Genomic DNA, 270,696 nt, shown 5'->3' on the forward strand with positions numbered 1-270,696 from the left:
ATGTGTCTTTGTTCGAGTCTCCGCCTGGGTCACAAGTGTGTATGTTCTCCCCATGTCATCGTGGGGTTTCCTCTGGGTACTCCAGTTTCCCCCCACAGTCTAAAAACATGCTGAGGCTAATTGGACTTAGGCTAAATTGCCCGTAGGAATGCATGTGAGAGTGAATGGTGTGTGAGTGTGCCCTGCGATGGGCTGGCCCCCCATCCTGGGTTGTTCCCTGCCTCGTGGCCATTGCTTCCGGGATAGGCTCCGGACCCCCCGCGACCCAGTAGGATAAGCGGTTTGGAAAATGGATGGATGGGACTAAATTATGACTAAATCTAAATTACATTTTAGTCAAAAGACTATGACTAAAATTAAATGAAAATTTGTTGCCAAAATTAACTCTGATGCAACGTCGTATTGCTAAAACAGCGACGATTCCATCAATTACATTTGAAGTACAGTACGCAGCTATTTTAAGCCAGTACTAAATGCAGATGCATTTCCTCTTTGCTGAGCTACGAAAGGCACGTACTGTAGTAGGGGAAGTAGTACCTTCCTATGACCACAAGGTGGAGCACTTGCATTCTTTCTACAGATCCGTGTAATTATGTTTAACTTGAATTAAAAATAACAATACAGATAACTCCTACAGTCATACTTCATTTCAGCACCAGGTCATTTACTTAATTAACTTAATTTATTGAATAATTTTATGAGGTACTGATAAGCTAATCATGGTATGTCAGTGGTCGGATCAACAAGTAGTGGGTATATTGCATGGTCACAACAAATGCTGGGGTGAATTTCAGAGAGGTCTTGATATTTCTAAGCTAACACACTCTGACCAATTCCCGTGCGCTGAGCCACTTCGTTGGACTTGGTACACCAATACTGATGGTGCGCTGAAGAGACTGATCACATCCTCGTGGGAAGATGCTGGAGGCTCCTACAGGACTGCAGGGTCTGCAGAAGTGCCTGTGATTTCTGACCACAGACTTGTTGTTGCGACTCTGAAGTTTCAGCTTAAGTCCAGTAGGTTACACCTACTAGGAGAATAAGGCTGGACAAGGCCAGACTCCAAGATCAGGCTTTATAATGATAGTGCAGGCGGTTTGAGCGATGAACTTGCGGACTTGGGTACGAGTGCTCGTCCTAACGTGATGTGGGAGACCTTCTGTGACAAACTTCTGCAGGTTGCTGAGGGTTTGTGGGTGTTTCCAGAAGGTGCTTCATCTAGCAGGGCGCCCTGGTTATTATCGAGAGGAGCCACAGCAGACAGTTTGATGGCAACTGCAGTCTGTACCGGGAACTGAGGAGGACGTCTGTGAGGGCAGATAAGGGGGCGTTTGTTAGACGAATCTGTGAGCAGGTGACACGCCATCTGTGGTCTAGTGACCTACATCCTGCTTACAGAGGAATCTAAGCATTACACACATCCATATATGTTTCTCAGGGAGCCGCAGTCAGGATGGGTGATGGAGCGGTGGGTGATGGAGCGGTGGGTGATGGAGCGGTGGGTGATAGAGTGGTGGGTGACGGAGTGGTGGGTGATGGAGCGGTGGGTGATAGAGTGGTGGGTGACGGAGTGGTGGGTGATGGAGCAGTGGGTGATGGAGCAGTGGGTGATGGAGCAGTTCTTATGGATGACACTGCAGTTGTGACCCGCTGGACTGGCTACTTTGGGCACTTGTTTAAAGCTAATCCTCTGACAAGGATGTTGGACATCTCTGGGTTCACGTTTGGGAGTCGGGCGTCATCCCAACTGACTGGGAAATGGTCCTTGTTGTTCCTAACAAAGGGAAGGGTCACCGCCTGGATTGCAGAAACTACAGGGGGATCTACTATGTTTGTCTACTGATGTGTCGATACATGTTCTGACCACCCATGTCCTCTGCCTTCCTTCCCACATGTCTGGATGGTGCTTTTCCTGAAGCCGTAAATCATGTAACCGTGGCTGACAATGTGACTGTGAAGCCGTGACAAATGACATTTCGCACAGTGGCTCATGCCCACATTTTACAGCTTGAGAAGTATTTCCAGAAATGAAGACTCAAGCAGCAGGCAGCTGGAGGGGAATTAGGATTGAGAAAATGCGTTAACCCAGTTTATTTTAACAGGTTTGATTCTGGCATTAACCCCCCCCCCCAATCTCCTATTGTATTCTGTGACAGAATATTAAAATCCCCACAATTATTGCTCTTTCAGTTCAAGTACGAGTAACTAGGTCTGAAAGGAATTCTGCAAATTCAGCTGAGAATTCCGAATAAGGACCTGGTGGACAATAAATTATAATGAGGGGGGGAGACTGAGTTTTAGATTTTGAACAGGTGCTTGAGAATTCGAGGAACAATAATTCAAATTATTTAAATTTAAATCCCGACTTCTGCATTATTGGTAGTGTTTTTTCATAAATTGCTGCAACGCCTCCCCCTTTACCATTGAGTCGGGGTCTGTGATCATAACTGTACCCCGGAGGCGTTACCTCATTTAAGGCTACGTACTCATTAGGTTTTACCCAGGTCTCTGTTAGAAAGAGCATGTTTAGGGCGTGTTCAGAAATGATTTCATTTAGGATAAGTGCCTTAGTCATTAGTGATCTAGTATTTAGTAATCCTATTTTTAACTTAATGCTGCAAGTGGTCTGCATCAGCTGCTCTAACTTAATACAAATTAAATTTGAGAGGGATGCTTTCTGCGGTCTACGTGTACTATTTTTGGTTCGGGGCACAGATACAATGTCAATATGGTGGCACCTAGGTGACAACTCAAGGCAACTTCTTTGGTTTAGGTGTTCTGCCTGCGGCCTGGCCTTGGCTCCGGTTTGTCTAAGGTCACCTAAACCTGTACCCACATAAAGGCTAGCTGCCAAGGTCATTGAAATACAGGCAGCGCCCTCCCACGAGGGGTGGATACCATCCCGGCTCAAAAGACCAGGTTTCCCCTCGAAAGTGGACCAGTTATCCACAAAACCTATGCTATTTTCCGAGCACCACCTTGACAGCCAGCAGTTCAGCGACCAAAGCCTGCTGTAGGTCTCAGCGCCACGTCTAGCTGGGAGGGGGCCAGAGATAATTACTGCCTGGGACATTGTCTTGGCTCGCTCACACACCTCTTTAAAATAAAAATTGTTGAACTGTAGTCTGAGTCTCTCAACATTGTACCTTAGCTACTCAGGTTTGTTGAAAACGCAACGCAAACCTAACAGCTCATCACAAGCCAAGGAGCCCAAAGGTCAGCATGCTTTGGTTAAAACTGTGAAAACCCAGTCGCGGCATATGGAAAATATGTTAGCTATACATTGAGTACACCAGCAGATGGCGCATTTCAGTTATGACCGAGGTATGACTCTTGTTCAGTAGCCTGTCTGAGTCACTATTTCACTCCTTCAGGTCTTTCATTGAAAACTAAATGAGAAACTCTGGGCTGTTTGTTCACTGCAGAGCCGGACAGAGTGAGAGTCGCATCAACTCTGTTCATTCCAACAGACACAGCGATGGGAGTCATGGAGCATCTCCAGAGCTCCTGGGAGTTAGTGTCAGAGCTAACACGACAGAGCTGCAGCATCATAGACTGTTTGTGATGCATTTTAATAGGGTAAGACTTAAAATTAGATCGAATATTATTAACGTCTCCGTATCAAATTAACATGTCCACATTGTAATGGATTATCCCTCCCTCAATTACTATATTGATGGGACGTTAACAGATAAGAGTAAAATACTGGATAAAGTTACCAGTATATAACATTGACCACAAAAAGCCCATTAATTGTAAATTTAATACTCTTCTATCCAACTTTGCTCAATTAGAGAAATATGTTTGTAAATCTGAGTTTTTTTTTCTTTTTTGTTTTTTGCAGAGTGGTGTGAATTAAATATTAGTTAAATATAGTATCATAGCGTGTGATCTCAACTCCCTAGATTTTGCTGCTCTGTTTTCCTTATTTTTAATAAAGCAAACATTAAGCTTCCCAATGGAGTGGTTGTGCAAATGTGTAAATGCAGTATTTGAAAATGATTACCTCAGGTCAGGTCAGGTTCGGGATCCCACACGGGTACAGAGCGTTATCGCACCCAGGGATCCCGCACAGGTACAGAGCGTTACCGCACCCAGGGATCCCGCAGGGGTACAGAGCGTTACCGCACCAAGGGATCCTGCAGGGGTACAGAGCGTTACTGCACCCAGGGATCCCGCTGGGGTACAGAGCGTTACCGCACCCAGGGATCCCACAGCGGTACAGAGCGTTACCGCACCAAGGGATCCCGCAGGGGTACAGAGGGTTACCGCACCCAGGGATCCCGCAGGGGTACAGAGCGTTACCGCACCCAGGGATCCCGCAGGGGTACAGAGCATTACCGCACCCAGGGATCCCGCTGGGGTACAGAGCGTTACCGCACCCAGGGATCCCACAGCGGTACAGAGCGTCATCGCACCCAGGGATCCCGCAGGGGTACAGAGGGTTACCGCACCCAGGGATCCCGCAGGGGTACAGAGCGTTACCGCACCCAGGGATCCCGCACGGGTACAGAGCGTTATTGCACTCACGGATCCCGCAGGGGTACAGAGCGTTACCGCACACAGGGATCCCGCAGGGGTACAGAGCGTTATCGCATTCACGGATCCCGCAGGGGTACAGAGCGTTATCGCACCCAGGGATCCCGCAGGGGTACAGAGCGTTACCGCACCCAGGGATCCCGCAGGGGTACAGAGCGTTACCGCACCCAGGGATACCACAGCGGTACAGAGCGTTACCGCACCAAGGGATCCCGCAGGGGTACAGAGCGTTATCGCACCCAGGGATCCCGCAGGGGTACAGAGCGTTACCGCACCCAGGGATCCCGCAGGGGTACAGAGCGTTACCGCACCCAGGGATCCCGCTGGGGTACAGAGCGTTACCGCACCCAGGGATCCCACAGCGGTACAGAGCGTTACCGCACCAAGGGATCCCGCAGGGGTACAGAGCGTTATCGCACCCAGGGATCCCGCAGGGGTACAGAGCGTTACCGCACCCAGGGATCCCGCAGGGGTACAGAGCGTTATCGCACCCAGGGATCCCGCAGGGGTACAGAGGGTTACCGCACCCAGGGATCCCGCAGGGGTACAGAGCATTACCGCACCCAGGGATCCCGCACGGGTACAGAGCGTTATTGCACTCACGGATCCCGCAGGGGTACAGAGCGTTACCGCACCCAGGGATCCCGCAGGGGTACAGAGCGTTATCGCATTCACGGATCCCGCAGGGGTACAGAGCGTTATCGCACCCAGGGATCCCGCAGGGGTACAGAGCGTTATCGCACTCACGGATCCCGCAGGGGTACAGAGCGTTACCGCACCCAGGGATCCCGCAGGGGTACAGAGCGTTATCGCATTCACAGATCCCACAGGGGTACAGAGCGTTATCGCACCCAGGGATCCCGCAGGGGTACAGAGCATTACCGCACCCAGGGATCCCTCTGGGGTACAGAGCGTTACCACACCCAGGGATCCCACAGCGGTACAGAGCGTTACCGCACCAAGGGATCCCGCAGGGGTACAGAGCGTTATCGCACCCAGGGATCCCGCAGGGGTACAGAGCGTTACCGCACCCAGGAATCCCGCAGGGGTACAGAGCGTTACCGCACCCAGGGATCCCGCGCGGGTACAGAGCGTTATTGCACTCACGGATCCCGCAGGGGTACAGAGCGTTACCGCACCCAGGGATCCCGCAGGGGTACAGAGCGTTATCGCATTCACGGATCCCGCAGGGGTACAGAGCGTTATCGCACCCAGGGATCCCGCAGGGGTACAGAGCGTTACCGCACCCAGGGATCCCGCAGGGGTACAGAGCATTACCGCACCCAGGGATCCCGCACGGGTACAGAGCGTTACCGCACCCAGGGTTCCCGCAGGGGTACAGAGCGTTATCGCATTCATGGATCCCGCAGGGGTACAGAGCGTTATCGCACCCAGGGATCCCGCACGGGTACAGAGCGTTACCGCACCCAGGGATCCCGCACGGGTACAGAGCGTTATTGCACTCACGGATCCCGCAGGGGTACAGAGCGTTACCGCACCCAGGGATCCCGCAGGGGTACAGAGCGTTATCGCATTCACGGATCCCGCAGGGGTACAGAGCGTTATCGCACCCAGGGATCCCGCAGGGGTACAGAGCGTTATCGCACTCACGGATCCCGCAGGGGTACAGAGCGTTACCGCACCCAGGGATCCCGCAGGGGTACAGAGCGTTATCGCATTCACAGATCCCACAGGGGTACAGAGCGTTATCGCACCCAGGGATCCCGCAGGGGTACAGAGCATTACCGCACCCAGGGATCCCTCTGGGGTACAGAGCGTTACCACACCCAGGGATCCCACAGCGGTACAGAGCGTTACCGCACCAAGGGATCCCGCAGGGGTACAGAGCGTTATCGCACCCAGGGATCCCGCAGGGGTACAGAGCGTTACCGCACCCAGGGATCCCGCAGGGGTACAGAGCGTTACCGCACCCAGGGATCCCGCGCGGGTACAGAGCGTTATTGCACTCACGGATCCCGCAGGGGTACAGAGCGTTACCGCACCCAGGGATCCCGCAGGGGTACAGAGCGTTATCGCATTCACGGATCCCGCAGGGGTACAGAGCGTTATCGCACCCAGGGATCCCGCAGGGGTACAGAGCGTTACCGCACCCAGGGATCCCGCAGGGGTACAGAGCATTACCGCACCCAGGGATCCCGCACGGGTACAGAGCGTTACCGCACCCAGGGTTCCCGCAGGGGTACAGAGCGTTATCGCATTCATGGATCCCGCAGGGGTACAGAGCGTTATCGCACCCAGGGATCCCGCATGGGTACAGAGCGTTACCGCACCCAGGGATCCCGCACGGGTACAGAGCGTTACCGCACCCAGGGATCCCGCACAGGTACAGAGCATTATCGCACCCAGGGATCCCGCACAGGTACAGAGCGTTATCGCACTCACGGATCCCGCAGGGGTACAGAGCGTTATCGCACCCAGGGATCCCGCACGGGTACAGAGCGTTACCGCACCCAGGGATCCCGCACGGGTACAGAGCGTTACCGCACCCAGGGATCCCGCAGGGGTACAGAGCGTTATCGCATTCACGGATCCCGCAGGGGTACAGAGCGTTATCGCACCCAGGGATCCCGCACGGGTACAGAGCGTTACCGCACCCAGGGATCCCGCACGGGTACAGAGCGTTATCGCACCCAGGGATCCCGCACGGGTACAAAGCGTTACCGCACCCAGGGATCCCGCACAGGTACAGAGCGTTACCGCACCCAGGGATCCCGCAGGGGTACAGAGCGTTATCGCACTCACGGATCCCGCAGGGGTACAGAGCGTTATCGCACCCAGGGATCCCGCACGGGTACAGAGCGTTATCGCACCCAGGGATCCCGCACGGGTACAGAGCGTTACCGCACCCAGGGATCCCGCACGGGTACAGAGCATTATCACACCCAGGGATCCCGCAGGGTACAGAGCGTTATCGCACTCACGGATCCCGCAGGGGTACAGAGCGTTATCGCCCCCAGGGATCCCGCACGGGTATCCTGGCCCTGCGCCTGTGTCCTCACCCCTTTCAGGACACAGAAAGGTGGGGTCTCGGCCGGAGTCCACTTTGTTGGGGTGAGGGTAGAGAAGTCATTATGCTATAATATATTATAATATATTACTCAGTTAATCTCAAAATCAAGTCCAACTACACGTCAGTTGGACCTCGCCCCCACTACACTCATAAAGGACTGTTCTGACACCTTTGGTACCCATTTCCCACTACGAAAGCAATCTCTCTTTTGGGAAATAGATCGACTCAGTGGTAAAAGTTGCTACTTTCCGCTTTGTCTATTAGCCAAGGTTAAACCTTCTTTATCTCCAAGGGATTTCTAAATCAGCCACTCATGCTTTTCAGGCTTGATTTTGCCCTCCCTGGTCCCCGAGTTCCCCTTGAACACGCTTCAGCTCTGCCCAGTCTCCTTTCTTTGATCACCCTCCTTTTTGAGTAGGTCCTTGACATCACTGGTAATCCAGGGATTGTTGTTTGGAAAGCAGTGAACAGTTTTGATGTCCAAACAGAAGGTGAGGTAGTCAGTGGTGCAGACCCCCTCAATGTCCTTACTGTGGACCTCCTGCAGCACAGCTCAAAGCAGTCCCTCAGGCAACCTCAGAAGACCATTTCCTGAAGGTCTGTGTAGTTATGGGTTGCTTTTGTACATGGGGCTGAAGGAGGATATCCACAGCGGCGGAAGGGGGACGGTACTGTATGCGTCCCTCACATTCGTATGCATGAGGTCAATTGTCCTGCTCATCCTGATGTGGCCAATTCACCTTCTGATAGAAAGCAGGGAGGGTCAAGTCTAGTGTGACATGGCAGAAGTCACCAGAAATCAGAATGGAGGCTTCAAGGTGGTGTGTTTGTGTCTGTGGATGTGAGGCTGGGTGTAAAGACAGGAGTAGCTGTGGCCCGGCAGATGATCCTGGCCACCTGTTCATGAGGGTGATGGCGTGAGGAAGAGGCTGCTCCTGGGTTCAGGTGTTTTACTATACAGGGTTCTGTAACGTCTGCTGGGGGGGAAGAGCTGAAAAAGGCTTTGTCCAGGAATCTGAGGAATTTCCCTGCCCATTTCCTGCTTATTGAAGAGCACAAGTCCTGCAGGGTGGCTAGAGGAACACCGAGGTTTTTTCTGCTATCTGCTGAAATGTTAAATATTATATAAAACAATAAAATCAACTTAGTTTACTCCCCAAGTTCACCTCAAACTCTATAGTAGGTTAAAATAATCAAGTAAGAAAGAAATAAATCAGTTAACGGCACTGTGTCATTAGGGATAACAGATGTCATTCAGACAAATTGTTTCACTGAAAGGCACTCCCTGTTTTGCTGAATGACAAATTTCCTAAACATTCATTCCTAACAGGCATTTTCTTGGCCACCTTTTAACAACAAATAGAGAGGGATCAGGGCCAAGACACTGCCGAGGAATGGGGCCTGGGAGGATACAGGGGGGGACTCGAGTAGGCAGGACAAAGTGGGGCAGTGGTCTGGTCAGGACACAGACATGTTACAACTCCTCACAAATTCTAAAATCAGTTTGACCAGTTTAATGCAGCGCCGCAGTCAGATATTCTGGTGATTGCTATTGATCTAGGAGGTATGGCTGCGGAGAGCGATCGGGAACTGCCCACGAAGGGTCCAACAGGGAAATCCCTAACCATAGGGTGCATTACACAGCCCAAAGGGGAGATCCCCAAACACCCACAGGTGACCCCAGGATACATGCCGTCTTCTCCCTGGTTTCCAGTGTGATATTCACCTGGGAACAGTGACTATGCAGTTCCAGTGAGATGAACCAGCACGAGCTAGTGCATCCAGGGTATCATCAATGAGAGGCAGTGAGGTTTCCTCCTGCCGCCGCACTGCGCTCATGCAGAGAGCAGAGAGGAAGGCTTGCAGGCTCAGCTCCTCTTGCACCAATGCTGGATAGCTGGGGTATGCCAGCCTGACTAAGGCTCTGGTGTTACTGGTTAGCATTCCCGGTTTCTCTTCGCTGCTGACTGCAGAGTAGGTAGCGTGTGCTTGAGTAACCCTTGAGTAACCCTTGTCCCACTCACTGCGGAATGCGCAGGGGCCAGTGTACTGGGTTTGGTGAGAGCAGTAAGAAGAAAGCAGTACCGACCACAGACCTGTATTCAATGTTTTCACCATTTAAAACATTTTCCCTTCTTTTAGGATAGATAGGTAAGTAGAGATATATGTACAGCTGTGGCCAAAAGTTTTAAGAATGACACAAATATTAATTTTCAGTCTCCTGCCTCAGTTTTTAGGATGGCAATTTGCATATACTCCAGAATGTCATGAAGAGAAATCAGATGAATTGCAATTAATTGCGAAGCACCTCTTTGCCATGAAAATGAACTTAATCCCAAAAAACCCATTTCCACTGCATTTCAGTCCTACCACAAAAGGACCAGCTGACATCATTTCAGTGATTCTCTCGTTATCACAGGTGACCATGTTCATGAGGACAAGGGTGGAGTTCACTCTGTCGTGCTGAGTTAGACTAACAGACTGGATGTTTTAAAAGGAGGGTGGTATTTGAAATCATTGTTCTTCCTCTGTTAACCATGGTTACCTGCAAGGAAACACATGCAGTCATCATTGCTTTGCATAAAAAGGGCTTCACAGGCAGGGATATTGCTGCTAGTAAGACTACACCTAAAACAACCATTCAAAATTGTATAATAACTCCCCCATGGACAAAATTTAGGATGAAGGGCTGCTCAAAATGCGGGTACCTGAGAACTGGTGGGCAGTCTTCTATTTCTTCAATTTCGTCTTATGTCTGCAGTATCACGTGTCACACTGTTTTTGCAATGTTTGTACATTTTGCACACTTGCACTTCATGTAGTCCTGTGTCGATGTGGTGTTATACGTAGTCCTGTGTCGATGTAGTGTTATATGTAGTCCTGTGTCGATGTAGTGTTATACGTAGTCCTGTGTCAATGTAGTGTTATACGTAGTCCTGTGTCGATGTGGTGTTATACATAGTCCTGTGTCGATGTGGTGTTATACATAGTCCTGTGTCGATGTGGTGTTATACGTAGTCCTGTGTTTATGTAGTGTTATACGTAGTCCTGTGTCGATGTGGTGTTATACGTAGTCCTGTGTCGATGTGGTGTTATACGTAGTCCTGTGTCGATGTGGTGTTATACGTAGTCCTGTGTCGATGTAGTGTTATACAGAATTAAGTAACTGCTTCAAGACTTGAGCACTGTACAGTATGTCTTCTGTACCAGGCTAGAACAATGCAATGTGATATACATCATGCGTAATGGAATACAGCCAGCTTCATGGTCATTAAAGGAAAATGCCTGGTACTCCTCCTTCAGCATTTCTCCTTCAGGGGGCTCGGGTCTCCTGGAGGTGTTCTACGTCTCTGTCGACCGTGGGGACACTTCCTTTGGTTGTACTGTGGCAGCGTAGCTTGTGTTCATTAGCTCATCATGTCGCATAATGGCTCATTTCTGCAGCATGATGTCTTGGTTGGTTGTGTACTGGTGGGTTCCGGCTGGTTCCGGCAGGTCTCGGCGGGTTGGAACTCTGACTAATGCTTCCTCAACTGACAGTATCTCAGGCAATTGCGAGTTGTCTATACGGGAGAACGTCCCCTGTAGCTGTGAATCCATGGGGTAGCGTAGGAAGACTGTGGTCACTTGGTTTGTTGCTAGTGTAACGTTTTGAACGTCCTTCCTCCTCCCAGTGGGTTTTCTGAATGCTAGGTGCCATCTTTATACTCACTGAGAAAGCCCGGCCCCATTGCCTTCTCTCACCAGCTGGAAGCTGACCTCAACCCAGCTGATGAAAGGAATGGTTATTTGCTGCCAGCCCTATGAGAACTGCCTGGCCTAGCAGATCCTCAGTTGGTCTGATCTTGGTGTGGGGTACCTATCATTCATAGCTAACAGGCGGTGAAGTTGCAGCAGGCTGGGGGTGATCCTCAGGCAGGCAGTGAAGTTGCAGCAGGCTGGGGGTGATCCTCAGGCAGGCAGTGAAGTTGCAGCAGGCTGGGGGTGATCCTCAGGCAGGCGGTGAAGTTGCAGCAGGCTGGGGGTGATCCTCAGGCAGGCGGTGAAGTTGCAGCAGGCTGGGGGTGATCCTCAGGCAGGCGGTGAAGTTGCAGCAGGCTGGGGGTGATCCTCAGGCAGGCGGTGAAGTTGCAGCAGGCTGGGGGTGATCCTCAGGCAGGCGGTGAGGTTGCAGCAGGCTGGGGGTGATCCTCAGGCAGGCGGTGAGGTTGCAGCAGGCTGGGGGTGATCCTCAGGCAGGCGGTGAGGTTGCAGCAGGCTGGGGGTGATCCTCAGGCAGGCGGTGAAGTTGCAGCAGGCTGGGGGTGATCCTCAGGCAGGCGGTGAAGTTGCAGCAGGCTGGGGGTGATCCTCAGGCAGGCGGTGAAGTTGCAGCAGGCTGGGGGTGATCCTCAGGCAGGCGGTGAAGTTGCAGCAGGCTGGGGGTGATCCTCAGGCAGGCGGTGAAGTTGCAGCAGGCTGGGGGTGATCCTCAGGCAGGCGGTGAAGTTGCAGCAGGCTGGGGGTGATCCTCAGGCAGGCGGTGAAGTTGCAGCAGGCTGGGGGTGATCCTCAGGCAGGCGGTGAAGTTGCAGCAGGCTGGGGGTGATCCTTAGGCAGGCGGTGAAGTTGCAGCAGGCTGGGGGTGATCCTTAGGCAGGCGGTGAAGTTGCAGCAGGCTGGGGGTGATCCTTAGGCAGGCTGTGAAGTTGCAGCAGGCTGGGGGTGATCCTTAGGCAGGCGGTGAAGTTGCAGCAGGCTGGGGGTGATCCTCAGGCAGGCGGTGAGGTTGCAGCAGGCTGGGGGTGATCCTCAGGCAGGCGGTGAGGTTGCAGCAGGCTGGGGGTGATCCTCAGGCAGGCGGTGAGGTTGCAGCAGGCTGGGGGTGATCCTCAGGCAGTGCCTCAGTGCGAGGGCTACACACCCTGCTCTTTATTTTCATGCTTCCCCACTTTTTCCTGTCTCTCACCCTCTATTGTAGCTGCTTAACTCACCCTTTCTATCAATTCTTCATCTGTCAATGGTGCTCAAAGGAGGCTTTACCTGGAACTTGGAGTTACTGAGTCGACTGGTATCTGTTGTATGCAGGAATTTTCTTTAGATCATGTCTTAACTGTAATGCTCTTCAATGGACCCACAGGTACAGCAATTTTCTTTCAGTGCTATTCCCAGAAGATATAATTCTGATCGGTCTCTTTGGGCTCTTGAGAAAGATTTGAGATCTGATGTATAAATTTACAGTAAATCCCTCTCTGTTATGGCAGGGTGTGACAAAGGAGGGCCAATCCACATAGGGTCTCTTAACAAACACGGCTTATTTAACAAAAACAAACACAAAGGGAGTCCCTGACAATAAAGGGACTATGAGGAGTAAAAAAACAAACAAAATGAAACAGGTAAAACAAGAACTAACTTAAAGTGGCCACAAAGGAAACTAAACACTAAAAATACAACTAAGAAGAAATGTGGCTCCTTGGCAGGACCCTCTTTTACGCAGGAGTCACACCGGAATATGGGACTGGACTGGTGCATGCATGGGGCGTGGACTGGACCCCCAAACTGGGATTCAGGGCAAGGTCCATGGGATCCCATTCCACGCCCTCTAGCGTGGTCCCCTCTGGGTCCCTCTGCTATGGGCTGGCAGCGGAGATAGTGGGTACTGACTCGACATTGAGGGGCAATAAGGCAGGCATCGGTGGGGTGTCAGGGAACAGCGAGGGGTGTCTGGGCGATGGCAGGAGATGAGGCAAGTGCTGACAACATGGCCGGTGACTGTGAGGCAGGAGCGGACGAGGCAGCCGGCGACTGTGAGGCAGGAGCGGACGAGACAGCCGGCGACTGTGAGGCAGGAGCGGACGAGGCAGCCGGCGACTGTGAGGCAGGAGCGGACGAGGCATCCGGCGACTGTGAGGCAGGGGCGGACGAGGCAGCCGGCGACTGTGAGGCAGGGGCGGACGAGGCAGCCGGCGACTGTGAGGCAGGGGCGGACGAGGCAGCCGGCGACTGTGAGGCAGGGGCGGACGAGGCAGCCGGCGACTGTGAGGCAGGGGCGGACGAGGCAGCCGGCGACTGTGAGCCAAGAGCGTACGAGGCAGCCGGCGACTGTGAGGCAGGGGCGGACGAGGCATCCGGCGACTGTGAGGCAGGAGCGGACGAGGCAGCCGGCGACTGTGAGGCAGGGGCGGACGAGACAGCCGGCGACTGTGAGGCAGGGGCGGACGAGACAGCCGGCGACTGTGAGGCAGGGGCGGACGAGGCATCCGGCGACTGTGAGGCAGGAGCGGACGAGGCAGCCGGTGACTGTGAGGCAGGGGCGGATGAGGCATCCGGCGACTGTGAGGCAGGAGCGGACGAGGCAGCCGGCGGCTGTGAGGCAGGAGTTCTATCTATCTGGTTCTCTATCTTTAATTCATGTGTTCCTAGCAGTAAGCCTTAGTGGCTGAAGCCCTGTTTTCTAATTGATGTTCACTGCCAGCTGTCTGTTAGTGGGGCTGCAGGAGGAAGGCTGAACACCATTCAAAAGATTTATTTGTATTTTTGCATGTAAGGGCAGAAACACAAGCAATCTGTCAAAATATCTAGCGAAAGACCATGACATGCATACAGAGAAATGCACATTTTCCACTTCCTAGCTCATAATTTACCTGTTGTTATTCAACACTTGAACATATTGATTAGTCAAATAGGATTTTAACCTCTTCAACACCCTTCTCCACTACCCAACACCAAATTCAAGTCTATGTCACAGAGTAAAATGGTCAGCCATGTCAAAGCCTGCACAAAGGTACAGAAGCATTAGCACAGTTGTACTGCCAGCTTTTGTTGAATGCGTTGTAGCCATCAAATTCTAACTTTGCGTGTTTCAGACGCTCCTCTACTTCCAAACTTTCAGACATGCAAACGAAGAGGACTGTAAGTCCAAACTGTGTTCGCTGGGCTCCCGTTTCCTGTCCACAACATAATTTTTTTTTCTGCTCGCTAATTCCGCCTAGAATGACTTCTGGCCGCTACTCCCAGCATCCTAGTTCTTTGTTCTTACATATACCCTTAAAATGATGTTGAATAACCACTTACGAACATTTCAAGCTACAAACAGCCATTCAGAACATAGCTTGTTCATAAGTAGAGGAGCGTCTGTATTTACAAAATACAATTAAGCTGGTCAGTGAAAATGTTGAAAATCTTTTCTTTGTAATTTTGTCATTTAATAATGGTTCGCTTAATTTAACGAACCACAGATTTTTGTTTTTAATGCATTTGAAAAATATCTGAACTTTTCTGGAAATGGAGTTTGTAATTGTCCTCCTCAAAATAACGTTTTGTGTCAGAAAAATGATTGCATAAGAAAGCATACAGCTTCCCCAAACATAATGGTAGAACACTGAAATCATTTTGTGCATTGTTTATTTTATAAAAATGAGCTAATATAACTACAAAGTGAGCCAATAATTCTTGAGCTGACTGTAACTGTGTGGAGTGGGTAGGGCTTTAGGACCAGGCAAGCAGCGGGTTTTTCCCGTGAAGTTCAGCTGCCCATATTAAGGGCAAGTCTTACCTGTAAGGCAGCCTCACTGGTGATTCAGCGGTGTTTGTAAGGAAGGGATTGTTCCCTGTGGCCGTGTGGATGCAACCGTTGATCAAAGAACATTATAGGGAATAATTCAGTTATTTGGATTCATCCCAGAGCTCAAGTAAGTTGCTTCATATTTTATTTTAGAGAAACTCAAAGACCAAATAAACGCTTCATAGCTTGATACTAATATGGAATGGGCTTTGTCGTACAGCTACTCTGATAGTAACGAGGCTTCCTGCCTCATCTGGAAGGATTCAATTTTTTCTTATAGAGACCTAAACATACTGAGCATATATCCTATGGGGTTGCCTGCCACCTGTGTTTGTTTGCAAAGAGAGTTTTTATTTGATTTTGTTTTTTTAAGCCATAGTCACGAAGAAAGAGTTTAAGTCAAAGCATTAAGCTAGACAAAGTGTGCCTGGGTACTGGCATGAACCAGTATTTTCCCTTTTTTATTTTAGGGGTTTTGTTTTTCTTATTTGTTGATATAGTTAATATAGTTGTTCAAGTTTATTTGTCATTTCAGCCATATCTAAGATACAGTGCAATGAAATTATGTTCTCAAGATCAGAAAATGCGCAAAGGGGGAAAGGAAAAGCCAGGGAACAAGGATCAAAGAAGTGAAGAAACAATATGAAACCCGGGTCTGAAATCATGAAACGCAACCCGGTATCTAAGTTAAAAATATTAAAATTATATATATATGTAATAGGCCTATATAATAAAGCCATATCTCCTACCAGATGGCAAGAGATCAGTCCGTGAGATGGATGTGAGTCTCTCACAATGCAGAGGGCTGTCCTTAATGTCCTCATTGGATGGGAGAGAGACCCCAATAACTCTCTCAGCCATCCTCACCACACAGTGCAGAGTCTTCCTATCAGAAACACTGCAGTTTTCGTGCCAAGATGTCATAAAACTCATCGGGGCAGAAGGTGCTGAGGATGGGGGGATTCTCACTGGCTTCAGTCTGCTAAGGAAGTCCGTCCTCTGCTGAGCTTTTCTGGCCTGAAGTCAATAAACAAAATCCTGCCATAACTCTTGTTTTGTTTCAGATGGGATAGAATGGTGTGTAGGGCAAATGTGATCGCTGTTGTACTTGATATGGTTTACATGATTTGCGTAAGATATTAATTGTTTGCAGACATTAATAAGATAAATAAGCAAACTGCCCAAATTAGAGATAGCAAAATTCAATAGAGAAATCAGTCAGTGGCAGGAATTCTAGAGTAAATATGACAGCCATCCTTAGTAATGAAACATTGTGTGAAACAAGGAATTCTCCTACCTTAAGTCCTATTTAACTGGTGCTGCAGCAAAGGCTGTAACTGGGTAACCGTCGGTTATCTGTTTCCAAACCAGACGGAGATGCAGCTGGTCAGGACACTCTCTATGGTGCCCCTGTAGAACATGGTGAGGGTGGGAGGTGGGAGGTTGGCTCGCTTAAGCCGTCTCAGGAAGTGGAGACGTTGCTGGGCCTTTTTGGTGATGGAGGTGGTGTTGGTAGTCCAGATGAGGTCGTCTGAGATGTGAACTCCCAGGAACTTGGTGTTTTTTACCATCTCAACCGCGGGGCTGTGGATGCTGAGTAGTGTGTGGCTGGGGCGAGTTCTCCTGAAGTCGACAACCATTTCCTTGGTTTTGTCCACATTCAGCGACAGGCTGTTCTCACTGCACCACATGGACAGCTGCTGAACCTCGTCTCTGTACACCGACTCATCGTTGTTGCTGATGAGCCCCACTACCGTCGTATCGTCTGCGAATTTGATGATGTGGTTTGAGCTGTGCAGGGCGGTGCAGTCATGGGTCAGGAGTGTGAACAGAAGTGGACTGAGAACGCAGCCCTGAGGAGCACCTGTGCTCAGTCTGATGGTGCTGGAGACGCTGTTGTTGATTCGAACAGACTGATGTCTCTCTGAGAGAAAATCCAGAATCCAGTTGCAGAGTGAGGTGCTCAGTCCCAATCCGCTCAGTTTCAGACACAGTCTTTGTGGAATGATGGTGTTGAAGGCTGAACTAAAGTCTATGAACAGTAGTCGCACGTAAGAGTCTTTATTGTCCAGATGAGAGAGGGAAAGGTGAAGTGCGGTGGATATGGCTAACTTCATGTCTGCGTGGTTGAAGTCGCCAGCGATGATGAGAAAGCCGTCCGGGTGCACAGTCTGGAATTTATTAACAGCCTCATACAGTTCGGCTAGCGCCTGGTTAGCATTCACGCTAGGTGGCAGGCACACGGCTATAACTAGCACCACGGAGAATTCTCTCGGCAGGTAGAACGGGCGGCACTTTATCACCAAAAACTCTATCTGTGGTGAGCAGTGGCGAGTCAATTCAGCAGAGTTCGTGCACCAGAGTTTGTTAATGTAGACGCACACGCCGCCTCCGCGGCTCTTACCGGACAATGAGGCTTCTCTATCGGCCCGATAGCATACTAACTCCTTTAGCTGGATAGCGGAGTCCGCGATGCCCACGTTCAGCCACGTTTCTGTGAAAATAAAGACGCCGCAGTTCTTTATCTCACGTTGGCTTGCCTGCTGGAGCCACAGATAGTCCATCTTGTTGTCCAGCGAGCGGACGTTGGAGAGGAGGACAGATGGAAGTGCCGGTCGGACGGGGTTAGCTTTTAGCCCCGCGCGCTTTTCTCGCTTTTGTTTACGTGAGCAGCGCTTGCGTTTCGGCCAGCTGCGCTTCGCTGCCTCGCCTAGGATCCGTAGCGTCTCCAACGGTAGATTTAGTGGTGGAATCGTGCATTTTCTTTCAATTTGGAGCAGGATGTGTCTGTCATAGGTGATACACATCGTGATTCAATCACAAACAAACGGAAAGTAGAAAAAACAAAGTTCAGTAAAACACTAAATTCACCGGAGCTCTGTTAGCCGCTGCCTGCTCGTGGCGCCGCCAGTGGTACAGGCAGTAAGAACAAGTAAGTTCTTACTGCCCAAAGTGCTGTATAGAGGGCAAAACTAATTATAAAATACATACACAAAGACAATTAAACACCAACATAAATCAATATCAGACAGCAATAACCAAACACAGGGGCGGCATGGTGGTGCAGTGGTTAGCACTGTTGCCTCACACCTCTGGGACCCGGGTTCGAGTCTCCGCCTGGGTCACATGTGTGTGGAGTTTGCATGTCGTCGTGGGGTTTCCTCCTGGTACTCCGGTTTCCCCCCACAGTCCAAAAACATGCTGAGGCTAATTGGAGTCGCTGAATTGCCCATAGGTGTGCATGTGTGAGTGACTGGTCTGTGAGTGTGCCCTGCGATGGGCTGGCCCCCCTTCCTGGGTTGTTCCCTGCTTCGTGCCCATTGCTTTCCGGGATAGGCTCCGGACCCCCCGCGACCCAATAGGATAAGCGGTTTGGAAAATGGATGGATGGATAACCAACCACAGATTTACAAGCAATAAAGCAATAAAGCAATTAAAGCAATCACAGGACAGAGAAGGCCAAGCAGCACAGGTGAGCTTCCAGGCTTGATTTAAAAACAGTAATAGAAGTAAAACGCTTTACATCTGAAGGCAGCTGATGTCACTTCCCAGGAAGGACGGAAACAAAGGCAGGCGTGGAGAAAACAAAAAGGGTCTTTTTTTTCAAAAACAACAAGCAAGACCATGAAGGGTCAAAATGAAGAGAATGCAAGTCAAGCTGGGGCTCTCAAGACAGGGAGGCAATAAATACACCACTGACAATGGAAAGAATAAAGGGAAGGGAATGTAGGGCGTGACATCTGGTTCCACAAACGGGGAGACTTACTGTAAGTAAAGAGAATTACAAAGGTAACGTAATATAGGCATGGATGACCTTTTCCAAATCATAATAAGACAAAAAATATCTGACATCTTAGATGTTAAAGGTATTTTTAACAACAGAAGAGATTTGCTTGTTAAAACAAAGCTCAGAATCGAAAATAACACCCAGACCCTTATGGCTTAACATGGCTTATGCTTTAACAGAAGGTGAGGTAACCAACATTGCTAACAAGAGAAGTTCTGAGTTTAGAGGGACCAAATATAATAACCTTAATTTTGTCATTGTTTTGCTGGAGGAAGTTACTTGCCATAATGTCCCAGTCCCTTCCTGCTCGTCTCCGGACGTCCCAGTCCCTTCCCGCGCGTCTCCGGACGTCCCAGTCCCTTCCTTCTCGTCTCCGGACGTCCCAGTCCCTCCCTGCCCATCTCCGGATGTCCCAGTCCCTTTCTGCCCATCTCCGGATGTCCCAGTCCCATCCTGCCCGTCTCCGGATGTCCCAGTCCCATCCTGCCCGTCTCCGGATGTCCCAGCCCCTTCCTGCCCGTCTCTGGATGTCCCAGTCCCTTCCTGCTCGTCTCCGGACGTCCCAGTCCTATCCTGCCCATCTCCAGACATCCCAGTCCTATCCTGCCCGTCTCTGGATGTCCCAGTCCCATCCTGCCCGTCTCTGGATGTCCCAGTCCCTTCCTGCTCGTCTCCGGATGTCCCAGTCCCATCCTGCCCGTCTCGGGACGTCCCAGTCCCTTCCTGCCCGTCTCCGGATGTCCCAGTCCCTTTCTGCCCATCTCCGGATGTCCTAGTCCCATCCGGCCCGTCTCCGGATGTCCCAGTCCTATCCTGCCCATCTCCAGACATCCCAGTCCCATCCTGCCCGTCTCCGGATGTCCCAGTCCCTTCCTGCCCGTCTCTGGATGTCCCAGTCCCTTTCTGCCCATCTCCGGATGTCCTAGTCCCATCCTGCCCGTCTCCGGATGTCCCAGTCCTATCCTGCCCGTCTCCAGACATCCCAGTCCCATCTTGCCCGTCTCCAGATGTCCCAGTCCCATCCTGCCTGTCTCCAGAGGTCCCAGTCCCTCCCTGCCCGTCTCCGGATGTCCCAGTCCCTTCCTGCCCGTCTCCGGATGTCCCAGTCCCATCCTGCCCGTCTCCGGACGTCCCAGTCCCTTCCTGCCCGTCTCCGGATGTCCCAGTCCCTTTCTGCCCATCTCCGGATGTCCTAGTCCCATCCGGCCCGTCTCCGGATGTCCCAGTCCTATCCTGCCCATCTCCAGACATCCCAGTCCCATCCTGCCCGTCTCCGGATGTCCCAGTCCCTTCCTGCCCGTCTCTGGATGTCCCAGTCCCTTTCTGCCCATCTCCGGATGTCCTAGTCCCATCCTGCCCGTCTCCGGATGTCCCAGTCCTATCCTGCCCGTCTCCAGACATCCCAGTCCCATCTTGCCCATCTCCAGACATCCCAGTCCCTTCCTGCTCGTCTCCGGATGTCCCAGTCCCATCCTGCCTGTCTCCAGAGGTCCCAGTCCCTCTCTGCCCGTCTCCGGATGTCCCAGTCCCTTCCTGCCCGTCTCCGGACGTCCCAGTCCCATCCTGCCCGTCTCCGGATGTCCCAGTCCCATCCTGCCCGTCTCCGGATGTCCCAGCCCCTTCCTGCTCGTCTCCGGACGTCCCAGTCCTATCCTGCCCATCTCCAGACATCCCAGTCCTATCCTGCCCGTCTCTGGATGTCCCAGTCCCATCCTGCCCGTCTCTGGATGTCCCAGTCCCTTCCTGCTCGTCTCCGGATGTCCCAGTCCCATCCTGCCCGTCTCCGGATGTCCCAGTCCCTTTCTGCCCATCTCCGGATGTCCTAGTCCCATCCGGCCCGTCTCCGGATGTCCCAGTCCTATCCTGCCCATCTCCAGACATCCCAGTCCCATCCTGCCCGTCTCCGGATGTCCCAGTCCCTTCCTGCCCGTCTCTGGATGTCCCAGTCCCTTTCTGCCCATCTCCGGATGTCCTAGTCCCATCCTGCCCGTCTCCGGATGTCCCAGTCCTATCCTGCCCGTCTCCAGACATCCCAGTCCCATCTTGCCCGTCTCCAGATGTCCCAGTCCCATCCTGCCTGTCTCCAGAGGTCCCAGTCCCTCCCTGCCCGTCTCCGGATGTCCCAGTCCCATCCTGCCCGTCTCCGGACGTCCCAGTCCCTTCCTGCCCGTCTCCGGATGTCCCAGTCCCTTTCTGCCCATCTCCGGATGTCCTAGTCCCATCCGGCCCGTCTCCGGATGTCCCAGTCCTATCCTGCCCATCTCCAGACATCCCAGTCCCATCCTGCCCGTCTCCGGATGTCCCAGTCCCTTCCTGCCCGTCTCTGGATGTCCCAGTCCCTTTCTGCCCATCTCCGGATGTCCTAGTCCCATCCTGCCCGTCTCCGGATGTCCCAGTCCTATCCTGCCCGTCTCCAGACATCCCAGTCCCATCTTGCCCGTCTCCAGATGTCCCAGTCCCATCCTGCCTGTCTCCAGAGGTCCCAGTCCCTCTCTGCCCGTCTCCGGATGTCCCAGTCCCTTCCTGCCCGTCTCCGGACGTCCCAGTACCATCCTGCCCATCTCCGGACGTCCCAGTCCCTTCCTGCCCGTCTCCGGATGTCCCAGTCCCTTCCTGCCTGTCTCCGGATGTCCCCGTCCCTCCCTGCCCGTCTCCGGATGGCCCAGTCCCTTCCTGCCTGTCTCCGGATGTCCCAGTCCCTTCCTGCCTGTCTCCGGATGTCCCAGTCCCATCCTCAGAGTCAGAGTGTTTTATTGTCAATTCCTTTACATGTACTAGCCATATAAAGATATCGAGATTACGTGTCCCACTGTCCCTTGCGTACATTAGACAAACAATACAGGACGGGACGACTATAAAGTGCACAGAACAACAACGTAACCTGGGTTGTACCAAAGTCTAACGCTTTTTCTAAACACTAAAAATACAGTGGACAGACAAGACAGGACAGACAAACAAGTGTACAAGTACAGCACAACAGTATAAGTACAGCACAACAGGAAACATGTATGTACAGTAAGCAGTGCATAAACGGTAAACAGCATGTAAAGTGCATGGATTGTGGCGGTAAACAATATGTAAGTAGTAACAGTATGTAATCAGTCAGTGAACAACATGTAAAGTGCATGTGGATTGAACTTAAGAAAGAAGTCAGGAACTGGCAGCAATGAGTTTTCAGTGCAAAGTCAATAGCAGCATTGATAAATAAAAATAAAAATAGCAGCAGGTTGTGCAATTTCCATATATGAAGATAGTCTTTCTATTTTGTGAGTCAGAGGATACAGGGTCCGAATTTTTTACTCTGGGGCTGGAAAGAAGAAGAGTTCAACATCCTGACGGCTTGGTGGACAAAGCTGTTAGTGAGTCTGGTGGTACGGGAGCGGAGACTCCTGTACCTCCTTCCAGAGGGCAGGAGGTTGAACAGTCTGTGTGCAGGGTGACTGGCATCACTTGCAATTGTGGTTGCTTTCCGGAGCAGGCGAGTGGTGTATATGTCTTTCAGGGAGAGGAGTGATGTGCCAATGACCTTCTCCGCTGTGTTCACTATGCGCTGTAGGGCCTTTCTGTTATAGTCAGTGCAGCTTCCGCCCCACACAGTGATACAGCAGGAGATGATGCTCTCAATGGTTCCTCTGTAGAATGTGGTCATGATGGGTGGTGGGGCTCCTGCTCGTTTGAGTTTTCGCAGAAAGTAGAGGCGCTGCTGAGCTTTCTTTATCAGTGATGCAGTGTTGGTGGTCCAGGAGAGGTCCTCACAGATGTGCACCCCTAGGAATTTGGTGCTGCTCACTCTTTCCACAGCAGCACCCTCGATGATCAATGGCCGGTATTGGGTGTGGCCTCTCTGGAAGTTGATAACAATCTCCTTGGTCTTGCTGACATTCAGAAGGAGATTGTTGTTCTTGCACCACGTGGTCAGAAGATTGGCCTCTTCCCTGTAGTGAGTCTCGTCCCCCTTGGTGATGAGACCCACCAGGGTTGTGTCATCCGCAAACTTCACCAGATGATTGGATGATCCTGCCCGTCTCCAGATGTCCCAGTCCCATCCTGCCCGTCTCCAGACATCCCAGTCCCATCCTGCCCGTCTCCAGACATCCCAGTCCCATCCTGCCCATCTCCAGACATCCCAGTCCCATCCTGCCCGTCTCCGGACGTCCCAGTCCCTTCCTGCCCATCTCCAGATGTCCCAGTCCCATCCTGCCCGTCTCCAGACATCCCAGTCCCTTCCTGCCTGTCTCCAGAGATCCCAGTCCTATCCTGCCTGTCTCCAGACGTCCCAGTCCTATCCTGCCCGTCTCCAGACGTCCCAGTCCCATCCTGCCTGTCTCCAGAGATCCCAGTCCTATCCTGCCTGTCTCCAGAGATCCCAGTCCTATCCTGCCTGTCTCCAGACGTCCCAGTCCCATCCTGCCCGTCTCCAGATGTCCCAGTCCCATCTTTCCCGTCTCCGGACGTCCTAGTCCCTTCCTGCCCATCTCCAGATGTCCCAGTCCCTTCCTGCCCATCTCCAGATGTCCCAGTCCCTTCCTGCCCATCTCCGGATGTCCCAGTCCCATCCTGCCCGTCTCCAGACATCCCAGTCCCATCCTGCCTGTCTCCGGACGTCCCAGTCCCATCCTGCCCGTCTCCGGATGTCCCAGTCCCATCCTGCCCGTCTCCAGACGTCCCAGTTCCTTCCTGCCTGTCTCCAGAGATCCCAGTCCTATCCTGCCCGTCTCCAGACGTCCCAGTCCCATCCTGCCCATCTCCGGATGTCCCAGTCCCATCCTGCCCGTCTCCAGATGTCCCAGTCCCATCCTGCCCGTCTCCGGATGTCCCAGTCCCATCCTGCCCATCTCCGGACGTCCCAGTCCCATCTTGCCCGTCTCCGGATGTCCCAGTCCCTTTCTGCCCATCTCCAGATGTCCCAGTCCCATCTTGCCCGTCTCCGGACGTCCTAGTCCCTTCCTGCCCGTCTCCAGATGTCCCAGTCCCTTCCTGCCCATCTCCAGATGTCCCAGTCCCTTCCTGCCCATCTCCGGATGTCCCAGTCCCATCCTGCCCGTCTCCAGACATCCCAGTCCCATCCTGCCCGTCTCCGGACGTCCCAGTCCCATCCTGCCCGTCTCCGGACGTCCCAGTCCCTTCCTGCCCGTCTCCGGACGTCCCAGTCCCATCCTGCCCGTCTCCTGATGTCCCAGTCCCATCCTGCCCGTCTCCAGACGTCCTAGTCCCTTCCTGCCCGTCTCCAGATGTCCCAGTCCCTTCCTGCCCGTCTCCGGATGTCCCAGTCCCATCCTGCCCATCTCCAGATGTCCTCATTTTTTGTTCTCCTTATGCCTACACTCGCCTCCTTCCATACCCAGTTGTGAAAGATGTTTGGTTCTAAATAAATTATATTGATTACAAATCATAAATAACTGTTAATTAATGTTTATGTAAAATAGGATTCCATACCTTATAAATTAGGTTTAAGTTGATTAATTCAGGTTTTACTTACATACAGCAAAGTACATTTTACTCAAGACCAGAAGGTAATTGTTTCCTTATGTTTAACATGTGAATCTTAAGATTTATAATTAGGAAACTTCTCAGTAGTGATGCAGTTAAACTTACTTAAAAAATGCTTGTGCAACAACTTAGGAAGCGTTTTAAAATAAATTTTACAAAGCATTTTTTTCAATACATATTAGGGAACATTGCTTCTGTGCTCTTGAAACTTCCAAACTTGTTCAAGTATAAAGTTAATATATTACCATTTATTATATTTTGTGTTTTTCTTTTCCAGATGTGCTGAACAACCAACTGCATCTTCATGGAGAAAATTCATTTTAGAAAATACATTTTTTTGTCATTAATACTGTTTGCAGTGATTTGGATGGTCTGTAAAGTTCCCTTATGGGAAAATCTGACTATATATCCACAGTTATGGGAAAATAAATTACATCTAACCACCCTTAATCCAACATCTTCTACTGATCAAGGATATGAGTTGACAAAGAGTTCAATTGAGCTAAATATAATGCCAATTAAAGACACAAAGCATTTCCTGGTTTCGGCCTACAAAGATCACAGGATTAATGGAACCATTCGTATCATTAGCATATTTAGGAGGGATGAGGTCAGAAGACTGTATTGTATCATTGGTTGTGCTCAACATGGATATTTTATTACAGCAGCAGAGGTCGACATACACCGTGATCATTTTGGGTTCCCTTACCAGACCACAGACCTGCTGTGTAAATCTGACCCAAAGTGTGATGCTACAAATGTCACCATCAGTAATTCTCCATACACCTCAGACATTCCAGATATGATCTTCCTTCCCATACGAAACAGAGAGAGGAAAGAGCACAACTTCAAACATAACTTCACTGTCTGCATCTCTACCCTTTTTGGATCTTATAACAATGTACTGCAGTTTGTGCAGACCATAGAAGTGTACAAGCTCCTGGGCATACAGAAGGTGGTCATCTATAACACCAGCATTGGTCCAGACCTCGGTAAGGTTCTGCAGTACTACAGGGAGGAGGGTACACTTGAAATTCACCAATGGCCAATAGATCAGTTCCTCAATCCCTCCAAAGGCTGGAACTTTGAAGAGCATAAAGGTGACCTCCATTACTATGGGCAGTTAGCTACTCTGAACGACTGTATCTACAGAAACATGTACAGATCCAAGTATCTTCTGTTGAATGACATTGATGAAATAATTATGCCTTATCAGCATGCTACACTGGAGCTTCTCCTGGAGGACCTGCAAAGGCAAAACCCCACAGTAGGAGTCTTTCTTATTGAGAGTTATGTTTTCCCCAAAACCGTCTTTGATGACGAGGGCAGATTCAATTTAACACAGTGGAGAAAAGTTCCAGGGATAAACATCTTGGAACACATTTATCAGGAACCTGCCAAGAAAGATATTTTCAACCCCAGCAAGATGATCATGAACCCAAGGCAAGTGGTGCAGACATCAGTGCATTCAGTGCTGAAGAATTACGGAGACACATTGAGAGTTCCAGCAGATGTGTGCAGAATGATACATGTCGCAGTTCCTCTGCAGGGGAATCTCACCAAAGAGCAACTGATTGTGGACAAAAAACTGTGGGAATATCAGAAGAACCTTCTGCCAAAGGTTGACAGTGTGCTGAATAAATCAGGGATCTATGACTAAAGCATTTTGATTTCCACAACCTTTTTGTTTTCATTTGTCTTTTTTTACACATTTCTCCTACTCTAGCTATTATAGGTGGGACAACACTGGACAACAATTTTACTTCATGAACAATTAAGAGTGTATCTTATATAGTTTGGACGGCTGATATCACATACATTTTTGTTGAAATCTTCTATTTTTGTCCACCCTTCAAGAACAGGCAGCACACAAATATAATAATTCACATTGCTAATTTTTATCCCAAGGTACAGTTAGCAACAGTCAAAAATATTGTGAGAAGAGTAGAGAGTGACCTCTCATAGTCAGGGAAACAGATGTGTCTAATGCAGAAGATGCTGCTAATGCAGACGTTGCCGCTAATGCAGACGTTGCCGCTAATGCAGACGTTGCCGCTAATGCAGAAGATGCCGCTAATGCAGACGATGCCGCTAATGCAGATGTTGCCGCTAATGCAGAAGATGCCGCTAATGCAGACGATGCTGCTAATGCAGATGTTGCCACTAATGCAGACATTGCCGCTAATGCAGAAGATGCCCTTAATGCAGATGATGCTGGTAATGCAGACATTGCCGCTAATGCAGACGATGCTGCTAATGTAGACGTTGCCGCTAATGCAGAAGATGCTGCTAATGCAGACGATGCCGCTAAAGCAGACGATGCCGCTAATGCAGAAGATGCTGCTAATGCAGAAGATGCTGCTAATATAGACGTTGCCACTAATGCAGACGTTGCTGCTAATGCAGACGATGCCGCTAATGCAGACGATGCTGCTAATGTAGACGTTACCGCTAATGCAGAAGATGCCGCTAATGCAGATGTTGCCGCTAAAGCAGACGATGCCGCTAATGCAGACGATGCTGCTAATGCAGAAGATGCTGCTAATATTGACGTTGCCACTAATGCATATGATGCCGCTAATGCAGAAGATGCTGCTAATGCAGACGTTGCCACTAATGCAGAAGATGCCGCTAATGAAGACGTTGCCACTAATGCAGACGTTGCCGCTAATGCAGACGATGCCACTAATGCAGAAGATGCTGCTAATGCAGGCGTTGCTACTAATGCAGATAATGCTGCTAATGCAGACGTTGCCACTAATGCAGACGTTGCCACTAATGCAGATAATGCTGCTAATGCAGACATTCTCACTAATGCAGGTGTTGCCGCTAAAGCAGACGATGCTGCTAATGCAGACGATGCCAATAATGCAGATAATGCTGCTAATGCAGACGTTGCCACTAATGCAAACTAATGCAGACGGTGCTGCTAGGGCTTTAATAATCAGATGACAGCAATCCTCTAACTGCGCGTCTCAGTGCTCCTCTGCATATGCAGCTCCTGTAGAACATGAGACTCCGCAGTGCTCAGAGACGTTAAGCATGCTATCAAGGAAGACCTTCAGAAAAGATCCACTAGTCTGGAGGAAAAGAGTATTCTTTATACAGCCTCTGCTCTTGGGCCACGTTTCGAGACTTTGCCTTTGCCTCTTTTACTCAAAGAGGACGAGAGACTGGAGGGCTACAGAAGAGTGTGTTTTTGAGGCTGCATCACTACAAATTTAATTTTATGTATAATGGTGAATTGTCATTACAATATTGAGTAGTCAAATATGGCTTTGATTTTCATTAAAGACTATATTTCTTTGGGCTTGTTACAATAAAGGTGTTGGAATGTTCCTGAAAATGGTTACTAGTACTGTTTTGATGTTTCAGTATGGTAATTCCTTATTAATGTAATTTTGTGTTTACCTAGTGGTATGGATGGTGTTACTTAAAGAAGAGGCAGCCTTTTATCATTTAAGTAACACCCAAGTTCAGCTCTTTCAGGGACAATTGCACTAGTCAACGAGCTATTAATTAGAGTTGAAATAAGGAAGGTAATTGTAGTAACATTCTTCTTTAAAAAGACGTGATTGTATAATGTCTGAGGGGCAGTGGGTGGCATTCGTGTGTGACACCACCTCAGATAGCTAGGCAGACGACACTGGCTGAAATTGCTGGAGGTGGCTGATTGGTGTCTCTGAGGGATTCATGTCTGGGGTTGAGATTTTAAATTGAATGTTACTGTCTTTGTCAACAGCCACTACATAGCACTCAGGGAAAAATGCTAAACACACGCATTGCGAGGGCTGCCAACTCTCATGTGTCTGGCGTGACTCTCACGCTTTTTAACTCTCATATGTCTGGCGTGACGCTCACGCTTTTTGACTCTCATGTCTTTGCCGTGACTCTCACGCTTTTTGATGCTCATGTGTCTGGCGTGACTCACACTTTTTGACTCTCATGTGTCTGGCATGACTCTCACGCTTTTTAACTCTCATATGTCTGGCGTGACTCTCACGCTTTTTGACTCTCATGTCTTTGCCGTGACTCTCACGCTTTTTGATGCTCATGTGTCTGGCGTGACTCACACTTTTTGACTCTCATGTGTCTGGCGTGACTCACGTTTTTTGACTCTCATGTGTCTGTTGTGACGCTCACACTTTTTGACTCTCATGTGTCTGGCATGACTCTCACGCTTTTTGACTCTCATGTGTCTGTTGTGACGCTCACACTTTTTGACTCTCATGTGTCTGGCGTGACGCTCACACTTTTTGACTCTCATGTGTTTGCCGTGGCTCTCACGCTTTTTGACTCTCATGTCTGGCATGACACACACTTTTAGACTCTCATGTGTCTGACATGACTCTCACGGTTTTTGACTCTAATGTGTCTGGCGTGACGCTCACACTTTTTGACTCTAATGTGTTTGCCGTGACTCTCACGCTTTTTTACTCACGTGTGTCTGGCGTGATGCTCACACTTTTTGACTCATATGTGTCTGTTGTGACTCTCACGCGTTTTAACTCTCATGTGTCTGGCATGACGCTCACACTTTTTGACTCTCATGTGTTTGGCATGACACTCACGCTTTTTAACTCTCATGTGTCTGGCGTGATGCTCACACTTTTTGACTCTCATGAGTCTGGCATGACACTCACGCTTTTTGACTCTCGTGTCTGGTGTGACACACGCTTTTTGACTCTCATGTGTCTGTTGTGACTCTCATGCTTTTTGACTCTCATGTGTCTGGCGTGACGCTCGCAATTTTTAACTCTCATGTGTTTGCCATGACTCTCACGCTTTTTGACTTTCATCTGTTTGCTGTGACTCTCACTTTTTAACTCTCATATGTTTAGAGTGACTCACGCTTTTTGACTCTTGTGTTTGCCTTGACTCTCACGCTCTTTGACTCGTGTTTGACGTGACGCTCGCGCTTTTTCCCTCACTGCTTCGGGAACAAAGGATTTAAGGGAAGGTGTTTTCACGAACCAGAAGGGGTTCTATTGAAGAAAAATTGTACAATTTTTTACGTGGGTGCAAATCGTCAAAATAGCAAATTATTTTGCACATGCTTTCCACTCGTAGAAATCTGGAACACCACCGCTTATGTGTTGTCTTAAGCGCACATGTGATTACGTGCCCTCTTGACATGTAATTGTTTTTTTGTGGGTCATGTTGACACATAACAAACGTGTTATTCACTCACTTACGCCTCCTGTTTTTCACACGTTAAAAATGCCTTGATGTAACGTAATTTCCACGTACTTAAGGCATAAAATACGCATGTTTGAGGTGCTTTTTTGCACGTAAGCTCCAATATAACACATACGTTTATTTTGCATTTGTGACCCTTTCGGTGTTCCATATAGAAGTGGTGTTTTCTAAATGAGGCGTGGCCGGGCCCATTGTTGTGTCATTGCTATTCTGTAATAGCGGAATGGATTTGGGGACACCCATAACTGCTACTTCCACTGTATGCTTTATGCTTTGATCTAGCATATGGCCCTTCTCATGTGTTGGAAACGATACTGATTGGATCAAATGAAATGAATCCAAAAGGCATAAAACTCATTAACCAAAGATTTTGATGAACAGCAAATATGGGTGTCCCAGCTCCCAGCCAATCAGGAACACTGAATACCCGGTACAGGTGCACTGGGGGCTGGGAGGAAGCAAAAACATGCACTGTGTGGGGTTTCCTAAGGACTGGGTGGGAAACATTGGTCTAGCCACACTAATCCCTGTGATTTGTGCTTGGCTAGATTATGTGCTGTTGACAGCCAGAATGTTTTGTTTTGTTTGCAGCCAGCTGCCATTTGGACTGTGCACTTCCTGTTTCTTTACATGAATAACATAACACTCACCGAACAAGGTATGCTGATCTCCGGAAAGGTCCAAAGATTGGTATCTGTCATATGCCTTTAGTCTAAAAACAAGCTATGATGCTCAGAAACAGCAAAAAACTACCCCAGTAAATACTGTGTCCAAGACATCGTCAGTTTTCTCCCATGGATTTCGGCAGAACTTTCATGTTTCCAGCTCAAGTGCTAGGTGGCGCCTCCTGGTGTTGAACCCCTTGAACTTCAGTGAATAGCAGTGAGGTCCTGTTTTATAGCCACATATTTCCTGTAGGAATCCTGTACTGTGCCCAGGGGCACCTTGGAAGTTTTGTTATATAGAAGATTGTTATATATGCTGCATCATGCCTAGAGGATCCTTCACGGTGAAGCACTGAGTAATGATATTGCCCATAAAAACAGTCCCGCCTCAGTCTTTTCGTATAATATAAATGTTTATTGAATTTTATGCTTGATTTCTACAACTTTCCAGTATTTACATGCGATCAGACAGCCCCATTAATTAATGAAACATTTTTACGAAGCCTCACACTTACAGAAGTACCGGCTTAGACGCCTCCGCGTCACGATCTTGGATGAGGACGTGGTCGGCCGCCTGCCCGCACGCACAGCTCGCTTCCTCTGGGTTTCATGTGTATTTTACCCCCCTTAGTGCCGTCCCTTATCCTCCCAAAAGCAGTGAATGTCAGTGCTTACACCCAGTTCATGCTTCACTTTTCCACGTGCCGTCACGGTCTGCACACAGTCGTACATCCTGTAGTCTGTGAATGCAGAGGGCTGTGGTCAGAGCATGCAAGCAGCCGTGGTATTCCAACAGACCAGCAGAGGGCAGTAATACTGCCAAAAACACAAAACATACAGACTAGTGAATGGGTACTTTACTTAAGCTTTTTGAAAAAATGTGCTATCCTAGTTTGTTTAGATCTGATTGCTGCCGTGGTGACTGGGCGGTGGTCCCTCATAACAGCATGAAACCAAGTGTTACTGATTTACACAATATCTCATTCGAATATTTGGTTTTTAAAAGCACTGGCCATACTTCTCTGCATATTAAACTAATTTATTGACCACTCAAGCCCCCGCCCTAATTTCTTCTCTGACTTCAATGAGCTGCTTATTCTGGTTTGTGACGTCCTCTGCAATTATGTTACTTGGTGACTCCAATACTCATATGGAAACTGACTGTCCTTCTGCTTGTGTGCTGTGCTACAGTAACTGATGCTCCCTCACAATGCAGGTAATGTGCCTCATTCAGGACTCCTCTCACAACCGCTCATTCAACACAAAGTCAACCCAGCGGTACCCAAGGACTTTCCAAAGAGACACAGTACTGAAGGAGTCCAGTCTTCGTCTCAGCTCACTGGATAGCATCCATGTCTCACAGTCATACAGCAAGACAGGGAGCACCGGGACTGTAAAGACTTGAACCTTCATCCTCTTGCAAAGATATCAGGAGCAACACGCTCATTTCCATCGACCTCATGAACCCCCCATGCTCTTCCAAAGGAAGAGTCACCAGAGACATGAATGTTGCTGCTGATGTAGGTAAATCTCTCGACAAGGTCGACATTCTCCCCGCAGACAGATATACTACTGATAGCTGTGCCTAAGAAGTCATTAAGTACCTGGATCTTGGTCTTTATCCAGGACACCTGCAATCCCAGACACTCAGACTCCACACTCAGTTTCTCGAGAGCCCCGATCAGAGCCTCCACTGACTCCGCTAAGATCACAGCATCGTCGTCAAAGTCAAAATCAGTAAATCTTTCTTCACCAACGGACGCCCCACAGCTGCTGGACCCCGCGACCCTGCCCAACACCCAGTCCCTACAAGCACTGAACAGAGTACGAGCAAGAACACACCCCTGGCGAACCCCAGAATCAACTGGGAAGAACGCAGAGGTCACAGCTCACAGTACCAGTGTACAGACCGGCCATGACGTGGTCCCGCGAGGTCTCAGGATGTCCCACCAGGCAACTCGATCTACTGAGTCGAACGCTTTGCGAAAATCGGCAAATACTGTAAGGAACCTCTGGCGATATTCGCGTTTGCACACAATGAGGACGAGCTTCTGTAATAATCAGCTGTTTTTTGTCCATTGACTTTTGGAAGTCTATTGCACGTCCACTCATGTATAGTCAGAAAAAAGGTTTATTAATTGTTTGCTACGTCCAGAGCGTCTGGTTTTCTCACTACATCCCACTGTGTATCATCAGCATAGTACTGAAAACCAACAGCATGTTTCTGCAGATGTTGCCAAGAGGAATCAGAAAAAGAGAGAGAGGAGGGGGGGTCCAAGGGCACTACAAGCTCACTTCAGCCTCATTCCCGTGGACCTCGATGAAGGCATGAAATGGCATAAAGTTCATTTTAAAAGTTCACTCAATTTTACGCGTAAGAAAAAACAAAAAAATATTTGAATGCGGTTTGTTGGCATCAGGAGCACCGTCCTGAGATGCTGAGATGCTCCCATAGAGATTATTCCACGATGCAAATAAAACAACAATTAAATAAGTGATTAACAGAAATGTATCCGCAGTCATAGAAATACAGGCACAGCCAACAAGGCATTCAGTCTGTCAACTGCACTTCAACGATAAGAATCAAACGGCAGCTACAGAGGGCACCTCAGTCATGCACATTAAAAAGCATAAGTAATATTTATGGACAATGACATTCATTTCAATTTATCTTGTTACTTTTGTATCATGGCATACGCCATGGAGCCGCCCCAAGGAGCCAGACAGGAGCGTGTGCCAATTAATTGCCTCATTTCAATAAAATTACTTTGTTTTCAGCTTTTATGCCTTAAACAGACTTTGAAAAACATAGGAAATTGTACTAAATAATGATTAAGAGCACAAACGCATTAAGTGTGTTTTAATTGGTGTTGCTGCTGCACGTTGCACTAATGAAATCCCTTTGGTTGTTGTAGCAGTAGTAATATGGAGGGTCACAGACTATGGAAGGACAGGACACATGTCTCAGAACCACACTGCAACATTGCCTTCAGTTTAATTGGGGGGCTCAAATGGTAACTTTTGTGCACCTTTATGCAACTGAAGACTTTCCAAAATAAATGGGTTTAAATACTCATGCAAATGGAATATAGACTATGTAACATATCATTTGTGTAGTAAAAAATCATGTTGACTTAATTCAACAATTATTGCTTTGAATTAAAACATCACATGGTGTACTCTGATAGTCCACAGGGAATCTGCCACACAGGCCAGACTAATCGTGGTATTAAACACAAAGAAGACAATGGTGCAAAACCATTATGAAAGCATCATTTTAGGGTCAGTTTCAGGAGTGAACTGGTGTGACTGGTTCTGTTAGTTCATATCTACAGTACAGGTATAATATTCACGTGAGCAGTGGTGGATGGGAAGGGGGGGTGACGCTAAGGTGTCACCTGATGTTTCATTAGTAATTGTAACATTTTACTTTGTATAACGGTCAGTTTGAGAAGAACAACACAAGACAGAAGTGAGAGAGAGTGAGGAACCACAGGACAGGCTGCTAACTGTCCGCCGAAGCCAACCTCTGTTGAGATGCCCGTCTCCTGATTGGAGATACATAACACCCAGCGAGCTGTACGAAGGAGCGCTTACCTGGGGCATCGGAGCCTGGGAATCGTCGGCAGAGAGGGGGAATTCCAGGTGGGCACACTGGGAAGCCAGATTACACACCTTTTTCTCCAGGTTGGACTCGATGGAGTAACTCTTTCTTAGCTGCTTTTGGTCATTTACGTAGCTGTGCAGATAGTAGTGAAATGTCTGAGGTGAGTTTATTATTAAAGAAATATAAATTATGCCTAAAAATGATTAACTACACTGTAACTTTTTTGAATTGCTTCAGTATTCTTCTGCAGTTTATTTGCAGTGTTCCAGAGTTGATACATCTCTGGAGACTGTCCCTGACACTGTGACACTTGGGCTACCTCGACTACACCTTTCCACAGAATTGGACTGGCCGATGTGGCAGCGATGACTGGCCACCACGTTCACGCGCCCTGACACTCATGGACATTGTTTTGGGGGGAACTGTAAAGGAGAAGGTTTTTCAGAGGAAGCCCCACACAGTGGATGAGCTGAAGGAATTAATCTCACAAGCATTTATGGGCATTAATGTTAACCAGGATTTGTGTGCTAAAGTGTGTCACAGTGTCGGGGTTCAGGCTCATGGAATGATGCTTTTTCTTGTAATGTTTATTTACTCAGTGTAAACCTGTGTAAGTATCAGATCTTAGGCAGTTAAAAAAATATTTAATTAAATTAAAAACATTTCACAAACCTGCATCACATTAAAAGTTTCACATAAGGTCTATTGGTTTAACTTTAACTACATCAGACACAGACGCCGTCTCCTGTACTCTGTGCTTCTCCAGCTCTTTAGAATGAGCAGGCTTTGTTTAAGATTAACTCTGCAGACAGACTTTGCCATCATCCATTATGAAAACCTCTACAGTTTCACCTTAATGCGAAAGTCGTATTTACCAGCAATATATAATTCTGCAGCTTCTTTTTATATTTTGTTTCCCTACAACTTGAACGCCCAGCATATCCTGCGGGGTCACAAACGGTCGTTGTGTAAAGGAATCTCGATTATATGAACATATATGATTATATATGATATATGACCATATTCTTGAGCTATACTTGAATTTGTTCATACACTTTTGTGAACTTGGTCTATAATGAGCATGAAGGAAGTATTTCAAATGATTTTTTTTTAAATAAGATGTTGTACATGTTTTAATATAAAACAGTTTTGAACTGCTTTTTTCAACAGCACTGTAGAAACTATTGTGTGATCCTGACAGCTTGAAGGCAGAAACCAGGATCGTGTGAGGACCACAGCTCAGGACTCCAACAGGACCCTGCAGGATCTCGCAGTCGCCTCTGTGCAGGACCAACCATGGCTGCAGGGAGAAGCAGAAAGATGATATTTCTGGCCCTTATCCTGATGTTTATCCTCAGCAAATATGCTATATATCAGTGGTTTATGAAATGGTTCAATGACAAGTCAAGGCTTGGTACTGAGCGTGGGGACGTCAGGGTCCTGATGTGGCACTGGCCATTTAAACAGAACCAGCCCCTGCAGGAGGACATTTGCAGGACAAAATACCATGTTTCTGGCTGCCACCTGTTGGACAACCGCAGTCTGTACCATCAGGCTGACGTGGTGGTCTTTCACCAATATGAGCTGAAAACAGGAATCTCCAAGCTGCCCCTTGACCAGCCTCGTCCGACAGCCCAAAAGTGGGTGTGGCTCTCCCTGGAGTCTCCATCCCATAATGGGAACCTGAGACCTTATGGGGGCCTCTTCAACTGGACCATGACATACCGGCGTGATGCAGATATCTTCACACCTTATGGGGAGCTGGTTCCCAGGACCACTGAAGGTGATTATACTATCCCCACTAAGCATACACTGGCCTGCTGGGTGGTCAGCAACTACCAGCCGACCCACAAGAGAACTAAGATGTACCAGAGTCTGAAGAAGCTGATCCCTGTGGAAGTTTATGGACACTGGGCTAAGAAGCCACTAAAATCTGACCAGCTGTTATCCACTATTTCTCGATGCTACTTCTACCTGGCCTTTGAGAACTCTGTCTACAGAGACTACATAACAGAGAAGCTGTGGTACAACGCCTTGCTGGCCGGCAGTGTGCCGGTTGTACTGGGCCCACCCCGAACTAACTACGAGACCTTCATTCCCAAAGACTCCTTCATCCATGTGGACGACTTCAACTCTACTGAAAAGCTGGCCGATTTCCTGAAGCAGCTGGCCTCAGACAAAGAGCGATATGGGTCATACTTCCGTTGGAGGCGTGACTATGATGTTCAAAAATGGCCTGGCTGGAGGGACATACTCTGCAGAATTTGTGGTCTCTATGAGCACCTGCCTTCCAGCAAGGTCTACCACAACCTGGAGGCCTGGGCCTACGGAGAGCCATGATAATGTGGTTTACCATGTGAAATTTTAAAGATTAACTCCTAATAGAAAATATTGTGACTAATTGTATTTTACTGGTCTTATTTCCTCTCTGAATTGTATTGTTCATAAACTTTAATGACCACAAAACATGTCTAGGGGCAGTTTTTTTCAAGAAAGATAAAAAATGATATCATCAAGCAGAATATTCTGAAATTATCCACAAAGAACATATGATTTCCATAAACAACTCTTTCATCCTGAAAGCCTAACAACATTATTTGAAAAATATTTCAATTCATGACAGAAGGTTGTATTGGGAGTTTAGTGCATAGTTGAAATCTGTGAGCTTCATACAAATGATGAACTTTTCAAAAATATCTTTTTGGGAGGGGATGGCATGAAAGGTGCTTTTCATCCTCCAGAGAGATGAAGTGAGGGGGGGTGAGTGCTCCCTTGGGGAGGGGCCATGCTGCATGCGCTCTTTAAAGTACAACTCAGTCTTTTCCTACCTGTTGGTCACTTGAAATGTTCTAATAACCCCCCATTCCAGCCCGTATGCCCCCACGCTGGGCTGAGCAGGCATCTGTCTTGGGTTGGATCTTCATCTTTTTCCTCTGTCAGAAACTGTCATGTGAGTGAAGTAATCTGATCCAGCACATGTAAGGATCCATCCCGTCTCAAATTATAAAACACTCAATAGCCTGCCTGTTCTTCCCACGGTGCAGACAATAACTTTGCTTTTTTGCAAGTTTAAGTGGTAGAAAATGATGGATGGATTGTTCATTCCCTTCCCTCACTGATTCCCTACTTTCAGTAATGAATCATGTAAACATTTTATCAAATATTTATTTGTTGAACTGCTCTCGTTTATGCATATTCAGGCACTGATAGCTTTCCCTCAGAAAGACAAACCGCAAGGTTTAAATTTAGATTCTGTTTTATTATCTCCTAAATGTAAACCAAAGCCTGCTTATTCCTTTGAGAATCTAGCTTATTTGCAGTCTTTCATGAACCTTGTAGTGCATGGTAAGTGTCCCAGCAGACTATGAGTAGTTGTGACAGGCGTTTGCTGGTATTGTACTGTAAGACAGATGGGGGGTGCTCACCCATTCATCCAGTCATACAGCTGAGCTATTTCTCAGAACTTTGCTGTCTCTTGCCCTGATTGTACTATATTCGGTTTCCTTATTGTATAGGTATCACTTTTCTGAAATATTACTGAGTTGGACTTCCTGCAGTTAAGCCACGTACCTCAGCCTGTAAACGATCTGCTCATCAAGTAAGAGCTGTGTCTGTGAAGCACCACGGCCGCCCAAAGAGAAGAACACAGCATAACAAAAAACACTCTGTTATGCTTAATATGCCTGTTTTTAACAGCTAAAACCAAATGCAAAAAATATTTTTCAGGAGGTGTGAAAAAATATAGGGTCTATGACCGCCTTGCTACACTATATTGCCAAAAGTATTGGGACACCCCTCAAAATCATTGGACTCCGGTGCTCCAATCACTTCCATAGCCACAGGTGTATAAAATCAAGCGCCTAGGCATGCAGACTGCTTCTACACCTAAAGAATGGGTCGCCCTCAGGAGCCCAGTGAATTCAAGCGTGGTACTGTGATTGGATGCCACCTGTGCAATAAGTCCATTAGTGAAATTTCTTCAATATTAAATATTTCACAGTCAACTGTTAGTTGTGCTATAACAAAGCGGGACAACGCATCCGGAGGTGCACAGTGTGCAGAAATCACCTGCAGAGTCAGTAGCTACAGACCTCCAAACTTCAGGTGACCTTCAGATTAACTCAAGAAGAGTGTGTAGAGAACTTCATGGAATGGGTTTCCAAGGCCGAGCAGCTGTATAGCGGATTTCAATCAGCGTTGTGTAGAATTTTCTTTCCCAAGTATGCCTAACACGACCATGTCAACAGTTACCAGTTTATTCCTGAGCAGAGAGATTACAAATAAGTTAACAAGGCACGTCTTCTCTCTCTCTCTCTCTATCTCTCTCTGTACCTACTAATGTAAATAAAACACAATTAATACCCTAACATTAGAACAATAACAAAAATGACGTCTTTGTATACATATAAAATAAAAAGCAAACAAAATAAACAAGCAGACCAGAAGTATCTTTCACCCGTGTTGAGAGAAAAGGAAAATGGGGTTTCTTTTCCTTTGAACCGTCCATCCATCCATTTTCCAAACCGCTTATCCTACTGGGTCGCGGGGCCCTTGAACCAGGGGTATGAATTAATTCATATTACAGAGGGGATAATTACGTAAGAAAATAATAAACACTCGCGACAGAACTTCAACAACTCAAATGTGGATTAACTTTCACAATTAGAGGGGTATCACACAACAAAACTGTGACATCCCAAAGAACACAGACAGATCTATCCCTCCCGATTGCGAACCCCAAACTCCCCCAGATGCAGGTAAAAATGACGGATGGTCTGCGGAAATAAATAAATAAATAAAACACAATTAAAGAAAAACGAATCACTCAGACATTCAACCATCAGTGGTTGAATGCAGTGGCTTGCACTGGGGGGTGGCACGGTGGTGCAGTGGTTAGCACTGTCGCCTCACACCTCTGTGACCCGGGTTCGAGTCTCCGCCTGGGTCACATGTGTGCGGAGTTTGCATGTTCTCCCCATGTCGTCGTGGGGTTTCCTCCATGTACTCCAGTTACCCCCCCATGTTCCAAAAACATGCTGAGGTTAATTGGAGTTGCTAAATTGCCCATAGGTGTGAGAGTGAATGGTGTGTGAGTGTGCCCTGCGATGGGCTGGCCCCCCATCCTGGATTGTTCCCTGCCTCGTGCCCATTGCTTTCAGGATAGGCTCCGGACCCCCCAGTAAGATAAGCAGTTTGGATGGATGGATGGATGTTCACTCTGTCATAGGAAACAAAACTTACAATTTTAACAAAGCGTTACAATTTTAATTATTCTTCCTTTTCAACATTACTGAGTACATGTTAAAAAGTGTGAGCTCTGCATGTGCTTTCCTAGCTGCCAGAATCATTTATGTCGCACTCGCTCACAGACAGAGTGTGGGGTGTGTCTGTGAGGAATGTAATAGGAGGTTAAGAATGGTCTTTTTTTGTTTTTTACTCTCTTGGTACCTCTTTTCAAATGCCAATCGAGGTGAACCACTTCATACTGCTGTTTCGGACATTCTGATCTTACTGCTTTTGCCACATTTGCCTGTAAAGTCTGTAATTACAGAAACTACAACAATAATAAAGCTACTGTGATGTGCGGAATGAGCTGCTCCTGTAAATGCTCAGCTGTTAGGCACCCACCTTTGGTCTGGAGGCCAGTGATTCAAAGGTTTGTGAATTTGATGCATTGAACAACAGACAAAAGCCAGAAAGCCTCCTTGACTATTATTATAGTTAATCTGGTAATTTACTAGTAAAGTGCTTAGAAGATGGATGGATGGATGGATGGATGGATGGATGCTTTGGCTTTTTTAATGGTTAGAAAATATGTATAATGACAGGTTAAGGTCAGAGGATGCTTTAATGAATTAGCACTGAATAAATGTATAGCATGGAATATGCTGATCTGAAAAAGGTAAAATACATCATTTTATTTTTATTTCCATATTGGAATGCAGCTGCAGTCTCTGGCATGTTCTCTGTGTAAAGGTGGTCCTCATGGATCTTCCTTGGACCAGGTATCCAGGTTGTTGTAGACCTTGCTGGTAGGCAGGTCTTCATACTGAATACATATTGTACAGAGCATCTCCCTCCAGTCAGACCACAGTTTCACATCATAGTCACGCCTCCAACGGAAGTATGACCCATATCGCTCTTTGTCTGAGGCCAGCTGCTTCAGGAAATCGGCCAGCTTTTCAGTAGAGTTGAAGTCGTCCACATGGATGAAGGAGTCTTTGGGAATGAAGGCCTCATAGTTAGCTCGGGGTGGGCCCAGTACAACCGGCACACTGCCGGCCAGGAAGGCGTTGTACCACAGCTTCTCTGTTATGTAGTCTCTGTAGACAGAGTTCTCAAAGGCCAGGTAGAAGTAGCATCGAGAAATAGTGGGTAACAGCTGGTCAGAATTTAGTGGCTTCTTAGCCCAGCGTCCATAAACCTCCACAGGGATCAGCTTCTTCAGACTGTGGTACACCTCAGTTCTCTTGTGGGTCGGCTGGTAGTTGCTGACCACCCAGCAGGCCAGTGTATGCTTAGTGGGGATAGTATAATTACCTTCAGTGGTCCTGGGAACCAGCTCCCCATAAGGTATGAAGATATCTGCATCACGGCAGTATGTCATGGTCCAGTTGAAGAGGCCCCCATAAGGTCTCAGGTTCCCATTATGGGGTGGAGACTCTAGGGAGAGCCACACCCACTTTTGGGCTGTCGGACGAGGCTGGTCAAGGGGAAGCTCGGAGATTCCTGTTTGTAGCTCACGATTGTGAAAGACCACCACGTCAGCCTGATGGTATAGACTGCGGTTGTCCACCAGGTGGCAGCCAGAAACATGGTATTTTGTCCTGCAAATGTCCTCCTGCAGGGGCTGGTTCTGTTTAAATGGCCAGTGCCACATCAGGACCCTGACGTCCCCACGCTCAGTACCAAGCCTTGACTTGTCATTGAACCATTTCATAAACCACTGATATATAGCATATTTGCTGAGGATAAACATCAGGATAAGGGCCAGAAATATCATCTTTCTGCTTCTTCCTGCAGCCATGGTTGGTCCTGCACAGAGGCGACTGTGAGATCCTGCAGGGTCCTGTTGGAGTCCTGAGCTGTGGTCCTCACACGATCCTGGTTTCTGCCTTCAAGCTGTCAGGATCACACAATAATTTCTACAGTGCTGTTGAAAAAAGCATTTCAAAACTGTTTTATATTAAAACATGTACAACATCTTATTTTAAAAAAAATCATTTGAAATACTTTCTTCATGTTCATTATAAACCAAGTTCACAAAAGTGTATGAACAAATTCAAGTATAGCTCAAGAATATGGTCATATATCATATATAATAATATATGTTCATATAATCGAGATTCCTTTACACAACGACCGTTTGTGACCCCGCAGGATATGCTGGGCGTTCAAGTTGTAGGGAAACAAAATATAAAAAGAAGCTGCAGAATTATATATTGCTGGTAAATACGACTTTCGCATTAAGGTGAAACTGTAGAGGTTTTCATAATGGATGATGGCAAAGTCTGTCTGCAGAGTTAATCTTAAACAAAGCCTGCTCATTCTAAAGAGCTGGAGAAGCACAGAGTACAGGAGACGGCGTCTGTGTCTGATGTAGTTAAAGTTAAACCAATAGACCTTATGTGAAACTTTTAATGTGATGCAGGTTTGTGAAATGTTTTTAATTTAATTAAATATTTTTTTAACTGCCTAAGATCTGATACTTACACAGGTTTACACTGAGTAAATAAACATTACAAGAAAAAGCATCATTCCATGAGCCTGAACCCCGACACTGTGACACACTTTAGCACACAAATCCTGGTTAACATTAATGCCCATAAATGCTTGTGAGATGAATTCCTTCAGCTCATCCACTGTGTGGGGCTTCCTCTGAAAAACCTTCTCCTTTACAGTTCCCCCCAAAACAATGTCCATGAGTGTCAGGGCGCGTGAACGTGGTGGCCAGTCATCGCTGCCACATCGGCCAGTCCAATTCTGTGGAAAGGTGTAGTCGAGGTAGCCCAAGTGTCACAGTGTCAGGGACAGTCTCCAGAGATGTATCAACACTGGAACACTGCAAATAAACTGCAGAAGAATACTGAAGCAATTCAAAAAAGTTACAGTGTAGTTAGTCATTTTAAAGGCATAATTTATATTTCTTTAATAATAAACTCACCTCAGACATTTCACTTTGGTACTATCTGCACAGCTACGTAAATGACCAAAAGCAGCTAAGAAAGAGTTACTCCATCGAGTCCAACCTGGAGAAAAAGGTGTGTAATCTGGCCTCCCAGTGTGCCCACCTAAAATTTCCCCTCTCTGCCGACGATTCCCAGGCTCCGATGCCCCAGGTAAGCGCTCCTTCGTACAGCTCGCTGGGTGTCATGTCTCTCCAGACAGGAGACGGGCATCTCAACACAGGTTGGCTTCGGCGGACAGTTAGCAGCCTGTCCTGTGGTTCCTCACTCTCTCTCACTTCTGTCTTGTGTTTTTCTTCTCAAACTGACCGTTATACAAAGTAAAATGTTACAATTACTAATGAAACATCAGGTGATACCTTAGCGTCACCCCCCCTTCCCATCCACCACTGCTCACGAGAATATTATACCTGTACTGTAGATATTAACTAACAGAACCAGTCACACCAGTTCACTCCTGAAACTGACCCTAAAATTATGCTTTCATAATGGTTTTGCACCATTGTCTTCTTTGTGTTTAATACCATGATTAGTCTGGCCTTTGTGGCAGATTCCCTGTGGACTATCAGAGTACACCATGTGATGTTTTAATTCAAAGCAATAATTGTTGAATTAAGTCAACATGATTTTTTACTACACAAATGATATGTTGTGTTGAGTTTAGTGGCTTCTTATCCCAGTGTCCATAAACCTCCACAGGGATCAGCTTCTTCAGACTCTGGTACATCTCAGTTCTCTTGTGGGTCAGCTGGTAGTTGCTGACCACCCAGCAGGCCAGTTTATGCTTAGTGGGGATAGTATAATCACCTTCAGTGGTCCTGGGAACCAGCTCCCCATAAGGTGTGAAGATATCTGCATCACGCCGGTATGTCATGGTCCAGTTGAAGAGGCCTCCATAAGGTCTCAGGTTCCCATTATGGGGTGGAGACTCCAGGGAGAGCCACACCCACTTTTGGGCTGTCGGACGAGGCTGGTCAAGGGGCAGCTTGGAGATTCCTGTTTGTATCTCACGGTTGTGGAAGACCACCTTGTCAGCTTGGTGGTACAGGCTGTGGTTGTCTACAAAGTGGCAGTAAGAGACAACATTAATTCTCCCTACACACGTCCCCCAGCAGGCTAAATGTTTGAGGAAAGGCCACTTCCACAGGAGGACGGTGATTTTGGCAGCCTCACTGCACATGGGACATTGTAGGAGGTCATGGCTCAGACTGCGCATGGGACACTGTAGGAGGTCAGGCTCAGACTGCGCCTGGGACACTGCAGGAGGTCACGGCTCAGACTGCGCATGGGACACTGCAGGAGGTCACGGCTCAGACTGCGCATGGGACACTGCAGGAGGTCACGGCTCAGACTGCGCTTGGGACACTGTAGGAGGTCACGGCTCAGAATGCGCATGGGACACTGCAGGTCGTCACGGCTCAGACTGCGCATGGGACACTGCAGGAGGTCACGGCTCAGACTACACCTGGGACACTGTGTGTTGTGTTTTTAATATGGGCAGAATCTGTTTCTTACTTTGTATTATTGTCAAAGTGTCCTGGGCAAAAAGCTAGTACAAATTCACGTATGATAGTTGAATGTTTATTAACAGGAAAGTTTTTCACCGCACTGTAATACCAAAGCAGTGGAACAACTGCTATAGTTTTCATAGTACACTATATGCTATACACACACACACACACACACACACACACACACACACATAGAGTACACACACACACACAGATACACTCATATCTTTGTGGGAACTCTCCATTAATTTCTATGGGAAAAACCAAAATCCAAAAATGACGACCTTAACCCCTACCTAGCCCTAACCTGAACCATAAGTAACCAAACAAAATACAAGACTTTCGGCATTTTTAGTTTTTTGATTGCAGTCACAGATCATTATAAAATTGAGGTTATCCTTATGGGGACTAGAAAACTGGTCCAACAACAACAACAACAACAAATTTATTTTTGTATAGCACATTATCACAACATTACATTGTCTCAAAGCGCTTTACAGCATCCTCACCCAAAGCCCCCAGTGAGTAAGCCATAGGCGACAGTGGCAAGGAAAAACTCCCTAGAAGGAAGAAACCTTGAGAGGCACCAGACTCAAAGGGGGAGCCCAACCTCCAGGGGCCGGCAGGGAGAGTCAAATAAGAGTCAAAGGCAGTGGTGTCAGACATGAAAGATGACACAGGCAGAAGGGCGAGCTGGATGCAGGGATGTCACTGGTGGTGGCGACGTCACATGTAGTCCCCACAATGTATGGTGTATCTGACCCACACACACACACACATTTTTCCGGCTGTCCAAAGAGCTCATTAAATAAGGTGGTTAGGTGTAGGGTAGTTAGGTGTAGGGCAATAACTTCTCCATCTTCTCTTTTCCGAGCTGATACCGAGCCGACTCTACACCGTGTGAACACGCACCTGGACTCCTGGAGACAACAACATGAAACCAACTGGGACTTTATAACTATATGAACTCCAATGAATGTCAATATAAATGCAGTTTCATGCTCCCCGGTCGCCCAGAGGAGGATGGGGTCCCCTTCTGAGTCTAGGTTCCTCTCCAGGTTTCTTCCTGCTAGAGGGAGTTTTTCCTTGCCATTGTAACCTCAGGCTCGGTGGGGTTCTGGCCGGTTAAACGTAAAGTGCTTTGTGACAATGACTGTTGTTAAAAGCGCTATATACGTAAAATTCAATTGAATTACATATATACTGCACTTGCTTCACTATTACTAAGTGCACAACTGTAATTCCATCTGTGCCTCTCAGCATGCTCACCTGAAATCCACCCACTTTTGTGTAGCTCACCTGAAATCCACCCACTTTTGTGTAGCTCACCAGAAATCCACCCACTTTTGTGTAGATCACAGGTTGACTTCAGAGGACAATTAACATCCGATCTCATGCTTCCTTGTTCTGTCTCTCCCATGTCTCTCAAAGTGTTACTCTTACATATCACACGTAAAAGCCACAATAATTCAGGCGTCACGTTACTTCCCTCTGTTTCTTTCCTGCACCCTTTCCTGTATAAAGAGTCACTCAGAGAACCAGTCTGATGGTCCACTAAGGGGATCATGGTGTACTCTGTGTTCTGCGGTCCAGTGTCTCCTTACTGCAGTCACACCCAGCTGAGGGCGTCACTGGCTGCAGCAACATCCATAATCTGCAGGTAACTACAGCTACGTATAAAGTAGGTCATAGATTTGAAGTTTGCAACTTAATCTGCAAATAAACAGGAAACATATTAAATGTCGAAAACGCTTCCTTCATAAAGCTGAAAAATGCCAGTATATCTCCAACTACGCAGTCAAGAAGCAGATCAACTGTTTTTAGTAATAATTCACACTTCTTGCTCCATTTCAAAATGCACTTTACTTAAAAACTTCTGCCATTGCATACATATAATGCATTTCTTTTTCTGTATGATGTGGTCTTTCAGCTTGCAGACTAAGGGTATTACAGTAACACTTTACTTGAGGAGATACAAATGCTTAGTAGTAATTGAGTTACTACTGAAGTACAAATCATGAACAAATACAGTAGCGACTTGAAATAAAAGATACGTTATATTTCATTATTCATGAACGAACATGGGATCAGCATTTCACTTGCATTCGTCACTTATCCCTTCAGGAATTCCATGGTAGTTCACGAAGGTTTACAAAATTAACAAATATACAGCGATAACACATATAGTAACTGCTTAATATAAGAGATGGGTCACAATCCAATAATGCTCAGATTATGAAAACTGAAGATACAATGCCTGATTTCAGGTATCTTAACTTCACTACAAACAATGAAAATCCAAGTAAGTATAATTTTCTTATATTTAGACAAATTTCCAATTTCTTTAATAAACTGACTACACTGCAATAAATGGCCTGTGAAATTTAAGAAATTGTTTCTGTTGTGAGGCAAAGATGGATCAAAATATGTTTTAGTCAGTTTATTGATGAAATTAGGATTTTGTATTTTACTTCACCTTTTGGAGATGAGGCGAACCCAAGATGTGTGCAATATAATAATTATAGACCTAAACAAAGTAATAAGATTGATATTGTCAAGCAATGAGGGACAGTGTGGTATATGAAAATTAAACAGATTTTAAGCTTGTTTGGCACATGATGAAATACTTCATCTGCAAGGAGGCCAAGCCAGATACAAAGCAGCAGCGTGTCCAAGCAAGAGTTATGTTGGGAGAGGAGAGTGACCCAAGATGTGTGATACAGACTAATTACAGGCCTAAACAAAGTAATATGGTTGATTGTGGAGACTAAATGTGGACAGAGTGGAAAATGAAAAATAAAAAAACATATGGTTCTGTACTGTGCTTGAATAAAACAGACACATTACTTAGTCTGAAAGGCTGCTGATGGCTGCATATTCACGGGGTGGGGGGCAGTCACAATGACGTGTGAATGTGTCATTAACTTCTCTGCAACCTTGGTCACAATGAAAAGAGATATGTTTGCCGGGGATCAAGGTGAGGTTGTTTTCTTACCTTAAGAACACAACCAATGGTCAAGCAGGGTGGTGGTAGTATCATGCTGTTTTGCTGACAGCACTTTACATCACTACATTGCACAAAGAGGATGGAATGATAAAGTAGCATTGGATAGATAGATTGGGAATTTTTTGTCATAGTATCAGACTCAAAAAGAGGAACATAAAAGAAACATAGCATAAGTATTATAATAAGTATTTACTGTGACCCTTTGGAGTCTGAGGCCTCTCACCCAGTAGTCTGATATGCCTTGACATTTTACAGTTTTTCTGAATTGCTAAAATCTCCTCTCCTTTAATCAAACCACTAAGCACAAACCCTAAAAATCAAGCTAAACTAAAAAAAAAATGAAAACACTACAAGTTAAAACTGTTGTTGACATGTAAATTGGAGACTGTAAGACTATAGTAAAAAAAAAAAAAAGTATGGTTGTCTACCAAAAATATTTGCATACTGTACAGTTATGACTGATAACTAATATATGACATTTGCCGTATTCAGTGCTCCAGAAATGTTATTGTAAAGGACAAAGCCAGAAAGTAAACAAACGAGAGGAAAATGTTGTGCAACTGCCAAGCCAGAGTCACAGAAAGAAAGAATCCTCTTTGTGACCCATTTGTACCTCGACGTTGAAATTCAACTCCCATTCACCTCTGGCACGTAATGTATGTTCTAGTCACTCTTTGGCTTCTTCAAATGTTTAGAAATGTGTGTGAACAGTTTTGAGTCATTGTGTTTAAATGACTACTGTGTGCTGGCTGTACTTAACCTCTGTGGCCTGTGTTTTCTATTTTGCATCAAAGTTCACCATAACTCAAAATGTGTTTTGATGAATGAGAATGTGCTTTGAGTTTTGCAAAAAGGATGACTGAGTTCTGCAAATTTGTGTATAATTAGGTGAGCGTGGTTTAAGGTTTTGCCAAGTGACTGATTCAATAAATAACATTCGGCAATTGGCAGTTTTGTTCCCCAAATGATTTTTAATATTTCAGCAATTCAGAAAAACTGTTAAATATTTCACTTATCTAAAAAACATTTATCCCAAAGTGCTACAAATACTCTTATTCAGCACAAACTCAGCACCAATAATCTGAGATCATTTAGAATGTGATTATTCTATTTTTTTTGTTAAAATCTACTTTAAACATACACTTTTCAAATACCTATTTTCAGTGGTGATGACAAATTGTAAAAAAATCCCATTATAAATATTTCTAGCCTAAGCTTGAGCTCTGAAGCTTATAGACATAGGGGCTGGCTACACAAAGGTGAATGAGACATTCAAAAAATTGTGTGAGGTTTGATTACTAAAGTGTTACAACTCTGAAGTGACTTTGGAGTCACCAGACCTTTGCATACTGTCAATGGCCCATCAGTCTGGAATGTTTGTCACTGCTCCCCACACTAATCAGTTTGGAAAGGCAGTGTGAATTTTACAGTTTTCCTCAATTGCTAAGGCAGATACTGCAATACTGAAGTTGCTTTCTCAAAACTCTTCATACAGTCACCACAACATTAGCTTATGTGGGCTAAACTGTTAAGCATTTTGCTTTGCTTTCATACAAAATGCAATCAATGACTAAACGCTTCAAAAGTCATGGATTCCTGTCTCACTCAAAACATTACATTTTCAGAGGCTATTTTGCACATAAATACATACTGACCCTAATACTGCTAATAAAGCAGTAATAAGTAAAGTAATAAGTCATTTTGTTAAATTTCTATCAAGACACTTTCTAACATAGATTGTAAAAACCACATAATATAAACAAATTATGTCAATTGACACAAGATCAAACAACGAATGCTGGATGCCAAGATATTACTCCAGAGCAATGCCAAGGATGGATCAGGCATGTGGAGATGCTACCCTAGATACTACCCTGTCTTAGCAATTAAAAAAACTGTAAGAAATGACACAATATTAGCCTTTTTACAGTTTATAACATGCAACAGATTAAACGTTGATGTATAAAATGTGCAATTACATTATATTACAGGAGTAATACAAAACAATAAATCAATATTAGGACAACAAATTAGTTAACTATTAGTTGCTGAGCTATTAATTAAGTTCTCCTCAAACGAACTTGATGGGCCGAATGGCCTCCTCTCGTTTGTAAATTTCTTATGTTTTTATGTAAATTGTCACTCCTGATCAGGATGCCAAGCTTCAGCGCAGTTCCTGTCTGAGATAGAAAGCTCATGCTTCGCACTTCTGAGGGGTTTTTGTATGTACTGTACAATATCAGCACTGGATTAGTATGTACCGGCATACTCACTAACCAAGTACCGAGCCCTGTTTGTCTCTGCTGCTGTAAAAACTCCGGCTGTGTCTTCAGTTTACCTTAACTCCAACAAGTTATTCGGCTAAGCAAGAAATCCTGCTTTGTGAAATTCCCCCGATCTCAACCCTATTGAAAACTTGTGGTTTATGCTTAAAAGCCAGGTCCGTGCCAGGAACCCAACTAGTTTAAATGAACTAGAAGAGTGGTCAAATATTCAGCCCGAATTATGAGGCTTGCTAATGGCTACCAAAAGATTCTGGTTGATACCTGTTGTACTTGTGTATGTAAACTTGTCACCACAACTAAAATGTGTTTTTGTAAAGAGAGCGCCATCTCATGGTAACACCCTGTAAGTGAATAGATGGGCGGGTTTAGACGAGAATTTAGGCACACCCCCAGAAGGAGGGGGGTTATTCCCTTTGGCTGGCTTTTGGCAGGCAACCAGCAGGCAGCCGGCTGGCTTGGAGGGGAAGATTGAGGTGGCTGCATCTGTACGGCACTATAGCCATGTGACGTGTTTCCCTGAGGGTGATCCGGCTCACAGGATCCTCATTGCTGAGGACCCAAGCGGCTGGACCAGGCCGAGGGGACTCCCACGTAACACCTGGCTGCGGCAGATGGATGGGCACTTCCGGAGGGTGGGACTGGACTTTGTATCTGATTGGGGGATTGCGTGGTGGGTGTGGCAACGCGCTGCATCAGCGCATGTTCCCAAATCCGACCCGACCCGACCCGACCCGACCCAGGGAATGAGGGAGAATGTGACATATAGACTGGGATACACTTTCTTCTTTTTAATTTCTTTTAGCTGTCCTGTATTTTTAGTTTTTTTTTAAGATTTAAATTTTCTTGCGCCATTTAAATATTTTTTTCTCTCTTATACCTTTATTTTATTGTACTCTAATCTATTTGTCATTTTTATCTTTTTATTTCACCTTTCATTACTTTTACTTTGTATGAATTTTGTCCTTTTGTTGCCTTTTTGCCATTTCTCTGGTATCTCTAAGGGATTATTCTCTATGTCTCTTATTTTTTCCTTCTTGTTTTTCATGCTTTTTATAAAGCACTTTGTGCTGAGATTATTAATAAAGATTATTATTGTTATTCTCATTATTACTATTAAAGGGAAGTAGAACAACATACCTGGAAGAGATTTCCAGGTATTTCCACAGGTGTTTCCAGCCTCCGCAATATCCCCATAAAAAGAGTCTGAGTTCTCTGTCATTGAACATATTACCTTGGAAACATTGCAAGTAAAGGTTAAGTAGTGGATTTATTTCCAAAAGCCGAGTCACTATTTCAAGATCAGACTCTAGAGCCATAACAGATATTTGGGGAGATTCGTAAGTCCCTGGAAATATGTCACTAATTAGAGGGTGGGTAGGGATTCCATGACAGCTAAGGGCAGCTGGTGGGGTGACTCAGGACAGGCTTTGAGACACTGGACCACATCTCGATGGGCCACCGGAAGGCGCTATGATGAGTGCCAGGGCACACCGAGTACCCGAATGCCCTGAAAAAGCTACCTGAAATAGCTACATCACAGTTTGACCGGCCTATTTTAGGAAGTGCTCTCTTATGCTGTGACCATCCACATATACAATGGTGATAAAAAGCACACATGCAGCTTTGGTATAATTCAGAGCAATGATGACAGCTGGAGCTTAGATATAGTGGCGTTAAAAAGCAGACATGTGCAGTGTCGGCGTGATTCAGAGCAATGATTACAGCTGGAGCTTAGATACAGTGGTGTTAAAAAGCAGACACGTGCAGTGTTGGTGTGATTCTGCGGGCTAAGCTTGTGTGCCTGTAATCAGAAGGTCGCAGGTTCAAACCCAGCCTCAGCCTGCGGGTCCTTGAGCGAGGCCCTTAACCCCCAGCTCCCTGGGCGCCGCTACAGGTGGCAGCCCTTCGCAGACAACTTCCTCTATGAAAAAGAGCAAGTTGTGGGAAGCGTAAAGACAATTTCTGTACGGGGACCAATAAAGTATCGATTATTATTATTATTCAGAGCAATGATTACAGCTGGAGCTCAGATACACTGGTGTTAAAAAGCAGACACGTGCAGTGTCATTATAATTCCAAACTGGCCACAGTCTAACACTTTGCCATGTTGTCAGCATTGCTTTTTCTGATAAAGCTTTCAAAACATGACACACCTGTTTGCTCACTCAGGCAACAACTCGGGACTTTGGGGCAGGTGACATGACATCAAGGACAAAAGTAAAAAAATAAGCAGGAAATATCGCAGCAGAAATCAGTTTCATTTAAAATGAGTTTGAAATGGCAGGTGCTGCTACTGCAGGAAATATTACTATTCAGTTAAATTCAATTTATTTTTATATAGCGACTTTCATAATGCAGGTATCCCAAAGCACTGTAAACGTGTGTATTTTTGTACATGACACCATAATTAAGACAGACTAGGACAATGACAGGTAACAGACAGATCCAGAAAGAAAGAAAGGACCTGGCTAAGCGATAAATCTTCATTCATGAAACAGGCCCCAGCTCCGGGCATGTTTGAGTTTACGGCTCGGTTGCTGTGACCAGTTCATCAAGAATTTCGGAGACCTGAAAAATCAGGGAGGTTGTCAAGTCATGAACAATTAAATCTGGATATCTTCTTAATCCACGTATGCAGAATGTCATGAGCGTGTAGAACGGAGGATCGCTCAGGAACGCAAGCGATCCAAAAACAGGCAGGCAGGAATCGGGGCAAACGAGGGTTTAACCTGAACAGGCACGGACAAACACCGGGTAACATCAATGACAGACAATGGACTCAGGTAAGACACGGACTGAAATACACAGGACTGATCGAAAGTAAACGGACACAGCTGGGTACGATCCGGGAAACACACGTGGGTAAGCAGGGGGCGTGGCACACATGAGGAGCCGACGTGCAGGTCATGACACAGAATACCCTGCAGGTTTTTGTTGGTCATTTTCTACTGCCTCCCCCCCCCTCTCCCCCGAGAACAAAATTTGTAAAGCATTAAAATTGTGAAAATCATGTATGGCACGAGATAATGATTAATGAAAGTCATTTATTCCTTCAAATATTTCTGTGCTTGTAGGAATGCAGTTTTCAGTCAGCAGTTTTTTCACATGGTAAACCACATTATCATGGCTCTCCGTAGGCCCAGGCCTCCAGGTTGTGGTAGACCTTGCTGGAAGGCAGGTGCTCATAGAGACCACAAATTCTGCAGAGTATGTCCCTCCAGCCAGGCCGTTTTTGAACATTATAGTCACGCCTCCAACGGAAGTATGACCCATATCGCTCTTTGTCTGTGGCCAGCTGCTTCAGGAAATCGGCCAGCTTTTCAGTAGAGTTGAAGTCGTCCACATGGATGAAGGAGTCTTTGGGAATGAAGGCCTCGTAGTTAGCTCGGGGTGGGCCCAGTACAACCGGCACACTGCCGGCCAGGAAGGCGTTGTACCACAGCTTCTCTGTTATGTAGTCTCTGTAGACAGAGTTCTCAAAGGCCAGGTAGAAGTAGCATCGAGAAATAGTGGATAACAGCTGGTCAGATTTTAGTGGCTTCTTAGCCCAGTGTCCATAAACCTCCACAGGGATCAGCTTCTTCAGACTCTGGTACATCTTAGTTCTCTTGTGGGTCGGCTGGTAGTTGCTGACCACCCAGCAGGCCAGTGTATGCTTAGTGGGGATAGTATAATTACCTTCAGTGGTCCTAGGAACCAGCTCCCCATAAGGTATGAAGATATCTGCATCACGCCGGTATGTCATGGTCCAGTTGAAGAGGCCCCCATAAGGTCTCAGGTTCCCATTATGGGGTGGAGACTCTAGGGAGAGCCACACCCACTTTTGGGCTGTCGGACGAGGCTGGTCAAGGGGCAGCCTGGATATTCCTGTTTGTAGCTCACGGTTGTGAAAGACCACCACGTCAGCCTGATGGTACAGACTGCGGTTGTCCACCAGGTGGCAGCCAGAAACATGGTATTTTGTCCTGCAAATGTCCTCCTGCAGGGGCTGGTTCTGTTTAAATGGCCAGTGCCACATCAGGACCCTGACGTCCCCACGCTCAGTACCAAGCCTTGACTTGTCATTGAACCATTTCATAAACCACTGATATACAGCATATTTGCTGAGGATAAACATCAGGATAAGGGCCAGAAATATCATCTTTCTGCTTCTCCCTGCAGCCATGGTTGGTCCTGCACAGAGGCGACTGCGAGATCCTGCAGGGTCCTGTTGGAGTCCTGAGCTGTGGTCCTCACACGATCTTCAATGATCACTTTGCTTGTCGGGATAATGCTGTAGATAAGAGCACTTCATGTAAAACAGTTTTACTGTAAAAAACTTTAAAATAAATTGTTTTTTGACTGACATTAAAAGAAATACAAAATATAGTCTCTATGCCTGGTTTTTAAATTGTACATTAAATCAAGAGAGCTTCAGAGAAACTTTTCGGTGCCACTTTACAATGAGTCTGCCCATATGAAGGGTTTATGAATGGTTATAATCGGGTTATTAATTAGGAAGTAACACTATAAATTTAATAGACAAGATAAACAAGTTTTCTTGTTTCTTTTACACATTTTTTTTATTAACGAGTTATTACATAGTAAGACATGGCAAAAGGGAACCTTATTGTAAAGTTGTACCAACTTTTAATATGAAGACTGTGGAACATTTTAAATTGAATCAACTAATTTTTATTGACTGCAATGATGTGATACTTGTATAGGTTTTCACCGAGTAGCAGAGACCAGTGGCCTGTGCTACGAAGCTGAGTTACTGCTTATCGGGGTAACATGTCGGATTGAAGGTACCACAGTTTAAACGCACTTCATATTCGTTCACTTACATTTTGCCCAGACTACGTTAAATCTGACCAGTTACTCCGATAAGCCAGTAACCCTGCTTTGTAGTACAGGGCCCATTGTTGAAAGGGGTCATTTGTTAAACAGACTTTTAACACAGTTGAACAGCCAACCCTGGTGAGACCCCCCTCCAGTTCTGCAGCAGCTCTGATGCTGATGAAACACATCGACTAAGAGTATACAGATTCATAAGGAAATATATATCAGATTAGATTCAAGTTGTCCCTGGTGCTCCAGTATAACAAAATTTTAAGAAAAAGGTTGTTTTACTTCCAGTTTAACAAACTGCCTTTTTAATAACTAAACAAAAATACGGAGGCAGTGGAAAAAGCAGTAAGTCTTGTTAAATTTTTAATAATATATGTTTACTTAGTATCAATATGAAACACTAGCACTGTTTGCATAACTGAAATGTTCCTCCTTCCTGAATTAGCAGTAATAACTACTGCTTTGTTACACCAACTATTTAAATGACCAAAAGCAGCTAAGAAAGAATACTCCATCGAGTCCAGCCTGGATGAAAAGGTGTGTAATCTGGCCTCCCAGTGTGCCCACCTGGAATTCCCCCTCTCTGCCGATGATTCCCAGGCTCCGATGCCCCAGCTAAGCGCTCCTTCGTACAGCTCGCTGGGTGTTATGTATCTCCAGACAGGAGACGGGCATCTCAACACAGGTTGGCTTCGGCGGACAGTTACCAGCCTGTCCTGTGGTTCGTCACGATCTCTCACTTTTGGTCAATCTCTCTCATGTGTTCCTCTTCTTTTTCAGAATAATACTCCTACATATCAAAACTAAAATACTGAAATTTCTGTTGACACATCAGCTGACATATTCCCCTCTCTATCTCTGCCAGCCACTAGTACAATGTAGGGTAGAAACGCCCATCAAACTTGAAACTTCTGTTTGTGCTCTTGGACACTCCTTAGTGGTAACTTCTCCAGAGCACACTGCCATTTCTCTATGTCCCTCCCCCCTCCTCCAGCTCGTGGTGCTCCTGGGTCAGCTAGGCTTCTGAACTGCAACATGAGTAAATGATTCGCCCTGACGCCTCTGTCCATGGAATTCTTGCTCCTAACTGGCTAACTTGCCACGCAGCTGCTCCAACTAGTGTCACTCCTACACCACAGACTCACGCAGCTACTTCTGGTTCTGCTGGTCTCCTACTGCTCCTCCTGCTTGCGTCATTCCTTAACCAGCTAGGCCTCCCAGCGGCAGCACGCCTCCTCACGGCCGATCAGAGAAGTCTCAGCTGGCTTCATCTGAAGATCACAGTTGGGGTTGTGCTGCAGCTCCTCACAGCTGACAAACACAGAGTCTTCAATGGTTGGCGAGTGGTCAGACTCCGCAGTGGCACCCGCCGTCTGGGATCGCCGAGGTCTTCCTGAACGAGGGACCAGAGGGCCACTGGTGGAACTGAGGACGCACTGCATGTTTCTGGGGCATTTCGAAAGGGCTCGATGGCACCTCTTTTACTCCACTGCTCCTATACTGCCTGCTGGTGGCTTTGGGGCAGACTACTGGGCAAGAGTGTACCCCGTGTTCCCTCTTGCCACAGCCCCAACAAAGAAATGTCTTTCCCTGGAGCCTGCCGTAGTAGGCCGCCTTAGCTTCGAAACTACCACCTTTCCCCATTCACCACTCCATAGCAGCCTGCAGGTCTGCCAGGCTGGAGCGGGCTTGCCAAACAATGGTGTGAAGAGCTTGCTCCAGCAGTGCCAGTAGGATCGCTTCCAGCATCTTACATCTGACATCAATGTAGCGCTTGACAGACCGAGGCATTGTGGACATGCCTGGGGCTGCAGGTTGATGATCGATTTTTCTTTTGTCTTGGACACTCAGATGAGGAGAGGGGCAGAGCTGTCAACTGATCACCACCTAGTAGTGAGTTGGCTCAGGTGACAGGGGAGGAGGCCGGTCAGACCTGGCAGGCCGAAGCGCATATTTAGGGTCTGCTGGGCACGTCTGGCAGAGGCTCCTGTTCGCCAGACCTTCAACTCACACCTCCGGCAGAACTCTAGTTGCATTCAGGAGGAGGTTGTGGACATTGAATCTGAATGGACATTGTTCCGGACCTCCATTGTGGAAGCAGCCGTATGGAGCTGTGGCTGCAGGGTGGTCAGTGCCAGTCGTAGGGGTAACCCCCATATCCAATGGTGGACACCAGAGGTGAGGGGGGCTGTGAAGCTGAAGAAAGAGGCCTACCGGGAATTATTAGCCTGGGGGTCTCTGGAGGCAGCTGACAGGTACTGGCAGGCCAGTCAGAACGTGGCTTGGGTGGTTGCAGAAGCAAAAACCCGAGTGTGGGAGGAATTTGGTGAGACTATGGAAAGTGACTTTCAGCCTCAAAAAGGTTCTGGCAAACAGTCCGAAATACCAGGAAGGGGAAGCAGCTCCTGATTCCTACCGTTTACAGTGCGGAGGGGGTGCTGTTGACCTCCCCTGTGGACATTTTCTGGAGGTGGAAGGAATACTTTGAGGACTTCTTCAACCCAGCCTCAGATACATCTATGCGCACCATCATCTGAGGACACGAGGCACAAGGGGCCTGGGACGAACTTGCCCATCACTGAGGTTGAGGTTGCCAGGGTAATTAATGAGCCCCTTGGCGGCTGGGCCCCAGGGGTGGATGAGGTTCTTCCAGGGTACCTGAAGGCTCAGGATGTTGTGGGGCAGTTGGCTTGCACAACTTAACAGTGCCTGAAGGTCAAGGACAGTCCCGCTGGATTGGCAGACAGGAGTGGTGGTCCCCTTATTTAAGAAAGGGGACCAGAGAATGTGTTCCAACTACAGGGGAATCACACATCTCAGTCGTCCTGGGAAAGTCTATTCCAGGGTTCTAGAGAGGAGGGTGAGATTGATTGTTCCTTCTGAATCCGAGATTTAACTATGTGGTTTTTGTCCTGGCTGTGGAACACTGGACCAGCTTTACACCCTTGCGAGGGTACTGGAGGGGGCCTGGGAGTTTGCCCATCCAGTCTGCGTGTGTTTTGTGGACTTGGACAAGGCTTACGACCGGGTTCCCCGAGGTGCTCTATGGGGGGTGCTTCAGGAGTATGGGGTTCCAGTCCTGCTACTGCGGGCATTTGGTCCCTATATGACCAGAGCAGAAACTTGGTCCACATTTCCAGTAATAAGCAGGATGTGTTCCCAGTGCATTTTGGGCTCCGCCAGGGTGGCCCTGTCTCTCCGGTCCAATTTATAATATTTATGGACAGGATTTCTAGGTGCAGCCAGGGTGTTGAGGGTGTCCAGTTTGGTGGCTTCAGGATTGTGTTGCTGCTTTTGCGGACGATGTCGTCCTGTTGGCTTCATCTGCTGGGGACCTCCAGCGAGCTCTGGGGCGGTTCGCAGCTGAGTGCAAAGCGGCGGGGATGAGGATTAGCACCTTCAAGTCCGAGACCATGGTTCTCAGCCGGAAACGGGTGAATTGCCCTCTTCAGGTCAGGGAGGAGGTACTGCCTGAAGTAGAGGAGTTCAAGTATCTCAGGGTCTCATTCACGAATGAGGGTAGAAGAGATTGGGAGCTGAACAGATGGATCAGAGCAGCGTCTGCAGTTTATCAGGCGCTTAACCGGTGCGTCGCGGCCAAAAGAAAGAGCTGAGCCTGAAAGCAAAGCTCTTGATCTATTGGTCCATCTTTCTTCCTACCATCATCTATGGTCATGAGCTGTGGGTGGAGACCGAAAGAATGAGATCACGGATACAGGCGGCCGAAATGAAGTTTATCCACAGGGTGTCTGGGCTCTCCCTTAGAGATTGGATGAGAAGTTCAGATATCCGTGAGAGTCAGAGTAGAACTGCTACTTCTCCACGTCAAAAGGAGCCCGCTGAGGTGGTTTGGACACCTGGTGCAAATGCCTCCTGGGCGGCTACCTGGCGAGGTTTTCTGTGCATGTCCTACAGGGAGGAGGCCCCGGGGCAGACTCAGAATGCGTTGGAGAGATTATATCTCTCGGCTGGCCTGGGAACGCCTCAGCAGCCCCCCCGAAGAGCTGGTAGAGGTTACTGGGGAGAGGGAGGTCTGGGTATCCCTCCTGAAGTTGCTACCCCCATGACCCTAACCCTGGACAAGTGGATGATGATGGTGATGATGATGATGATGGTGACGGTTTTGATGATTATGGTGATGATGATTATGAAGATGATGGGTTATTGGCATATAATACTAGACCAGTGTCTAGGAACTTAGAGGTACTTTTTGTTCCAATATAAACTTTGTACCACATTTACAGATACTAGTACGGTCTGCTTTTATAAATAAAGGAAGCTATTGTGAAGGTTACAGCAATCCTATCTTTTAAAGACACTGAACAGATCATTCATGCTTTTATGTCATTTCGCTTGGACTGTTGTAATGTCATATTTCCTGTACTGAACAGCTCTTCTGTTGCCTGCCTACAGTTGGTACAGAACGTTGCAGCTAGATTACTTACAAGATCAAAGGACAATATTACCACAATTTTGGCATCGATTCACTGGCTTCCAATTAAATTCAGAAGTTATTAACAAAAAAATTATAAATCATTTCTCGGACCTTGCATGATCTAGTCACAGATTGTATCTGAATTGCTAGTCTGCTATCAAACAGCCACACCTTTATGATCACGTGACCAAGGTTTACTTGCCGTTTCAAAGTCCAGATAAAGACTAAAGGTGATAATGCTTTTCCTGTGACAGTTCTGAGACTGACGGAACAGCTTATCTCTGAGCATTCAATCAGCTAACTCAGGAAACATTTTAAGTCTCCTTTAGAAAAACGCTTTGATCGCTTAGCCTTTGTAAATTTACTTGTTTCTTAATTTGGCTTTAAATGATTTATAGATTTCATTTCATTTATTTAATTTCTATTACTTTATTCCTCTGTTGGTCCTGTCTTATAATGTGAATAACTTGCTGGCTGGCTTCAAAAGCATTATACAAATGAAGTTATTATTTAAGGGTCCATAGTACAGTGTTACCGTTTTTGGGAGGATTTTTCTCTTTTTCTTACCGAAAACGAAGTGTGTAGTTTAAGCAGTGAGCCGCTGTCTGGCAGGTTGCCCCTTTCTTCCTGCATAGTATTGTTGTACTTTTGCAGACTGTGATAGACATCCAACCCAAATCAGACAATCAGTGGGGGTACTGTAGCAACCCCCCCGCATGTTTTGGCTGATATCTCCGGACCCTAGAGTTAAAAAAATTATTTTCTGCAGATAGAGGCAACCATGCTCTACCAACCTGCCGGTGAGACTATTTAGCTCTGCCTACTTAGATTTTTGCTAATTAGCATAATACTTTTCCCTACTAGTCCTACCTTATCTGACTAAATCACACAAATGAAATATCAGACAGATCAGATCCCTGAAAAAGTCTGACATTTCTCTACCACACGGCCATTAGTCACACCCAAAATCTACCTTAATCCGGCCTATTTTAGTCAGACAGCTATAACTCGGGCATGCCTTGGCCTACCTTAACCAAATTTGAAATCCTATCTCCCAGTATGGTTTTGGTTCTAAGGCTGGCCCCTTTTCGTCAATAAGGGGCACTACCTACTTCCCATATCTCCTGACCTCCTTTGCTAATCCAAGTGAAATTTGGGACATTTATACTAGGCCCAAGCCTGAGGTCAGGCACTGCAGCAGTCGTAAGTCATAAAACGCTGGCCACCATCAGACAATCAAATTCAAGCATCCATTTGACAGGCTTAACAATCACCAATCCGAGCCAAAACTGGATGAAGCTTTTCTCCACAGACCTTCAGCCCTGTTAAGGGCATCCCAGTCTGCTACAGTGACAATTTTTTGAATTTCTGCCTGTTTTCTGCTGGACTGTCAAGCATATACTTCAAATCTGTTACCAGACCAGTTCAATATGGTTTTTGAAATTCAGCCCCTTATACAACTTGGTTCTCTCTCTCTTTTGATTTTTGCTGATTTTGTACGTCTGAAAACAGGTTTTTTTGAAATCGTCCTAGAATTCTCACCCAGCTTATATAAATCTGCTATCATTCAAATCAGCAGATAGTCCTTATTTAAAGGACTTAGTTATATAAAAAATCTTAAACTTCCTGTAACTCATGGCCATTAGCCACGCCCAGACCATATCTGTGCCATGCCCATTTTTATCAAAAGCTATGTCTTCTGTATGCTTTGGCCAATCACCACCAATACACTAAATATGTACTGTAGGACTGTACTGGGGAAGGACCCTCCAAATTTGATGCCAATCAGTCAATAGGGGGCGCTACAGAAATGCAACGTGTCTCTACACCTGCAAAACCAGTGCAATTGACATTTTCCTCATTTCCCTCTGAATAAAATTTAATTTCTTTAAATTTCATGAGTCACGACAAATCAAAATATATGTACCGTCCAATGACAGTAATTTTCATTTCCTAGTTATGAAGCCCCAATCAGAAAAATTATAAACCAGTGATATCTTCATGCAGTTCCCTACATGTTTGAATGTGACATTGTAGCATCTGCCAGACCTGGACATTACGCAGTAAGTTGGCTCAGAGGCGAGATGCAGTCTGAAAGTGCTCATTTTATTAAGAGTCCAAAAAGAGCTCTGTAGCGTGGATGCACAAATTAAACTCGCTCGCACAAGCGGAGGTCACTGTACAGTACAAGCAGGGGGAACTGCACACACTGGGAAGTTTAGAGCAAATAAAAACACAGGGATCAAAATCTAAATTAAACAGGATACAAGTACAGGCACAAGTGACACACAACACAAGGCATATTATTTGCATAAATGACATTTCACACGCCATGCCCAGACCCCTGCGAATTACAACCGGTCAGTGCCTGACTCACTGATGCAAAAAAACCAGGATGGGCAACTTTCTTCAGCTGGCTGGAGTGAGATTTTCAATTTGAGACAAATCTGCAAAGAGATTTATATGTATGTAACAGTTTTATTACCTGGTAAATAGTCTGTAGAGCTTTCAAACTGCGCCAACTCTTCTGATGTATCTAACTTCAGGTTTATAATGGAATAATATAACTAGCGTGAGTCTTTCCTGTGATTGTGTAACCTAGAGAACTAGACTGAGAGACCATTTAAAGGCCTTTGCAAGTGTTTTGAGTTAATTAGCTGATTAGACTGTGGCACCAGGTGTCTTCAATACTGAACCTTTTCACAATATTCTAATTCTCTGAGGTACTGAATTGGGTTTTTTTTATTAGTTGTCAGTTATAATGATCAAAATTAAAAGAAATAAACACTTGAAATATACCAGTGTGTGTGGAATGAACATCTGCATTATACAAGTTTCACATCCTGAATGGAATTAGTGAAATGAATCAACTTTTTGAAGATATTCTAATTATATGACCGGCACCTGTACCTGTACTTAACGAAATGTGTAATCACCACATAAGCATGCAGAACAGTTGAATAACAATATGATGCATTTTACTTAAGGCCATTGTCACGGATTGGAACCTGACAATATTGTTATGTTACTGTATGTTAATATTAATTGGCCAACATTTTATAAGATTAAGTATAGTGATGGTGAGGATGCGGATATCTTGGGTATTTCCCTTCCACTATGGATTCTGACCAAGATTGTGCATGGATTGTACCATTACAATTGTGTGATTTGGGAGGGGAAGGGTGTTCACAATTGTTGGGTAAAACCAAGTGGAGGGGGGGGGGGGAGAATTTTTACATATTACAATAAAACTGATATTTTAGTCCTTGTTGGTATTATGAATAAATCCGAATTAAATTGTGGTTTTGGATGGTATATTTTAGAACTGTGTATGTGGGATGTATGGAATCGAGGAAGATAATTGTTAGATTAATTGTCTTAATTGTCCCAAGGGGAGGGGTTGGAATCTATATGAAACCCGCAGAAGGCGCTAAAGGGGGAAGTTGTTATGGATCCAGAGGCTGCCGGGATATAGCCTGTTTTGGGTGATTTTTTTGTTGTTGTAATACTTTGTATTGGTGCCCTCTTATGCGAGAGGATAATAAATGTTTGCACCTTTTGGAACTACATGGCCTTCTCTGGTTCCTGAAGTCTCTGGCCTCTCAGCCATTCCTAACAGCCATAACTGGAGAAATATTTTTACAGTCAACAAAAAAGTGTATGTTTGATATTCTGTGTATGAATATATGTGTGTGTCTGTATGTAGAACTACAAATGCCACATAACCAGAAAAATTATCGACTGCACAATATTTTTTATTGGATATTCAAAACTAGGATGCTTGCAATCAATAAATTCAGAAAAATCATCACATTAACTTTTAACAGGGTGTTCGACCAATTGGATCTGGAACCCCCTCACTGCAAACAGCCCATTCAGGTAGGTGCATGGAATGTCTTGTCTCTCCAGCATGGTGGTTGATGGATGCCCATGAGGTGACACTCCTCTGGTGACTTCAGTGCGACCACTGGGACTGACACTGACTTACGGCGAAGGAGATCGATCAAATCCTCGTGGGAAGAAGCTGGAGGCTCCTACAGAACTGCAGGGTCTACAGAAGTGCCCAGTTTGTGAATTACGACCACAGACTTGTTGTTACTCTGAAGATTCAGCTTAGGTCCAGTAGGCTGCCACCTACCAGGAGAATAAGGCTGGACTTAGCCAGACAGCAAGATTATGCTGTTTATAATGAGTTTGCACGCAGTGTGTGTGATGAACTTGCAGGCTTGGATGTGACTGCCGATTCTAATGTGATGTGGGAGACCTTCCATGATAAGACCCTGAAGGTTGCTGAGGGTGGTGTTGGTGTTGCCAGTGTTCCCAGAAGGAGGTGTTTCATCTCGCAGGGCACTCTGGATATTATAGAGGAGTCACAGTGCACAGCTTGATGGCAGCTCCATTCTGTGCTGGGAACTAAGGAGGACGGCTGTGAGGCTCTGAGGGCAGATAAGGAGGCGTTTGCTAGAGGGATCTGTGAGCAGGTGACGCACCATCTGTGGTGAGGTAGGGTTAGGGTTCCCGTGTATGTTCACCTGTACACTCTGAGCTGCAAGTGGATCATCACTGTGAGACATCGATGTTACCCAGTGAGCTGAGATGAAGACTGGACTCCTTCGGTATGGTGTCCCTTCGGAGAGTCTTTGGGTATCACTGGTTTGGCTTTGTGTTTAACGAGCCGTTGCTAGAGGAGATCCGAACGAGACACATTACCTGCATTGTGAGGGAGTGCCAGTTAGGGCAATATGATCATGTGCTGCGTTTTCACTGAGGGCGATCCAGTTTGCAGGGCCCTCAATGCTGAGGACCCAAGTGGCTGGACCAGGCCAAGGGGACGACCATGTAACACCTGGCTGCAGCACGTAGACGGCCGTTTCTGGGGGGCAGGACTGCGTGTTGGCCTGGGGAGTAGCCAGTTGGGATCCCGAGGTGTTTCACCGTGTGGTGGATGCAGCAACTTGCTGTACCAGTTCATACCTCCTTACCTCCCCTGACCTGATCAGTAAGGTTCATCTACTGTACTGGACCATCCAGCAGTATAAGAGGTAGACGTGTAGCTACAGTATGATTCCAAACTGGCCCCACGCTGTTTGCCAATGTTATCAGCATTTCTGTTTCTGATAAAGCTTTTGAATTGTGACGCACCCTTGATCTCCTACAGGCTGCACCACACTGCAATGCATAAACTGTCTTTAAATGTGGACTTCGAGTTGACAGGTTTTTGCTCTTAGGAGTGTCATTGTTAACAAGACCGAGAAAATTCCCACTGACCGTAACTGCACTTCTATTTAGATTTCTGCTATAATAAATTCTTCTTTTGTTTGCCTGGTGACAGAGCAGTGTGTGCTGGTAATTGTGGTAAACAGAATATCGATACTTTGTTGATCATCGTGGGGAAATTCTCTCTTGGCCTCCCCCATCAGACGCAGACTCGGGTGTGAGTCAGCTTGGGATCGCAGCACAGGGCCAGCCAGTGTGCAGCACTGCAGGAGCTGGGGGCCGAGGGCCTCGCTGAAGGGCACGCAGGTATGTGACCTTCTGAGGTCAGGGCTCGAACCGCTGACCTTCCCATCACACGCACAGGTGTGCCCGAGCCACTCCCCTGTCCACCCACAAAGGACCAGGAGAATATTCTTGAAGGTGGTTTAGGAGCTTCAGCAATGAGCAGGGGATGTGGCAGCGGTGCAGAGATGCTTACAAGTGAATGAAGGGCATTATTCCATGGAAAATAAATGCCTTTAGGACCAGTATGCCAGTGCAAGTTTTTATTTTAATAATGCAAAAAACACTAAAAAGTTACCACTCGATCTAATAGGTCGAGGAACTTTGTTCTCTGTGCTGTGATTGGGTCAGACTGCAAGTCTTCCTGTCACCAAGTAGTAAGCACATATTTTCATTAACAATGTCTGGGGAAAAAACAACATATAAGTCATGATTTACAGGTATTTCTACTAAAGTTATGCAAAAACGAACAAAACTGTTTAAAAGTGAGTTAGGTACCCAGGGATGGTTTTGATCCCCGACAGCTGTGCAGAAACACGCCCTGTAGGCTTCGTGCATTTTATCAGATGCTGTCAGCGTCCTTTTTCACTCCTGTCTTGATAAATTGGCCACCTGCATATCAGGACATAATTGCAGCTCCTTCACGCCGTCTCAGATCCATTCAAATAGGTCTATGTGTTTACTTAGGCAGCTAGAACTAAACTGAAGATGTGAGTGGTGAGCCCCTGTGTGTGTGTGTGTGTGTGTGTGTGTGTGTGTGTGTATTTATGCATGTATTAATTACCATGGAAAGTTATAGAAATTTCTTGAAGATTTTAGAAAATTATCTAACAGCTACTCTGCACTGTACGGAGCCCATGATGGAACACTGGCAAATAAAAACTCCTTTGAAACTTTTTTTTGTTTGCCTGTACTCCTTTAATGAGTCCGTCGCACGGAATCTACCTGGAATGTTCAGAAAATTGGTTACATTTCAAAATGTCATGAAGAGAAAGAGGTCTCTCCCTTTTACTTAAGGTATAAGCATTTGGGAAATAACTTTCTGCGCAGGAACAAATAAAAGTAAAAAATGTCACACAGAGTAATTTAAGATGTTTTAATTTGTAAGAATGTCCTGTCATTCTGTCACTCACAGGTATGAAAGTAGGAGAATGAGTTCCTGTCATTCTGTCACTCACAGGTATGAAAGTAGGAGAATGAGTTCAAGTTTCAAGTGGGCCTCTTTTGTTGGACCACAAAGAAAACATTTTAAGCCAATTATTTTCATCACATACCCAAATGCATTTGTGTTCAGGGTCAAAGTGCCTGTTAAACTGTTAATATTTAAAGAGCACCATTTGCGCATTGGCTGTGCCTCCTGCCTTTATCATTAAATGCTTGAATAGCTTTAGATTTCTGTGTCCAGGGGCTATAAAGGTACACAAAGATAAGAAGCAAATGGACGCTGTGATTAGACATGCTGGGTCACCGAATGGTAGTTGGTGCTGGTAGTTCACACCATTCGGTGTGAAACGGTATTGGGGAGAGTAATGCTGCTCAACACGCATGTCACCTTTAAATATAATTCATTCATGCTAAATACAGTATAGTATAATCCAGTGGTTTCCAACCTTTTTTAACTCACGGCCCACACAGCCAAACACATATGTTTCCGCGGCCCACTTCAAAAGAATTTAAACGATCCCGCTTTTTGTGTCGGGTTAACTAAGTACTCGGAAGCAAGGCTGTTATTTGTCTTTATTGAATAAACTGGTAATGTATTGAATAAACGGAATAAATGATATATCAAATTATGATTTATTTGATTTTGACTAGACATTTTTTATTATATTAACAATATTACAATTTCTATTAATAATAATTGGCGGCCCCCCTGCAATACCGTCGCGGCCCACTAGGGGGCCGCGGCCCACAGGTTGAAAACCACTGGTATAATCTATACAATATAATACATATATAATATCCCACTGCTTTTTCTTCAAAATTATTTTGATATATAACTTCATATGTTGGAATAATTACTTATGTTGATGTAAAATTGTTATTATATATCTGCCAAAGTGTGATAGCATAATTAAGCATTTAAAACACACTGAAAAGTGACCCCTTTATCTGCAGCCACCGTCAAGTATACCCATGTACCCGTTAGCTCAACGACTAGCATGCCATGTCTGGCTAATCAGTACCTCATCAGCATATTTAATTAAGTAAATTAAACTAGCTGGTGGAGAAATTTAACAAAAAACAAAGAGAGCTTTTGGAACTGAAACAATCTTCTAGTCATTCAACAAGATATCAGTAACTTTTTGGAGAATATAAGAAATAATGGCGTTAATGTTAATTAGCATATATACTAATGTTAAATTCTTTTGCTGTAAAAAATATATATTTGCTACTTTGATGAATAGTGCTAAGCAGTCCAGGTTTCCATCTTGCTGTCCTACGTTAAGGTCACAGTTCATGCCTGGACCAGGAATCCAGGTCATAATAGATCTTTCTGTGAGGCAGGTGTTCATGTATTCCGCATATTCTGCAGAGCCTCTCCTGCCAATTGGTGTACATTTTAACATCATAGTCACGCCTCCAACGGAAGTATGACCCATATCGCTCTTTGTCTGTGGCCAGCTGCTTCAGGAAATCAGCCAGCTTTTCAGTAGAGTTGAAGTCGTCCACATGGATGAAGGAGTCTTTGGGAATGAAGGCCTCGTAGTTAGCTCGGGGTGGGCCCAGTACAACCGGCACACTGCCGGCCAGGAAGGCGTTGTACCACAGCTTCTCTGTTATGTAGTCTCTATAGACAGAGTTCTCAAAGGCCAGGTAGAAGTAGCATCGAGAAACAGTGGGTAAGAGCTGGTCAGAGTTTAGTGGCTTCTTAGCCCAGTGTCCATAAACCTCCACAGGGATCAGCTTCTTCAGACTCTGGTACACCTCAGTTCTCTTGTGGGTCGGCTGGTAGTTGCTGACCACCCAGCAGGCCAGTTTATGCTTAGTGGGGATAGTATAATCACCTTCAGTGGTCCTGGGAACCAGCTCCCCATAAGGCGTGAAGATATCTGCATCACGCCGGTATGTCATGGTCCAGTTGAAGAGGCCCCCATAAGGTCTCAGGTTCCCATTATGGGATGGAGACTCCAGGGAGAGCCACACCCACTTTTGGGCTGTCGGACGAGGCTGGTCAAGGGGCAGCCTGGAGATTCCTGTTTGTAGCTCATATTGGTGAAAGACCACCACGTCAGCCTGATGGTATAGACTGCGGTTGTCCACCAGGTGGCAGCCAGGGACACCGTAATTCTCCCTACACACGTCCCCCTGCAGTTTGTAGGTGTGTCCAAAGGGCCAGTGCCACAGCAGAATGGTGATGTTGCCACGTCCTGCATCCTGCTTTCTGCTGCTGTCCAAGCAGTGGTATATCACGCCGGTACTGATGGCAAAGGTCAGGAGGCGAACCAAAAAGACAGATATTGTGCTCCTTCTCATAAGAGCCATTGGTCATGCCAGGGAACTGCAAGACACAGAAGAAGATCTGCAGCTTGGTCTTTGTAGTCGGCTTCAAAGAACTGATGCTGTAGGCAAGAGTTGCAGTTCACGTTAAAATTGTTCTTTCCTCTAAAAAACGCTAAAATATACAGAATCTACCTTCATTTATTGACAGTTTTACAATCATGTGGGTGATTGTAAAAAAAAGGAATTTACTGATGAGTAAACTTCTGACACCTTACTCACTCATATTAAGGGAGTATCTATACACTAATAGAGTATCTATACAATAAGGGAGTATCTATACACTAAGGGAGTATCTATACACTAAGGGAGTATCTATACAATAAGGAAGCAGAAAACAATACAACCAGGGCAAGTTTTGGTAAAATGCCATGGCTCATTGATTGAATTAATTTATGCCTTTTCCCCATAACCTTCACTGAATTTTACTTGTACCAGTCCTATTATCACGTAGGTGGGGCTACTGTCTCGCTCACCTATAGGAGGGTTGTGATAGTATTTCTCAATGGCCTCGCCCCGCCACCTTGGTGCATCGTCAGCCATGGTAATGCAGTAACTCCAAGAATCTGAATTTTTAGTACCTTGCTTACGGTGTCAAATAATGTTAATAAAACAAAATAAAAGCAAACGATGCAAAGAGAAAATGGATATTATTGGATTATCTCTTTTTTCAAACCTTGTGCAAATGAAAAGTGCCTAAAGTCTGCAAGGGTAATTTATTTCTTGCTGGGTACAAGAAATGCAGAGGGAAAGTGTGGATGAATTATTTCAGTGTATTCACTGGTTACCTGCACTGCCAGCTACAGTGCTGTGTCTGTAGTTACTTTTACAGCAGATCTGGTTTGATCGTACATTAGTGAATGTGTCTTAAATGTAGATTGAATATAGTTGCAATGGAATCCAATCAGGCGCTTCTGAATCAAATTCTGAGGTCAGGACCGATTCCCAGCTCTGAACAAAAACTGGAACAACCTCTATGTTCCTCAAATAAAAGATTCAAATTTACATGTGAGATTTAGACTAGCCGGTTTTTGTTCTTTCAGGTGTGCTATTCTGTTAGGTTGGTTTTGTTTTTAAGGAATTACACCATATGTTCATCAAAAAATATGTTCAATTAAAAGATTTTGGTATTTAGGCCTTTAGCCTTTCCTTTAGTGGTTTTCACAATTTGTTTCTAGTGACTCTGCATTTGTAAATTTGTATTTCATTAGAGCTTTAGCATTTGGAAATATGGAAAGCTGCTCTTTATATTATTTCATATCTCATTCATGTCGGTTTGATATTGAATTGTATCGTTAGCTTGTGAATCGTAATCGAATGGAATCGGGGCGTCTGTTCCAATACCGAGCCTTATCAATAAGCATAAATGTAAAGTAAAATAGTGACAAATTTTGAGGTTAAAATGCAAGCCTTGGTGAAATTATGTTGAAGGTTTTTCTCTGATGAGATGGAAAGGCAGCAACAGAATATATTCTTCCTGCCATGCCCTGCTTGTCCGATCTTCCCGTGTGGCACCCCCCCCCCCCCCCCCCCCCCCCCCCCCCACTACCTCCCGTGTTACCAGCTCTGTCTAGTGTTCTTCAGTGTAGTCTGGTGTATTTAAGTACCCCCCCCCCCCCTTTTGTCTTCCCCCAGTCCTGTCATTGACGTTGCTACCTGTTTTGCCCCGTGTGCCTGACTATTTCCGCAGTAAGACCCCTGATTCCCCAATAAATCCCTCGCTTCCCCGACTCCTTGGACTCCCGCTCCTCTGTCTCCGCTCTACACCCATTCGCCGTGTAACACGTCTTTGTGATTTTAACATAAGTAACATGAACTGAATGACTGTGAAATCCAGTGAGTATCAGTGTGCATACATTCTGCGAAATTGAAATCCAGTGAGTATCAGTGTGCATACATTCTGCGACATTGAAATCCAGTGAGTATCAGTGTGCATACATTCTGCGACATTGAAATCCAGTGAGTATCAGTGTGCTTACATTCTGCGACATTGAAATCCAGTGAGTATCAGTGTGCATACATTCTGCGACATTGAAATCCAGTGAGTATCAGTGTGCATACATTCTGCGAAGTTGAAATCCAGTGATTATCAGTGTGCATACATTCTGCGACATTGAAATCTAGTGAGTATCAGTGTGCATACATTCTGCGACATTGAAATCCAGTGGGTATCAGTGTTCATACATTCTGTGACATTGAAATCCAGTGTGTATCAGTGTGCATACATTCTGTGACATTGAAATCCAGTGAGTATCAGTGTGCATACATTCTGTGACATTGAACCCATTGAGTATCAGTGTGCATACATTCTGTGACATTGAAATCCATTGAGTATCAGTGTGCATACATTCTGTGACCTGCGCCCCTACACTGCTTTGCATTTTGAATATGAGAGAACTTGATCTTAGGAAAAAAGCAGGAATGTCACCTTGCATGCTGTCTGTTTACCTACATTCATTTTTTAAACAATGTTGTCTACATTAAATTAGTTTTCGCAATAATATTTCAATACCAAGTAAGAGGAACACATTTTCAAGGCGTCGTATACAGTTATATATAACACTTAAAATGAAGTTATTTGCAAACGTTTAGCTGCAGATTAAATGGTTTAAAATTTCAAACAAATGAGTCAAAAGGGGAAATAAGAGTGAAGGTGACTTGTGACTGACTGCACAATGAGGCGATTCCCACTTGCCTGTAATGTCTGAGCTTCCTGGGTTTATGAAGTACCGTCTCATCACGGCCCTCTTTCAGTAAGCGCTTCAGGTGTTTTCTGTCAGTGCCTCTTCTGCCTCTTTCCCTGTCTCTCTGCTACCCATTTTCTCTCTCTTTGCCTCCCCCTCACCCCCAGCCCTCTTCTCACCTCACCCACACTGTCATGTCGCTGTACTCATTAGACTGTTCTGCCGCCTCAGGGAAATTTCCTTAAACATCATGACTCTGTTCTACCGCACATATAGCCTGAACCTTCCCTGATGCTTGTACCATTGGGCCAAATGCAAAATCCGTATCATTAATGGGGAGCAAACATCTGAATATGACATCGCCATGTCTCTCGACGGAGCACAAATCCAGATTAGAAATCATAATCACTTGAGCTTCTCAGTCCCTCTCCTTCACTCCTCCATGTATGGACTATCCACCCATATCGGCACTTTATTCTCAGTCAAAGGACAAGCCAGCATCGCACCGTAGCATGGCATCCTGTCAATCTTCATCACATCCTGTTTTTCCTGTGCCTCAGTCGTAAACTGTCTCAGCAAAGAGGTTTGTTTTGTTTTCACTTTTTCCACAAACTTATTGTTAACATTTGCATAGATTTAATAAGTAAACAATGTTCTTGATAGCTCAGTGGCCCCAGAACTGTTGAGGGACTGACACCTGTGGCTGTACCATCAGAACACCAGCTAACCTCCAGTTGTTGACATTCTGATTATCCTCCTTTTGACTTGAAAGACTTCTTGAGCTTTATTTGTCGGACTGGGTCTGTCATGTGATTGCGGGGGCCCTGGTTCTCCCACGCTATCTCAGCTCAGCGGTGCCTAAGGTTACTTCCTTCACCGCTGTTCCTGTTTGTGCCTTTTGTCGACAAACCAGTGTAATGTGGACGAGCTGATATAGTCGAGCGCTGTGCCCCCATGGGAACACAAAGCACCCCGCAACTCCACACGAACACTGGCACTAGCGGAGCTCACAGTGCAGATGAGGCAAGACAGCTCAGTTGGATCAGCTCATCCCCCTTCAGCCAGCCAAACATGCTCTTTATACTGTTCCTCACAATTGGCCCTCATTGAGAACTGTGTGTGTGTGAGGTTATTGTTGAGGCCTCACATCATCAAACTGAGAAGTCAGCAGTGATGACAAAGATGCATGTTGTGAGCCTCTGCTACCATGACGACCTTATGCACTGCTGTCATTTCAGTCTAAGATCATGACAGAATAAACGTCTAACATTTCATGCTGAAGTTTTGTCCAGTGAAATTTGTAAACTTGCAGTGAGTTGTGATTCACTGCACCTCAGGATGTTCAATAGTTGAGTGTTCTTGCATCATCACAGGGAAAAATGCTGCCTAGTAAACTGTTTAAGGTTTTTTCCAACTGTTCCCATCCTACTGGGTGTTCTGGCATGTTGGGTACAGAATATTACAGCTGATCATGATTCAAAACCAGGTTCATGAGATGTGAGGCCTCTGGTATCTCACAGATCTTTTACCCCAATACCTTGATGTTCCTCTCTAGGGTAACGTGACGCTGAAAATGTAAGACCCTTTGGGCCTTATAAGTGGTAGACCACCAGGTTCTTCATGAGAAGGTTTATTCCAATGCTTAGCTCGGCTTTATGAGCATAGTTGTAGCTTAAAGCTTGTTAGCCATGCCACGGGGTCATCATGAGGGGTTGTCATGGGGGTCGTCATGGGGGGGGTCATCATGGGGGGTTGTCATGGGGGGTCGTCATGGGGGGGTCATCATGGGGGGGTTGTCACGGGGGGGTCATCATAGGGGGTTGTCATGGGGGGGTCATCATGGGGGGTTATCATGGAGGTGTCATGGGGGTCATCATGGGGGGGTCATCATGGGGGGTTGTCATGGGGGGGTCGTCATGGGGGGTCATCATGGGGGGTTGTCACGGGGGGTCATCATGGGGGGTTGTCATGGGGGAGTCATCATGGGGGGTTATCATGGGGGGTTGTCATGGGGGTCATCATGGGGGGGTCATCATGGGGGGTTGTCATGGGGGGGTCGTCATGGGGGGGTCATCATGACCCCAAAACAAAGAAAGAAGGAAGAACAACATGATGCAGGGTGGAGAATTAATCCAGTCGGCTATTTTCATCATCGCTAGGAAAATGACATTTACCACTGCCACTCTCCTCTGTCAAGAAGTTTCACTGCCCCCCCCCCCCCCCAGTATGCAGGTTAAAGGTGCCCCACTCCCTTTTTCAAAAGCTAACTGTTTCCACAAAATTTGACACTGTTTCCCCTCTGATTTCACGGCATTATGTTTGTTTATCTCACAATAACCAAGAAACAAACTCCACCCAGAATGAAGCGTAAATCTGGCAGACAAGCTTTAACCACAGCCAGCAGGGAAGGGCGAGGTCTGCAAGAGAATCACTGGTATATATTTTTTATCGTGGAGGTAGTTTGTGTTTTCACTTTCATGTGACCTGTCGGTCAGGCCAGGAAACTGTAAGTAAAACTGAAAGTGTTGCTTTTAATTGAACTTGGATTAAACTGAACTGAATCTGTCAGGGTTGGGCTTATTTCAGGCTTTTTAATGCATACACATTCATCCAGCGTGAATCCAGCATAATGGTTTCTTCTCTTACCCTAAGGCTGCTGCATGTTAAAGGGTGGAAGATAACCCTGTTTTACTTACCGTAGGATGTGTCACAAATGAGAAGATTTTGCAAGACTGAATAAAAATCCATCACCCATCTGCTAACTGCTTATCCCAGTTAGGGTACAATAAAATGTGCAACAAAAATATTTAATAAGGTGCATTTATTACTGCATCTGCAATTTAAAAGTAAATGAAGGCTTGATGTATGTTCTTTACAGCAACATTTGTCTGCTAATGTAAAAGTAAGCAAGTACTTATAAAAACTTTGTGAAATACAGAAGAAGACGATCAAAAAAGGAAAGACTATTTAAATGATGTGACTAAAATAATATGCAGCCTGCCAAGTTCTGATATCCTGTGCTTTCCGAACAGGTACTGTGAGAGACTTTAATGCAGAGTGGAGCCGAAGGGCATCTGCCATCTGCACACATCCTGTTAGGAACTTCCTCTGCTGAGCAGCTGCGAAAGTGGCGTTTCCTGTCACTCATTCTGCAGTCTGAAGTTCTGTTCTTATCAGTTATTGATTTGTTATTCGTTAATCTCCGAGAAAAGGCACATCCAGAACCCATGCCAGGAAGCTGAGAGAGGTATGTTACGCACTATACTGACAGTATAGGGACACCTGTGCTTTACACCTACAGGAACCTTTATGACATCCCATTCTAAATCCATAGGTATTAAAATGGAGTTTTGATACCGCCCTTTCCACAAGATTTTAGAGTGTGTCTGTGGGAATTTTTTGCCCATTCAATTTGAGGGGGTTGAGGTCAGGGTTCTCTGAGGGCCAGTTAAGTTCCTTCACACGAAACTCCCCCAACAACATCTTTATGGAGCTTGCTTTGTGCGCTGGGGCACCTTCCCCAAACAGCTGGAGGCATAGAAGTATTTGGGAACACGTCCGACTTATTACCAGCAATGCCAACCAAGCTTCTGCTCCGGTCATATAGGGACCAAATGCCCGCAGTAGTGGGCCCCGAACCCCATGCTCCCGAAGCACCCCCCCACAGAGAACCTCGGGGAACCCGGTCGTAAGCCTTGTTCAAGTCCACAAAGCACATGTAGACTGGATGAGCAAACTCCCAGGCTCCCTTCCAGTACCCTTGCATGGTGGTAAAGCTGGTCCAGTGTTCCACGACCAGGACGAAAACCGCACTGTTCCTCCTGAATCTGAGATTCGACTATCGATCTCACCCTCCTCTCCAGTACCCTGGAATAGACTTTCCCAGGAAGGCTGCGAATGTGATCCCCCTGTAGTTGGAACACACCCTCCGGTCCCCTTTCTTAAATAAGGGGACCACCACTCCTGCCTGCCAATCCAGCGGCACTGTCCCTGACCTCCATGTGCTGTTGAGATGACGTGCCAACCATGATGGCAGCACAACATCCAGAGCCTTTAGGTATTCTGGGCAAATCTCATCCACCCGGGGTCTGCCCACCACGGAACCCTTTTAACCACTCTGGCCACCTCAGCCCCACTGATGGGCAAGTCCACCCCAGTCCCCTCTGTCCTTGTGCCCTCTGATGTTTCGAAGGCGGTGTGCATAGATGTATCTGAGACGGGGTTGAGGAGATTCTCAAAGTATTCCTTCCAGCTCTGCATGATGACCCCAGGTGAGGTCAACAGCACCCCCTCCCCACTGTAAACAGTAGGAACCAGGAGCTGCTTCCCCCTCCTGATATTCTGGATGGTTAGCGAGAAGCTTTTTGAGGCCGACTGAAAGTTACTTTCGATGGCCTCACCAAACTCCTCCCTCGCCCCAGTTTTTGCTTCCACAACCATCCGAGCCGCATTCCGCCTGGCTTGCCGGTAACCCGTCAGCTGCCTCCGGAGACCCCCGGGCTAATAATTCCCGGTAGGCCTCCTTCTTTAGCCTGACAGCCCCCCTGACCTCTGGTGTCCACCATCGCTTACGGAGATTTCTGCCACGACTGGCACCAACCACCCTGCAGCCACAGCTCCATACGGCCGCTTCCACAATGGAGGTCCGGAACAGTGTCCATTCAGACTCAATGCCCCCAGCCTCCCTCGGTATGCAGTTGGAGTTCTGTATCCGGCGAACAGGAGCCTCTGCCAGATGTTCCCAGCAGACCCTCACTTAGGCCTACCAGGTCTGACCGGCCTCCTCCCCTGCCACCTGAGCCAATTAGTAATAGTAACCCAAAGGCAATGTGTCTGTCAATGTGTCTGAATAACAAAACCAAAGAGATGTTTATCTGCATATTGCAAAAACACTTACGTAAAGTAAATAAAAAATATATATATATATCAAAACAGAAACTAGTATGAAAACAGTATCCAAGACAAAAGTTCACAAATCTGATGATACAAAATCATCCCATACCATTTCATGATCAGCCACCTGTAGGGCAGAACAAGGCTTAATTCCACTGCCTGAAAATTATTCTTACGGCGTTTGTTTATCCAAAATGCTAGATTCACTAACTGACGAGGACACAAGCCTGGATTGTGCTTCTTCAGAATCTCACCTGAGAAGGAAAGCCCAGAAAGGAGGAGACTGCGGATTTGTGTTGTTAGACGTGCCTCGATCGCTGGGAAGGGCTGATGACAGCCATCAGAGGACACTTTCATAGCAGTTTGGAAACCTAGTGCTTCATTTAAAAAGACTTTGTATGGACAAAATAGTCAAAAAATATTTCACTGCACATTTTTATGAGGATTTTCAGTTATATAAAGGCACAATATAAAGAAAACAAACCCTGCTTGCAGGTTTGGGAATGGTCTGAAGCCGTACGAAACAGCAAATAACGGCATCTAGGGGTTAGATGGAAATGTACATCCAAGTTGACTTGGCAGTTAGGTTTAGCACTTGCTGAAATGCACATTAATAAATACAGAAACATTTTTTTAATTTGTTTTTATTACATTTTTTTAATGAATGAATTCATACTCGCAGTAACCCTTTTCACCAACCATGTAGAGAAGAGGTACTGCAGTGAAACCGATTTTAAATCTGCTTACTTTTCATTTCTGTCTTCGTCTGTCTTGATGGACCGACCGCATTAACAGCTGCAGTCCCATGCTGCCATCCGGCTTTTGTGTCACCCGACACGCAGGTTTGGCGTTCCTCTTCTCTGGGCAATATAAAATCTGCACTTCACATTCCTAGGAATTCCTTTTCTTCCCTCTTGTTTGCGGCTCCATTGCCTCTGCAATGGCGTTGGACGTGCATGTTTATACACACGCTGTCAGACGCGGAAGCGAACGAAGGCATATTCACCCCAGTATGCGGCCGCGGCCGGGGAAGCCCTGCCAAGGGACTTCATTTATAATGTGGGGAGTTGGGGCAACGACAGGGAACAATTACAGAACTGGGGAACACAGGACAGGAAATGCGTAAGATTAACGAGGGACTGATGCGATTCAGGTGTTCGATTCAGGTGTTTCATTCAGGTGTTTAATTCAGGTGTTCACTGAAGGAAGGGAAGCGTGTGGCTCCGTGGTCAAAGCCTATGTAGATGTGACTCGAAGGTCACTGATTCATGCCTGGCCTCAGCACATCTATGGGTTAGTATCAGTTATTTTTACTATTATTTACCATAGCTGACAGAAACAGGAGGATTCTGGAGCAGCAGCAGCATCCCCTACTGGCCACATGGGGGCGGACCGGACGGGTTGTGATACACAAAGCTAATTTGATTGCCACCGTAGGCTAATTAATGGATGGGAATGGTGCGATCTCTTATGCGTGCACACATGTGAACGATGTGGGGAATTTATAACAGTACAATACCTGATATATGTGATATATGATAATGGTTTAAAAAAATAAAGACAAGTCCCATTGGTGCACCCAGTCATAAAATTTTGTTGCAGTCTCCAAAACTGGTCTCAAAATGCAACTCAGTGTTTGCAGTCTGGAGCCCTTGTAGAGATCTGGATGGTCTCCTTAGATAAGGAAGAATGACCATCAGATTAAATATTTTTACCTCAACTACAGTTTTATTAAAGGCAAGTAGATGCTGCTGTGACAGAGTTAAGGGTTCTGGCAGCTAAAGATAAAGTCTCATAACACAAAATTACTAACAATGGCTCAGACCAGCATCTTCCGTTTTACAGGAAATCAGTTCAGACTCGTGCTGGATGGGGGACGACATCATTGTATATCTGGCCAGGCAGCCGTCGTTACATGTCACCTCCCCTTCACATCCAGGGCTGTCCCTGGGCCTCATTAGTCATGGGAGGATATGCAAGGACTTTGGCAGAATCCACAAAGGGCTACAATGAAAATCTAAAAAAATGCCATAACAGGACAGCCATTCCAAGCTAGTGTCCCTAAGTCAGCGTTTCCCAACCAGGTCCTCGGGACCCACAAACAGTCCTACTGGGACCAAAAATGTGGACTGTCTGGCAGGGAGCTGGGAGGGAGCAAAAACATGGACCGGCCGTGGGTCCCTGAGGACCAGGTTGGGAAAAGTCCTAAGGCCTAAGTCCAACACTTTGCAGATACAAGCAGCTGTAGATTTTTCTTTTTTTTACAAACATCAAGAACCTAAAGGCCGATAGTCAGGGCGTGACAGGACGGTGTGAGGATGTGTCATGGAGGCAGACAGTCCACGCTCCCCCTGTTCCATTCCTGCTGGGGTGTTACCAAGGCCTGTGGAATGCTCCGGCGCTTTCAATGGTTCCACATTTGCCTTGTCTGAGGAGCTAACACCTTCCTCGCCACAAAAAAAAGTCAAATCCATCTTCTTCATCATTCTCATCATTCTCACGCAGCAATTCACCAAGATCTGGTTCTGAAAGTGTTGGAAGATCCTATGAAAAATGAGCAACCCCTCCAGAAGTGAAGGGTAGGAGGTTGGTTACATGACGAACTCCAGCTTCAGAATTGTTGGAGATGTCAGGCAACTTGTAATCCAACATTACTTTAACCACTCTGAAGAGACCCTTGTACAAAGGGGCCAATTTGGCAGTGAATCTGATGGCGGCATCAGAGTGAGTTCTCGGGTGAACCGAGTCACCACAGTTCAATGTGACCCATCCCCATTTCCTGGCATATTAGCATTTCTTTGCTTCATGACTAGTCGCCAGTAACCGGCGCTCATGGTCGTATGCATCTTGCAAAAGAGTAGACAGCTCAGTTTTCTACGTCTCTACTATCTCCGGGACAGGTTCCAACTCAGGTCTGACAATGTGTCTGGGATAGAGTTTGATGCTTATGGACAACTTCAAATTCAAAGTCTTGGAGCCGAAGACACCATCAGCCTAGCTGCCCTGACGGGGTCGCCCACGACATCAACCATCAGAGGCTGCTGTAGACTGTTACTACCATCACACGGGATCTCTCAGTGGAGGGTCGGAATAGTTCCAGGGCCCAGATCACACTGAGGCGCTCCTGCTGATGTGTAATACAGCCGTTCTGACTTTGATAGGGTGCAGCTCATAGGCTACTGCTCTCTTGTGGCCCCTTTCATCAGTCTGGATCAGTGCAGGACCCAAGCCAACATCACAGGCATCCAATCGAATTGTAAATGATTTCTCAAAGTTGGGGAGAACCATGATTCAGGTGGTACACGGCTTCGACATGAGATCATCCAGGGTCAGTTGGCAATCCTTGGTCCATGTCGATAGGGGTCCCTACCTTGTTAGCGCAATCAGTGGTTCCACAATCTTTGTACATCCCTGGATGAATCTACGGTAATAGCCTAACAGGCCAAGGAATTGTGTGACCTGCTTGACTGTACAGGGTCTCAAGACGTCTTTTATGGCCGTGACCTTGTTCTCACCTGGGCTCAGGCCTTTTTGTGCGAAAACGTAACTCGACCTGAAGGAGGTTTTGCAGAAGTGGCTTTTGAGAGCTTCGAGGTCAAGCCCGGCGTCTGCCACCCTGCTCAAGACTTTGTTGAGGCCGAATGGCATCACCCTGAATTCGCATAAGCTCACGTGACAGATGATGGCAGGATTCAGGGCCCTAGATCCTTCCCAGTACCACTGAGTGAGGTCCAGAGCTCAGCTATACCTTTCCTGAGTTAAAATGTCCAGTGACTCATCCAGTCTAGGAAGAGGGTTTGAATCCTTTACTCTGGCCTTGTTCACTTCTCTCTAGTCCACACAAAAGTGTGGCTCAGTGCTTTACAGCCTCAGCCCATCCAAAGGAAATGCACATGGACCATTAGCAGGCTCAGTTACACTGTCGGCCAGCATTTTAGAGACCTGTTCTCCAATTTTCCTCCTTTTCTCTGAAGAAGAGAAAGGTGGCAGGCACACTGCTTTAGCTAGGCTCGTGTCCACTGAGTGTTCAGCTCAGTCTACCATCAAATAAATGAGAGCTCTTCCACAGATTGTGAGAGCTCTGCTATCTCTGACTCAGACAGGGCAGCATCCCCTACTTTGTAGCTAATGCTCACCTTCAGTACATCATCGTTGACAAATCCAGAATCCATATCTGCTTACACTGGGATGTCTTCAATTATAACTTAGACTTTGGCTTGTACGACCAAGTTTGTGTTGCACAATCGACTGTGGGGCAAAGACCTGACATTTTTTTTTCCACTGTTCAGACCCTTTTGTATTACTGTGATTGAATTGCTGGTACCTGCGCAGATGGGCCCTTGGGGTCAGCTGGGCTGTTGTCCTGCTATCTGTAGCGCCGGTGGGAGATCTCTCAGGTTCATGAATAGTTACTGTCTTGTAGCTTGTCTCCATCCTCACCCTACCCTTCACTTTACCTACAATTCATGCACTTGCAAGTAGTCACTCCTGGGGTGGCGTATTTGGAACAGTAACTCTCATTCTGTTCAGATACAGGTGATGCAGCTTTCAGACGTCTGAACTCCCCCCACCAAGTGTGTCATGAAAGTGTCACAAAAGGGGTCCATTGGACCCCTGAACACTATCTAGAAATCTAATACACAGACAGTTCGGTCTTATTTAAAATTTTACCAAGAATGAGTTTCAAGAACATTTTAACAAAAACCAAGACAACCTAAATATCCATAAAAATTAGCAGCATAATCAGATTCTCGTGCACTTCTTGCCGCGTATTGTGCCAATATTGTTTCTTCAGAATACATAGGATTTCCATACAGCCACAGACGAATGTCTCCAGCTGATCAGTTCTTGTTCCCTTGTTCGACTCACTCGTTTTTTTTTTTTTATCTTTCTCACAAACGCACCACACTGAGTTGACGAGGCAGAAAATGATCATGATTGGCTCTGAGAGCGCATACAGAACTCGAACAAAAACAGCGGAGGTTAAATTCAGAAGGAACAAACTTATTAAAACTTATTACCCAACGGATAAATCACAACTACATACATTGCTGCGGATAACATTTTAAAAACTCTATTTATTATTCTATTTTATGATTTTAAAAATTTTATATAGGTTCAAAAATGCTCGACGATGCTGACTCGCTGAAGATAATAGCGCCAGATGAATACATTTGTATTCTAATGCACTGGAAGCGGCACAGTGGTGCAGTGGTTCGCATTGTCGTCTCACCTCTCTGGGATCTGGGTGAAAGTCTCCTCCAAAGTTCCATGTGTGTGGAGTTTGCATGTTCTCCCCGTTTCATAGGAGGGTTTCCTCCGGGTACCCCAACAGTCCAAAAACATGCTGAGGCTAATTGGAATTACCAAACTGCGTGTAGGTGTGCATGTGTGAGTGAATGGTGTTAGAGTATATTAGTGCATGGTGTGTGAGTGTATGAGTGCATGGTGTGTGAGTGTATGAGTGCATGGTGTGTGAGTGTGCCCCGCGATGGGTTGGCCCCCCCTTCCTGAGTTGTTCCTTGCTTTGCGCCCTTAGCCTCTGGGATTGGCTCCAGACACCCCGTGACTCCGAATAAGATAAACGGTTTCAGAAAATAGATGGATGGATGGATTTAGTTCACTGTTACACTTTTAAAATAAACCTGGGTGTGAGGCAATGTTTTACCACTAGGGGGAGGTGATGGAACAGTTATTGAATATGGTTTGCATTTATATGATGTCGTTCTCCTAACCATTACTTGTGTTTTTATTCATTGGCCGCCAATAAGGTGTAACCTCAAAGTATCCAGATCAAACACAGGGAGATACTCTCTGATGTTTAACCCTTGAGCAAGACATTTCAGAAGGCAGCTGCCTCACGAAAATGTTTTATTGGCATTATGAAGATATGAAATACATATTCAGGACAGGTGAAGCATTTGTCTGGTGTCTCTGGGGCAGTTGGAATTAACAACCTTTCCATGTAGCAGCAGCAACAGCAAACACGTATATCTCATCTCAGCCTTGCAGTGAATTGCAAGGCATTGCTGTGAAATATTATTATTATTATTATTTAGTGCAGTATAACAAACAGACACATGTATGCACACACACACACACATATGCATAAATGCACATATAAACACACACGTACAGACACACACAAACATACACACATGTATGCACACATACAGAGCAGCATAATATATAAGATCATGCAGATACAGGTCAGGAGCTTCAGTTAATGTTCACATCAAACACCAGGAAGGGGGGGGGGGGGGGCGGGTAAAAGCAATTCGAGTGACTTTGAACCTGGCATGGTTATTAGTGCCAGATTGGCAGGTATGAGTATTTTATGGTCTCCACAGTCACCGGACCTCAGCCCAAAAGAGCACCTGGAACGGGAGATCTGCATCACAAAGGTGCAGCTGATGGATCTGCAGCAGCTGCATGAGGCTGTCATGTTAACATGGACCAAAGTCTCAGAGGAATGTTTCAAGCACCTCATTTTGAGAAAGCAGCATCAGCCAGCCTCTGGGGCGACTGGGGGTAGGGCCCTTACTAAAAAGCCCAACTGTGACATCACTCTGCTGAGCCTGGGATTGGAACCAGCAACTTTCAGATCACAGGCACAGCGCCCTAACCTGCTGAGCCTCATACCTCACTGGATTAGGACCCCTTCAGAAGCAGCATCTGAGCACATTCCCCGCAGAGATGAGCCAATCTTCAATTTTACTTAGAAAAAAAGTTTAGATAACTGTCAGGAAAAAAATATGGACACAGCATCAGCCTGTCACTGTACTGGGCCAAACTGGCTTTTGGATGAACAGCTTTAATCCATAACTTTGCTGAAACGTGTGTTTTTTTTAAAGAATAACAATGGCCGAGCGACATTTGCACCAGGCAGTATGTTAGCCTGTCACAGACAGGAGAGCTGTCATCCTGGAAGGTTCTGCCTCACCTAGCCTGTCAGCCCTAAACGCTTCATTTTATTCAGCTTCCTCTGTTGAGTCTCCAACAATGAACTTATTTTGCTGCTGTTTCTTGAAGTAAACATCAATTGCCATTAATGATGTTCCTTGAACTTCACATCACACACGTAGTAAGATCAAGATATTAACAACTAATGAACTAATTGTGATTCAAAATACATGTTGTAATAAGTTTAACTTTAAAAGACCCAGATCAAAAAACGAATTTAACACATACATACACATTTTCATTGTGCATTATGGATTACTTGAAACGTTTTATAAACGAAACCAAACGGATCTATGTGAAGATATATCAAGGATACAGTATTTGCGCTACGGTTATTTGGACATTTCCGTTTGGAGTATAAACACGCACTTATCTTGCAGAGGAAGCGCAGCTGATGGAAAACTGTAAGACAAAACAGTTTAACACGTCCTTCTCGGGGCACTATAATGAAAGTACTTAGAAAAACACTGCTACTGAAAACTGTGCGTTTCTGAAAGAATATACATTTGTGGTATAATTAAATTTGTTGATAGCAGCGTCAGCACGGAGTTATTGCACCTACAGCCTGGCTCTATATTTAGCGCTGTATGATCGATACATTTACTGGCAGTAACTTAAGTGAAACGTTTTTGGAACGGGTCTTCTGCATATCCACGCACATATTCTTAGTTACTATGTTAAAAATACCGTCGGGGGCGGAATTAGGAAATCAGATCCAAACAGGCAGTTTGCAACTATGTCTCCGCCCTCCGAGTGCGCTGCATCTTCCTGATCGCCGCCTTGTTGGTGATTTTTCTGTTTGTTTGTAATATGTAGCCATTTAACTGTAACTCAAAGACAATCTCTATCTTACAGCTACTCGTAGCAAAGCGTAGCCCGGTTTCTAATGGACACCTCGGTCCGGCTTATACGTATGCAGCAAGGGGCTGCTGCGTGCCGTGGGGCTGGGAGACTTTAGGGATCCGCTTTCTATTTTTCCGATGGTCGCTGTGTGTCTGCCGGCTCTACATGTACATTTAGGCACATAGCGCCGTGGCACCATGGATTCATGCTGCATTTACAGCGGACCGTGCAAACGCCGTAATGAGTGAAATCCTCATCTGAGCCGAATTGGGGGCAGGAATAAAAAAGGACGCAAGCGGACAAAAAACAAAAATGGGATTCCTCCACCAGCTCCATCTCCTGCTGTGGAAGAATGTGTCTCTGAAACGAAGAGGGCCGGTAAGCAAGCGTCTGGTGTCCCCGTTAGAAGACGGTTTTATCCGCTGGCAGAGATGGGGTCCTCGGCGGTGCCGGGCCTTCGCACGCCGCGATCCGGGGGGAGGAAGGAGACGGGCGTCGGTGGGGGGCTCCTACAGCTGCACTGCATTTTCTCCCAGTGCATGTATATTTTTGGATCCCACAACATGATTTCTCTTTTTCTGTGTTTACAACGATTTCCGAAAAGGCAACTTCGACTTGTTTATGATAATGTGTGATGTATAACCTGCTCTTTGCTCTCCCCGCTCCACTTTCCGTGAATTGAAATACAGTTGGTGACAGCGGTGGCCTAAGAACTGTCAGTTTTCTAAGGAAAACGCGTGTTTATTATGTGCTGTACAGCGAACGTCTCATTTAAACACGTAGCGCCCCTTCCGCTGTCGGCTGTGGGTCCGCTGCACTTATTCTCAGCATCATGAAAGGCGAGCGAAAGTGACATTACTGCAAGTACCGGAATACTAATCCGGGTGAGTGGGCTTCTGCGCTTGTGTAGCGGGGAAAGTGCCGAAATAGCGAAGTATTTCTTTGATACATCTACAGCACAGATTGGCAGAGATGTCAGGGATCATATATTAACGGAGGTTTCTAAAACAAAATAATAAAAATGATTTACTGTAAAGCCAAATAATGCTCTTGGGTTAACTTGGAACCGGGTACCTTTGCAGCGTAACTTAATACGTCGTGAATACACAACGTTTAAATGTGTCCTTTAATTGTCAGCCCCTGCCGTTTTGGACTGTCTTAGGGGACAGACTGAAGACATTGGTGGGGGGAGTCTGGGTATCTGTAGTTCTGCTCGTTTGTCAGAGTCATCCTCTGATCCTCTGTAGGATGGAGGTTTGAATAACTGCATGGGGGCTTATTCTTCCTGGTGATTTTCCCTTCATTTTTACATGCCATTGAGGTTTTTACTTTTCTTGTTTAATCCAGATTGTAGCACCACGGTCTCCTGTCCTGCAGGGCTGGGGGTTCGATTCCTGTCACCTGGCCAGTATTTGTGGGCCTTGTGTATTTCCTTCCACAGTTAAATTGGTGTCTCCAAAATTGCCGAAAGTATGCGTATATGTATGGTAGACTGGCAGGCCGGCCAGGCCGCGGAGTGCTTCCTGGGGCAGGTTCTGGGCTCTGCGTGCCCCGGTCCTGGAGGAGCAGTCTGCCAGATGGATGGATGAGATAAAGAAGCTATATGGTATTAATACCCGAGGCAGCTCTGTAAGATGCAGCTGGTGTCACTTTTTATGTGAGTTTTTCTTAACTACTAACTACTAGTGGTTAGGGTTAGGGTTAGCGTTCAGGGAGCAGAATGAAGCGCTGCTTCACTGTGGGCAGATTGTGACCCTTATGATTTCAGGCCTGCGTTATGTGGCTGCAGGCCCTGTCCTGGTTATTAACAGTAGCAATTTTTCTTAGTTTTCAGGTGAAATCATATTTAGTTTGTTTGCTGATGTTCTTACAGAAGATGTATGTTTTTATTTTCTTTCAATGGGTGTCCTCTATACCTTTCTCTTGTATTGTCTTGCCCAGTGGAGAATCTCTCATGCCCCCCACCCACAGTGGGCACCCTGCGTGCTGAATGTAACACGTCAGCTTGCAATGGTGACGTGGGGTCCTGTTTCTTATAGTCTAAATGTGTTCTTCATTCATAAAAAATAGATTATAGCTCAGCTTTCATCGCAAAGCCAGACTGAGTCTGCTTCGGGGGGGGGGGGGGTGTTTATCTCTGGTTGTTTGTTTTGAGAGGTAACGAGTCCTGACGTGGCGAAATGAGCCAGAGAATCAGCCGTTAAACGTTTAAAGTGACATCCGCTCGTTATAACCCGGGGTGGGGGTGGGGGGGTAGGACTGACTTTGGCCCTCATTTGCCACAGTCGTCTTCCGCCTCCCCTGTTATATTCGGCTCCCTGCTTCCACGCTTGTTTTCCGGTTCCTTCTGCATGCTATTTTTATCAATGCCGACCTCGTAAATCACCCGCGCCGCGTTCGCTGGGGACCCTGGAGGAGAGGATTGCCGCTCTAAAAATAGTCATGGCGATTGGCCGCGTCATCCATCGGCTCCGTGCTGGGGGGGGCGATGATTTGTGCGAAGTGAGCGGTCAGCAGATTGCCCAGACCCCCCCCCCCCCCCCCCCACGCGGCTGTGCCGATTAAGCCGATTATCCTGCCGCTCGAACTCTCCCAGCCTGCGTGCCAGATGTTTGTCTAAGAAACGGAAATAAGTGCAGAGGTAAATGGGAGCGGCAGCCTCTCTCTCTGTCCAGGTGAACTGGAAACACGGCAGCGGCAGCAGCAGATAGCTGCTCCTAAGTCTGGTGAAGAGCGGTGATGGGCAGTGTGGGTGATTTCTAAGTGTGTGCTGTGGGGATTACGTCAGTGTGGACAGTGAGGTCTTCTCGAACACACATACGCAGCCACAGGAGCAGCATCTGGAAGCTCTCAGCCAGGCACTATTTTTATTTTTAAATCTGAGCTCATGCAGACGTCCGCCTGGTACGCTTTGGTGGGTGGGAGGGAGGCTGTGCTGCCTCCTGGCGTGATGTGGGGGGGGCCTGGGCCTCCACAGTGGGGGTCGTGTTCCTGGAAGACTCAGATGGCATCGCCTGCATGCCCCCAGTGATGGAAAGCATCTTCATTTTTTTCCTCACAGGGACAGGGCCACGCATGTAGAGTTGCCGACAGTTGTCATGACAACCTGCGGCTCTCTCTTTTGGTGCAGCAGGTCCGCGCGTATCGGTGTAGCACCTTGACCAGTGCCGGGCCACCTGAGCACCTGCGGTGATTTGCTGCGGCGGACCTGGTTCTCCTGAGGCTGCAGGATCTCGGCATAACGGGGCTCTTGGGCTCAACCGTCTGATTATTGCAGGGAGCATTCTGGGTATTTTCTCCACAGTTTATCTGATGGGAATGAGGGAGGCTGTTGGGTCAGGCTCCAGTCACATGGCATGTCCACGCTAGCTGGGCTGACTGTGGCCGGGTCGCTTCTGATCCCTCTCTCTGCTGATCTGGACGTGATTAAGAGGCTTTATAATACCTGATGTCTGCCTGTGGGGAAAGTGAGGAGATGGAACATCCTGTTGGGGAATGGGGTCAGCAAAATGCATGGGAAATAGAAGCTCTTTTGGCTTGTAGATGGAAATGAGAGCTGTACTAGGGAGCTGAGACCCAGGGGTCAGAGGTCAGCCTGCAACCATAAGAGAGCATGAACCTGAATACAAGACAGACTGGACTCCCTACACTGGATAACCTGCGCTGGGAGGATGGGTGGGAATTTTATAGGATTTGCTATTTACACCTTATCACATTAGATAGACAAGATAAACTTAATTCATCCCAGGGGCTAATTTCTGAATGTGTGTAAATGCATTTCATTTCTAGTGTGATTGCATGGTTTTAATATCAATGCTTTTCATCACTTTAATCATTATATTTTCTCTTGAACCAAGTTAACAAGGAGCTAAACAATGATGAGTATTGTAAGCTGTTCTGTTGGTGCCTACGAAGCCCTCTGAGGCACCGTGCTGCTACATCAACCTTCTCATGTGGGAAGCGTGTCTCTCTTATTTAAGAATATTTACACCAGACACATTTGTATGATTGATTGCTATTACGCAAAGTTAGTTAATCAAATGAAGTACACAAGAAACAATTTAATATTGTTATTAAACAAGTTTTGAATTGTGCTACAATACAACTATATTGCTCAGACCATTGCACTGTGTGCAAAATGGTCCCCAGACAGAATGTTACTGTTTGTTATCAGAACTGCAGTATAACTGGACCATGGAAACCACAGAAAGTGTCGCCTGTTTCTACCACCCGCTGCCCCCCACCCGCTGCCCCTGGCTTTCGTGACCACACTTTTTTAAGCAGATTTTATTCTCACTTAGGCAATACTGAATTCACATTTAACAATCCATACTAAATTCCATTAAAAATTCAACTAAACTGGCGAATAACAACAAAAAAAAAAATCTTTTAATCATAATTCTTTTATGGTTTTAATTATTATTATTATTCTTTTTAAATGAAATGTTTAGATTATAATTATGATTTACCCTGGTAAATTCCATTCCTGGAAGCATGCGTTACACACATCATGTCCAGAAATAACTTCTTCCAAATTTTGCGAAAGAAGCATTGAAACCAGAAATTGGGGGCAGTGTGTATTCTGAGGGCAGTGTGTATTCTGAGGGCAGTGTGTATTCTGGGGACGGTGTGTATTCTGGGGACGGTGTGTATTCTGGGGACGGTGTGTATTCTGGGGACAGGGTGTATTCTGGGGACGGTGTGTATTCTGCATGTGATGCGCTACTTGTGATCGGAAGGTCACTGGTTCAGATCCCAGAGCTAGCAGAGCCATCTCCCAGTTTTATACCCCCCTACTGCTTGTTGTTTGAGCCCATTGTATCAATTGTATGTCACTTTGGATAAAAGTGTTCGATAAATATCATGTAACATAGTGTAAAAAATGAGCTTGTATTAAAAAGTATGGACAGCGTAGTTCAGCAGTTAGGTGGCTAATTATCAGGAAGAACACAAACCATTAGCGGCCTTTGGCCTTCGGCTCCATCTCGCCATTTTTGATAGTGAGGCGTGTTCATCCGGCGGCGGTGATTGTGAGAGGGTACCATTAGGACAACATGACAAGCAATTTGGGGGCTTTTTGAGTCATGGGAAATACTATTAGACAGAAAACGATAATGACAGTAGTTAATTTCCTGATGTGAAGAAGTGAATTAGACAGAAGTAGAGGAATGGGGGGTGTCCTGGCATGAGTAGGGCGTGGGTCTGACTCGTTGCCTCTATGTAAACCTGGAAATCGCACATCGCTCATATTTTTTTGCATTTCTTCCGGTTTCGGAAACAGGAATAAGACAAGGAGAAGGAATCCCCCCCCCCCCCCCCGAGGGGATTTGTTTTGGTCAGCTGGATACATTGAAAATGCCTACCATGCAGAGTACAGTGAGTACAGTACAGTACATTATAATGGAAGGCCATGTGTACAGCAATAAGTCATTAGTGTCCAGGAGCGTGCAGATCGATAGCAGTTACACATTCTGTTTGAGTGGCCTGAGCCCTTAAGCTCCAGCCCTAACCCTGTCCAGAGGGGAGTTGTAACAGGTGTCTGTGAAGGAACCAGAGCTTTACATCTCCCAGCATGCCTCCTTACCCTGGATTCACACAGGTTCCGGACTAAGGCGCTTCTGCCGGTTGTTGGCGATGTTCACACCCTGCTTCAGCTTCCTGTGCAGCGTGTGGGACCTGCTGTCTCCGTCCATAATCACCTCCTTTGTCTTTGCACAGTCGAGGTCCCACTTGTTATGACTACACAGGGTGACTGTGGCTACGCCACCTGTCCTCTGTGTACGGACTGTCGGGGTGATGTCATCGACAGTTTGACAGCTTGGTCTCTAGAGATGTTGTCATTAGTGCAATAATTACACATTTGTATATTTTCACCACAGTACTGTACTTATTTTCATGCTCACCCACTTATTTATTACCATCGTCGTACGTTTACTTATTTTTATATAGAAATTGTTGCAGCATTGTGCATTTTTGTACTTTGTGTAGTGTTGTACTGTGATGTCTTAACTACGAATAATTAATTTCTGGATAATAAAAGTATTCTGATTATGGTTCTTTAGAATGATGATGTTAAATGTAGAGCTTCAGTCCCCAGAGAGGATCCTTGCATGTCCTGCTGCTGATACATGCCAACTACAGCATCCACTGAACAGTCAGTCCCCAGTCAAATCCGCAGGAGCTCTTCCTTCATTCGTTTGTGAGTCATCCCTCTTCTCTGACCCCGATTAATCGCCTGCAGCTCCAACAGACACACCTTAAAATGCAAGGACCTATTCGGCTATAAATTTGAATTAAGGGCCGACGCACAAGTGAGACGTTTCATAATTTATTCTTTCTTCTTGAAGCCTTGATGGGCGTTTGCAGAATAAGGTCCAAAATAGCTTAACTGAGTTTGCGTCCGACATATTGTCGTTCCTCCACTGAGAAGTTTAGGGCGTAAATACTGGCGCCGTGATGCGTTGTGATTATGCCTGGAGAGGAGGGTCTGAGCGGCTCCGCGTCCCGGGATCGCTGCCGTCTGCGTCTAACTTCATTTCAGGAGGACAGCCTGCTGATTTACTAGTCGTCCACGGGTAGTTAAAGAGGTCGACGGAGCCGGCTGGTTAGCTGGACCTTACGCCAGCTTACATAATTCGCTCCGTGTCTCATTTAGCAACCAAATTATGAAGATTAAAAGTCTTTTTTTAATTAAAAAAGAAAATGTTAATAATTAAATGGATACATCCATCGCTCTTCCATACCACTGGCAGCATAACCCACCTCAAAAGGTCACGGTGATTAAAATGAAGGATTAGTTTGAACAGTCCCAGAGGTGATGTAATGGCTGAATAGAGACCAAGTTGGAGTCGTTTTATTGCACAGGGCTGTTTTATCTGGCCCTGCCTACAGGAGAATGGACATTTCAGCCTACTGATGTCCAGTGAGGACAGCACGCTCCTGCAGGGACCAGCCGGCAGAAAAGCAGTCATGTTCCATTTCGTATAAAGTTTACATTTAACTTCCTAGCAGGGACCCCCTGAACTTGGTACAGTGAGGCTGCAGATCTGCCGTTTGGGGCATTTCGGAGCACATTTCACACCCTGAACGGTGACAGTCGGGGATGTTCAGCTGTATCACTTTCCGTCGGTGTTGCCGAGACAACCGCAGGTCAGTCCAGGGCAGTTTATAGCATGTCTGTTTGGTGGGAATTTATAACGTTGAATAACTTACAACATAGATGTGATGTAACATAAGGCCTGGGTTTACTTGAATGTACAGTACAGGAAAAATATGAAAATATCATATGTGCTACAAATGCTTTGAATGTGATGTTGAATAGTCACCTGTAGCTATCTAATTACATAAACCATGCCTTCAGCTGCATGTACTGCCCGTTCTACCTGATAAATATTGATGTTTTAAAGCATAAAACCTTCTGCTTTGTATGACTCAGTGTTCCCTCCTTCCCACTGTCACATTTCGGTTAGAAAACCAGCAGAGAGTCGCCCAGTAATAACATGAGCGTTTTACTTGGGTATTTGTTAGTGCCTGTAGAATATTCAAATGTGACACCATGCAAATGAGCGTCTCTCCAGCGGGTCCTGAGTGAGCAGGCCTGCCCTGTTATGTGCCTGCGGGTCCTGAGTGAGCTGGCCTGCCCTGTTATGTGCCTGCGGGTCCTGAGTGAGCTGGCCTGCCCTGTTATGTGCCTACGGGTCCTGAGTGAGCTGGCCTGTCCTGTTATGTGCCTGTGGGTCCTGAATGAGCAGGCCTGCCCTGTTATTTGCCTGCGGGTCCTGAGTGAGCTGGCCTGTCCTGTCGTGGGCCTGCAGGACCTGTCCCCTCGCTGGGATCAACCGAGTTTGAGCTTGTCAGTTTCGGACACTTTGACCTTGTGATTCTCCCTGTGACACCGAATCATTACGCAAGGCGAGCTGGATCTTCTAGGTGGAAAATATGGCTTGTAAACCCAAGATGTGACTGACCCCAGATAGACTGTCGGGCTCCCTGGGGCTAACAGCTGGGCCGCCTGGCCATTCGTGTGGGGGGGTAGGCTGTCCCTGGAAGGTGCACGTGGGGAGGGGGTAAATTATTGAGTACCCTTCTGACTTCGAGGAGTTACAACACTTGAGGAAGGCCAGATGATATTTACATGAACATTGTGGGGGGGGGGGGGGGGGGGGTTCAGCAGTGAATTTGCACTGATCTTCCAACTGCTGGAGGGTAGGTGGGTAGGGGGGGGTAGACAGGAGCAGAACCAGGGGTATTAATAAGGCAGGTGGAATATGAATGCAAGGGGCTGAACCCCTACCCCATGGGTTGTCTGGAGGTGAAGTCAGAAGATGGGAGAGGCTGTAATGGGGATAGGAGTGAGGGGGAAATAACAGGTGCAGAGATGGGGGTGGCAGAGTAGCCCCTGGTGCTGTAATCAGGCTTCACCACTGGGGGGGCCCATCCAGCTCCTAATAGCCTGGTGGCGTATCTGACTGACGGGCCCCCATATGGCCCCCACATGGCCATCACTCTTAAACAATAATCACTGCAGCATTGCTCTCTGTCCGTAATCCCCTCGTGCCACTCGCCTCCAAGATCCGGCCTCCATGCTGCCCAGTAATCCCAGTGCAGATTCCGGCCTTGCCGTAGGGGAACTGGCACATTCAGACCCAGGAGTCTGTGATGAGAGCAGAGAAACTTCCGGACTTTGCGTGGGTGAGATTAATGCTGTCAACCAATGCAGTGCTGGGCTGCATCTCATTGGTCACTTTATACTGAGTGACACAGTAACTGGTGGCTTGTGGTGTTGCTGCACGAATGCCAAGGGGTTCGGAATGAAATATAGCTGGTTGCCATTAAAAAAGAAAAAAAAATACACACGGCTTCAATGACTCATGGCTTGAACCCTAGGATCATTTATTTCTGATGTGCACCTCCTACAGGAGAGGCTGTGAACTGCCAGGCGTGATGCTAATGCTGTGAGTGTGAAGGAAGTGCTTGCAGACCCCCTGGTGTTTGGCACCTCGGAGGACATGGGGCGTGTGTTAAACCACCGGGTGCCGACTCTGCTCCCAGGAACCTGTGCTGACTGCCCTTAGTAAAAAATGTGTAAAAGTGATAGAAGAATTAAATAAAAATGCGACACCTCCTTCAGATCGAAATGGCACTTTTTAGAGGAGTCGTCTGTGTGTGTGAACCAAATGTCCCCAGAATGTGATCAAATCCTGACAATTTTTCAGGTCCCCACAAAGATCTGTGACTGCAATCAAAAAACGAAAAATGCCAAAAGTCTCGTATTTTGTTTAGTTGCATATGGTTAATGGTTAAGGTTAGGGCTGGGGGGGGGGTTCGGGCTGGGGGGGGTTAGGGTTGTTTGTTGGGATTAGAGGTTTCCCCATAGAAATGAATGCAGAGTCCCCACAAAGACATAATTACAAACCTGTGTGTGTCTTCGCGTGTCTGTGTTTGTGTGTGAGAGAGATGCAGCTGCTGCCTTTCAGTCAATTCCAGACCCCCCCGCCCACCATGGATGGCACCAGCCTCAGCCCCGCCCCCACTGCGAGAGCCACCTGTTACTCATGTCAGATCGCCAGCCAGAGCCGCCACCTGCCTGCCATCGCACCCCAGCACTTATCGCGTGTGTTTTAGTGTGTGTGTGTGTGTGTGTGTGTGTGTGTGTGTGAGAGAGCAGGTATACCTATCCTTATGGGGACACGATGTCCCCATAACATGATGAATATAAGGTTTCCTGGTCCCCATAAGGGAAAACTTTGTTTTATAAAAGTCGGTGACTGCAATGAAAACACTAAAAATGCAAAAGCTCTTGTATTTTGCTTGGTTACTTATGGTTATGATTAGGGCTGGGTGGGGGTTATGGTTGTCATAGTTAGCGTTAGCATTTTTCCCATAGAAATAAATGAACAGTCCCCATAAGGTTACCCATGCCTGGAATGCGTGCATACGAGTGTGTCTGTGTGTGTGTGTGTGCGTGTGACTCAGCGTGCCCGAGCTTTAAGCTCCATGGTGAGGCACTGTGTCCCCCTGTGTGTGACTGTGTGTGTGTGTGTGTGTGTGTGTGTGTGTGTGTGTGTGTGTGTGTGTGTGTGTGTGTGTGCGCGCTCCTTCACCTCTTTTGAAACAACCCTACTGGCTGGATCTTTTTCATTTCTTGTTTATCCCACAGTGTGTCTACCCCCCCCCCCCCCCCCCCCCAGTCCGGCACAGTCATCACATGACTGTTTTGGCGGAAATGTAGAACATAAATGTCACAAGCATCTCTTTTCCGTAAAAACAACTTGAAATGGAAAAATCTCTTAGTCTTCTAAACAATGTACTCATTTATGAAAGGGCCATTATTACTTCTGTCACTGATGGTTAGTATTACGGAAACTCAAACGTGATTTTTTTAAACAATAATTCAGTTTTTAGCTTTTGCCTTTACTTACCCCCTGGCTGTTTTCTTCTCAGTATTGCCCTCACAGTATTTTTCCCGTACAGATTTGTAAATCATTAGCACTATTTACCAAATTTATCCTGGCTTTTATCTCAGAACGACTGTGATACTGAATTCAGTCCTTGTGTTTAACGGTTACCTTTGCCACACCTGTTCAGTATTTGTCTTGCTGTACATAACTTAGTTGTACAGCAGATGTTTCATATCGAAATAAAACTGTTTGGACTGTGCAATATCCTGTCTATATACAACTGTAAGCATTAAGATTCCAAATCTGCATAGTTTCCCCCCAGTCTTTAACCGTTGCCGTTTGTGATAATGATGCTAATTGGTACTTGCTAATTGTCACAAATTGTTGGAAAACATGTCCAAGCCTGAGTGTTTCAGACCTCGGCTCCATCTTGAAGGCATGCTGAAGATTCGCTGGGATGAACGAATTATTATCCAACCAGTAAATCAGTCAGTAAGAGAAAGCAAGGTGGTGTGAAGCGTCATGGGAGAAAACGTTGAAGGAAAGACAAACAAGCCTTTGAGTTGCATCAGTGTTGAGACCAACATCCCAAATGTATTGGTTCAAGCAACATGTGTCCTATTGTGTGGCTGTGGGCTTTGCTTGATTAGTCATCTGAGGCGAGGAGCCTCGCAGTCAGGTGGGTGGGGTCCCCCATGGTGCTAGCGACCCCCACTGCTCTTCTGAGGGGGCTATGGATGGAATTTAGTCAGGATAACTGCTCCCAAAAGGATACGCCACCCAAGGACTTGATTACATCACTGGTAAATATTCTAGATTAAGAGAAAATCAATAGCACAGATTTGGCTGCCACTGCTACTCAAAAGCTGTTGAATGAAACTGAAGGTTTAACCACAGCTCTGCGTCAGTGTTTGCATGTCGTAGGCACCTGACCCTTGAGATTATTTCTAAAGTGTGTTTGCATAGCCATCAAAGCACTGCCCCCGTTCGTTTGCGATTGTTCAGTGCGACTGTCGCGTAATTCACATCCTACAAGCAAAGTGCCTGCTGGGAAACTGGCTTCTATGATTTGTGTGGCACTTAGTCCACAAGGGTCCTTTGGTGAGGGTTTGCCAGAGAGATTTTGGGCAGTAAATTGAATTCTGGTTCCCAAGTAGCATGAAGCTGCGAAGTCTAAATATAGACTGTTTCACGTCAGTGCTATTGATGAAGTACCTTAATTACATGATTTATTTAATAATTTATACAATGATTCGGGAGACACTTTAGATGGGATTTCGACAGCTCATACAACGGTTTATTAATTTTGAGAAATAGATGTTCTTATTGATGCTGAACAGACTGTTTGTCACTCATAGGGTTAGCAGCAGGGTTCTGGGCTGAGACTTGCTGTGTGTTTGGAGGGTTAGGGTTAGGTTAGGGTTAGGGTAACTTGATACTTTAGCCTGAGGCTGCTGGCTGAGCGTGGAATTCCGACTGAGCAAGAATCTTAGGCAGTTGAAGACAATGGTTCAAATGTTGCTGCGAAACTATGCTTTTGTCTGTCAGTGTAACAGTTCTTCCATTTTATCAGTTTGCCATTTCCAAACCCCTCTTCCACTCACCCCAGCCTTGCAGAGATCATGCTGCACAGCCGTGCTTTTCTTGCTCCCAGCATATCATGCCTCGCTAATCAATACCTCCTCGAGATAAGTAAAGAATTAAGTTCATTAAGTGAGGTGGTGGTGAAATGTAGCAAATACATGGAATGGCTGAGGTGCCCCTGAGGATAAATTAGGGAACAAGGCATCAGTAGCAGTAAGATAAGAAATCTGTGTTGTGTTTTATTGTCTTACTGTTCATTTGCTTAAATTCCAAGCTTAAACTTGGAGTTTGCATGTTCTCTGCATGGAGCTTCCTCTGGCTTCTCTGCTTCCAACTATGCTGAGCTTAACTGCAGTTACTAAATGGTCCATAGGTGTGCATGTGAGTACATGGTGTGTGAGTGTGCCCTGTGATGGGTTGGCGCCCCACCCTGGGTTGTTCCCTGCCTCTGGGATTGGCACAACTCCCACCCCCCTCCACCACCCCCCCCACCACGACCCTTCTTCTTTGGAACTGGAGCTGGCTGGTTCCTTCATCCCACACAATCATGTTGCAGTGATGTTTGTTTTCTTTGGTCCACGAAGTCGTGCTTAACTGCTTTGCTGTGATACAGCACTTGCCTCTTTCCAAAGGAGAAAAGACCGAGCTTTATGTTTATATTTTCCAAGGTTATTGGTCAATTTAATTTCTCCTCAGACATGGAGGTTTACATCTTTCACAGTTTGCGCAGATGAAACTGCTGCATATTGGCTCGGTAAATCTGTACAAATCGTTATTTTTTCTTGTGTGATGAAGCACAGGTCATGAGCTAACAGTCATTAATCCTTATTCTGCCTGCTAACTGACGCGTCACTCGATGATGAAACTGCTTTGAAATGTGTTGATACCGTAATGGTTAAATATAGCTTACAAAAATTAAAGATATGCTGTGACAATGGATTCAGTGTAGTCAGCAGTGGGGGGAGAGTCACTGGTTGAGAAATTAATGATGCTGAAATGGATCTGCTGGTAACTATGGCAAATATAGGATGAAACAATGAGAATTGGAATTGGTTTAGTTTATATGAGCTGCACAAGTGGCTCTGTATGAGAGTGTAGTAATGTTATGATCTCGCTGAGGATCAGGATCATCCATCTTTGGGGGGGTGGAGCCTATGCCAGGCAGCATGTAGCGCATGGCTGAGGTGCACCCTGATTGGATGCCAGCCCATCGCAGGCCACAAAGCAGGATTGCCAACTTTGGTTAGCTGGTTGAAGTGAGACTTTCAGTTCTAGACAAGTCTGCACACGCCTGCACACTCATTCACATATATGTAGCAGTTGTATTATCTTGTAAATAGTCTGTAGGGTTTGCAAACTACCCCAACACTTTTGATGTAGCTAATTTTCGGTTCGTAATGGAATAATATGGATTTGCCATAAGATTTTTAAGTCTGAGTGCCTGAGTTTCACACCAGATGCGGGAGAGTTGTCAGCCCTGAAGCATGAACACTTGCTTTGGGTGAATTCGAGACGCCTGTTACACTGACCACATGCCTGGACCGTGGGAGGAAACCCACACGGAACAGGGTGAACTCGCCAACTCCAACAGCGCATGGCGGAGGCGGGTTTAGAGGCGGGAGGCGACGTGGCGCCCACCCAGCTAGCAAGCTAGGCCTGCCTTCCATCCACCCGCATTAGTCTGATGGGCTCTCTGCTTTTCTCTTGTTAATTCATACAGCTCACAAGGCAATGTTATGGAACGTTATATTGCAATAGCTAGCTAGTGGAATGGAGATTGTAAATCAAGTTTAAGTCTGCTGACTGTATCACTGCGTCAGAGGTTTTACCATAACAAGACAGTGTGTGGTTTTCACATCGTGTATTTGTGTTGTCTGCAAATAATTTTATGTTCTTTTTTTTTAAACTTTTTTCTGGATTTTATGTTCTGTATTAAAATCCTCAGTGACCTATTGGGGAAGCTGCTAATGTGAAGTGGATTTTTAGGATTCAGAAATCAGTCAGATGGACACTGAAGGCACATAACTCAGGCTTTCCGAATGATCTGTGAGCCGTCCCCCCCCCCCCCCCCCCACCCACCCACAGCATTTATGGTAAAATCGATTCAGCCTCTGGCCGAATGACTCTGGGAATGTTTAGCTTTAAAAGCTTTACTACATCCCGTATTCTGCCATCGAACTGCAGCGCTTCAGCTGGGAAGGTGTTTGTGAGAGACGAGGTGCAGCTGGGGGGCTGAGCTTACTCTGAGCTTACTCTGAGCTTACTCAGAGCTCTGCACCTCCCCGTCCCTGGGACCCCTGCAAACTCTAGGCCTGATCGACACAATCATTTTAGATTCAGTACTTTCACTCAAAGCGATGTTCAAATCCACCTCTGTGGTATACCCTGATAGTCTGCCATTTTGCCGATTGATCCAGGAAGTGTTAAGGAGTGTTTTTTAAAGATGTAGGTAGGATAAATCCTGGCTGAGGTCTTTACCTCCTTCTTCCAATGAGAGTCACATCAACCAGTGGTGACTCTATTTTGGATATTTCTTGTATTTAAGCTGTTTGCAAACTGTGCTGGTTTGTTAAATCTCACATTTCGATGTGTTTCGTAGTATGTGATGAAGTGTGACCCCGGCGAGCAGTTTCTGAGCTCGGTGGAGCCCCCTGTGGGCCAGCTGACATCATCAAAGCCACATGTGGTTTTCCGGTGTCACGCAGAGTTAGGGACTTGAAATTCTCTGCTACTCTTTGTGGGTGTTTCTTCTGCTTTGGTTTCAGAGACATACAGTTGTTTCAAATGATAAGATTTGAGGTTTCACTGTGCATAAGTGGTTAATCATCAGCAGTGGTTCATGAGTGTATTTGTCTTTGTAGTTTATAGAGCAGTGGGACCGTTAAGTGCTTTCATGTCCTGAGGCTATGCTTCTGCCAGTGCCACACCCCCCTCCCACAGACATACTGAAGGGCAAGAAATTAGGGCGGGGGAGGTGCCTGATTTGCTGCCAGTCACGATGGACGGCAGCTCGTTAATGATTAATTAGCGTAATGATGCGGCTTTGCATTCAGAGCTGTTTGTTGGTTAGCTGATACTGCCGATGGAGTCCGGTCCCTCGGACCCACGCCCCCAGCGAACATGTGACTATGGGGATTAGGCAGGAAGTTGCATCAACCACCACTTGCCTGCTTGAGTGCTTGTGACCACTGTGGTCTCCTGCCCCCCTGGTTTTTCTGGTGAAGCTCGCAGGTCGGGGGGGGGGGTTGGATTTTATATAATTTATTCTTTATCCATTAGCTGTGTCTCCTCCCTGCCTGGCACTGGTAGTGACCATTAATGTTATTGCCCTAATGGGTCTTCTGATTACGCATATTGTCTCTCTCACTTACGGCCATAACGTCTTGGACTGTGGCATTGCATTATGGGACATGTGCCGGAGGCTGTCACCGTGGGGACCGTCACGGCCGCAGTCTGTAAATGGCCACTCAGCAGCGTCGCCCGTCGTCGTGACTGACACACCGCGGTGCCTTTGGCAGCTCGAGAGCCCGGCTTGGCTCACCGCCACCGCCGGAGATCCAGGCCGCGACAGAAGGGCCGTGCTGCTTCCAGCTTGCTGGCCATCGGCCAGTCGGTGCGCGGTCTGCCTGCTCGTCCCCGCCGGCGCGGGGTGAGGGCCGTGGGTGTCTGCCCCCCACCCGCGCTCCTCTGTGGGGTAATGACCCCTCTGTTTGTCACTCTGCTTCCCTCTCTGTCTGTCTCTGTGTCCAGAATTTTTTCAGACAATATGCTGAGTAATACTAGATGTTCTCCACAGAAGGATGTTGTCTAAGTTCTGTCAGATCTTCTCTAACGTCATGTGTGATCTTTCCCAATGTATCGCATTTCCGTTTATTTGCTTTTCTCTTTCTCTCTTACCCTGTTACTTAGCAATTCCTGTTTTCTGCTTTCCTTACCGTTGAAGAACCCCCCCCCCCCAGCTACCTCAGGTTGTCTGCTGACCTGGGAGTCTGCATGTGTCACGCTTCTCCATGTATGTGTGTGGTTATTTGCCCAAAGGATGCTTTTAAACACAGACAGAGGCCTTCTGTGCAACTGCAGTATCTATATCCAGAAAGGACTGCAGCTCTAGAAAAAATCACTCTGTATTATTTTTTAGAAAATCTGCAAATCCTTTAAATCCTGGTTTCATCTTGGTTCTACTGGCTGAAGGAAACACGGCAGGTGTAAGATTAAAATTTCTAAGACAGCGATTGACAAGAACAAGGTGAAGCAGGAGACACTGGGAATGACCAAGAACCAGTCAGGTAGAGGGTGGAAGCGATGCACTAATAGCAGATGACCGTTAACCTATCTGACAGCTTCTCATGAATCGTAAGATGACATCAAGTGACCTTCAAATGCGATGGGAAACATTAAGTGCAGATGTGAAGTGCACTGCTAGGACAGTTTGTATCAGGCTCCTAGAAGCAGGACTGAAGTCCCATAAAGCCAGGAAGAAGCTCTTCATTAACGAGAAACAGAGAAGTGCCAGGCTGGAGTTTACTGAAAAAATGTGTATTGTACATAGACACATACATAGTCATAAATTGTGTGTGCTGTGGTTTGTTAATTTTTCTAGAACTGTATGTATGATCACAAAATAACTTCAGAAGAGACACACAGATATGCAAAGTTTTGTAAGATCTGTAAAAGACAGGAAGATGTTCTGATTATTGAAGAATCTACTCCCAAATGAGGTGAGATCTTCTCGAGCCTCGTATTTGCAGTGATTCTCCTCCACTGCAGAGTTACAGCCACTTCTTTCCCTTAATTTTGACAGTTGGCAAGGTGACAGTATTTTTACATGTTTTGCCAGAACACCACCGTCATGCATATGTCTGAAGTATAACAGAGATTTAATCCCTGGATATTTCAGGAGCCTGCAGGCAGGATCTTCCGTGGAATAGAGACTGGAGGGGGGTTTGGCAGGTGTGTGTGTGTGTGTGTGTGTGTGTGTGTGTGTTTGGATTATGCTTGCATTACGTTGTGGAGACCAAATGTCCCCTACAGCATAATAAATTAGGCTTCTTCACACTGTTGCCCCCTGACAAGAAGGGGTCCCCCCCATTGCCCCCCCCCCCCCCCCCCCGCCCCCCGGCGTTCCACCTACCGACCTGCTACCTGTGGCCCAGACCTGGCCTTCTGCATCTCCGCCTCCGAGCTGGCCATGCGAGTAAACCTTGTGGTAGGTGGGCATTCTGCCGTGTGGACCGGCTAATCGGCTAAGCAGCATGTTAGCCGTCCCCCGGCACTCATGCGGTGACACTCGGCCAGTGATTTAGCAATGGGTGCCAGCAGATATGGTCTGTGCCGGTAGGTAACCTGCAGACATCTCTGGTGAGCAGCTGCTTTGCTCTTTGGCTCTTTACTGCTGGCGCGCTGGTAAGGCTGCTTTCAGTTTGGACCAGCAGGTAGATAAAAACTGACCCTGGAGCAGCTCAGATGCTGAAGCAGCATCAGACAGCTCGCCTCAGAGAGTGTGGGTCTGGCACGGACAGCTGGAGTGAGGCTATAGCATCATGTGCTCCACGGAGGGCTGGAATCACTGAAGGACGGGGTGTGTGTGCGTGTGTGTGTGTGCACGCGTTATGTATATATTATGCTTTGGGGACATTTAATTAATAAAAACCTGACTAATTTGACTTTGTGGGCACCAATTTGGGAAACTCAATATTATAAAAATCTCTGACTGCAATAAAAAAACTATAATGACCAAAAGTCTTGTTTTTTTGTTTCGGTATTTATGGCTAAGGTGGGGGCCGGGTGTGGGGCGCAAGGCGGGGCCGGGTGTGGGGCGCAAGGCCGGGTGTGGGGCGCAAGGTTGGCATCTTGGGATTAGGGTTTTTACCATGAAGGGCGAGTGTGTGTGTGTACATGCTCACACACTCGCCAAGACGCTCCCTTTCTGACAGTGTGTTTTTATAAACCAGCGGCAAGGAGGCCTTTCTGTTCCGGAACATACCAGACTTGCATCACTATCAGCATTTATGAGTGCCGCTTAACATCGCAAATGCGGCTGGTTTAATCATCTGCTGACTTGCATTAACATTATAAAAATAAATCAGAGGGTCACACCACTGCTCTCCACCTCTCTCCTTCTGTCTCTTTGCCCCCAGGCTGTGATGTAATGCATGGTCCTCTTTGGAGTCATACAATGGTCCTGTAGTATGAAACCATAGTGTTCTTGAGACATAGAAGGAGACGTTGTAGTGACATGAATGTGAAACACCGTTAGTGCAGCTGTGTAGCCCTGATACTGTGGCTCCCCCCCCACCTCAATAATTCAGTGATTAGTAAGTGATCCGACAGACTGTATTGCGGGGAGGGGGCGGCGCACAGGGTGTAATGGGGGCAGGGGGCTGCGGGCAGGGGACAGGGGGCAGCACGTTCACTAATCGCCTGAATTATTCAGCCCCCTTCATTAAGCTTAAGCTCCTTTTCTTAGCTTCCCTGTCAATGCTGTTGGACTGTGGGACTTAGTGATGGTTCTGCCATGAGGTTGACAGCAGTTATTGTGGGCAGTAAGAAGTGGAAAGTCAGCGGCGGGGGAGGGGGGTGGCAGAGGAGAGGAGACTCCTGGGGTCTATTTGCAGATGTTGGGGTGGGGTGTTGGGGGTGTTGTCGTTGGTATAAATAGTAGTACTCGGCCAGAGAAGTATTGATGAGAGTCCGGGGGAAGCTGGGCCACACGCTGCTGGGGTTGCATAGGGTTAGGGGTCGGGCCGACCACATGGGCCCATGCATTTATAATCACCAGACGAGGGACCCTGCCTGCAGCAGTGCAAGGAGGTGAAAGCGCAGGGCCCCGGGTGGGGAATGAGGGCTGTGAGCTGCAGGTGACAGGTGACCGGTGACAGCACGTCGTCTCCTAGCGGTGCAGGCCCCGGGTGGGGAAGGAGGGCTGTGAGCTGCAGGTGACAGGTGACCGGTGACAGCACGTCGTCTCCTAGCGGTGCAGGCCCCGGGTGGGGAAGGAGGGCTGTGAGCTGCAGGTGACAGGTGACCGGTGACAGCACGTCGTCTCCTAGCGGTGTAGGGCCACGGGTGGGGAAGGAGGGCTGTGAGCTGCAGGTGACAGGTGACCGGTGACAGCACGTCGTCTCCTAGCGGTGCAGGGCCCCGGGTGTGGAAGGAGGGCTGTGAGCTGCAGGTGACAGGTGACCGGTGACAGCACGTCGTCTCCTAGCGGTGCAGGACCCCGGGTGTGGAAGGAGGGCTATGAGCTGCAGGTGACAGGTGACCGGTGACAGCACGTCGTCTCCTAGCGGTGCAGGGCCCCGGGTGGGGAAGGAGGGCCGTTAGCTGCAGGTGACAGGTGACCGGTGACAGCACGTCGTCTCCTAGCGGTGCAGGACCCCGGGTGGGGAAGGAGGGCTGTGAGCTGCAGGTGACAGGTGACCGGTGACAGCACGTCGTCTCCTAGCGGTGCAGGACCCCGGGTGGGGAAGGAGGGCTGTGAGCTGCAGGTGACAGGTGACCGGTGACAGCACGTCGTCTCCTAGCGGTGCAGGGCCCCGGGTGTGGAAGGAGGGCTATGAGCTGCAGGTGACAGGTGACCGGTGACAGCACGTCGTCTCCTAGCGGTGCAGTGCCCCGGGTGTGGAAGGAGGGCCGTTAGCTGCAAGGAGCAGGTGCCAGGTGACAGTTTGCAGGCCCTCCTTCCAGTGATACTCATGGGATTCGTTGCTGTGGTTCTTTTATTTTGGCCAGTCAGCAACTCTTGAGGTCCCCCCCCCTACCAGGTACAAGCACATGCTCAGGCTCATATTTTCATAGATAGCTGCTATGTTTGAGTAATGGCGTGTGTGGGGGGGGGTATTCCTCTGGGAAATAACTGGCCTCTGTTGGTGCCTGAGGCGGCCTGCTCTTTCTGACTGGGGAAAGGAATTGAGAAATAGGGGGAGCTGTGTGGCCAAGCTGGGCAGGTCTCTGCCTGTGTCACAGGTTTGAATTCCAGCCTCAGCAAAATGGTCACTTATTCCTTTGGCTTATTGTATTTTGTACAATATATGCATTTTGACGTGCAATACAAAGTGCATTAGTGCATGTAAAGTGCCCAAGTGCACTGGGATTACTTGGAACCTTTGGAAAGAGGTAAACAAGTGATGCACTCCTACTGTTCTGTCATGGGGAGGGCTGTGGCAGGGGCTCCCCTGTGCTGGAGCCTAGGAGATGTAAACATTCGTTATGCAGCTTTGTGTTCTAACGCTGAAACTTCTCCAGGGTCTTGTCAGGCTCTCATAAGCCAGCAGACTTCCTTGTGTTCCATGTAAACATAGTTGCCACTGAAGCAGTGCATTGTGGTCTAAATACTTAGCCAAAGACCGCTTACATGTGATATCTGCCAATGTGTGGATGAAGTGCACGTCAAGCGCACTGCACTTGGCTTATTTGAGGAATGGGAAACCCCTGAATACTTGTGCTAAGCATGTGAACACGCACACTAGTTGTGGTAGTGTGTAACTGTGGACCAAGTGGCAGGGATGGGACAAAGCCCTATATGTGTGTCTGAGTGGAGAGCATTATGGGATACAACATAGTGTGGCTGACTGTTTACTGCGCATATGCCATTAAACTTTGAATCTTGACAATGGAGTGATGTCGCTGTGCCTGGCCTTGTCCCCCACCTTGTGTGGCTGACTCTCTGGCTCAGTGTGAACCTGGCAGTGAGTACAAGTAGATTTTAAGGACATGGAAACCTCTCGGCGCTGCATGTTTCAGCTCTGACAGATTCCCCGACATGCCATTAAGCAGCAAAGGTCACCCTCCAGCACAGCAGACCAAGGAACCTTCATCAAAAAAGAACATTGTTTAAGGAGTCTACATTCACAGTGAGCTCTGTTTAATCTCCAGATGACATAGACTCTACATTCACAGTGAGCTCTGTTTAATCTCCAGATGACATAGACTCTACATTCACAGTGAGCTCTGTTTAATCTCCAGATGACATAGACTCTACATTCACAGTGAGCTCTGTTTAATCTCCAGATGACATAGACTCTACACTCACAGTGAGCTCCGTTTAATCTCCAGATGACATAGACTCTACACTCACAGTGAGCTCCGTTTAATCTCCAGATTACATAGACTTCACACTCACAGTGAGCTTCGTTTAATCTCCAGATGACATAGACTCTACACTCACAGTGAGCTTCGTTTAATCTCCAGATGACATAGACTTCACATTCACAGTGAGCTCCGTTTAGGCCTGCATGACCATTACTGGGCTTGTGTGGAAGAAGGCCGTGTTTGTTTGGGTCCTAGTGATTCCTTCAGTGTGTATGTCATTTTTTTGGGGGGTGGGGGGTGCTGTTTATGCAGTTGGGGCTGTAATCGTGGCTTTGTCTCCATCAGTGAGGGTTTTGTGCATTGTGAGAGCCGCATGAAAATGCTGTTTATGTGTCCTGACCTTCAGCATTAACCAAGCAATACAGGAATCTGTGTGTGTGGGTGGGTGTGTGTGTGTGGGTGGGTGCGGAGGGGGAGTCAGATATACATTACCTTGTTGAGACCAAATGTCCCCACAATGTGATTAAAAACCTGTTTTCTCTGACATTATGTGGCATATTTTTTGGTCACCACATGGCAAATTCAAATTTATAAAAATCTGTGACTGCAATTGAAAAACTAAAAATTAAAAAAATTGAAAAACTCTCGTATTTTGTTTTTGTTGGTTATGGTGAAGGTCAGGGCTGGGTGGGGGTTAAGGGTGTCGTGATTGGGATTAGGGTTTTTCCTGTATAAATGAATGGGTTGTGTGTGCGTGCACACTTCTGTAACCTTGGCTGTGTCTTTTTAGCTAACCTTAAACACAGAATGTGCCAACTGTTTGTTTGTTTACTTGCATATGTGTGTGTGAAGTCACCATGGCAACAGCCGTGTCCGTGTATCCCTGTGCGTATGATCCCTCTTTGCGTGGCAGTACCTCGGCACTGGGGGACGAGATGGTGCCTGAAGACGATTGGAAGGCGTTTCCACGTAATCTACACTCAGGTTTTGATGATGATCAGCCCCAGCACTTCCTCCCTAGCCTGGGTGGGGGGAATTGACTAGCTGGTGATGGGGGTGATGTGTTAGACCTGGGGAGGGATTCTCTGTATGCCAAGCATGTAAGGCTGCTGTAATTATGATGGGCTTATTTCACAGTAACCCTCGTCCAGAGGGATTTACACAGCCTGCAGCACCATGCAAAACAGTATTTAACCATCCAATGTGAAACATTAGATACTTAATATAAACTTGGAAAACACCTACAGAAGGGATGGTTGAGACCCCAAGACAATCAGCAATAAAAATACCTATTTTAACCCTAACCCTGAATATGCTAGTAAGATGTGTGTGTCCTGTTTGACTCCAGGCCCAGGACTGCGTCTGTTTGAGGCTGGACTCCGTTGGAGCCTCTTCCCAGATCCGACAGCTGCTCTGTTTTCTTGCGTGTTTCTCTCACCTCTGCATTCACGCAGAAACACCATCAGGGAGCCAGAGGCCCTTCTGCCTTTGCAGGGTGACGCAGTCATGATTGCAGAAGACCAAAGGCTGATTAAGCTAAGGCTTTAGTCTGTGAGCCCCGGGAAGCCCGGCGGTTTCTGTCTGAATGCCGCCTGTTTTCGCTCTGCTCTAAGACTCTCTTCTGGCTCGTGTCTGATGGGCGACAGGTTAGCCCTTCTTGATTAAAGGGAGAATGAGTGTTAATGGTGTTTCCTGGAGATGGAGGCACTTTGGACAGGCTGGTGTGCATTATGGGTAGTGTTATGGACAGGGTGGCAGGGGAGTGCATTACAGTCTCTGCCAGGGTAGGACATTAGCGGTGTCGTCATGTAACATCTGCTGCTCTGCTACAGACAGTCAGGGCTTTGTGTGTGTGCGTGTGTGTGCGTGTGTGTGTGTGTCTGTGTGTGTGTGTGTGTGAGTGACGGCAGTGGGGGTCACTCCTTACGCCACCTCACCCTGCCTGGGACGCTGAGCACAATCCTGGCTCTGTCAACACACCACCCCCCCCCTACATTACTCATGGGCAACAAAACAGAATTTCTGCGGAGAATGGGCAGGGGGACCAGGCTGCAAAGATGGCAGTGAGGCTGGGGGGAGGGGAGTGAGCAGAGCGCGCCTTGGGCGGGGAGGCTGGCCCTCCGTCTGGGTGGTGTAACCCCACCGCGGTTAAGGGCCGCCCCTGGGCGGTTCAGAGCAGGTGAGGTGCCCCAGGTGGGTGTAACCAGCCCCCCCCTCCAGCAGTATTCTGTCTGTGTGCCCCAGGGCCAGTGGTTCTGAGCGGACACATATATGTTCATAAAGTCCGATGGCAATGCGACTTCAAACAGCAAAAATCTGTTAGCGCCATTAGCAGTTATCATTACTCAGTGATGCCTTAAGCGGTAGATCTGACCTCCTTAAGACACGAGCGGAGATAACAGGCTGATCTGCAGCTTCCAGCAGTGAGGTGCAGGACGTCCAGCACACCTTCTGGTTTCTGGTGACTCCCTAATTAAAGATATAATGAACTACAGATACATTCATAATGCGTTATAATGGTAGGTATAAGAATTAAAGAAGGTATCTATAATGCATTATGGAAGAGAGCTTCATAGAGCGTCTTTAATGCATAATATAATGTGTCATGCCTTTGTATAAATATGTATAGCCATATTTATAATGATTTCTGTTATAAATGTATTCATAAAATTTTATAGACTCATTCATTCATAGACTCTTATAGACATGGCATCGATAGAATAGTGAATAGAATAGAATCTAAGACCAAAGCAAGGAGCTTTAGCCATAGATGTAAAAGGATGTCACAGGTGGCCAAAATCTGCCTTTGAAGAGGCGTCTAACTGCAGTCACATTTAAAGCCGCGTCAGGAAATACACTGGCTGGCCAAAAAAACAACTAGTGCATTTTAATATCTTGTCGGGCCGCCTTTAACTTTGATCGTGCTGCACATTCATTAATGCATCCTTCCCATGTGCTTACGCAGCACCTCAACGCTTTTTTTCATTCAGATTTGCTTCCATTCCTCGTCGAGATCTTGTATTGATGATAGGTGAGCTGAGCCACTCACTCCATAAAGCCTTCAGCACATCACAGACCTTCAGTGGGGTTAGGGTATGATTCCTTGCGCTCCCTAAACCACTCTTTGACAGTCCGATCCCTATGAACCTTGGCATTATCATCCCGGAATATGTCCATTCCTTTAGGTAAGAAAAAATCCATTGATGGGATTACCTGGCTATTCAGTACATTCAGGTATTCAGCCGACTTCACCTTATCGCTGCATAATGTTGCTAAGCTTTAATAAAGATGCTATTGTTGGCTTTTAAATACCTGACTTTCTTGGCCAGGCAGTGTGTGTGTCAGTCAGTCAGTTTAATATTCCAATAGTTACCTCGCAGTTTTAGGATTTCCTCCAGGATTGGAATCCATTGTTCTCCTCCATTCTAACTCACAAATATTTTTTTTCTTTGAATAATAAACGACAGCAAAGTATCGAGTTCTTCTCCAGAGACAGATGTTTGTTTGAAGAGCAGGAAGATGGAGGTTATTTAACAAAGAGGGTAACAGTATATGGATCTGGCATAAGGGGGGGCTGAGGAAACAGCCAGGGTGAGGAGCAGGTAGGGGGGGGCTGAGGAAATAGCCAGGGTGAGGAGCAGGTGGGGGGGGCTGAGGAAACAGCCAGGGTGAGGAGCAGGTGGGGGGGGCTGAGGAAACAGCCAGGGTGAGGAGCAGGTGGGGGGGGCTGAGGAAACAGCCAGGGTGAGGAGCAGGTGGGGGGGGCTGAGGAAACAGCCAGGGTGAGGAGCAGGTGGGGGGGGCTGAGGAAACAGCCAGGGTGAGGAGCAGGTGGGGGGGGCTGAGGAAACAGCCAGGGTGAGGAGTAGGTGTGGGGGGGGCTGAGGAAACAGCCAGGGTGAGGAGCAGGTAGGGGGGGGCTGAGGAAATAGCCAGGGTGAGGAGCAGGTGGGGGGGGCTGAGGAAACAGCCAGTGTGAGGAGCAGGTGGGGGGGGCTGAGGAAACAGCCAGGGTGAGGAGCAGGTGGGGGGGGCTGAGGAAACAGCCAGGGTGAGGAGCAGGTGGGGGGGGCTGAGGAAACAGCCAGGGTGAGGAGCAGGTGGGGGGGGCTGAGGAAACAGCCAGGATGAGGAGCAGGTGGGGGGGGCTGAGGAAACAGCCAGGGTGAGGAGCAGGTGGGGGGGGCTGAGGAAACAGCCAGGGTGAGGAGCAGGTGGGGGGGGCTGAGGAAACAGCCAGGGTGAGGAGCAGGTGGGGGGGGCTGAGGAAACAGCCAGGGTGAGGAGCAGGTGGGGGGGGCTGAGGAAACAGCCAGGATGAGGAGCAGGTGGGGGGGGCTGAGGAAACAGCCAGGATGAGGAGCAGGTGGGGGGGGCTGAGGAAACAGCCAGGGTGAGGAGCAGGTGGGGGGGCTGAGGAAACAGCCAGGGTGAGGAGCAGGTGGGGGGGGCTGAGGAAACAGCCAGGGTGAGGAGCAGGTGGGGGGGGGCTGAGGAAACAGCCAGGGTGAGGAGCAGGTGGGGGGGGGCTGAGGAAACAGCCAGGATGAGGAGCAGGTGGGGGGGGCTGAGGAAACAGCCAGGGTGAGGAGCAGGTGGGGGGGGGCTGAGGAAACAGCCAGGGTGAGGAGCAGGTGGGGGGGGCTGAGGAAACAGCCAGGGTGAGGAGCAGGTGGGGGGGGGCTGAGGAAACAGCCAGGGTGAGGAGCAGGTGGGGGGGGCTGAGGAAACAGCCAGGGTGAGGAGCAGGTGGGGGGGGCTGGGGAAACAGCCAGGGTGAGGAGCAGGTGGGGGGGGCTGAGGAAATAGCCAGGATGAGGAACATTCCTATGCATGTTTGAAAACAGAAAAACAGCTTCACTCCTAGACAAATGTAAATGTTTCCCAACAGGCCACTTTTATATTAAAGAACATATCAACCATCAAAATGGATAATTGGACAATTTAATTCAGGCAGAGAGAGATGAGGAATGAAGCGGGAAATCCCTGGTGACATCATAGGCGATCAGTTCTCCCTGACAGCAGGTGAGATCTTATGCGATTAGGTTTTCCTGAACATGGGTGAGATCTTACAGGTTCAGCTCGTCCTGACATTGGTTGAGATCCTAGGGAATCAGCTTTCCCAGGCAGTTGGTGGAATCGCACTGCATTAACTTTCACTGACAGCAGGTGAGATCTTAGGGGAGTAGCTTTCCCAGGCAGTTGGTGGAATCGCACTGCATTAACTTTCACTGACAGCAGGTGAGATCTTAGGGGAGTAGCTTTCCCTGACAGTTGGTGGGATCATACAGGACCAGTTTTCTATGAACACAGATGAGATCTTATGAGTTCAGCTCAACCTGACGGAAGTTGAGATCCTAGGGGATCAGGTTTCCCTAACGGTTGGTGGAATCTTACAGGTTCAGCATTTCCTGATAGTGAGTGAGATCTTATGTGATCAGGTTTATCAGAGTTTGCCAGACTTTTCGTTGTGCCTGGGTCAAGCCGCATCTACAGTCGCTTGTGGTCGTGATGTATTTGTGTGCAGATGCCTGCACCCTCATTAAGGAGAGGTGATAGTGGCCCTTCCTCCCACATTAAAGATGTTCCAGAGGTGAGGTACCTGTCCATGAGTGGCCTGTCACCTTCAGGACAAACATCCGTATGAGAATGAAGTTCAAAATTCATGCATTGCACCATGAAACGTGACTCCAACAATAGAATGTGACCATTTCAGATGCAGGGACAATAATAAAAGTCGTATAAGCCGCTGATATGGTTTGTGTGTGTTATTTCTGAATGTGTTCATTTTCCTGTTTCATAGCATGTTTCATGTGAATTTCTTATGTGTGTGTGTGTTCATTTTTCTTTTTTCTTCAGTCCAGTCTGCTTTTTTTCTCCGCAGTGGGTGTTGGCCTTCGAGATCTTCATACCCCTGGTCCTCTTCTTCATCCTGTTGGGCCTGAGGCAGAAGAAGCCGGCCATCCCTGTGAAGGAAGGTAGGACAGGAAGGGTAGGGCAATGGGATCAGAGTTAAGAGGAAGAGCAGGGCAGTGGAGGGGTTGGCTGTTTGCAAGCTTGTGGGAGAGACAGCATCTGACAGAAGGGCTAAGAGGGACTGGAGCCTGCGGCGGCTCCATGGCTTAATGTAAGAGGCCTATCAGCTTCGGTATCCCAGGTCCTCTCTAGTGCCACCTAGTGGCTAACAGTGACCAGTGCATCCACATGATCACGATGATCTGTCCATATCTGTCTATGGGGCCCTTGAAGAAACGACAAGGACACCAGCTCTGCCACTTGGGGACTGATGGCTTCCTGTCTGCCACCTCATGTTCCATCACCATTTCCCGCTTTCATGGGTGTCCTGGCAGCTGTCATTACACAGAGCTGTGCGCCTCGCAACGCGAAAGCTGCAGCACAGTCTGTAGGGCTTAGTCTGCACTTCATATGTCAATCCGCTGTTGTTACTGGTTCTCTTGATAGTTTCCATGGCTGCAGTTGTCATTTCCTGTTTGTATGTCATTTGTCATTTCTTTGAATTTGTTCTTTTTTTGAATCTGCAAACAAATCACCCCATTTGTTTTGTTCTCCCTCTCTTTCTCTCTCTCTCTCTCTCTCACTCCCACACTCTCTCTATTTCTCTTTCTCGCCGCATCTTTCTCTCTACACTTTGCTCCCACTGCATGCCGGTCCAGTCTGTAAGTTCGCCGAAAGCCTCTCGTCTTTCCTTCTTTCCTTCCTCCCCATTGTCAGCCTCTCACACAGTTTTCCATCCACCCACTCGGCCGCCGCCTATTGTCACTGCATTCCCACACCTCCTGTCCCATGACACCCTGTTGTTGCCCAAACACTTCTGGCCCAGAACACATACCCGACTTCTGAAGGAAAACTTTGGAGGTGCTGTGTGACTCAGAAGCTTAGGGCGTCGTGTCTGTGGTCAGAAGGTTGCTAGTTCATGTCTAAGAGTCAGCAGGGTGATGTCACGACCGGGCCTTTCAGCAAAGCCCTCAACCCCCAATTGCTCACGGGATTGGCTGGTTCTGCTGTCAGTTGTACGTTGCTTTGGATACCAGTGTATTATAAAAAATATGCAGGTGGGGCCACCTGGTCTTTGCCTCCCCACGCTTGAAATGCATTATGGGCCCAGCAAGCAGGATGCTTTGAATAATCCACCAAGCATGGGAGGTTCAGGCAGCCTCACAGACTCCTCTGCCGATGGGTGGCAACTGCCTCCGCAGTTTGTAGGCCACCCTGTAACCGCCTCTGTGGGCTAGAGGCAGCCTGTAACCGTCTCTGTGGGCCAGAGGCAGCCTGTAACTGCCTCTGTAGGTGGGAGGCCACCCTGTAACTGCCTTTGTTGATGGGAGGCATCCTGTAAGCGTCTCTGTGGGCCAGAGGCAGCCTGTAACTGCCTCCACAGCAGGTAGGCCACCCTGTAACCGTCTCTGTGGGCCAGAGGCAGCCTGTAACTGCCTCTGTAGGTGGGAGGCCACCCTGTAAACACCTCTGTCGATGGGAGGCACCCTGTAACTGCCCCTGCGGGCGGGAAGCTTTCAAAAACAAGGACGCCAATTCTATTTCCTGACTCCTGTTTACAGGCAATTAACCGTGTGCTGCTTTTGACCCTGACATCTCAACACCCCACCCCACCCCCTCCATCACACAGGTCTGATACTGACGTGACTCACATTCTGATTTTCCTGTCCTCCGGTCATCTGACCCGCTTATCCGTCGTCGGCTCATCCCCTGATCCCTAACTCCGCTTTCACGTCCGGGACTGTGGGTTGACAGATGTCAAACACTGCCATCTTGGGACACCCCCATCTGCGTGAAAATTCCCGATTCTGAGAGCCTACGTCATTCGCAAATTTCGGCTACACCTGCCAGCTGGCACTGAATAATTTATTGTGTTTATTTAGTGTTTGTTCGGTTATTGTAAGATGCAGCAGCACAGAATCCTGGCCTGCTGTTAGCATTGACATCTGTGCTCATCTCTGACACATCATAGCAAATAATTTCTGTCATATCCAAATCTTTTGAGGTTCTTTTCACTATCCTGTAATAAAATCACACTTTGGCTCCTCTGGTGACTCAACGAGAATTTGGTAAGAGAAGAAAATATCAAAATGCAAACGTGATTTCAATAAACGCATCGTTTTTTCTAAAGGAGAGAAATCACCAGTGGCATTCACTGCAGTTAGCCTTTTAATCACCAGTGGCATTCACTGCAGTTAGCCTTTTAATCACCAGTGGCATTCACTGCAGTTAGCCTTTTAATCACTAGCACAAATCCAGGCCAGTCGGTGACTGGTGCGTCATTTTGCATTTGAGAAGTGATTCTTCGTTTCCCTTTTTCCCACAACTGCCAAAACAAGCAGGATTGAGCTTTTTTGGAGTCTTTCGGCAGCAGAAGAGCCGGTTTATCGCACTCGTGACAGGACAGGAAGTCCCGGCCGCTCTCGCGATCAATAGCCCCTGAATCTGTGTCATGATCCTGTTGGAAAATGCACACCTTCTCTGTCTCCTCTCTGATTTCTGATGGTTTTCCTTATTCCTCTTCCTCTTCTCTATCTTTTTTCCCCTTTATCATCCTCTGTTCTCCCTCCTGCCCTGTTTCTCCTCCTCTGTGCTTTCCCTTGTACCTGTACCCCCTCTTCCCACCCGGCCCACCCCTCTTTCTCCCCAGCGTTCTACAGCGCCGCCCCGCTGACCTCAGCTGGAATCATCCCCATCATGCAGTCGCTGTGTCCTGATGGCCAGCGGGACGAGTTCGGCTTCCTACAGTACAAGAACTCCACGTGAGACATCCTAAATCACACCCCCCCCCCCAAACCGTCCTGCCCAGTTCACTTTGAAAAGTGTCACATTGAATCGTCAAAGCGAATTACCTTGTAGAGCACAATCAATCGATTGACTTGTATGAAAAGTGCATAACAGCAGTGACTGATAAAAACAATGGTGCCAACTGGAAGTACAGTCATCTGTCGACTTGTGTGCTGTGGAGTAACAGCCGTCTCATAACAGCCGTAATACGTTTACCGCGGACCTTCAGAAGCAGAAGGACATTAGTGGATGTGTTTCGCCACGTGTGCGGAATGTGACAAGAACCAAAACAAGCCAAGTGCACTGTCCATGTACAGCTTTAGTTAAATGTGCGTGATATTGTATCTTACAACATTTGACCTCTTCCCTATAATGATTGAGATCCGTCCAGATCGAATTACATCCTCACTTGTTGGACGGAGCTGATATATAAGTCTATGGATACCAGCATACAAAACAGTAAATATGCATCATAGCAGTAATAGATAGTGTGCGATTTAGAAGAACAGAATATCTGCCCTGGGGGGTGCTGTGAGGCTCAGTACGATTGGACATCGTTCCTGCGATCTGAAGGTCACCAGTTCAGATCAATAAGCAGAATGTACAGATGTAATACAGCAACTATTGCTGCAGGATGCAGTGACAGTTACACATACGGTGTGTATGACCCATGTACAGTGGTAACACTCGTGGGTGTGACTGTGGTGTGGTGATGGCGGTGTGAATGGGCTCGGAGTTAAGCAGCCCCATGATGGTTTGATGGAAAGACCATCATAGCTTATTTAACCCAACATAAGCGCTATGAGAACGTACTGTGATGATGTCAGTGGCATTAGCAGTAAGGGAAATGACATCATCACGTCCACACCCCACTCACCTCCCCAGTCCTCTCTCTCTCTCTCTCTCGCTCTTCATCAGGGTGACACAGTTGCTAGAGCGGATCAGTGAGGTGGTGGAGCAGAATCACCTGTTTGCAGCCGACCGGCCCGGTCTGGGGGAGGAGCTGGAGTCGCTTCAGCACCATCTAGAGGGTCTGAGCTCAGAGCCGGGGCCCTTGGAGACCCACTTCAACAGCAGCCGTGGTGTGTCTGTGTGTGTGTGTGTGTGTCTGTGTGTGTGTGTGTGTGTCTGTGTGTGTGTCCATCTGTGTGTGTGTGTGTCTGTGTCTGTGTGTGTGTCCATCTGTGTGTGTGTCCATCTGTGTGTGTGTGTGTCTGTGTGTGTGTCCATCTGTGTGTGTGTGTGTCTGTGTGTGTGTCCATTTGTGTGTGTGTGTGTGTCTATCTGTGTGTGTGTGTGTGTCCATTTGTGTGTGTGTGTGTGTCTATCTGTGTGTGTGTGTGTGTCTGTGTGTGTGTCCATTTGTGTGTGTGTGTGTGTGTGTCTGTGTGTCTGTGTGTGTCCATCTGTGTGTCTGTGTGTGTGTCCATTTGTGTGTGTGTGTCTGTGTGTGTGTCCATCTGTGTGTGTGTGTGTGTCCATCTGTGTGTGTGTGTGTGTGTCCATTTGTGTGTGTGTGTCTGTGTTTGTGTCCATCTGTGTGTGTGTGTGTGTGTGTGTGTCCATCTGTGTGTGTGTGTGTGTCCATTTGTGTGTGTGTGTGTGTGTGTGTCTGTGTGTGTCCATCTGTGTGTCTGTGTGTGTGTCCATTTGTGTGTGTGTGTCTGTGTTTGTGTCCATCTGTGTGTGTGTGTGTGTGTGTGTCCATCTGTGTGTGTGTGTGTGTCCATTTGTGTGTGTGTGTGTCTGTGTGTGTGTCCATCTATGTGTGTGTGTGTGTGTGTGTGTCCATCTGTGTGTGTGTGTGTGTCCATTTGTGTGTGTGTGTGTGTCTGTGTGTGTGTCCATCTATGTGTGTGTGTGTGTGTCCATCTGTGTGTGTGTGTGTGTGTGTCCATCTGTGTGTGTGTGTGTGTCTGTGTGTGTGTCCATCTGTGTGTGTGTGTGTGTGTGTGTGTGTGTGTGTGTGTATGTCTGTGTGTGTGTCCATTTGTGTGTGTGTGTGCGTGTTTGTGTGTGTGTCCATCTGTGTGTGTGTGTGTCTGTGTGTGTGTCCATTTGTGGATAGTAATATGTGATTTTGTAGGAAACGTGACACAGTGTCTGTACAGAACTCATGGCCGGCTGTGTTTCCGATAACCCTGCAAATAAGCATAACATTAGAACGGTGTGAATGTTACTCCTTACATTCCAAATTTCACCAAAAGCAGGAAAATACAGCTGCTGCCCAGTCCTGCACAATATTAGCTTCTTAAAAGTTCAACACACAAAGTACCTGCCCTTTAACTTTGTGTTTTAATGGTGAACCTTTGATTTATGGTTGGGCTGGGAGAGAATGAGGCGCTCGGATTTCATGTAGAGAGAAAGCAGGCTGAAGGTGAGGTGTCCCCAGAAGATATACTGTACAGAGCGTTACATCCTGCCATCCTCCCGAATGGGGCAGCCAAGGACAGAGGGTACAGGGGTGCCCCCCCCAGAGCAAGACATGCTCAGCAGGACAGTTTGATGCCTCCCAGCTGTCTTCACCCTGCAGATTCTCAGGGGGGCTGGTTATTTTTAGCTGCCTCCAAGTGGGGGTCTCCAGCTATGCCTTATAGCACTCGACAGCGCCTCCTATGGGACGCCGCCTGCATCGGCACTTTCCCTTGTGTACGTTGCGCCTCCCAGCTCAGGTTGCTTTAGGATGAGGGACTAGGGCTAACAGTTTGTGCTAAAGTAAACGATTTGGACTTTTGACAGATCAGATGGTTCAAAGCGGAACCGGTCCCAGCTACCAGGTCGCTTGGTGTGAAGCACCGTGCCTGGTCATGTCATTACATAAGAGCATCTTCATGTTGCCCTTGAGGTGAACTGGAATCCGACAGACAAACTGTATATCATTCTTTTATCTCCACCCCCCCCGTGACCCTCTGACCCGGAAGGATTCACCCTGGGCAGCGTGATGAGGAACCAGTCTGCATTCCTGCAGTTCCTGGTGGGAAACCTGTCGCTTCCCAATGACACAGCCGGCCTGCTGCTCTCCTCCCACGTCAATCTCAAGGAGGTCAGTCACATCTGTCACATCTGCCGTTAGCGTCCATGTCTTCCTTTCCCATATTCTTCCTGGTGCCCCCCGAACCCCCCCCCCCCCCCCCCATGTCTTTTGCTGTCTTTCCACAGATCTAGAAATACCCTGGGCTGTGTACATGGGCGGGGCCACAGGGCCCCTGAGTGTTCCCTCCCAGCGATTCAAAGCTTATCATTGGCTGATGTTAATGTTGGCCCCTCTGTATGAATTATGCCGGCCTCCTTAAAGAACCCACAGAATGGCCCCTGGGAGCAGCAGCTGCATTCTCTTCCTCAGCCTGTTCCTTTTACGCCTCTCTCCATCTTTCCCAGGTCTATAACCTCCTGTTTGGCTCGTACCCTGGGCCAGGACCCCATACTGGGGCCTGGCTGCAGGGGGTGGGGGCTGGCCCGGGGGAGAAAGTGCTCCAATTGGAGGTGAGGTGGTCACGGTGGGACCTGAGTGTCAGCGGGGGATATAAAAAGACTGATGGGGGGGCATCAGAGCAGCTGTGGGGGGGTCTGCAATCATATGTACTGTATATATAGATGAAGCCGGAGGTGGCATGGTGGTGCAGTGGTTAGCACTGTTGCCTCACACCTCTGGGTCCTGGGTTCGAGTCTCCACCTGGGTCACATGTGTGTGGAGTTTGCATGTTCTCCCCATGTCGTCGTGGGGTTTCCTCTGGGTACTCCGGTTTCCCCTCACAGTCCAAAAACATGCTGAGGCTAATTGGAGCTTCTAAATTGCCCATAGGAGTGCATGCCTGAGTGAATGGTGTGTGAGTGTGCCCTGCGATGGGCTGGCCCCCCATCCTGGGCTGTTCCCTGCCTCGTGCCCATTGCTTCCAGGATAGGCTCCAGACCCCCCGCGACCCAGTAGGATAAGCGGTTTGGAAACTGGATGGATGGATGGATGGATATAGATGAGGTGGGGGTCTATCTGGTAGCTACAGGAAAATGGCATTCATGGTGTAGCTCAGTGAGGTAGTACAGTGTATCTATAATCTGAAGGTCACTGGTTCAGATCCTAGAGTTGGCAGAGTGCTTTAACCATTTGGCATCTGAGCTTAACCCCAAGTTGTTACAGGGAGTGACTCCACTTTCTCAATAAATGCATGTTGCATAAAACATCTGACCACAAACCGTGCTGAGGCTGAGGCGGAGGCGGAGGCGGAGGCGGAGGCGGAGGCGGAGGCTGAGGCTGAGGCTGAGGCAGAGGCAGAGGCGGAGGCAGAGGCTGAGGCGGAGGCTGAGGCGGAGGCTGAAGCTGAGGCGGCGGCTGAGGCTGAGGCTGAGGCGGAGGCGGAGGCGGAGGCGGAGGCTGAGGCGGCGGCTGAGGCTGTGGCTGAGGCTGAGGCGGAGGCGGAGGCGGCGGCTGAGGCTGTGGCTGAGGCGGAGGCGGAGGCGGCGGCTGAGGCTGAGGCTGAGGCGGAGGCGGAGGCTGAGGCTGAGGCGGAGGCAGAGGCGGAGGCTGAGGCGGAGGCTGAGGCTGAGGCGGCGGCTGAGGCTGAGGCTGAGGCGGAGGCGGAGGCTGAGGCGGAGGCGGCGGCTGAGGCGGCGGCTGAGGCGGCGGCTGAGGCGGAGGCGGAGGCTGACGCGGCGGCTACGGCTGAGGCGGCGGCTGAGGCGGAGGCGGAGGCTGAGGCGGAGGCTGAGGCGGAGGCCTTCCCTTCATCACACTGAAACAGACCCTCTCATTACTGAAATTCTAATAAGAGAAACGGGTGCTTTTGGGAAGTACTCATGCCCCTAGTACCCCCAAGCTCAAAATTCCCCCGTAACCCCAAGAGCCACACAATTTCTTGATTCATTTCACCGTGCTAAGAAGGTAGCGGCTCAGCTGTTGTTGTTTCTTCTATACATATAAGTCCTGCTTGGCCCGTACAGCATGTTGGGGTCTCTCTAATAAACAGGCTGAAAATGGAGATGGAGGAGCATCTTAGTGATAGTAGCAGAGATAATAGAGAGTCTGGGGAAAACAGCAAGAGCAGCACCAAGGTAGAGAGACCCCCCCCAGGTCACTTCAACTTGCTGCTGGGCATGGGGGAGGGGGTTGAAGGAGGGATGAATACTTGATGATAAATGATGATATTGACTTTTTCTTAATCTAATGTGTAGCTTCTCATTTTTATTTTTTGTGGCTACACTGGTAAGGTGCGTGTGGCTCACAAATATCACTTCCAGTTTAAGATAATATCCAGGCTGCGACCCTATTAAATGTGGAAAAATAGTGACGAGCTGAATAATGTGCATTAGTGACTAAGGATGCACAGTAGGTATATACACACTGGCAGTTTAAACTGGACTTCTTTGTTTCACTGCTTCACTGATAATTCACACAGTGCCTCTTCATTAGTGCTTCAGCTATAATTCACACAGTGACTCTTCATTAGTGCTTCAGCTATAATTCACACAGTGACTCTTCATTAGTGCTTCAGCTATAATTTACACAGTGACTCTTCATTAGTGCTTCAGCTATAATTCACACAGTGACTCTTCATTAGTGCTTCAGCTATAATTCACACAGTGACTCTTCATTAGTGCTTCAGCGGTAATTCACACAGTGACTCTTCATTAGTGCTTCAGCTATAATTCACACAGTGACTCTTCATTAGTGCTTCAGCTATAATTAACACAGTGACTCCTCATTAGTGCTTCAGCTATAATTCACACAGTGACTCTTCATTAGTGCTTCAGCTATAATTCACACAGTGACTCTTCATTAGTACTTCAGCGGTAATTCACACAGTGACTCTTCATTAGTGCTTCAGCTATTATTCACACAGTGACTCTTCATTAGTGCTTCAGCTATAATTCATACAGTGACTCTTCATTAGTGCTTCAGCGGTAATTCACACAGTGACTCTTCATTAGTGCTTCAGCTATAATTCACACAGTGACTCTTAGTGCTTCAGCTATAATTCACACAATACCTCTTCATTAGTGCTTCAGGGATAATTCACACAGTGACTCTTCATTAGTGCTTCAGGGGTAATTCACACAGTGACTCTTCATTAGTGCTTCAGCGGTAATTCACACAGTGACTCTTCATTAGTGCTTCAGCGGTAATTCACACAGTGACTCTTCATTAGTGCTTCAGCGGTAATTCACACAGTGACTCTTCATTAGTGCTATATTGTGTATACCCACAAGCTACATTGCATCTCTGTGTTACAGCCCTTGTATGTGTGCACTGGTGATCGCACTGCACTTCTCTGTATTAGCTGTGCTTTGCATGCACATTATGTCATTCACCCTTGACCTGAGGATCTATCTGCTGGTGCAGGAACAGCTGATTGAAGGCTGGAGAAGCCTGGAGGGGGGGCTGATTCACAAGGCCCTGCAGGAGCCCAGTAAAGCGGCCCATCGGCAGGCCCTGCTCAGGCTGATGTCCCAGGCACTGGGCCTCGGTGGGGGGACAGAGGGCAAGAGCTATGACCTGCAGGACCTCCAGGAGATGGAGGTAAGCCGGCCCACATGCCCTGGTTCTGTGACTTTGCTGACTGTGTTATGGTGATGCCGCAGTGACACCTATCTCCCTTCAGGGGGTTATTCTCACTGGCAGCATGCTGGAAGTGCTGACCTGCGGGAGGGGTGGGAGCAGCGAGCTCACCAAGATCCTGTTGGTCCCCGAGAAGCAGCAGGCGGCGCTGCAGGCATATCGCAGCGCAGTGTGCAGTGGAGGGGAGGGCCTGCGGACGCGTCGTTTCAGCCAGATCAGCCAGGAGCTGAGGGAGCAGATCGACACTCGGGCCGTCATGGAGAAGGTACCGTGGGTGGAGGTGTTTGGGACAGAGCTCAGCAGGAGGAGGAGGACAGGCCATGACAGATCAATACTCCCAATTGTATCTTAAGTTAGCCTCGTGTGGCTAAGCTAAATCCATGTTGATGTCCTAGCTGTTTTTATCGATGCTGTTATTGACATTGTTGATCCTGCTGCTCCTGTGGATCCTGTTGAAGCCTGTTGATGCTACTTCCATTATAGCTCCCGTTTGGGTGCACTTGTTGCTCTTCCTGTCATTGATGCTTTTCCGCTTTTTGAAGAGCAAATACTGGGGTGGGGCCATTGGGCACAGCTGAAAGCTGATTGGCTAGCAGAGTGCTCACCTATTTAAAACACTAATGATAAGGTTGGCCCCTCTGTATGAATTTTGGTCCCTCTTATGCCCCATTTAAAAAAAAAATCAAGAATCTCCCCTGGATGGAGATGCTGCTGCTGTGTTAGCTTTACCCTCACCCCCCTCACCATCACCCCCCCTCACCATCGTCCCCCTCACCATCATCCCCCTCACCATCGTCCCCCTCACCATCGTCCGCCTCACCATCACCTCCTCACTATCGTCCCCCTACAGTTGCGCCTGGAACAGGTGAACACGTCCGGGGTGCCCTCCCACCTGGGCGCCCTGCTGAAGGACCTGGCTGATGTGGAGCGGCTGCTGCGGGACGTGGACCTGCTGTCAGGCCTGGCTCGTCTGCTGCCCAAAGGGGCCTGCGCCGGGCACCAGGCCCCGCTGCCAGCCAACACCACCACCTGGAGCCCTAATGCCACTTCCTGGGGCCCGAATGCCACTGACGTACCCAACGAGGACGCCAATGGGCCTGCAGGGGGCGACACAGAGGAGGAGAACCCACGCTCTCAGTTCTCTGCATTTGTGCAGCTGTGGGCAGGACTACAGCCCATATTGTGTGGGAATAACAGGTACGTGGGGTGTATTCAGGGGCAGGGCACAAGGGCATTGGCCTAAGCTAAAAGCTGATTGGTCCCTAGAGTGGCCCCTTCCTTGTGTGCCAGACTACAGCCCATATTGTGTGGGAATAACGGGTATGGGGGTGGAAAGGGGCATTTTCAGGGGCGGGGCACAAGGGCACTGGCCTAAGCTGAAAACTGATTGGCCCCTGGAGTGGCCCATCTCCTGTCACTCATTGATTCAAAGCATATCATTGGATAATCCTATAGTTGGCCCCTCTGTATGAATTATGGTTCCTCTTATGTCCCCCACCTTTAATTCTATAATCGCGCTTGTGGGATTATGTGGCCAAGGTGGGCTTTTGCTCCCTATATCAGGTGTTAATCCTGAACAAACTGTCTCTTTTGACAGAATCATCAAACCTGAAGCTTTGAAACGGGGCAACATGAGTTCGCTGGGCTTCACCAGTAAAGAGCAGCGGAACCTGGGCCTTCTGGTGCACCTGATGACTACAAATCCCAAGATCCTCTATTCCCCGATTGGCTCACAGGTTGACAAAGTCATCCAGAAGGTGAGTGCTGCCCTGTACTCCCTGCTGTGTATAAGGAAAAAGCAGGATCATTAAATGACTCGTGTTTTCAGATTCTGTGCTCACCGTACTCATTTTAAACTGCCAAACCCCTCTCTGTCAGCCACACCCATGCTGGTGCATGCTGGGAACTGATCACAAGATATCAATCAGATCATGCAGTGGGTCTGTATGTCAGCAGGGACAGAGTGCGTGGGGAACACACCAGCCTGGCAGGCATTTTTGATGGCCTGCTTCAGTAGCAACTATTTCCAAAACCTATAAGGGTTCACTGGTGCTTTGCCGGAAATGTGAGACAGATGTGGAACTTAGGAGGAAAAGCAGGCCGATAGGAATCAGCAAATAGAAATGGAAACCAGGTAGAGAGTAATGAGGGATGGGGGGGGGGTCAGCTGTTGGGTAATGAGGGTCTGGGGAGGTCAGTTGGCGGGTAACAAGGGTCTGGGGGGTCGGCTGGCGGGTAATGAGGGTCTGGGGGGTCGGCTGGCGGGTAATGAGGGTCTGGGGGCTGGACTGGCAGGTAATGAGGACGAGGGAGGTCAGCTGGTGGGTAATGAGGGTCTGGGGGTTCGGCTGGTGGGTAATGAGGGTCGGGGGGTTCGGCTGGCAGGTAATGAGGGCCAGGGAGGTCGGCTGGTGGGTAATGAGGGTCTGGGGGCTCGGCTGGCGGGTAATGAGGGTCGGGGGGTCAGCTGGTAGGTAATATGGGCCAGGGAGGTCAGCTGTTGGGTAATGAGGGTCTGGGGGATCGGCTGGCTGGCAATGAGGACCAAGGAGGTCGGCTGGTGGGTAATGAGGGTCGGGGGGTCAGCTGTTGGGTAATGAGGGTCTGGGGGATCGGCTGGCGGGTAATGAGAACCAAGGAGGTCGGCTGGCGGGTAATGAGGGCCAGGGGGGTCATCTGGCAGGTAATGAGGGCTGGAGGAACAGGGTAAAAAACATGAGGGTAGTAGCATAGTGTCACTGTGTAGCAGGCTACCTAACGTGCTCTCGCTCTGCCACCCCTCACAGGCCAACGAGACGTTTGCTTTCGTGGGCAATGTGACACACTATGCCCGTGTGTGGCTCAACATCTCAGCAGATCTACGCACCTTTCTGCAGGAGGGGAAGCTGAACAACCACATGGCCTGGCTGCAGCAGGTACGCAACTGGAATCATCAAACATGATTGGTTGACTGTGGAGACCCAGAATCCATCAGTCTGCTCTCTGTTAGTTCATTGCTTTCAGGAATTGGACTGAGAGCCAAGTGGAAACTAGACTGAATTTGCATAGTCTAGTGGGTTTGACATGTGGAGCCTAATTGTGGACGGTGTCCGCAGCGTACGCAGCTAATTGTAATGCAGTCTTCAGTTGCCAAAACCCAATTATTCTAAGCAAACGAGTGTTAAATTAGTATCTGTGGGCTGTGACGGCAGTGTGTGTGTGTGTCCTGCAACCCCTCTCTTTCTGTGTGGCTGCAGTTCATCACCGACCTACGGCGACACCCTGAGCTGCTCAACGCCACTGACAACGAGTTTGTGACGCGTCTTCTGGAGGGCAACTTCACCCTGCCCAACAGCAGCAGCCTGCTGGAGCAGCTGGACACCATCGACAACGCCGCCTGCGGCTGGACGCGCTTCATGTCTAAGGTCAGCCGCCTTCGGCACCATCTGGACAGGCCAAGCTCCCACGATGCACCTGTGCGTGCATTTAAGGCTCCAAGCATCCCTCCCTGGGCCTGAATCCCGCGGCTCGTTGGCTCTTCCAGCCTTGCTTGCCATCATGCCCAAAAACAAGACGTCACTCAGCTTGGTTACTTTCGCTTCATGTTTGTGGGTCAGCAGCTTTACCCTTGCCCACAAGTAATTAGGGTTCAAGGCCCGTGACCAGAGTGCGATTGTAATCCCTGGGCGGGCCTGCCGTTGTACCCTTAATGTCATTAATTTGCTTTAATAAATATTCATCTTTATAAATGGATGAATTTTAATGACTTTGAATCAGAAGAAAACAAAATGAATAAATATCTATCTATCTATCTATCTATCTATCTATATATATATATATATATATATATATATATATATATATACACACACACACACACACACGCATCCATGGGGGGTTGGGTGCAGTGATTTATGCAAGGCCCTGCAGCCCCAAAGCCTGACATGACTGGACAAATAAGGTTGAGAAACGCTGCTGTAGGACATCTGAACAGGTTATCATCTTCTGTTCCTGGGTAACAGGTTAGTGTGGACATCTTCAAAGGCTTCCCAGATGAGGAGAGCATTGTGAACTATACACTGAACCAAGCCTACCAGGACAACGTGTCTGTTTTCGCCAGTGAGTGTCCAGCCATCCTCGTTCTGGGACGGGGGGTGGGGGGGTGCACTGGCGCCACTGTTGACGGCAGGTGGAATTACTGTTGCAACAATGCAAGCACAACAGACCGGAAAATCCGTAACAGAGTCAATTGCCTGTCGCCCCTCTCCAGGCGTGATATTTCAGACCAACAAGGACGGCACTTTGCCCCCCCACGTGCTCTACAAGGTCCGGCAGAACTCCAGCCTCACCGAAAAGACCAATGAGATCCGCCGGGCCTACTGGCGGCCTGGACCCAACACTGGGGGGAAGTTCTACTTCCTGTATGGCTTCGTGTGGATTCAGGGTAAGCAGCTGATCTCACTGCGCAGTTGGCCCGCATAATGGTGGCACAAACACTCGGTTCAGCAGTGTGCAGCTCAGCTTTCTCCATCTGTGCTCTTGTCAGGAAGTTCATGTGTTCAACTCCCCATAGCTGGAAGATAAATCACAGCACTACTGGGCCCTTGAGCAACAACTGCTCCAGGGGCACTGGGCACTGGATGTCCCTGTTCTGTGACCCCTATAAACTCTCACCTGTGTATATGTTTGCCTGTGTCTCTCATTGACAGCATGATGAGCTGTCGGGGCGGTGTAAGGCTCAGTGGGTTAAGATTCAAAATCAGAAGGTCACCAGTTCAAATCCCCAATTGCTCCAGGGACTCTCTAACCATGAATCCAGCATTGGTCACTTTGGATGAAAGTAGCTGCTAAATAAATGAAACATACATATGCGAGAACACCCCACCTGCCGGGGGGTGTGAATGGAGTAACACTGCATGGTGATATCTTCAGTGTTTGATAACAGCAATTAGTGGGACTAATAAAAACACATGACAGGGAAAATGATGGAACTCAGGGCTGGAATTCTCACCTTTGTTCAGCCGGGTTCATATGCCCGGGGACTCCGTAGGCCCGCCCCAGGAGGCCAGGAGGTGCTTGGTGGAAGTGGAGCACTCCTTCTAGCAGATACTCTGGGCTCCTGGTATGAAAAGCGCTGCCCTCCCACGCGCAGTCACCATGCTGTACCCATGCTGTACCCATGCTGTACCCATGCTGTACCCATGCTGTACCAATGCTGTACCCATGCTGTACCCATGCTGTACCCATGCTATACCAATGCTGTACCCATGCTGTACCCATGCAGTTATATATGTGCTTGGCTCACACATCCGCTCTTATCTGCAGCCTGGAGGCTAATGCTTTATTCTGTGTTTTATATGAAGTTGCGCGAAGCGGATCCAGTTCTGGCATGCGGTCCTTTCCCCGGCATGATTTGGATCCACTGTATATGGTTCTGGGTCCGTGACGTTGCTGTATTGATTTTGGTGCATTTTGTTTTTATTTTTAGGAGGACACTATTACTGTGATTCCTCCCTTAGTCTGAACGGAGGCAGTCAGGACTCTTGCCTGCTGCTCTGTAGACCAGAAGAGAGCTGTTTCCCTCCAGTAATGTTTGAAAAGATGAAAGCGACAAAGGCCGCAAATTGATTTAACAGTTCAGATTTATCCTGAAGTACAGTAAAGCCCGGCATCCATGTCCAAACCGTACCTGAATGTAAGCCATCACCCAAATCCTCTTTTCTACCCAAATAAGCACAGAAATCACAGCCTTTTGTAAATTCTGTGAGGATTTTCCTTAATTAATTAGCTAGATTTTCTTGCCCTTAATTTTTGTGTGAGATAGTCATCAGGCTTCTGCTGAGGTGTTTAAGCATTTAATTAGAAAACCCTTTTCCAATGACAACGCCATTCCTCAGTAACCCACTTTGTAATTTGTTCCAGAAATCGCTCTCCTAGATAACTCCGTTATTGCCAAATGAGAGACTTTCCCAGAAAAATTAATGATTCATTTTGTTTATCAGAGTTGATTTCAATCATTACATTCCATCCATCCATCAATTTTCTGTAACCGTTTATGCTGTTGAGGGTCCCAGGGCTCCGGAGCCGATCCCAGAGACTACAGGCACAAGGCAGGAAACAGGATGGAAGGAGGGGGCTCCGACCCATCTCAGGGCACACACACACACACACACACACACACACACACGCACGCACACACACACACACACACACACACACACACACACACACACACACACACACACACACACACACACACACACACACACACACACACACACACACACAGAATCATTCTTGATGCAGAATCATTCTTGATTTAACAATCCGTGGCTTTTGCAAGAACATCACCTGCCTACGTGAATGTAAATAGATTCCTCTGTCAGACTTTATTGGCCTCTGATTCACGTGATGATGTTTCTGAAGCAGCATCTATTGTGAGTTCAGAGTGCTTGCTTTACTCTGCCCTGGGCAGCTGGCTAACATGTATTTTAATGCTGGAACCTTCAAGCCACTGACCTGGGGAGCTGGAGGGTCTTTGCTTCTGCTCTGATGCGATTGCTTTGCTCTGCTCCCCAGACATGATTGAACGAGCCATCATCAATACCTTTGTGGGCCACGACGTGGTGGAACCGGGGAACTATGTGCAGATGTTCCCGTATCCCTGCTACACACGGGACGAGTAAGGCGGAGCTCTCAGCTTCTGCATTCTGGAGACTTTCTTTCTGCTCGCACTTTTCATGATCTCTCTATGGCCTCGTGTCACATTACTGTTTTCTCTCCTTCTGTTGCTGTATCAGCTGTGCTCGGTGCCTGAGCCCTGTGCACGGCCGGCCTGTATCTCAGTGCCTCCCCGAACCCCGCGCACGGCCGGCCTGTATCTCAGTGCCTCCCCGAACCCCGCGCACGGCCGGCCTGTATCTCAGTGCCTCCCTGAACCCCGCGCACGGCCGGCCTGTATCTCAGTGCCTCCCTGTACCCCGCGCACGGCCGGCCTGTATCTCAGTGCCTCCGTGAACCCCGCGCACGGCCGGCCTGTATCTCAGTGCCTCCGTGAACCCCGCGCACGGCCGGCCTGTATCTCAGTGCCTCCGTGAACCCCGCGCACGGCCGGCCTGTATCTCAGTGCCTCCCTGAACCCCGCGCACGGCCGGCCTGTATCTCAGTGCCTCCCTGAACCCCGCGCACGGCCGGCCTGTATCTCAGTGCCTCCCTGAACCCCGCGCACGGCCGGCCTGTATCTCAGTGCCTCCCTGAACCCCGCGCACGGCCGGCCTGTATCTCAGTGCCTCCCTGAACCCCGCGCACGGCCGGCCTGTATCTCAGTGCCTCCCTGAACCCCGTGCACGGCCGGCCTGTATCCCAGTGCCTCCCCGAACCCCGCGCACGGCCGGCCTGTATCTCAGTGCCTCCCTGAACCCCGCGCACGGCCGGTCTGTATCTCAGTGCCTCCCTGAACCCCGCGCACGGCCGGCCTGTATCTAAGTGCCTCCGTGAACCCCGTGCACGGCCGGCCTGTATCTCAGTGCCTCCCTGAACCCCGCGCACGGCCGGCCTGTATCTCAGTGCCTCCCTGAACCCCGTGCACGGCCGGCCTGTATCTAAGTGCCTCCGTAAACCCCGCGCACGGCCGGCCTGTATCTCAGTGCCTCCCTGAACCCCGCGCACGGCCGGCCTGTATCTCAGTGCCTCCGTGAACCCCGCGCACGGCCGGCCTGTATCTAAGTGCCTCCGTAAACCCCGCGCACGGCCGGCCTGTATCTCAGTGCCTCCCTGAACCCCGCGCACGGCTGGCCTGTATCTCAGTGCCTCCCTGAACCCCGCGCACGGCCGGCCTGTATCCCAGTGCCTCCCCGAACCCCGCGCACGGCCGGCCTGTATCTCAGTACCTCCGTGAACCCCGCGCACGGCCGGCCTGTATCTAAGTGCCTCCGTAAACCCCGCGCACGGCCGGCCTGTATCTCAGTGCCTCCCTGAACCCCGCGCACGGCCGGCCTGTATCTCAGTGCCTCCCTGAACCCCGCGCACGGCCGGCCTGTATCCCAGTACCTCCCCGAACCCCGCGCACGGCCGGCCTGTATCTCAGTGCCTCCGTGAACCCCGCGCACGGCCGGCCTGTATCTCAGTGCCTCCGTGAACCCCGCGCACGGCTGGCCTGTATCTCAGTGCCTCCATGTTTTTCACTCTCTGAGGTTTCTCCAGCCTCTTTCTGCTTCAGTGTGTTGAGCCCTCAGTGACACCTCCCACTAACATGCCCCCCTCCCCTCATGGTCTCCAGCTTCCTGTTTGTGATAGAGCACATGATGCCGCTCTGCATGGTGATCTCTTGGGTCTACTCAGTGGCCATGATGATCCAACACATTGTGGCGGAGAAGGAGCATCGACTCAAAGAGGTGAGTCTGTGTGTGTGTCTGTCTGTCTGTCTTGTATGCGTGTGTGTGTTTCTGTCTGTGTGTGTTGTGTGTTTGTCTGCCAGGATGTGTGGCTGTGTGTATGGGTCTGTTGTGTGTGTTTGTGTGTGTCTGTCTGTTATGTGTCTGCCAGGGTTTGTATCTGTTGTTGTGTGTGTGTGTGTGTGTTTGTATGTTTGTATGTGTGTGTGTGTGTGCGCACGTGTGTGTGTGTGTGTGTGTGTGTGTGTTCCAGTTGATGCCTGTATTATCATGCATATCTGTGTCATGTGTTTGTACGTATGTGTGTGTTGTTGTGTGTGCGTCATGCTGGGTTTGTGGGGACGTCCCCAAGAACCACGACATTGACACTGACTGACAGCTTTGTTCTTGTCAGGTTTGTTGAGTTCAGATCACACTGCCTGCATTAAAGCACAGATACCTCCTTTGTAGATGTGTGTGTTTGCTGATGCCATCTGTGTGTGGGCATGTAGGCGTGTTACTGAAGCCCTTCGGCATATCATTCTAAAGCTCTCTCTCTGTCTATCTCTCTCTCTCTCTCTCTGTCTATGTCTCTCTGTCTGTCTCTCTCTCTCTCTCTGTCTGTCTATCTCTCTCTGTCTATCTCTCTCTCTCTTTCTGTCTGTCTCTCTCTCTCTCTGTCTGTCTCTCTCTGTCTCTCTCTCTCTCTCTGTCAATCTCTCTCTCTCTGTCTGTCTGTCTATCTCTCTCTCTCTCTGTCTATGTCTCTCTCACTCTCTCTGTCTATCTCTCTGTCTCTCACTCTCTCTGTCTCTCACTCTCTCTGTCTATCTCTCTCTCTCTGTCTATCTCTCTGTCTCTCTCTCTCTCTCTGTCTATCTCTATCTATCTCTCTGTCTATCTCTCTCTCACTCTCTCTCTGTCTATCTCTCTGTCTCTGTCGCTCTCTCTCTCTCTTTACATTTTTTCCCCTTATAAGAACGCTGCCCCTTGTTCTTACCAACTGGCCTCTTACTTATAATGTTTTTGCTGTGATTTTTTTATGCCATTCTTTCCAGTTTAAAATAAATGTGCTAATAATGCATCATCACACACTCCTGTCGAGCATCTTGTGGCGACTGTGTTGTGAAAGGCGCTATATAAAATAAAGTCAAATGAACTCGTACGTGTTTTCGGACTGTTGGTATCCACGACCACACACCCACCACTGGCCCACAACCCTTGCCTTCGCCCCCCCCAGGTGATGAAGATGATGGGGCTGAACAACGCTGTGCACTGGGTGGCCTGGTTCATCACTGGCTTTGTGCAGCTCTCCATCTCAGTGACGGCACTCACCGCCATCCTCAAGTACGGCAGGGTGCTTATGCACAGCGACCCCTTCATCATCTGGCTCTTCCTCACTATCTACGCTGTCGCCACCATCATGTTCTGGTGAGAAGAAAAGAGCAGCCTGGGTTGCCGGCTGGGGGAGAGGGTGGGGGTGGGGGAGGGTTGCCAGGAAATCTCAGAAGTGTCTCTCTTCTGCTCTTTATATTTTAACGCTTTGCTGGGAACAGCACTGCACAGATGCAGTAAGTGTGACAGACAGGTGTATGCTCTGCAGCTTGCTGCCAGTGCTGTCGTCTTCTCACCCCTGCTGTAAGTGTGCAGTCTGCTGCCTATGCCTGTGTTTGCCGAAGTTTTCCCCACAGTCCGATAAACATGTAGTTTGGGGAATTGGTGTCTCTTAATCAGTGCTTCTCAGCCTGGTCTTCGGGGACCTCCAGACAGGCCGCAATTTAGCTCCCTCCCAGCTTCCATCGCGCCTGCACCAGGTATTTGGTGTTTGTTATTGGCTGGGAGTTGGGAAGAAGCAAAAATGTGGCGTGTCTGGGGTCCTCTGAGGACTGGGTTGGGAAACACTGCGCTGAATAGCCCATTCTGTGTTTCTGTTTGACCTCTCATTCCGGGAGCCTCTTTCCTGTGATTCTTCAGAGGACCACAGGCCCCATGCTCACTGCAGCCCTCCGAACCTCTGAATATGGTTCTTTACTTTCAGTTCACTGCAAGCTAGCAAGCCAGCTACTTTTATGAAGTTTGTCTGTGACTCTGTAAGACTCTATGAGCCCTCTTGGAGTCACTGTGCCTGTGATTTATTTCTAAATGCATCGCTGTGAAAGCTGCTCCATAATCCCTGTGCTTCCCCCCCCCCCCCCAGCTTTCTAGTGTCTGTGATTTACTCCAAGGCCAAGTTAGCCTCTGCTTGTGGGGGCATCATCTACTTCCTGAGCTACGTGCCCTACATGTACGTGGCCATACGGGAGGAGGTGGCCCATGACCGGATCACCGCCTTCGAGAAGTGCATCGCGGTATGCTGGGGACACGCCTGGAGGAGCAGGGGAAGGGAGGCAGGGAGGAACATAGGGAGTAACGGGGGAGGAACAGAAGGAGGAATACGGGGAGGCTGGGAGTGCATTTGACATTTTTGTATTGTGGATGGGCAATATCAGCATGGTTGTATGTGTGAGGACTGACGCCCCTTTCAGGGTGTTCCCTGTGATGGACCGATGTCCCATTTAGGGTGTGCGCTGTGATGGACTGACATCCCATCCAGGGAGTGCATTGCATTTTTTTTTTGTATGCTCCTGGTTCTCGAAACTGGATGAAAAATGGGTGTTGCTTAAGATGGACGGACATTCTGTATTCGTAGCTTATATTTGAATGTGATTGTAGCTTGAATGTTATTCTTCCAGCACCCGTAAATGTGCTTTTGGCCGTCTGTTCCCATCCTGGCCGCCTGATCTGTGTGGGAGTCTCGAATGCTCACACAATCTGGAGGTCAGATCTGGGGCTCAGCGCTGAGGAGGTAGAGCTTCTGTCCTGCTGGTGGGGGGTGTTCCTCCACTGGCTTAAGTCCCTCCTCTTCTTGTCTCCTTTCTAACTCCTCCCTTCCTGCCTACATTCTTTCTACAGTCTTTGATGTCGACTACTGCCTTTGGCCTGGGTTCCAAGTACTTCGCCCTCTATGAGGTGGCTGGGGTTGGAATCCAATGGCGCACTATCAACCAGTCACCAGTAGAGGGCGACGACTTCAACCTGCTGCTCTCCATGGTGATGCTGGTCGTCGACACCACAGTATACGGAGTGCTCACTTGGTACATCGAGGCTGTGCATCCAGGTGAGGTCGTGCATGCCTGCTGTGTCTCCTCACCACTAGGAGGTGCAGCATGAAACAGGAATGATAACAACATTGATCTAAACCTCATATTCCTTTATAGTTACACTCTACTGGAATTCCATGTTTTTAAAGCATTAAAACAAGACATTCACGCCCCCCCTCTCACCCCGCAGGAATGTATGGGCTGCCCCGGCCCTGGTATTTCCCACTGCAGAAATCCTATTGGCTGGGCAGCGGCCGTGTCGAGACATGGGAGTGGCCCTGGGGGACCGGAACCAGGCTCAGCGTGATGGAGGAGGACCAAGCCTGTGCTATGGAGCACCGGAGGAGCGGTGCGTGCCCCTCCACCCCCCCCCCCCCCCCATACCTCTTCACTTTGATGGTGAAACTGAATCCTCTCGCTTTGAGCTGGGGGGATAGGGGAGGGGGGGTCACAAAGCAGAGTGTGAAGGCCTCTGCTCCTTCATCCAGAAGAGACACGGGGCATCGAGGAGGAGCCCAGCCACCTCCCCCTGGTGGTGTGCATCGACAAGCTGACCAAGGTCTACAAGATGGGCAGCAAGCTGGCTCTCAACAAGCTAAGCCTGAACCTCCACGAGAATCAGGTGGTCTCCTTCCTGGGCCATAACGGCGCCGGCAAGACCACCACCATGTGAGGCTCACGTGTCTGTCTGTCTATCTGTCTGTTAGGAACCATGTATATCATGTCTTTTGCCTTTTCACTGCATTTATTGGTATCCTGCCTGAGGCCTGGACAGTTATTTTTTGGCAAATCAAAGTAATTTCTGGGCAAAAATCTATTTGTCTTCATGAAGTCAAGCATAAAACTTTATCTAATTTTTAATGATTGTGTCGGCAACTACCCAGGTCTGCTCCTCCCCTCCATCTCTCCCCTCTCCTCCAGCATTGACTGCTCACATACCTCCCTGGGTCTGCTCCTCACCTGCGCCTCGCCCCTCACCTACAGCGCTGCCCGCTCATATCCCCTCCGGATCTGCTCCTCAGCCACGCCCCTCCTTTCTTCTCCGGTACTGACTGCTTGCTTTCTCACAGGTCCATCCTGACGGGGCTCTTCCCCCCCACATCGGGCTCTGCCACCATTTACGGCCACGACATCCGCACAGAGATGGACCGCATCCGGCAGAACCTGGGCATGTGCCCCCAGCACAATGTGCTCTTCGACAAGCTCAGCGTAGAGGAACACTTGTGGTTCTACTCGCGCCTCAAGGGCATGGCCGAGGAGGACATCCGCAAGGAGATGGACAAGTGCGTTACCCCCCCTGCCCATTCATCCGTCCATTTTCCAATCCGCTTATCCTTCTGGATTGCAGGGGGTCTGGAGCCTATCTCAGAAGCTACGGGCACGAGGCAGGGAACAACCCAGGATGGGGGGCAGCCCATCACAGGGCACACTCACACACCATTCACTCACACACCATCCACTCACACATGCACACCTACGGGCAATTTAGCAATTAGCCTCAGCATGTTTTTGGACTGTGGGGGGAAACCAGAGTACCCGGAGGAAACCCCACGACGACATGGGGAGAACATGCAAACTCCACACACATGTAACCCAGGCAGAGACTCAAACCTGAGTCCCAGAGGCAACAATGCGAACCACTGCACCCCCATGCCGCCCTTACCTCCCACCCACGCACTGAAAAAAAAATCCTGTACGTTTTATTATTATTTCAGTATTTTCCTTTTTATTCTCTTTCTTTTATAAGTGCCCAACCCCACAGCGCACACCTCTAAAAACACATACTTTACAAGCAGAAAAGTCTGGAAGGTAGCAAAGGAGATGAATAAAGGGCTTTTAGGCCAGACTTTTGGGATAGGAGCACCTCTGGGGGTCCAAGGTCACCTGGCTGTCCCCCCAGCCTCAGGTGTGCCAGCCATATAAATTTAGATACTCAAATGTACAGCTCAGTGGCTTATAAATCCTGAAGGTTGTGGGTGTGAATCTTGTGGTTGGCTGAGTAATCATGCTGCTGTTGGGCCCCTCAGCTGTTTTGGGAGCTCTGTGCTCTAGCTGACACTGCTCTCAGAGCCCAGCCTGCCCTCACCTGTACCCTGCTTTGGGCAGAAGTAACTGATAAACAAATGAATGTAACTATTGGCAGGTAGGCAAACAGTCGGTATTCTGCTGTTTTCTGATTTCCTGTCTGCCTTTCTGAGTCTTCCTGGGTTAGACTTACTGGGTTAGACTTACTGGATAAGCCTTGCCTTTGTAGCCTCACATTCACTTGCCTTACAGGAAGTGAAAGGATCAGTAGTTAGCTTGTGCGATGTACCAATGTGTCATGAGGCTCCCTGCTCCCGGTGTCAGGATGATCGAGGACCTGGAACTGTCCAACAAGCGGCACAGCCTGGTGCAGACGCTCTCGGGTGGCATGAAGAGGAAGCTGTCAGTGGCCATCGCCTTCGTGGGTGGCTCTCGTGCGGTCATCCTGGACGAGCCCACAGCTGGCGTGGACCCTTACGCACGCCGTGCCATTTGGGATCTCATCCTCAAGTACAAGCAGGGTGAGGCCTGTCTTACACACGCAAATGTGATATATATGCACATGCATGTGAGTGATATACACACACGCACATGATACACACACATGTGAGTGATATACACACACGCACATGATACACACGCATGTGAGTGATATACACACACGCACATGATACACACACATGTGAGTGATATACACACACGCACATGATACACACACACGTGAGTGATATACACACACGCACATGATACACACACATGTGAGTGATATACACACACACACAAATCATACACAAACGCACATGATGCACACACATGTGAGTGATATACACAAACGCACATGATACACACACGTGACCCACGTGCACAAGTGATGCACATGTGATACACACACCTGATACATTTGCACTTAATACACACATGATGCACACATACATGTGATACACGTGATACACACACACATGCAATTCACACATATGTGATACATGCACATCCACATGTGTTACTCAGACATGCCCATGTGATACACAGGCAGACATGTTTCAGGCTGGTCTCAGAAGCAGCCGGTGACCACTGAGGCTGATCTGTAGTAGTGCCAGGCTGTGGTGGTATGTGACGCAGTAAGACACCTCAAGCTCAGCATATCAGATCCTGACATCCCGTGTTTGTTCACCACCGTCTTCCATGGTTATATGTTCCACTTCCGCAGTAATTCGTGGTTTGGGGCACATTGGAACAGGATCACTCTATGAGAAATTTGGTGTCGTTAATAGCTCTCGAACGAGCTTTGCTATGGCTAATTGAAATCAGCAGGTGTGTTAGAATGACACTGTGCACTGAGTGGATTCACTTCGAGCCTCTGCTCTCGAGTGTAGGGCTGTGAAATGAGCCTCCCGTCCTCCCCCGCACAGGTCGCACCATCCTGCTCTCCACCCACCACATGGACGAGGCCGACCTGCTGGGCGACCGCATCGCCATCATCTCCCACGGGAAGCTCAAGTGCTGCGGCTCTCCACTCTTCCTCAAGAGCACCTACGGCGATGGCTACAAGCTCACTCTAGTGAAGAAGCAGAGTGACTCGCCTTCTGCCGGTGCGTGTGCTGCAGCCGCCGCCTCGTCCATTTTCCTCACCCCTTTTTGGTTTTACCCCCCCGTAATTTCTTCCCATGTGCTCGCTTGCCTCCCTTGTTGCTGTGTGTGGCGCCGAAGACCCCAGCAGCCAGCCTGCCGGCCAGCCCTGCCCCCATTCGCCATCCTCCGCATCGCCTTCCTCTCTGTCTCCGTGCTCCGAGGCACGGGTCACGCAGTTCATCCGCCAGTTTGTGGCCTCCTGCCTACTGGTGTCCAACTCAAACACTGAGCTGTCCTATGTGTTGCCCTCAGAGGCCATCAAGAAGGGGTGCTTCGAAAGACTCTTTCAGGTACAGAGGGAGATGATGGCTTGGCCCAGGGGGCGGGGTTTGATGTTTTGGGGAATATGTAAGGGTGGTCTTTGAAGGTAGTCAGGGGGCAATGATGGCGGTCTTCTAGGTTTGTGCTGAAGGGAGATGATAGAAACATGATGTAGGCAAGATGAAGGTGGGGGGGGGGGGCAGGCATGTGGACAGGGGGGCAGAGAGAGGCCATGGTAGAGTGGGTGAGATGATTGTGCTCAAAGTCTGCAGTGTCTGGTAACAGACTTCTTCCAAATATAAAATGAAGATGTGGTCTCGCCTCAGGCTCTGGAGGAGGGTCTGCACAGCCTTTCTCTCACCAGCTTTGGGGTGATGGACACCACGCTGGAAGAAGTGTTCCTCAAGGTGTCTGAGGAGGACCAGTCACTGGAGAACAGCGATGCCGGTGAGCAGTAGGGCAGGAGAGTGGCACGGGGGCATCAATGCAGTCATAAATAATAAATACGTTATAATTAGGAATCTACTGTCTGTCTCACATGGCCATGGAAAAACAGAGAGCAAAAATAAACAAACATGTTTGATAAAGGTGAGCTGTGGCCACCGTTTGATTGGGCAAGGAGGGTCAGGTGACTGCATTTCTCCTCCCACTCCTGCTTTCCTGCATCACTGAAAATCTGGAGATGTTCATGACACTGAGCTGGACTGCAGCCTTGCTCTGGTTCCCTACGGAATTATACCACCATTAAGTTCATATCCTTCTTTAAATCCCTGCTGAAATGGCAGGTTTGTCCCGATATATCCATGTTAAAGTAAAGCTCTGGTCTACTGCAGACTGCAGCCCGACTTCGCTACCTGTGGGAGTCTGTGTGTGTGTGTGTGTGTGTGTGTGTGTGTGTGTGTGTGTGTGTGTGTGTGTGTGTCTGTATGTGTGTGTGTGTGTGTGTGTGTGTGTGTGTGTCTGTATGTGTGTGTGTGTGTGTGTGTGTGTGTGTGTCTGTCTGTCTGTGTGTGTGTGTATGTGTGTGTGTGTGTGTGTGTGTCTGTCTGTATGTCTGTGTGTGTGTGTGTGTGTATGTCTGTATGTCTGTGTGTGTGTGTCTGTATGTCTGTGTGTGTGTGTGTGTGTGTGTGTGTGTCTGTATGTGTGTGTGTGTGTGTGTCTGTATGTCTGTGTGTGTGTGTGTGTGTGTGTGTGTGTGTGTGTGTGTGTGTGGGAGGAGATGTACTACAGTAAACACTGGAATAGCAGTACGATCAAACAGGCAGTAAAACACGACAAAAAGTCAGTGAAGGAATAAAATAGCAGCAAGAGGCCATGAAATTAAGGGTCAGAAAAACAACCCATAATAAACAAAGAAAATGAAACTCTGGGTTTAATGAGCAGCATATAGTTGTTAATGGACAAAGGGATGTAAAATTTGTGGGGTGTTTTTTTAGCCTCTGGTAACAACATTTCATACTGATTATAAGCATGTCTGTCCTGTGCCTTCCGGACCTGCCAGGCTGCTCAGCACTGGCCCAGGGATGCTTATGCTTTTTCAATGAGCAGTTTGAAACTCAGGTCGTCGTTGACCCCCCCCCTCACAGATCTGAAGGACTCCCCTGGGAGCTCTGTGGGAAAGAACTCCTGTTTGCCCGGCTCACAGTGTGAGGTGCAGCTAGCTGGGGGCACCGTTCGGCCTGAGGTGGAACTCAGCAACCTGGTGATGTGCTCCCAGCTGAGCCAGAGCCTGAGCTCGCTGCGTTCGGCCTCCTCGCTGGGCTCCGTGCGGGGCGACGAGGGCGGCCTCTACTCGGAGTTCTACGGGGACTACTGCCCCCTCTTCAATAACAGCCAGGACCCCGACAGCGCCAGTGCTCAGGGTGAGGTGACCAGGGACCACTGCAGGAGGACTGGGGGCTGTTCCTGTTTGAGCTATTAGATGGGGGAGGGGGGCCGGGGGCTTAGAGAGTAACGGAGGGGAGGGGGGGGGGGCATAGACAGAGAGTAACGGAGGGGAGGGGGGGGGGGCATAGACAGAGAGTAACGGAGGGGAGTGGGGGTACAAGTGGTACAGTAACTCCTGAGGGGTACAGTCAGGTGAGACCAGGTAATACAGTAACTCTGGGGGGGGTTAAAGTCAGACGGGTGGTACAGTAAGTTTGAGGGGGTACAGTCAGACAAGGGAGTGGTACCATGACTGTGTGTGTGTGTGTGTGTGTGTGTGTGTGTGTGTGTGGGGGGGGGGGGGGAGGGTACAGTCAGAATGGGCTGTAGAGTAAGACACACACCACATGCAGAAGTGTGAAGCTGGCTGCTGTCTCCCCCCCCCCCCCCCCCATGCAGATGTGCCGCCCCCCCTGGCGGATGTTCCGCCTCTGCTGGAGGGGCAGGGCAGCTTCAAGCTGGAGGGCTGGTGGCTGCGTCTGCGGCAGTTCCATGGCCTCATCGTGAAGCGCTTCCACTGCGCCAAGCGGAACACCAAGGGGCTCTTCTCACAGATCATGCTGCCTGCCTTCTTCGTCTGCGTGGCCATGACCGTCGCCCTGTCCGTGCCCGAGATAGGTGAGGGGGGGGCGCCCCCTCCGAGCTGCTGTTTGCTGTCCTTTATACTCATTTCTGTCCTTCACGTGCTCTTCACTCTGCTGACACGTGCTCCTCTGATCTGGGTCATCTTTGTTCTGCAGGTGACCTGCCCCCCCTCATTCTATCTCCCTCCCAGTACCACAACTACACCCAGCCGAGGGGTAACTTCATCCCCTATGCCAATGAGGACCGCGCCCAGTACAGGTCAGTCGACAGCGTCCTGTCTGTCCTTCGCATGACCGAAGCCCCATCTCTCTGTTTCCTAAAGACTGTGGGTTCCTCCTGTGGCACAGAAACATGCATTTTGGCAAACTGTCACTGAACTGCCCAGGTTAGTGTTGATAGTGTGAACCCTGTAATGCACTGGCCTGTCCTCCCAGTGCATCCTGGGATGGGCTCCAGCGTCACAGTGACCTTGTACTGGGTGAGTAGTTAGTTATGGGAGATGGATGGATGAACGTGTTTTCACTCTCAGGAGCAAGCTCTCCCCCGATGCCAGCCCACAGAAGATCGTCAACACACTGCGTTTGCCCTCGGGTGTGGGGGCTACTTGCGTGCTCAAGACCCCCTTCAACAGCACGCTGGACCAACTGGCACAGACCCTCAACCCCAGCGCCAACAACGCCAAAATGTTGGCAGCACGCTACTTCGACTCAATGTGCCTGGACTCCTTCACCCAGGGCGTGCCGCTGTCCAACTTCGTGCCCCCTCCCCCATCCCCAGCCCCCTCCGATGACCCCGAGCCAGGGTACGAGGATGGTACCTGGAACTACACTGCCGCCCCCCCCACCACCGTTCACGGTACGCCTTACTACCGACTTACTCCTCTCTCCTCTCCATAGGCTGGTAGTACTGTAATGTAACACTGGTGACAGCAAATTGTAATTAGAAATCTGTCCACTAGGTGCCGTCTATCGTGAAGAAAAAGCCTCTGCATTGTCCCTAACGTGAGAGACTTACCGCTGTGTCCTGTGTCCTCAGAGACAGTGACGTCGGCACCATCCCTGCCGCAGAGTATCCACGAGCCGGTGCGCTGCGTCTGCTCCATGCAGGGCACGGGCTTCTCGTGCCCCAGCGGTGTCGGGGGCAGGCCCCCACTCACCAAGGTGGTCACGGGGGACATCTTGGTGGACATAACCGGCCGTAACGTGTCTGAGTACCTGCTGTACACGTCAGACCGCCTCCGTCTGCACAGGTGATGCCCTGTGATGGGGAGGGGCGAGGCATGGCCAGTGGGCAGGGCTTGAATGGGGGAGGGGCGGGGCTTGAATCAGAGAGGCGGGGCATGTAGGTTACGCACCATCTCTGTTGCAGGTATGGGGGGGTCACAGTGGGGAATATCCAGAAGTCCATCCCAGCTTCCTTTGGGAAGAATATCCCACCCATGGTGCGCAAGATCGCGGTGCGGCGTTCTGCCCAGGTTCGTGGTGCCAGTCGCTCTCATGGTCCCCCATCAAACTGACACAACCAATCATCTGGTGACTGGTCTGTTCCTCCTGCACCTTTGCAGGTGCTGTACAACAACAAGGGATATCACAGCATGCCCACCTATCTCAACGTGCTGAATAACGCCATCCTGCGGGCCAACCTTCCCCCGAGCAAGGGAAACCCTGCTGCTTACGGTAAGGGCGGGAACCAGGGGGCGTCAGGCGGGGTCATTTTTAGGGGGGTGGAATGGTGGAATGTTCCTTAGCAGGTTAGGACACTGGGTCTATGATTGGAGGGCAGCAGACTGATGTCGTCGTTGGGCCCTTGAGCGAGATCTTTACTCCCCCCCCCACCAAAAATACCACAGGGGGATAAATGGCTGATCCTGTGCCCAGACCCCCAGCTTCACTCTCACCTCTATTCGTCTATTCATGCCTTAAAAGAGAGCATGATGGGAGATTTGAAAACTGAAGCATTCGACTGCACCCGCACTAGTACTTTACAAATGGCCTCGTCTCAGTTTGATGGCAGTGGTTCATTCCGGAGCTGTAGCTTCATCGTCTGACCTGCGACCTGCTTGTGTGTTTGCAGGCATAACAGTGACCAACCACCCCATGAACCGGACGAGCGCCAGTCTCTCCCTGGACTACCTGTACGCCCCCGCCTTCCCACCCTCTCTGTGCCTGCCGCCCTCCCCCTCGTTAGCACGCAGACCCCAAGAGTCGTTTTTCCCCATTTACTTTGGAGTTTTTGGTTCCTCTCCTCTCTTTTCACTTTTTCTGTTTCATGCACCATTTAGTGTTTTGTATAGACAATGTAGTAATAGATTGTCATACTCGTACCTTGGGGCGACTTTGTTGTAAAAAGTGCTGCGTAAAAATAAACTGCATTGAAATGGAAGTGAACTGGGATTCCCAGGAGGACCAAGTCTAAACCTGGGGTATTCTGCTGTCTAAGAATCAGTGTCCTTCTTGTTAAAAGGTTGCGATGGGTGAGATGTGGGTCAGGGAGTCGGGAGAATGTGTGCTGTGTCACTGACCTTTGGAGAATTGATGTACATGATCATTTGAAGCACACCTGGATGAACATGTCTCTCAAGCCCAGTTAATGAAGTAACTTTATCTCTTTGTTCATCTAAATGGGAGGCAGTGCTCTCGTGCTTAACAGGCATTGTCACCCCCCCCAGACTGCAGGGCACCGATGTAGTCATCGCCATCTTCATCATCGTGGCCATGTCCTTTGTGCCAGCCAGCTTTGTCGTCTTCCTTGTTGCCGAGAAGTCCACCAAGGCTAAGCACCTGCAGTTTGTCAGTGGCTGCGACCCAGTCCATTTACTGGCTGGCTAACTACATCTGGGACATGGTGAGGGAGCAGACTGAGGGTGTGTGTGTGTGTTGGGGGGTAGTGACAAACGCAGCAAGCTTTTTGAAACACTTGGCAGCTTCAAATTAATACTGTCAAAGTGACAGAAATTTTTTGTTTGCGATTGATTTTCCTCTGTCTGGGTGTTAATGGCCTGGTGACAGATCCTTAAGTACAGTGAAACTGCATCACAAACGCAGCGGTACAGGAACTGTGCTGTGTGTGTGCGCATGCCTGTGCTCCTGTCCCACTGTTTGACCTCGCTGGTGCCGCTTTCCCCCCGCCAGTTGAATTACCTGGTCCCTGCCACCTGCTGCGTCCTCATTCTCTTTGTCTTCGACCTTCCTGCGTATACCTCCCCCACCAACTTCCCAGCTGTCTTGTCACTCTTCCTGCTGTACGGGTGAGTTCCCTTAAATCACCGTTTAGACATTCACCTTAAATCTGGAACAGAACTGGAAAGCTGCATAAGAAAATGTAATGACTGAACGATAAAAATAGTACAATGCTTCTGGGTTTTGATTTCTGAAGGAGTTTATGTATGTTAGAATTTGCTGTGCTCTGATTGGTCCTACTGTTACCGTGACGACAAGTCTGAAGGACGCATCCCACTCTCTGCAGTTGGTCCATCACTCCGATCATGTACCCGGCGTCCTTCTGGTTTGAGGTGCCCAGCACGGCTACGTCTTCCTCATTGTCATCAACCTCTTTATCGGCATCACAGCCACGGTGGCCACCTTCCTGCTGCAGCTGTTCGAGCACGACAAGGTGAGGGGCCGCCCCCCTGTGACCTCACACGCCTGCGTCACGCCTCCACACAGCTGGCCCGCTCTCAGAATCCTGATTCCAAGTGTTGCTCTGGCAAGGCCTCCAATAACAAACCACAAAAGACAATATATTCATCTTGTCTTGTTTGTTTTCTGGGAATGTTTCCCGTAAATCTGTTTATCATAAACATTCCCTAAATCACTAACTACAAAACACAGAATCTGAACAGTAAACATATGAAAAACAACTGGACATGGAATCACTCCAGCATACATAACAGAAGCAAATGCATCATCATGGTGGCAGTACAGAGTGTGTATGTACACTCCTTACCTCACTGCGCCAGGCAGTACGGGGTGTGCGGGTACACTCCTCACCTCACTGCGCCAGGCAGTACGGGGTGTGCGGGTACACTCCTCACCTCGCTGCGCCAGGCAGTACGGGGTGTGCGGGTACACTCCTCACCTCGCTGCGCCAGGCAGTACGGGGTGTGCTGGTACACTCCTCACCTCGCTGCGCCAGGCAGTACAAGGTGTGCGGGTACACTCCTCACCTCGCTGCGCCAGGCAGTACAAGGTGTGCGGGTACACTCCTCACCCCACTGTGCCAGGCAGTACGGGGTGTGCGGGTACACTCCTCACCTCACTGCGCCAGGCAGTAAAGTTTATGTGGGACCCCTCCTCATGCTTATGGAATTCTTGCTATAAACATAAGTTCTGGATGCTGAAGCATACACACATTCCTCTTTTGGGCTTTTTGGCATGAGCAATACCTTATATGTGTCATTTACTTCTTTTCAGGACCTGAAGGTGGTGAACAGCTACCTAAAGTCCTGTTTCCTCATCTTCCCCAACTACAACCTGGGTCATGGACTGATGGAGATGGCCTACAATGAATACATCAATGAGTACTACGCCAAGATAGGTAATGTGGGCCTCAGGCTCAGGTGCGGAGAAGCCTGTCGCTGTGCTGCCCCCTCCGCTAAACCTCAGGGCTTCTGCTTCAGGTCAGTTTGATAAAATGAAGTCACCATTCGAGTGGGACATCGTGGCTAGGGGGCTGGTGGCCATGACCATCGAAGGCTTTGTGGGGTTCTTCATCACCATCATGTGCCAGTACAACTTCTTCAGGAAACCCCAGTGAGTCTGACTTCTGGACGTCTTTGTCTGTGTCTGTCTGTCTGTCATCCTGATGTCCGTATGACTGTCTGTCTGTCTGACTATGTCTGTCTATCAGTGTGTCTCTTCTCTCTGAGGTCAGAGTGTTTTATTATTAATAATCTGGGGCCTCTTGGAAACAAAACAAGCTGTGAGACAAATTTTTATTTTTCCGAGTATTTTGTTCATGATCAAAGAGTTACGATAATATCCCAGGAGGAGTGAAAGAGCTTAATCTCAGCAGGAGAAAAATGAGGGAAAATGCTGGAATTAACCCTCCACAGAGGAATCAGTTAGCATCAGGGATCATTACATAATTTCCTAAGGAAAATTAATGAGGATCCATGGACTCATAAGAAGCCAGTGTGTTCAAAGCAGTGGGGTTAAATCATCCCAGGAGGATCCCTGTGAACAGCCAACCGGCGGAGGATGACGATGTCGATGTGGCGTGCGAGAGGCGGAGGGTGCTGAGAGGGGATGCCGATAACGACATGCTGAAGATGGAGAACCTCACTAAGGTGGGTGTCTGAGAGAGTGAGAGACAAACTCGTCAAGGTCTGCACTTGACTTTGCCATGGTCTTCGAAAGCAAACCAGTCTAAGATCTGCACTGGAGTTATCAGGAGTAATGCAGGCAGCTTCTGCCATTAACTGGGGTTTCCAGGGAGTAGGACCTTCAACTTTGAACATGGTAAGAACTTTTGAGATGTTTTTGTAGGTTTGTTGAGCTTCTGTGATTTAAACACTGTGTTTGCTGCTAGGTGTACAAGTCCAGGAGGATGGGCCGTATTCTGGCGGTGGACCAGCTCTGCCTGGGGGTCCGTCCGGGAGAGTGCTTTGGCCTGCTAGGGGTGAATGGTGCCGGGAAGACCACCACCTTCAAGATGCTGACAGGAGACGAGAGCACCACGGGAGGAGAGGCCTTCATCGGAGGTCACAGGTGGGAGGGCTGTGGGTCCCTGTTTCCCTACCATCATCACACCACCTTAAATGTGACTCTTCTAGACCAGGCCGTCATAGCCCAAGAACTCAGAAAAAAATGCCTTTCGGCTTGTTTTGTGACAGGTAAAATTTTATATTCCTCCAAAACTGTAGGTTATGCCATGAAACAGCTTAGTGGAGAAGTTAAATTACTTGAATGATTGGTTAGCCCTTTCAGTGACTTGGCCCATACGCTTTGACGTATCCTCCTGACTCCAGGGGCTGTGAATCCCGCTGCCTGTGTGTGTCGGTACGTGCTGGATGTTGGGAAGAGGCTCTGAGCGAGAATTAAGCTTTGCACAAAAGATTACTGACACCTCGTCTGTGTGATGAAGGTGGCGTCCATCGACTGATTGGCAGATGCTGGCCTGCCTCTTCCTCTCGGTTTCAAACACAGCTATCTTTGCTGGCATGCGGCCCAAGCATTACAAGAATGTATAAAACTTTCAAAATAACTATTAAACTGAGTACATGTCCCTGTCACTGGTGTCCATCCCCTATCAGCATATGCACATCGGGACTGCAGTGAATCTTTCTTACAGAGATCTTGTCTGTCTTGTCTGTCAGGAAAAGTGCATGTTTATATATCTGTATATTGTTTAATGCTCCTTTTTCACAGCAGCCACAGAATAATTCTGGAGGCCACACACACTTCTCACTTTGTTATTCTTTTGTTCCATCTCCCTGTCTGTCTCCCTGTCTGTCTGTCTCCCTGTCTGTCTCCCTGTCTGTCTCCCTGTCTGTCTCCCTGTCTGTCTGTCTGTCTGTCTGTCTGTCTGTCTCCCTGTCTGTCTGTCTGCCTGCCTGTCTGTCTGTCTGTCTGTCTGTCTGTCTGTCTGTCTGTCTGTCTCTGTCCGTCTCTGCCTGCCTGCCTGTCTGTCTGCCTGTCTGTCTGTCTGCCTGTCTGTCTGTCTGCCTGTCTGTCTGTCTGCCTGTCTGTCTGTCTCCCTGTCTGCCTGTCTGTCTGTGTCCAGCATCCTCCGGGATCTACTGAAGGTTCAGCAGAGCATTGGCTACTGTCCCCAGTTCGATGCTCTCTTTGAGGACCTCACCGCCAGAGAGCACCTCGAGCTCTACACTCGCCTCAGGGGCATTCCCTGGAAGGACGAGGAGAGGGTGAGCAGGACCACTGCGCAGCCTGTAACTACACATTTGTGTGGGACCCCCCCCTGTTGGCTGCAAACAGTCACTACACTATATATGAAATAAATTCATTCTTTGTTTAGGGGATTCTAAAGCAGCATGTTCTGCTAACCAGCTAGCTAGCTACGATCATCTCCCGCAAATCGCTAGATAGCTGTTTATTTAATCTTTGAAACATCTGAGGGGGATGTGGAGGAGGATTCAAATGTACATCTCTTTTTATCATGCTGAACTTTTTATCATGGTGAACTTTTTATCATGGTGAACTTCCAGTATGAAAAATATCAATTCTGCTCTTTTAGTTTAAAGGTTTAAAGGTTGACTGCTGCTTATGCAGCACAGCATATATATGGTTTTCTGTAAAGTACCATGTTTCTGTGACCCTCCCCAATGTCAGGTGGTCCAGTGGGCCCTGGAGAAGCTGGACCTGTCAAAGTATGCAGACAAGCCAGCAGGCACCTACAGCGCAGGCAACAAGCGCAAGCTGTCCACCGCTATTGCCCTCATCGGCTACCCCTCCCTCATATTCCTGGTAAGGGCAGCCGCTCGCGGTCGGAACACTGCGTGTGAAGCCATGGCAATGCCTAACACAAGCTCAGCTACATGTGACGGCAGGGCAGTGTAGCCAGAGTGTGAGTTACCTTTAAATACCGAACACTGGTGTTATAAGCTCAGCTACATGTGACGGCAGAGCAGTGTAGCCAGAGTGTGAGTTACCTTTAAATACCGCACTCTGCTGTTATAAGCTCAGCTACATGTGATGGCAGGGCAGTGTAGCCAGAGTGTGAGTTACCTTTAAATACCGAACACTGGTGTTATAAGCTCAGCTACATGTGACGGCAGAGCAGTGTAGCCATAGTGTGAGTTACCTTTAAATACCGCACACTGGTATTATAAGCTCAGCTACATGTGATGGCAGAGCAGTGTAGCCAGAGTGTGAGTTACCTTTAAATACCGAACACTGGTGTTATAAGCTCAGCTACATGTGACGACAGAGCAGTGTAGCCATAGTGTGAGTTACCTTTAAATACCGAACACTGGTGTTATAAGCTCAGCTACATGTGATGGCAGAGCAGTGTAGACAGACTGTGAGTTTCCTTTAAATACCGAACACTGCTGTTATAAGCTTAAATTCCCTCAGATCATGTTCAAAGGATTCAAGGATTCAAAAGCTTTATTGTCATTTGAAGAAGTAGAAATACAATGAAATACTTTCTCGCTGACCTCACTGCAGTCTTAAGCAACATGTTATGAAGAACAATACATAGCAAACTTCAGAATGGAGAACAATAACAGACAATATGCATACAATATATACAAGGTGGAAGCAGAGCATAATATTCATACAATGTACAATAACTTACAAGTAGGACAGGGTGCTGAGGCTTTAAGTGGAAGTGATTAATAATTAATGATAATTACTGATAATGAATATTAATAGTAATATGTGAAACTAATGTTGAAAGTGTACTGTGAATAAGGCTTGAACACCTTAAACATTGTACTTCGCACTGCCTAAATATCTGTCTGCAGTTTTAGCAGTTTTAGGTTCAGTTCCCTTCAGTGCAGTGTCGCCCACTGCCTGCTGGGGGGGTGTCGCCCTCTTGTGCTGCGTCTCCCCAGACGTGTCCCTTGGCCACTGCCACTGCCTTTCTGGCCCAGGTCGCTCGCTCTGCACTGCAAACACTTCATGGTTTTTGTTCGCCTGAACCTTCACTTCCCCCCTGTCGCCCAGGACGAGCCCACCACAGGCATGGACCCCAAGGCACGTCGCTTCTTGTGGAATCTCATCCTGGACATCATCAAGACAGGCCGCTCAGTGGTGCTGACCTCTCACAGGTGAGGTGCCCCCCCCCCCCCCCCCGAGGGAGTGCCCGAGCCCATGTACTGTTGGGGTGGGGGGTCCTGATGGTGCACCCTTTCCTCCTCAGCATGGAGGAGTGTGAGGCTTTGTGCACCAGGCTGGGTATCATGGTCAACGGCAGGTTCAAGTGCTTGGGCAGCATCCAGCATCTGAAAAACAGGTCAGTGCACCAGCCCTCAGCATCACGCCTGAAAGCACTCTCTCTCACACCCATCTCTCTCACACCCATCTCTCTCACACCCATCTCTCTCACACCCATCTCTCTCACACCCATCTCTCTCACACCCATCTCTCTCACACCCATCTCTCTCACATCCATCTCTCTCACACCCATCTCTCTCACACCCATCTCTCTCACACCCATCTCTCTCACACCCATCTCTCTCACACCCATCTCTCTCACACCCATCTCTCTCACACCCATCTCTCTCACACCCATCTCTCTCACACCCATCTCTCACACCCATCTCTCTCACACCCATCTCTCCCTCCATCTCCCTCCTCCTCCTCACTTTACTCTTTTGCATCCTTTTTTGCTGAAGGTTTGGAGATGGCTACATGATAACTGTGCGCACGCGGTCCACCGTCAGCGTCAAGGAAGTGGTGAGGTTCTTCAACAGGAACTTTCCAGAAGCTATATTAAAGGTACCCTCACTTCTCCTCAGGGTCTTTACAAAGATAGCAGATACTTCACCCTCCAAAAAATTTGAGACAAACTGTTCTCATATTCTGTATTTCTGTGAATACTGGGTATTAAATAAGCTTGAAAGGTCAGATGAACGCTTGTCTTTCTCATGTCCCCCCCCCCCCCCCCCCCCCCCCCCCCCCCCCCAGGAGCGACACCACACAAAAGTGCAGTACCAGCTGAAGTCCGACCACATCTCCCTAGCCCAAGTGTTCAGTAAGATGGAGCAGGTGGTGGAAGTGCTTGGTATGGAGGACTACTCCGTCAGCCAGACCACACTAGACAACGTGAGTGTTCACTGCTTTTAGCATCAGAGCTAAAGGAGGTGTCGCAGTGGAGCTGACACGTCCTCCTTTGGTTAAGGGGGTGACTGATTTTTAGCTACATGGCACTACTCTACTTGTTTTTTAGTCCACTGCATTGCCGTAATGACTTGCATACCGCAGTCTTCCTGACAGTGTAGATATATTTACTAAGAGGGAAGTAGTTTTGTGATCAGTTATTTTTAGTACATGTATCACAAAAGAAATATTACTTTGCTGCATTTCTAAGGCCATTAATGGCTGCACGTAATTCCGGCAGTTAACAATCCAATGAAGAGAGTGCTTTTAGAACCGAGTTTGATGTCGCTGCCTGTAGGTGTTCGTGAACTTTGCCAAGAAACAGAGTGACAACCTGGAGCAGCAACAGAGCTCGCCCCCTGGTGGCGGCGGTCAGTCCCCTCTGCAGCGCATACTCAGTCTGATCCGACCCCGGGCCGCCAACACGGAGCTGAACGCGCTGGTCAGCGAGGAGCCCGAAGAGCTGGAGAGCGACGATGACGAGGGTCTGATCAGCTTTGAGGAAGAGAGGGTGAGAGGGAAGGGCAAAAGCAGGAGCCGACTTTGCAGAAGAACACCACGTTTAGCCAGAGTGACTTCAAACAGAGGTTAGTTTTTGTAACTTGTTTTCTTCTTCATTTTTCAGGTGCAGCTTTCGTTTAACACAGACACGCTCTGTTGAACTTCGGAGACTGACCTACTGGACAGACGTGGAGTCCGACACCTTTAAAAAATGCTTTTGACTCCCGATTGTAATGAGAATGCGGAAGAGCAAACCTAAATTAAAGCGAGCCGAGAACGACGGCACTTTTCTTTTATCTGCCTGGAGTGCAGCCCGGCTGGGGAGGTGTCATCTCCTCCACGTGCGGAGAGTCAAGGAGATGTGGCAGGAACCAGGAAGTGAGAGCCCCGGAGAGAAGGGAAGGAGATATGGATGCTGGGTGTGCCGTCTGCCTGCCAGCCCCTCCTGCCCCCTCGCCCTCGGTCGGGACTGTGGCGGCTGCGAATTTGGGGGCGGAGTACCACGACTGATTTGTAGCTCGCCTACAGCTTTCCGCGAGAATGTCAGTTTGTGCTTTAACAGGAATGCCTCCCTACGACGTGTCTAGTTTTTAGCTTGCGAGACAAGCACTTGTAGTCGGAGCTGGAGTGAACCAAAAAAACAGCATTAAGGGACTGTGTTCAGGGCCCAGTTATTGCTCGCATCGCATTCCGGCTGCGCGGTTGCAAATGCAGCCCAGTAACATATCAATCTCCTTACGGGTCTAGCCCGCTAACCCCAGCATATCCTCTTATGAATGTAATTTTAGGACTTGGTCTTATTTCTCTTCCCAGCCAAAGTCAACACCAGTATATAGACATATTCTTTTTTCCCCTTTGTACACGGACCCCTCCTGCATTTTAAGGTTTAACATCCTTTTGACTGTGTTTGCCTTTTAAGCATGCCGTAGGGTTTATGAGACTCGGAGAGTCATGTCAAATGGTGTATTGTCATGTGTACTTCTTCTATGAGGAGAAAAAAGTGATTTGTTTTACATGATGAGATGTGAGATTTCTGTGGTTTTTAATTGAATAACCGACTGACGATAATTAGCAGTGTGGGTCTCGAACCGAAACGCTTGTGGACGCATGTTGGGTCTGACAGCATGGGCGACCTCTGCCTCTTGCCTTCCTCCTTATTCTGCTCGTGTGTAGTGTAGCAGGAAATGGGCTCTACGGTTCCCCCTGTAGGAAGCTCATGTGAGACGTGTCATTGCAGGGTGGGTACGGTGTGCAGCCCGCACAGCGCCCCCAGCTGCTGAGTTTGGTAGGAGAGCAGAGTAGGAGGCAGACGGACTCCACAAAGAGAGATTTCTGACTTGCTAATACTACCTTCAAAACTATCTTCACAATACAGCAGAAACATATTTGGTAATTTCACAATTAAACTCACTGGCCAATACAAACGTCCTGAGTATAACAGTCCCTCATACATGTGAAATGATCAGTCTGAAAGCAGGATGGACCATCTCACGGCCCATGAGACGCGATGGACTTCTGTTAAGATCCACCTTAAGAATGCAACTTGGTTTGGGGTCATTTCCGAACACTTTAGGACCAATTAAAGGTAATTTTGTTTCTATCATTTGGAAAATAATTCAAATATGATATAGTATTTTTTTTTCTTCAAGAGAACGAATCAATAGAGGGCATGGAAAGGAGAAAAATTATGCTTTTTTTTATATATGACCCAATGTTAATAACCAAAGGCAAAGTCAGTGATGACTGATAAACCTACACTGAGGGAAGATTGAGACACTAACTTCTTTTCTCCTTTAATAAGATCAGATGTGTCTCTGAAAGCAGAGATTTTCCTTTTGTAATTTTGTGCAGTTGTTTAGTTGTTGTCTTTCTTGGCCTAAACTTAATACCTCTTTCTGTGTCCTGTTACTGCGGTTTAATTCATGATGTTTCTGCTCACTTTCCATCTGGCCTCAGTGGACCAGCGCCTCTTCATCGGCAATTGACCTTTGACCTTTTGACCGTCCCATCACCCCATCCTTTGATCCTCTCACGCCCTACCTTGGAGTGCTAATTCCAAAGGCCTTTGCTCTCGAACGCTGTAGAGCGCTTTGATCAAGTTACACAAACTTTAAAAGAAAAAAAAAAGAATAGAGCTCATAAATATTTGCTTCACAGCAGACTGTTTTGCCATGACCCATGCATCAGATAAATGTTTTTAAAGAACAGAGACTTTAAATGAACGAGGCTTGGGTGTGATCATGTGTGATTAGGGGGGCGTGACTCGCATATCAGCCAAACGCTCCAGTTCATTTTGTGAATATGTAGTTTTCCTCTGGAGCGGAAGGCTCTAGAATGTATCCTATGTATGTACATGAATATAAATATATATATATTTATATTTATATTTTACAAACATGTATGTCTGTTTAGATCTTTTTTGCTGTAAATGACCATTGTTTGGATGTAACAGTTTGACTTGGATTTGCCGGCTTGTTTCTGATTAAATCACTTGTGGTTGCCATGCTCATGTGTTTCCACTGAAGTTGCCTTATCATTATTTTTGTTCCGCGGCTGGTTCGTATGCACGCGGCTGGATGGACAGGATCACCCGCCGCCGCAGTGACGTTGTGGGGCGGCCTCTGCCTGCCGTGCCCGCTGATGCCATTGTTACACTCCATGCCTCCCCGCTACTCTCACACCCTCCGTTTTTGAAGCACTTCTTCACCGGGCCAAGAAATCCGGTCGTACTCGTTTCCTGAACCGCGGCACCACGTACCATGTTTTGGAGGCGGATAAGGAAGAGGGCAGAGGCACAGAAACACTTCTGCTTTCAGTCTGCTGGGAGGCGCAAAATGCCGCATCGCTGCCTTGTCGCAGGGCGCAGTGCAGCGCATTTTCCACCAGGGGTGCACAGGCCGCGGGAGTCGTGGCGGCCAGGCGCCGTTGTCCCCCCTGTATGGAAGAACATTCTGAAAGTCACAGAGAGGGGAATGGAAATTTGGAGAAGCTTCCAAAAAACATGATGTACATAAGTGCCCAGCCGTGTGACAGACCGCTGTTGCTCTGCTGGCTTTGCCTCTCAATGTTTACAGGATTTCATTTCCTCCGCATTACAGTGGTGGGGTAATATACCCTTTGGGAAGATAGGAATCCTCTACAAAAAGGACGACACCCTGCCTAAAACCCCCTCACATGCAAACACACACGCGCACACACACACACACACACTGAGAGTAAAAGAAACCTAATCAAGAGCGACACACTTGTAAACACAGCCTCACCCGGACATACAGGTATAACCAGTGAGATGTACAGGTGGGTGTGTGTGAGGAATGTGATGGGAGTGGTGAAAGGGACAGACTGAGACACTGAAAATAAGAGAAGCGCCATAAGAGAGCAGCTGGAGAGCCTGGGAGGGAGAGAGACGGAGAAATGGCTGAAGCCCCAAAGATCGAGCTCTTCATCAAGGTAAGGGCTTCCGCAATGCCTGCGCCGTCGGGGGAATCAGCAGAATAGAAATTCGATTTGTTAAATACGTTAATCGTCTCGTATCAGTCGCATTCTGACTGATGTGCATCACTGCAGCTCACAGACTCCAGTATTACCCTGATTTTTCTGACATTCTGCACATAAAATAAAGTTTATTCAAGTCATTTGTTGATACAGTCATTTTCATATTCTCTGACCTGCCAGTAATATTTACACATATAAACCATCTACCTGCTGAATCCTGAGTTCTCAGTAATCTCAGTAATCGCTCTCATAGGTTGTCGATGACACGTTTGGGATAAAGTACTTGTCTTGAATGGAGACGTCATACTTTTTGCTTAATGGAAAGTAGCTTGAAACTTCTAGATGATTAGATTCGTCTGGCTGGGTGGGTCTGTGCACTTCTCCACGTGCCTTATCTGCATTTCAAGAATCAGGCAAAACAGCCCCTACATATGTTCATAGCAGGTGTCAGGTGATTCTGCAGGAGTCCTTATCACAGAACCTTCGGGCTCCAGTGTTTGAGGAAAGGCCTCGTATTGCGCCCAAGCGGCTGTGGGGACACGCGACCTTTCTGATCGTGGCTGTGTGACACCTTCAGTCATTGATTGTGTCAACACACCCTGGCCAAATCTCTAGGATCAAGGCAAAAAGCTCATTGAGCTAGAATGTTCCTCCTGCCTTTTGTTCTCAGCCAGATAGTCTTATCCTCCTAACTCAGATGTTACGGAGAAGACAGTGATGAGAATGTAAGAGAAAGTAAGCAAGGGGGAGGGTAAAAACGGCCCACAAGAAGGTTTTTTTTTATCATAGAGCACACCTCCATTTACTGTTTCTTTTAGAAAAGAGATCATTTCTGGGTGTTTAACAAATGCTCTTATTGTAGCCTTCAGTGTAACAGCCTGTTGTGTTTGCAGGCGAGTAACGATGGCGAGAGCGTGGGTAACTGCCCTTTCTGCCAGCGCCTCTTCATGATCCTCTGGCTGAAAGGTGTGCATTTCACCCTCACTACTGTCGACATGAAGAGGTGAGTGTCAGGAGGTCCAGCAGAGACCCCCCTCTGTGCCTGGGGAGGGGGCACCCTCGCTCACACGTGCTCGTGCATTCTGGGGCCACATTCCCCTCATTCCTCCATTCCAGGGCCCCAGAGGTTCTCAAAGACCTGGCCCCAGGCTCACAGCCCCCATTTCTGCTTTACAACAATGACGTGCGCACAGACACCAACAAGATCGAGGAGTTCCTGGAGGAGACGCTGGCCCCCCCGCAGTGAGTGACCTCAGTCTAGTCTTCATGACTGCACCTTATGCTCACCATCTTCTATCATATTTTGAACCTAATTGAATATATATTTTTTTCAGCTAAGTTCAGAATAATCAGCTTTTCACAACCAAGGCACAGGCCAATAAGAAACTATCAACTACTATCAACTTGTACGAATTCATTTAGGCATCTCACTGGATGTTGGTTGTTGCGCTACGCTGGTGCCATACTTTGTATGTTTGACGACGGGAACTCCCTATGAGAGCGTAAGCAGACTACACAGTGACCCAATATCTGCTGTGGGAGTCAGCATGTTTTTAACGCTGCAGGTATCCTAAGCTCTGCTGTCGCTATAAGGAATCCAATGGTGCTGGAGATGACATCTTCCATAAGTTCTCCGCCTATGTCAAGAATCCCAACCCTGGCCTGAATGACAGTGAGTTTGCGGCCTCTAGCCATGCAGCCCCTCACTGCACCTGTCTGTTTCCCCCGGCTGACTTTAGCAATGGCATGTTTGATGTTACAGTGCTGGAAAAGAAATTTCTGAAGAGCTTAATGAAGCTGGACCAGTACCTGCTGACCCCGCTTCCAAACGAACTGGACAAGAACCCCAACATAACAGAATCTCCCAGGCTCTTCCTGGATGGGAACACACTGACACTGGCAGACTGCAACCTGCTGCCCAAGCTCAACATCGTGAAGGTACCAACAACCGCCTCAACATGTGCGCAGGCAGGCAGACAGACAGACAGACAGGCAGACAGGCAGGCAGGCAGGCAGGCAGACAGACAGGCAGGCATGCAGACATGCATACAGACAGACAGGCAGGCATGCAGACAGACAGAAACACACACACACTAAGACACCGTAAAAAGGACATTGCTGCCTTAGAAAGGGTTCAGCAAAGGGCTACGAGAATGATCTCTGGTCTTAGAGGACTGTCTTATGAGGAGACGTTAGCTGAGCTGAATTTGTTCAGCCTCGAGCAAAGGATATTAAGGGGGTTAATTAAGGAAATTATGATCCAGGTATATAAGATTCCAACAGGTCTGGATGCTGTTCAGCCAAATGGCTATTTCAATATTAGTTTAAACAGTAGAACTCGTGGCCATAAGTGGAAATTAGCGGGTGAACATTTTAAAATGAATTTGAGGAAGCACTTCTTTACACAGCTTGTGGTTAGAGTATGGAATAATCTTCCTGTTAGTTTAGCACAAGCTAAAACCCTGGGTTCCTTTAAATCAGAGCTAGAAAAGATTTTAATAACTCTGAGCTATTAGATAAGTTCTCCCCAAATGAGGTTGATGGGCCGAATGGCCTCCTCTCCTTTGTAAATTTCTTATGTTCACACACACACACCTGTACTAATATCTTTGTGGGGCCTGTCCATTCAATTCTATGGGCATAACTGCAATCCCAAAAATGACAACCTTAACCCCTAACCCAGCTCTAACCTTACCCATAAGTAACCAAACAAAATTCAATACGTGACATTTTTAGTTGTTTGATTGCAGTCACAGATTTTTATAAAACTGAGCTGAAAAAATGATCCCACAGCATAAAAACAGAAGGATTTTATCAGTGTTTACAATGTAATCTATACATGGCCCACACACACACAGACAGACACACACACACACAGACAGACACACACACACACACAGACAGACAGACAAACACACAGACAGACACACATACAGAGACAGACAGGCACAGACACAGACACACACACACACAGACAGACAGACAGACAGACACACACACACACACAGACAGACAGACAGACAGACAGAGACAGACAGACAGACAAACACACAGACAGAGACAGACAGGCACACACACACAGATAGAGACAGACAGGCACAGACAGAGACAGGCACACACACACAGATAGAGACAGACAGGCACAGACAGAGACAGGCACACACACACAGATAGACAGACAGGCACAGACAGACAGGCAAACACACACAGATAGAGACAGACAGGCACAGACAGAGACAGGCACACACACACAGATAGAGACAGACAGGCACAGACAGAGACAGGCACACACACACAGAGACAGACAGGCACACATACACAGACAGAGAGACACAGACAGACACACACACACACATAGAGACAGACAGACAGACACACACACACACAGACAGAGATAGACAGGCACAGACAGGCACAGACAGACAGGCACACACACACAGATAGAGACAGACAGGCACAGACAGACAGGCACACACACACAGATAGAGACAGACAGGCACAGACAGAGACAGGCACACACACACAGATAGAGACAGACAGGCACACACACACACAGACAGAGACAGACAGGCACACACACACACAGACAGAGACAGACAGGCACACACACACAGATAGAGACAGACAGACAGGCACAGACAGAGACAGACAGGCACACACACACAGACAGAGACAGACAGGCACACACACATACACACACACACAGAGACAGACAGGCACAGACAGAGACAGACAGACAGGCACACACACAGAGACAGACAGGCACAGACAGAGACAGACAGACAGGCACAGGTCCTCCTCTTACTCTCATATGGTCAGTGAGAAATTAAAACAGCTGCCACCCTCTTGCTCCTCGTCTGTAGGTTGTGTGCAAGAAGTACCGGGATTTCGAGATTCCTGCCGCCCTGAAGGGCCTGACGCGGTATCTGGTAAATGCCTACGAGCGGGACGAGTTCCGCTTCACCTGCCCCAACGACGGCGAGATCCTGCTGGCCTACTACTCAGTGGCCAAGTACCTCACCAGGAACAAATGAAGCCAGGTCTATGGAGAGAGAGAAGAGGGGAGGAGAGCAGATGAAGGAAGAAACGCTTCGGTATCATTTTCCCTTCGGAGTATCTGCCGTCGCTGATGCAGACCCAGCCCCCTGCCGCTTCTGGATAAATGTCACTCCTATGCAGCTCTAGCAGCGCCGTATAAATAAGAGAACATCGCATTCCTATAAAAAGAAAACCTTTGGTTCTGTTCATGGCATTTTGTCCTCAGTACCTCGTAGACTTATATCAACTTAAATCATTTGTTTCTGGATGGCTTCCATTATGGTGCTGCTGGATTTTCTTAAAGGGCAAATATGCTTACGGCTTTTAATTAGTTTTATTTCACCTAAGAAAGATTTTTGTTCATTTTCATATCATGGAGGCACATGAAAGCCGCCCATCTAGCTGTGTTTAGGAATATTGCTTTGTATCAATTCCTCTCTTTTAATAAAGTATTTAAATGATGAACGAAGTGTGCAGATGCTGTCTGCTTCTTCATTATTTAGGAGCTGATCAGTTGCACTAATTAAGTCTTTACTATTCCTGAATGAGTTTTGTGGTTGTAAATGTAAGTTAAACAAGGCATCTCAACAAGAATTAGTTCATTACAAATGCATTTATTTATTTTTTAAAACAATGGGTGTTCATCAGCATATATCAGCACGTTAAAAAATTGTGTGTCAAGTCCGCAGCTTAAAAAGGAGGGAATTATTAAAAACAGCATCATGTTATGAATGGAAATTCATACTTGAGAGGATTAAAAGGATAAATAATGACAGATTACCACACATTTCATACTGAATACTGAGCGGTTTATGGTACATGAATCAGTGTCAGGACCAGCAGACATTAATGGCCATATCCATCCATCCATCTTCCAAACTGCTTATCCTACTGGGTCGCGGGGGTCCAGAGCCTATCCCGGAAGCAATGGGCATGAGGGGGGGAACAACCCAGGATGGGGGGCCAGACCATCTATTCAGAGATCCTCACTCATCAAACAAGACGCCGGTTGCGGACTTCTTACTGTGGTGGGACATGGAGACAGAATGGTGCTCTGTGAGAGTGTGAGACGGAATGGTGCTCTGTGAGAGTGTGAGACGGAATGGTGCTCTGTGAGAGTGTGAGACGGAATGGTGCTCTGTGAGAGTGTGAGACGGAATGGTGCTTTTAATGGAATGGTAGTTTTTAGCTTGGGGGACATTTTTCAGGTCCCTACGATGTTAACCTCAGTTTCATAAAAATCTGTGAATGCAATGAAAACAATAAAAGTGCTTAAAGTCTTGAGTTTTGTTTGGTTACTTAAGGTTACTTACAACCTCGTCATAGCTGGGATTCGGGTTATTCCCATAGACATGAATGGAGAGTCCCCACAAAGACATGAATATGAAGAATACTCGTGTATTTGTGTGTGTGTGTGTGTGTGCGCGTGCGGCCCTTCGCGAACGTCACCTTCTGCTTCCCGGATTGATGAGCGAGTCTCCCGGAATGCGCTTCCTTACTGCCAGAATCGGCCCGGTCTGGTGCCTCCTAGGCTCAAATTCTGGAATGAGAGTCCAGTTAACAGTCACGTCCTCCTTAAATGTCCAAGAAACCCAAGAAGTACCAAGACCTGATTGTCCAAAATATGAAATAAAAAGCTATAATGATAATTATATTAGTATAAACGGGTGTCAGTTTCTTCTTGAACAAGTGTTACTGATGGCATTCCTGTGCAACTGCAAAGGAATGCACGAGGAGCGCACACAGCGAGCACATACCTGTACGCCCTCCCTGCACGTTTTTCATGGGACTGACAGGAGCTGTAAGAGAATGACGTCAGGGAGGCTCGGCATATGGACCACACATACCACCACATCCTGGGGGGGGGGGGGGGGGGGGGGCTCACCTGGGCCACCCATGCAGCTCAAGCTCTCAGCCATCCTGAAGAGCAGCTCCTGCAGCTCCGCACGAGACTGCGGGCTGCCCAGCCGAGACAGGGAAACGCTAAGGCCACCCCCCAAGTGCAGGAGCGCAGAGTCCCCCTCCAGGCTCACCGACGCCATGCCTGTCTGACAGGCTTCCCTGAATACACAGAGGAGAAAAAGCAAAGCCATGCAAAGACTCCCACAGAAGGGCCGAATAACCGTAATCTACAAACCACCACCGTCACACCTCTGGGGTAAGATGCTACTCAGTGACAAAGTATGTCAGCTCACTCATTCTTCAATCCACAAAATATCAGTCACACCTCTGGCCTACATTGTTGCTCAATGACAAAATGCGCCATAACTTATCCTGCAGTTTATTTATAAATGTAACGCATACTACAATACCGTTTACCATCTCCAACTAGACCAACAAACCCAAAAGGATTAAAGTTTCACTGCATCCCACAGGGCCATACCTGATTTTCGAGACGTAACTTTCAGGTGACTTCAAGGCAAAGCTCTTCATCTGAAATTTAAACCGTGACAGGGTGTCAACCATTTCCTACAAGCAGTGCGTGTCAGAGCCCAAATGGGCAACACCTAATGGCTTCACTGGCACTGTATATGGGGAATATCTTCACCCCACAAAATATAGCCATCAAGCGTGGGCATTCAGCCTGTGATGCTGTGTGTCGGGCTGAACAGCTTACATGCTGGGTCAAAGTGTCCTCTGTGAAATCCGTGCTCCATACATCTGAAGCGTCGGTCATTCTGCCAGGGCGAAAGCATGCGAGTGTTACCCTTAACCGTCTCTGCACCCCATCTTCTAAGGTGGGCGGGGTTAGAAACAGGGACAGCAGAAGCACAGAATGTCAGCAGCACAAAGGAAGTTCGGAAGTGTTAAGCTGTGCATCTGGAGAGCATGAGCCAGCGGCTGGGGGGGGCTCCTCAACTGCACCCTCTTCCTGGTGGCAGGAGGACAGTTAGCACACCACCCTGTCCTCCTCCCCGGCTTCCGCCGAGTCCAGCCATAGTCCTGTGGCAGGCTTGGCCATCCATCCACGTTTGCTCAGCTTTCAGCTCAATCTCTCTCCCATAGCAAACAACACCAATTAACACAATACATACGGCAAACCTGCAGTGGTTTATCTGTTCCCTCAACAAAATACCTACTACACCCCTCCTTGTAAAAAAAAATGCATTAAACTTAAATGCAATATCTGTCTCTCTATATATAAGCACATTCTCAGTGATTTAGTTAATAAACGTGAAAGGTGGAGTTTGTACTTTGATAATTAAATAGGTAATGCTCCACGTCTCATAGCCATGATTCAGTTCTCATCCATCCAACCTTCGGGAGGTGTGGCGTGGTTTTCCGCGTAGATCTGCTTCGCACATTTTTATGGCACCCATTCAATCATAGTACTTACTAACATCCCCTAGGCTGCAGTGCAAACATGTGACTCGGCTATAATACTAAATACGGCTGATTGAGTTTGGCCACCGACCATCTAACGAAATAAAACTTCTGAACTACAAACTTACCGAATGTTAAACGCCCCAGCTTTCCCGTGGAAATAGCACAGATACTTCGCGTCGTCGCATTTATTGACAACCGTGCAGTATGTCGATCTCATTTGATGATCCATTAGTAGATGAAGAAATGCGATCGTTACCTCATTGACGTTTGCACTGGATATATTTAGGTTATAAAGTATCTCATACAGAATAGAGACAAGACGGAGTACGCTAATAAACACGGAGCAGAGTCAATGTGCAAATTCAGTTGTTTTATAAACTCAATTAGAGGGGTGAAGATTATACGAGCTGCGATACGATCTTAGACAGAATGAAAGCAATCGACCTGGCGACAAAAGATTAAAACTGAGAAGAAACCGAGACCTTTTCTGGCTTTGTTGTTGTGTGACGTAACCGACGTTTAACCCGGAAGTGAGTGGGTGGCGCGCGCTTCTCCGCGCGTCCCCGTCGCCAGCAGCCACGAGTTGTAAGTATGTCCAATATCTTATTTACACACACGGGGAAAAATGAGTTTCAATGCTGGTAAGCGTGCAGTGTTGTGATGCTTAGCAGAGCGCGGCGGATTTAGTCGCCCTTCATCCGCTCAGATTAGCCGTCGCTGACTTCAGCTTGACTGCACTTACGTCGCCAGCGCATCTGCCTAAAAACTGTAAACGTCTCTGAGCGTTTATGTAAATACAGAGAAAATAATCATACAAATAACAACCGGATAAGGAGGAAAGTGTGGCAGTGCCGGGTTAACCCCGATAATGCAGGCGACGCCAGATTCATGGTATGAACTGAGTGTATTGCGGTGCTGTTCCTGAGCAGAGCTGGACTTGCGGGGTGCAGGATGCCATGGCCTGCAGATCGCGCACCCGGAGCCTGCAGCTGCTGGACACGCAGCTGAGCGCAGACGCCGTGGAGTGGTGCCCGGTGGCCCCTTGGCACGGTGTTCTGGCCTGCGGAACGTACCAGCTGCTGAAGACGCCGGAAGGGGTCAGGGCAGCGTCAGGCGCACCTCGTTTTACTTATTACGAGAGGGGCTGGATATAATTAGTGCTCTTTTGTTTTTTTTTTAAGGTGGACGTTGAGTCCGCCGTCCCCAGCCGCATTGGACGACTCTACCTGTTTCAGTTTCATGAGGATGGTCTGCATTGTCCGCCGCTCACTGAGATTCAGCGCATTGATACATCCGCCATACTAGATATTAAGTGGTAAGGCCATTATCCATGATAAATGTTAATTATATTTTGTGTATATAGGCTGAAGTATGTATTGTGTTTTTAAAACTAGTAAACAGTTTTATTATCTGTTTGGTCCTAGTTGTACATTTCTATCCTCAGGTGTCATGTGCCTGTGTTGGAGCACCCCCTACTGGGGATGGCCACTGCCAGTGGGGAATTACAACTGTGGAAACTGACTGACACTCAGGTGAGGGGCTGATCCACCTCTAGGGTGCACAGGGTCTGTAACACACTGAATGGACAATGAAGCTCATGGCTAGAAAAGACTATGCCTGTCACCTTGTCATGGGCATCTCTCTCCAGTAGGATGGCCCCAGTGGGCTGGAGATGACATCGTGCGTGGAGCTGGGCCCTGATAGGCTGGCTCTGTCTTTGGACTGGTCCACTGGTAGGGGGGACAGGTGAGCGAAAGCAAGATTATTATGGTTGGTAGCAAGACATGTCAATTCAGGGACACAACTAGTGGAACAGTGGATCAGGCAAGCATTATGTTGACCTGCACTGCATTAAGGTCCCCGAACTGTCGGCCTTCACCGAGAGATCTGTCACTTTCTTAATGAGGCTTGCTGCTGTGCTGCCACCTTCTTGCAGCAGTGACGTGCGAGTGGTGTCCAGTGACTCCACAGGGGGCATCAGCGTGCTGGCACTGGGGGAGGCCAGCCTTGCCAAGCTCTCTCAGTGGAAGGCTCACGACTTTGAGGCCTGGATCTCTGCCTTCAGCTACTGGGACACTCAGCTGCTCTACTCAGGTGTGGGGGGGGGGCTGCTCCATTCTTCATGTCTCTTACTGCCCCCTGCTGTTGAATATATGTTTCTTTTTTAAAAAGAAATGCATGAGTGCATGCGCCGTCAATTTTGGTCGTTACTCTTTCTGTGATCACAGTTATTCAAATGATTCTATTCTCATTTCATACACATTCTGGTATGGCTCTGCGGAGCATCAAACGGCAAGGACAGGAACAGATGAGCAGTAAATACAGGTCGGGGGGGGGTTAATGAAATACAAACAATACACTGCAGCACACAACATAACAATGACAGTTCAAGTAATAAAAGCAAACCGTGGTGTAGGACAGTGCGTGACAGTACACTGATAATCTCAGAAACAATGTTGTAGCGTAAATGTGTATTTGCCAGCGTTGGGGTGGGGGGGGGCGGGCGGGATGACTGAAGTCTGGGGGACAAAACTGGCAGAACCTGGTAGCGGACAGAATGCTTCAGATCCTTTTCCAGATGGAAGGGGGATGAACCGGCTGTTTGATGGGTGCTGGTGCTGATTTTTAGCTGCCAGATGTTACTGGTGCTCTGTTTGTTCACTCTGGCACCGGTCCCTGTCCCAGGTGGGGATGACTGCAAGCTGAAGGGCTGGGACCTCCGCATTGGGCCATCCTGCCCCACCTTCACCAGTCAGGGGTGAGCAGGTCACTCCCCGTCCCAGACATGGGCAGCAACACTGGCACCTCTGCGATTAACCAGAGGGCTGTGCTGCTTGTTTACCTTCACGGCGCCTGCTTCTGTGTGAGCGCGGTGTGGTTGGCAGTTTGTGATGGGATTAAGGGGCGATGATGGCACCAGTCATGTCAGACAAATCAGATGTTGCGACACATTTTATCCCACTTTTTGTGTTTTGCCATGTGTTTGGAACGTCAGCATTCTCATGTGTTTCTGCCCTCTCATTGGCTGACTGTGTCACACGGTGATTCCTGCATCACATTCTCCATTTTCTCACACAGGCATTCCATGGGGGTCTGCAGCATCCACAGCAATCCACACCGGGAACACGTCCTGGCCACTGGCAGGTAAAAGTTGTGTGTGTGTGTGTGTGTGTGTGTGTGTGTGTGTGTGTGTGTGTGTGGGGGGGGATTAAACACACTGCATCTACAACAACCTGCACTGGGAGCACATCCTGGCCACTGGCATTTTCAGATGCAAAAATACCAAAATTAATACATTTCCTTCAAAACAAACTATAGCTGAGTGTCACGGGGCTGTTGAGCAGAGCTGGTCTCTGGTTTTCCCTTTGCATGCGTGCTGTAATGCACGGGCCCCGTGTCAGTGGCATTTTTCTGTTCTAAGCATGTCAAGCCCATTGTATGGTGTGCTGAGGGGACTTCAGTGGTATATATGTTATATAATGGATAATAGGTATTACAGGTTTTTTTGTTTTAAACTTGTATGTAATGATTCTTCCCTCAAACGTGGCACTGGTAGGGAGCTTGTTTGACCTGACAAAGTGCCCTCCCACCCCCCAGCTATGACGAGCAGATGCTGCTGTGGGACGAGCGCAACATGAAGCGGCCCTTAGCCGAGACACTGCTGGGTGGCGGCGTGTGGCGGCTCAAATGGCACCCGACGCAGGAGCACCTCCTGCTGGCTGCCTGCATGCATAACGACTTCCACATCCTACACTGCCAGCAGGCTCTGGGTGAGGCTTACTTACTTCAGTCATTAATTAGGCTATGTGGTTCAATTCTGGACCTAGAGTGTATTGTCCACCTTAAATGAAATCTAGTGCTGTTTTTCCTCCATGTCTCTAGAGGGCAGTGGTGAACCATGCTCAATCCTGGCCTCCTATATCTTGCACAACTCCCTCGCCTACGGAGCGGATTGGTCGCGCCTCCCACTTAGAGGAGCCCCTGCCTGTGACTCTCAGGAGACAGCAGAGGCAGAAGGAGCTACGCTGGAAATGGGAGCTCACCTGAGGATCCAGTACGAATCGCCCACCGCCAGCTTTGACACGTCGCTGGAGGATGACATGGGCCGGTACATCCCTGAGGGAGTGCAGCCCAGTCCTGCGTGTGCTGCGGAGGCCACGCCCCCTGTCCCTGCTGGCCATACCCCCACTCTGTCCTGCCTGATGGCCACCTGTTCCTTCTATGACCACATGTTACACGTGTGGCGCTGGGACTGGACCCCTGAGGAGAGTGGAGCGGTTACTGGTGCCGAGGGCCAAGGGGGCGTGGATGGCGGCCATGGAGGAGCTGCAGAGGGAGGGGATTAGCTATGCATGCTAACTGGTGCCACCTGCACCAACTTATTCTCAGGTGTGGGGAGGAGATGGCTGTGGAGCCTAGAACAGCAAGCATTCATGGCATGACCACAGGCAGGGCGGCCACTCGCAGCACGTGGCTGCGGGTCCCAGTGTGTGCCGAACAGAATAAGGTCTCAAGGTGGAAACTCTACAGGCGGCAGTCCTATCTGCACCTAGATAACCAGATACAACCAGAACCTTGACTTTTCTGTAACTTATTTTGGTCATGAATGTTTGATCCCCCCCATTTAGAGTGAAGGGTGATATCTAATCATGGAAAGGACTAGTTGGTGTCCTGCTGGTGTGTTGCACAGCAATATAGCTCGTCAACCAAAAACTTAAACCAAATGAACTTTTCTTTAAATGTTATATATATATATATATATATATATATGATACGACAAGGTTGATTATCTGTATCTTATTTTAAATCACTGTATGGTGACACTGGCTGTTTTTAAGCTTTGTACTTAAATACATTGTTGCAGGATACTGTCACATTTTACAAAGAAATGCCAATTACTACAGCAGTACTTCACCAATAAAACTAATTTGTATGGGGGTGTTCTTCAAATTCATGTATTTCTGCTTAATATGAAAAGTGTGTTTGATGTTGGTATTAATATAGTATATAATATTAGGTATATAAGTTTGCTGGCACAAAAGCATATAATTGGATTACACGACTCAATTACATTTTATTTGGTTCATTACTTTGTTTTGATACAAAAATGCATTTGACTACCAGTGGTGGATTAACATTTCACTGTCACTTTAGCGTAGATGAACTTTTTTATTATTATTGAGTCATTTCCTTACATACCAGTCTGGGAAAAAATGACCGAAGGGGAAGTTCACAGAAGATGGATTTCTTGCTGGGGGGGGGGACCCGATATTCTTGTTGCAGAGGACGGATCCCCGAATGCCGGTCCGACACCCCAGCAGTCCTTATCGTCCTCGTACGTTTCTAGGGCGCCTTGTCAGCCTGGTCGCTACCGCACGAAGTTTTTGGGAAACAGCTTAAACAGCCTGCCCTCCTGCGTGGGCTGGAAGCCGTACTTCTCCAAGTCGCCTGGTCTGAAGGTGCCCTCCTCCATGTCCTTCCGTATCTGCGGGGCCACCGCCTGGGTAAAGAGCTCCTCGGCGGTGAGGGGCGGCTCCGTGCCGTCCGGAGCGCGGTATGACACGTACGCCTGGAGCCTGAAGCCCTGCAGGTTGGGCACCACGAACTCCGGGACCATCTCCTGTATCCGCACGAACTTGCGGCTGGCCGTCAGCTTGCCCGTCGGCCTGGCGCCCCGGCCCTTGTAGAAGGTGTTCGACCCACGCTTGCTAGTGAACTCCGCCATGCGGTCCGCACCCCGGGCCAGGCCCCTGCACAGCGCCGACAGCACCCCCATGCGGCCGTCTGTGGGCTACGCTCCTAATGGGGAACACGGGGGCGCGCACAGACCGCGTTTAAGTCCGCATGAATTTCGGATCGGCATCTGTGTTCCTCAAGTGTGATAAATAGTGTTTCTTCAAAAAATTCGGGTTTTACCGGGATCGCACTATAATTCAGACCAAACCCGCAAATCCGACATTAACCGGATATTCTCCATCAGGGTTAAAGTATTAAAAATGACGTTGTATGCAATAACACATTAATGGGAAAGAGGGAATACGCTAGTTTTACCTAGTTTAACATACACACCATCAATATCTCTAGCGGCAAACAAGAATTATTAGCATGATACCGAGTACATGTATAGTCAGCAAGAAACTTTGTTCATATATATATTTATATACAGAGAGGGCGCGATTACATTCTATATTAATCGTAGTAACATTTAAAAGATAAAGACACTCACCTTGGCGGCTCCACATAAGCTGCAGCAATGTATCCGTGCACGGTGAAATAAAGACGGCGGTGATTGGGCGAGAAGAGCTGGAGGCAGCCAATTGGTATGCCGCGTACTATCAAGTGGGTTGTACCTCTTGGCAGCTTGTATGACGTCATATGGGGGCGGTGCAGCAGCAGGGACACTGAGCCCAGTGACAGTGGCCACAGGGGTGTCAGTAAGTAACTTAAATGTCATCTTGTTTTTATATCTGTGGACTTAATGGCCTGTCTGGGTCAGCCGAGTATGTTTTCTTTGCAATTGTAAGTTCAGTGTTAAGATTCAGTATTAAATCTTCGATTAAGATTTTACCAAAGCGTGTATAGAACAGTTAATTCAGTACAAATTACTTATTAGTATACGCGCTGTTTGCGCTCGTGACTCCTTGTCAGGTTTTTTGTTACTTCTAAAGTTTGTGCTCTATTATTTCTGCGCTTAGTCATTTAACTGCTAGCTTTTTTAACTTAATAAAAATTTGTGTGTGTGTGTGTGTGTGGTGTGCGCATGGGGGCAGTAAGTAGCTTCATCAGATTGCGAAACTTGCCCATATTGGATTTCAGCTTTAGGGTACATGCATGTTTTCTGGGGGGGGGGGGGGGGGGGGTGAATAAACGTGAATATTCTGGCAGTGTTTTGTACAAGAGGTCAGATGGAGGGCCACTTCTCCAAAAACTGTGGGCTCCAGCAGGTGTCTGCTTACAGCCCCGCCAGAGGTGACCTCCCAGCTTGGGGTCTCCTTCTCCCCACTGGTGCTGTAGGTCAGCCAGTGGTGCACATCACTCTCCACGTCACTCATTCCTTGTCCTTTGGTGGACCAGCTTCTCCCAGTGTGTCATGTGTTTACTCGTGTTTATCCCAGTGACAGTAGTTGTTTGGTGGTTTTAATCATTCCCTGATAAAGACGCAGGGAGCCGGACACACTAAGGCACAGTGTCGATCTGGACTTCACCCCTGAGTGAGCTCAGCATGTCTGCAGGACGAGGCAGAGAGTGTCGGTGTCGATAATTCCGTGTTTACAAGTCAGGCGTAGCGACAGTGTGACTTTAACTGCAGTAACGCTGCAGTAACCTGTTCTCTGTCGTGTGTGTACGTTACTGACCAGAGAATTTGTGCGTGTCCATTTGTCTTATTTAACATTCCGTATTTCCTTCTGTTTTTCTTCAGTTAGGAAGTTGGTTTGTAATTAGTACCTGGCTATGAGTACAGGTCTGCGTGGCTGTTGCTGCTGCACTTATCCTTATTAATTTGCTGGTGTTATTAATAGCTAAATAATGTATGTATCTTGTGCTATGTGGCTTCCTTCCATGGGGCTTGCATGCATTGACATTCAGGCTGTGAAAAGTGCACTTGCACTTATCCGTAGTGTTACATGCTTGGTTGCACTTATCCGTAGTGTTACACGCTTGGTTGCACTTATCCGTAGTGTTACACACTTGATTACAATTATCCGTAGTGTTACACACTTGGTTACATTTATCCGTAGTGTTACACACTTGGTTACATTTATCCGTAGTGTTACATGCTTGGTTGCACTTATCCGTAGTGTTACATGCTTGGTTGCACTTATTCGTAGTGTTACACGCTTGGTTACACTTATCCGTAGTGTTACACACTTGGTTACAATTATCCGTAGTGTTACACACTTGGTTACAATTATCCGTAGTGTTACACACTTGGTTGCACTTATCCGTAGTGTTACACACTTGGTTTCATTTATCCATAATGTTACATGCTTGGTTGTACTTATCCATAGTGTTACACGCTTGGTTACACTTATCCATAGTGTTACATGCTTGCTTGCACTTATCCATAGTGTTACACGCTTGGTTGCACTTATCCATAGTGTTACACGCTTGGTTGTACTTATCCGTAGTGTTACACGCTTGGTTGCACTTATCCATAGTGTTACACGCTTGGTTGTACTTATCCATAGTGTTACACGCTTGGTTGTACTTATCCGTAGTGTTACACACTTGGTTTCATTTATCCATAATGTTACATGCTTGGTTGTACTTATCCATAGTGTTACACGCTTGGTTACACTTATCCATAGTGTTACACGCTTGGTTGTACTTATCCGTAGTGTTGCACACTTGCTTGCACTTATCCATAGTGTTACACGCTTGGTTGCACTTATCCATAGTGTTACACGCTTGGTTGTACTTATCCGTAGTGTTACACGCTTGGTTGCACTTATCCATAGTGTTACACGCTTGGTTGTACTTATCCATAGTGTTACACGCTTGGTTGTACTTATCCGTAGTGTTACACGCTTGGTTGCACTTATCCATAGTGTTACACGCTTGGTTACACTTATCCATAGTGTTACACGCTTGGTTACACTTATCCGTAGTGTTACACGCTTGGTTGCACTTATCCATAGTGTTACACGCTTGGTTGTACTTATCCATAGTGTTACACGCTTGGTTGTACTTATCCGTAGTGTTACACGCTTGGTTGCACTTATCCATAGTGTTACACGCTTGCTTGCACTTATCCATAGTGTTACACGCTTGCTTGCACTTATCCATAGTGTTACACGCTTGGTTGCACTTATCCATAGTGTTACACGCTTGGTTGCAGTTATCCATAGTGTTACACGCTTGGTTACACTTATCCATAGTGTCACATGTATGGTCACATTTATCCTTATCCATAGTGCTATTAAATGGGTAGCACAGCTTGTAATTGCTAAGTTCTGGCTAATCCATCCTTTACCTGTCACAGACTGGCTACGGCGGAATGATGGAGGACCAGGAGGACGAGACCTGCAGCATTTACCCAGTGAGAATTCCTTACCCCGCCTCTACAGCCCCCAGGCAGGCACGTATTCCAGCAGGCCTCTGCTGGTTAACTGCGTGAAAGCTGGACTCCTCAGGTGCCTGGTTTTGCTTTGCAGGCCGTGCTGCCCAGCGGCAGTGAGATCCAGGCACGGCTTCGGCGGTTTGTGGAGGAGGGACTGCACACCTCTGTGGTGAGGAAGAGCGCAGTGCCCTGAGCGACTGTCCGTCTGAGTCTGTCGTTGCTGGTCCTGCTACAGCTGGACACTCGCCTTCATGGTGTCCTGGTCACCTTTGCTGATGCAATGAGCTCTCAAGCATTTCCCCCTGGCATCAACTAAGTTCACCTTCCCTTTGTCTGCCCACATGTTTTCAGTTTGCCATGACCCAGAGAGGCGTGCCTGTTACGGCAGCGGTAAACCTGTGCCTTTGTTTCGTTTCGGCAGCTGACGGGTGTTTTGATCGGCATGGCGGTTGGCCTGTCCGTCATCGGCTTTGTTCTGCTCATCATCTACAGGAGACACAAGCTGGCCAGTGAGATCTCTCCTCTTCTTCCTCTTCAGTTGTATATAGTGATTGTTTGGATGAAGACCAGTTAAACAGAGTAGTCACACAGATATCTTGTTAAAACAAGATTACTGTATCTGTACTAATGGGATTAAACAGAGATTAAAACGGGGAATCGAGTCATCATTCGCTAGCAGGCGGAGCAGCCACTTCAGACGGCGGATAGGAACATAAGAACGTAAATTTACAAATTAGAGGAGGCCATTCGGCCCATCAAGCTCGTTTAGGAAGAACTTGGCTAATAACTTAAAGTTATTAAAATCTTATATAGCACTGATTTAAAGGAACCCAAGGTTTTCACTAATTAGAAAATAACATATTCTGTATGAAAGTGCAGTTTTATCCTTGTACACCTCTATGTTTATGTGTGATCTGTGTTTAGAAGATCGGCAGCCAGATGCTCCCCATTATCGCTTCCGGAAAAGAGACAAGATGCTCTTCTATGGCAGAAAGATAATGAGAAAGGTGACTGGAAAAATGTACATTTTTGTTTGATTGTACTTGCAGACTGGCTCCCCTAGAGGGCTGCAGAGAGCTGCGGGCACCCATCTGCAGTATGCATTGCTCATGCTGCTGCACCCTCTCTCTCATTCTCACCTCCGCAGGTACAGACCTTATCTTCTGTCCCTCCCAACTCGAGCTCAGTATCACGGCAACGACTCCGAAAGAGAGCAAAAGTCATGTCTATAGCTCGCCAGTGAGTCTCACACTGCACGGACACGCACACAACAAGAGCTGAACACTGGCCCATCCACACGCCGGTGTCTTGGCTACGGCCATTAGTCTTGCCATTGAATGTGAGGCCCTTCTGCCATAGGATCTTGCAGATACGGAGAGAGCCCCCCAGCCTGGAGCCCAAGGAGCCCCCCTCCTCGCTGCTAGAGGCCGACCTGACAGAGTTTGATGTCCAGAACTCCCACCTGCCCTTGGAGGTGCTCTACATGCTGAAGAACGTGAGGTGAGCGCCATCTACTGGAAGACGCTATATGGCATCCTGCTCCTGCCGATGTGGCTGAATGCCGAGGGTCTCTCCAACGGTGGCCAGGGTGCTGGGCCACTTCGAGAAGCCGGTCTTCCTGGAGCTGTGCCGCCACATGGTGTTTGTGGAGCTGCAGGAGAGCGAGAACCTCTTCCAACCCGGCGAGACGGACGACAGCATCTACGTGGTTCAAGATGGCCACCTGGAACTCTGCATCCGTGAGAACGTGAGTGTGGCGTGGTTCTGTGGCACCTGATGCTGACTTAACGCTGGATCGAGGGAGACATTTTCTCCTGCTCCTGGCAGGACGGCACAGACGCGGTGGTGAAGGAGGTGCTCCCTGGAGACAGCGTCCATAGCCTGCTCAGCGTCCTGGACGTCATCACCGTGAGTCTGCGGCCTCATGTCTCCTCCACCATGCTCTGTGCCACATATCCGGCACATCGCGTGTCATTGTAGCCACATTTCCATGCTGTGATGGTTTCTCTCGTATTTTCTGTTCAGTGTATTTTTATATAGCGCCTTTCATAACAGCCAGCTGAAGGCGCTTTACATGGGTGTGTTGTGGTACAGTAAGACAGAATAGATCAACAGACAGAAAGACAGAAAAAACCGATGAACCCTCCTCACTGTACTACACCGTTAGCATTAGGTAGCATGTAGCGTAGAATAATCACTGATAAACGATGTCTGCTGTCTAGCAAGTGGGAGCTTCGCTCCTCTTCCCTGCTTCTTCTTGGCTATCATGGCTGCCGTGTCTTCTTCCCACCCCAGGGCTACGTCGCCCCGTATAAGACGGTGTCGGCCCGGGCTGCATCGCACTGCACGGTGCTGCGCCTGCCAGTCACCGCCTTCCAGGCGGTCTTTGAGAAGTACCCAGACGCCCTTATCCGTGTTATTCAGGTGCGCTCGCCGTGCCGCGTCTCACTCTGTGTGTGCCGGGGGGCGTTAGATCGTAATTAGCCAGCTAGGGACTCCATTCATACCTTTACTTTACCTCCACGTGGATGTCGCACCCAGACTAAATGGAGCCATGAAATTATTTTATTTTCTATGAAAAGCAGAAGATTTGACACTGCTGTCGTAATAGTGCTACTTTTGCGCTGCATCCTGTCTCTGTTACTTACTGAACGTGAGGGCGGCCCCTCTGCCTCACAGAGCGCCTTACTGGCCTGTCATACCCCAGCCTTCTGTAAGGAGGAAAGGCCTCATGGGTCCAGGTTCCGTTGGGGGTGGGGGGGGGGAGGGGGGTGAGCTGCACTAGCAGGGGGCACCGTCCCACTCTTGGTTTTGACCGTTTCTTGCTGTTGTTGTCGCTCTGCTGGGTTCAGATCATCATGGTACGTCTCCAGAGGGTCACCTTCTTGGCTCTGCACAACTACCTGGGCCTGACCAACGAGCTCTTCAACCCGGTGAGACTGCACAGCTCAGCATTTGGGTCCCGATCACAGAAGAAGGATTCAGGCTTACGATCATAATTCTACGTGACGGGGGGCTTGTTCTGAGGCTGGATGGCCATACTGACCCCCCTCATCGGGCCTCCTCTGCTATTACACTCATGACCTTCCCATTTTGTTGTCGATTTATGTGGCCACATTAGCAGTTGTTGGTATTGTTAAAGTACAATAGTTTGTTTGTTTGTAATTTTTATTTAGTTTTGAATTCTATTAATTGTGTTTTCTACTTGTGTCTCGGCTGCATGTTTAATCGGACACCGCATTCCATCACCCGCAACAGATTGAATTCCCCGTACTTTTTGGTGAATTAGTGGGTTTAGCTTGTGAACAGGGTGTGGGAGGGACCGTGTGTTATGGTGCCTGTGTGGAGGGAGGCTCATGGCTCTCTGCGTCCTTCAGGAGAGCCAGGCCATCCCACTGGTGTCGGTGGCCACCGTTATGGGGGAGGGCAGCCCCGCCAGGGCCTTCCGGAGACAGCCAGGTGGGTGGGAGAGCTGTGCTGTTTTATCTGTAAGAAGAGACCTGCTAGAGCGCCTCCATGCTCTGCGTCTCTGCCAGCCCGTTCAGTCTGCTCACCCGTCCGTACACACGCACGCCCCTGTGCGTGTAGCTGTGCAGCCTCACCCTGCAGCCCCAGTGACATAAGCACGTTCAGTCCTGCCTGTCATTGTGTGACCTGCAGCAGCTCCTGGCGCTGATGTCAGCATGGTGTATGAGCGAGCCGATGCCCTCCTAGAGGATGCATCCCCCAGCCCCACACACAGGGTAACTCTAAAATCCTTCGCCTCCCTTATGAGGCTTTTCATCATCTACACAGAAACCTCCTGGTAACCACTCTCTCTCTCTCTCTCCCTCTCTCTCTCCCTCTCTCTCTCTCTCCCTCTCTCTCTCCCTCTCTCCCTCTCTCTCTCTCTGTCTCCCCCTCCCTCTCTCTCCCTCTCTCTCTCTCTCCCCTTCTCTCTCTCTCCCTCTCTCACTCTCTCTCCCCCTCTCTCTCTCTCCCTCTCTCTCTCTCTCTCTCTCCCCCTCTCTCTCTCCTCTCTCTCTCTCTCTCTCTCTCTCTCTCTGTCTCACTGTCTATCTGTCTTATTGTCTCTCTGTCTCTCTGTTTTTCTGTCTCTCTGTTTCTCCGTCTCGCTCTTACTCTCTCTTTCTTCCTGTCCTCTTCCTCTGTCTTCTAAGTCCATCTTGAAAAAGAGCATAAACGTTCAGCACACCCCTGCTTCCCTGTTCCACTACGCTGACACCAGGGGGCAGCGTGAGCACATCTTCCATCACAGCAGAATTAACGCCATCTTCCAGGCAGCAAAGAAGGACCTCCTTAACTTCTTACAGCTTAAAGTGAGAGCTTGTCTCTGTATATATACATATACATCAGCGTCAAGCCCCCTGTGTGCTCCTCTGATGTTACACCAGTCCACCTGTTTGTGTCGCTGCCTCAATCAGGATGCCAGCGTTCTGGAGGGTCGTGTGGACCTGCGTCATGTCAAACCCGGCTCTGTGCTGGCGAAGCAGGGTGACCAGGTCAGTTATTTTTACACTCAGACCCCACTCTCATGCTCCTATCTGACATCCAGCTGTGTTTTCTGGGGCTGTCAGGCCTCTCACGGGCCCAGCAGGTGCCTGTGTCTGTGGTCAGAAGGTTGCTGGTTTGACACTTTGAAGCCTGCTTGGTGATATCACCACTGGGCCCCTGAGCGAGGCACATAACCACCAATAGTCTGACCCTTTATACAGAAAATAAGTAATTTCTTTATTTTTTTCTTTCTTTGCATGTGTGGATTACTTGGATTGTTATTGACATCTGGTGTAAATTTCATGTCAATAGTCCCATTACAAATATATTTACTGAGAAAAATGTTGACACGGTCAATACTTATTTTCCTCACTGTATGGGAACCACAAGCCCCCCACAATGTAATAAAAACATGTTATTTTGACATTGTGGGGGCCATATTTCAGGTCCCCACAAAGATCTGTGAATGCAAAAATGCCAAAAGTCTCGTTTTTTGTTAGGTTTCCCCATATAAATGACTGGAGAGTCCCCACCAAGACATAACTACAAACCTGTGTGTGCGTGTGTGTGTGTCCAGGACATGAGCGTGCAGTTCGTCATCTCGGGCCTGTTGCACGTCTACCAGCGCGTCATCGACCGCGACGAGGACACATGCCTGTTCGTGGCACACCCTGGCGAGATGGTGGGCCAGCTGGCAGTGCTGACAGGGGAGCCGCTCATCTTCAGCGTGAGGGCGCAGCGCGACTGCAGCTTCCTGTCCATCACCAAGGCCAACTTCTACGAGTGCGTCAGCTGCTGGAACTGAAACTTTGTTCAGGATGGAGATGCTGTGTGTGTGTGTGCGTGTGTGTGAGTGTGTGTGAGTGTGTGTGTGAGTGTGTGTGTGTGTGTGAGTGTGTGTGTTCATAGTGCAGGTCTCAAAGTGCATCTTTGTGTTTTATCATCTGCTTCAGCATGTATTCTGGCAGGGCTGTTTTCAGTTTCACCATGCTATGTGTCTGTGTGTGCATCTCTGTGTGTGCGTCTGCATCTGCGCGTCTGCGTGTCTGCGTGTCTGCATCCAGCATCATGAGAGCCGAGCCTCGCGTGGTCCTGACCATGGCCCACTCGGTGGTGAAGAGGGTCTCCCCGTTCGTTCGGCAGATCGACTTTGCGTTGGACTGGATGGCGGTAGAGGCCGGACGCGCCCTCTACAGGTAAGCACCAGAACTGCTTGCTGGTCCCCCCGCAGTCGCCTGACATCTTTAATTTTCGCACCTCCCCCCTTTAGGCAGGGTGACAAGTCCAACTGCACCTTCATTGTCCTGAGCGGCCGTCTGCGCTCTGTCATCATGAAGGAGAGCGGCAAGAAGGAACTGAGTGGGGAGTACGGGCGAGGAGACCTCATCGGCGTGGTGAGGGCCGGCACCCAGGTCATGGCCGTACACACAGACAGGTGGCGTCCCAGGCAGGCTGCACCCCCCACCCCCCCTAAACCACTCCCGATTATATTTTGCCACGATGGTGGGCGGTTAGCACCAATGGTTTGCTAATTCATTGCCCCGTGGGCAATTTCCCTTCATGCCCTTTCCAGCACATGCCCATGCGTTCACTTCCAGGCCACCCGTGAGAACTGCCACTATTCCGCGTTTTCCTGTTTCCACATGCTACTGTGATTCTCTGTAGCCCCACTGAGTATAACTCTGATTAGAGAGATTGTTCTGAAACGTTTATATTTTTATTTTTAACAAAAACTGCTAAGGCTGGAAAGCACAAAGATCTGAGGCCAGATCAATGGGCCTTCTTTTGTGTATCTGCAACAGTCCATAGATCAGGGGTCACCAACCTTTTTGAAAGTGAGAGCTACTTCACGGGTTCGGAGCCATACGAAGGGCTACCAGTTTGAAACGCTTCCTCTGCTGCCCCCTGGAGGATGGGCTCCCCCTTTGGGTCTGGTTAGGGTTAGACCTTCCTCTGCCGCCCCCTGGAGGATGGGCTCCCCCTTTGGGTCTGGTTAGGGTTAGACCTTCCTCTGCCGCCCCCTGGAGGATGGGCTCCCCCTTTGGGTCTGGTTAGGGTTAGGGCTTCCTCTGCTGCCCCCTGGAGGATGGGCTCCCCCTTTCAGTCTGGTTAGGGTTAGGGCTTCCTCTGCTGCCCCCTGGAGGATGGGCTCCCCCTTTGGGTCTGGTTAGGGTTAGGGCTTCCTCTGCTGCCCCCTGGAGGATGGGCTCCCCCTTTGGGTCTGGTTAGGGTTAGGGCTTCTCTGCTGGCCTTGGGCTTCCTCCCAAGGTTTCTTCCTTCTAGGGAGCTTTTTCTTGTGAAAGTCACCACTGACTTGTTCACTGGGGGCTTTGGGCAGTGTGATGTGAAAATGCACTTATATAAAATTGGATTGAACTGAACTGATCTAGGAGACTGAGTCGCACTGTTTGAGGAGAGACTCCCAAATCTCTACTCCATTCCCTCTGGTCTCACACAGGTGGAGACGCTGACCCATCAGAATCGGGCCACCACGGTACACGCGGTGCGGGACTCCGAGCTGGCCAAATTCCCAGAGGGGGCTCTCAGCTCCATCAAGAGACGGTACCCGCAGGTACGACCCCCCCGTGATTGCATTCCACCATCAATCTCCAAACCCATCTACCGGACCGCGCTCTCACCCGGTCACACTTACTGTCACAGGTGGTGACGCGATTAATCCATCTGCTTGGCCAGAAGATCTTGGGAAACCTACAGCGAGTCAGTGGACCTCTAGCAGGTCAGTGAATGTGTTTCACAGGCTCTATATGTCCGGCTCTGGCTCTGCCACCATCGTTACAGTACCCCCTACAAGCAATATGGCTTCTGACAAGAGAGCATTTGGCAATCAAAAGCAGCCCCTCTGGGTCGTGCTACAGAGCCTAGGGTCATAGTCACAGCTTGTCACAGTGTGTCTGTGTATCTCTGTGTGTCTGTGTGTGGGTCTCTGTGTGTCTGTGTGTGGGTCTCTGTGTGTCTGTGTGTGTGTCTCTGTGTGTGTATCTCTGTGTGTGGGTCTCTGTGTGTGTACATGTGTCTGTCTCTCCCACGCCATCCTGACGTTGCTCTTTTCCCCAGCTCATGGCTTGGCCCTGCACTCCCCCCTCAGCCAGTGGGACACAGTGAACCCAGCCTCAAACCTGTGCACTGTGTCCGTCCTGCCTGTGTCAGAGGATGTGCCGCTTGCTGCCTTCTCGCTGGAGCTGCAGCACGCCCTGGAGGCCATCGGTGCCGTCGCTCACCTGCTTTAATCTATAGAACCTGACAAACGAAAATGTGTTGATTTTCACACCCATTAATCTCAGCATCATAGCTTTGAATAGGTGTAAGACACAGACATACTTGATCGTCCAAGTTGCAACATTGTGTGCTAAAGCATTCCAGAGTAACCCTGTGCGCAATGAGGCATATATTTGAAACGTTTTTGACTAAAACGCATCCCTGATAATTCATAATACATTGATATTTTTGACATTAGATGGAAAACAAAGCACATATTTGCTTTCGCAATGATCCATGTTAGGGGCGGCATGGTGGTGCAGTGGTTAGCACTGGGGGTGGCATGGTGGTGCAGTGGTTAGCACTGGGGGCGGCATGGTGGTGCAGTGGTTAGCACTGGGGGCGGCATGGTGGTGCAGTGGTTAGCACTGGGGGCGGCATGGTGGTGCAGTGGTTAGCACTGGGGGCGGCATGGTGGTGCAGTGGTTAGCACTGGGGGCGGCATGGTGGTGCAGTGGTTAGCACTGGGGGTGGCATGGTGGTGCAGTGGTTAGCACTGTTGCCTCACACCTCTGGGACCCGGGTTCAAGGGTTCAACCCCGATCCTGGGTTGTTCCCTGCCTTGTGCCCATTGCTACCTGGATAGGCTCCGCACTCCCCGCGACCCAGTAGGATAAGCGGTTTGGAAAATGGATGGATGATCCATGTACTACCTTTCTAGGGAAAACAAAATATTTATTTTCTAATTCATTTATAATAAACCTATAAATCAAGGGAAAATCACCCAAAAACGCAGCATTCTCCTTATTAGGAAGACAATTACTACAATTAGCCTCTTTACCAGGGGTCACCAACATGGTGCCTGCGGGCACCAGGACGCCCCCAAGCACCACATGAATTGCCCATGGACCTGTTCTAAAAACAGCACAACTCACCAGTGAGCAGCATCCATCCATCCATCCATTTTCCAAACTGCTTATCCTATTGGGTTGCAGGGGCCTACCCCAGAAGCAATGAGCATGAGGCAGGGAACAACCCAGGATGGGGGGGCCAGCCCATCGCAGGGCACACTCACACACCATTCACTCTCACACGCACACCTACGGGCAATTTAACTCCAATTAGCCTCAGCATGTTTTTGGACTGTGGGGGGAAACCGGAGTACCCGGAGGAAACCCCACGACGACATGGGGAGAACATACAAACTCCACACATGTGACCCAGGCGGAAACTCGAACCCGGGTCCCAGAGGTGTGAGGCAACAGTGCTAACCACTGCACCACCATGCCGCCCCCAGTGCTAACCACTGCACCACCATGCCGCCCCCCAGTGCTAACCACTGCACCACCATGCCGCCCCCCCCATTTTATCCTGTTGCTATTCTTCTTTAATGACATTTACATTTATATACAATGACAATATTTTAAAAAAAAGCATTTAAAACATGTTTATTATACATGAAGTTTAGATAAGTTTGAAACACAAACTGGTAGCCCTTCGTATGGCTCAGTACCCGTGAAGTAGCTCTCAGTTTCCAAAAGGTTGGTGACCCCTGCTGTAGAGGAACACCATAATTACTATCAGATAACTTCAGCAAGTTATGGAAGTTATGAATGGAATAAAATACCCTAAAGGGGCAGTGGTGGCTTAATGGTTAGGGAAGTGCACTTATAATTGATAGATTGCAGGTTCAAATCCCCGACCAGCAAGGCACCACTGAGGTACCCTGAGCAAGGTACCGCCCCCCAGCACTGCTCCCCGGGCGCTGAATTAGCTGCCCCCTGCTATGTCACATATGGGTTAAATGCAGAGGACACATTTTGTTCCCGTGGTGTGTCAACAATGACAACTAATCACTAAATTAGAAAGATACCCATTTCCGCCGTGCATTAACTATGTGTTCCTTCACAATACTAAGTCACAGAAACATCCCCAATGAAACCCCTGCATTCCCGCATCAAAGAGACTCAACATTTATAGGGTTATATCTGTAGTGCCTGCAAATTCCAGGAAATGCTCGCCATGGTGTGTCAATCACGCATGGTGACTGTGAGGTCACCGCTTAGCACCAACAGAGTGATGAGGGTGACGCTAACTAACACTCTGATTTCAAACCCCTCCAGGTCCCACCCTGTTGCTCACCAGTGACATCATAATGCAGCGCCTGGGGGCCACTGCCCTCGACAGGTCAGTCTCCCAAACTATACCCAGTAGCCTTTGCATTTCCCACAATTCCCCTGTTTACATACCTGCTTTGGCAGGTGGGAGGGCGGATGTCAGACTGCCAGCCAGCTCTTGGAGTTTGGCTGAGGGTCTGGGCCGTGGATGAGTACAGTGCAGCTGGACTGTGTGTGTTTGCCTAAGCCCCCCCCCACATTGTCGTGCAGTGCACACGAGTACCGCCTCTCCAGCTGGCTGGGTCACCAGGAGGATATTCACCGCATCGTGCTCTACCAGTCTGATGGCTCCCTTACCGCCTGGACCCAGCGCTGCATCCGACAGGCCGACTGCATCGTCATCGTGGGGCTGGGGGAGCAGGAGCCCATGGTTGGGGAGGTGGGGATCCACCTGGTGTGGGCGGGGAAGGGGAGGGTCCACCTGGCATGGGGGGATGGTCCACCTGAAGCGGGGGAGCGGGGATGGGGGTCCATCTGGTCTGGGGGGGCTCCACCTGGAAGGGGTAGCGGGGGAGTTTTCCTGGAGCTGGGAGGGGGGCATGTCCCGAACGCCCACTGGAACCCCGTGGGTTATTGCTGTTCATGTTCAGTGGCGCTGCATTACTCCAGATGTGAGTGCGGTCTAACCATGTTAACATTCAGCACTCAGACCGTGACACAGAAAACAAATCACACGGGCAGCAACGCATCTGCTAAAATAATCACCCCCCACAGACACGCAAAAAATGATGTTCAGTCACGCTCTCTTAGCAGCAGACTGTCATCTGTTTGAACCGGGATCAGAGTTACGGGAGATCAAAACCCGATGGAATTATTCCAGGGGAATAATTATCATTCACCGCTCCGCATTTCCATTCCTCACTCAACAGACCCGTGAGCAGAGATCAGAGACGCCGCCAATCAGAATTCCAGTCAGCCAGTCCCTAATTAGGGTAATTAGAATGAAAAGGATGGATGGGGCGAGATGGCATTAAGCTACAAGAGGAGGGAGTACTTCGATGGCTTTGAGCAGTTTGGGGTGTTGTCTCCAGTCATGTGGGCCTCGCTGCCTCTCATTTTAATTGAACTGAATTCATAATGCTTTTATTAGCCTGAAAAACTGATATAGATATACTCACACAAGGGTGCGTTGAGTTTTTATTAAATTATGGAATGTTGTGTAAAATTCAGCATCAACCCTTACAAACAGCTGGTTTGTAACCCGGAGAAAGCTAGTGCTTTATTGGTACTCAGCCTTGGATCGTGACCATTACTGGTCAGGTTCGCTTTCAGAAGCTTTCCCTTTAAACGGAGAATCCCGGCCAAAGACCCCCCTGATGTGCCCCCAGCTGGAGCGCATGCTGGAGGGAAGTGCGGTCAGGGCCCAGAAACACTTGGTCCTGCTGCACCGTGAGGATGGGCCGCCCCCCCAGGGCACAGCAGACTGGCTGAACATGCGCAGCTGGATCTCGAGACACCTACACCTGTCCTGCCCTCGGAGGCTGTTCTCCAGGAGAAGCCTGCCCAAGCTGGTGAGTCAAGCACGTCTGCTAACTGAGCCGCTACACAGCTGCTCTCTTACTGCGCCTGTCGTACAAAAAAATGGAAATGCACAAATATACTAAGAGTGCCACATACATTGCCGCGCTGGGAGACCCATCCATCCATCCATCCAATGTCCAAACCGCTTATCCTACTGGGTAGCTGGGGGTCCGGAGCCTATCCCGGAAGCAACGGGCACGAGGCAGGGAACAACCCAGGACGGGGGGCCAGCCCATCACATGGCACACTCATACACCAGTCACTCACACACCAGTCACTCTCACACCAGTCACTCTCACACCTACGGCAAGTTACGCCGGGAGACCCTTTCCCTCTAAATACGCTCCTCTCTGCCGCCCCACAACACACAAACGGACGGGCCACAGAGTGTAGGATTTGTGAAGGCTGTGCTTCTTGGGATCGATTTCATGGGATCTCACGGGATGTTGCGCTCGGCTGACGCCGCTTGCTGCAGGGGAGAACATTCCAGGTCATCCACCAAACATGAAGACATCTAAAATTAGGCTTAAGACCCCCAAAGAAAATCCCATCCCCCAAATTGTGTTCAACTTTTGCTCATCTCTGTGGCCTTTTATAATCTCTGACATTTGCAAACTCCTGTTACGCTTAGTGACATTTACACTATTGTTACACCTTGTGACACTTACACTCCTGTTACACTCTATGACATTTACTGTTGTGTTATGCTCTGTCACATTTACACCCCGGTTGCGCTCTGTGATGTTTACACTCCTGTTATGCCCCCCCAACACCAGAGAGAGATGTATCAGCGGCTGTCCCAGAAGCCACCCCAGCGACACTCCGACTTCTCTCGCCTTGCCCGAGTCCTCACTGGCAATGCCATCGCCCTGGTGTTTGGGGGCGGTGGAGCCAGGTAAGTCTGCCACCTGCTGGGCAGACAGGGCAGCACTAAAACCCTGGTGATCTCTCACCTTTGTTCACCATGACAGACAGGGCAGCACTAAAACCCTGGTGATCTCTCACCTTTGTTCACCATGACAGACAGGGCAGCACTAAAACCCTGGTGATCTCTCACCTTTGTTCACCATGACAGACAAGGCAGCACTAAAACCCTGGTGATCTCTCACCTTTATTCACCATGACACACAGGGCAGCACTAAAACCCTGGTGATCTCTCACCTTTATTCACCATGACACACAGGGTAGCACTAAAACCCTGGTGATCTCTCACCTTTATTCACCATGACACACAGGGCAGCACTAAAACCCTGGTGATCTCTCACCTTTATTCACCATGACAGACAGGGCAGCACTAAAACCCTGGTGATCTCTCACCTTTATTCACCATGACACACAGGGCAGCACTAAAACCCTGGTGATCTCTCACCTTTATTCACCTTGACAGGCAGGGCAGCTTTTCCCATATCGCTGACTTACTCTGCGGCTGCTTCAGCAGATCTGTAATTAATGAGGATGTACAGACTTTTTTAATGAGGAACTGGGTAGTTTGATCCTGTGGGTAATAAGCAGATGGAGGGATTAGTGAGGAATGAGTGTGATTTTAAAATGTATTATCATCTATAAAAGACTAGAACCCCACAGATAGTGATACCAGCCTTTACTGGTAATTAATTGGCCCAAAGAAGAGCGGTTTGACCTAAAATAGGCTCCTGCTCTATCCCAGGTGATGATGATGATGACACTTACCTGTGCTTCCTTGCAGGTAAGATAATTGGAGGGTCGCCTAGCAGGTGCCCAGAGGAAAGATCCTTCCTCTCTTCCTCATTAATTTGCCTCCTCAGCCGCTGTCTCTCCCCTGTCTGCTGCTGAATCCTGGGGCAGCTTGTTCTGATTACCTCCCGAGTCTGACAGCAGCTCCTGTCTTTCACTTTATTTGTGCCTGTCGAATGTCACCTGACCTGCTCTTGCCACCCCCTGATTGGTGCTTTTACCTGATTCTATAAATGGCAGCCACCTGCTTCTGTTCCTTGGTATTGCTCTGAGTGATTGCGTCATGCCTGTGTCAGCTGTGAGTCGTCCCCACTCTGACACGCCCCTCTATCTGTACAGGGGCTGCTCCCAGGTGGGGGTGCTGCGGGCCCTCACGGAAGCCGGCATCCCTGTGGACATGGTGGGCGGCACTTCTGTCGGTTCCCTCATGGGGGCGCTGTATGCAGAGGACAGGAGCAGCAACCGGATGAGGGTGCGAGCCCAAGAGTGGGCCTTGGTGAGTAGGGCTGTGATTGGCAGAACATGTAATTACCTTTGATTGTAAGCATTGGGGAGGCAAGAAAAGCAGCAACAGTAATTAAAATGCCCCCCCCCCTCACCGACCCTTCAGGAGATGACATCGGTGTTTAAGAAGGTTCTGGATCTGACCTATCCTGTCACATCCATGTTCTCGGGGGCTGCCTTCAACTCCAGCATCAGCTCCGTCTTCAAGGACAAGCAGATTGAGGTGTGTGATGCTGCCTTCTTCTCTGCTCAGCGCTGTGTAATCCTGTATAGCCTCGGCAGGTTTCAGTCGGCTCCCTCAGTATCCAGTATTGCGGGTGTGTAACCTATATACTACCCCCCCCCCCCCCCCCCCACAAAGTTTAAATATACACGGTTCGGAAGCTTATAATGATACATTATTTGCCATTTTGTACAAACACATTGGAATTTTCCAGTTTCTGCATAGCTCATCCTGCCCTCCCAGGAGACACACACACACGCACACATACATACACACACACACACTCATATGCACGCACGCGGATGCCGGATATACCTATCCTTATGGGGACCGCTCATTCACTTCTATGGGAAAAATGCTAACTCTAACTATGACAACCGTAACCCCCACCATACAGTTTTTGCATTTTTAGTTTTTTCATAGCTGTCACTGATTTTTATAAAATAGAGTTTTCCCTTATGGGAAAACGGATATTTATCACGTTATGGGGACATTGTGTCCCCATAAGGATAGGTATACCCACTCACACACGAACATACACACACACACACACACACACACACACACACACACACACAGAGAGAGCTTACTCTGTCGGCCTTGGGATTTGAACCGGTGACCTTACAGACTCCATACCGACTTTGGAATAGCACCACTGTGGGGGGTCAGAGTCGATTCTGCCTTGTTATTTCAAATATAGATCAACTGCCATTTTCTCCCTGTTGCTCTGGCTAAACCAACTCTCTCTCTCTCTGTCTCTCTCTCTCTCTCTCTCTCTCTGTCTCTCTCTCTGTCTCTGTCTCTCTCTCTGTCTCTGTCTCTCTCTCTCTCTCTGTCCTCTCTCTCTCTCTCTCTCTCTGTCTCTCTCTCTCTCTCTGTGTCTCTCTCTCTGTCTCTCTCTCTCTCTCTCTCTCTGTCTCTGTCTCTCTCTCTGTATCTCTCTCTGTCTCTCTCTCTCTCTGTCTCTCACTCTGTCTCTCTCTCTCTCTGTCTCTCTCTCTGTCTCTGTCTCTCTCTCTGTCTCTGTCTCTCTCTCTGTCTCTCTCTCTCTGTCTCTCTCTCTCTCTCTGTCTCTCTCTCTGCCTCTCTCTCGCTCTCTGTCTCTCTCTCTCTCTGTCTCTCTCTCTCTGTTCCTTCCCTGCACATATAATGTATGTTCAGAGAAACCCCCTCTGCTTTAAATTTCTCTCAATATCCCACCATATTTGAAGAAGCTTTAGCTCTCAGACTCACAGTGTTAGTAAGCGGTCTGTTCGGATAGGAGGCTCGATCTTAGGCTCGTCGTCATCGTGTGATGAAAGCTCTCCTCTCCTGCATGGCATCATGGGAATGTGGTCAGCTTTCTCCATACCTTTAAGATAGGAAAATTTACACCTTATGTTTAAATAGCAAGTAGTATAACAGCTGTAAAAAGAAAAGGGTGAATCTAAAAAGGAATCTCTTTGGGTGTGTGTGAATGATGCATGAGAAGCTGGTGCTGAGTTCAAGGCGCTTTGTCAGTGAGAGCTGACAAAGCTGTGGGTTTTTGCCTGTTTCAGATAGCCTTGTGAGTAACAGGTGCAATCCTAATTGGCACATTATCATGTACGAAGGCATTTCACTTTCAGCCAGCAGTGTGATTGGGGAAACGACTCCACTTGCTGCTTAATGAGCTGCCTTTAGCCCCGCCTCCTAACCGATGGGTGGTCCCAGTGGGCTGGCTAAAGCATTAAACACTGGTATTTAGTTTTAGCTTTTTACTAGGTGCCTGAATGAAACCCTCGATCCCTGGAAGTATGTGTCTACAGCCCCTGTCCATAAGTCACTCAGCCGTTGATCAGCCCCTTCCTACCTCCCCCAGGACCTGTGGATCCCATATTTCAACATCACCACTGACATCACAGCCTCCTCCATGAGGGTGCACACAGATGGTGAGCCCCCATTTCCCAGCTGCCTCTGCTGCTGCCTGCTGCCCCCCTCCCAGCATGCACAGCTAACCCCCAGGCCTGCCCCCTTGCAGGGTCTTTGTGGAGGTACGTCCGTGCCAGCATGTCGCTTTCGGGATACCTGCCCCCCCTCTGTGACCCTAAAGATGGACATCTGCTCATGGACGGGGGGTACATCAACAACCTGCCCGGTGGGCTGAGCTCCTCTTTCCCACATTGGCTGTGTTCAGGTTTAGCTGTATTCAAGATATGTTCCGGTTTAGCTGTATTCAGACTGTGTTTAGGTTTAGGTTCAGGTTATCTGTGTTCACAATTTGTTCGAATTTACCTATGTTTAGTGTGTGTTCAGGTTCACCTGTATTTAGATTGTGTTAAGGTTTCCCTGTATTCACTGTGTGTCCAGATTTACTAATATTCAGAGCGTGTTCAGGTTCAGTCATATTAGGAGTAATCTGTGGTCTGAGCGTATTCTGGTTCACCTATGCTTAGAATGTGTTCAGGGTTACTCGTATTCACAATGTGTTCTGGTTCCTTTCTGGGCCCCGTGTTATTGGATAATATATAGCAAAACCTCCCCCACTCCCTTTTAGCGGATGTGGCGCGCTCCATGGGAGCCAAGGTGGTGATCGCCGTGGACGTGGGCAACCAGGACGAGACCCACCTGACCAATTATGGCGACTCCCTGTCAGGGTGGTGGTTGCTGTGGAAACGGCTCAACCCCTTGGCAGAGAAAGTGAAGGTGGGAGGCCTCACAGGGCCTGGTTTCCGATAGGGCTGCTGTGTTCCGTGGCGCTCATCTGACGGCTCTTGCGAAGGTGCTGGACATGGCGGAGATCCAAACGCGGCTGGCCTACGTGTGCTGCGTGCAGCATCTGGAGGCCATGAAGAGTAGCGAGTACTGCGAGTACATTCGGCCGCCCATCGACTGCTACGGCACGCTGGAGTTTGGCAAGTTCCACGAGATTACTGTGAGTCTTACTCTCTTTTTTTGTCTCGCTCACACTGATTCAAGATACTTTGTGCAATTAAGGTATGTGTCTGTACTGGCAAAATGTAAAGAAAGGTGCTCTAAAAAATAAATGTCTTCTTTCCCCCAACACTGTCACCCTCCAACATCAAGTTTTATCATTCCAGATCTCAATTTTAACTTCACTATGTATTTTGTTAGAGTAGTAACATTTACATTTAATTATTTAGCAGATGCTTTGGTCCAAAGGAACAAGTGAGGAAAGCTTAGGCTCTGAGAACTGAGTAGAGTGTTATGGTTTGGGCTCCGGAGGCCTACAGTGATATGATTACTCTGCCAACTGCAGGAGTCAAACTTACTAAGCTGTGCAACATCCCCCTCAAGAATATTAGAACAGATTAGCTCCTGTGGCTTGAACTGACAAGCATCAGGTAATAATGCCTTTCAGCAGGTAAGCATCTTGTGCCTGTGATCCGAAGGGCGTTGGTTCAAATCCCAGAACAGGCAGAGTGATGTCACCATTAGACCCCTGAGCAAGGCTCTTAAACCCCAACTGGTCCAGGGACTTTGTAACCCTGCATGAAGGGAAACCATATATCATTATATTTAACACCAGTCAGATGTAATGTTTCTCAGAAAGACCTGGATTTCCTCCGCTGAGGCTGATATCTGTTTCCTGAGCGCTCTTGCAGGAATCCACAAGCGACGTTTGGTGGTCTTACCCCGCGTTGTGCTCTCGGCAGCAAACTCGTGGTTGGACATGCACAGAGCGTCCTGTTCCTTATTGCATTATGGACGGGTCACAGAGACTCAGGTTAAGTACCTCACTCAGGAGCATGAGAATAAATCCATGCAGGAAGGGCAGGAGGAAGAACACGGTGGGAGAGTATTGACCTGCCCACCCTGGAGAGCCCTGAAGCCTTTACCATAATGCAGGGTCTGCTAGCTCAGAGTCTTCTGTGCAGTATTACAGCCATATAAAGAGACAGAACACACTGTATGGAAGAATGAGGACAGGCTCTGTGAGGTGGGAGGGGGCATCCAGCAGGGGGCAGGAAAAGAGAGGACATGGGGGAGATGGTAAATAGTGGGGGAGATGGTACACGGTGGGGGTAATGGTTCAAAGTTGGGGAGATGGTTAATAGTGGGGGAGATGGTGCATAGTGAAGGAGATGGTGCATAGTGGGGGAGATGATGAATAGTGGGGGAGATGGTGCATAGTGGGGGAGATGGTGAATAGCGGGGGAGATGGTGCATAGTGAAGGAGATGGTACATAGTGGGGGAGATGGTGCATAGTGGGGGAGATGATGAATAGTAGGGGAGATGATGAATAGTGGGGGAGATGGTGCATAGTGGGGGAGATGGTGCATAGTGAAGGAGATGGTACATAGTGGGGGAGATGGTGAATAGCGGGGGAGATGGTGCATAGTGAAGGAGATGGTACATAGTGGGGGAGATGGTACATAGTGGGGGAGATGATGAATAGTAGGGGAGATGATGAATAGTGGGGGAGATGGTGCATAGTGGGGGAGATGGTGCATAGTGGGGGAGTGGGTATATAGTGGGGGAGATGGTGAATAGTGGGGGAGATGGTGCATAGTGGGGGAGATGGTGAATAGCGGGGGAGATGGTACATAGTGGGGGAGATGGTACATAGTGGGGGAGATGGTTAATAGTGGGGGAGATGGTGCATAGTGAAGGAGATGGTGCATAGTGGGGGAGATGATGAATAGTGGGGGAGATGGTGCATAGTGGGGGAGATGGTGAATAGCGGGGGAGATGGTGCATAGTGAAGGAGATGGTACATAGTGGGGGAGATGGTGCATAGTGGGGGAGATGATGAATAGTAGGGGAGATGATGAATAGTGGGGGAGATGGTGCATAGTGGGGGAGATGGTGCATAGTGGGGGAGATGGTGAATAGCGGGGGCGATGGTGAATAGTGGGGGGGATTGTGAATAGTTGGGGAGAGGGTACATAGTGGGGAAAATAGGCAGTTTTCCATATGCCAAAAGGACCTTACTCAAGGGCCCAATGGCGACATCACTCTGCTGACACCAACTCAAGGCAGTCCCTTGCCCCCTTGCCTCCCTGTGCCCCTTCTCAGGAGGTGGGCTACCAACACGGGAAGACAGTGTTCGACGTGTGGCGGCGCAGTGGCATAGTGGACAGCATGCTTAAGGACAGGCACCAGGAGTACCACAGAACCAAGAGGAACCATGTGAGCAGGGACACCGTCCTTGTGTTTAAATTTCACTTAATTTTTACTGAAAGACATCTTTGAGCTGTGAGATTGACAGATCGGTATCTAACACACATTTTTGTGCAGACTGGTCACGCAGTCTGGTTGAGACAGAACTGGCTTTGCAGTCTGACAAGCAGGCTTGCTGATGTGTCGTTTTCCAGAACTTTCCGGGCTCGTGGGCTGGCGGCAGGTGGCAGATGAGAAGCTGACATTTCCAGCTGGCTCATCACACTCTGCCTCATCTGGTTTTTCTCTCTTTGCCTCCTCACTCAGCTGCTCACGTGCCCCAACGCATCCTTCACAGACCTGGCGGAGATCGTGTCCCGTATCGAGCCAGTCAGACATGCTTATGTGCAAGGTGAGACTGACTGTTTGTGGGTTAGGATGATGGCATCAGCAGGGTTTCGAAAGACCAAGTAGGGGTGGTCAAAACGACCTTAGGAAACTGTAAGGATCTGTCCATGGTGGTGATCACAGAAATGCAGTGAAGTAGGACTTGGTCATGGTGACTCTCATAGGATAACAGTGAAGCAGGATCTGGCCATGATACAGATTACAGGAGAACAGTGAAGCAGGAGCTCCTCATGGTGACACAGTAGTACAGTAAAGCAGGATCTGTCCATGATACCAGTCACAGGTGAATAGTGAAGCAGGATCTGTCCATGGTGACTATCACTAATGAACAATTAACAGGGATCTTTCTAAGACTAAGCAGGGCTGGTTCCGATGACCTTAGGAAACTGTAAGGATCTGTCCACGGTTCTGATCCCAGGAGAACAGTGAAGTAGGATCTCCTCATAGTGAATATCACGGGAGATCAGTGAAGCAGGATCTGTCCATGGTGCTGATCACGGGAACCATGACCCAGGATTAGTTCATGGTACCAATCACAGGGAAGCAGTCAATCATGTTGAGTCCTGTCCATGGTTCTGATAACAAATGTGCAGCATCAGCGTGAGGGTCAGTCTATGATGCTGATCAGAATGTCAGTGATACCACGTGGCCTAGTTCCTTGTCCTAAAATTATTGTTACCAGCTCTCATGTTCGCCATTAATGTTTTGTACCCAAACTCAAATTGAGAAAATTGGAAGAAAATGCTACGAACAACTTTGAGTTAATAAGGCGACAGACCGACACACACACATATACACACACTGGTGAGCACTGCAGCTCCCAGCATGAGATAATTGCCTGTTGGTTACCCAGTGACATAAATGTCCTCCTCTTTCTTCTATGTGCTCCATTCTCCCCCACACTTATAATCCCACTCCCCCCCCCTTGGCCTTCCTCTTCCTCTCCTTCAGTGGAGTCGGACTGCCAGACAGACTATGATGAAGAGGCCATGGAGAGTGCCCTCTCTGACTTTGACACGTCTGCTCAGCTGGGAGAAATCACAGAGGAGGAGACGGCCAACACTGTACGTGACAAGGGGGTGCTCTGTGGATTAACAGGTCAGGGCATTGTGCCAGTGACCGGGAGGTCATCAGATTAAATCCTAGGGTTTGCAGAGTGATTTTACCTTTGGGTGTCTGAGCGAGGCCCTTAACCTCCAGGTGCTGCCTGACCCCCGCTTTTTATAAAGATACCTTGCTGTGGATAAAAGCTTCTGCTAATGTTAAAAAAGTTAAAAAGAATTAATGGGTCTCCTGTAAATGCATGAGAAAAGCCCACAGTGGGTCAGCAGAGATACAGACGCTGAAACTCCGGTAATTGGTCTGAATCACTAAGTGCTATCACTCTCAAAATGTCGCCTCAACGCAGAGCACACTTTAGCCCCGCTGTTACTCACGGCTACATACGGCATTAATAATATGTGCATGTTTCAGGGGTTCCTACTTAAAAAGGCCCCTGGTACTCCGGATGAACTTCAAAGCCCTTCTCTGTAATACAGATTTGAGGGACACTGTGGTGATCTTCAAGCCTCAGATCGTTAATGATATTAAGCAAGCTGAAATCTCTTATCTTTTATTTTATGTACAACACACTTTTCATAATAAAAGTCCTTGTAAGTACGTTCTCCGCACTTTAGTCTTTTATAGATTTACTCCATGACCATATTTTCAGTTATTTAAATGCTCATTCAACTTATTTAAGTGTCAAAATATTCCAGAAAATTCTGACAATACATTACCAAACTTTTTTTTTTTTTTTTTAACGTTACCAGCTTTTGTGAAAATATGTAAATCTGGATATAAAAACCCGGCTGTTGTTACATAATAATGTTTGTCACACCTGAGGTAAAAATCAGCTTAAGTGCTCTATAGAAAATTCTTTTACTTAGTCGTATTCATTTATGTACAATTGGTCTAGATGAAAGGTGTACAAGATAAAAAAGCACCTTTTACACATTAAAAGAGTCAAGCAGCCATTGCTGGCTGACGGGGGTAGACGGTGTACGAGTGGTGAATTTAAAATCAGGTCTTTGTAGTTTATGGGGTGGGGGGCAGGGAGTGTTGCGATACCGCAAACAAAGGGGAGGCTCACAGGTTTAAGTTAAACATAGAAGCACAGTGTTTCCGAGGTCATTAATTTATCTACTGTTGGCGTGGACGTTACTTACAGGAAGGACAAACAGGATCAAGTGAAATCTGTTGATTTAAGCTTTATTACGCAGACGGGGGGCTGAGGATCATAACTGTCTCTTCTCTGCTGTTTCAGGATGAAGAAATGGAAATGAAACGCAGGGATGAGGGCCCCGCCCCTCGCTGAGGATCTCAGCTCTCGATCGACCCTCACACCCTCCCCACACGAGACCAGGGAGTGTCGCTTATTTTTTTTAAATACATTTTAGAATCAGAATCAGAATTTTCAATCAGAATGAAAAATTTCGCTCATTCCTGACAGTGTCACCAGTGCAGAACAAAGACGCATCAAAGGAATGTTACAGAAACAATAAATAAAGTACAAATAACCATTATGCCATTACAGAATAAAAAAACAATAAGAGTAAACAATAAATAATCCAAGGCCAGGATTCATAATAAAAAATAAACTTAGTTTATTTATCTACTATTTTTAGTAGAGTTTATAGACTGAGTGTGTAAACAAAGGGTCAAGCGTGAAAGAGCCCAAAATAGCAGTAGGAACAGTTTGGCGTCAGGCCACAGCTCCTGGGAAGAAGCTGTTTTTCAGCCTTGAGCTCCATGACTTCAGGGTTTGCCAGGTGGTGGGGAGGCTGACAGCTGGTGTCCGGGGTGTGTGGGATCCCGGCTGATGCCCTGGGCCCCCCAGGTCAGGTAGAGCTCTTCCAGGTCTGTTAGCTCTTCACCGATGATCTGCTGTGCCATTCCAAAAGTTAAGTGAGCTTTGGACCACGACCAGCCAATAAGAGTAAACGGACGCTTAATGATCTTAAGTCTGAAGTAAGAGGCTGATATTAGAGACATAGGAGGAGATTAGTAATGGATGATTAAATATGATAGACGTCAAAACAATGACTGAGCCAATTTAATCCACCTGGTAATATACTGCATTGATTAGTCACTACTTACTAACTGCTATTACTGCAAACCCAGCAGCAAAATGTATCAGAAAAGACCATTTTTTTCCAGATTTCAGCTTGAAATATTCACAGGCAGCTTTAAATATAGTACACTGGCCACACTCAGAGCTGGGGCCGAATTTCAGAGACAAGGTAGTCAGGCAGCCTTGAGACGGTACCTGGGTTCAGAGTGGGTGGCTAATGGACCTGCCCAAAGCTCAGTGAAAACGGTGCTAAGCACGAATCTCGTCTGGGCTGAGGTCACGCTGCTGGATTTATTCTTTGAATAGCGTGAAGAGGCTTTGTTCCTGATGCTTATGTATAACTTTTTAGAGTACCTGTTGCCGATGGTACCTCTGTTCATACCGATTGGCCGCTTACCGATTAATGGTGTTACTTCACATTAGTTACACATTTACATTTATTAATGCTCTGAGACAGAGCAGCATCCCATCTGGGGCGTAGCCTGGCCACATGCCCTGCGCTCTCTGGGGTAGATCCAAAGGCCTCACCGCAGCACTGACCAGGAGGTCATATCAAATCATGTTTATTTTCGCCTTTCCAAAGGTGAAACACCATCTTCCTCCCTGGCATTTGAGGAAGCAGCTTTTCTCCAACTCTCCAGCCTGTAGATCATCTGCTCCATTCTGCTGCATGCTACCTTTTACATCTGAAATATCAGAGGTGTCTAAGAAATGCCACAGAGTGTGGAATATCCAGTACAGTTTAGCATTTAAACCTTGGATTCCATTGGATTGTATTTGCATTTCTTGGATTACTGCAGACAAATTATAATGCCACAAACCTACTGCATCGGCAATAAATTAAAAAATATTTCTGTGCAGATTTGTGTTTTTGCCCTCTGTGGATGTGTAGGAGTATCGTGTAGGAGAGCATTTGATATTGGGGTGAGGGGACACAGCTTAATAATTTAAAACCAGAGGTCTGCATGAAGCCAGATTAAATATTTAGTTTGTACACCCAGTGTATGTAATTAATGCTTTTTAAGAGGAACATGCAGGGAGGCTTGGGCCGTAAGTACAGGTTCAGACATTTATCTAGCACTCCTGAGGAATGTCATGGGAAACCAGGGCTTTGCTCAAGGGCCCAACGAGGATGTGACTATTCTGCCAAGGATGGAGTTTGAACCCGTGACTTTCTGGTTTCAGGAGCAGAGGCCTGAGCCACAGCACCCCCCTCCCCAGCCAGGGAGCATTAATCCTGGGCTCCACACAAACGCGTCATGTAAGGCTGTGTCTCTGGTGCCTCACATGATCTCCTGATCCTGATCTCCTGTCTCACTCTGTTCAGTTATCACTAACCTCAAAGTTTCCATCTGGTTGGGACGGTTCCCCCAGGCCCCTCGGCATGTCCACACGGGCTCCTGTTCTCCTCCTGCAGCTCGTTACGGTATTAAACCCTTCAGCTGGTCATGCTTCCCAGCACAGCAGGACCGCAATCTTCCCCCCAGCGTCGTCAAAGATCTTTACCCTCTGAGAAATTAGCTCAGCTCTCTGTATTAATTGATATCGTCTGTAAACTCAGTCACTAATTTTTTTCGACGCGATTCTAAGGAAATCTATGCCCAATGATGATGTTAGATGTTACTGCATCCAGAATGGTTTGCGTTCAAGGGCTTATTTTAAAACTGTTGTCCAATCTATTAAACAAAACTATCAGTGAAATGAATGATTAAGCCATAAAACCTGTGACTTTTTTCACACTCGTGGGCTTAGGGCACCTCATGTTCTTCAATCTTGCAGTTTCCATGGTTGCCCTGATGTCAGCTTCCAGTTGACTGATATCTCGTTATAACATTGACACCCACTCATCTGAGCTCTTCTTATGACATGCAAAAGCTGTACTAAACAAAAAAGCATGACAAGCATTATTAGACAAACTGACATATCTTGTTTTCAAAATCAATACATTGAGGAGATCTGTTAAGTAATATTGCAAGTTGTAGCTGTCTGCTATTAAATGTATTTCTTGGTAAGTCAGTAATTGTACTTGTAATACAGGTAATCCAACACCATGTCTACTCACACCTGAGGTAAATAAATTTATGAAAAAATGTTTGAATCTGGATTTTTGTCATTCATTCGAAGGATGACAGTGGATGGGTTCAGTCTACAGATGCCTGAGCAAACATCACGATGCGTGTGGCCATTATGCTTGTTTGACCTCTGAGCAGTGTGTGAGATCTGACCAGCCTGTTCAGTATTCAGAACATCCATCAGCTGGAGAACAGCTTGGAGAAGATGAACCTCAATGTCCAGGAGGCTGGGAAGATCTGGAACACCTACCTGCGAATTAAGGACCACCTGCTGAGTGTGTATACCACCCACAGGTTCCAGCTGCTGTGGATTCGCTGCAGTGCTGTAGCCTCACTGTGCAGTGTCCCCATTTCCATACGTGGATGGACTGACCTGCAAGTCACCCCCCCCCCCCCCCACACACACACACACACACACGGGGTGTGTTAATAGACTTTCTTCTGTCTGCAGTTGAGAAACATCAAGCTCATTCAATAATTTGCTGAATTTGCGAAATCTAAGTTTTGTAATAAAACCCACCATGTAATTGCAAGATATAGTCACATAAAACATATTCCAAAAGGCCTGGCATGGCTGGGTTGTACGTGCATATTTCTGTTGCCTTGTTCCATATGTGTCCAGAAGGTTTTGCTTCAGCACCATTTCTCATGTAAGTGATCGTGGTTTTTGGCTTTTTCTGCTACCTGACCTGTGAGTAGATCTCCCAGGACCGACCCAGACCCCAGGTTTCTTCTAGAGGGGATGAATTCCCTGAAAGAAGCTCTGAGGCGCGAAGGCCTGCAAGGCTGCTGTGTGTAACATGCCTGCCAGTGTTTAATGGGCGGTTTTCATGTTGGGAACAGTGTTTATGCCACAGGGTTGCCCTGGTCCTGTAAAATGGCCTTTTGCTGTTATATAACAGTCCCAAGCCCCGCGATATGACTGGCCGCACATACAGAGACGCTGCGGGCAGAAGGAGTTCTGTGCCGGCCTCAAAGCATGATCCCACCCAGACGCTGGAAGCAGAGGCCAGCCATGACTCATCAGACCATGTTAGTGTTTTCCATTGCTGAGGGGCTCAGCTATTGTTCTCCTCACAGCAGATTATGCCTGTTTGCGCCCTGCCCTTGGATGTGAGTGCTTCATAAATTCCAGCATTGTGAAGCTCACACAGTCCTCATTACTGACTGAGGCTGTACTTGTGTGGTATTACGACTCACCTGGTCAGTGTCTCTCTCCACGCTGGACACCATTGACTTGAGCCCCTGTTCCTGTGTACTGGTGTGACTGGTGTGACTTCTTTCTGTTTGGTCTGCACTGTTTTCTGAGATATTTCAGACACTGTGGAGATTTATCACATGAAATGATTTTGCATTTTTTTGTGGCTGTTGCAGCTGCCGTTCGAGTGCCGACTATTAGTCTCAAGTGACTGTGAAAAGTCGTATATCACAGTGCTGATTGGCACTGCCACACGCACTGCCAACTGCCACACGCACTGCCAACTGGCATACACACCAGCATCACTCACCTTTTATCTGTCTGTGATTGTCGTTCAGTTACTTCAAAGTTAAAGTCTGTTTTTATGCAGTGTTTCCATTACTTTGTCTTTATATAATATATAATATATCATTTTTAATGCCTTGTAAATCTGCTTGCAGTTATATTTAGTGATGTCACCAGTGACACCCTGAGGAGTTTGACATTGGAAGGTGACCGAAGTGGTGGGGGTCCGATGTATATGGTCACATTGCAAAGGGCACACCTGGAATGAAAGGTAATAAATATTTGAAAATAATGTTTAAATTATCCCCCTAAATAGATATTTGTTCATGTTCATTTTCATATTGAGGGGAAATCTATTCCTGATGCCCCTGGATGTCACATCACTTAACTATTACCGTGGTAAATTTCTATGAACCGAGCTGGAGATCCCGGGATTGTTGCACTTCAGCATGAACCCCACAGAAGGCGTCATACAGGCACTGAGCAGCTGGGTTTCCCTGGCAAAGAAGAACCAGGACCTTTGGAAGTAGGAGATGAAGATGCTGGAGGAGTTGAAGCTCCACCGTGATCAGTTCGCTCTCTGAATGAGGTACTTCAGTAGAGGCAAACGCCATCAGATGGACAGACACGCTCACTATATCATTATAATACTGGCATACAACACACACATGCACCGCACAGAAAGCACTCATTCACAGACACACATGCCTCACAGAAAGCTCTCACTCACACACGCCTCACAGAAAGCTCTCACTCACACACACCTCACAGAAAGATCTCACTCACACACACCGCACAGAAAGCTCTCACTCACACACACACCTCACAGAAAGCTATCATTCACAGACACACACGCCTCACAGAAAGCTCTCACTCACACACGCCTCACAGAAAGCTCTCACTCACACACACCTCACAGAAAGCTCTCACTCACACACACCTCACAGAAAGCTCTCACTCACACACACACTCCTCACAAAAAGCTCTCATTCAGACACACACACCTCACAGAAAGATCTCACTCACACACACCGCACAGAAAGCTCTCACTCACACACACACCTCACAGAAAGCTATCATTCACAGACACACACGCCTCACAGAAAGCTTTAACTCACACACGCCTCACAGAAAGCTCTCACTCACACACACCTCACAGAAAGCTCTCACTCACACACACCTCACAGAAAGCTCTCACTCACACACACACTCCTCACAAAAAGCTCTCATTCAGACACACACACCTCACAGAAAGATCTCACTCACACACACCGCACAGAAAGCTCTCACTCACACACACACCTCACAGAAAGCTATCATTCACAGACACACACGCCTCACAGAAAGCTTTAACTCACAGAAACTTATGCCTCACAGAAAGCTCTCACTCACAGACACTTATGCTTCACAGAAAGTCCTCACTCACAGACACACACACCTCACAGGAAACTCTCACTCACAGACACACACACCTCACAGGAAACTCTCACTCACAGAAACACATGCCTCACAGAAAGCTCTCACTCACAGACACACAAACACTGTATAAACACACACTGAGACCAAGCAGAAACTCTACATACCCTCACACCTACAGTTAAAATGGATATAAACTCACCCCTCAGTTAATATTATACATTTTCATAAACAGGTTTAACATGTGGCTTGCACTTTCTTATGTTCTGTTTCAGTACGCACTGTAATCCCCCAGACGTCTGCACAGTCTCTCCATTTGCTTACTGACCTGACACAAATTCATTATGTAAAGTAGCCCCACGTGGGGTTGAAGGTCCAGGTCTGATTGATGTCTCTGCTAATTGCTATTGAGATGTTTCTCCTTCTAATCAGTCCTCACCTGGGGGCTTTTAGGAATTCATTGTACTGCCGTAACATTTTCAATGTTACACCTGGATTTCCACTAATTGATTTGATCTTCCATGTTACACAAATAGTAACGAGTGTATTTATGTGATTGTTTATTGAACATTTTATTTTCCAAATTTGAGGATGCATCATCTTACCAGCACAGTGTCCCCGTCACTGTGCTGGGGCATTGGGATCCACACAGACCACAGGATGGGCTCCCCTGCTGGCCACAGTGTCCCCGTCACTGCGCTGGGGCATTGGGATTCACACAGACCACAGGATGGGCTCCCCTGCTGGCCACAGTGTCCCTGTCACTGCCCTGGGGCATTGGGATTCACACAGACCACAGGATGGGCTCCTCTGCTGGCCAGTGTCCCCATCACTGCACTGGGGCATTGGGATCCACACAGACCACAGGATGGGCTCCTCTGCTGGCCACAGTGTCCCCGTCACTGCGCTGGGGCATTGGGATCCACACAGAACACTGGATGGGCTCCCCTGCTGGCCACAGTGTCCCCGTCACTGTGCTGGGGCATTGGGATCCACACAGACCACAGGATGGGCTCCCCTGCTGGCCACAGTGTCCCTGTCACTGCCCTGGGGCACTGGGATCCACACAGACCACAGGATGGGCTCCCCTGCTGGCCACAGTGTCCCTGTCACTGCCCTGGGGCATTGGGATCCACACAGACCACAGGATGGGCTCCCCTGTTGGCTTCCAGCAATGAGGCTATGTTTTTGCAGTGCTGCGTTTTAACACCATAATTGCTGGTAGGGGTTAGTGTCACGCCATGGGAGGTGTGTGAAGCAGGACATTCATATTCAGACAAGGGCATCAGCATCCTGTGCCTTCCAGGTGTGAGTAGCAGAAGGCGGAGCTTCTGAAAGAAGCTGAGCTCTGCAGCCAATAGTGAGGCCAAGGTGACAAAGATCCATCGGATGTCAAAAGTAGTGCGAGGCAAGAGCAACCTGTCCTTCAAGATGTGTCCCCATTCCCCAGGAGGTGCCATCACAGCAGAAGAGCGAGCTTTCCATTCATCTTCATAATTGGGTGAATGACAATTACATTATGTGATGGCATTGATGCTGAAGTCAAAACTAATACCTTCTGAAGAATGTAGACTTCATGAAGAAATGCACAGGTAGATTTTCTGCAGATTAGCATCTCATTGTCATCTGAAAGGGGTCACTGTGCTCACATATTCTAAAAATCAAGTGACTGGTTCCTGTTCTTTCGTCTTCAGATGGTGAGCTTTTCGGGGGAGAAAGCCTTGAGACAGGCAACAAACTGCAAGCCACATGTCTTGTGTGTGTGTGTCTGTGTATAGCAACTCTGGATATAAAGGACTGTTTTGCCATATCGTTTAGAGTCCGTTATAACGGGATTATATTGTATCCCACTGTATATCTTAGTGCCTGATCATAGAAAATTTATATATACTGAACAAAAATATAAACGCAACACTCTTGTTTCTGCTCCCATTTTTCATGAGATGGACTTAAAGACCTACAATTCATTCCAGATACACAATATTACCATTTCTCTCAAACATTTCTCACAAATCAGTCTAAATGTGTGATAGTGAGCACTTCTGCTTTGCTGAGATAATCCATCCCACCTCACAGGTGTGCCACATCAAGATGCTGATCTGACATCATGGGTAGTGCACAGGTGTACCTTATACTGCCCACAATAAAAGGCCACCCTGGAATGTGCAGTTTTTTGCTTTATTGGGGGTCTGGGGACTCAGAACCGGTCAGTATCTGGTGTGACCACCATTTGCCTCATGCAATGCAACACATCTTCTTCGCATAGAGTTTATCAGATTGTCAATTGTGGCCTGTGGAATGTTGGTCCACTCCTCTTCAATGGCTGTGCGAAGTTGTTGGATATTAGTGGGAACTGGTACACGCTGTCGTATACGCCGGTCAAGCACATCCCAAACATGCTCAACGGGTGACATGTCCGGTGAGTATGCTGGCCATGCAAGAACTGGGACATTTTCAGCTTCCAAGAACTGTGTACAGATCCTTGCAACATGGGGCCGTGCATTATCTGTCTGAGTGGCTGGTCTCAGACGATCTTGGAGGTGAACCTGCTGGATGTGGAGGTCCTGGGCTGGTGTGGTTACACGTGGTCTGCGGTTGTGAGGCCGGTTGGATGTACTGCCATATTCTCTGAAACGCCTTTGGAGACGGCTTATGGTTGAGAAATGAACATTCAATGCACGAGCAACAGATCTGGTTGACATTCCTGCTGTCCGCATGCCAATTGCACGCTCCCTCAATGCTTGTGGCATCTGTGGCATTTTGCTGTGAGACAAAACTGCACATTCCAGGGTGGCCTTTTATTGTGGGCAGTATAAGGTACACCTGTGCACTACCCATGATGTCAGATCAGCATCTTGATGTGGCACACCTGTGAGGTGGGATGGATTATCTCAGCAAAGCAGAAGTGCTCACTATCACACATTTAGACTGATTTGTGAGAAATGTTTGAGAGAAATGGTAATATTGTGTATCTGGAATGAATTGTAGATCTTTAAGTCCATCTCATGAAAAATGGGAGCAAAAACAAAAGTGTTGCGTTTATATTTTTGTTCAGTGTATGTTTTTACAAACTTTTGGGGATATTTATTCTTATCTTTTGTTGCATGTTTGGGGAATAATGTAACAACAATCAGTAGGGTAATCAATCAGTCAATCAGACTTTATATAGCACTTTTCCTACAAACACAATGCAACACAAAATGCTTCCCATAATAAGAAAACACCATGAACCCACCCGTACTGCCACCCTCACCCAAACTATGTAAATACTCAGCATGAGATCGAGCAGGCGGGCTCCCCATGGCAGCTTGCAAATCCAAGGCGAAGACACTGGGGGGCCACATACCTGGGGGGTGTGATTAAGCGAGACCTGCTTTCTGGAATGAGTGCTGACTAAGTTCTGCACTTAAAACGATCACAACTAACAGGGAACTTCTCAAACAATGTGAGAACATTCTTTGAGAATGTCCACAGTGCGCTGCTGTCCTCTGTGCATCCACATCGCCCTGCCTTCCTCTGTATGTCCACATCGCCCTGCCCTCCTCTGTATGTCCACAGTACACTGCCGTCCTCTGTGCGACCACATCGCCCTGCCCTCCTCTGTATGTCCACAGTGCGCTGCCGTCCTCTGTGCGTCCACATCACCCTGCCCTCTTCTGTGCGACCACATCGCCCTGCCCTCCTCTGTATGTCCACATTGCCCTGCCCTCTTCTGTGCGTCCACATCGCCCTGCCCTCCTCTGTATGTCCACAGCATCCTGCCCTCCTCTGTACGACCACATTGCCCTGCCCTCCTCGGTGCGACCACATCGCCCTGCCCTCCTCTGTATGTCCACATCCCCCTGCCCTCCTCGGTGCGACCACATCACTCTGCCCTCTTCTGTGCATCCACAGTCCCCTGCCCTCCTTGGTTCGACCACATCACCCTGCCTTCCTATGTACGTCCACATTGCCCTGCCCCCCTCTGTGCGTCTACATCACCCTGCCCTCCTCTGTACGTCCACAGCTCCCTGCCTTCCTTTGTGCATCCACAGTGCCCTGCCCTCCTCTGTGCATCCACAGTGCCTTGCCCTCGTCTGTGTGACCACAGTACTCAAAACTCATGCCTAGACCAGCACCTGCCCCCTCCCTAGAGGGGCATACACAGCCAGTGGAGGCAGACTTTCTCCATGGAAAACCGGCGTTCCCTAAATCCGCCACGCTCTCAGCTCTTAGCGGCTTCTCTGCTCGGGGTTAAGTCCCTGCTCTTCTCCGGCAATAGGCCATCCGCTTTACTGCCCTGCGACTTTTCACACCCAGTTAGTCATCAGAGTCCTGAAATCTTAGCAAGGAACAGATGGGAATCACATGCTAGAATGGTGACCAATCACAGGTCAGGGCAGCCTGGCTGGGGAGTTTGCAGGCGTACTTGTTAACTGATGAGATTAAGGAATCATTGACTAGTGATTAACGTGGTGGCTCCACGTCTAATGAATGATGTATTTCCATCTGATTCACAGACCCACAGAAAAACACAATTGGTTTCTTTTAGATATGACCGATTTCTAAAGTATGCCAGACAGTATTTTGTGTGTGTCTGTCACTGTGTGCATGTGTCGCTGTGTTCGCTTTTTCAACACAAGATGACTGACAGTCCACCACACTCAAATAGCCTGATATCTGGGTGTGAGATTGGGAAGAAGGGTAACAGTGACAGTGAGGGTCTGATGTGACATTTTCAGTGGACCTGCGGAGCTTATGTCTCTGATGTAATGGGATACAAAAAGCAATATGGACTTAAAAAAAAGAATGTCTGTCTTTGGAGAAACACCACCGGTAATTACATTTTGGTTCTCATATTCTCACCTAACCCTGACAGGCTGCACTTACTGTACCAAACACCCCAATATCAATGGCAATTCAGTAACTTTGTGTGACAGTGTTTTTTAATGAATACTGAGATGACATTTCCATCACAGCATTTTGGACGTATGAATCATTTGTTCCTAGTGATTCTCAGTTGATGTAATAAAGGAGGAGACGTGATCTTTCCTTTACCTCATTAGTGAGTCAAAATGTGTCTGCGGCAAGTTACAGCCTTCAAGGCACATCCCACCTCCCTGATGCCATGCTGGGCTGACCCAGGCCGTGCTGACCCAGGCCGTGCTGACCCAGGCCGTGCAGACCCAGGCTGTGCTGACCCAGGCCGTGCTGACCCAGGCCGTGCTGACCCAGGCTGTGCTGACCCAGGCCGTGCAGACCCAGGCCGTGCTGACCCAGGCCGTGCAGACCCAGGCCATGCTGACCCAGGCCATGCAGACCCAGGCCGTGCTGACCCAGGCCGTGCTGACCCAGGCTGTGCAGACCCAGGCCGTGCTGACCCAGGCCGTGCTGACCCAGGCCATGCAGACCCAGGCCGTGCTGACCCAGGCCATGCAGACTCAGGCCGTGCTGACCAAAACTCTCACAGTGTGCATCACCGCTTCTACAAAGAGCTGACTTCACGTCTAGGAAAATACTCCTCCTATCCAGCCCCTCTCCATGCAGCATGCAGCAGTGTAGGAGGACATAGGTCTTGGAATCGCGACCCATCCAGTAGGGAGGAGAAGGGGCTCGGAATCGTGACCCATCCAGTAGGGAGGAGAAGGGGCTCGGATTCGTGACCCATCCAGTAGGGAGGAGAAGGGGCTCGGATTCGTGACCCATCCACTAGGGAGGAGAAGGGGCTCGGATTCATGACCCATCCAGTAGGGAGGAGAAGGGGCTCGGATTCGTGACCCATCCAGTAGGGAGGAGAAGGGGCTCGGAATCGTGACCCATCCAGTAGGGAGGAGAAGGGGCTCGGATTCGTGACCCATCCAGTAGGGAGGAGAAGGGGCTCGGAATCGTGACCCATCCAGTAGGGAGGAGAAGGGGCTCGGAATCGTGACCCATCCAGTAGGGAGGAGAAGGGGCTCGGATTCGTGACCCATCCACTAGGGAGGAGAAGGGGCTCGGAATCGTGACCCATCCACTAGGGAGGAGAAGGGGCTCGGAATCGTGACCCATCCAGTAGGGAGGAGAAGGGGCTCGGATTCGTGACCCATCCACTAGGGAGGAGAAGGGGCTCGGATTCGTGACCCATCCAGTAGGGAGGAGAAGGGGCTCGGATTCGTGACCCATCCACTAGGGAGGAGAAGGGGCTCGGATTCGTGACCCATCCAGTAGGGAGGAGAAGGGGCTCGGAATCGTGACCCATCCAGTAGGGAGGAGAAGGGGCTCGGAATCGCGACCCATCCAGTAGGGAGGAGAAGGGGCTCGGATTCGTGACCCATCCAGTAGGGAGGAGAAGGGGCTCGGAATCGTGACCCATCCAGTAGGGAGGAGAAGGGGCTCGGAATCGTGACCCATCCAGTAGGGAGGAGAAGGGGCTCGGATTCGTGACCCATCCACTAGGGAGGAGAAGGGGCTCGGAATCGTGACCCATCCACTAGGGAGGAGAAGGGGCTCGGAATCGTGACCCATCCAGTAGGGAGGAGAAGGGGCTCGGAATCGTGACCCATCCACTAGGGAGGAGAAGGGGCTCGGATTCGTGACCCATCCAGTAGGGAGGAGAAGGGGCTCGGATTCGTGACCCATCCACTAGGGAGGAGAAGGGGCTCGGATTCGTGACCCATCCAGTAGGGAGGAGAAGGGGCTCGGAATCGTGACCCATCCAGTAGGGAGGAGAAGGGGCTCGGATTCGTGACCCATCCAGTAGGGAGGAGAAGGGGCTCGGATTCGTGACCCATCCACTAGGGAGGAGAAGGGGCTCGGAATCGTGACCCATCCAGTAGGGAGGAGAAGGGGCTCGGAATCGTGACCCATCCACTAGGGAGGAGAAGGGGCTCGGAATCGTGACCCATCCAGTAGGGAGGAGAAGGGGCTCGGATTCGCGACCCATCCAGTAGGGAGGAGAAGGGGCTCGGAATCGTGACCCATCCAGTAGGGAGGAGAAGGGGCTCGGAATCGCGACCCATCCAGTAGGGAGGAGAAGGGGCTCGGAATCGTGACCCATCCACTAGGGAGGACTCAGGGCTTGGAAACGCTAGCTGTGACCCCCGGAGTTTTAGGGCTGCGATTTCCGCTGTGTCTCCTTCACACACAGATCATACTGTTCAGTCACTGTTTGATGATGTTCACTTGTACTGTTTAGGTCGGAGTCCTTTGATCAGTCCTCCAAGTACAGCTACTGGTATCGTGTATTTCTTACCATTTCAACAAGATGTACTGGTGACTGATACTAATCAGGTCAGCTGTTCCAAAACCCTTTTTGAAACACTTGTGATGTTTTTAAGCTGTTTTCTCAGTGATTAAATCCTTTAAATTTTCTGACCTCTTATCCTCGTGAAGGCGGCGGGGGTGGGGGTCTGCAGTCTGTCCCAGGCACCATTAAGCATGAAGCTGGGGGACACCAAGGGAAAGGTGCCAGTCCATCACAGGACAGATGGCAGGGGACACTCTGGATAGGATGCCAGTACACACGGCTTGCCCTTAACATGGATGCAGGCCGTCGTGGTGTGCGGCTTGCCCTTAATACCCATGTAGCCATCTTTTGGGGCTGGTGTGCAGTTCGGTGGGTTCGAACCCTGTGATTGGATGGTCACTGGTTGAAATCCTGGTACTAGCAGACTAATGCTGATATGCCAAATTCCAGGAAAGCCTGCACTTATACTCAAAGCTTGACCCTGGCCTGTGTGTATGTCTGTCCCACAGGAGAGCATGATGGGATACACAAAACAAGGCATTCTGATGCACCTCTACTCATATTTGTGCAAATGATAAATAAGGCTACATTTCATTATTGAACTTTTTATACTAATGGCAACTGCTTGGATCAAGCCTTTGCTGCAGAATAAATATATTAATCAGCAGAAGTTGACGGTGCACACAAGCTGTATTACAACACTCTAAATAAAAAATGACTGACAACTGACAGAATGTGTAACTGTGATCTTTTCCATGCTGAGCTTTTGACCGCTCCTCTGGCATGAGTAAGTCCGCTGGATGCATCACAGTAGTCTTTGTTACTGAGTGAAAAGACACTGGGTGTCATGATGGAAGAGTACAGCCCTCAGAGCGAGGACGGTCCGCAGTTCGTTCAGGGCCCAAGCCACCTGAAGATGCTTCTGCCTCTACGTTTCATTAAGAACAGTTGGTGTTTTTATATATATCCCAGGACGGCTGCCTCCAACGCTCTTATCCTGGATACAGCAGCAATGTGATGAGCTGACAAATTAGCATTAGCATTTCTGAAGTTATTCTCAAAGCACTAAGTGCCGTCAGTGTAAAGCCAGCGAAAGGTGGCAGGGACCATGAGCGGATATTCTGGAAGTGAGCGGGGGAAGAAGCCATATAGCTAAACAAGTGTCTGAGGCAGCTGCAGTGAAAACTCAATAATATTCATTTGCTAATTTGCGATATTCACTAATTCCACTTATTTACATTAATTTGTGCACAGACTGATTGTCCCAGGAACAATAACAGGATGCAATTCCATAATCAAAGACACGTAATTAAATTTCTCTTTTCTCAAAGAGTAGCGTTGTTTCCTCGTACTTCCATGTGTTAGGGTTCGAATCCCTCCTTCCTTCCTGTGTGTGCAGACTGCATGTTCGCCCGCTGTTACGTGGCTTTTCTCTGCATCCACCAAAAACACACAGCTGGCTAACTGGCAGTTATGAGTGACCCTTGACGTATGATTGTGTGTATGATTTGTGTACGACTGCGTGTACGACTGTGTGAACAATCGTGTGCATGACTGCAGCGTGTCACACTGTTACACGGCTTTTCTCAGCACACACCACATGCCCAGTCAGGCTAACTGGCTGCTCTGTGTGACTCTAGGTGTATGCATGTAACAGCATGTACGACTGTCTGTACGACTGCATGCATGATTGTACGCATCATTGCATGTCTTCCTGCTGTTACATGGATGGTGTGTATCAGGCTGATTAACTTTCCTGTGGGCCCCAGGCCATCATGACAACTAATGAGAATGAGAAACTACACAGTGTCAATACTCCCCCAGTGAAACCTGCCAGAGGGCTGGTGGTGGGGTGAGTGGCGGTTGAAGATGCCCGGCTGGATAATGATCTCTGCAGCTGCGTCACAGCGCCCTCTGCTGAGTGCGATTCTGCTGCAAGGCGGCAGCTTCAGAGGGAAGCATGTTACAAGGCCACCTTAGCGAATTTGCATTTCCGTGCTGCGAAATTTTTTTATCGGCCATGTGGATCTTTTATTATTAAATCGTTAAAAAAAAGAGATTTAATTAGCAATTAGTAAAATAATTAGTAAATAAAGAGCCGCACAATGTATTACTCTAAATGATAAAGCTGACGGGAAGGAGATACCATTATGTGAGTCAAAAAGCTTGTGATATTGGTTTAAATATGTTAAACTGTGAGAAAAATGTCTTCATAGATGTTAAACGCTGAGGTCTCATTTCACTGGTTAAAGTAAGATTACCCTCATTAGGTGAACTGAGAGAACGGTCTCATCACATAAAGTCGTAAAACTGCCCGACTACTACACAGGCTGAGCAGACCTCGGGCTTGTATCAGATACAGGCTTAACAAAGCAGGGTCCAAGCACAAGTTTCAGCTCAACAAAACCAAACCAATGTAATCTGAGATTAACGGTATCACGATGCTGTCCACCAGCAGTCTATGTCAAGCCAGCTTTTCTGACTTCTTTAAAACCATGATTACTTCCTAAGCCCATGCACATGAAAGCGTGCCGCGTGCAACAACCATGTAAGCACAGCTTGCAAAGCTACATATTTCAATGCAGCAGGAAAGAGAAATATTTTGGTAAAACATGAAAAATTGTAAAGTACAATAACTGCAAAGAGCAACAAAGCTAGAAAGGCATGCTGTAGCAGATCGCTGACAGCAAAAGTGCACACATTGTCCTTAAGATAATTGTCTTAATTTCCAAACATGTGCTGGTTTTTGTAATTATTCCTAGAGCTCATTCATATTCATACCCTTTTTTATTTTTCAGTAATAAATTATCACTTTTCAAAAAACGTTCAATATTACTTTATCCTTCACACACATGCACACAAGCACAGACTCACAGGCACACACACAAACACACACACACACACACACACACACACACATACACATATTTGCATTCATGTCTTTGTGGGGACCATCCATTGATTTCTATGGGCAAAATCCTAATCCCAAGAACAACAACTTTAACCTCTACCCAGCCTTTACCTTAAGCATAAGTAACTGAAATACAAGACTTTTGGCATTTTTAGTTTCTGATTTCAGTCATAGATCTACGTTGAAAAATATTATCTCATAGTAATTTGTGCTCTTGAATTATTATCTACCATTTGCTATGGTAAACAGCTGGATAGACCTCATTGGCTGTGGTAAACAGTGGGATAGGCCTCATTGGCTGTGGTAAACAGTGGGATAGGCCTCGTTGGCTGTGGTAAACAGTGGGATAGGCCTTGTTGGCTGTGGTAAGCAGTGAGATAGGCCTCATTGGCTATGGTAAACAGTGAGATAGACCTCATTGGCTGTGGTAAACAGTGGGATAGGCCTTGTTGGCTGTGGTAAGCAGTGAGATAGGCCTCATTGGCTATGGTAAACAGTGAGATAGGCCTCATTGGCTGTGGTAAACAGTGAGATAGGCCTCATTGGCTATGGTAAACAGTGAGATAGGCCTCATTGGCTGTGGTAAACAGTTGGATAGGCCTCATTGGCTGTGGTAAACAGTGGGATAGGCCTCATTGGCTGTGGTAAACAGTGGGATAGGCCTCATTGGCTGTGGTAAACAGTGAGATAGGCCTCATTGGCTGTGGTAAACAGTTGGATAGGCCTCATTGGCTGTGGTAAACAGTGGGATAGGCCTCATTGGCTATGGTAAACAGTGAGATAGGCCTCATTGGCTGTGGTAAACAGCGAAGCTGCTTTGAGTATCAACATTGAGCTATGAGGTAGACCTCACTAGGCACAATAAACAATTAAAACAATTTAAAAAGTGTGTGAGATTAGGGTTAAGGTTAGCTATGGTCTCTGATAGACTATAGCTAGAGCATCACTGAGGGGCTCTCTGCCTTTACCACCCCCATCAGAAAAATACCTCTGTCTGATAAAGCCAGATTGCCTTTTTCCCCAAGTGGAAGCTGCTCATTTTCTTCTGCTTAGTGCCAAGTGACTCAGCGATCCCACGCAGAAAGGCCCATGAGTGAATCAGTGTCAGGGCTGTCTCAGTCATCCCTGGCTGCCTCAGGCACGCCGGCAGAGATGGATGACGGTGAATGGTGACGGGGGCCTCATTTGCTGACTGATGTGTTGGGGGGTAATTCCATCTTCCCAACCAGCCTCTGCTTAACTAGTCGCTCTTAAGCTTGTGGTCTCTATTGCATAACACAGAGGCCCAGTACAGGTTACGCAGCCCCCTGCCTTATTCTCCCCCAGGAGGTGGTGAAACGCAGCTGCAGAAACGCTTTTGGGGTGGAGGACAGGCCTGAGTGACATGGGCACAGAACATCACTGAGCTGGGGCGCGATGGCGGGCCTGGCCTTCTGAGGGCAGCACTGAGTGGAAATGACATAGTGGCTGCGATGGCGGGCCTGGCCTTCTGAGGGCAGCACTGAGTGGAAATGACATAGTGGCTGCTGGTCGTAGGCTGGGGTGTGAGTGGGTCAGGTACTTGGGGGGGGGGGGGTCTTTTAGTTCTGAAACCTTTCGAATGATTAAGACCGTGGTGCATATAAATGATGGCGGATGGTCAAAGTCAAAACAAAGGGTGCATTTCCAGCATACCAGGAACCACACTTTCAGTTCCTTCCCTTTTCCACTGACTTCCGGTCGAGTGCCAGTACCAAGACGTACGGTAGCTGAAGCAGCAGAGCAGCTGGGGAACTATCATGGTACTTTGGGGTGGGGTTTGCAAATGCTTTCTTTGTTGACTGTTTATGCAAATAGCCTGATTGTGAAACACAATGCAACAGCCATCTTGAAAAAAGTCATGAACTCAGAAACCAACGGTAAATGAAGTAAAAAATAAATAATGCATATGTGGACAAAATAAGAGACTCAAGATTTAAACTGTGATCTGGTCAGAAGAAGAGATACAACAAGATCAGGATGACATGACAAGAAATAAAAAAGTATTTTGTTGGAGATCAACATCAATTTATCACAAACCCGTCTAAGAGTAATTTAAACAGCAAGGTTGAAAATGATTGTCTCAGAGAACGCATGCGGCGCTCATACAAAAACCGTAGAGGTAAACTTGAAACTGACTTTAAACTAGAATTGCGAAGCTTGCTATGTGCTGTTTTCTATGACTGAGTAAAAATGCTATAATGTTCGGACAGTATAAATGTATGAAAAACTCTGATCTCAACCCAGCTGACTATCATGGTCCTTGCAGTGTAAGAATTGCATGTGCATGACATGTGATGTTGGTATTAATATTTCAATTGTCAAACTGTAAATTATACTGCAGCTATTTTTCGAACTCAGTACAAAGTGCCCCGCCCTGCGTTGGTTGCCCTTTGGGTGCCCAGACCAGTTTTTAATAAAATGGAAAACCAACATCTTGAAGTACCGAAAGTATAGTACCTGGTGCGGTGGGAACGTGCTCTCAGGTGATCCTGGTTGGCATCGTGAGGTCACAAGGCCAAGCCATCTGTAGTGGGGGGGGGCTGGGTTTGTGCACAGTAATGTAATATGTGACCGGGGGGGGCGTTACATGGATACAGGGACTTCTCCATGACGTGACCCTCCTGCTGCCAGACAAGCAGCCCAGAAGAGGATCATTATGCTGCTCCTTCCTTACTCATGCTTCCCGCTGCATAATGTGACATCACAGCTATCGGTCTGTCTGCTTTCCTTCCCCAACAGCTGGAGACCAGGCAGCCAAGGCAGACAGGAGGGGTGAATCCTTAAAATACCCCCCATGCGGTGTGATGGGGGCGGCTGGCACTTGTCTGCCGCTCCCTGGCGCTCTGCCAGGTGATGTCATCAGACCCAGCAGTGTGCGTACGGACGCTGGGAATCTCCGTACCGAGGACCAGCCCCCCACCCCGACCCCTTGACACATTTAACATGAACGGATCCCACCGAGGCTCTGAGAATAAATGACTCCGGCTTACCGATGGTCTGAATCAGCCCGATATGAGACTATTTTTTAGATACTCTGGAGGTCTGTATATGAGCTCTGAATATTTCTTCACCCCAAGTAATGGAATTTGATTTATGTGTATTCAGAGCTGCTTGCCGGCGGTGTCGGGGGGGGGGGGGATTGACAGCATCGATGATGAGAACTGGGAGGGGGGACAGTACCTGAGAGTCACACACATGCTGCATACACCTCCGGGCTATTTCACTCACATTGTCAGGGGGCTATATTCTTATACCGAGATGCCTCTGCGTTCCCGTTTACCATGGAGACTTTTGGGGCGATTTTCGTACGCCTCCATGGTCCCTGTCCTTGCCCCCATCCGGATTAAAACCTCAGACACAGAAAGCAGATGTAGGCTGGACGGGCTTTGCGTGCTACATATACTCTCAGATAAAACCGGTTTTGTCCGGTTTGGTTAAGTGCCTAGTGACTGTCTACAAGCATTGGCATTGACACTGAGCTGGGAGCCTCTCTTAGTAAGCGCCAGAGTTGTGGCTGATAAATGCTGGATGGGAACACAGAGAGTTCAGGTGATATAGAGGCAGCAGTCTGCAGGACAGCCCAGACACGCCCAGCAAGGACATGAATCAAAGCCCCAACCATAGAAGAGTGAGGGTGCAGGCTACCCAACCCCCCCCCCCCCCCCCCCCCCCCCCGCCATTGGCCTAAAACCTCCTGTCCAAGGTCAGCTTTCAGATTAATCAGTTAGGCGGGAGCTGTACGCCTTTGCCAGGGTCTCACCCAGGGACGGATTATGGGTTGTGTGGGTCCCTGGGCAAAACGTTCGTGAAAACGTTTCTTCTAATTTACCACACACGCACACTGCACTGTGAATATAACCCCCCTGATTCATACTGTCCCGTGTTCTGGACTGTAAGTCCCATGTGAACCCCCCCGTCACTCTGTCTGTATGTCACACCGCGGTCCTGGGGGAACGTTATTTCATGCTACTGTATACAAGTATGTAATGGGTATCTTGATTTGTCTTGATTTGATATGGAAGCCAACCACAGCCTATCTGGTGGTCAGTGAAGATTCTGGATCTTTCCCTACAAGAGACACCAGCACCAACCCATGTGACCCCCCCCCCTCCCCCCCAAAGTCCACAGGCATCATCCAGTCCCGCTAATCGAATTAGCTAATTAATCTGGGCTGCCTGAGCTGAGTCCTGGCTTCTTGGGCAGGAAGGCACGTCGCTTGTCGCTAAGAGGCAGCACTATTACGGTAATCGCTTCCCTGCACACCTGCGGGAGGCTTCTATTTTAATTAATGACTCTATGTCCACTTTCTACTCTGCAAGCCCCCCGCTGACGTCTGAGCACTAAAGGTCACCTCGCTCCTTTAATCCTGTTTTTTATACCTTTATTCCATCATTCCATCGACAGGTTTTCCAGACGGTTCACTGAGTAATGATCGGCTCCTGTGCAGTGATTGTTTTTGGTGTGGGGGCAGAGGGTCAAGGGTTTATTTTACTTAAGTAATTATGTAGATTATGTGTCACGCCGAGTGTCTGGTGTAAATCAGGCACTAATTAAAACAAATTCTAAAAGTAGGAGGCCCCTGTGGTCCAGGGCCTGGGACCCCAAGGCGTCACTAATGACGTTTGCAACCACCCCCCCCCCCCCACCTTGGCAGAGCAGCAGCTAAGCCAGGCTGTCTCATCTCTGGCTCGTGGCCTGCAGTGTGTAAAGGAGGCCGCAGGTCTGGTGCAGAGCCGATGGGGGAGCACACACAGTGCCTGCCAAGCATCTGTATATGCGGGGGGGTAGATGCTAGCAAATCCGAACTGGCTAAATTAGGGCAGAAACCTGTGAGAAAAACGTGAACCACACACACGTATGCCCATATGTGTACACAAATACCACACACACATACCACACACACGTACCACACACGCACAGGTATGCCCATATGTGTACACACCATGTGGGGCTTGAGGTTAAAGCCCACTGCTGGGCTGGCAGAGTGATGTCACTGCTGGGCTGGCAGAGTGATGTCACTGCTGGGTTGGCAGAGTGATGTCACTGCTGGGCCCTTAGCCCCCAGTTACTCCAGGAACTGACTAACCCTGCTGTCTGACTTTGGGTAAAGGCTCCTGCTACAAATGTTAAATGTTAAATGTATACCTGTGTATGTGGAAGTGGAGAGGGAAGTGCTGGTGTAACGCACCTTCTGACAAAGAGGGGCCCCCTCCCCCCGGGGTCCCATGCCACATATTCTGCTGCCGGCGGAGTGAGAGAGAAGCCTTCAGAAATGTGTGCACAGAGACGAGAAGAAGCAAGAAGACGGCAGGCGGTGGGCTGAGGGTGAAGCAACAGCCAAGAATAGACAGTAAAATCACGGGGGGTGGGGGGGGGGGGTCACACTGACACTGATGTATCAGTGAATCCTCAGTGAGGCAGGAGGATGATCCAGTTAAACATGCATCTTATCCAGTAACCTGCTGTCACGTTATCTTACTCGCCCACCCCCCAGTCATACCCGTGGTGTTCTTTATCCTCAAACGCATGTCTCCTGTCAGCTCGGTGGCCCATTCCCCATATCGGAAAGACAGAGACAGACAGACAGACAGAGACAATGGAGAGAGACAGAGGCAAAGAGAAACAGAGACAGAGGGAGACAGGGAGAGAGAGACAAAGAGAGAGAGAGAGAGAGAGAGAGAGACAGACAGACAGAGAGAGACAGACAGAGAGACAGACAGACAGACAGACAGAGACAATGGAGAGAGACAGAGGCAAAGAGAAACAGAGACAAAGGGAGACAGGGAGAGAGAGACAAAGAGAGAGAGAGAGACAGACAGACAGAGAGACAAACAGACAGACAGACAGACAGACAGACAGAGAGACAGACAGACAGAGAGACAGACAGACAGACAGAGAGAGAGAGACAGAGAGACAGACAGACAGAGAGACAGACAGACAGACAGAGAGAGATGGGTCTGCAAGACGGGACATTCAAGCTAAGAACATTTTTGGGGCTGAGACAGTGAGACAATGCACCTTACTAACAGCACGGACATTTTCGCTGTTTCACCATCAGATAACAGAAATGAATTATATAGACCTGGAAGCCTTCAGGAGTCTCTTTTGAGTTGCATATCCCGGCTGCACAGCTTCATTAGAGATAATGCCTCTGATGACTTTACAGTGCGTATCAATACAGTCTCTGAGTTCAGCCTCTCCTGTCGTTTTGGGCCGTTTGCCAGATCAATGCAGCTGGGTATGCCTGATGGCTTTTCCCCTGAGAAAGATCCAGAATGATCCCGTCTTAAATAAGCTTCATCTTAACAAAGGGTGCCAGGCTGTGTTCCCATCTGTAAATATACGGTATATATTTATAAAGCCAAACTGAAAAAATGTTTCTATCCACAACAGAAGAGAGAAGCACAGAACTGGGGGCTGTAGTGTGGTGCTCAGCGGCTTAGGGCACTGTGGCTTTCATCAGAACGTTGCCATTTCAAATCCCAGCATCAGCAGAGTGATGTCACCATGGGGCCCCTAAGCGAGGCCCCTAACCCTCACTGCTCCAGGGACTCGCCGACCCTGTTTTCACTGTGGATAAAAGCATCCAATAAGTAAAATGTAAACTGGGCTGAACGACTCACCTGCAAAGAGCTTTGCTCTGTAGGAAAGGGGGCCAGCCTAGAGTGGACCCCCCCATGTGAGGGAACTTTTAGTGGGTTGCTAAGCAGTAAGCGCTCTCTGCTCTTGGTGCTGTCACGGGTGGGATGCGAGGCGGAGCAAGAAGGTGCAATGTGACCCCCCCCCCCAATTTGTGCACGTTTCTGCCCAGTGTGCCGCTATATGACTTTCAGCTGACTCCATTAAAACTCCAAGGCTCAGGCCTCATGCCTCTGTGCCTCTTCTGGTGTGGGGGGGCAATGTTTCTTCCCTGGCCTCACTTGCCAGACCCTTAGTGACCTTTTGACCTTTGTCACTATAATGTTCATGTTTTTATTTTCTCTTTTTTAATAAGTAAAGAAAATATTCACACCCCCTACATGTAGTGGGGGTCAGGAACTGAACTTCAATGCCACTGTGCCCCCCCCCCACCAATAATCCAAAGAAACCCATAAAAATGTGTATTTACATCTTTGTTCAGCATCACACAGCCCTGTGTGGAGAAATCCTTTCCTTGCAGGAAAGCTTAATGATTTTACTGAAAAGCTTAATGATTTTACTGAAAAGCTTAATGATTTTACTGAAAAGCTTAATGATTTTACTAAACATGAGGGTGTTGAAGAACTTCTACATTTACTCCTTCCCTGGGAAATTCAATTAGGGGACAAAAACAAGGACCTCCTCCTCTGCAGCAGCAAACACCAGCTCCGGTGCATTTTCTGAGCGGGACGCATGGGGCTCCTGCCAGGCCGGCGCTGTCCGGTGTCCGTCACGGGGCCTGCAGCGCCGAGAAGGTCACATGGGTACTGATGTTAGGTCACATGTTAGGTTACATGGGTATTGATGTTAAGTCACATGTTAGGTTACATGGGTACTGATGTTAGGTCACATGTTAGGTTACATGGGTATTGATGTTAGGTCACATGTGAGGTTACATGGGTACTGATGTTAGGTCACATGTTAGGTTACATGGGTACTGATGTTAGGTCACATGTAAGGTTACATGGGTATTGATGTTAGGTCACATGTTAGGTCACATGGGTACTGATGTTAGGTCACATGTTAGGTTACATGGGTATTGATGTTAAGTCACATGTTAGGTTACATGGGTACTGATGTTAGGTCACATGTTAGGTTACATGGGTATTGATGTTAGGTCACATGTGAGGTTACATGGGTACTGATGTTAGGTCACATGTTAGGTTACATGGGTACTGATGTTAGGTCACATGTTAGGTTACATGGGTATTGATGTTAGGTCACATGTGAGGTTACATGGGTACTGATGTTAGGTCACATGTTAGGTTACATGGGTACTGATGTTAGGTCACATGTAAGATTACATGGGTATTGATGTTAGGTCACATGTTAGGTTACATGGGTATTGATGTTAGGTCACATGTTAGGTCACATGTGTACTGATGTTAGGTCACATGTTAGGTTACATGGGTATTGATGTTAGGTCACATGTTAGGTCACATGTGTACTGATGTTAGGTCACATATTAGGTTACATGGGTACTGATGTTAGGTCACATGTTAGGTTACATGGGTATTGATGTTAGGTCACATGTTAGGTCACATGTGTACTGATGTTAGGTCACATATTAGGTTACATGGGTACTGATGTTAGGTCACATGTAAGGTTACATGGGTATTGATGTTAAGTCACATGTTAGGTTACATGGGTATTGATGTTAGGTCACATGTTAGGTTACATGGGTATTGATGTTAGGTCACATGTTAGGTTACATGGGTACTGATGTTAGGTCACATGTTAGGTTACATGGGTACTGATGTTAGGTCACATGTTAGGTTACATGGGTATTGATGTTAGGTCACATGTTAGGTCACATGTGTACTGATGTTAGGTCACATGTTAGGTTACATGGGTATTGATGTCAGGTCACATGTTAGTCCGCCTATGCGCTGTGGGGGTTTGTCTTGCCTGGCACTGTGCAGAGGTGACCCTTAAATAAATAGGACATGCATGGTTTTGCACTATTTGCTAAGAGGCCAGGCGGCAGGACAACATGAATGGAAGGGCCTCTCTCTCCTTCCTGTCCTGTATGATTAGTGCATAGTCAGTGTGTAGCTATTTATACTGTGCTGGGTGTTTACTGCACCCTGCTGCAACTGTCCACACGCCCCTGTCATTCCCTACACTGTGGCTGCTCCCCTGTTGCCCCATGGTCCTAAAGGCACCTGGATTCACGCTCCCTAACCTGCATGTGGATAGAACGACAATAAATACGACTAAATGTTACTCTCATTAAAATTGTATTTGTGTTCCATGAATTTCCCTATATTAGGTCATGATGATTTTCTCAGAAACCTGTTTCTGTATTCCAGACATTACTATTCTCTATTATCATCTATATCTGTAATTATTTGTACTATAAGCAACTAATTGTCATAATCATCAAAGGTAATGAACCCTGTGAAACTGGATGACAAATAAATCTGATATAGCATCTTAAATGGGTGGAAAATCTATATTCCAACCTTTCTGTTTTCCAATTTGATGCCACCTTAACTCAAGGTCTTGTTGAAGTTTGTATTAAATATATGTTAAATTATGGCATTATAAATAATACACAATCATGTACACGACACATTAAACAGAACTACAGAGTGGTTTTGAATGAATTTACTTTGTTCCTCGGTTTTTAAGTTTGTGTCAAGCGGGGGACTTGTGCAAACACAATTAACATGAAAATGTCGGTCAAAGTGGTTATTTTGCAAAGGGAAACATGATCAATGGCGGCAGGATCAGTAAAGACCTGAAAATGTCTGCATAGGCTGCGTAGGTCACAGCTGCATGGAGCCAAATACAAGCCTTTCGTTCTATGGCTGCTCCTCTGTGGGAATTTAAAGTGGAATCGCAGCAGGCTGAAAAGTCCCCGCAAGCGAGACCATTCCAGAGGTTATATGGGAACGGGCTGTATTGTGAGTCTTAGGGCTGCGCAGTGATGAGGTCATTACACTGGCATTTCACAAATGGTGTCATGGATTTATCAGCTTAAAGGGCAAAGCAAAACATCGATAGAACATGCTGAATCTACAGAACCATCTACTGAACACTCAACAGGACACTCCAAGGAACATTGATATAACAGGCTGAATTAAATGTTCAACAGAACATTGCAGAGCACATTAATACAGACAGGCTGAATCTATGGAACTTTCCACAGATCATTCAACAGAACATTCCAGAGAATATCTATAGAATAGGCTGAATCTGTGGAAACTTCCACCAAACATTCCACAGAAGATTCCAGAGAACATCCATAGAGCAGGCTGAATCTGCGGACCCATCCACCGAACATCCAACGGAATATTCCCAGAGGTGAAATTTTAGGGCCAGAAAGTACTCAACTGGTTGGTTGAAACAAAACCTTGGGCTGGATTTGTGCGTTATAGACCTGAACTTTCCACATCTGAACATTCAAGAGAACAACCATTGAACAGGCTGAATCTGCAGACCCATTCACCAAACATTCCAAACAACATTCCATAAAACAGACTAAATCGGTGGAATCTTCCACTGAACATTCATCAGAACATTTACAGGACATTCACAGAACAGACTGTATCCACAGGACATTAACAGGACAGCCTGCACCCACAGAACATTCCAGTCATGAGACAGTATTGTGCTGAATTAGCAGCACATAAGTTGCTACATCTGCGTCTTCAACTGGGCTCTAACAGCGAGGGCTGTGACTCTCTACCTTTGCTTGATATTTTAACACTTGAATACGGTCATTTCCAGAGCAGTAACAGTCCAACAGGAGGAAGTTAAACACTGCAATTTGCCTCCTAAACATCTGGCCCTTACATTTCCAGTCGTTAATTTGGACAGGCCCAGCTCAGGCTCTGCATCCCATAAAATAAGACGACAACGTGAGGAACATCACAGAAGAAGCCATACTGCATTTCTTCAATAAGAACCACTCTGTTAATGCCAGTGCTGATGCAGCCTATGCTGTATGTCCTCGCTTTTAATCAATCCAAGGTGTGCCGTTGTACGTCTCCTTCAAAAACATGGCAGAAATCTGGTGCGGAGGGTTCCAGTGCTGGAACAAATTTAATGGCCATTTGATGGCCGTTTAATAGACAGCCGTGAGGTAACTTCCAGACTAATGACACTTGCTTTGCAGGTTTCACCAGATTACTCATAAAAGCTATTATATATATTTTAGTACTGGAAGGCCATCTGTCACTACCAGCAACCCCATCTACGGCCGGGGGTGGTGCAGATGTAGGGTGAGAGAGCTCGTTTACTCAGGACATGTGATCTTCTACAGGGTGTTAAAGAACAGTCAGCTGAGAGTGAGTCATGTGACTGCACGGCCATCGTATTTGCAAAATTTGTAATTTTTCATCTGCTAAACTTGGGCATTAGCAAGTAGAAACAGCAGCCAGCGATGAAGAGGGCAGGGGTGAGCGGGAATGGCGAGTGTCCTATATCAAGTATCAAGGCTGGACTGAAGGGTCACTGATCTTCTTGTGTGAAGGAGCATAATGGATCACATGAGCAGGTCGGCTGATGATGCTGTAACACAGGTTCCTTGTGCCATGTGATGGTGTAACACAGGCTCCATGTGCCATGTGATGCTGTAACACAGGGTCCACGTGATGCTGTAACACAGGCTCCATGTGCCATGTGATGCTGTAACACAGGGTCCATGGGATGCTGTAACACAGGGTCCATGTGCCATGTGATGCTGTAACACAGGGTCCATGGGATGCTGTAACACAGGCTCCATGTGCCATGTGATGCTGTAACACAGGGTCCATGCGATGCTGTAACACAGGGTCCATGTGCCATGTGATGCTGTAACACAGGGTCCATGGGATGCTGTAACACAGGGTCCATGTGCCATGTGATGCTGTAACACAGGGTCCATGTGCCATGTGATGCTGTAACACAGGGTCCATGTGATGATGTAACACAGGCTCCATGTGCCATGTGATGCTGTAACACAGGGTCCATGCGATGCTGTAACACAGGGTCCATGTGCCATGTGATGCTGTAACACAGGGTCCATGGAATGCTGTAACACAGGGTCCATGTGATGCTGTAACACAGGGTCCATGGGATGCTGTAACACAGGCTCCATGTGCCATGTGATGCTGTAACACAGGGTCCATGCGATGCTGTAACACAGGGTCCATGTGCCATGTGATGCTGTAACACAGGGTGCATGTGCCATGTGATGCTGTAACACAGGGTCCATGTGATGCTGTAATACAGGCTCCATGTGCCATGTGATGCTGTAACACAGGGTCCATGTTATGCTGTAACACAGGGTCCATGTGCCATGCGATGCTGTAACACAGGGTCCATGTGCCATGTGATGCTGTAACACAGGGTCCATGTAACCATGTGATGCTGTAACACAGGGTCCATGTGCCATGTAATGCTGACACACAGGGTCCATGTAACCATGCGATGCTGTAACACAGGGTCCATGTGCCATGTAATGCTGACACACAGGGTCCATGTTCCATCTGCAGAAGATCCTCCACATACAGGCATATACATGAACACACTCTGACACACAAAGATCCTCCACATACATGTACCACATGCATACACTCTGACACACAGAGATACAGGTCCGTGTAGATGTGCCACCCTACCCGACAATCAGCCTTTGAGTAAGTATCAGTGTCCATTTACAAGTGTGCTTTCTGAATGATTGAAAGAATCACATTAAATAACCACATTTTTAGGAGTCCCTCATGAAAATGATCTTTGGTTCAGCATCAAATATCTGATTATGTAATGCCCTGATACACAATGAGTATTTTTTAAGAAGAAGCCATTTAATCCGAGATGTTGTTGGGTTCCTTTGATGCCTGTGGTATGAGCCACTATGACAGCAATCGCTTCGTGAACGCTGCTCTTGCCTGGGGATTTGCCCACCCCCCTGTGGGATTTCTTCCATCCCACTGTACTGCATCCTCCTCTTGGTGGCTGCATGAGAATGACAGAGGGCCCCCATCGGGCGACACCAGGGAAACAGCCTGGAAACTCATGGATGCAAAGTAGGAATCTTTCTGCATGCAGCTCTGACACCGGACAGGAAGAGCTTGTGATGGTGATGACAGGGCCGGGGAACGGCACACGACACACGTGGCCCTATTACGGAACAGGGAGACCTTGTGACAGGGATGATGAGACAGGGGAACGACACATGACACACAGCTCTGTCACCGGACAGGGAGAGCTTGTGACAGGGATGATGAGACAGGGGAACGACACACGACACACGTGGCCCTATTACGGAACAGGGAGACCTTGTGACAGGGATGATGAGACAGGGGAACGACACATGGCACACAGCTCTGTCACCGGACAGGAAGAGCTTGTGACGGTGATGACAGGGCCGGGGAACGGCACACGACACACGTGGCCCTATTACGGAACAGGGAGACCTTGTGACAGGGATGATGAGACAGGGGAACGACACATGACACACAGCTCTGTCACCGGACAGGGAGAGCTTGTGACGGTGATGACAGGGCAGGGGAACGACACACGACACACGTGGCCCTATTACGGAACAGGGAGACCTTGTGACAGGGATGATGAGACAGGGGAATGACACATGGCACACAGCTCTGTCACCGGACAGGAAGAGCTTGTGACGGTGATGACAGGGCCGGGGAACGACACACGACACACGTGGCCCTATTACGGAACAGGGAGACCTTGTGACAGTGATGATGAGACAGGGGAACGACACATGACACACAGCTCTGTCACCGGACAGGGAGAGCTTGTGACGGTGATGACAGGGCAGGGGAACGACACACGACACACGTGGCCCTATTACGGAACAGGGAGACCTTGTGACAGGGATGATGAGACAGGGGAACGACACATGACACACAGCTCTGTCACCGGACAGGGAGAGCTTGTGACAGGGATGATGAGACAGGGGAACGACACACGACACACGTGGCCCTATTACGGAACAGGGAGACCTTGTGACAGGGATGATGAGACAGGGGAACGACACATGGCACACAGCTCTGTCACCGGACAGGAAGAGCTTGTGACGGTGATGACAGGGCCGGGGAACGGCACACGACACACGTGGCCCTATTACGGAACAGGGAGACCTTGTGACAGGGATGATGAGACAGGGGAACGACACATGACACACAGCTCTGTCACCGGACAGGGAGAGCTTGTGACGGTGATGACAGGGCAGGGGAACGACACACGACACACGTGGCCCTATTACGGAACAGGGAGACCTTGTGACAGGGATGATGAGACAGGGGAATGACACATGGCACACAGCTCTGTCACCGGACAGGAAGAGCTTGTGACGGTGATGACAGGGCCGGGGAACGACACACGACACACGTGGCCCTATTACGGAACAGGGAGACCTTGTGACAGGGATGATGAGACAGGGGAACGACACATGACACACAGCTCTGTCACCGGACAGGGAGAGCTTGTGACGGTGATGACAGGGCAGGGGAACGACACACGACACACGTGGCCCTATTACGGAACAGGGAGACCTTGTGACAGGGATGATGAGACAGGGGAACGACACATGACACACAGCTCTGTCACCGGACAGGGAGAGCTTGTGACAGGGATGATGAGACAGGGGAACGACACACGACACACGTGGCCCTATTACGGAACAGGGAGACCTTGTGACAGGGATGATGAGACAGGGGAACGACACATGGCACACAGCTCTGTCACCGGACAGGAAGAGCTTGTGACGGTGATGACAGGGCCGGGGAACGGCACACGACACACGTGGCCCTATTACGGAACAGGGAGACCTTGTGACAGGGATGATGAGACAGGGGAACGACACATGACACACAGCTCTGTCACCGGACAGGAAGAGCTTGTGACGGTGATGACAGGGCAGGGGAACGACACACGATAGAGAAAATCATGTTGTTGTCCTCCTTGTCCTTTTCTTCATGACTACACAATTTCCTTTTTATGAAAAAGTTTGAAAATAAAAGCTGAATCATTACAGTCAAGATCAAAGCTGAAAAATACCCCCCCCTCCCCCATACAGTGAGCCCCGTGAGACTCTTTGCACCCCATTGCTAATTATCAAGTCACTTTCCCAAAAAGGGGGGTTGCTGAGCCCTCTGGCCCACTTCCATGTCAATTTTCATGCATCATGGTGCTGATTGACAGCAGCTGCAAAGTCACACCAACTGGGACTTTATAACTATATGAACCCTAATGAATGTCAATATAAATGCAGTTTCATGCTCCCCGGTCGCCCAGAGGAGGATGGGGTCCCCTTCTGAGTCTAGGTTCCTCTCAAGGTTGCATCCTGCTAGAGGGAGTTTTTCCTTGCCACTGTCGCCTCAGGCTCGGTGGGGTTCTGGCCGGTTAAACGTAAAGTGCTTTGTGACAATGACTGTTGTTAAAAGCGCTATATACATAAAATTGAATTGAATGATGGGAGAGCTGCCAGGCTCTGGGAATAGAGCACAGACACACTCACACAAACCCGGCCCTCCAGTTCTCTGCTCATTTGCTAAAACAAATGATGATTCTAAAGTGGTTCGACCCAGGGATGCATCCATGTGTCTGTGTTAAAAAGGTCCAACCTGTTCAAAGGTCAACCTGGGGCGCCCGCTACAGCGAGCGATTTACACCTCTGCTAGACTTTCTTTTCACACTTGCACATTGTACCATGTAATCATGTTGTCAAGGTTATGACCCCCGACCTGCAAGATGTCCGAAGCAGCAAGACTACTCATGGATCACCAGGAGGTAAGAACCACTGGGAGTGCGCAGGTCACTGTCACTTTAAGGGCATAGTGTTTTGTCACATGAATATTCATGCACGGCTGGGATTTTTAAAGGAGGGAGGTGGAATCATGGGGGATAATGACAACTAAGGTTTCTCAAATCACTCGTCAGTAGTATGACACCTGGCTCAATATGCTGCTGGTGATTTTTTTTTCATGCCATGTGAAATTGCTGTTATTCGTATGGTAGAAGCTTGCTGGTGTTTTTGTACATCTACGTGTATTACAGCTATGAGGAAGAATGTGGCCAAGTGCCCAGGAGTTCCCTCTAGAGTCAGGTTAGCAGAAGACATCCCTCCACCTTTTGCGTGGGAATGGGGGTGGCCTCTCCATAAATTCACGATGGGGGAGGGGTAGAGTTTACTAACGATTACCGTGCTATTCTTCATTCCCATTACATGTTTCTGTTACAATATAAGTGGCTTTATCTGGAGAACCATCAGTCACAGTTTTTATTTTTGCTAAGAAGGACATATTTAGGGAAGCATTTAAAGGCCGCAGTGATTCGCGTCTGGATGGCTGCTCTCCTCTGTTCCGGTTTCTCTATCCACTCGTATGTGAGATGCAAACACGGACACGCTGCTCCCATTAAAATAATGATCATTCTTTCAGCTGTGCCGATCGCAAGCTGACACGTCCTCCCACTTCCCCGCGACGCCTCATCACTCCTCTCCTCTCTTCAGTTGGACATGTTACACGGCTTCTTCATCTTACGGTTCCCTTTCCAGATTCACGCCGCCCAAAATAAACTAGTATAATTTGTGTCTCGCCCTTACTCTAGGCTCGGACTGGATACTGGGATATGCAGGAATTTTCCCGTGGACTCTGACAAGGCTGTTATTTTCCCCCAAACCCAGCATTGCATAGCCTCTCTCTCTCTCTCTCTCTCTCTCTATATATATATATATATATATATATATATATATATATATATATATATGTATATATATATATTCTTTTTTTTTTTTTTTTGGGGGGGGGGGACTAGGGACATGTTCTTCAATCTCTGCTTAATTCCAGGTCGACCACAGTTGATGAATAAGGCATAATAGTTTTTTTTTCATAATTGGTGGCCAACCAGTTGATCGCGATCAGCAACATATACCAAAGAAGGACCCTCCCTCCAGTCTGTGGCAAAGTATACCAAGGTGACCCCACCCAGGTCAGCAGCAAAATAATTATACCAATTAAGATACCCCCTCCCCCAAATTCAAAAATCATCTTCCTGCAACTGAGTTTCCAAAGAAATTGGGGCGCAGTGTAAAATGTAAATAAAAACAGAATGCAGTGATTTACCAGTCATTTAAACACAGTTCATTGAAAACAGACAACATATCAGATGTTGAATCTGAGAAATTTAATTGTTTTATGACACATATGTGCTGAATTTGATGTCAGCAACATGTTTCAAAAAGTTGAGATAGGGTGTGTTTACCACCGTGCTGCATGTTTACCACCGCGATGCATGTTTATCACCACGATGCATGTTTACCACCGTGCTGCATGTTTACCACTGCGATGCATGTTTACCACCGTGCTGCATGATTACCACTGCGCTGAATGATTACCACCGTGCTGCATGTTTACCACTGCGCTGCATGTTTACCACTGTGCTGCATGTTTTACACTGCGATGCATGTTTACCACTGTGCTGCATGATTACCACTGTGTTGCATGATTACCACTGTGTTGCATGATTACCACTGTGCTGCATGTTTACCACTGTGCTGCATGATTACCACTGTGTTGCATGTTTACCACTGTGCTGCATGTTTACCACTGTGCTGCATGTTTACCACTGTGTTGCATCACCTTTTCTTTTAACAACACTCTGTAAATGTTTGGGAACTGAGGAGACTGGCTGCTGAAGGTCTGAAAGTGAAATGTTCTCTTGCCTGATGTAGGATTCAACTGCTCAACAGTTTGGAGTCTCCTTTGCCGGATTTTTTGTTTCCTGATGCGCCAAAAGTCCACAGGTCAGTTTTCCATTTTGCCTGAGTCCTTCTTAAATGAGCTCAGGCCGAGAGAAGTCGGTGGTCTTTCTGGATGTTTAGATATGGTTTCTTCTTTGCATGGCGGAGTTGGATCCTACATTTGTGGATTCAGTGACAAACTTTGTTCACAGACAATGGATTTCAGAAGTTTTCTTGAGCCCATGCAGTGATTTCCGCTACGGAATTGTCTCTCTTTTTAACACAGTGTTGCCTGAGGTGCTGAAGATCACAACTTTCCAGTTTTGGCTATTTCTCAGTTTTGATCACATTTGATGTTGTATCTTTGTTCCCTTTTCAGGTGAATATGGGTTTATTTGATTTGCAAATTATTGCATTTTGCTATTATTTACATTTTACGTAGCGCCCAACGCTGGGTTGTTAGCAGAGATGCTTAATTCAGGTCCCGAGAGAACAAGTTCAGACTGGGATTTTGTTTCAACCAAACAGCTGAGTCCTCTGTGACTGTGACTCTTTATGCTCAACTGGTTGGTTGAAACAAAATCCCGGTCTGAACTTGTACTCTCGGGACCTGAATTACACATCTCTGATTTTAAGTAAAGCTGGACGAAATCTTCAGCAAGCACCCAGACAGTGGCTCTGACACAGCCCCACCATTTTTACCTACTGCTGTCAGCCACCATAAATAAACTTCTATCTCGTCACATAAAACATTTACCTTTAGGATGTCTTCATAAGTATTTTAAATTTGATGAAATTTAAGTCACGCTATTATATTTTAACTTAATTGTCCGGTTTTCGGCAAGTACTTTTGCTGAGGGCACTAATGCAGCATCTAGGTTCCGGTGCACAAACCGTACCCCACCCTCCGCGCGGTCCCAGTCCCCTACCACAATGCAGTTAGTATGGCGCGTGTTTACAAACAGGCCGCCACAAAAGTTGTCACGTGCGCACGTGTCCCCGTACTCCGTTGCCCGTTTCCGTCACCTCTTCCACGTACAGCATGTAGCCCTACTGACCCATTTCTCTAACAAACGTCTCCGTTTGAAAACTCACCTGCCCTCACCTTAATAATACAATCGCTCCCTCCGGTTGTCGGAGGGGGATGGGGCTGCAGTGGCGCTCCTTTTAAGGTTGCCGTTTCCTTCCTGTTCACTGTCCCCCCTCCTTCAGATCAATGAGGGGAGGAGAAAAGCGAAGCCGAAGGGACGGCCGCTCTTTGGCGATGTGCGCATCCCAGTGTGTGTGTGGATTTTTTTTATTCCTCGATCTTCATTGACTTCATCGCATTTACTAGCAGTCCGGATGGGGGGGTGGGGTGGTGATGGTGGGACAGCTCTCCGCTCGGTCTCCAATCCCCTACCTCTACCTGTCCCTTTGACATCTCGTACAAATTAGATCGCCCTGCCTCCTGACACTTGTTGTTTCTCCTCCGATCGTGCGACGGAGGTGGCCGATCATCCCTCTCTTCTACACCTCCTCCCGATCTCCGCTCCTGGAATGAGCAGCTCCAGCCCCAGCGCCGTTTCCACTCCAGCATGGGAACCGCTGTGTCCAAACGGAAGAACCTGAGGACCGACGCGATATCCTCCGTGGCAGCCAAAGTTCGGTCAGTCTCCAGCCGGGGCTGGGTACCGCGGATCGCCTGGGTGCTGATGCGGGGGTCTTAGGCACTAGCGTACTGACAGCAGCAGCGACCCACTTTAGCGCAGGAAGGCTGCATGCGCTCCCACGGATCGTGTAAACCCTGCGGAGGCGATGCGGAGAAGCCGGCTCGCCCGCGCAGGAATCGCCGTGCGCCTTGTACGCTTTTGCGGCGCGAACGCTCGCGCGTTTGACAGCAGGGCGAGCTGCAGTGTGCTGACCCCCTATCCGTAAAACAACACCATCCGGAGTGAGTTAGGAGACTAAAAAGCTCTCAAACATTACATATATCCTAATTCAGTACTGTAGTGTTCAGCTTGCGATGCTCGTGAGACTATTTTACGGTTTTATTTTTATTAATTTTTATTTTGGTATATTTTTCCGATTAAAAATGACCTATGTATGGCGCTATACGCGTGTACACATGCAATCATTTGGCATAATTTAATTTGCTAGCACATAACATAAGATACAATTGCTTCACAGCTTATTAAGGTGATTTAAACTGTTTCGTTGGCTTGGCACTCCGAAAACTTGCTTATTTGTGGGCACATGCAAAATTAAGAGATGCAGGGTAATAAAAAATATGCATGTCCTTTTCCATTGATCGTAACCATTGCTGACCCCTGGGAACAAAGTAATATTTTTAAGAGACCGCTTGCTTCCTTTATTACCCTCTTCACGCGCATCGGGTGTAATCTGGCGAAGAGACCGGGGTCACGAGCGCGACTCACGAGCGCGACTGAGCTGCAGCCTAAAGCTCTGCTGTCTGCAGGTCATGGACGGAACCACTTTCGACTGTTGGTATCCTATTTATTTTTATTTTTTATTTGATTATTAAAACTAGGCCTACACTCCGCGTAACTTCGTGATTCGTATCGTAAAAAGCATACATTACCCATAACATGGACGTATTCCTTTACTGGGCGCAGTTTAAATGAGGTAAGTGTAAATGTATTTACGGTGCAAGAAAGTTAAAATTCCCAGCAAAGTATTACAGCGGCCCCTTTAAGTGAGAGGCCCCTTCCAGCCCTAGTATAGAGATAGAACATGCATAGAAAGCCTGGATTGACGGCAACTGTACTGCAATACAACCACATGGCGTTTAGAAACACCACGTGACGCGTGTGTAAAATATAATATACGCACATATAAAACTGATTTCCAGCATGTTCCATGGATCTCACTCAAAGCTGGTAACGCCTCCGTATTTTCATTATATCTAGCTTTCTTGCCAAACACCTGGTGTTCCTATAAACACCATTTGCAGTGAGCTATATCGCTATCATGTAACACTGTATTTTGCCAAATGCAAACTTACGGGAATAGCTTAAAAGGCAGAATCCTGTGTGAAAAATGGAAGTGGTTCTTATATCCAACTTGGTTTATACAGTTGGTGTTAATGGGGGACAGTGTTAGGATCTTTAACAAACAAAGTAATTAACAAAGAAGGCCCTAAATGATTAATGCGAATCTGTATATCGTGACGTTCTAGCTGTAAATCTCATGAAATATCTTTATATAAAAAATATACTCACCGTTGAACTGGTGCTAAAAACCGGCCTTCACACCCAGTCACAGGTATAATTGAAAGTTTATCTCCTTTTTTCTAGTTTTTGTGTCTTTGTTGTTTTGATTCTGTTGTAATGCAATTTGCACGTGCCCTTGATCGACTGATGTATGATTTTTTATTCATCCCAGAGAAAGAGGCTTTTAATTATGATCTACACATGGTCATTGTACGCTGTTCGGGACGTGTCTGCATCGGCTGTGTTCACCATCGCGCCGGGTTATGGTGGGGGTGCTTAAGGAGTCCCCCCGATCCCGAAAAAAAGCATCTGCATCCGGAAAACATCTGAGATGCATTTAGCTATTTGATGGTTTGCGTGACAATTGTGGGTGTCACAAAACTCTTTAATGCATAAAAGGTGTTGTCAGTGTTGTTCGTTTGGAGCTTTCGGCCGTGATGGGAGTGACAAAATACTCATTAATCATTAATGTCAGCGAGTTCGTAGATAATGTCGCCGTCACCAATATGTTTATATATTTATAGAGTGCCAGCTGTGTTTGGGAATGATATGTAGGTCTATTGCTTTCAGTTGAATAATCACATGCAAAAAGTAGGCTACAAAAATAAAATAATGATGCCTTTCGGATTTGACCGGAACATTTTACAATTCAAACAATCTATTATTAGTGTCCTAAATGTATTTTACCTGTGACTGGATCTGCTTCCTCGACACACTTGGGAATAACTTGTATGCACAGAGCAATTTTCACGTTTGTGTTGCAGCTTAGGCTAATAGAGCTTTCGTATAACTTCATTGAGAACAACTGAACATCCATCGATACATTAACCAGTTTTAGTTGATTCAGTCTCTGTCTGTGTTAATTCGAGTTACAGTTCTGGTAGGGGACCATTGGCAGGGAGCAGAACAATCAGGTTAGCCTAGACAAAAAGCCGTTTTCAGTGGAAAACTGTTTGCATTGTTGGTGACACACCGAGTAAAATTTCAGCAACGACACCATGGACCAGGGGCGGCATGGTGGTGCAGTGGTTAGCACTGTAAGGGGCGGCATGGTGGTGCAGTGGTTAGCACTGGGGTCGGCATGGTGGTGCAGTGGTTAGGGTGAGGGGGGCGGCATGGTGGTGCAGTGGTTAGCACTGGGGTCGGCATGGTGGTGCAGTGGTTAGCACTGTCGCCTCTGGGACCCGGGTTCGAGTCTCCGCCTGGGTCACATGTGTGTGGAGTTTGCATGTTCTCCCCATGTCGTCGTGGGGTTTCCTCTGGGTACTCCGGTTTCCCCCCACAGTCCAAAGACATGCTGAGGCTAATTGGAGTTGCTAAATTGCCCATAGGAGTGCATGCGTGAGTGACTGGTGTGAGAGTGACTGGTGTGTGAGTGACTGGTGTGTGAGTGACTGGTGTGTGAGTGTGCCCCGCGATGGGCTGGCCCCCCATCCTGGGTTGTTCCCTGCCTCATGCCCATTGCTTCTGGGGTAGGCTCCGGACCCCCCGCAACCTAGTAGGATAATGGAAGATGGATGGATGGCACCGTGGACCTTGAATCTGCAGTCCCCTGTAGATCATCCAGCTCCCTAACTAATACGCCCTCTGCTGGCCATGGGCCTTACTACTGTTTCTCTCTGAATCAGGCTTCATTTGATCACTTAGTCAGAGACTCTCAAACCATTAATCTTATTTTTTTTTTCACTTGCAAAATGGAGATGGTGCTCTAGATGTGGCTGTGCGGTTATTTCCTAAGCTGAGATATGCGCGTTTACCATATACGCGCGGCCACATGTAGTACGCCGCGGTGGATGTGATCGCGGGCATCTGAGCATAACGTGACATAAAAACCAGTGTGAAGAACATCGTGGAGAGGAGCAGGACGTGCCTGTGTGGTGGACAGCCTGTGCTCGAGCGCCGTACAGCGTCCGCCTGCATGCGATCGCATGCGGCTGAAGCTGTCAGACGGGTGGCCAGTGGAGACTCGCGCTTCATAAACAGAGCTGACTGGAAACATCATGAATATGAATGTCCCATTATTATTTTCCGTAACGGTTTCCCATGAAGCACCTGCTCTATTTTAGATTTTAATAATTACGCCTATTTATTATTTCATTTTATTAATATCGTTATTTCGTTACTTGTGCATTAAATATGTGTCGAATAAAACATGTAGGCCTAAAACATATTCTTTTTAAAAAAAAACAAAAAAAAAACAAGCAAATAGGAATGATTAATCTGCTGTGTTTCGTGTTCTGTGAATCCTCCAGGGCTGCATAAATGCGGGTTTGTTTAACATGCTAATTAGGTAGTGAGTGGACGTGTGGGTGTCTGTGCAAAGCGTGCAGCTCTAACCTTAGACAATGCCAGTGCGCTGCCTTCTTTAGGATCCCACAGATCTGACTCGCAGGGGTGTTTCGTTTGATTTCCACACGACGGTAACCGAGATTATTAATGGTAGTAATTCATTTAATATACGTATCAGATCTTAGTGCTTATGGTAGTAAATCCGTAAAACATGGAGTAACATAGATGAAATCTGCACATTTACGGTTCATATTCGTAGTTCCACTGCAGTCGCCTGTCATCTTGATGTTTATATGAGGTAATTGTGTGTTAACAGGACTATCTGAAGTTAGGCACTGGAGTAGGGAGTGGAGAGAGGAAGCGTGTATCACTGCAGTCCTACCATGGCCCTGACCTCAAACACAACATAGTTCTTCCAGGGGGTAAATACAGTGGGGGGGGCCAAAGAGGTACTGGCCCCAGTTAAAACCTGATTGGCCCCTAGAGTGCCCCCTCCACTGGAACTCACTGACAAATAATAAAATTAGGGTGGCCCTCACACTTAAAAAACCGCTAGAATGGTACGTCTGTAGCCGTTCTTGGCAAACATGAAGTCTGCTGTCCATCTTCACCTCAGGAAGTGTGTCAGCTGAAGTGCAGCAAGTCTGAGGCAATAATGGTGGGGTGCATGGGGGGGCAGACAGGGGTTGCAAAGCATGCTGGGGGATTCCCGATAGGGTGGGGCTGGACAAGGTGAAGATTCTGGGGGTGTTTAAGATGACGACTGTGAGGTCTGTCCTGTCTGTGAGTGATTTTGCATGTTACAGCACCTCCACTCACAGTCCAGCAAACCTGGCACTCTGCTCTCCTAACTGATAACAGTAATGAATGTAGTTAGTCTGAAATAAATTAAAGAGAATCTCCTGCCATTCATAGCGATACACTGGACAGGAGTGATGTCACCGAATCCGTAACACGGCCGGCCCTGTTACGGACCACTGCTCATGCTTTCTGGTTGAGGAGTAACGAACCCCGGGTCAGCTTGGCCCGTCCGGTGTGCGGAAGAGGGCCGGAGCTCATCCTGGCATGGCAGACCCACAAGGCCGGAATATCGCCGGGATGTAAAAAAGCAACTTTCATTATTTTTATGGCAGGAGTTAGTCATCAGGAAATGTGCAAACAGGCTCTCATAAATAAGTAACACCTCTGTACTGGGCCGAACTGAGAAAGCGCAGATAAGTTTAGGTACAAGCCGTGCGACACCTATGAGCCTCGCATGCAGCCTCGCATGCAGCCTCGCAGCGACTCGTCACAGCGAACCCAAGTGGCTCTTTCAGACTCGACTACTAGCTTGTCTTGTCCCTTTGAGGGGCAGGTGTTGGGGGTGGGCTGCTGCGGGGGCGCACTTCACAATTCCCCCCCCGTAATATGCGGAGCATCTTCCTTCTGCTTTCGAGGGCCACTCATCACTGCGATTGGGAAGCTCAGGTATTGCTACAGCTAATAAGCTAATTAAAATCTGCAGGATAATGAGTTGGTTATAATGACTAACCACACAGTTCGACCAGGGCTAATGGCTTTGCTCGGCTGCCATTGGCTGTGGGTGGCGGAAGGAAACACAGATTTTCTGTGCTGCTCACCTCTCGCATCTCACTTGGGCTCCGGAAAGAGGCTGGACAGGTTCATCGTCATCATTCCCAGGCTGGGCCCCCATAACTTACAACCCCTTTTGGCTCCTCCCACCTGGGCCTCCATGTGGCTCCTCACCTGGTCCCCCTTTTGGCTCCTCCCACCTGGACCTCCATGTGGCTCCTCACCTGGTCCCCCTTTCGGCTCCTCCCACCTGGGCCTCCATGTGGCTCCTCACCTGGTCCCCCTTTTGGCTCCTCCCACCTGGACCTCCATGTGGCTCCTCACCTGGTCCCCCTTTCGGCTCCTCCCACCTGGGCCTCCATGTGGCTCCTCACCTGGTCCCCCTTTCGGCTCCTCCCACCTGGGCCTCCATGTGGCTCCTCACCTGGTCCCCCTTTTGGCTCCTCCCACCTGGGCCTCCATGTGGCTCCTCACCTGGTCCCCCTTTTGGCTCCTCCCACCTGGGCCTCCATGTGGCTCCTCACCTGGTCCCCCTTTTGGCTCCTCCCACCTGGGCCTCCATGTGGCTCCTCACCTGGTCCCCCTTTTGGCTCCTCCCACCTGCGGCTCCATGTGGCTCCTCACCTGGTCCCCCTTTTGGCTCCTCCTACCTGTGACCCCATAATGCACAACCCCTCCCACCTGGGTTCCCTTTTGGCCCCTCCCTCCTGGGCCCCAGGGCCCAGACAGCTTTCCCAGTCATCCCCCGGGGGTGAAAGACCTGGAGCTGAACATCCAGCACTGGGGACTTTAAAAGACAGTAACGGTGGCGGGCGGGAGGTGCTTAAATATGCAGGCTTTTATAGGATGTGGGATTTTTATACTCAGGAGTTTGGCACAGCCAGCAAAGCCTTGTAGGGCCACCAGGACAGGTAGGACCCCCCAGCCCTGCGCCTCCCCGCCGCTCGGCCAGTTGGGGCACGGCGCTGAGACAAAGCTTTTCTGGAACTCTTAGTATGGGATGTGAGCCGCGGGGTACAGACGGTGTTCTGGAACTTTGTCTCTGTCTCTCCCTAATTCTCCTGCTCCCTCCCCCCTGAAAGCTCTCAGAGGGATCAGACAGGAATGAGCTGTAATCACCGTGATTACAGAATAACCCCCCCACGATGAAACAGAGGGTGGGGGCGGCTCAGACGCCAAGTGATCACGCCTTCAACATTGGGGTGGAGAGACACACCCCCTCCTTGTCACGGTGGGTGCATAGCATGGACACCCACCCGTCTGGATGTCAGCGGGTGGTGCAGCCTGATCTTCCCTGGGGGTGCAGCTGTTTCTGCATTCCCACGCTGGCCTGTAGGGGGTGCACTCAGAGGTGGTACCACAGGCTTAAGGGGGCTCGTGAAGGGGGCTGTTGGACTTTCCCCCAAGCCTATGGGACTGCGTGTCAAACCCAGGGACATACAGTACGGGATGTGGGGGAGGGGGGATTCAACTCAGTAACTAGGGCAGAAATGACAGCAATACATCACGTTTCATCAATGGTCTAATCATGGTGCCTGTATCACTGGCGCTTAGCAACCCGGGAGTGTTGTGAGTGTTGTCAGGCGGCGGATGGGATTTGGGTGTTTCCATTAAGAATAGGCTCAAATTCATCCAATATAGATGCAGGGAGGCAGGGAGGCGAGACTGAGTTGTGTGGGTTTCCAAAAGCGGTGATGGGAACCAGAGGGCTTCTGGGAGGAGGGAGAGTGGGAACGAGACGCAAAAATGACAGCCCAGTATGCTGCAGTGGGAGATGCTAGAATGTGTTATTCTGTATGGGGGGGTCATGCGACTGTCCTATTTCCCTGCTCTTTATATCTCTGTGTTGCTGCTCTTTGGGCTGCAGCACCAGCACAGGGTCAGCCCCCTCCAAAACCTGACCTGTATGGCTATGATCTTGCTCATACCCCCCCCCCCCCCCCGTCGACTTTGTCTAGTGTCTGTTCAGTCAACGGGTGTATCAGCATTTCAGCCTGGACTCGAGAAAATGGGAAAGAAAGGAGGAAAGAGGTGAGAGACAGAGGAGAGAGAAGTGGGTGAGATGTGGGCTGGAGAGATGCAGATGGAAAAGAGGAAGATGGGAGAGAGACATACAGGAGAGAGGAGGGCGAGATAGACAGGCAGGAGAGAGACAGATGGTAGAGAGGTAGTAGGGAGAGACAGAGAGGGACATGTGGAGAGACAGATGGGAGAGAGGCAGATGGGAGAGAGGTAGTAGGGAGAGAGGTAGTAGGGAGAGACAGAGAGGGACATGTGGAGAGACAGATGGGAGAGAGGTAGTAGGGAGAGACAGAGAGGGACATGTGGAGAGGCAGATGGGAGAGAGGTAGTAGGGAGAGACAGAGAGGGACATGTGGAGAGGCAGATGGGAGAGAGGCAGATGGGAGAGAGGTAGTAGGGAGAGACAGAGAGGGACATGTGGAGAGACAGATGGGAGAGAGGCAGATGGGAGAGAGGTAGTAGGGAGAGACAGAGAGGGACATGTGGAGAGGCAGATGGGAGAGAGGCAGATGGGAGAGAGGCAGATGGGAGAGAGGTAGTAGGGAGAGACAGAGAGGGACATGTGGAGAGGCAGATGGGAGAGAGGCAGATGGGAGAGAGGCAGATGGGAGAGAGGTAGTAGGGAGAGACAGAGAGGGACATGTGGAGAGGCAGATGGGAGAGAGGCAGATGGGAGAGAGACAGATGGGAGAGAGGTAGTAGGGAGAGACAGAGAGGGACATGTGGAGAGACAGATGGGAGAGAGACAGATGGGAGAGAGGTAGTAGGGAGAGACAGAGAGGGACATGTGGAGAGGCAGATGGGAGAGAGGCAGATGGGAGAGAGGTAGTAGGGAGAGAGGTAGTAGGGAGAGACAGAGAGGGACATGTGGAGAGACAGATGGGAGAGAGACAGATGGGAGAGAGGCAGGTGGGTGGGAGAGAGACAGGGCAGGGGGACACAAGGAAGAGACAGATAGGAGAGAGGTGGGTGGAGAGAGGCAGATGGAGGGGCCAAGCCGGGACACGCATGCCCAGAATACAGCACAAAGACTCAATGGGTAGACAGAAGTCCACAAGCCGAGGGAGGAACATTTACCAGAACATTCTCCTTTTCTGCCTGATCGAAGTACCTTTAAATGGGTCTAACTATAACGTGTGTGGATGCTGCACAGATGCTGTATATTGTTTTCAGATCAGAGCTTGATGATTTGTGTAGTTGTGGAGGCATAGTCATGTACGTCTGTGTGTGTGTGTGTGTGTGTGTGTGTGTGTGTGTGTGTGTGTGTGTGTGGCAGTCACACGCTGCTCCCCCCTTCACATATGCTTACACAACGGCCCCTCCCCCTACACCCTGTAATGCAGTAAATCAGGGCGTCCCGCAAAGCACCAGCGCAGGTTGCCGCGGTGATGCCCCCTACCCCCACTTCTCCTTCCTACCTTCTTTGTCATCTGTTTTGCTTTTTATCCTGTTGTACCTCACAGCTTAATTCCCCCCCATTTGATCACATAGAGTTTAGTTCCCCCCCCATTCCATAGAATCACTGCCCCCCCCCCCACCCCAGTATCTTTTCATCTCTTTAGGCTGTTTATATGTTTGTAGTTTTTAATCAGAGGTCTTGGCGTCTTCACTGGGAACCAGGTATTAAGTTTTTCCATACCAATCAAAGCCAGACCCTGGTATGTGAGCTGGGGGGGGGGGGTAGCTGCGGGGGTGCTGGGGGGAGGGGGTGCCAGAGGGGGGTGCTGGGTGCCAGGGGGAGTGTTGGGTGCCGGGGGGGGGGTCCAGAGTAGCTTATGACTAGCAAGCACATTCACTGGACTTAATCACGAAAGTCTTTGTGGTGTGCTGATGGCGTTTTGCTAATGTCACCCTCAGCCCCCGCGTGCCCCCAGCACCCAACCGGCGGTCACGCATGCGTCTGCACGGCTGGGCTGCGTGGGCAGGTGTGATCTGCACCTCGAGACACGTGCATCTTCCTAGGACAGCTAGGGAGATGCTCACTCTGGCGAGTATAGCCCACTGCACATCTGCGCGGCCATTTCACGCTGAAGCACGGGGAGGCAGTGAAGCACGGGGAGGCAGTGACGCACGGGGAGGCAGTGAAGCACGGGGAGGCAGTGACGCACGGGGAGGCAGTGAAGCACGGGGAGGCAGTGAAGCACGGGGAGGCAGTGAAGCACGGGGAGGCAGTGACGCGCGGGGAGGCAGTGACGCGCGGGGAGGCAGTGAAGCACGGGGAGGCAGTGAAGCACGGGGAGGCAGTGACACACGGGGAGGCAGTGAAGCACGGGGAGGCAGTGACACACGGGGAGGCAGTGAAGCACGGGGAGGCAGTGACGCACGGGGAGGCAGTGAAGCACGGGGAGGCAGTGTGCCTGTGATCAGAAGGTCGGCTCAAATCCCAGAGTCAGCAGAGTGACGTCACCATTGGGCCTCTGAACAAGGCCCGTAGACCCTAACTGCTTCAGTCACTGTCTGACTCTGCTTTCTCAAACATGCGTTGCTTTGGGTTTGGTAAATGTGCCGCGGAGGGCCGGCTCTGCCCCAGCCTCACCCTCACAGCGAGGCCCCCTGCAGACCTGCGTCACCAAAGTAGAGCTGGAGCAGCGCCTGACTTCTAAAAAACGACGAAAAAGCAGGTCACCCTAACGGCCGGGAAAACAGGGTACACATGTATAGAAGACCTGCCAAGCTCTCTAAAAAGGATATAATGAGCTAACTAATTCATTTATATAATAAGAGCAAATTGCTACTCTGGGTCATCTCTGCATCTCAGGTGTGGCAGCAGCTTTTGCTCTTAGGGTCAGGGCTCGCCCCGCTTCCAGGCTCTCCATCTGTCAGCCGATGGTCTCGAATGTTCATCAGGGGACAGGTTGAAGCAGTCGGAAAGAGGCATTCACTGTCGAATTACTAAATCCCTAAGTCGAACTGAGCAGGCTACAGACATGACCTCTCCATCAACTGCAATTGCTGGGTGTGGAATTCAAATCCCCCCCATCGTGCCCCTGCAGTGCTTGTCCTGCCATCGCTGCCTCTGGCCCTTCTGCAAACGGAGCCTTACTTCCCAGCTGGGGGCACGGGGCAGTCAGCTGGGAGCACGGGGCAGTCAGCTGGGAGCACGGGGCAGTCAGCAGGGAGCACGGGGCAGTCAGCAGGGAGCACGGGGCAGTCAGCTGGGAGCACGGGGCAGTCAGCAGGGAGCACGGGGCAGTCAGCTGGGAGCACGGGGCAGTCAACTGGCAATACGGGGCAGTCAGCAGGGAGCACGGGGCAGTCAGCTGGCAATACGGGGCAGTCAGCTGGGAGCACGGGGCAGTCAGCTGGCAATACGGGGCAGTCAGCAGGGAGCACGGGGCAGTCAGCTGGCAATACGGGGCAGTCAGCAGGGAGCACGGGGCAGTCAGCTGGCAATACGGGGCAGTCAGCAGGGAGCACGGGGCAGTCAGCTGGGAGCACGGGGCAGTCAGCTGGGAGCACGGGGCAGTCAGCAGGGAGCACGGGGCAGTCAGCTGGCAATACGGGGCAGTCAGCTGGGAGCATGGGGCAGTCAGCTGGGAGCACGGGGCAGTCAGCTGGGAGCACGGGGCAGTCAGCAGGGAGCACAGGGCAGTCAGCTGGCAATACGGGGCAGTCAGCTGGGAGCACGGGGCAGTCAGCTGGAAGCACGGGGCAGTCAGCTGGCAATACGGGGCAGTCAGCTGGGAGCACGGGGCAGTCAGCTGGGAGCACGGGGCAGTCAGCAGGGAGCACAGGGCAGTCAGCTGGCAATACGGGGCAGTCAGCTGGGAGCACGGGGCAGTCAGCTGGGAGCACGGGGCAGTCAGCAGGGAGCACGGGGCAGTCAGCTGTGAGCACGGGGCAGTCAGCTGGGAGCACAACAACTAACAATTTGTTAGTTCAGTATGTAGTTATGATGGAATAAAAGCTACCAGGTATCTCCCATAAGTGTGTAGGACTTTCCTCTGAAAGCTCTCCGTCGGTGCACTCTGGCCAAATCTGACATCACCGGCAGCCCATCCTCACTCACCAGACCTTTAGCCAACTTGGATCATTCTCAGTCACTGGACATCCGACATACTTGGACAATTCTTTCATTGAAGCATTGGCCTATTTGGACCCTGCTAAGTCTCCAGGCCTTTGGTCTACATTAACCACTTCCTACCTCCTGACCTTTACCCTACTCTGACCACTTCCTACCTCCTGACCTTTACCCTACTCTCACCTCTTCCTACCACCTGACCTTTACTCTACTCTGACCTCTTCCTACCACCTAACCTTTACCCTACTCTTACCCCTTCCTACCACCTGACCTTTACTCTACTCTGATCACTTCCTACCACCTGACCTTTACCCTACTCTTACCTCTTCCTACCACCTGACCTTTACTCTACTCTGACCTCTTCCTACCACCTAACCTTTACCCTACTCTGACCTCTTCCTACCACCTAACCTTTACCCTACTCTTACCCCTTCCTACCACCTGACCTTTACTCTACTCTGACCTCTTCCTACCACCTGACCTTTGCCCTACTCTGACCTCTTCCTGTCACCTGACCTTCACCCTACCTGTTCACACAGGACCTTTTCCTGTCACGTGACGTCTGACCTATTCTGACCTCTTCCTGTCACCTGACCTTTAGCTCGGTCATCTGCCAGATCAGAGGCAGCTGCAGGCCCCTCTGCTCAATACTGTCAAATTCACTCACAACCACAGAGGCAGATGGGCGTGCGACTGGCAACCCCATTCTGAAGTCATTTTCTCCTCGTTATACCATGTTTCCCAGTAAATGGGAGACTGGTCACTCTGTTTCTTAGGTTCCAGCTCCTGGTGGGTCAGCACCTCACAAAGGCACAGTGCAGTTCTGATTACTGCCATTACGGTCATTATGGTATTTCTCTTGTTTGCCAAAACTCAGAACTAATGGATTTTATAAGATAGGAGGGCTTGGGAACTGGGGGGGGGGCAGTGAGATGACAGGAAACGCTGGATGGCAGACACTGCCGTCTGAGCCAGTGCGGCATGATGGGATATGTGAAAATGAAAGAATTCCAGTTCGCCTCTCTGTGTCCTTGTGCAAAGGGAAAATAAAGCCATATAAAATTTTGTATTATTGTAACTGTAAATTAAAACACCGCCAATCGAAGTTTCTTTTAACATTTAGTTTAAGCTCTATCAGTGCCACATACAAAAGAAAAAATGTACAGAATTGCAGAATAACAGAATTACAGAAAAATATTAAATAAAGAAAAATATTAAAGAAATGACAGACTGCCTATGTAATGAAAACAGGCTGAATAGCTAGTTTAAATAGACTGGAAATTGCCACCTTTTACACTACAGCTGAACAAACCTGAGGCACTACATGTGTTGAAGTATCAAGGAATTTTATGAAAGTTGCTGTTAAAGTGCCGACTAATGAACTGCATGGATGACTGTGTAGCCTTGACCTTTCTGTCCATGTGTAGCCTTGACCTTTCTGTCCATGTGTAGCCTTGACCTTTCTGTCCATGTGTAGCCTTGACCTTTCTGTCCATGTGTAGCCTTGATATTTCTGTCCATGTGTAGTCTTGACCTTTCTGTCCATGTGTAGCTGGATCTTTCTGTCCATGTGTAGCCTTGACCTTTCTGTCCATGTGTAGCCTTGACCTTTCTGTCCATGTGTAGCTGGATCTTTCTGTCCATGTGTAGCCTTGACCTTTCTGTCCATGTGTAGCCTTGACCTTTCTGTCCATGTGTAGTCTTGATCTTTCTGTCCATGTGTAGCCTTGACCTTTCTGTCCATGTGTAGCCTTGACCTTTCTGTCCATGTGTAGCCTTGACCTTTCTGTCCATGTGTAGTCTTGATCTTTCTGTCCATGTGTAGCCTTGACCTTTCTGTCCATGTGTAGCCTTGACCTTTCTGTCCATGTGTAGCCTTGACCTTTCTGTTCCTCTCATCTCAGATCACCTCCATGAGGTTTATAGCAGTTGACCGGGTCCTTACTTTCAACTTTATTTCTATCTTCATTCTTCTTCAAATTATTCTGACAGAGTATTTACAGTGAGAACATTGCTTGGAATTGAACCAAAAATTAATTTTTTTTTACATGTTAAGACTGTGCCTGTCATTAAAAGGTTCCTGGATCAAATCTCTCAGTCCACACAGTGATTTTGCTGTTGGTCCTTGAGTGAGGCCCTTAATCCCTCAAACTGCTTGAGGAATTATCCGATCCGGCTTTCAGTTATATGCCGCTTTGGATAAATAACAGTGTCTGATAAATACATTTTATGAAATCCACAATAATGACTTTTGGGAAGCAGCTGCCTGCGTTTCTCCGTTTGCCTTTAGCTATGTGGCGCGGCTCTGTGATTCCTGCATGCCCCCATGGGCACCGCAAAGCCCCCTGGTATAGCAGTAAACGATGGTAATATTTCCAGGAGCTCGCAAACAGCCCAGTGCTGTCACTGCTACTGCCACGGGGGACTTTCACTGCGCTGAAGGGGATCGGCTTAGCAGGCTGCTCTCTATCCATTTTTACTTCCTTTATTTAGTTCTATGTGTCATAGATAGATAGATAGATAGATAGATAGATAGATAGATAGATAGATAGATAGATAGATAGATAGATAGATAGATAGATAGATAGATAGATAGATAGATAGATAGATAGATAGATAGATAGATAGATAGATAGATAGATAGATCTATCAGTGAGCCATCCTTCTGATGAAAATGTTCTTTCTACCCCCCATAGAGCAGCCAGAGCATTTGGAGAGTACCTCTCTCACAGCAACCCAGAGAACCACAACGGATCAGGTCAGAGTGCCATTCCCCCTCCCTTCATCTCTCCCCCAATCCCTCCTTCCCCTCCACCTCCACTCTGTGACTATTAGCCCTCGTTATCTGCCCCTGACTCTCCCTAGTCTCCTCTTCCATCTAAGACCTCAGTCTTGCTTTCATCTCTAAAGATCTTCAATCTTCTCCCATTTACAGACCACCTGCTGTCCGACACTTTAGTGGTCCAAGACTCGGAATCGCCTGACGCGGCCTGTCCCCACGGCAACAGTCTCCGCCCTCAGCCCCGCCCCTCACAAGCAGTGCAGCCCAGCCCAGAGAAAGAGGAGCAGCCAGGCAACTCACAACTGAAGGCGTCCCTGCGGCGCCCCCTACCACTAGATCGAAGCTTCTCCATCGAGGAGCAGCAAGAGAAGCGGCCCGAGGGCACTGTCCAGTCGCCCCGTGTATACACCATCACCGGTGAAGGAGGCATGTTGGGAGATCGAGGCAGTGAGGAGAGCCTGGAGCTGGAAGTGTTGAAGGGGAGCCAGGAGGCGGAGCCCCCGTCAAGCCAAACTCCAGCTCTGGCTAACTCTGCCCTCCAGCAGGGGCGTGGCCACCACCGACCCACCCACAACCGACCCACCCATCACCGCAGCCACCACCATCACCATGGCAATCAGCCATCGCAGCCCCTGCAGAGCTCAGGGAGCACCCACAACATTCGTGAGTGGGCGGTGCGCAGGGCGGGGTCCCGGGAGGAGCAGAGCCCTGACTGCGAGGCCTGCTGCCGCCCACCATCCCACAGCCAGCGCTCATTGGACTTGGACAGCTGCCCACGAGACGGGGGCAGGCAGCGCCGCAAGCTGGAGAGGATGTACAGCGAGGACCGCGTGTCCGCCGAGGAGAGAGGTGGGTGGCGGGACCTTTGGCGGGGCAGGTAGCGCCATCAGCTGGATAGGATGTATAGTGTGGACCTCATGTCCACCAAGGACAGGGGAACACGGCCATGTGCTCCTTTCTGACACTCCTCCATCTTGGGGGCAGATTTGATCTTTTGTCCTCGAAGGGGCGTCTCACTTTTCCCCCTCCCTGTCCCCAGAGGATGCGGTGAACAGCTGGTTTCCCAAGGAGAACATGTTCAACTTCCAGACGGCAACCACCACCATGCAGGCGTGAGTCCCAGACCCCAACGGGCCAGATATTGTACCCTCACCAAGCTGTGCTGCTCCCTGGTCAAGTGTCACATTCCTCTGGGATTTTAAAATTACTCTTCCTGGGAAATGTGCTCTTTTTCCAAAGCAGAGGGTGGAAATGTCCATAGGAGGAGAGAGGTAGCGGGAGGACAACTGCCGACTGCTGACTGCTAAATTATCACCCTTCCCCTCAAAGCCTTCATTACGCTGCTGCACACCCTTGTCCCCTTAAGGATTTTGCTCTCTGCCTCTGACAGCAACCCTCGGTCTGGAGTTCACCTCATGTCCCTTAAACTCGCCTCTTCATCACTCATTCCTTTTTATCCCTGCCTTCTTTGTGCCTGCCCTCCCTCCCCATTCCACTCTCATTGCCGTATTTAGTCTGTAAGTACTGGGTGGGCAGATGATGTGTTTATGGGGCATTGCCCACCCTCTGCCCACTTGTAACCACTACTCCACCCAATGTGACTATGCCCCCTGCTTAACCATAGTCATGCCCCACCCCATGTAGCCATGCCCCCTGTTCACACATAACCACGCCCCTGCCCCATGTGACATGCCCCCTGTTCACACATAACCACGCCCCTGCCCCATGTGGCCATTCCCCCTGTTCACACATAACCACGCCCCTGCCCCATGTAGCCATGCCCCCTGTTCACACATAACCACGCCCCTGCCTCATGTAGCCATGCCCCCTGTTCACACATAACCACGCCCATGCCTCATGTAGCCATGCCCCCTGTTCACACATAACCACGCCCCTGCCCCATGTAGCCACGCCTCCTGTTCACACACAACTACATCCCATGTCTGCCTTCACTTTTGCCAGTCAGAAATGGCCGGTTCCTCTCTGAGATGCCTGACTTCTGTTCTCTTTCCGGCTTCTTTCCTCATGCTCCTGCCCTGAAGTATATCGTAAGTACCAATCTTTATCATTTTGTGAATGCTGTGGATACCCATAAACCCTTGCTGCATTCTTCCTTCCTCCCATCAGCAACACTCTATCCCTAACCCCACTTAGCAGCACTAAGATGAGTGTTTGAAGTTACTGAGGGCCGTAGTTACAGAATTACTCCATAGCCACTGGACCAGAAGCAGAGTCAGTCGTATCATCCTATCCCAGTTATGGATTTCTCTAGACAACTAGTTAAAGAGGCTGTTAAATAAATGGATGGGAATCCTTCCTGTGGTATACGTGATAGATGAATCAGTGTTGATTCACAATGTCTTCATTCATGTCTTCTTAACTGTTCATCCCAGATAAATGAATTAATGTGACAGGTGAAGGTTGTGGGTTCAAGACCCAGGGTGCAATCTGACCTGTCACCCACCGGCATTAACTGGTTTAATGGTGTCTGATGGGACCTTTAGCTTAAACAGCAAACAGGAGGGTGATTTGAGCTGCATGTGGTCTGTCTTTGGTTCAGCAAAGTTAAGCTTAAAGTGAACTACGCGCTATGATTTGATACTCTGTGCTTTACTGGCCTCCGTTAGTGTGAGTGTGTGTGTTTGTGTGTGCGGATTAGGCTTACAGTCGTCCCTCGCCACTTTGCGCTTCGACTTTCGCGGCTTCACTCTATTCACGGTATAGTCATTAAAAAGTTGATCGAGACAGTGAAGATGATACATCGCTACGCATTGGAAGCGTCTTTGCTCTTGTAAGTGCTTGCGATTTCGGAGAACTTTTACCTAAGCCCCACAATGACTCCTAACATGCTGCTTCTTCAAAGCCCTCTGACGATGAAACTAAGTGCCGGAGGAAGATGCTTACCATCCAGGAGAATGTGAAACTCTTGGACATAATCAAAGGTGGCAAGAAAATCGTGGAAGGCACCTGCTTACGACTTGAATTAGCTACCATTATCTTTATCATGTCATTAAGATGAAAAGAACATCCCTGCAACGACTGCTGTCTCTTTCAACAAGGAAGCAAAGTGCGTCGTGACAAGTCGAAATAAGTTCATAGTGATATCGGAGTCTGCCCCAGCCGCCTGGATCAGCGACAGCACAAGACAAACATTGCGTTGGATTCGCTGGTCATCAGGGAGAAGGCGAGGCAGTTCCATCAGCACTTTACGGCGTGTGTGTGTGTGTGTGTGTGTGTGTGTGTGTGTGTGTGTGTGTGTGTGTGTGTGTGTGTGTGCGTGTGTGTGTGCGTGTGTGTGTGCGTAATTAAATGTACATTAATAATAATAATAATTATATAATATTTGTAACATCTAATATGTGTCACGATTGCTGCGGAACCTTTCGGCGATCGTGCTGGTAGGCGTGCAAGGAGCAGGCAGACAGGCAGGTATCGGGGTAAACTAAGGGTTTTAATAAGGGAACGGAAAGCAGGAGACATGAATCACACCAAACCACAATGACGGACAAGGGGAACAGGTAAGACCAGGACTTAAATAGGACGTGACTAATCAAAATAAGCAGACACAGATGGAGACGATCAGGGAAGCACACGTGGGTAATCAGGGGGCGTGGCATACACGAGGAGCGGACGAGCCGGGCATGACAATATGTCTTATTTTCTCTTATTTTGTCTAATATATTGGGTAATGTGAGTGTAATGGTGACTAAAGGGTGTTATTTCATGTCTAGAGGGCTCTAATAATGTTAAAACCGTATTTAGAAGGTCGTAACAGGTCTTCTATGCTCTAACTATGAAAATATCCGACTTATAAATTAGAAATCCTACTTTGAATTCACTTATCGCGGTAGAGTCTGGAACTGATTAACCGCGATAAACGAGGGCCGATTGTATATTACTTTGTGGGGGACAATTGTGGGCAATGTAATAAAAAGCCCAGGAAAGAATGAATTTAATGGAAAATCCAAACAAAGATATAATTACAAACCTGTGTGTGTGTAGTGTCTGTTAATTGTTTCATGTTTTCGTGTCTTCTTCATTGCAATATACTATGTACGATAGGGACAGCCTTGTGTGTGTGCGCTCTCTGTCCCACACACAATGCAGACCCACAAGAGCAAGACCACTAGGAGGAAGGAGCCCTGAACCACATAGTTTCAGAATCTCCATTCGGCCAGGAAGGTCAGTCAGCAGACATACACTTATTCTCATCGTCACACTCAGTGACACTCACGCTCACATACATACTCATGCACTCAGTGACACTCACGCTCACATACATACTCATGCACTCAGTGACACTCACGCTCACATACATACTCATGCACTCAGTGACACTCATGCTCACATACATACTCATGCACTCAGTGACACTCACGCTCACATACATACTCATGCACTCAGTCACACTCACGCTCACATACATACTCATGCACTCAGTGACACTCACACTCACATACATACTCATGCACTCAGTGACACTCACACTCACATACATACTCATGCACTCAGTGACACTCACGCTCACATACATACTCATGCACTCAGTGACACTCACGCTCACATACATACTCATGCACTCAGTCACACTCACGCTCACATACATACTCATGCACTCAGTGACACTCACACTCACATACATACTCATGCACTCAGTGACACTCACACTCACATACATACTCATGCACTCAGTGACACTCACGCTCACATACATACTCATGCACTCAGTGACACTCACGCTCACATACATACTCATGCACTCAGTCGCACTCACGCTCACATACATACTCATGCACTCAGTCACACACTGACACGCAGAGTCACACTCACTCTCATGCTCACACTTATACTCACGCCTGTCCCCTTTCTGCTGATGTGTCCCATCCACTCAGTGCCTCTAATGTCATCCTCAGCTCCCCCCCAGCAACCCCCCCCCACCATTAACGAAGTAACACCCCCTCAGCAGGGCATCCTGGTGTCACAGACCAAAAGAGGAGAGACAGGGAGCGGTTGGCGATGCACGGAGAGGCAGTGTGTCCTGTTAGAACCCTCACGCCTGACATTTGACGGAGTCACAGCCAACGTGTCTGCACCCCACGCTGGGGGCTTGAGAATCTCAGGTGCCTAGATCATGGATCATGGCGTAAATCAATCTCTAGCATTATTTGACAAGGAGGCTACTGGAGAGTGCTGCACATCAATCATCGAGTCGCACTTTACAGCGGCGAGATACTGCCTTAATAAGCGAGCCTCACGACCAATAAATCAGTGGTCGTTGTGCGTAGCTCGATGCCCCTGTGCTGTGTGAAGCCACCAGGCCTAGGCTGCATCCTTCAGGACTGGACCGGTAGGGAAGTGGACGTCTGTGCCTGGTTGCCCCGGAGACAGGTAGACTGTTGCCTTGGAGACAGATACACCGCAAGAGATAGACTGGTACCTGAAGGAATGTTGTAGGTTTCTCCTGCAGAATATTTAGCTGGTCTAAATTCAAAGCAGATGTACAACTTTGTGGGAGCAGGTAGGGGGGGCTACCCTGGGGACAGAAAAAACAAATACTGACGACTTCTATGCAAGTACAGACCAAAAGTCCTCAGGGAAACCAGTATTGCCGTAACTGCTGGATGCTCAAGTCATGACTGTGCTCTCTGCTCTGTATATATGTATCCTTTCAAGCGAATGCTGCAGTCACACAAATGTGACACAAAAGCATTCACAAAGTGTAGAGAAGCATTTATAGACTGCAAAGAAGCATTCGCACACAGCTTTCACAAACTGCAGAGAAGCATTCACACACTGCATTCACAAACTGCAAAGAAGCATTCGCACACAGCTTTCACAAACTGCAGAGAAGCATTTGCAGACTGCATTCAAAAACTGCAAAGAAGTATTCACAGACTGTGGAGAAGCATTTACAGACTGGAGAAGCATTTACAGACTGCGTTCACAGACTGCGGAGAAGCATTCATAGACTGCAGAGAAGCATTCACAGACTGCGGAGAAGCAATCACACGCTGCATTCACAACCTGCAGAGACGAACTAACAAATTGTGCAGAAGCATTCACACAATTGTGCAGACTTTAATCACAGACTATGACCCAAATTAACCAAAATAAATACAGGAGGGCAGGAGGACAGACATGCCTATGCTGGGTAACTGTCACTTTAAGTGGATGAGTGCATTCAGCATAATTAATCCTATGTCATACATGGTACCAACTGAGGTGTCTCCAGTAATGCTGTCCCCTTTAAATGCCTTTGCACCGATGCCCTTAATGCCCTGAAAAACATAAAATAATATTTAGAACGGAGAAACAAGCTGTTTATAATGTGTCAGGTGTTGTATCGCTTCCTAAACCAGAATAGGACTATACCAATTTTATTAGAAAATATTTCTTTATTAACTGGGACTTTTATCCAAAGTGACATACAACCAAAGTTGGGTCAGCCAGTCCCTGGAACCCTGGGGCTTAGGGCTACAACAGTGACATCACTCATCTGACCCTGGGATATGAACCAGTGACCTTCCAGTGACAAAAACAGTGCACATTAGCATTGTATAATTAGTGCTTGTAGTTCAAACTATGTGGAAGGAATTTCTGTATTTGCCGTAATGAAAACCTTTTAACAATGTAGTATTTATAAGAGGAACAGGATGTGAGCTGCCATCTGCACCAGCCTTGGCCGGCATACAGTACAAGCAGCAGACAGCACTCAGGAATCACTAGTTATTCCGTCCTTTTGTGCCTCTCGCCTGTTTCCGATTCCCATTCTTAGGCCATTGCCACCCTTTCAGATGAAGCAGGAGGTTCTTCTCAACCTCTAAACACTGCCCTCCCACCCAATAACCATCATCGAATCATCTCACTTTGGGTGGGGGGGGGGGGGGATTAGAAAGCATGTGCTGCTGACCGAAAAGGGGTGGGGCTGAACTACCCTCACATGAGATGCATGAGTACCGGTACAGGCAGGATGGCATATAGAAAGCTGTGTGATGATGGTGTAACCTCAGAGGTCTGGGGTGTGTATATTTTGTGTGTGTGTGTATGTGGGTGTGTGTGTGTGTGTACATATTTTGGGTATTCTACGAGTGGGACCCAAATCCACGGAGGTCAAAGGCAGCCGGGAGCACAGCGCCACCGAGGCGGGGAGGCACTGCGTGTGTAAAGTGTAGACTGCCAACCAGTCCCTCAAGGTCTGAAAAAAATCACCCCAGAACAAAAGGGCTTTGCCAGTGAAGAGGGCTGTGTGAGAGCCCTCAGACAGAAACACGACAGTGACTGAGAGGGAACACAGCTTTGGAGCTTTACATTTATAAAAGAACCAGCTGAGGATGATCCTTCTGATCCGAGACACACACGTCTGCTTTGGAATCCACTGTGGCCCTGTCACGATCAGGCCTTGCCCTGTCCGCACTTTCCCCGTTTAGCCAGCAGGTGTCGCTGGCCATCATGTCCTTTTCTCTGTGTTTGCTTATGTTTAGCACCCTTTACTGTTCCTAGTGTTCCCTTAACCCATGGGCTGCTGCATGGCTGATTGGGCTGAGCAGGTTCCTAATCATTCTGGTTTTGAGGCAAGCCAGAAGCACATTTATCATGAATTTCTGAACTGGTTCTGTTTTTTTTGTACTTTTATTCTTAGTTCTCTCTGTGTGTATCCAACTTTGCACCATGAGTTGTATTTCCTAGTGTTTGACTTCCAAGTGTTTGGTTCATTGTCAATGACCCACGCCTGTTCCTTGTCTAGCTCTTGTTACTTGTGCGTTTATATCTGTCTGCCCTTTTCCTGTTTGTCTGGCAGCCTATAAAGCTGCTGGAGTGTCTTTGCCTGTGATCAGTGTTGATACCTCTCACTGTAACCCCTTACTGGTTTGTTAATTAGGTTGCTGTTACCTTGCTCTTCTCTTTCAGTCCCAGTTAGTTCTAGTGTTGTTTGCCTGCCTTTCTTTCAATTTCTTGTGGTCTTTTTAGTTTTGTCTGTTTGATGTTTGTTTTGATAATAAAGTTCCCCTTTATCCGAAAAGCAGCATTTTGGGTCCAGCTGTGGAGGAAACATCAGGCTGGTAATGAAGAACAATGTGCCGTGTAACTTGAAATACTCATCTTTAGCATGCGAAAGCACTCCTGTAAATGCTGAGCCATGCTCCGAGGATTCTGGGTCGCAGCTTGTTACATATGTGCATGCCACTGTCCCGTTCCCCTCAGAAACTTCCGGAAGCACCTGAGGATGGTGGGCAGCCGGAGAATGAAAGTTCAGAGTGAGTCACTCGGCGCGTGAGGCTCTCCAAGTGCCTGCCGCACTGCGTTCACCTTCATTGACATGCCTGTGACATGTTTGCCGTGTGCATGCGCACATCTGTCAGCGTGTTCACACGTATCAAAGTACAAGCACAAGCAAATGATATGAAGAGCCAACAAGCCAGCCACCTGAAACGATTACGCTCCGTTTACTGTGTAAATGGCCTTAGTCTTCGTTCATTTTCCCTGGCATTAGACCCAAAAAAGTCACGGGAACTAAAATATTAGGAGATTTGGTGTTGCCGCCTTGTCTGTGCTGTTGTCCGGTGCCCTGTAGTGGGCGGTGTGTAGATACAGATGCTGTGATGTCACTGGTGGGTGTGGCATATGTTTGATGATGAGCTCCTCCTCCATCCCAGGAGGCCTCTGGGTAAAGGTGTCAGAGCCCCGCCCACCCGCATTGTCAGGGCAACCAAGGCCAGGGGAATGAGGAGGTGCGGCCCTGTCCAGGAGGGGGGAGCAGGCGAACGTGTGCGTGATCGTGTGGAAGGGGCCATGTGTGACGCTCTCTTCACTCACCCCCACCCCCACCCCTGACTCCTCTGCCAGCATTCGCCGACCGCAGAGCGAAGAGCTTCAGCCGCTCCTGGAGTGACCCCACCCCTATCAAGCCCGACTCTCTGCACGACTCCAGAGACAGTGAGTCCACACGCACGCAGCACACAGTCAGGCACGCATACATGCAGGGACACACACAGTGGCATCACCTGCACGTCTCCCCTGCACGCCACATGATACATGCACAATCTATTCTGTGGAAAGTGCGGGAGCAGATGTCATAAAAATTTTTTATAAAATTTGATTCTTTAGCATATTTTGTGTCGCTCAGCCCGATTGCAGCAGCTAAATGCGACATTTCCGTGTTGGTCCATTGCTAGACTGAATCATCATCTCAGCAGGATATTCTCTTGGGATGAACTTTAAAGATACATCATGCTTTTTAGACCTGCTCGACACACTGCATGTCTTTGTTTGCGTGTCCGTGTTTGCGTGTCCATGTTTGCGTGTCCGTGTTTGCGTGTCTGTGTTTGCGTGTCCGTGTTTGCGTGTCCTTGGTTGCATGTCCGTGTTTGCGTGTCCTTGGTTGCGTGTCCGTGTTTGCGTGTCCTTGGTTGCGTGTCCGTGTTTGCGTGTCCATGTTTGTGTGTCCGTGTTTGCGTGTCCTTGGTTGCGTGTCCGTGTTTGCGTGTCTGTGTTTGCATGTCCGTGTTTGCGTGTCCGTGTTTGCGTGTCCTTGGTTGCGTGTCCGTGTTTGCGTGTCGTTGGTTGCGTGTCCGTGTTTGCGTGTCGTTGGTTGCGTGTCTGTGTTTGCGTGTCTGTGTTTGCGTGTCCGTGTTTGCGTGTCCGTGTTTGCGTGTCCTTGGTTGCGTGTCTGTGTTTGCGTGTCTGTCCCATTTCTGCTATGCAGCTTCAGCTTCATCTCCTCGCTGCCGTGTGCCTCTCATTCCGGACCCTGTGCCCACCGCCTGCTCAGTCGCTCATACACCTCCCCGAATCTCTCTCCCTTCCCCTCCCTCTCTGTAGAAGAGTGCCCTTGACCTTTCTATTCCCCTAATCCATGATTCTGTACCCCCCCGAAGGCGGGGACCTGCAGTCTTCCTCAGGGGCTCTGAACGAAGAGATCTGTGAAGACCTGGACTGGGAGCAGGAGAGAGAGGTGGAGAAGGCAGACTGCCAGGGAGATGACTTCATCCCCCCAAAAATAATGGTGAGGAAGCACTCCTGTACTCTAGTGCAAGTAGCTGCAAGGGGCGTGTCATTTGCCCGTTAGGGTGACCAGCTGTGAGAAGCCTGCTGTTGGCCCATCAGGGTCATCAACTGTGAGAGGGCTGTCGCTGGCATGTCAGGGTGGCCAACTCTGAGGGACCTGCCACTGGCCCGTCAGGGTGATCAGCTGTGAGAGACCTGCCACAGACCCATCAAGGTGTCTTACTGTAAGAGTACTGGTCCATCAGGGTGATCAGCTGTGAGAGACCTGCCACAGACCCATCAAGGTGTCTTACTGTAAGAGTACTGGTCCATCAGGGTGACCAGCTGTGAGGGACCTGCCACAGACCCATCAAGGTGTCTTACTGTAAGAGTACTGGTCCATCAGGGTGACCAGCTGTGAGGGACCTGCCACAGACCCATCAAGGTGTCTTACTGTAAGAGACCTGCCGCTGGTCCATCAGGGTGACCAGCTGTGAGGGACCTGCCTCTAAACAGTCAGGATGACCAGCTGTGAGGGACCTGCCGCTAAACAGTCAGGATGACCTGCTGTGAGAGACCTGCCACTGGCCCATCAGGGTGACCAGCTGTGAGAGACCTACCGCTGGCCCATCAGGGAGACCAGCTGTGAGAGGCCTGCCGCTGGCCCATCAGGGTGACCAGCTGTGAGAGGCCTGCCGCTGGCCCGTCAGGGTGACCAGCTGTGAGAGGCCGGCCGCTGGCCCGTCAGGGTGACCAGCTGTGAGAGGCCAGCCGCTGACCCGTCAGGGTGACCAGCTGTGAGAGGGCTACCGTTGGCCCGTCAGGGTGACCAGCTGTGAGAGGCCTGCTGCTGGCCCCTCAGACTGACCAGCTGTGAGAGGTCTATCGCAGGCCCATCAAGGTCACCAACTGTGAGAGGCCGGCCGCTGGCCCGTCAGGGTGAGCAAGTGTGAGAGGCCTGCCGCTGGCCCATATAGCTCCAATGGCACACACCTTCCTCACACAGAAGCTCATCTAACGTTAATAAGGCATTCATCATAACATAAGAACAGCACACCCCGACAGAATAAACATCTTAGTTCTTAAGGCACCTCTGCGTGGCGTGTGACGTCCCAATTAAATGCCTCTCCTAGATATGCAGTTGGAACCTGACAGTGCTATACTGACGACGCATCAGCAGCAATGGCAAGGCCGTGGGTGTCCGCATTGCGCTTTCCAGTCATAGTCCATGGATGGCTTGATGGTGAACCTGCTCTGGCTCTCTCTCCCATCCTTAGCTGATCTCCTCCAAGGTCCCAAAGGCGGAGTACATCCCAAACATCATCCGACGGGATGACTCATCCATCATCCCCATCCTCTACGTGAGTATCTACTTAGACCCCCCTGAACCCACTCCTAAGTCTGCGACAAATTAGTGGTCTCACCTACCCTTTTCTCCTCAGGACCATGAGCGTGCCACGTTCGATGACATTCTGGGTGAGTACAGGCACACGAGTCTTTTTCTGTCGTGATTTTGCATTTTTTGTGTACATCAAGAAAACAGGGCCGATTATTTGAGGTGTAAAACCTGAAAGGGGCCATAATTCATACAGTGGGGCCAACCTTATTATTAGCCAATGATATGTATTGAATCAGTAAGTGGCGGGAAAGGGGGCACTCCATAGGCCAATCAGCTTTCAGCTAGGACCAGTGCCTGTGGCCCCACCCCTGTACACACCCCTGTAGGGGCTAGGGTTGAAGTCATAATTTTGGCAATATTATATCTCTTGTACTAACAAAGATGAATACTGAGTTGTAGGTTCATCTACTGCTTGCTGCTGTGTTACTCCTCAGTTGGACTCAGTTTCCCATAATTCATAGCACAACTACAATTATGGCTGCTGTGAAAGCTCACAATACAGAACAGTACAGGTGCGATTCTATCCCTTTCGCTTTCTCTCTCCACAGAGGAAATAGACAAGAAGTTGACTGCTTACCGGCGAGGCTGCAAGATTTGGAAGATGCTCATCTTCTGTCAGGTGAGAGATGAGAGTGCAGAAGTCTGGAAGCATACCAGCTGATAAGGAATCAGGAGAAGGAAGTTGTTTCCGTATTAATAACGCTGTCGGAGCTGAAGAGGCGGCTTATTCTGTGCTGTGGAGCATCATACTGTCATTTCTTAGAAATGATGGCACTACATTCAGTATTTTAACAATGACATCGATTTTTTTGCTTCACCAAAAAATTTCGCCATCTGTGCGTTACGGAGGGTAGATTCCAGAACACAGCGACCCTCCTCAGGAAACACGAACAGCAGAAGCGGCTGGACATTCGCTTTAGCCGGAGAACATTAGCAGCTCCAGCTGATTTATCAAATGAAAATATTTCTTTGAGTTCAGGATCTATGTTTGGCATTATCTACAGGGATAAAAACAAGCTTTTCCCTAACGAGAAATGTGCAGTGATGGTGGGGGATGGGCGTGGGAATCTGCCCAATGTGGGGGAGGGGGGCGGCGTGGGGGAGGCCGAGGGTTATTGGACCTGTTCTGCAGTAAATGGCACGCAGCTGTACTTCAGCAAAAGTGTGTGAGCGTGACCTCCCTGGATTAAGAAGCAAAGCACTCCACTCAGTGTGAGACACTCACTCTCAGTGTGAGACACTCACTCTCAGTGTGTTCAGTAGTGTGCTTAGATGTGTCACACAGCCAGTTTAGTAAGCAGCTATGTAATTAGTGGAAGGTATTACATTTATACTATAATTTACAGATTATTTCATGCCTCTATTAGGTTTTAACATTAACATTAGCTGATGTCTTCTACATTCCCATGTGTTTTCCTGTTGTTACACATAATGTTCTGTGAAGGTCTTCTTCTGTATGTCTTGTAAGTTTCGTCCTGTACTTTATGTTTGGCACCGGAGCAAAAATATTTCTGGTGTGTTGGTACAATAAAGAGTCTTAATTCCATCAATCCATTTAACAGGGGCATTTCCACAGGGCAATGTGCAGTTCAGAGTTTTAAAGCACAGCCCTTATACACATATCAGTGCATGTGTTATTTATTGTATTGTGTCAGAGGATAAATTGGAGTCATGTTTTGTGTATGTTTGGCCTTTTCACCGTGCAGCCGGGTAACTTCCTGCTGATTTCTTTGCTGCGTTTTACCATAATAAAATCATCTTGGCTTCGAGGAGAGAGTCGAGATTCATTGCAGGGGCAGGCGAATGTCGTAATACGCTGAGATGCTTTGTCAGAGTTTTTTTCTCTTGACTGTGGAGTTTTTGCTTCCATATACAAATAACGCATGTTTCCTGACCCACCCCTTGGGGACCCGCAGACAGTTCATGTTTTTGCTCCCTGGGAGCTGGGGGGTAGCAAAAATGTGGTCCATCTGTAGGTCTGGGAGGATCACTATATACTTTTCTTAAGTGTCCTGGGAGCAACTGTCTTGTGAGAGGCACTATATACATACAAATTGTATTGTGATGTTGCCTAGGGGGGGCCCGGGCATTTGTACCTGCTGAAGAACAAGGTCGCCACGTTCGCCAAGGTGGTGAAAGAGGAGGACATGATTAAGTGAGTGCGCCCCCTGCAGGCCACCCCGGCAAATTGCATGCTAGCGCAGCACTCGGTGCCGCTGTAACACGCCGCCTGTCCGCCTGCAGCTTCTGGAGACGCCTCAGCCGCATGATGAGCAAGCTGAACCCGGAACCAAACCTGATCCACGTCATGGGCTGCTACGTCCTGGGCAACGCCAACGGAGAGAAGGTACTGCAAGCCGGCTGCCCGCTCAGTGCTGAGGCACATCCAGATCCAATCAGATCTCTCTCCTGTGTTTCTGAGGTCCTACCTGCCCCTGCCGGCAGAGCCGAGGCCTCCATAGTCACAGCACATGTACAGCCCACTCACATTTATGGTGAAAGCTCAGCCTGTCAGTGGTGCCGACACCAGCACAGGGAGCTCAGCACTAAAGCTCAACTGGACTGTCTCACTGTCTGCTTACAGCTTTTCCAGAACCTGAAGAATCTGATGAAGCCGTATTCTGTGGAGTTTAAATCCCCACTGGAGCTGTCAGCGCAGGGTGAGCAGTGGCGCCACACACACATGGAGAGACACAGACACACACACACACACAGACACACACACACACACACACATGCACACACACAGAGACACAGACAAACACACAGAGACACAGACACACACATGCACACACACACATAAACACACACACACAGAGACACACGTGCACACACACATACACACACACACAAACACACAGACACACACATGCACATATTTACACACATACACACACACAAACACATACACATACAGATGGGGAGGGGTCGTCATTTCTGCCCCCCTGTCTGTGTTCATAAAGTTTGCTGCATCCTCATCAGTCATTTCATTGTTTGTTGTGAAGAAACTGGTGAGCTGGTTAGCGACTCCCTGTCTGCTGCTGCCACATGACTGCTTCATTGTTGCATATAACGTAAAGTTAACTAGCTCATACAATCAGATTGTATCTAGCTAGCTGGTTAGCTATGTGGCCAACAGGGGGCCCCCAAAAGTGTGTTTTAATGGTAAACATGGACGCACAAAGATTGAGAGACGTTCACCTCAGGCACACAGACATGTTCATCGTGCTACTTACAGATTCTTTGTGTTAATTATGGAGGCATAGACCAGTAGATTAACAATAAAAGTTACTGGGAAGAACTCTCCTTCTTAATTATATCACAGTTTTCACTGCCAACAAGGACAGTCTGGTGTTTGTCAGGCCACAGTAAAGATGGAAGCACAATCTTACTTTGTCTCCCAAGTATAACTTTCATTTAAAGCAAGAGGAAAGAGGAACTTCATTTACTTTCAGGGATTTGAACAGATAACTGCTTTAGTCGCAACTACAACACGCCAACATTGACTCCAGCATTTACGTAATATAAAGATTCAAACAACACCACGTCAGTGTTACTGTGGTAAAATAAACACCCCAACAGTGCTATTGTGGTAAAAGAGGGGAAACTATATTGGCTGGGAAGCATAGGAGAATGACCCACATCACAGGTAGTCTAGCAACTGCTTTGCATTTTATTTATTGAGCAGAGGCTTATCTCCAAAGCGACATTTTGAGAAGCCGGGTGAAACATCTCTGGAGCAACTTGGGGTTAAGGGGTTTGTTTAGGGCCCATGGTGAAACCACTTCGCTGACACTAGGATTTGAACCAATGATCTTACGATCACAAAGACAGCACTCTAACATGCCATGCACCTTTTAAGTAGGCTGCTACTGCCCCAGAGATCATGCTCACTACCGCCACGTCAACAAACGCCAGAGAGCAAACGAGAAAAAAGTTACTGGACAGTTTGGCAGTAAAACGTAATCTTGGTGTGGCGCAGATCTGGAGGAGGAGGACGATGACATTGGTGGGCTTTAGGTGATCCGCTCTGACCCCTCCCTCTGCTGTCTCCCCAGGCAAGGAGATGATTGAGATTTACTTTGACTTCCGCCTCTTCCGCCTATGGAAAGCCCGCCAGCACTCCAAGCTGCTAGATTATGATGACCTCATGTGACCCACTTGTCCAGCACTGCTGGCCCCACTTGAAAACCGTCCCACTCGGCCGGGACGCAGTGAAACAGAGCCCTCGGCAACAACGAAGCTGGGGGGATAAGAGGCGGGAAGAATAAAGGCCTGCCCAAAGGGGAGTGCCCATTAGCTAGCCCCTCCCCCTTTTAGAACTCTGGGCCAATGAAGCCACAGCCTCACTCAGTGTGAGACGGGAGGTGTGGAAATGGGACCTGGAGGTGTCTCAGTAACGTTTCGGGGGTGGAGACCCCAGGAGAGCCGGGCAGCAAGAAAGCAAGACTGCTGGGATGGAAACGGACGACGGCCTCGGAGCATCGCTCTCAGCATACGCTCGATTCTTCCTCAAAGAGACGGCAAAGACTGTAATCTTTAGGCCAATTATTTGTATGGACTTTTCCAAGGAGGAAGACCACTGAAATGTATACATACCTTAAAAACATACAGTATATCAATAGTTATATGACTATTCTGTATTTAAACTGTTTGGTTTTATAGTCTTACTGTAACGGTATTAGTCACAGGTTCCTTTGATAATCTCAGGTTGACCAAACCTTTTCTTGATCGTGCCCAATGTGAGCAACCAAGCCAATCTGAGAGTCAGGCCTAGGGGAGTCAGGCTTAGGGGAGTCAGGCCTACGGGAGTCGTCTTGGTGTGTGTGTGTGTGTGTGTGTCCGTGTGTGTGTACATATATGCATTTCCTGGTTTTTCAGCACTCTGATTGCAGTTTGAGCAGATTTACAATAGGATTTAAACACGCTTCCCAGTGTTTGCCTGGGGGCTGACGTGTCTTGGTGATTTTCCGTTATTTTTCTGCATATTAGCCAAACCCATTCTTACTAATGGGGGATTCGCGTCACGTCCTTTAGAGAACGAGGCAGTAGCAGTAGCGCCCCCAGAGTTACAGGGTGGCCTTGTAGTGATAGTCTGTATAGAGCCATATAGTCATTTTGTCATGCATGTGTTTTACACCAGTTTTGGGTCAGAATTTTTAACAGGGGGGGCAGTGGGTAGAATTGGAAAGTCGCCTTAAGCTTGGTTATCAGAGCTCCTTAGTGTTGTTAATCTACGTAGAAAATCTTTTAAACTGGCTGGGGGAGTGTTTGGGTTTCATACCAGTGACACAACTGCTCACCCGGTCATGCTCTGCCTTTCCTTGGACTGTTTATAAACAACGATGAAAGTGATGAGGCTTCATAACCCATGATTGGTGAACTTATGGACGATGTTTTCTGCCTGTTAGTTCGCTCCCGTTCCAGGCTGTGAAGCCTCTTGTTCCCTAGCTGTTTTCTTGGTTCAGCGTCTCAGGCTGCACTGGATGAATAACAGGTTTACTTTGCCCTTTAGCACCAAGCCTGCTTTCTCACACTGACTCATAGCTGCCCGCGTGCTACAGGCCCCAGCATTAAGTACCCGGTGACCCATTAGCCGGTAGCATCATAGTGCTGTGGTGATCGTCACTTTGACTGAACTCGTCACTTCCCTTGAGCTTTGCTGCCCAAAACTGGGTACAGGGGCTTGTCTGCTGGGTAACACACTGTAGCCTCACAACTCCAACTCGGAATGTTCAGGAACTTAGTATGTCCTTCAGGTACGATGCCGTTTCCTTCCACAGTTCAAAAACATGCAGCCCAACTGGTAACTCTAGATTGCCCATAGCGTGCAAGTATGTCTACCTAGTGATGGACTGGCCTGACATCCAGGGTGTTCCCTCCGCTTTGTGGGACTGATCCCAGGCTCAGTGCAGCCCTGTGCTACGTAAGCATTTACAGAAGATGACGAGGCGATGGTTTAAGTTCAGTAAACTAATTAGCAATTTTACGCAACAGAATGATTCGGATCTTCAGAAAACAGGATTAATATGAACAATCAAACAGAGGGCAGGTGAGGGGTAACTATGCAGGGATCTGGTTACCATGCAAGGATCTCCTGGATGTGGCCGAGTTCATTGTGATTGGAGCTCTGATTGCCTTCAGCTTTTGACTTTGTGTGTGTGTGGGGGGGGCGCTCACTTTAGGTTCATAATCAGATGCATGCATAGAGGCTGCCTGACACTTAGGTTAGAATAAGTTTGAAGTAGTTTATCGCATAGTTTATAAAAGGCAGCCTTGTCATCTCGAAAGCATCAATTTTTAAGAAACTAGTATGAAAAATGTCATTGTGTTTGTGCGCTGTCCCGAGTAAAGTTAATGGTAAGGTTTCACTTTGAAACAGAGCCTCAGTGTAAGTCCGCTAATCCACAGCGGGTATGATAAATGCAGTTTAGGGTGTCTGTGGCTGCAAGCCGTGAGCCAGCTGGACAGATGGGGGGCTTCGTGAAGGCGCTGGGGGGGGGGGGGGTACCATGTCCAGGCTGTCTGGAGCTGAGGGCACGTCAAACACGCTTTCATCTTCCGTCAACAGCAGTGAGCTCTGGGGCTCCAATGCATCTTTTTACAGATCTCACCCACAGGCGTATTTTGGGGAAGCAGGCAGGGATTTGGAAGTGCATCCTAGCCCCCCCTCCCCGTATCCAGCTGAGCCGTGCTCTCACTGGAGCTGCTGTCTACACGGCCTCAGGACCTTTGGCACTTTTTCTGGGCGGCATGCCGTCCAGTCCTCCTGTCCCCACCGGATCCCGACCCCCACTGGATGAATGGTTTAATGAGCTGGGCGTATCTTTAAGGGGCCGGGTGCCCCGACGTGTGTGCCTGTGAGGGTGAGGTAGGGCAGATGGGAGGGGGGAAAACGGCAAAGCCATGAATCACGCTCTCTGTCTCAGTATCTGCACTCCAGGCCTTGGTGACGGGGCCACACAGCATTTCCTGATGCTTTTTGAACTCTCTTGGTAGCAACACCCATGGGGATGTTAGCTGTACTGTTAGGAGCACACCCTGCCTTCTTCGCGCTTCTTGATTCGGTGCCTGGTACCACATCAGGATTTTTTAACACTAGTGACTTTGACTTGGGACAAGGAGCTGCAACACGCCACTTGGAGGTTTCATGGCCTGCTTCAGCCACACAGCCATCGACACCAATACGAGTCAACGTTCGTGCTTTTTATTGTCCAGAAGATCCTCTCCTTCCAGGTCATTTTTACTCACTTTGTCTCAAACTTCTTCAAGTGTTTTTCTTTTGGCCAGGAGAATAATTGGAAAACATAAACTGAGGACTTTTACTAAAATGTTTGCTTTTGGAGTAAAACTTAAAAACAGACAAAGACGTCAGGCTGACACACGAGAGGCCCAGAGACACGGCTGGTGTGGAGGAGTCTTACAGACGGAGACTTACGGGGTGTGACCCAGCACGACAGCAGCCTGGGGGCACCTTAACGCACTGCTTTATTGGTTTGCTCTGGATTCTTCTATAGTGGAAACTGGCCCACCCAGTTAGCAGCAAAAGGCGAGTCGAGGAGACACTGGCAGAGACTGGAAATCATGGATCCAGCGAAAAATGGGGCCAGAGAGCAGGGACGGATTTGGGAAAGGGGTCTGAGTGACGCCCTCCGCATTTGGGAGACGGACGGTCCCAGGAGATGCTCTCCCCCCAGAATGAAGTCTTCCTCCAACGGTTACGTGGACGCACAGTAGCCGACGGACCAAAAACAAGCAAATAAAAAATAAGGAATGGAAAAAATGGATCCGTAGTCCAAACCTCGCTGTGGATGACACATCTTTTATCTTTATATTCTGCAGCTAAAAGCTGAGTTTTCAAGCAGTATTTTCACAAAGCTTTGTTGTAGTCTTAGGTGGTCACACCAGACTTCCAGTTTATGATTAATGCTCCCTGTATGATGAGTCGCTCTGAGTCATGAAGGGGTCGATCTGCTACGTCAGGACTCCCGGGGTGCCACACGTTTAGTGAGAATTTCCATAACTCTTAGGTCACCTTGGGTAGTGAAAAATCGAAACCTTCATGCTATCTGAGGTCACTAGATCATTTCGTAGGTTGAGCAGTGTTTTATTTCCAATAACAATTATTATAGTTAAAATAAAACTAATATAACTAATAGTATTATTGATATTAAATATTATTTAATTTCCTGGCGACGATTAATATAGGTAGTGAACCTGATTAGTACGTAGCATTTGAATAGAGGGGGTTAAATTTGGAAGCAATGTTTTCTGTACTTATAGAATCTCCAGTACTGTATGTTAAGCACTACAATATTAGTACAATACTGAGCAGTGTAAACTGTTTTTAAAATAGTTTTTTTCAGTAAAATGTACTTAGTTTTAAATGAACTTGTGTCTGTTGTCTTTGTGTGTACACAGACCTCTAACGTTTGATCAGCCAGGTGGACGATGGTAAAATAGCATGATTCACTGTTTCTTCATGTATCACCAACACAGGCTGACATTTTGCTCTGAATCTAAAGATGTTAATTTTATTAATGTCCACGATGTGTGTTGATGCCCAGTGGTACGCAGGATCTACTGAAGTATGACAGCTTTCCCCAGGCAGTGTAAACCCATACCCTGCCGAGAATAAACCCCGACAGAGCCCCCTGTGTCAGCAGACCGAGCCCGAACATTCCACTGCGGTACGTCCGGGCAGCTCTGGGAAGGCAAGCCTTCCTGACCCCCGGCTATTACAATTTATTTCACTTTAAAAAACCGATTCCCACGAAAGTTTAATGTTGCTCCTTTGCCAATGAAGTGTATATGAAAGATGCGAGATCCATTTTAGAGAAGCGCCTGGCAGCGATTTTGCACTTGTTTGCCACCACACTTCCCATTATTGAGCGTGACGGGGGGCTGCTTTTGCCTTTCGGGCTCTATCAGATTCACAGTCCATAAGCAGAAGCAATGGGGAGCCTCTTCACATCATGGCATGGACAGAGGCGGAGGCAAGCGTCAGGACAATCAACAGGGGCTTTACTGGGACAAATCAGAACACAAATGGGGCAAAAGGACCACGAGGGGTCAAAATGGGGAGACAAGGAGCGGGCAGGATGAGACGGTACAGGAGACAAGCAGGTAGCAACATCAACGACTGGACTGGGGAGCACAGGACTGGGAGGCACATTATACACCACTAACGAGGGAGCAGATGGGAGGCAGCTGGGAGGGCTGGGAGTCACACGAGGGCTGAAATGAGAGGTAAGACAAATTAATGACAGGTGGGAAAGAACGAGGGGGCAGGAATTCATGGGGTGACAGTATCACCCACCTGGATGATGTGATGGCAGCCGTTCTGCACCAGTACGCTCACCACATAGGTGGTGAAGGGGCAGGAGTGTCATCCAAATAAGACACAGAATTAGGACGTTGATCATGAATTCCATCCTGCTGCGTGATGGAGCTCCTTTGTGTGTGTTCTTCAATACAGAAGAGTCTCACAATGATGAAGAAAGCATTAAGCACAATGTGGTTCAAATGCACTCAGGCGCGGTACAAGGCAAGCAGACCAAGTGTGAAAACACCCTGCAATGTACTTAAAGAACACAGAACTTCAGTTGACCAGGTTAACTAAGATATCAACAAAAGTTTTATTTCACATGTCGTAATAAGTATTTGAAAAACCTAGAGAGGTCTGGGAACATGGCCAGGGTGAGTTTGCGTGTGTGTGTGTGTGTGAATGTGTGTGTGTGCTTTCTGTGAGGCAGCCAAACTGGAGCCCTGCAGAGGTAAGGAGGATGGTGGGGGGGCGGGGGGCCAGAGGATTGGTGAAGATCAGAGTGGAGCATCCAAATGGTCAGACCAAAAAGTATGTGATAGTGATGTTAACCTATGGCATGGGCCATGCAGCACTCGAAAGGGAATGTAACCTGTGACCGGCGCGATTTAAGCACTAACACATGAGAAGGAGAGTCTTTGTACTGCAGTATATCACAGCTGTTATCGCTTTTATACAACAGATCATCAAGTAGCATTTGTACATCAACCAGAACAGATGAAACTTTATCGAAGTTAGCAGCTTATACAGCTGAAAGCATTCAGCTGCTTGGTTCCACATGTGTAAGTCTGTAATGTGATGAGCAGCGACTCCATCTTCCATTTTTGAACGAACAGAGAACAGCTTCCAGAGAAAGTTCCATCATTTATGTGGTGTTAGTAGTGCAAAAGCTAACATCTTACGTAAAATATCTCATGTTCAGCAGTACATTCCACACTGTTTGTAGCCATTTTATGACATTTATCTTGAGAAACAAAGTTAAATAAAAGGATTTGGGCTTTGTAGTCATAAAAATCTCATACAGGAAGCAAAAACTGCCCATTTGCCCAGTTTGCATGTGGACCAGGATGCAGGCCAGACGTTTGGGCCCCACCCTCAGATTTAAAAATGATAAATGATACACTGCTTTGCCGAACGAAAATATTAGATAATACTTAATAAAATAATACTTAAAACAAATGTAACTGACTGTTTTTCAGTATTTTATAGCTTGTAGAAACCCATTATTTAGCCAGAAAGGCTGAAACTATTGGTTTTGAAGAAGACATATCAGGTCTGTCTTTAGTGCATTCACTTCATGTTGGAATTCTATTTACTAACGTTAGAATTTGATTTGCTCTTGGCTTCTCTTGATTGTGTCTTAACAAACTAAACGATAGCCACTTGTCTGCCTCGTCCCAGATCAGTTTGTCAGAGGCTTAATACACTGTCTGCTTCTCACTTCAATGTCTGTTGGATCCTCGTCTGTATCACAACTGATAGATCAGAATTTTTGATAAATATGTGTGTATTTTTATGTTTTTAATAGCTAGAAAGGCTCAACTAACAGAGGGCTCAAATCGAAATTTTGAGTGAAGATGGGTTTTCTCATCACCAAATAGCTGGAAAGTTAAATGTTTCTAAGCATGAAGTGACATACTGTTAAAAGAGAAAAAGGTTGACAGGAAGCAACAGTGACCAGAAACAGTCTGGGGCAGGGAAGGTGACATCAAAAGCTGAAGATCAACACTTAGTGACGTGCAAAAGAAATGGGAAGGTGACTGCAGAGGTCTAAGGGCTGCGATTCATGTGAACAGAGGGATGTCGTCCGGCATACAGTCAAGCAAAGACTGAGAGCAGCTGCATGGTCAGGTGCAGCCAGAAAAGCTTTACGTTCAGGTGAGAAAAAGACACTGTTACACTGTTACAGGCCAAATAACACAAACACTGGGGCATTCAGGCCTGGGAGGAGCACTTGTGAACGGAGGAAAGTTCACCCATGGAAGGAGTGGGACTAAGAAGATTAAAATGAGTGTCTAGCAAATGAGGCATAACTGTTTGCATGCTTGTGAAGGTGCTGGGAGGCTTGGTCCAAAAATTGCTGGAAAGGATACGGTGAATCTGTGCTGCTGATAAAAGCAAGGCGTGGTTATTTTGATGAAACTCATACTTAGGCACTCAAATTCATCAAATCACACTTACAATGGACAGTAAATTATAACATTAGACTTCAAGACCAGTCAGTTATATTTGTTTTAAGTGCTTCTAATATTTTCTTGTAATAAAAGTTTGAAAAAGCTCATGGCCTGTATTATATTGAAAGATAAGTTTTTAGTGATTAATTGTCACTGTTGACACACCACAGCACACAACAACAAAATGTGTCCTCTGAATTTAAGCCATATGTGACATAGCAGGGGGCAGCTAATTCAGCGCCCGGGCAGCAGTGCTGGGGGGTGGTACCTTGCTCAGGGTACCTCAGTGGTGCCTTGCTGGTCTGGGATTCAAACTGCAATCTTTCAATTATCAGTGCACTTCCCTAAACATTAAGCCACCACTGCCCACGGTAGTTTTACAGTAACGATCAAAATTAGAAAACAAGTGACATTTGTAATTTACTAAGTTACTGCCTTAAAGAACAGACCTTTGACCGAGGCTGCATATGCTTTTCAGAGGTGATTCTACCTTTAGCCAGAGTCGGCCGTGTTTCTGCCTGCTCATAAACATCCATCCATCCATTATCCAAACCGCTTATCCTACTGGGTCGCGGGGACATAAACAAACAATATAAAATAATGTTTTATTATTCTTAATTTTGTACTTATTCTTGTTTATAAGTTACATATATGGATCTAGTCCTGCCTGTAATAACACCTTTCTTTGACATGACAATGAAGCTTAGATGAAGTTAGATGAAACACAAAAGAAAGATCATGTGGAGAGGTGTGTGGGGGGGGGGGTGTAAATTTGGCTTCTTGATGGCTGCGTATTAAACGCTGCAGGCCGGCTTCAGAGATGAGGCTTCCGTCTACCTGGGGGTGATGAATCGCAAACCGTGTTTGCTTTTAATTTGGGAAGTTTATCTCTCCTTGTCTGGATGTGAGTTTGCCCTCCAGATTCATCTTTGGCTACCCACTCCCACAATCTCCCTGAAGCAAACAGTGCCCCCCCCCCCCCCCCCCATCCCTCTCAGGATATCTGAGAAAGGCGTCATGGACGTTAAAAATAATTCACACAAGCCAGGCCAGTGTGTGTCAGTCCCACCTCCCTCCTCGCCCCAGCTCTTCAAACACCAGACCCAAAAGGCAGAAGCAGCGACCAACCCCCCCCCCCCCCCCCCCCCCCCCGAAAAGGCGAGGCAGGAGGGGCTCTTTGACGCACAAAAGTAGGGCAGTCTTACACTGGATTCAGAGCCCAGACAGGCATCAAAACGGGATCATCTGACACACGGTCAGACCGGCTGTGTATGTAATTCTATGCTGGGCACAGTGATGTCCGTCAAGGGGCCACTCGTTAGGGTGGTGACTCACGTTGCTTGTGATTGGTGAAAAAATGGGTGGAGGTTTGGGATCACATGGGTAAAGACCTCTGAAGTCGCACAGTGGCCGATTCCACCCGGTTGCAGGTGTCCTTGTTGGCGGGGAGGGAGCAGTGAAAATTTCATGGGGGCCCTGTTTGCTCTGGGGTGTCTATTGGAGGGGGGTTCACATTGGGCCCCCCACCCATCCACAGACCACCCGAGTGGAGAGATTCTGGCCTGACACCGTGTCATTGACTGGGGCTGCTTACATCAGTGTGGAAGACACTCCCCTCTTCAATGTATTAAGAACCCTCCTCCCCCAACTCCCCAACACCCACGTCTTGTTAAAAGGTGTAAATTAAAAAAAAAATCACCCGACAAACTGGCACTGCAGAATGAGCAGCAGGAAATACATTCCCATTCCTTATTACGCATGGAATTATTTTTAAAAGGACGTGCAGTTGCATCTTGAGGATAGTATCTCCCTGGAAGAAAGGCTGCTGATACTGCACCAAGGATTCGGCCCTCTGAGCTTCTCGGCTCTGTACCTGCCTTCCCTCTGGGTGCCTCTCCATCCTCCATAAGCGCAAACTCAGTGTAAGAAGCTGGAGGCCGTCCTGGGAAGCACAGCATGCCCTGGCCGGGACGCCAGGCCATCACAGACAAACTCAGTGTAAGAACCTGGAGGCCGTCCCGGGAAGCACAGCGTGCCCTGGCCGGGACGCCAGGCCATCACAGACAAACTCACACTTTGCACGATCCAGAGACACCAGTTTGCCTAATAGTGTGATTTTCGACTGGAAGAATGTGTGATTTTCGCCCTGGAGGAAAGTGGAAACACACATAAAGAGGATGGGACTCGAACCCCCAACCCTGGAAAGATGAGGTCGCCAGGCTCCTCCTTCAAGTCACCAAGGTTGGGTGTGCGAGTGAAAAATATTAAGTTAGAGCCCTTCAGCCAAGTGCTGCGGAATGTTTCTCAGCTCCTGACTGGAGTCTCTGAGCAGTTTTAACAGTAAAACTGTGTGTGTGTCTGCATGTGTGTGTGTCTGTGTGCGTGCGTGTTTGTGTGTGTGTCTGTGTGTTGGATTGAGTGCGTCTGTCTGTTTGTGACTGTGTCTTGGATTGAGTGTGTCTGTGTGTGTGTGTGTTAACATCCCCCAAACTGGCACTTTGCAGTAGTGTTTTCTACACCAGGCCTCCTGCCATTTGCTGCTCTGACAGCACTTCCTGCCACCCCCACCCCCTCCAGGGTTACAAAAATTACTGGAAGGCGCTTATTAGATTCTTATCAGGCTAGAAGCAGCCAGAGAAAGAATCAAAATCTTTATTGCCACACGACCAAGGCTGCTGGAAATTTTTGTTGGCACTACTTGCTGCTGCTAGAGACGTGACAATAGACAACAATTACAGGCCGAGGATAAAACAGGAGATAGACGGTGGAGGGGAGTTAATGCCAGGTGTCTGATAAAATGGTAAAATGGCGGCCTGTGCAAATTTAAGCACAATATGTGCAGAGCAGATACATACATTCATACATATGGTGCATAAAGCAAACTCACATTACAGAGCTTTATACATAAGCATGTGTTTTGGGGGGCAATTCTACATTTTTAAGATGGGAGCATAAGAGGGGGCAGATTTCTTACAGAGGGACGAACCTAAACATTAGCCAATGATATGTTTTGAATCAGTGAGTGACAGGGGCGGGGACACTGGAGGCCAATCAGCTGTCGGCAGATTTACTCTCATTGTCCTGCAGGAAGCATTAGATCAAACACACGCATGTTACTGCTTCCTTATAGCTCTAATAAGCCCTACAATAATCAATAATCCATCCTCATCCATTCATTGTCCATAACCACAGAGCAAGGGGACGCCCCAGACACAGTAATGTCAGACTCTGATGTGAATATTGCAGTCATTCATAATCATATGACCACTACTTGTAACAATAATGATAAAAAAATTTGATTATCGCAATTTTCGATCTGCTAGAGCTCTGCTGTGACCCTGAACGGGATAGGAGATGAGAAGATGGGTGGGAGGATGGCTAATCTTTTTAATCTCATTCGTTTAGAAATGCTGTAGAGGTCTGCACTGCAAAGCACCTCTGTTTCTCACAGATGACTTACTGAGCCTCTGATGACAGCAGGTGATGGAGGATGACAGCGTCGTAAGCAGCCCGGTGGAGTGCAGTGTCGTGTTCTGGCGAGACCTGTCACACGAGGAATCCTGTCATTTCCCTTGGTGACAAGACAGAAAATCCCTCCAGCTGGCGGCAAGGCTTAGCCGCTGTGTTAGCATTAGCGCCCCCTGCAGGAAGGGGCTTGCTGCTCCGCTATTTTATATAGTCAGAGGGCTTGGCCTTTAAACCATGGACACATGGAGTAACCTGAGGTTTCAGATCTATTAGCATAACAAATTAGTATCAGCCTTTTAAGTTATAATCATAGTTAATTTATTGCAGCAACAACAGAAGGAGGATGAACAGAGGCTGTAAAATTAATTAATATAAGTCTTGTGTGCATATGAATGAAAAAAGCAGGGAATGGTGGCCCCTAACTGGGAGCTAAATTACTGCGGAGTGTATTGGTTCTCACCACCACGCTGCACCAGGAGGAACTGAGTTCATGATAATGATCACATGGATAAAAACAATGATGTCTCCCTTTGGGGGGATTGTAACTCACAGCATGGCTCAGCAGTTTAACTACAAATCATTTGGGAGGCTGGCCGGTCACAGTCACGTGACTGTTATTCTTTGTATTGATTTGTTCCACCTGTCCCATGCGGCCTCAGTCTCTCTGTTTATTGGATTGTCCTGCTGTCACTCAGAGCAGTAACACATTCAGCCACAAGCCTCTCACAGAGCTGAGATGTTTGTGTTTTCGTGTTATTTCCCTCCCCCCCCCCCCCCACCCCTTTTCACAGACATCTTACCCAAGCAGATATTCTCCCCCGTACCGGTGCAGCTAACTCTCCACCTGCTTCCAGTTGTCATACTTGCTTGGTTCAGTAGTTTCGCTCTTCACTGCAGCTTGACCAGGCTGTATCAGTCCTGCCCATTTTCCCTTCACCCCTAAATAACCCTGTGAATGAGAACGTCTGCCAAATAAATAATAATGGACTTTAATTTACAGCAGCGCGGCACGTCTGAGATTTCAGCTCAGCACTGTCGCCTTCGCTGTCTGCATAGAGGCGGCTTTAATAGCATCTCACTCATCTGCCAGTATGCGTGCAAAGTCCTGGATTGGGTTTTTATTTGCATTGTGTTTGCACATATAAATTTTAACCTGCCTTTTTTACATTATCCACATTCATTACAGTGGGACTTTGCAGAGCCTTAAGACGCATCTGACCAATAAAATCATATTGGAAATTGGAATGATTAATCATTGAGGATTTATTTCCCAGTAATAATGGATCTTATTATTTACTCGCATATAATCAGTAATCACTCCCCTTCCTAGCTATGCAGGGGGGAGAGGTAGGGGATTATGGGAAGATATTATGCAGCCCCTCTCTGCACGATGTATAAGGAAAGCGAGTACAAAACACTGAATACTGGCGGCTAGTGAAAAAACTGCGTGTGGGAAGACATTTTACTGCAGCAGCCCCGGTGGCAAGTCGCAAACATTCTTAGGCTACAGGCCTGGGATTCGACGCATGTGCGGGACGGGTGTGTGAACAGGCAGCCCCCACTGTCCCACTGCGTCCCTCCACCGCTGGAGATGCATGAGGTGAAGGCTGACTTGTGCTCCATCTTGGGGAATCGGTGTTCGTCCTTCTCAGCTGCTCACCCTTTCAGACAGGCACAGATCGATTGTCTCCAATCCGACCTGCCTGAGAGCAGTAACCTGTGGCACCAGCAGGAAATGGTGGCAAGAAGCTGCTTCTCTCCAGAGGATTAATTCTTCCGTGTTTCCCAAGGAGGATCCTCTGAAGTGCATCCATAGTCCAGAAGTTTCAGTAGAAAATCGATAAGATCTATTAGCATTCTGTTGGGGGGGGGGGGGCTCTTACTCAGTGGGGGAGGGGGGGGGCAGCGCCCATTTGCCTCTTGGGCTGTGATTCCTGCCCCCACCTCTGTGACTCCGCTTTGCTCCCACAATCCGATGCATGGACTGGGATCGGCTGCACGGTCCCTGGCACCCGTTGCTGGATACGCATTCATGGAAAATTCCGGAATTATTTATTCAGTTAGTAGGTGGTTTCATTCATCCACTTTGATTATTTGGCTTCATATATTTTGAGGTCAAAACGCCTTGCTTACAGACCTCAAATCAATTAATCAATCACTCAATCAATCTATCTATCTATCTATCTATCTATCTATCTATCTATCTATCTATCTATCTATCTATCTATCTATCTATCTATCTATCTATCTATCTATCTATCAATCACTCAATCTATCTATCTATCTATCTATCTATCTATCTATCTATCTATCTATCATCTTCAGTAGTCTACAAACATGATTCATGTAATAAAATTCAATATGTGCTATGTATGTGCTATGAGTATGTAGCAATTTATTAAAGGTGAGGCTGTTTATCGATTCTGAGTGTGACGAGTTGAGGAACAAAGGACTCAGGGATAGGTGTTGTGGCGAAACAAATGGGGTTTATTGAAAGAAATGAACTCTGAAGTCTGGAAACAAACAGGACCATGAGGGACCCAAAATGGCGGATCTGAAAGGACACAGGCAAGAGGATAGTTCAACATTAATGACCAGACTGCAGCTGATGAGACAAACAGGGACTAATGAGTACTAGGGTGCTACTCAGAGTATAAAAGGACTGGGGTACACACAGCCAGACACAGGAATGGACAACACCGGACACAGCTGGACATAGGAAAGGACAAAACCGGACACAGCTGGACATAGGAAAGGACACAACCGGACATAGCCGGACACAGGAAAGGACACAACCGGACACAGCCGGACACAGGAAAGGACACAGCCGGACACAGGAATGGACACAGCTGAACATAGGAAAGGACAAAACCGGACACAGCTGGACACAGGAATGGACGACGCAAAAAACAAAAATATGTTGAAATGGTTCTATTTTATCTATAGTTTAGCTGTATATACAAGGCTGGGTGACGACATGTACATGGACAGGGTGGGTCTATAGTCGGCACTAAAGAAAAGAACAGAACAAAACAAACGTCCCTATAGCTACTCTGAGTTATAGAATCTGTTCTATTTGATCGCGAAAACAAAAAAACAAATATCCTAGTTAACTACACTGCTCTAACTACAGAATAAAACTTATACGGGTGGTGCCTGCCTCTGACCTGGCGTATCTAACACAAAATTACCTAAGTGATGCACAACGTAAATGCATGAGATAACAGCAAGCGGGTACAGTAATTACGAGCAAATGGTATGTAGAATAGAGCGGTGACTACACATCGAGGGAAACGAGGAATGATACATATACGTACACAGTAACCGGGGATGCAGACAGTTAACCTGACCCAACCTGACAAACAACCCAAAGTGAGCTATATACAAGCCGACAGCTATTCTTCCTATGAAATAGCAAAAACCAAACTACACAAGCAATGCTCTGTCTCTCAAAGTCTTTCTGTCCGTCTCTTGCCCGGGTTTCTCATGAGGGACAGGAGGGTGAGGGGGGTGAGGAGGGACAGGAGGGTGAGGGGGGTGAGGAGGTCAGGAGGGTGAGGAGGGTGAGGAGGTCAGGAGGGTGAGGGGGGTGAGGAGGTCAGGAGGGTGAGGGGGGTGAGGAGGGTCAGGAGGGTGAGGGAGGTGAGGAGGGTCAGGAGGGTGAGGGGGGTGAGGAGGGACAGGAGGGTGAGGGGGGTGAGGAGGGTCAGGAGGGTGAGGGGGGTGAGGAGGGTCAGGAGGGTGAGGGGGGTGAGGAGGGACAGGAGGGTGAGGGGGGTGAGGAGGGTCAGGAGGGTGAGGGGGGTGAGGAGGGTCAGGAGGGTGAGGGGGGTGAGGAGGGTCAGGAGGGTGAGGGGGGTGAGGAGGGTCAGGAGGGTGAGGGGGGTGAGGAGGGTCAGGAGGGTGAGGTGGGTGAGGAGGGTCAGGAGGGTGAGGGGGGTGAGGAGGGACAGGAGGGTGAGGGGGGTGAGGAGGGACAGGAGGGTGAGGGGGGTGAGGAGGGTCAGGAGGGTGAGGGGGGTGAGGAGGGACAGGAGGGTGAGGTGGGTGAGGAGGTCAGGAGGGTGAGGCGGGTGAGGAGGTCAGGAGGGTGAGGGGGGTGAGGAGGGTCAGGAGGGTGAGGCGTGCAGGACGTGACAGAGTTTCACTAGCTGACGTGTGATGTTGCGAGATCCTGCTGAAATGTTTTTTTATTTTAGTCATATAAGTGCAAACAAGTAAAAAGACAAATGCAGACAAATGCAGACTTCCAAACATAATGGAGGAGAGGTCATCGATATTTATTCCATTTTCTCCTACCCAATGGATGCCAGCTGGTGGGACACAGTGCCTTGTGGATTTCACTATTGCTCCATGCTTGTAGGGTGAGGCTGAGTCTGTGTGTGTGTGTGTGTGTGTGTGTGTGTGTGTGTGTGCTGTCCGCATGATCTCCCCACACTGTGCACATTCCCTCCCACTGAGTTTTAGGGTGTCCCCCGCCTCATGTCCTGTGATGGACTGGCTTCCCGTCCAGCGTTTCCTCCAGCCTCCAGTCCCTCCTGCAACCCTAAGCAGAATAAGCAGTTAGAAGATGGATAACAGTAATAATAGCATTTCAACAGGGGAACTGCATGAACCAGACATTAGTGTACATGGCTATAAAATGGGGCCTTGTGCCCCCTTCACCAAGACAAACTGTGAACATTTCAGGAGTGAGATACCTGCACCCTAGTGGATCCTTCCTGAATTGGCTGCTTCTCTCTTCCCAGTTATCATGGGTTTTCATTACCATTCTTTGCTGCCCGGGGCGGCATGGTGGTACAGTGGTTAGCACTGTTGCCTCACACCTCTGGGACCCGGGTTCGAGTCTCCGCCTGGGTCACATGTGTGTGGAGTTTGCATGTTCTCCCCATGTCATCGTGGGGTTTCCTCTGAGTACTCCGGTTTCCCCCCACAGTCCAAAAACATGCTGAGGCTAATTGGAGTTGCTATATTGCCTGTAGGAGTGCATGTGTGAGTGAATGGTGTGTGAGTGTGCCCTGCAATAGGCTGGCCCCCCATCCTGGGATGTTCCCTGCCCATTGCTTCCGGGATAGGCTCCGGACCCCCCACAACCCAGTAGGATAAGTGGTTTGGAAAATGGATGGATGGATGTTTGCTGCCCCTCCCCCATCTGAAATGTCCCAGAATGCTTTGGGACAGGAACAAACCCAATTGGCTCGGTTGTTTGCCACCTCTCCCACTGCCAGGAGAGCACCGAGGTCAGGGAGAGCGTGCTGAAGCAGAAGGATGCCTGCTACACCATCCATCCGCATCACAGCTGCCAGGACGGCCTCTCAAGCCCCACCCCTCTGCCGTTAGGTGAGTGTACACCATGGGATGGTGTCCCATCTAGGCTGTCCTCTCTTTCCAGGCTCCAGATTTGCCTCAACTTTGTACTGCATAAGCTGTTATGAAGAAAGAAGAGAGAAAGAAAGATTTACATAAAATTCTCAATGTGTATGCTAACTCACGGATTTTACATTGGGTTCTTAAGCTGTTGTTATTTTCCAAATAAATGTACAATCCGAGAATCTAGGGACCTTCAGATCTTAGCCACTGCACCCCCTGCCTCCCAGTTAAATCCCATGTGACAATCCAAGCACCGAACTGGTTTCCCATCAAAGACTGCACAGGCAGTGCTCAAAAGCTGCCACTGGGGAATGAAGGATTTCCAGACAGTCAAATTCAGAACAGATCAGCCCAGTTGCAAAAGATCTTGGACACCCCAGTCAGTTCCCAGGCAGCAGAAACTCCTACATGAAAAGCATCCTGGACCCCAAAGCCCCATGTAGGTGGTAGGGTCCTTCAGACTAGCTGCACTTATGAAGTTCTCTGCTGTCCAGTAGTCCAAGATTTAGCAGAGTGATCAGTCTGGTTTGAAAAGGTTAAATTATAAAACCAGCTCTTGTAAAAAAAAAATGACTTGTTCCAGTGATGTCTTTGCAGTGGGACTAAAGTGACTCTGCTGAGACTTGGGGTCGCAGCTTTCACTTGAGTTAAAAAAAAAAAAACTAGAAAATGTCACTGGTTCAGGAGAGCATGTGCTCTCTGGCTGTTATGCGCTTATAAATGTCTTCTCAGTACCCAGCGACTGTTGCCATGGGGCCCGATCACTGCTAAGGGGCCCCAGTGACCACGGTCTCGTCACATGGAGCTCCTGATTTACTGAAGACTCCTCCCAGCTCACAGCTGCTCTGATGTGACTTACAGCTCAGCACATATGGTACAAAGAGCACAAACCCTCAGTTGAAAAGGCAGGAATCTGCCAATCGTATGCTCCCTTGTACAGAGGCCGCTTGAAGGCACTGAGCTAAAGGCTGATGGTTCCAGCTGAGCGAGGACCACGAGCACAGACAGCCGACGGTGACGGCCCAGGCTGCTACAGCTGCTCCCCCGCAGGTCAGTCTCTGAGTAGGCTGCACCGACCATAAACATACCTTATTCTCTATCGCCCCCCCCCCCCCCCCATCTCTGTCCATCCAGTGTCTACCTCGGGCCCTTGGT

At 48.4% G+C, this 270,696-nt stretch overlaps 11 protein-coding genes and 1 long non-coding RNA gene across 17 annotated transcripts; 7 read left to right on the top strand and 5 right to left on the bottom strand.

Annotated features, from left to right (window-relative positions):
• Positions 1-15,072: 15,072 nt before the first annotated feature.
• Positions 15,073-27,739, top strand: LOC125720293 (uncharacterized). Its single transcript, XM_048995513.1, has 2 exons — positions 15,073-15,240; positions 24,668-27,739. Exon 2 carries the CDS (start codon positions 24,695-24,697, stop codon positions 26,048-26,050), a length of 1,356 nt encoding a protein of 451 aa, XP_048851470.1. The 5' UTR covers positions 15,073-15,240; positions 24,668-24,694; the 3' UTR covers positions 26,051-27,739.
• Positions 27,740-33,652: 5,913 nt separating this feature from the next.
• LOC125719999 (alpha-(1,3)-fucosyltransferase 7-like) lies at positions 33,653-36,294 on the top strand. Of its 2 annotated transcripts, none has more exons than XM_048994944.1 (2): positions 33,653-33,899; positions 35,032-36,294. In XM_048994944.1, exon 2 carries the CDS (start codon positions 35,158-35,160, stop codon positions 36,199-36,201), a length of 1,044 nt encoding a protein of 347 aa, XP_048850901.1. In that variant the 5' UTR covers positions 33,653-33,899; positions 35,032-35,157; the 3' UTR covers positions 36,202-36,294. The 2 variants fall into 2 exon arrangements, with proteins under 2 accessions (XP_048850901.1, XP_048850905.1); XM_048994948.1 differs by lacking the exon at positions 33,653-33,899 and adding an exon at positions 33,998-34,021.
• Positions 36,295-39,638: 3,344 nt separating this feature from the next.
• Positions 39,639-60,709, bottom strand: LOC125709314 (alpha-(1,3)-fucosyltransferase 7-like). Of its 2 annotated transcripts, XM_048977631.1 has the most exons (3): positions 60,601-60,709; positions 52,413-53,123; positions 39,639-40,285 (listed from the first exon to the last, which is right to left on the bottom strand). In XM_048977631.1, exons 2-3 carry the CDS (start codon positions 53,013-53,015, stop codon positions 39,845-39,847), a joined length of 1,044 nt encoding a protein of 347 aa, XP_048833588.1. In that variant the 5' UTR covers positions 53,016-53,123; positions 60,601-60,709; the 3' UTR covers positions 39,639-39,844. The 2 variants fall into 2 exon arrangements, with proteins under 2 accessions (XP_048833588.1, XP_048833578.1); XM_048977621.1 differs by lacking the exon at positions 39,639-40,285 and having other exon boundaries at positions 51,877-53,123.
• Positions 40,307-42,961, bottom strand: LOC125709354 (uncharacterized). Its single transcript, XR_007382684.1, has 3 exons — positions 42,855-42,961; positions 42,026-42,351; positions 40,307-41,014 (listed from the first exon to the last, which is right to left on the bottom strand). It is a non-coding gene; the product is annotated as an uncharacterized LOC125709354 (long non-coding RNA).
• Positions 60,710-65,215: 4,506 nt separating the features above from the next.
• LOC125709323 (alpha-(1,3)-fucosyltransferase 7-like) lies at positions 65,216-67,684 on the bottom strand. The gene is made up of 2 exons (XM_048977641.1): positions 67,592-67,684; positions 65,216-67,177 (listed from the first exon to the last, which is right to left on the bottom strand). The coding sequence occupies exon 2, from the start codon at positions 67,098-67,100 to the stop codon at positions 66,066-66,068; it is 1,035 nt and encodes a 344-aa protein (XP_048833598.1). The 5' UTR covers positions 67,101-67,177; positions 67,592-67,684; the 3' UTR covers positions 65,216-66,065.
• A 14,283-nt stretch (positions 67,685-81,967) lies between these two features.
• On the top strand, positions 81,968-149,572 carry abca2 (ATP-binding cassette, sub-family A (ABC1), member 2). Its single transcript, XM_048977596.1, is given in 51 exon segments — positions 81,968-82,876; positions 109,397-109,490; positions 112,178-112,289; positions 113,233-113,396; positions 115,236-115,357; positions 115,693-115,797; positions 118,649-118,825; positions 118,908-119,129; positions 119,715-120,061; positions 120,462-120,621; positions 121,651-121,779; positions 122,101-122,268; positions 122,866-122,962; positions 123,114-123,287; positions 125,423-125,525; positions 127,122-127,236; positions 128,456-128,646; positions 129,413-129,563; positions 130,168-130,372; positions 130,546-130,704; positions 130,844-131,024; positions 131,426-131,638; positions 132,705-132,901; positions 133,790-133,969; positions 134,088-134,299; positions 134,597-134,717; positions 135,860-136,135; positions 136,599-136,817; positions 136,940-137,042; positions 137,314-137,639; positions 137,820-138,033; positions 138,153-138,258; positions 138,349-138,460; positions 138,858-138,918; positions 139,453-139,594; positions 139,596-139,628; positions 139,916-140,031; positions 140,250-140,305; positions 140,308-140,396; positions 141,197-141,320; positions 141,403-141,535; positions 141,951-142,071; positions 142,314-142,492; positions 143,508-143,649; positions 144,074-144,208; positions 145,412-145,515; positions 145,608-145,700; positions 146,083-146,185; positions 146,375-146,512; positions 146,865-147,077; positions 147,192-149,572. Coding segments are annotated over 51 exon segments (7,539 nt in total). The 5' UTR covers positions 81,968-82,810; the 3' UTR covers positions 147,228-149,572.
• Positions 149,573-150,364: 792 nt separating this feature from the next.
• clic3 (chloride intracellular channel 3) lies at positions 150,365-155,065 on the top strand. Its single transcript, XM_048977651.1, has 6 exons — positions 150,365-150,517; positions 151,456-151,565; positions 151,679-151,804; positions 152,128-152,234; positions 152,325-152,500; positions 154,426-155,065. The coding sequence occupies exons 1-6, from the start codon at positions 150,482-150,484 to the stop codon at positions 154,594-154,596; spliced, it is 726 nt and encodes a 241-aa protein (XP_048833608.1). The 5' UTR covers positions 150,365-150,481; the 3' UTR covers positions 154,597-155,065.
• A 133-nt stretch (positions 155,066-155,198) lies between these two features.
• paxx (PAXX non-homologous end joining factor) lies at positions 155,199-158,187 on the bottom strand. The gene is made up of 7 exons (XM_048977662.1): positions 158,053-158,187; positions 157,218-157,278; positions 156,984-157,033; positions 156,486-156,661; positions 156,358-156,399; positions 156,050-156,140; positions 155,199-155,623 (listed from the first exon to the last, which is right to left on the bottom strand). The coding sequence occupies exons 1-7, from the start codon at positions 158,154-158,156 to the stop codon at positions 155,587-155,589; spliced, it is 561 nt and encodes a 186-aa protein (XP_048833619.1). The 5' UTR covers positions 158,157-158,187; the 3' UTR covers positions 155,199-155,586.
• Positions 158,188-158,593: 406 nt separating this feature from the next.
• On the top strand, positions 158,594-162,877 carry dph7 (diphthamide biosynthesis 7). Its single transcript, XM_048977608.1, has 9 exons — positions 158,594-159,024; positions 159,109-159,242; positions 159,372-159,459; positions 159,579-159,673; positions 159,864-160,021; positions 160,613-160,685; positions 161,006-161,071; positions 161,525-161,697; positions 161,810-162,877. The coding sequence occupies exons 1-9, from the start codon at positions 158,884-158,886 to the stop codon at positions 162,271-162,273; spliced, it is 1,392 nt and encodes a 463-aa protein (XP_048833565.1). The 5' UTR covers positions 158,594-158,883; the 3' UTR covers positions 162,274-162,877.
• A 104-nt stretch (positions 162,878-162,981) lies between these two features.
• Positions 162,982-164,218, bottom strand: mrpl41 (mitochondrial ribosomal protein L41). The gene is made up of 2 exons (XM_048977676.1): positions 164,154-164,218; positions 162,982-163,726 (listed from the first exon to the last, which is right to left on the bottom strand). The coding sequence occupies exon 2, from the start codon at positions 163,701-163,703 to the stop codon at positions 163,296-163,298; it is 408 nt and encodes a 135-aa protein (XP_048833633.1). The 5' UTR covers positions 163,704-163,726; positions 164,154-164,218; the 3' UTR covers positions 162,982-163,295.
• Positions 164,219-164,359: 141 nt separating this feature from the next.
• LOC125720609 (patatin-like phospholipase domain-containing protein 7) lies at positions 164,360-191,533 on the top strand. Of its 4 annotated transcripts, none has more exons than XM_048996224.1 (35): positions 164,360-164,446; positions 166,911-166,967; positions 167,083-167,157; positions 167,410-167,497; positions 167,913-167,995; positions 168,136-168,227; positions 168,348-168,488; positions 168,576-168,735; positions 168,816-168,896; positions 169,284-169,412; positions 169,841-169,921; positions 170,366-170,447; positions 170,649-170,731; positions 171,149-171,307; positions 171,413-171,490; positions 172,060-172,265; positions 172,547-172,678; positions 172,753-172,876; positions 173,941-174,054; positions 174,144-174,219; positions 174,558-174,707; positions 176,822-176,885; positions 177,086-177,254; positions 178,204-178,386; positions 179,173-179,291; positions 180,449-180,605; positions 180,720-180,836; positions 182,677-182,746; positions 182,836-182,952; positions 183,352-183,500; positions 183,577-183,729; positions 185,836-185,949; positions 186,247-186,331; positions 187,279-187,391; positions 188,633-191,533. In XM_048996224.1, exons 1-35 carry the CDS (start codon positions 164,375-164,377, stop codon positions 188,681-188,683), a joined length of 3,924 nt encoding a protein of 1,307 aa, XP_048852181.1. In that variant the 5' UTR covers positions 164,360-164,374; the 3' UTR covers positions 188,684-191,533. The 4 variants fall into 4 exon arrangements, with proteins under 4 accessions (XP_048852181.1, XP_048852214.1, XP_048852193.1 ...); XM_048996257.1 differs by having other exon boundaries at positions 167,916-167,995; XM_048996236.1 differs by lacking the exon at positions 182,836-182,952.
• A 31,628-nt stretch (positions 191,534-223,161) lies between these two features.
• LOC125720615 (NMDA receptor synaptonuclear signaling and neuronal migration factor-like) lies at positions 223,162-257,595 on the top strand. Its single transcript, XM_048996263.1, has 15 exons — positions 223,162-223,205; positions 223,471-223,571; positions 237,736-237,797; positions 237,975-238,670; positions 238,861-238,933; positions 239,864-239,869; positions 246,024-246,076; positions 247,697-247,824; positions 249,083-249,166; positions 249,248-249,281; positions 249,753-249,823; positions 251,280-251,359; positions 251,449-251,551; positions 251,789-251,864; positions 253,263-257,595. Exons 1-15 carry the CDS (start codon positions 223,188-223,190, stop codon positions 253,358-253,360), a joined length of 1,683 nt encoding a protein of 560 aa, XP_048852220.1. The 5' UTR covers positions 223,162-223,187; the 3' UTR covers positions 253,361-257,595.
• Positions 257,596-270,696: the final 13,101 nt, after the last annotated feature.

This window comes from Brienomyrus brachyistius, chromosome 2 (assembly GCF_023856365.1).
Source record: "Brienomyrus brachyistius isolate T26 chromosome 2, BBRACH_0.4, whole genome shotgun sequence".
In the NCBI taxonomy this organism is placed as follows: Eukaryota; Metazoa; Chordata; class Actinopteri; order Osteoglossiformes; family Mormyridae; genus Brienomyrus; species Brienomyrus brachyistius.

Coding starts and splice junctions, on each gene's coding strand:
- LOC125720609 (XM_048996224.1), top strand. CDS start 164,375: ATGTCATCTTGTTTTTATATCTGTGGACTTAATGGCCTGTCTGGGTCA. Junction 168,897..169,283: donor GCGTCCTGGACGTCATCACC/GTGAGTCTGCGG, acceptor TTCCCACCCCAG/GGCTACGTCGCCCCGTATAA. Junction 183,501..183,576: donor CCTTGGCAGAGAAAGTGAAG/GTGGGAGGCCTC, acceptor GCTCTTGCGAAG/GTGCTGGACATGGCGGAGAT.
- LOC125720293 (XM_048995513.1), top strand. CDS start 24,695: ATGGAGAAAATTCATTTTAGAAAATACATTTTTTTGTCATTAATACTG.
- mrpl41 (XM_048977676.1), bottom strand. CDS start 163,703: ATGGGGGTGCTGTCGGCGCTGTGCAGGGGCCTGGCCCGGGGTGCGGAC.
- dph7 (XM_048977608.1), top strand. CDS start 158,884: ATGGCCTGCAGATCGCGCACCCGGAGCCTGCAGCTGCTGGACACGCAG. Junction 159,460..159,578: donor GGAAACTGACTGACACTCAG/GTGAGGGGCTGA, acceptor TCTCTCCAGTAG/GATGGCCCCAGTGGGCTGGA. Junction 160,686..161,005: donor CCCACCTTCACCAGTCAGGG/GTGAGCAGGTCA, acceptor TTTCTCACACAG/GCATTCCATGGGGGTCTGCA.
- LOC125709323 (XM_048977641.1), bottom strand. CDS start 67,100: ATGGCTCTTATGAGAAGGAGCACAATATCTGTCTTTTTGGTTCGCCTC.
- LOC125720615 (XM_048996263.1), top strand. Junction 237,798..237,974: donor AGAGAACCACAACGGATCAG/GTCAGAGTGCCA, acceptor TCCCATTTACAG/ACCACCTGCTGTCCGACACT. Junction 251,360..251,448: donor AAAGAGGAGGACATGATTAA/GTGAGTGCGCCC, acceptor GTCCGCCTGCAG/CTTCTGGAGACGCCTCAGCC.
- LOC125709314 (XM_048977631.1), bottom strand. CDS start 53,015: ATGGCTGCAGGGAGAAGCAGAAAGATGATATTTCTGGCCCTTATCCTG. Junction 40,286..52,412: donor AGAAGCTGATCCCTGTGGAG/GTTTATGGACAC, acceptor ATCCCTGTGGAG/GTTTATGGACGCTGGGCTAA.
- paxx (XM_048977662.1), bottom strand. CDS start 158,156: ATGGATCATCAAATGAGATCGACATACTGCACGGTTGTCAATAAATGC. Junction 157,279..158,052: donor GCTGGGGCGTTTAACATTCG/GTAAGTTTGTAG, acceptor TCGCCCTGGCAG/AATGACCGACGCTTCAGATG. Junction 155,624..156,049: donor ATCAATCCGGGAAGCAGAAG/GTGACGTTCGCG, acceptor GTCCCACCACAG/TAAGAAGTCCGCAACCGGCG.
- clic3 (XM_048977651.1), top strand. CDS start 150,482: ATGGCTGAAGCCCCAAAGATCGAGCTCTTCATCAAG. Junction 151,805..152,127: donor GAGACGCTGGCCCCCCCGCA/GTGAGTGACCTC, acceptor TTAACGCTGCAG/GTATCCTAAGCTCTGCTGTC. Junction 152,235..152,324: donor CAACCCTGGCCTGAATGACA/GTGAGTTTGCGG, acceptor TTGATGTTACAG/TGCTGGAAAAGAAATTTCTG.
- LOC125719999 (XM_048994944.1), top strand. CDS start 35,158: ATGGCTGCAGGGAGAAGCAGAAAGATGATATTTCTGGCCCTTATCCTG.